Below are 288,358 nucleotides of genomic sequence, written 5' to 3' on the forward strand. Positions count from 1 at the left end.
GACATGATCTGCGCATGGAGGAAAAACGTTTTAGCCATTTATTTAGGAAAGGGATTTTTACAGTAAGAGTGATTAAGATGTGGAATGCATTGCCACAAGTAGCTATGGCAAATTCTATATCTGCATTTAACCACTTAAGGACCAGGGGATTTTCTTCTGATCGGTGCTGCGTGGACTCTCCAGCCCGCAGCACCGATCAGGAAATAGCCAGGGCGATCAGACTTCCCCCTTTTTTCCCCACTAGGGGGATGTCCTGATGGGGGGGGTCTGATCGCCGCCGGCTACCCGCACTTTCCGGGGGGGGGCACTTCAAAGCCCCCTTCCGGAGCGCTTTCCGCCCTCCCCGGCTTTCCCTCCCTCTCCCTTACCCTCTGAGCGGCGCAGGACGGATATCCGTCCTGCGCCTGATAGGATAGGCTTCTGCCTATCAGATGCCGACGATCCCCGGCCAATCAGAGGCAGGGGATCGCCGATCTACATCACGGGGCTGCTGCGCAGCAGCGCCGTGTGATGTAAACAGCTGGGATTTCTTCCCCACGTGTTTACATTTTGCCGGCGAGCCGCGATCGGCAGCTCTCCGGCTGTTCACGGAGACACCCTCCGTGAACTGGCATGGAAAGGTTTCCATGCTATACCACTAACGACCCGCCGACGCCTATGGGCGTTAGGCGGTCGTTAAGTGGTTAAAGGAGGCTTCGATGCTTTCCTTGCGATGAAAGACATCCATGGCTATAATTACTAGGTAATGCCCAGTGGTGTTGATCCAGAAATTTTATCTGATTGCCATCTGGAATTGGGAAGGAATTTTTTTCCCTTTTGGGGCTAATTAGACCATGCCTTGTAATGCTTCATACACACTTGAGATAAAAGTTTTTGGAAAATGCAAGATCACAGACCAATTTTACCCCCTTCCATGTAGTATGAGAGCCATACTCTACACAGTCTATTCTATGGAGCTGCACTCCCCATCAGATAAAATCTTTGCAAGATGCTGCACACACAGATGCTGTACAGACTCAAAAGATCATTATCTGCAAAAGATCTGTTCCTGCAAAAAATCCAGTCCTGCAAAATGCATTCATAGTCTATGAGATCTGCAGATCCTCATACACACCTGGTTTAACAGACTTCATCTGCATATCTGGCAATCATCTGCAGATCTTAAAATCCATCCTGGTGGATCTGATCTGCAGATGATTGTCTGTTCAACCAGGTGTGTATGAGGATCTGCAGATCTCATAGACTATGAATGCATTTTGCAGGAATGGCTCTTTTGCAGGAACAGATCTTTTGCAGATAACGATCTTTTGAATGTGTACGGGCATCTTTGTGTGCAGCATCTTGCAAAGATTGTATCTGATGGGGAGTGCAGCTCCATAGAATAGACTGTGTAGAGTATGGCTCTCATACTACATGGAAGGGGGTAAAATTGGTCTGTGATCTTGCATTTTCCAAAGACTTTTATCTCAAGTGTGTATGAAGCATAAAGCAGGCCATACACTGGCTCGATTCACGGCCGTTTCGACAGCAGATCCGATCCTGGGATCGGATCTGCTGCCAATCGCTTGCGCTAAACGCACCCGCCGATCCGATTTCCTCCCGAAATCGGATCGGTCCGTCGATCGCGCCGTGCGGGAAATTACCCTCGATCGCCCGGCGGTAGGAGCGCGTCGCTTGCGGCGTACGATTCGGGCCCGATCCGAGCATGTATACATTACCTGAAGCTGGCTCCGGGGTCCTCTTCTCCTCGCTGCACCGCATTTCCGCATGTCCCAGTGTACGCTTATACTTCCTGTGTCACTCCGGTGACCAGGAAGTTGAAATAGAGGGCGCTCTATTTGAACTTCCTGGTCACGGAGTAACACAGGAAGCGCCGGGATGGAGCAAGAACAGCGGTGCGGTGCAGTGCGGAGAAGACGCCCGGGAGCCAGCCTCAGGTAATGTATACGGGGGGGGGGGGGGGGGGGACAGGCGGCAGGAGCAGCTGAACAGATTGTGATCGGTTTCAGGCTGAAATCGATTCACAATCTGTTTGCAGTAAAGGCAGCCATACGATCCCTATCTGATCAGATTCGATCAGATAGGGATCTGTCAGCTGGTCGATCTAATGGCACATCGACCAGTGTATGGCCACCTTAAGGGTTTTTTGCCTTCCTCTGGATCAACAGGGATATGTGCGGGAGCAGGCTGGTGTTGGTGTTGTACTTGGTTTTCTGGTTGAACTCGATGGACGTATGTCTTTTTTCAACCCAAATAACTATGTACTTTTTCCAATGTCATAAAGATATATTTATATAACCTATATAACCCAGTAAACACTTTTTCTTCTAGTTACAATAACACAGCCCCTGGCTGGGCTCAGTGCAGATGAGTCACTCAGTAAATGTTACAAGATGTGGAGGAAGTGGAGAGGATCTGTGTTGCGGCTGGCAAATACTGTCAATATAACGTAGGTATCATCCTGCCTTCAATTTACATTTGCTCAGTACATCTTGCCAACCTGTCCCATCTTAATGAATGACAGCAACTAGATACTGACATGCAATAATAGCATATGAAGAGTATGACAATAATAAATACAATTTAATAGGTATTTACTTACTATTGCAGTGATAAGAATGTGTATGACAACATTGACAATACTATAGTGTTAACCAGTGTTCTCCCCAGAATTTTTTTTACCAGCTGGGTGGCATGGAATAGTAGCCAGGTCGGTAGCAACCAGGGGAATGCAGGGCCAGTGCAACTCTGCTTACAGCATAGGCCGATGGCAGCTAGGTGCTCCCCAAAACTAATGGACCACCTGGATAAAAAGGCCTGGGTAAAACACTACTCTTTAGCTTATTTTTTTTTAAAAAAGCTGTAAACTCTGATGCAAAGACTGATGTGCATTAACCACTTGAGGACCGTGGGCTTTACCCCCCTTAAGGACCAGGCACTTTTTTTCCATTCAGACCACTGCAGCTTTCACGGTCTATTGCTCGCTCATACAACCTACCACTTAAATAAATTTTGGCTCCTTTTCTTGTCACTAATAAACCTTTCTTTTGGTGCTATTTGATTGCTGCTGCGATTTTTACTTTTTATTATATTCATCAAAAAAGACATGAATTTTGGCAAAAAAATGATTTTTTTTAACTTCCTGTGCTGACATTTTTCAAATAAAGTAAAATTTCTGTATACATGCAGCGCAAAAAATGTGGACAAACATGTTTTTGATTAAAAAAAAACCCATTCAGTGTATATTTATTGGTTTGGGTAAAAGTTATAGCGTTTACAAACTATGGTGCAAAAAGTGAATTTTCCCATTTTCAAGCATCTATGACTTTTCTGACCCCCTGTCATGTTTCATGAGGGGCTAGAATTCCAGGATAGTATAAATACCCCCCAAATTACCCCATTTTGGAAAGAAGACATCCCAAAGTATTCACTGAGAGGCATAGTGAGTTCATAGAAGATATTATTTTTTGTCACAAGTAAGCGGAAAATGACACTTTGTGACAAAAAAAAAAAAAAGTTTCCATTTCTTCTAACTTGCGACAAAAATGACAATTTTTTTATTTTTTTTACACACAATTGTCCATTTACAGAGATCTTTCTCCCACTCAGCATGGGTATGTGTAAAAATACACCCCAAAACACATTATACTACTTCTCCGGAGTACAGCGATACCACATGTGTGGCACTTTTTTGCACCCTAACTGCGCTAAGGGGCCCAAAGTCCAATTAGGATTTCACAGGTCATTTTGAGAAATTTCGTTTCAAGACTACTCCTCACGGTTTAGGGCACCTAAAATGCCAGGACAGTATAGGAACCCCACAAATGACCCCATTTTAGAAAGAAGACACCCCAAAGTATTCCGTTAGTAGTACGGTGAGTTCATAGAAGATTTTATTTTTTGTCACAAGTTAGCGGAAAATGACACTTTGTGAAAAAAACCAATAAAAATCAATTTCCGCTAACTTGTGACAAAAAATAAATTCTTCTATGAACTCACCGTACTACTAACAGAATACCTTGGGGTGTCTTTTTTTCTAAAATGGGGTCACTTGTGGGGTTCCTATACCGCCCTGGCATTTTACGGGCCCAAAACCGTGAGTAGTCTGGAAACCAAATGTCTCAAAATGACTGTTCAGGGGTATAAGCATCTGCAAATTTTGATGACAGGTGGTGTATGAGGGGGTGAATTTTGTGGCAGGGTGGCCTTTTAGATGACAGGTTGTATTGGGCCTGATCTGATGGATAGGAGTGCTAGGGGGGTGACAGGAGGTGATTGATGGGTGTCTCAGTGGGTGGTAAGAGGGGAAAATAGATGCAATCAATGAACTGGGGAGGTGATCGGAAGGGGGTCTGAGGGGGATCTGAGGGTTTGGCCGAGTGATCAGGAGCCCACACGGGGCAAATTAGGGCCTGATTTGATGGGTAGGTGTGCTAGGGGGTGACATGAGGTGATTGATGGGTGTTTCAAGGTGTGATTAGATGGGGGAATAGATGCAAGCAATGCACTGGCGAGGTGATCAGGGCTGGGGTCTGAGGGTGTTCTGAGGGTGTGGGTGGGTGATTGAGTGCCCTAGGGGCAGATAGGGGTCTAATCTGATGGATAGCAGTGACAGGGGGTGATTGATGGGTAATAAGTGGGTGTTTGGAGGAGAGAACAGATGTAAACAATGCACTTGGGAGGTGATCTGACGTCGGATCTGCGGGCGATCTATTGGTGTGGGTGGGTGATCAGATTGCCCGCAAGGGGCAGGTTAGGGGCTGATTGATGGGTGGCAGTGCCACGGGGTGATTGATGGGTGGCAGTGACAGGGGGTGATTGACAGGTGATCAGTGGGTTATTACAGGGAAGAAAAGATGCGACTAATGCACTGGCGAATTGATAAGGGAGGGTCTGAGGGCAATCTGAGCGTGTAGGCGGGTGATTGGGTGCCCGCAAGGGGCAGATTAGGGTCTGATCTGATGGGTAACAGTGACAGGTGGTGATAGGAGGTGATTGATGGGTAATTAGTGGGTGTTTAGGGTAGAGAACAGATGTAAACACTGCACTTGCGAGGTGATCTGACGTCGGATCTGCGGGCGATCTATTGGTGTGGGTGGGTGATCAGATTGCCCGCAAGGGGCAGGTTAGGGGCTGATTGATGGGTGGCAGTGCCAGGGGGTGATTGATGGGTGGCAGTGACAGGGGGTGATTGATGGGTGATTGACAGGTGATCAGTGGGTTATTACAGGGAAGAACAGATGTAAATATTGCACTGGCGAATTGATAAGGGGGGGGTCTGAGGGCAATCTGAGCGTGTAGGCGGGTGATTGGGTGCCCGCAAGGGGCAGATTAGGGTCTGATCTGATGGGTAACAGTGACAGGTGGTGATAGGGGGTGATTGATGGGTAATTAGTGGGTGTTTAGGGTAGAGAACAGATGTAAACACTGCACTTGCGAGGTGATCTGACGTCGGATCTGCGGGCAATCTATTGGTGTGGGTGGGTGATCAGATTGCCCGCAAGGGGCAGGTTAGGGGCTGATTGATGGGTGGCAGTGACAGGGGGTGATTGATGGGTGATTGACAGGTGATCAGGGGGATAGAGGTATACAGTACACAGGGGGGGGGGGGTCTGGGGGAGAATTTGAGGGGTGGGGGGGTGATCAGGAGTCCCCAGGGGGCAGTTTAGGGTAAAAAAAAATAGCGTTGACAGATAGTGACAGGGAGTGATTGATGGGTGATTAGGGGGGTGATTGGGTGTAAACAGGGCTCTGGGGGGTGGGCAGGGGGGATCTGAGGGGTGCTGTGGGCGATCAGGGGGCAGGGGGGGGGGGAGATCAGTGTGCTTGGTTGCAGACTAGGGTGGCTGCAGCCTGCCCTGGTGGTCCCTCGGACACTGGGACCACCAGGGCAGGAGGCAGCCTGTATAATACACTTGGTAAACATTACAAAGTGTATTATACACTTTGTATGCAGCGATCGTCGGGTTAACATCCCGCCGGTGCTTCTGTATGGCCGGCGGGATGTTGCGGCAGGTGAACGGAGTCAGGCGCCGGCGGAGGATCGCGTCACGGATGACGCGATCGCTCCGCCCATGCCCTTACAAGGACCGCCGCCTCTGTGGGTGAGCTGGTCCTTGCGGGCTCCACTTCCCGGCCGCCCCTGTGCGTTAGGCGGTCGGGAAGTGGTTAACAAGTGCAGTGGTATATGTTAGAGCTATATGAATGTATAATAATAGTGTATAATTGTTGTGGGGACATTACAGTTTCAGTGCCTCTGGTGCAGTGACTAATGTGAATGGGTCAATGTTCTGTGCACAGTACTGCCAAATATGTCAGTTATATGAATGAATAATAGTAACAGTGAATGACGGTAGTAGGATATTAGAGTGTAAGCTCATCTAGAGACTGATATGACTGGATCAGTGAACTCTGTACAGCACTGTAGAATATATGTCAAAACTATATATATAAAATAGTGACAGTGTGTGAATGTGTTCAAGATATTAAGCGTAAGCTCCTCTGGTGCAAATACTGTGAATGGATCAGTGATTTTTGTGCAGTACTAACAAACATATGCATCCAGATTAGATGTTTGACTAAAGTTTCATTGGATTTGATACATGTTTATTTCAGATTCAGACATTACTGTTGCATTAACGTAAACCTGAGAGGGCAAGGTAGAAAAAAATATATACATATCTGGGGCTTTAGTCCAGCCCCCTCCAGGGTTATTGCTCCCTTGCTGTCCTTCTGCGCCACCTGGATCCTCCACAATTGGCCCCAGAAGGTCGTCCGGGGTGTACCGCAAGGGAGCTCGCTGAGCACATAGGGCTGGAGGAAGCCCCAGGTAAGTATAAATGCCGCTTATGCATTTCTCTCAAGTACACTTTAAAGGACACCTGAAGTGAGAGGGCTATGGAGGATGCCATATTTATTACCTTTTAAACAATACCAGATAAGCACAGGTAAGTATAAATGTTGCTTATCCATTCCTCTCAGTCAGGTATCCTTTGAGGACGTGTGTGAGAAACAGAGGAGAAAAGTATTGTGCATCTACTGGAATAAGATTTCTTGGAGAGTATAGTATGGTATGGTTGCTGCTGGGAAGTGGATATATCACTGTGGGTGCTGTTGTGGGAGGGGAGGTCCAGTGGATTGTGCTGGGGCAGGGAGGAAAAGGTTAATTATGTGGGTTAGGTAAAGAAAGTCTGTAGTGAGTGAACTAGGGGAGAGATCACTGTGGCTTAGGCTGCAGTGAGAGTGGGAGACAAGCAACCGTAGAGGATTCGAGGAGTAGCGACAGGCGTCCCAAAAGGACATGCCGCTCCACACTGACATATGTCCGCCTGCGGGACCACCTGTGCAGCATAGCAATGTGACAAAATAATACATTTATTATATATCAGGCACGTAACACTGGTTACCACAGCTGTCCATTCTTCTCTTCACCGCAGTCCTCCTCCTCAGCGGCCGTCAGAAGCTTATTACCACACACAGCAGCAGCCGCTGAGTCTAATAGCTGGCCGCTGATTGGCTGTACCGAATGTGGGCGGGAAGAGCTCGGTGACGAATGTGGGCGGAGCGATCTTCGAGCGGGAAGTGTGAGGCGAGAAGATGGCGGCGGCGAAACCGGGGACGGGGAGACAGGGCGAGGGAGTGGCCGCCATGCTGGAGGAGCTGGATGTGGACTCGCTGTTGCGAGAGATTGCACTGAGCCAGCAGAGGCTGGAGGAGAGGAGGAAGGCTTTCCAGGAGGGTAAATGCACTATGATAGCCGCATTTCCATGTACATTATTTATATTAGGTGAAAATTAGTGTGTATGGAGGAGGGGCACATTGAGGGGAGTTCATTGTACATATCTTTTGTACCTATATCTATATGTACCTCTTTTGGAGGGATAGTCCCTCTTTGGGAGCCCTGTCCCTCTTTCCTCCTCATTTGTCCCTCTTTCAGGACTGTGTCCCTTTTTCTATGTAAAGATATATATTTCTCTACTAAAAAATGTGTTTGATTGACTCTAAACTTTATTCCCATAATTTAAATTGATACATTACTACTTTTTAAAATGTTACTATAAAGGAAAATAAACCAGGATATAAAGGACCAGTGTAGTTTGAATTATAAAACAACATATTTTTCTTCTGAAATGTTTATGGTATGTGTGACTAGGAGTGTGATGGGGGCGTGATCAGGGGTGTGGCATGGGCTTGGCTTAAGTGTCCCTCTTTCTCATCTCAAAAAGTTAAGAGGTATGCATTGTATACTGTGATTGTGTCACAATATGGAAGGGATGAAATGACACAAGAACACTGGGGGCTCCTCAGTTGTATAATGTCATTGTTTGGTGATGTACCCCTAAGAGAAAGAGGAGGTGTTTCAGGGAGGGGCTGCTGAACACCTCAGGGGAGAGGAGTTTCATACTGGGTGCTGACTAGGGGCTTTTCAGATTATAATATACACAGTAGTGTTACATACCTCCCAACTTTTTGAGATGAGAAAGAGGGACACTTAAGCCTCGCCCCTGATCACACCCCTTGTCACTCATACCAAAAAGATTTCATAGGAAAAATATGTTGTTTTATAATTCAAACCACACTGGTCATTTCTGTCCTGGTTCATTTTCCTTCATATTAACATTTTAAAATTAGTAATATATCAGTTTAAAGGATGGGAATACAGTTTAGAGTTGATCAAACACATTTGTTTAGTAGAGAAATATATATATTTACATAGAAAGAGGGACAAAGTCCTGAAAGAGGGACCCATGAGGAGGACAGAGGGACAACGCTCCGAAAGAGGGACAGTTGGAAGCTATGGTGTTACCTTTTTATCACTTGTAAAGGAAAGAAGCAGTCTATGCACTCAGGTCAGATTCAAACCGCTGACATTGCCATCAACTTATGCTTAATCCCTATGCCTCCATGTCAGACAAGATCAAAAGCAATTAAAATACAAAGGAACACATGGGCACCAGTAAAATGCAGAGCCTTTGTGTTCATCACCAAATGTCAGCACATGGTACAGTGTAATTCTTCACCTTCTCCAGGGGCACAGAGATCATCTGGTCAACAATTGTTTCGCACTACATGTACATCCTCATGGACCGCTAATAGCACCGCAGCATGTAAAAGGCTCTGAGCTATCAGCCGTCCATGAGGATGAAGATGTAGTGCAAAACAATTGTCCACCAGATGATCTCTGCACAAATGCACGGTGTGCCTAGAGAGGGTGAAGTATTACACTGTACCGTGTGCTGAATATTGGCAATTAACACCACGGCTTTGCATTTTACTGGTGCCCAGGTGTTCTTTTGGATTTTAATTACTGTTACGTTTACAAGGCAGGGAGGTAGAGGGATTATTTATTTTGTGCTATAGTTTTATAATGTCCACCTTAAAGGAGACCTGAGATGGATTTAAAATAACTAGGGCTTCTTCTAGCCCTCTTCAGAACGCAATGTGTACGATCGCACGACATGTGCGCTGCTGATCCCATCCATGACAGTGATGGGATCAGCTCTGCGCTTGCGGGCAAAATGCAAGCAGCAGTAAGCAAGCGCTTCATATCGCATCTTAATGCTGCACAGCGCAGTAGATGTGAACGGTAGAAGGGCTGTCAATGCCCTTCTGCCATTCTTGCGTTTCAGCTCATTATACTCCCTTCCAAATGTGCACGGAAGCGCGTATGATGTGAACGAGGCCTGAGGGCTCATTGTTCTCTCGCCATCTTCCCACGTCGCCTGGATCCTCCGCTGGGCAGCCCAGCAGTGTCGGACTGGGAGCTGGAAAAGCTGAGGAAATCCACTTGATGGCCAAGCAGCACTAATCAGGTGTTGCTGCTCACAGTGACAGACAGGTTTCTACTGGGAGTGATAACACAGTTACTACTGCTTGGCCAGCAGGTGGATTTCCTCAGTTTTTCCACCTCCCAGTCCGACACTGGAGTCCAGTAATTTCACAAGTTGGGATGTACTGCGCATGCCTGCCTGCACTCGCACCATCAGGCGCAGAATAGCCTCAGGAGCGTGACGGGGGAGCGTGCATGGCCGGACTGCGCTAACTGGAACCAAATTGAGAAACTACCTGTGTCAGAATTCTAGCGGTTTATTTATGCAGGAAAAGCTGTCATATGTGTATGTTTTAAGTTTTAATGTTCTATGCAAAATTTCATTGTAAACTGTAAAGTTAGAGTACTTTTTTAAAATATTGCTCTGTGACATCTCAGCATATTCCAGGCAGTGAAACTCATAATTATATTATTTTACTTTAGAAGCAAAACATTCTTTGTTTGCTACAAGAATCTTTCAAATGTCAAGGTTAGACGGCGCATTATGTGCAGACAGAAAAGCAAGTTTAAAAGTCACATTACTGCTGCAGACATATATATATATATATATATATATATATATATATATATATATATATATATATATATATATACACATTTGTTCAGTTATTACACATAAATATTATTAATCTAATTAATCTAAATATTAATAATCAATACAGTCCTTATAAAGAAAGAAATAGTTATTGTTAAACCCCATAATTACAAATAATAGAATTTAATACTTAATAATTAATAATGCTTTGGGCCAGTGAAACATTTTCGTGGGATTGTTTTAGTTCTGGAGGATTGTTGATATGTTCTTGTTACAAGGCCGTCTCAGCTAGCTGAACACTCATAGCTGATAACATATGCTATGTTTTGGGAACAGGCCTCATAAAATATTAAACAAAAAGAAGGGGTTTTCCCAATTGGTTAAAATGGTGACATCTGGGGTTGAAAATATATTTATATCTTCTTAAGAAAGGCAAATATATAGAAAATGATTTTATATTATTACATTTGAATGTGCAATTATATCTTATATGGTTAATTGTTTTATGAAGAATTCTATAATAAACTTTGTATTTAAATGAGTATATTAGACGCCCTGTGTACTTCAATAGGCATTACATTACTATATCTGTAATTCACAGATTGTTTGGGTCAACATGCCCTATTTCTTGTTTGGGAAAGAACACACATTCCAAACTAACTAGCAGAAGGACACATTATCAGAAATGCGTCATAAATTATATTGTTTACTGTTTGGAAGTTCAATGTCTGGGACAAAAAAGTCAACCAGCAGACAAGATGGCTGGTGACGTCCATTTTTAATTAACTGCGTCAGAAATGACCTAATCAGAATTTATAAACAATAATATTATGATTTAGGTATTCAAAACATGATAAAGCATTGACACACAGAAGCTTTAGCCAATCAGAACCTGGGATTCAGGGAAATTCCAGATTAGGCAGCCATATTGCATCCAATCCCTATAAAAGTAGGAGCTGAAAGCTCACAATTTGCACTAGCCTTCCAATCTCCTGAGAAGACACACAAGGCAGAAGCTACCTTCCAACATGGGGTTCTAGATGCTGAAGAGATGACAGAGAAAGGGTAATATGCTTAATGTTCTGGTGATTTACTTTAATAATTTTTCAACATTAAAGCGGACCCAAACTAAACATTTTTTTTAATTAAAAATATTTAGTTGCACCACTCTGACACATACAAAGATAAATAAACACTCCTTCAAACCTATGATCATTTCAGTGCATGCTTTTCACCCTTCCCTTTTCATAGCTAGGGTTATACTGGGGGCAGCCATTAGCAATTCCTCCATTGCTGGACACCATCTACTCCACCAGTTTGCCGGAAAAATCCCGGCAATTTGAAAGGAAGGGAGGGGTTCCTCCAATACATGTAAAATATGTTATATTTGTCATCATGCAGCTGAAAAAAGGCTGCTATTTATTATTATAATTTACAAATAGATTTTATTTCTGAAATCTTGTATTTTTAATTTGGGTCCACTTTAAGTTAAGATGTTAGCAAGAGGTTTTTTTAGAAGCTATTTTTTAAGCCATTTCTTTAAGAAGATTACTACAAGTTTTACACAGCTACTAGATACACAGCTATTGATACAGATGAGACTACTTTTGATCTTATTCTACATAACACAACTTGTATATTCTTTTTTGAATGTGCTTAGAAGATTGATGATCGCTTGGCTATAAAGCCTTGATAAGATGGAATACTGTTAGAAGGAAACACTACTTGGAACTATTCATATTTTATATATATGCTGTATGATAAGCAAATACAATTTTTTATATAAAATCATATACTGAGTGCTCTGATTCATTTCAAGGTATACCGTCAATCTATAATTACTGTTATAGAGGGTTCAGACCCCGCTATGCCGGATTTATATGATAGCAACCCTTTAAAGGCTGGTCCTTTACTGAGTTAGCAATCATGAAAAAGGCAAGAACCGCTTAGATTTTTGACAATTGGCGCCCAATGTGGGGCGCCATCTGTCAAATATCTTATCGATATCTGCCTTAAATGATTACCAACTACTTAAAGGGCCAGCCCTAGAGTCGTCATAATCAATATTAGTCAGTAGTGGGTGCGTACCTCACTATAAACAGAATATTTATAGGTTAACAGGTTTATCTCTGGAAAAAATACGCAACACTCATCTGCTAAGTTTTATAAAATTACATTGCATAACTTTTAATTTTGATTATAGACGTAATGCCAAGTGTTGACTACTAACAAAACAAGCAAGATTCTATCATTCCCCTGCATCCGGGGGTGTCAGAAAATCTCATATTAATGCAGAGAAATAATCTCCATCTTGCTTTACACTGATTATATATGTTTTAAAATGTTTTGCAGATTATTTGAGTGAATTTCATGATTTTATGATTATAAGCAGAGTTTTTCTTTAATCAGTTAGATTGTTGGTTAGAGTAATCCTTAAAGTCATTTTCTTCAGTAAGCTGTTTGTTCCCTTTACAAGGTTATGTTTATATTAAGATAGCGCTGGAGAAATGTTTTGACTATATTCAGTTCTTGCTGCATTGCAATGTGCTTATGCAAGGCCAAACACACGCACAGTAGAAGCTAAGCCTGCTATGTGCTAATATATTAATCCTGTATAGAGATCATGTATAGTGATCATAGATTTATTAATTAATGAGTTGATCAATGATAGACTTATATAATAAGGTAAATAAGTTTGCTTTCTATATATTTTAGAATGTATTAAAGTAGATGGCTATTTGTTATGAATACCAAACCAAAACAATAAGCCATGTGATAAAGACAGTACAACCTGTGACCACAGGGGGTGTTCAGGAAATTCCCGTTAATTAATGATGTACCAAAGAACATGCCAAGTTCCTAGATTAAAAACATACGCATATATCTTGGCATCCATCAGATCCAGAAAGATATCATAAGGACAGCACCTGGGTCAAATGCTCAAATTAAAATGTTATTGTTTTCATTTTGATTAGAAAAGACGTAGATTGCTTGCGTTAATAAGCCAAGTAGTGTCATATATGTACGCACCTGCTCAGATAACCTGCTAGTTAAAAATGTCAGAATGTAAGTAAAGTAAGTTTGAGTTTTGAGCGTCAATGTAAAATCCCTTAACCGACGCCATCTTAAAAATGTTATAATAAAAAGCCCTGGCAGGTTGGTATATTTTATCATTGAGCCTGAAACTCTACTGAGAGCGACTGAGGCCTAGAGACCTACCTTCCACTGTGATTCTAGAACACAACAGAGGTAATATGCATTATTCTTGGTGAATTTATTGACAATAACTTATATAAACTTTAAAGGGACTCCGAGCTCTGAATACAAACGAAATTAGTACTCACCTGGGGCTTTCTGCAGCCCACAGTAGGTCGGGAGGTCCCACGGCGTCCATCTGGCTCTTCTCCCTGGGCCTTTCCAGAAATGGCTGCCCGGCGGCTCCCGGGCGACACTGAGCCCGAGTGTCAGGCTCCTCTTCTTAAGACGTCACGGTTGTCGTCACCACGCCGGACGCCTTGCGTCATCACGGCGGCCGCCGTAACAGTACTGCGCATGCATGGTTTAATCACGCATGCGCAGTACTGTCACGCCGGCCACCCACGGAGAAGAGCCAGACACCTGGAAAGATGTATATTCCTGTATATATGCTTTATCTATATTTTTTTATTTCAATATAATTTTATAAAACTTAACAGATGAGTGTTGCATATTTTTTCCAGAGGTAAACCTGTTACCCTATAAATATTCTGTTTATAGTGAGCTACGCACCCACTACTGACTAATATTAATTATGACGACCTTAAAGAGAGTCTGAAGCGAGAATAAATCTCGCTTCAGACCTCATAAATAGCAGGGGCACGTGTGCCCCTGCTAAAACGCCGCTATAGCGCGGCTTAACGGGGGTCCCTTCACCCCCAAATCCCCCTCGATACACCCGGGGAGCGCTTCCTGGTTGGGGCAGGGCTAACCGCCGCAGCCCTGCCCCACGCGCGTCTGTCAGCGCGTATCTCCGCCTCTCCCCCGCCCCTCTCAGTCTTCCTTCACTGAGAGGGGCGGGGGAGAGGCGGCGATGCGCCGCTGACAGACGCGACTGGAGGCAGGGCTGCAGCCGTTAGCCCTGCCTCCAGGAAGGGAAATTCTGCGACCTTTCTACGACACACTTTTGCGGGGGGTGGGTTGGGGGTGAAGGGACCCCCGTTTAGCCGCGGGATAGCGGCGTTTTAGCAGGGGCACACGTGCCCCTGCTATTTATGAGCTCTGAAGCGAGATTTATTCTCGCTTCAGAGTCTCTTTAAGGCTGGCACATTAAGTAGTTGGTAATCATTTAAGGCAGATATCGATAAGATACTTGACACCTCCCTGCCTAGTGGAGGATCCAGGCGGTGTGGGTAGATGGCAAAAGACCAGTCAGCCTGAAGAGGGCTGGAGGAAGCCCCAGGTATGTATACAACTTTTATTTTACTCAAGGTCCATCAACAGTACATGTTTAACAGAACACCAAAAACATTCACAGGTGAGGTAATTAGTGTCTGAGCAGAGCTGATTAACTACCTCTATGAATTTCCACAAAACATGCACTGTTGGTGGGCCTTGAGGAAAGGGCTGGGGAACACTGCTTTTAAGTACCCCTGAACCAAGAACCCCCAAAGAATAATAAAGCCCATGGTGGGCTAGAATACCTTTTCCTGAATGTCCAGATTCTGCTTGTTGTCCTTTTTTGTTGTCCTTGGGTGTTTCTCCCCCATTCCTCTTCATATTTGACTGGATCCTCCACTTGAATACTCAGGGCTCTTTCACACCAGAGCCCTTTTCGTGCGTTTCAACGCAAAGGCAGTTCTTTGCGTTAACCAAGGTAAAATGTAAGTCCATAGACTTTCATTTTACCTTTCACACCCGACGCTGCGTTTCAGTGCGTTGCGGTTAGACACACCTGGGAGCGTTTATCCGCCAGGAGCAGGCGTTTTCCGTTGGGTTCAATTATAGCTACTGCCACTGATTGCGTCGCACCGCAGATTTCCAACAACACGCCGCGGGCTATCAACGCATGCAGGAGAACGGCTCCTGCATGCGTTGTCTGGTGTGAAAGGAGCCTCAATCCAAGAAGTTCCTCCACGCAGCAGGTTGATATCTGTGTAGTCACAGTGAAAGCAAGCGCTTGTCCACATGTGCTCTCTTTCACTGTGCAGATGCAGTTTGAGACTTGCGCCTGGGCAGTTCAGAATTGCTGCGTCTCTTTGAGATAAATCCTGGAGGCTGTGGAGATAAGAGGGCCGGGGCACAGGTGAGATAATGAGCAGTTTTAGGAAACGCATGAAAATGTTGGCTGCCTTGACGCTTTGAAAAAGAAAACACAGAGCCAACAGGAGCCCAAATAGCACAATATGTTAAAAAAAGAAAAGGAAATAGTGTATAATAGCAGGGCTGTGGAGTCGGAGTCGTGGAGTCGGGCAATTTTGGGTGCCTGGAGTCGGAGTAGGGAAAAAATGCACCGACTCCGACTCCTAATGAATTTGTAACTGTAATTAAAATAGAAAATATGATAAAATGTTCTATTTCTCAGATAATAGTCATTAAAAATAATGTATTTATACAGTATATATATACAGTAATAGCTGTGCTTAGTCCACAAAAATGAAAAAAAAACCAATCAAAATTAGTTACTTGTGCTGCTTCAATAAAGCAGTCCCCGTATTTTTAAGGTCAGATATACATATCTGATTGTGACTGTATATATGATGTGTACACAGGAATCTCTTATATATACTAAATAACATCTATGCTGTAAGAATAAAGTCTGATGAGTAGCTGTGTCACTAATAGAGATGGTCAATGAGATGGAAATAATTCTGCACTGATGCTGATTTATGCAAATGTATGCACTCCCTTTGCTGATGAAATTAAATAATTTGATATGTTGTTAAAATTTGGTTTGGTGACTACAAATTAAAGGGTACCTGAGACGGATGAAAAGTAAAGTTTTATACATACCTGGGGCTTCCTCCAGCCCCCTTCAGGCTAATCAGTCCCTCGCTGTCCTCCACCACCCGGATCTTCTGCTATGAGTCCTGGTAATTCAGCCAGTCAGCGCTGTCCGGCCGCATGCCGCTCCCACAGCCAGGAACATTCTGCACCTGCGCAATAGTGCTGCACAGGTGTAGTATGCTCCTGGCGGCGGAGTGTGTGCATGCGCACTATGCCCGACTGGCTCAAGTACCTGGACTCATAGCAGAAGATCCAGGTGGAGGAGGAGGACAACGAGGGACTGATTTGTAATTTGTAGACTGATTCTGTCTCTTTGTAATATGCAAATTAGAGGAGTCGGAGTCGAGGAGCCGGAGTCGGTGGAATCCTAAACTGAGGAGTCGGAGTCGGTGGATTTTTGGACCGACTCTACAGCCCTGTATAATAGCAAGAGGTTACTCATAAAGGTGGCTTGCATTAGGGCAGCCAACCACTTGAAGCAGGTGGAGGTGTATAACCCGACTACACTCGGGGTGTCCAACCTGGACTGGATGCGGTCACTCTCTTGGTAAAAGGACAGTGGTCTTCACAATGGTGTATACCATATGAGGCCAGGTAAACTCCTCCAACCCAGATAGGGTGGAATGTGTGTAAGCACAAAGGGGTAAAGAGGCCCAGGGATTGATAAAATTAAGTTAAAGTAAACCTGAGACAAAAGGGGTAAAAAAGTTTAGACATTCCTGGGGCTTCCTCCAGCTCCCTTCACGCAGGTCACTCCCTCACCACTGTCTTCCACCTCCTGGATATCCCCGGTAGAAGCCCAGTTACTACCTGCAGGACCTAGATTTCAACCGACGCGGTCCATAAGCATTTAAAGAGGACCCGTAATGGCTCACAGCAGAACATAAAAAGTTATCCAGAATACCCTTTTTCTTCTTTAAACATTTTGTAAAATCTGCGTGCAGCATGCGTTCCCGGACCGCACAGGTCCGGAACGCATGCAGTGTGAACATCAGACAGTGCACTCTATGCACTGTCTGATGTCGTGCGTGTCGGCCTCCTGCACGCGTTTCCAAAACGCGGCTGGAAATGCGTGCAGTCTGAACGGGCCCTTAGGGTCCTTTTACACTTAATCAGTTGCTCTCTGTTTTAACTGAAAGAAAACTGATTTTCAAAGTAATGCCCATGTTTTCCTATGGCACTGTTCACACTTAACGCGTTTTAACTGAAATCTTCCCAATGCACTGCTATGGAAAAAAACACGTACCAACGCGCAGTAACGCATACTAACGCAAACTAACTCTTACCAACTGATTAAGTGTAAAAGGGGCCCAAGGGCTTGTTCACACTATGGGCTTTTGCGGATTTTTTTTAAGCGCTGGCGATTTTGAAAATCGTCCTAAAAGTGCTTGTGCAATGATTTCCTATGAGAATGTTCACATATGAGCTTTTCCATTGCGTGCCATTCTCAAAAGCGCTGCCTGTACTATTTTCAGAGCTCTTTGGCTCAATGGAAGGTATAGGGAAATCTCAATCGCTCATCAAAAGGGCTTAAAAAAGCGCTTGCACAAAGTCGCTCAACACACAGAAAATGCAGGGAATCGTTTGAAAAAATTGTGCACAAAAACGCTTAGCGCTTGCAATCGTGCTTGTGATTTATAATGTGGGCAAAGCCTTAGTGTCTGGGTTTCAATATTTCACCTGTAGCTTATGTACATTCTTCTGCTTGACCCAAATACTCAAAACTTTATTCTAGGGATAAAAAAATGTTTAGTTTTGGATAGCAGGGCTGTGGAGTCGGTACAAAATGGCTCAGACTCTGGCTCCTCGACTCCGACTCGTTAGTCTAATACTTACCAGGACTGTGAATTTTGTACAAAAAGTCATCCGACTCCCGACTCCGACTCCTCAGTTTATAAAATCTCTGACTCCGAGTACCCACAATTGCTTTGAATCCGACTCCTCAACTCCGACTCCACAGCCCTGTTGGATAGTGTGATCGTTTTAAATTTGAATTGCAGTCCTGTGTGCACCAGGGCTGTGGAGTCGGTACAAAAATACTCCGACTCTTCAGTTTATGAAACCTCCGACTCCAGGTACCCCAAATTACCTTGACTCTGACTCTTTAGTCTTAATTTTTACAAAAGGTATGGATTTGGTTCAAAAATCATCTGACTATGACTCCTCACTTTATTGAAACCACTGACTCCAGGTACCCAAAATTGCTCTGACTCCTCAACTCCGACTCCACAGCCCTGGTGTGCACACAGTAAGTAAGGATATTGTGCCAAGAATGAGAGACAGTGACAAAAAAAATATTTTTTTGTAGAGTGGGGAAGAGTTAATATACAGTTAGTTATTTCATTTCAGCAGGACTAGCAATCTATAGTATTTCAGATATGTTAAAGCTCATAGGGCTGGACAACGGTTGCCATCTTGGGGTAGCCAAAAAAGGGAGAAGGACTTCTAACAAAGAAGAGTATAATTCTCTTTTTTGCTCCATTAGGCTAATTTTCCTAAACATTAGACTTTCACAATTCAGCCCAATTCCCAATGTGTCAGTAGCCAAAAGTCGTCTGTTGCTATATTTGATTTAAGAAATGGGATAGCCAGCCTGATGTTGCTTTCTAATGTTATCTTGAGAGGTGAGGTATAGCAAACCTCTGATGAAGAATAAATTGCACATAGACACCATGCTTTGGTTTCTCCCAGAAAAATATGCTGTTCTTTTCTCTCTTCTCTCCTAGTAAACTTTATTTAAAGGGAAGGTTCAGGCAGTTTGAAAAAAAATAATAAAAATCCATATCCACTTACCTGGGGCTTCCTCCAGCCCGTGGCAGGCAGGAGGTGCCCTCGCCACCGCTCCAGAGGCTCCCGGTCGTCTCCGGTGGCCGGCCTGACCTGGCCAGGCCGGCTGCCAGGTCGGGCTCTTCTGCGCTCCAACGACAGGCTCTTCTGCGTCCCACGCGGGCGCGCTGACGTCATCGGACGTCCTCCAGGCTGTACTGCGCAGGCGCAGGATACAGTTAAACTCCTGTATAATTAATTCAAAAGGTTCCATCCTCACATCTAAAATACCTCACAGAATTACTTTACCTACAGAAATCAGCTGGTCTAATTTCTGTCAGAAAAAGTGGGCGTGGTTACTACTTGTTTGCCTTTGTGAATTGTGTAATTACCGGATGTAAGACCAGGTCCAAAAACAGGTCTAAAACATTACACCAAACCATCAGTAGACTAAAAACCATCTGTAGACTACTCTAAACTGCTTAGTGAATTGAGGCCATTGTCACATGACTCTAGATTAATGGATAAGCTGTATGAGGGCATATGACTCATCACATATCTGAACATGGTTAGTGGCCAGCTCCAAGTGGGACACAATAGTGGTACTGGTTGGGGGGAGGGGAGGGTTGTCTAGACAACTGGGAACGATTTAGTTGTGCTACAATAAGACACTCTTTGAAGAGCATTAAAAACTGTTGCAAAGTATGGGGATCACAGGAAAAATGAACCACAAATGAGAGCAATGGAACTTTTGCACACAAAATAAGTCCCATGTAGCACCTCCCACTTTTGGCTATGTCTGCTTTTCTAACCACCCAGTTTTAGCTTCACCCTACCTGGTTAAAATTTAATACTGAGGTTAACCTACCCAGGGGAAGTAAAAAATGATGCTCTCTCTGCAGTGGTCTGCGCACACAGTTCTACTTTGAATCGCAGGGTGTTTCCAAACTTTTTATAGGAAGTAGATATCAGTTTTTTTATCATCACTCTTCTTTATAGTTTTTTTTTTCTCACATCTCTGCATTATAGTTAATATTTGTCCTCTTTTTATTAACCACCTTGCAACCTCTGCCACGCTTATCTACGCCCCTTTAAAATTCACCTGAGTCACAGAGGCGTAGATAGACATCTCCTGTTTGTTTTCCTCCTGTGAGCGATCGCGTGCACGCGGATGCGCGGTCGCGTTCGGCACCCGCTGGTCAGCCAATCAAAGTGCCTACAAGTTTGAATAAGCACTGCCAAAGCCAATGGCAGTGCTCATTCATTCAGAATGTGTGTAAACATTGAATCAGTCACTATGCTGTTACAGTTACTGAGATCACTCGTGAGAGGATCTCAGATAACTAACACAGCATTAGTGAGTGATCAGCATCAGTGAGGTTTTTTTTTTAAAATAAATTATACCCCCATTAAGCCCATTAACCCTTGCCTCCCTGAAATGTTAAAATTGCTGTGGTTTTTAGGTGAAAAACCCTGTGGTAGAGAAGTGGTTAATGACATAGGTGACAGTGATGCTGCCAGGATTCTCTAATCCATGCCATAGATCCAGTGGATCTGTTGATGTTTGTGTGTTGTTTTTTTTTATTGAATTTCTAATGACTGTTTTGTTGTAGAATCCAGTTTAGTGGCTGTTCAGAGCAGATAGCCATGTTCCCTAAGTCAAGGGCATTGAACAATAGTTCATATAGAGTTCATATTGAGGCGGAAACAGGGTCAAAAGCTACACCAGAAGAAAGGCACACTGCAAGTACAAGAGCAGCTTCAAACTCACTCAAGACACTCACATAAGAAACAGTCAATGAAATGGCAGAAAGGCTGTTGTCTCCTCCATTGTCCAGTGTTGCCCTCCTTCCTGGTGCAGCTCATTCTTTCCTCATGACAGTTTATACAAGGCTTCTAGCTTTAAATCCTTGAAGGTCAACTTGCCACCCACATGTTCTTTCTGTGCGTCTGTCCATGGGATTGCTATTTCATTTATAAATACGGTAATATGCTCCTCTCATAGTATCATATTGGAAACATGCAGCTATAGAGCACACTCTTAAAGTGAACCGAGCACCATTTTTAGCACCCAGGGCATCTCAATGGCACATTAAAAATGCATGTCAACACCTAATATATGATTGTTTTATCAAACTGTTTGCGGGGGCTAGGAATAAGTGGGTCTGGTAGCACATTCCATATGTTATAGTTGTTGATACAAACACCTTGGTTAAATATCAAACCATTTTTTGTTCTATTTGCCATAAGAGATGGTTAATATATGAAGAAGAGAAACAGAAGGGATGCCCGCACGATGTCCTAAAATCAATATCCCACTTTACAAATATATTGACATCTACAATGGTTTCAAACACATTAATATGATTAATAGGTGCAAATGAGAGTCCCCTACCAAGGACACATTTTTCCATATCAGAAAGCACATGATGGTAGAGGTTCACCACACTGTGCACTTTGTTCCCCCCTAACCTAGGTCTATTGGCCCTATGCTTTATCCCCACCCGCCTGGTCTTCCTTCTCCTCCCCTCCTGCCTTTCTTGCGACCCTTCCTCTGTCTCCTGTAATATGTGGCTTGGTCCTGAACATTTTTTGAGGGATCAGAGATACAGGGCTGTGGAGTCGGTACAAAAATCTTCCGACTCCGACTCCTCTGTTTATGAAACCACAACTCCAACTCCGACTCCGGGTACCCAAAATGACTCCGACTCCTCGACTCCGCGTCCTTAGTCTAATACTTAACAGGGCTGTGGATTTTGTACAAAAATCATCCGACTCCCGACTCCGACTCCTCAGTTTATGAAACCACGACTCCAACTCCAACTTCGGGTGCCCAAAATTACTCCTACTCCTCGACTCCGACTCCAACTCCACAGCCCTGCAGAGATAGCCACGGCTTGTGTGAATTGATTGTGTACATCAGGGTCTACGGTATCGTAGAATTCCGAAACCTCCGGGGAGCTAAAGCTCACCCGTCTTCCCTGTTGTCTATGTGGTCTACGTAGAATGGGTCTTGGTGACTTGGGAGATCTTGCCAGTGACTTCCACTTTCCCTATTCGTACACTACCGTACGCCTAAGTCTTCCACATCCCTCAGATATTTTGTTCTTTTTGTTTCAGTTATAATGGATTCCAATTTGGCAATATTCTCATGCATTTTTTTATTTAAAGCATCATATTGGTCAAAACCTTCAAATTTAGAAATATTCGTTTTTATATCTGTGATTTTGAGCATAAGATCAATTAACTTTTCTTCCTCATAGGAAATAATAAGTCTCTTTAAAGCCAAGGAACAGTCCGTTAGAATTTCATTCCATTCCACTATAAATTGTTCAGAAAAGACTGTAGTAGGCACCTTTTTTATACGGAGGCCCCTTGGTATGATTTCCTCAGCAACATACTGTTTTAGCGTGGTTAGAGCACACCACACTTTTGTTTCTTTCTCTGTGAGAGATTCCAGTGTGAAAAGGAAGTTCTCTGACCTATTTCGGGCTCAACATCCCCAACATAAGGTTTCTTTGAAATGACTGCTGCAAATTTTATAGTACTTGGCTTTTCAGATTTTCTGTTAGTTTTTTTATTTTATTTATCAATGTTTTATTATGTATACATTACAGACTGTGGGTTATCGGATATCGTTCTTTATGTGTGCATATACCGATAAATGATAGTAAATTTTGATATTCGATATTTATCATAATGCAGTTGTAAATATCCCTTCCTGTCTGTGGGGTTAGGGGGAGTGTCTCTGGTTGAGGGGACCACCCCCTCCACAGGAGGAGGGTATATAAGGTAACCCTGTGTCATTTCACTTCAGCTATGATTAAGGACCAACTGGTTCGAAACATGTCAGCCGGAGATGTGTGAATATGTGTGAATAATTTTGGATACCTCCACAATAAAGGATCTTGATTTTAGGACATTGTGCGGGCATCCCTTCTGTTTCTGCATACAATTGGATTGGCTGTCCTGGTTCTGGCACTGTCCTGGGTTGATGCGAGCGGTCCTTTGGTGTCTCTCCTCATATGAAGAAGAGAGTTATATTTTTCCAATAACCCTCCAGGACAGGTGCTACATATGAGATTAGGGCCCGCCCCCAACAGGAAACACAAAGAACTAGCTCTCTATAAGTTCCACCTCTAATCTCTACCTGCCAGTTCTTTGTGTTTCCTGTTCCGGGGAACACCTAGCTCTCTTAGCTAGTTGTGGTCAGCAGCCAGGCAGTGCTGAGGCCATAAGAACTACTATAATGTAGCCCTGTCCTGATGGATATGGTGGCTACCTGGTATCCGGCGTCCGCTTTTGTGGAGGCTGAAGGCGGCTTTGGAGGCAGTCTTGGCGGAGGCTATCCGCGTGTCGGAAGGTGGCTAAACCTGGCGGAGGCGGAGAGGTAGCTGCTAGGTGGGAGTACGCTGAGCAGGGTGTCCGAGCGGAGCATGGGCAAGCCGGCTGTCAGCCATGTACTTCCGCCCTTACGGAAACGTCACGTCCGGTGACGTCATTTCCGCTTCCGGATCACGCGTCTGTCTAGAAGCCGCGGCGTCCATCCTCACACGCGGCTGATGTGTCGGAGGAGATGGACGCTAAACAGAAGACGGCAGATCAGGTAAGAGGCAGTGTCGGAGGACAGGTCGCCCGTCTGGTCTGCGAGGTCTGATGTTGCTATAGGCCGCAGTCTGGTCAATGGAGGTCTGCAGGGGGTACTTGTATTTGCCTATCTCTGTGGATCTTTTTTATAGCTTGAAAAGATATATATTGATCATGTGGGCGGCTGTTAAGGGTAAAGCAGTCTGGTTATATTACTCAGAGCACTCGGTTGTTTTTCTACTGATATAAGGATATGGTGAATATTACTATTTGGTCATTGTTACTTATATAGTATATGTGATGATTAATCTCATACTGAGGCAGAGCATGGCTTCATATGATTTGATATTATAGGCTGAACATAGATTGGCCTTCAGGATATATATGGTATTAACATTATATTATGGCATGATGTTAGAATAGCTGGTGATTTTACTGAAAAAGATGGTCTTAGGATAAAACATTGATTATGTTATTTGTATGTTTTCCTAGGATGCTATGGAGTCTGATAACTCTGATAGGCCCAGGAGTTGCATTCTATGTAACAAACCTTTGCAACAACACTGGCCAAAAGCATCATGTCAGAAATGTATATCTAGTATCATTAATGAGGATAATACAGCTTCATGTAAAGATTTTATGTTCACCATGCGGCAAGAGATGGTGGAGACCTTTAAGGCATTTAGAGAGAGTCTACCAACTACCTCAGCACAAGATCAACAATCAGTGCGTCCTGTTAAACCCAAGAAGGCTACGAGTAAATCTCCCAGGATAATTTATTCCTCAGAGGAAGAGCAGGATAGTCACCATGACACTGGTGAACCAGAATCTAAATCTTCTGAAGAATTGTCAGATTATGAAGATCCTGAGGATGCATTTAAGTCTTCTAGGTTTAAATTTGCTTCTGAAGAGACGGAGGAATTGTTGAAGGCAATTTACTCAACCCTTGATATACCCCAGAAAAAGATCTCTGAGAAATCCTTACATGATAAGTTGTATATGGGTATGGAGCCCTCTGAGCAACTTTGTTTCCCAGTCCACAATTCAATGAAAAATTTAATCACATTACAGTGGAAAGAACCCGATAAGAAATTGTTTATTTCAAAGGGATTCAAAAGGCGTTTTCCTTTCTCAGAAGAGGATGCTAAGTTATGGGAATCATGTCCCAAGCTGGATGCAGCTTTTAGTCAGGTTGAGAAGGATAATGAGTTAGCCTTTGAGGATTTGGGTCGATTAAAAGACCCAGGAGATAAGAGAATTGAATTCTCTCTAAAAAAGGCATGGTCAGCCTGTGCGACTAACTTTAAACCGGCTGCGGCGACAACTTGTGTGTCTCGCACCATGTCAGTATGGTTAGAGAGAATAAAGAAGTTGGTAGAGCAGGATGCCCCTAAAAAAGATATTTTAGAAGCAATTGAGGTTGTGGAAGGAGGCAATGACTATGTCATAGATGCAGCCTCAGAGTCTTTAAGGGTCACAGCTAAATCTACAGCATTAATAAACAATGCACGTCGGAATTTATGGTTAAAAACTTGGGAGGGTAGTCAAGCTTCCAAAGCTAGAGCCTGTAGTCTTCCCTTCCAGGGAAAGTTGTTGTTTGGCCCTCAACTCCAAGAAGTATTGGAGCGGACAGCCAGCAAGAAAACTACATTTCCTAAAAAGAGGAAGTTTGAGCCGAAAAAGAGACCGTTTTTTCGGAGGAATCAGACACAGGGCAGAGATCAACAGAGGCGTAAGCCTTGGATGGGTAATAAGGCGTTTACCAAGAAAAATCCGCTCTTTAGAGCAGCGGAAAATAAAGATAAGCCATGACGCCAACAAGGTGGGAGGAAGGTTAAAAGCATTCCTATTAGGTTGGAAAGAAATAACAAGAAACAAATTTATTCTAGATCTAGTAGAGAATGGATACAAGATTCAGTTTTCAAGTCCTCCTCCCAAACGATTTATTGTCACTCAGGCTCCAAAAATACCAGAGGAAAGGAGGGCCATGCGACAGATTGTGAAAGATATGCTTGCAAGAGATGTGGTTTGCACAGTGCCTTCCGATCAGGAGGGAGAAGGATTTTATTCCAGAGTGTTTCTGGTAAAAAAGCCCACGGGGCAGTATCGATTGATACTAAACCTCAAACCTTTGAATCCTTTCATAAGGTACGAGAGATTCCGAATGGAGACGGTTTTCACAATGCGAAACCTTCTATCCCCAAATTGTTTTATGATCAATATCGATCTAACAGATGCCTATTGGCATATCCCAATAAGAAAAGAGTCTCAAGTTTTCCTTCGGTTCAGTGTAAAGACAAGTGTAGGTCTGGAACATTTTCAATTTTGCTGTCTCCCATTCGGAATCTCGTCGGCACCCAGAATTTTTACAAAAGTCATGGCAGAGATTGTGGGAGCTCTACACCTGAAGGGAATTTTAATAATTCCTTATTTGGACGATTTGTTGGTGGTAGCCGACAGCATACAGAGTCTGGAGAACCACAAGGAGATGGTGATAGGACTATTGGAGCAAACCGGGTGGTTAGTGAATCATCAAAAGTCTTACCTAGTCCCAACACAAGAAATTCAGTTTTTGGGGTTCAGGATAGATTCCATTTCACAAAGATTGTATCTCCCTCAGGACAAGATAGTAAAACTTCAGAAAATGATACAGCAATGTCAGGAGGAAGTTATTACAACAGTAAGGCAGGTAATGAGACTGATCGGTTTTTTAACCTCCACAGCACCTTCAGTATATTGGGCACTGAAACATATAAGACCTCTTCAGCAATGGCTTCTACACAACTGGAAGGGAGCTCATACAGCTTTAGACCAAACTCTTTGCATACCAATAGAGGTAAAACAGACATTAGATTGGTGGATTCAGGAAAACAATCTTACACAAGGTCGACTGTGGAGGTGTCCAGTAACAAAGATCCTAACGACAGATGCCAGTCTCACAGGTTGGGGGGCCCACATAGAAGGCATCTGTTTACAGGGTACTTGGTCAAAGGAGGTAATGTCGCAATCATCAAATTTCCGAGAACTACTTGCAGTAAAGGAAGCTTTGATACAAACGACATACAGATTAAACGGCCACCATCTACAAGTCCGTTCGGACAACATTACAGTTGTAATGTACTTGAACAAACAAGGAGGAACGAGATCAGATCAGCTTCTAGGGCTGGTGCTGCAGATATTAGACTGGGCAGAGCAGAATCTTCAGTCAATCTCAGCAGTTCATCTCAAGGGGTCTCTAAATACTATGGCAGATCTATTAAGCAGAAAGAAGATGTCAAATTCAGAGCTAAGTCTAAATCCAAAAATATTCAGAGAATTGACACAGAGATGGGGACATCCCCAGATAGATCTGTTTGCCAATTGGGAAAACACGCACTGCACCCGGTTCTTCTCTCTAGACCCAAGAGGAGCTTTAGGAGTAGATGCATTGGCCCAGACATGGGACTTTCAGATCGCCTATGCATTTCCTCCAATCCCTCTATTGTCAATGGTATTGCAGAAACTAAGAACGACAGCAATGTATCTGATATTGATTGCGCCCAATTGGCCAAAACGACTCTGGTTCCCAATACTAAATTCAATGTTGGTGGACAGACCGATCCATTTGAGAGACAGACACAATGTACTAAGAAAAGAAGGCGAGTTGACTCAGATTCCCAATCTTCAGCTGACAGCGTGGTTTCTGAAGGGCAAATCCTAAGACAAAGAGGTTTATCTGACAGAGTGACAAAGACAATATTAAATAGTAGAAAGAAGGTTACAAGAGCTATTTACTTAAAATATTGGAAAACCTTTTGTAGCTGGAAAAAAGAGGTAGGTCTGAGATCAAATAGACTGGCGACAGTATTAGAATTCTTGCAAGATGGTATTGACAAGAAGCTGGCATTAAGTACATTAAAGGTGCAAGTTGCAGCCCTTTCAGTTTTTCTTAATAGGCGGTTAGCCTTAGAACCATTAGTTATTAGATTTATGAAATCAGTAGAACAATCCAGACCAGTAATAAAACGTTCATATCCTAGATGGGACTTAACCTTAGTGTTAAACACTCTAATGAGTGATGAGTTTGAACCGTTGAGCAGTATTTCATTACGATTGTTGACTATTAAGACAATTTTCCTCGTAGCTATGACCTCAGCAAGGAGGATAAGTGAACTGGAAGCCCTGAGTTCAGTCGAACCTTTTTGTATGGTTTTTCATGATAGAGTAGTCCTGAAGACGACAAGTGAATTCTTGCCAAAGGTAGCTACTATATCCAATAGGATGCAAGAGATTGTATTGCCATCCTTTTGCAAAAACGCCACTGATCCCAGAGAGATGAGATGGCATAACTTAGACGTCAGAAGATGTTTACTATATTACCTTGACAGAACTAAGGAATTCAGGAAATCTACAGCATTATTTATTAACTTTTCTGGAGCAACAAGAGGGAAAAGTATGTCCAAGGCATCGATAGCAAGATGGATCAAGATCTGCATTAATGAAGCATATAGACTTAAAGGTATACCATGTCCAAAGGATATAACAGCACATTCAGCTAGGTCAGTTGCAACTTCCTGGGCTTACAGAGCTGGAGCTACGGCAACCGACATCTGCAAGGCGGCAACCTGGAAGACGGTGAACACCTTCATCAGACACTACAGGTTGGATCTACTATCGGCGGAAGAACAGGCTTTTGGAAGGAAAGTTCTTCAAGCTGTGATCCCTCCCTAAGGTTAGTGTTGTTCATTGCATATCATCTCATATGTAGCACCTGTCCTGGAGGGTTATTGGAAAAAACCAAAATTAGCTTACCTGGTAATGCTGTTTTTAATAACCCTCCAGGACAGGTGACCCACCCTAAGACTTATACGTGCACGTAAATAACGGTATGTTGTAAACATGTGTTTATGTAAGTTGTAAGTATATATTTATGTAATATGTAAGGTATTCTATCGGAACAGTTAATTGAGACGTACTGGCAGGTAGCGATTAGAGGTGGAACTTATAGAGAGCTAGTTCTTTGTGTTTCCTGTTGGGGGCGGGCCCTAATCTCATATGTAGCACCTGTCCTGGAGGGTTATTAAAAACAGCATTACCAGGTAAGCTAATTTTGGTTTTCTATGTATTTGCACAAAGTGTCAGTTTATGTTATGAAAAGAAACGCATAGACAGTTATGATGTTTCCAGTTGATTTTATTGTGTTACTCTTTCAAGCAAGTTTGTCTATGTGTTTATTGGAAACAATTTATACATTGTCTGTATCTTTCTCTTTCGGGCAATAAAAGAGTTATAAAAAAAACACTTCTCATTAAAAAAAACAAAACACTTCCATTTTACTTTTTCTTTTTACATTTAAAGTTTAGCAGAGGTTTTATTAGCCTACTTCAGCCGGCCGGCCTGACCGACTGACCACAGAGGTTTCAGGCAGCTAAGGACTAATGTAATTGTTTTATTGCACACATCAGCAAGAAGTGAACAATACCTTTCATTAACAGAGGGGCGTGGGTAATTAGGACAACTGCTTCAAAGAGTTTATCCAGAGGGGAGGTGTGACGATAGCATCTGTGACTTCTGTAAATAAGGACAGGTAGAAGGGGAGGGGGAATATGGCAGCCCCTATAGCTAGAAACCAGGGGAAATTCTTGCGGGGGGGGGGGGGGTGCTTAGTCCCCTTTAAAGTGAACTAAGCAGCTCCTGTCTTCAAATAGCTGCAAGGGCTGCCATTGTTCAGAAGCTCAACCCCTGCTGTTTTACAACTAGCATTGTCCAGGCTAGGTGTTAAATTCTTCAACTGTAACTGATGTTTTCTGTTTGAAGTACAATGGGGGTTTGTTTGTGGTCAATTAAGTCTAATGAGGTGATTTCTTATCTGTGTTCCACAATCTCCTGCTCAGGGACCGCAAGTGGCTATTTTAACCCTTAGATGTAAAAAATGAGGTAAATTGAAAGTTTTTTTTTAATAATAAACCACATTTTTAGAAAGCATTTTTAATTTGCTATAGAGCTGCCCTGGGTGTTAAAAATGATGCTCGGTTCACTTTAAGACCTCTATGTTGTCATTCAGCATTTCAGTACTGTATTGGGCAACTTGCAGATCCAATAACTCTGTCTTTGGTGGTTTGCGGTTTCTGTAATGAAGATACATTATGTAATATATAGAGAATTCAAAGAAAGTAATTTTACTAAAGATCAGGTGCAACCCAGCCCCTCATCTTTTGGAATATTGTAGGAAGTCGTGTTCTGAACATTCACTGCTTCTTAACTGATCTATCAGAGCGAAACCATAGAAATCAGGCACAATTTTTCAAAAGGCCCCCAGTTGGCCACTGCAGGGAATGTATAGACATAAGATTGCTGCCTGGCATGGCCAAAATTGCATCTTCTAGAAACTACCCTTAAAGGGATACTGTAGGGGGGTCAGGGGAAAATGAGTTGAACTTACCCGGGGCTTCTAACGGTCCCCCGCAGACATCCTGTGTTGGCGCAGCCACTCACCGATGCTCCGGCCCGCCTCCGGTTCACTTCTGGAATTTCAGACTTTAAAGTCTGAAAACCACTGCGCCTGCGTTACCGTGTCCTCGATCTCGCTGATGTCATCAAGAGCGCACAGCGCAGGCCCAGTATGGTCTGTGTCTGCGCAGTACACTCCTGGTGACATCAGCGGGAGCGAAGACACGGGCGTGCAGGCGCAGTGGTTTTCAGACTTTAAAGTCAGAAATTCCAGAAGTGAACTGGAGGCGGGGCCGGAGCATCGGTGAGTGGCTGCGCCAACACAGGATGTCTGCGGGGGACCATTAGAAGCCCCGGGTAAGTTCAGCTCATTTTCCCCCGACCTCCCTACAGTATCCCTTTAAAGTCAGTATAATCTGCTTGTAGTTTTTATCAATCACTCTTATGAAAGGTTTTCATAAATTGCTGCAATGGTGGATGAAATCAGTGGAGGTGAGGCTTGCTTTGGGCCTTCTAGATATAGCAAGTTGACCACCATGGCAGTAAAAACCATCTGCCTTCTCGCAATGGTGATCAGCAGTACTAGTTTGAAGATACAGATTGCCCAGCAAGCTCAGGGTGAACCAGAAGTCCCTTTTTCCCTCTCAGATCTAATGTTGTTGTTTTTTCCACAGCACATCTGGAAGCCAGCCTTTACCACGAAAAGATTATTGACGTTACAGAGAAGATACAAGAGGCCAAATCTGTCCTAGAGGAAAAGGTCAGAGTTGGAGAGTTTATTCTATTAAAGTGCATTTATCAAAAATGTTACTGGATACTTTAAAAAAAGAATTTTTTTTTTGTGAATTGGACTTGAAAGCACAATGCTTAGAAAAAGTTGTCAGATCCTCTGCCAATGGGAATCTGTAAACTGACACTGCTGTGCAAGGGCTGGGTGCTCAGCACGCCCTCGGGTACTTTTTCTATATTCCAAATATATTATTGTGTGCTATGGAAGCCCCAGGATCTCAGGTTCACATTGAATGGAGACCCTGACCTCTGATCTGCTTCTCTGTGACATCCAAACAATCAGTTGAAGCTCTCCTGCAGGGGATAATAGAGCTTTTACTGAAGGGAGCCAGGGACAGATCTTCATGTCTGAGAATTCTAACCCTCTGTTTACTGTGGAGTTCCAAGGTGGCAAGAACAATTAACAAAACAAAGCCACCCACAATTACAGAATATTTATACTATCATGATATACTTACTTTTTTTCAGAGTCCCCTGACCCATAGTAATTGTACCAGGTGCCTGGGAGCAGTGGAATTGGTCAGAGCCAAACTGCAGGGATTCCCCAGCTACTTCTAGGCACAATCTATCACTGCGTACAGCGTGCCATTTACTCCAATATAGAGACCACACACAAGTAGGAGTTGTGTTTCTACTTAGAAGTTGAAGAAGACACCCATACTATGTTACTATTAAAGAGGCACCTTAACAACATGTTGTTTTCCAAGCTTGCAACTGCGCTCCTCTTCAAGCTTGAGTGGTACGAGCCATACACAGGCATCAAGAGGAGCCCAGTCGCAATGTGCAGGAGGGTCCAGTGCAGCGGGGGAGGTCCGAAGGACGTCATGAGAAGTCTCTGGAGGATCCAGAGGTGAGTTAGGTGAGTATTTTATATGTGACCTGAGTTTCACTTCAGGATATCTTTTAGGCCTCGTTCAGACTATACATGCTGGCGTGCGCATTTTGGCAGCACGTATGGTGTGCGACACACAAAAATGGTAGAAGGGCATAGACAGCCCTTCTAACGTTCCCGTCATATGCGCTGCACAGCAGTGGGATGCACTATCACACTGCTGCATGCATATTTCGGGAATCGCAAGGCACTGTAGTGAATGGAATCTGCAGCACATAGATGTCGTGCGATTGTACGTTGCATTCTGATTGCACAGCCGTCTGCACTAAATGATCTGAATGAGGCCTAAGGCCTGGTTTACACTTGCGTTATAGCGGCAAACGGATTAGTGAAAACGGATCTGATTACCGCTCGATCAGATCCATTTTTACTTTGTTTGCCTTCCGCTGCTTCCGTTCCATCTCCCCATAATTCCCCCCCCCCACCCCAATTGCCCATCAGCAAAGCTAATTTTGCTGGATAGAACGGTCCGTTTCTTTACTAGTGTGAAGAAACATTCAGTTTTCTCATTGCCCCCAATTCAGCACTTTAGCTTCCATTTCCGTTCTGCTGGGCTCAGCAGTCTGCAGCAGGAAACTTGCGGTCCGGTCAGCGGATTGTGTGGAACGGATCCGTTTGAATTGGACGGATGTGAACAGATTAATAGGTTAACTTTGGATCTATTTATATCAGATCCGGGAACAGACCATTTTAAGCTGTAAAATGAACCGGGCATCAGTCAAAGAATGAAAGTAAAATAAATGAAAGTAAAATAAATAATGACCTTTCTACTGAGAGGGACGGGTCTATAAGGCCACACTGCTGAAGGGAACTCCATCCCCATTTCGCTTTGAGAAAGCCCCGTGGGCGGGGTGAAACGCGTCAGCGGGCGGGGCCAGACTGACACATGTGAGCGCTCACAATCCCGGGACGCCGGGCCACGCCAAGAACCAACGCGAGGTTATGGGAAGCAGCCGGTGCAGAGAGATGCCGCGAGGTGATGCGCAATAACGTCGGGCATCCGCAACTCCAGGAGCCCTGAGCGAAGCTCCCTCGGAAGAGCGCATTACTGCGTGAAGGTTGTGAGTAACCTCATTTCAAACGAAGCGCCCATTTGCAGGGTGCGAAACAGCTGTCGACTTCTTTTCATGCTGACCCCTCTCTCTCCTGCTGCATTGTTGCTGTGGATGTACACATTTTAACTGGATACAAATAAAGGTTTTTTCTACTGGATGTGCCCAGCCGCTTGTATCTATACTAATACTGGCTTGGTGGAACTGTTTTGTTGGGCTTTGAGCACTCCGGAGTAACCCTCCATAGGGACCTTGTGCACCTCCTTCTTTTTTGCTACATTGGTGACCTCATTTCAAACATCACTGTTGAATGTGCAGCCCTGCGGGGCGGATGAAACATCTGACAAGTTGCCAGCCTGATGCATGTATAGGAAGTGCTGGGCATTGACGTCACATAGGACACTAACAAGGCGGTGTATATAGCAAGTGAGAGGGCTGTTGGCTATGACAACAGGAATTGGTTCTCCCAGAAGAATTGCCATAAGGGTCGTTTCTGTCCATAGATGAACTGTGATATAGAAGTCCATCAGCTAGCCGGCCGGCGGTCAGTCACAGTGCACTAAACAGATTGCATGCGGAGGCCTCTTGGTGTGCGCCGGTGGAGGGCCCACAGATGTCCAATAGTGATTGGGTAACCGATCAATTTGCATAGGCTGAGGCTGGGCGATTGAGACGGTATAAACCATCACAGGGGCAGTGGGAATTTATACATCAGCAGCTCTTGTGTCAGATCTTGTTTTTAGGATGTTTTAAATGTTTGTGTACCACTATTTCTGCAATGGATTTCGCAGGTCCATAATAAAGTTGATGTAAGCACATGAAGATTCCCTGGTTGTACATGTATTGATGTGATATTAGTCAGGTACCAGAGTATCTCCTCTTAAGAGTTGTGCTAATTATAAACATGTGGCTGCCAAAATGGTTATCGAGTGAGTAAATTACTTTTATGTTGCTGTGACTTACAGTTGAAGTTGGGGTAATATGCAGAACGCTCAACAATATCTCATATCTACTTTAAACTCAGTTTACATATATGCATGCAATCCCTAGAATGTCCTTATAGGCTGAATATATAAAAAACAATAAAAGCCAAAACAGATAAAATATAAAAGAACATAAAAAAAAGTCTCTGAAAAAAGTCCTTCAGACTTCTTGACACTATGTTCAATTTTTTTTAGATTACGCTCACCAGATAAAATGGCTGATCAAATGAAAATCAGCAGTAAACGCTTCTGGCCCAGCCAGGAGGTTCAGATTTCCACAAATATTCCAGGTTAATCACTCCCCACATGTAAAGGAAATGAAATGGCAATAGTGGGATACTGCTATAGCAGGGTATGATCACCAGCTTAAGTGCTCCCCGTTAACACAGCAAGCCTCTCACCAGATTGTCTTGTTAACCAGGGGCAGGTCTGGATTGTGGAGATCTGAACTTACTGGCTGGGCCAGAAGCGTTTTCTGCTGATTTTCATTTGATCAGCCATTTTATATGGTGAGCGTAATCCTAATACTATTAAGCTGGATGATGCCGGTGGAAAATTGAACATAGTGTCAAGAAGTCTGAAGGACTTTTTTCAGAGACTGTTTTTTATGTTCTTTTATACTTTATCTGTTTTGGCTTTTATTGTTTTTTATATATTGATCCTATGAGGACATTCTAGGGATTGCATGCATATATGTAAACTGAGTTTAAAGTAGATGTTGCATGTATATAAGCTGTCTGTTCCACCAGCTTGCAAACTAACAGGATGTAAACCTGACGAAGGCTGCAAGGCCGAAAGCTTGTTTATTCTTATTCATTTGTAGTTAGCCAATAAATGGTATCATCCTGATTTAAAACTTCTTGCTTTTACTGATGACTAACACGGTACAATACCCTACTGCTACTACTATGCTTGAAGATACCGCAATGTACCGCACTTTCCTGGAACTAAAGAAAGACCTGAAGAAACTTGCACAACTGGACAGCGACATCTTTTTCTTGACTACATGCAAAAGGAAAAACTTATACCTCAAGGACTAAGGATACAGAATGCCACCCTGCATACATACAATAGCAGGTTTGCAGAAGAAATCTGCAGGAGCTGTCTCTGAATGATGACCCCACTGGATATACATGGGATAAACTACAAACCTTCTATGGGAAACTACAGAGATACCTAATTAACAACAAAAAGAAAAAACTTCAGAGACTTAGAATTAAGAGTGGACGCCTGGATGCACAAGCAGCAGAAAAAGAGCAACCCACAGGTGTAATGAATCTTTCCTTTTATCGGGCTACTGAAGCTGAAATGTCAGTACTCTCCAAAGGCCTGTCATTCTGCCCTGCGAGACCCATAGACAGGATTGCACTCTGTGGAGATATGGAGGAATTTTTCAGAAAGCTGCGACTCAAGGAACACTACCATGATAAGGAAGCCTGTGATACAATGGATAATGGACCAAAAAGCACCAGATCTAAAAAGAAAAAAAAGAAAAAAAGATGGACCCCCAAAGAAGGAAAAAACCCGGCCCTGGATAAATACATCAACAAATTCAGACGCAGAATCTCTGACAGGATCCTGAGTAAAAGAAAGACACTGGCCCAGAACGTAACACCACAGGAGCAACAGGCCATCAGATCCCTTAAGGAGAATAAGGACATTATTATTAAACCAGCGGATAAAGGTGGTGCCATAGTCATAATGAACACCAGTGACTACATCCAGGAGGCACAAAGACAATTATCCAACACCGCTCACTATGCCAAATTACAGGGGGACCCCACAAAAGGCTACAGGATGGCACTTAATAGGATGGTTAACAGATTGCCTGCAAACATCAGACTACATGTAAGGACCCTTATCCCTGAAGAGCCTAGAACAGCCTGCTTTTACATGCTTTCCAAGATCCACAAAGAGGGAAACCCAGGCAGGCCCATAATCTCAGGGAGCGGAACTCTTACAGAGAACATCTCAGGGTGGCTGGAAAACATCTTGAAACCTCTTGTCTGTAAAAGACCCAGCTACTTACAGGATACCACCCACCTCCTGAACAAACTGACAGCCATCGGCCCAGTACCTGAGGGAACCATACTGGCCACGATGGACGTGGAGTCCCTGTACACGAACATTCCCCATGATGATGGTATTGCGGCCTGTCGTAAATATCTTCAGGGTCAGGGCATACCTTTAGAGCCTATTACTGGACTGATCAAATTCATTCTCACTCATAATTATTTCACTTTTGGACAGGACCTCTATTTACAGCAGATGGGCGTGGCAATGGGTTCGCGATTCGCTCCACAGTATGCAAATCTATTCATGGCCAAAATCGAAGAGGAATACCTCAATGCATGTGGCATAAAACCCTTGGCCTACTTCCGCTTCATTGATGATATTTTAATCATCTGGTCCGCAAGTGAGGATGATCTTCTCCAGTTCCACAGGAACTTCAATGCCTTCCATCCTACAATCAAATTGAAACTTACCTACTCTCACACAGAGATTAACTTTCTGGACACCACCATATACATCAGGGGTAACAACATACAAACCTCTGTGTATCGCAAACCTACAGACCGTCCCACATACTTAAGATATGACAGTTTTCATCCCAAGCACATTAAGAACTCTATAATTTACAGCCAAGCTATAAGGTACAACCGGATTTGTTCTGACAGGATGGACAGAGACAAGCACCTGGATCACCTTAAGAACACTTTCATTAAACAAGGTTACAGTCCTCCCATGGCTGAGGCCCAAATCAGGAAAGCCAGCAACATCCCCAGGACTGAACTCCTGAAATATAAGCAAAACCAGAAAGAGGAACGTGTCCCTTTGGTTGTCACCTACAACCCACACCTGGAAATCTTAAGGAGGATTGCTAAGGAACTTCATCCCATTTTACACAAGGATCACAGACTTAGAACGATATTCCCTAAACCTCCACTCTTGTCATATCGGCAACCACACAATCTAAAACAGATGATTGTCATGAGCTCTTTGAATAGGCCTCAACAAAACGGAACATCACCCTGCCGACAAAAAATATGTGGGACCTGCAGACACATTTACTCCACTGACAGGGTAACGATACCAGGTTCACAACAGGAGTACAGAGTACAAGGTAAATTTTCCTGTGGGTCCACCAATCTGGTATATCTGATCATGTGTGCTAAATGCCCCAATGTTATGTACGTGGGAGAAACTGGACAAACACTGCGCAAACGTATGAATGGACACAGGCACACTATTAATGATACCAAATCTTGACTCCCAGTTGCTACACACTTTCGGTCCAACGGACACAGCATGGATGATCTTCGTGTAACTGCCCTGAAGGGCGGCTTCAAAACGTCAAATGACCGATTAATAGCAGAAACAAAATGTATAAATTGGTTCAAAGCTGTGCAGAAGGGTTTGAATAAGGACAACAACTTTCTATATTGGTATGAGACTCTAGCTGAACTTGTGAACTAAGAATTTACGATACCTCTGGGTCAATACTAATACCAGGTCTGTGAGCAATGGAGTAAACAAGGATCCTTATCTTACCCCATTTAGATGGTCTGTTTGTATTAAGGCATCTTAATGACGTATTTATGCTTGAAAAAAATATCTGTTTTCCCTTTTGATGTTGCATGTATATAAGCTGTCTGTACCACCAGCTTGCAAACTAACAGGATGTAAACCTGACGAAGGCTGCAAGGCCGAAAGCTTGTTTATTCTTATTCATTTGTAGTTAGCCAATAAATGGTATCATCCTGATTTAAAACTTCTTGCTTTTAAAGTAGATATGAGATATTGTTTGTTGAGCGCTCTGCATATTACCCCAACTTCATTGCTTATTTAAAGTGATACACACACTTTGTGCAGGAGTGATCCAATAGAGTTTGAGAAAACCAAAGTGTAGTAAGGTGACTAGTAAATTGATATTAGAACGAGGAGCGCATTTGTGGGCAACCTTTCCATTTAAAATGTCACTTACAGTTGTTAGTGGAAATCTGATGGAATTAACATGTTTTGGATCACTCCATCACTTCATGGGGGATTTTTAGAATTTAATTTATTCTTTACAAAAGCACTCCTGGAAAGGATCTAAACAAAGACGCCAGCCAACTCCTCTACCTGTTTGCTCACCATTCTGGCAGTTGGACTGGGCAGCTGCTGTTCACTAAGTGCTTTTGAAAATAAAGAAAACCCTTAGAATCCCCATGAGGAGAAGGGCTAGTCCAAAACCTGTCAGATCTCTACTAACTACTGTAAGTGGCAGCAACATAGGAGAAAAGTAATTTACAGCTCATTTTACACTTTTCCCGATAGTGGTCATTTAAGTAATCTTTGCATTTTAGTCTTCAAAAGATCCATAAAGCTGATGGGTGACACAGCCACTTTATTTCTTTTGGACAGACTTAAGGTAGCCATACACTGGTCGATTTGCCATCAGATTCGACCAACAGATAGATCCCTCTCTGATCGAATCTGATCAGAGAGGGATCGTATGGATACCTTTACAGCAAACAGATTGTGAACCGATTTCAGCATGAAACCGTTCACAATCTGTGGTGGTGGTGGTGGTGCTGCCGCCGCTCCAGAACTACTGCGCCGTACAGCCTGGCGGACGTCCGATGACGTCAGCGCGCCGGCGTGGGACGCAGAAGTGCCAGGCCTTTGAGCGCAGAAGAGCCCGACCTGGCAGCCGGCCTGGCAAGGTCGGGTCGGCCACCGGAGACCACCGGGAGCCTGCGGAGCGGCGGCGAGGACACCTCCTGCCTGCCCTGGGCTGGAGGAAGCCCCAGGTAAGTGGATATTGATTTTTATTTTTTTACAGCCCTCCCTGAACCTTCCCTTTAAGTGTCTTCCTAGGTTTTAATATGTTGCGCCAACCTTATGGCAGTTTTTCAATGTATGGATAACCAATTAACAGGAAAATCCAGTTAAAGTACTTAGCAACCATAATACAAGAGACATTTCTTATTAAAAGCCATTACAGGCATATACCGTATATAATATCATTCGATTGCGTTAATCGTTTATAAGTGCTCTGGATTCCCTCAGCGAGAGTTTCATTCCCATTCCTCATTACTGGAAAAGCTTAGCTGCACTTCACAGCAGTATTATACCAATTTATTCACTTCATATATTTGCAGGTCGTTTTTTTGATAGAGAAAGAAATTCACAAGGATCTCCTCCTGAAACGTCAAGAGAGCTTCATGATCCAGAAGGACAAACTGCTAAAGGAAAGACGCGAGCTGCATTATAAGCAAGTAAGTTAAATAGTGAACCAGAGGTGAAAGTAAACTGATATGATAAGTAATTGTACGGTATTTATCCTTCTAATCCTAAAAATGACTTTTTAAAGAGAACCAGAGATGAATCACCCTCATGTATTTTACCATATATATCAATGGCAACATGACAGTAAACACCTACTCTGCACTTTGTTTCATTCTTCACTGCACAGCCTGCTTGTTAGCAGCTCTGATAAGAATCCCCGACTGAGCATTCAGTCTGGCTTTGCTCAGGAATCATTATAGCGGAGTCTGTCTTCTCTGATGTCTTTTCAAGACTGCCCCCGCCTGGCTCTGCTTTCCTGCTAGGAGGATACATAGCAAGAAATCAGAGCCACAAAGGGGCAGGCTTGGGCTTGAAAAGACATCACAGAAGACTGACTCAGCTATAATCATGCGGGGCAAAGCTAGACTGAATGCTCAGTTGGGGATTCTTATCAGGGCTGATAACAGGAAGAATGAGCAGTGAAGAATGAAACAAACAGCCGAGTAGGAGTTTACTGTCATGTTCCCATGTATATATATGGTAAAATACATGAGGGTGCTTCGTCTCTGGTTCTCTTTAATGCTAGGTACACATGATACAATTTTCTGTTAGCTTTACCTGCCAGATATATTTTTTCCAACATGTCCGATCGATTTTCTGTTTGATTTCCGTTCACGTCTATGGAAATCGATTGAAATTAAGATCGGACATGTTGGAAAAAAAAATCGATCTGGCAGGTAAATCTAACAGAATATTGTATGGTTTTATTTGATATTTAAACATTTACAAAGTAGATTGAATGTTTCTCAATGGCGTCCTTTTAAGCGTCCCAGAGTTAAAATACTTGAACTATTGACCTTTTCCTATGTCTCCATCTGCCCTCAGAAGTTGTATTCTGCCAGGAAAAATTATAACTGTAATTTGCTTATAGAAAACCTGTAACTAAAAAACGTTTCACCTGGGGGTACTCACCTTGGGATCGGGGAAGCTTCAGGGTTCCAATGAGGCTTCCCCCGTCCTCCTGTGTCCCATGGCGGTCTCGCTGTGCCCCTCCGAATAGCGGGATGTAAATATTTCCCTTTCCGGCTCCAGCGCAGGCGCAGTATTGGCTCTCCGCTCTGAGATAGGCGGAAATAGCTAATCGCTGTCGGTCCGATCTTCTGCGCAGGCGCAAGTCTCCTGCGCCTCCGTAGTAGAGCAGACCCGACAGAGATCGGCTATTTCTGCCCATCTCCGTGCTGAGAGCCACAACAGCGCCGCCGCTGGAGCCATGGAAGGTAAATATATCAGCGCTTGTCAGGGGAGGATTCCGGGACGCTTTGAGGGAGCCAGCGCTGGACTACCTGCAGCTATAGGGATGGGGAAGCCTCATTGGGACCCTGAAGGCCCGTTTACACTTAATCAGTTGGTGTGCGTTAGTGCGCGTTGGTACGCGTTTTTTCCATAGCAGTGCATTGTGAAAAAGATTTCAGTTAAAATGCGTTAAGTGTGGAAGGTGCCATAGAAAAACATAGGCATTACTTTGAAAATCCGTTTTCTTCCAGTTATAACTGAGAGCAACTGATTAAAGGGACTCCGAGCATTGCAGAAACTATGGAAAGATGCATATCATTTTAAAGCTCTCTTTCTCCTCTTTCCAATGATATATAAACCGCCGCACTACGCCTTTTAGTTCTCGCTATTTTCGCGATCAAAATTGCAGCAGCCGCGACTTTGATCGCGAAAATAGAAAAAACTAAAAGGCGTAGGGCGACGATTTAGGTGTCATCAGAAAGAGGAGAAAGAGAGCTTTAAAATGATATCCATCTTTCCATAGTTACATTGTATTACACAGGGCGACACTTTCCCCAGTGTCAGCAGCTCCATTCAGCAGAAAAAGTGGCCCTGTGTAATACAATGTAACTATGAAAAGATGGATATCATTTTAAAGCTCTCTTTCTCCTCTTTCTGGCGACACCTAAATCGTCGCCCTACGCCTTTTAGTTTTCTCTATTTTCGCGATCGAAGTCGCGGCCGCAGCAATTTCGATCGCGAAAATAGCGAAAACTCAAAGGCGTAGGGCGGCGATTTATATATCATCGGAAAGAGGAGAAAGAGAGCTTTAAAATGATATGCATCTTTCCATAGTTTCTGCACTGCTCGGAGTCCCTTTAAGTGTAAAAGGGCCCTTTGGCTTTCCCCTCCCGAGGTGAGTACCCCCCAGGGGTTTTTGTTTTCGTTACAGAGTCTCTTTAACAGTGAGGCTTACTAAATTCATGACAAGGTACTGACAAGACAGAAGTTGTCACTTGCATGCCTGAAAATTAACTCTTTCATGCAGCAAAATACAATGAGAAACTGCCTGGTTATTTATATGTTTGGCACTCTACATACACATGTTTATCTCATCATGTCACATGTCGCTTCAGGTACACTTTTTTTCCATGCACTACACATTTTTATAAAGCAGCATCACCTGCTATTTGCTGGCAATCACTGTACCCATCCATTGCATGAATATTAGCCGGTGGTAGCAGTTGTTAAAGAGGCACTGTAGTAACATATAAAAAAATGTAGTAAATTATCCAGGATACTCAATTGCATGTTAATTATCCTGGTTTCAGCATCAGAAACACTTCCTATATATACAGTATATATTACTGTATATTGGTATGTAGCTCTGCCCTTCCAGTGATGTCACAGCCAAGGCTTTTTAGCTGTGCAGAATACTCCTCCCAGAGCATTCTCGGAGGCCAGGAATTATTTAGGGCTCGTTTCCACTTGTGCGCAGCATGCGTCTTGCGAGACGCGATGCCGGCACAGCTGCTTGTGTCTCGCAGCTGAATCCCTCTAGCCGCGCTATGCACGGCTATGGGATTCGGACAGTGATGCGTGCAATTATGCTGCAGGGCCTCAGATTTTTACTCGGCCATGAATTTGGATGCCTTACATAGACTTCTATAGGCTGCTAAAATCCATCCGAATTCGCGGGGGAATCGGCCCGGAATCGCAGCAATGGAAGCTTAGCCTTATACAGGCTACTGAACCCAGCGTGAACAAGCATTCAGTAGAGACGCACCTGACAGCACTAAAGATGTCACCACCTGCAATAAATTTGAGAATGCAAATCAGGGTGAGTGCCTACATAATTTATCAAGTAACATTGTAAAAATATAAGCAATTGTATTCATTACATTATTTTCAGTACAGGTCCTCTTTAACTTCTTTCTGTGAACCGCCGGTAGTAAAATCTATGCCACACCTCTGGCTGTTTACAGGATACATGAGGGGACATGTGACATGATGAGATAGACATGTGTGTGTACAGTACTTAGCACAGAAATAATTATGCTGTGTTCCTTTTTTTTCTTTCTCTGCCTGAAAGAGTTAAACATCAGGTATGTAAGTGGCAGTTCCTGTCGGAGACTGGGTCAGACTACAGTGTGACCCTCACTGATAAATTACAACTATAAAACACTTTCCTAGCAGAAAATGGCTTCTGAGAGCATGAAAAAGAAAAAAGGTCAATATCATAGATTTTAGCTCCAGGAGGAGGAGGATAGATACAATTGTTTATTTCATTCATTTTCACCTTGGGTGTCCTTTAAGCCTGATGCGGTATACATTTTACTACACCAACTACGTCCCATGATCCTCAGCAGTTACAATCTTGCTTGATGTGTCAGGTTGCAGTTCCACTGGCCATGAGATGGCAATGAAAGGTGTGGAATCACTGAAACACTCCCATTGCCACAGGAAGTGCAGCCATATTTATTTTCAGCAACTTTTGCAGGAAATGAAAAAAGATAAACAGCAACAATACAACATTATACACATATTATGTACAGCATTTAGTTTTTTTAAATACAACTCTCAGTGGCCTGTTTGTAAAGAAGCAATCACATGGGGAAATCAGTAGTTACATAGTTCTCTGCTTTTTCTTGTAACATTCTCTGGATTCCACCAGTTAATCGCTAGAAGCCAATTTGCATGCAGATGTTTATTATACAACAGTTAGAATCTATCTGTACTACTGACTTCACCACTCTGAAATCAATAGAGTGGATTTACTAGGGTTGGGGTTAACATTTAAGTCTCCCCACTGAATTCTGCGATCACCCAGGCGAGGGTCGGCAACTACTCTTTCTGCAGTCCTCCTGGGTTCACTGAGGAAAGAACAGCACTGCTGGGGACTTCCTGTTACTGAAAACTGCGTCTGTCATTCTGCCTCTTTTTCATTAGGAAGCTGCTTTAATGCTTAGGAATGGCTTTCTACTTTGTACTTTGCTTTCCAACCCTTTGTCCGCTTGTCTCAGGGAGACGTCAGTGGTCCTGTCAGGTGGCTCATGCTGATGGGTGACACATGTAAACGCCAGCTCCAACACAAGGTCTGCCATTCAGAGCCGGGACAAGTTCCTCCTGCACCCAAGGCTGAGACTCCAAAGTGCGCCCCCCCCCCCACATCCATTCCACCCCAGCTGTCACACACTGATTGCTATTAGACAAAGATGCGCCCAGGGCCCCCAACACTGTAATCTCTGTTATCTGACTTGCAGTCACTGCCATGTATCCCCTTTTCTTATTGCTCTCTGCTTCAAACACAATAGTGGAATGATAGCTGAGTGAGTTGTGTGCCCCCTCCTACACTGCGCACCGAGGCTGGAGCCTCTCCTGCCTCTGCCTCGGCCCGGCCCTGCTGCCATTCACATGTTTCTATTCACCGGGTGCCCCACACCATTGTGGACAAGTGAACTTCAACTTGAGGTTATATTTTGTATGTGTCCTTTGGAAGGGAGAGAGAATAATGCCAATAAATGGAAAGCAGCTTTGCTTCCTCTGAGAGAATACATGAGTTTCAGAGCCAGATGTACTAAGGCTAAGATGCCCATACTTTTCCAGCTTGTGAGCTACTTCAAGAATTAAGCACTGAAAAGGATCTACCAGGTAAAGTCTACCTACAGAGTATTATTAAAGGGACCCTGAGCACTCATTAAAAATGAAATAGTGGGGGCATGCGCCGTGCAAAGGAAGATGACTGCTTAGGCTAAGAGCTCCGTGGCGTTGCCGCTCTACAAAGCCCTTGTTCCGCTTTATTACCGGCGCAACTGGATTGCAATTACCGGATCCTGGCTCGTGAAGCCCCGCAGGTCCCGTATGGGACTTTCCAAACGGCTGGCTGCCCCTGAAAGCCGCAACTTGGAGTCGTACTTCTTAAGGCCCTCAAAGCAAACTGCGCAACCTAAGATGGCATCTAAGGCCCAGAAGGGAGATACCACGCCGGACTACATAACGAAACAAGTCCTGGAAACTTGCCTTGCGGACTTCCAGGAAAAGATCTCCTCGACAGTGAAGGAAGCAGTGTCATCTGCACTAGCTGACCTCCGGTCCAAGATCACTACAGTAGCAGCCCGCACATCGAAGGTCGAGCAGGATGTAGAGGACCTCCAACAGCGCTGCTCCCATCATGAGGAGGAGAACGGTAAGCTAGCAGACACGTTAGCAGACATGCAGAGGACCCAAAAGGATCACGAAAACTGTGATCGCAGGTCAAACCTAAGATTTAGGGGGGTTCCTGATACGGTTAAACCTGGGGACATTAAGCACTATTTGACTGAACTCTGCAGTACTATTTGCCCGGACTTAGCTCAATCCATGTGGCGATTTAATTGCGGACATTTACTACTGGACATTGTGCCTCGTTTTCACTACTTTGAGGCAAAAGAGGCCATATCAATGGCAATAAGAAACCTGTCATCATACTCTTTCAAAGATCATGATATACAGATCTTCAGTGACATTCCTCCAATTACCCTGGCGAAACGTCGCAAGCTAAAACTGGTCACTGCTTTACTACGGGACAAAGGGATACAGTACCGTTGGGGATACCCATTCAAGCTAATTGCAGTCAAGGAAGGCACATATCACGCCATATCTAATCCAGATGACGCACCCGACCTCTTAAAAGGCCTTGGACTTAGCATGCCAAAGATATCAAAAACTGCTCCGCATAAACCAAAAGGAAATTTGTCTCTTGCTTCCGATAAAGCTTCTGGACACTCTTCCACCTGACCTATTGCAATAAATCTGAAATTCACTTTGATCCCAGTTACCCACTACCAGTATGGGACCTTTCTCCCTCATGATTAATGTTAAGGCCCCGCCACGGCTGGCTTGATGGGCCAGATTCTAACGTTGCCCTCATGCTGCCTCTCATGTGGCGCAAAGCAGGTCGCGTTCAAGCAGGGAGTGCTTGCACCCTTCAATATTATGGTTGTTAACATTGTAATATTTGCATTTTGCTTGTTATCATTCATGTTATTTTCCTTTCTAGGTTTTGGGGCAGATTGCAAATGTAATAGAACTTGCTTGATAGTTTGGGGGGGGGGGGGGGGTCTCCTACCCCCGGGGTATATGTTTCCCCTTTTCTTTCTTGATTTCTTTTCCTCTCTTCTTTACCGCTCTCCTTGTCAACCATGGGGCACTCCAAATATTTTATTTCTATGTATGCATTGACATTCCCTGGGATCCAGGCATTCTGAATTTAGCATTAGTACTTAAAACTTTTATGGTGAAATTTTTAACCCTAAACACCAAAGGTTTAAACTCGGTCCGCAAACGATACCTAGCTCTAAAAGATTTGGAAAGATCTAATGCAGATTTAGGCTACTTTCACACCAAGTTTTAGGGGACGTTAAGGTCGCATAACGTGCCCCTAACGCAACACGTGGTGGTGTTGAAGTTGGACGTCAGATTGAGCCGCGTTATGCGGCTCTCAAAGCAGCCGCTCCAGGATAGTGATAGGAAGTCCGGATCTTTTTAAGGATTTGATTCATTTGAATCGGATCATTGAAAAGATCCAGATCTTTGAACCAAATCATTTGAATCATTTTACTAGGGAAGCAGACTGGGTGAAATGACTAGCAGGAGAGGACTTTCCCTGCACTGTACATTCTGTATGTTCCTGTTTCTTCCAGACAGACATCTACTGTGAACCGAATCTTTCATTGTGATGATCCGGATGATTCGACTCACAAAAAAGATCCGGACAACACTACGATTTGTTCATGATCCGGACAACACTACGAGTCCCACCACGAGTCACCACAGTGCAGTGAATATTAATTAGCCATGTGGCTAGTCACTGAGCCTGTGCAAACAATCTAACGCAGCTCTATAGGGGTATAACGTACAGCATGCTGCACTTTCATTTAATGTGCAGCGTTATACCCTAGTGCAAAGTGTGCACTGTGAACAGCACATTGATTTTACAGTGCTGTGAGTTAGGCTGCGTTACTGGCTGCTGTAACGTGGGACTTTAACGTCCCACTGTGAAACCAGCCTTAGTGTTTTTGCAGGAAACCAGGTTTTCCTCTCAGAAGCCTGGCTACCTAAAAAGCAAAAAATATCCGATCTCCTACCTAACCAGTGCCAATGTTAAAAAAGCTGGTGTAGCTCTATTAATACACCATAAATGCCCTTTCATAGTATCTAAAGTGCACAGTGATCCCAGGGGACGTTACCTAATAGTACAGGGTTCTTTACATGGGGTACAACTCGTTCTGGCTTCTAACTATGCCCCCAATGATCATCAATTGCAATTTATAGAAAACATATTTCTGAAAATTGAGAAATTGGTGTGCCCCAATGTCATATTAGGTGGTGACTTTAATATAATAGCTTCACCTACAAGGGACAGGAAATCTGAAATTCAACCTGTATAATTTCCCTCTATCTGTAAGACCTCACGTCAATTCTGGTTATTGCTTATGCATTTTGGGTACTTGGATGCCTGGAGAGTTCTGCATGCTACAGATCTTGATTACACCTTTTTCTCTCACACGTCCTCTTCCTATTCTAGACTTTATTATTTTTTCATATCCCCATCCTTGCTCTCAGCCCTAAATGCATCTCCGATTGGCCCAATAACCTTTTCTGACCATGCCCCTGTGGAGTTGACCCTTAATTTGGCACACAACCCTCATTTGCCAATGTAGAGCCCGGAGGACGTCCGATGAGGTCAGCGCGCCGGCGTGGGACGCAGAAGTTCCGGGCCTTGGAGCGCAGAAGAGCCCGACCTGGCAGCCAGCCTGGCCAGGTCGGGTCGGCCACCGGAGACCACCGGGAGCCTGCGGAGCGGCGGCAAGGGCACCTCCTGCCTGCCACGGGCTGGAGGAAGCCCCAGGTAAGTGGAAATTGATTTTCATTTTTTACCCACCCTCCCTGAACCTTCCCTTAATAGAAAAAAAAAATGAAATAGTGACTTACCTGGAGCTTCCTCCAGCCCACCGTAGACCACAAGGTCCCCCGACGTACTCCTTGGTCCTCTCCCGGTCCCGACAGACGGCTTCATTATGGGACGACTTCTGCTTGGGGCTGCTTCCCGCTTCCTCAATTTGCGACATCACGCCTGCCAACTACGCGTCATAGAGAGTCCTGCGTATCCACGGTTCAATATTAGAGAGAATTAAATAATATAAATAAAAAATAATATATATAGATGAACTACTTTAGGACTGAGGTGATTGAAATCTACGCCGTTTTGGTGGTTACCTGGCTGGCAGGGCGTAGATTTCAATCACCGCCGCAGCGCGCATCCGCCGTTTTCGTGGCTCCCCACCGATCTCGCCGCTGAATCCCGACGTCTCTCGCCGCAGCTCACTTGCTCTGCCTGTCTCTATGACGGCAGAGTCCTGTGAGACGGTCAGGAGCCCATTTCATTGGCTCCTGGCCGTGTCTATCAATGTAAGCAACTCCCATTGGCTTACATTGATAGACACAGTCAGGAGGCAATGAAAGCGGCTCCTGACCGGCTCACATGACTCTGCCGTCATAGAGACGGCAGAGTGGATTTCCTGAGGATTCTGGCACTGTACCAGCGGTCTCTTGCCCCCTTAAGGACCAGAGACCGCTAGTACTTAAGTGGTTAAATAATAGTCTTCTACAATGATGGGCAAAACATCAGCACTGCATATTGCTCTACGCTCATCCAAGTCAAAGAGACCGTGTAGGATGCGCACATCACTTAGGCCGGTGGTGGTGGATTTACCCAGAGGTCCTTTACGATCTACCGGTAGATCAAGATCAACCTAATGGTGCTTATACACATTACAATAAAAATATTTGATTTTCCAGTTTATTTGACCAAAACAATCGAATTGAATGAAAGTTAAAAAAAAAAAAAAAAAATTTGATCAAGAAAAACATACAATTATCCCATTTTTTCTATACAAAATCCCGATTGGACATGTAGGATAAATCTTTATATTTGATCTAATACAGTCCTGGCCAAAAGTTTTGAGACTGTCAAAAATATTAGTTTTCACAAAGTTTGCTGCTAAACTAGATGTTTGTTTCAGTTGTTTATGTAATATACTGAAATATAATTAATTAATGTCAAAGGCTTTTATTGATAATTACATGGGATTTATGCAAAGAGTCCGTATTTGCAGTGTTGGCCCGACGTTGGCCTCGCCGACGTCGTGATGTCACAGGGAATCCCGATCCACCCCATAGCGCAGCCTGGCGGCAATTGGCCAGGCTGCGCAAGGGGTAAGCGGGGGGGGGCTGTATCACGGCGGGTAGCGGCGCGGCGGCGATTGCAACAAACACGCAGCTAGCAAAGTGCTAGCTGCGTGTTTGAAAAAAAAATTATGCAAATCGGCCCAGCAGGGCCTGAGGAATCCTCCGCGGCGGCTTACCCCGTGTCCAGCACGGGGTTACCGCTAAGGAGGTTAAGGACCGTTAGGCCGGGAAAAAGAAAAAAGTAATTTAGGCCCAAATAAAGTGTTCTTATTCTACTCGATGTAAACTCTGAGACTTCCCAAATAAGTTGAATATATGCTGTTCAGTAATTAGTTAGTACATTCAGTCTTTATTATACCGTTTACCAGTAATATTACCTCAATTATTATACTGCAGTCACATTTAGTTATCCACTTTACAACCACAGGTGCGAATATTTACGCTCCTTTTAACACCCTTTGCCCACCAGGAGCATAGATATACCCACCTCCCGCCGCTGTCTGCGCTTCCGCGCTCGTGCACGCCGCCGGCCGCTCGCCCAGAGATCAATGAATGGGAAAAAACGTTCCCGTTCGTTGATCTCAGCCCCCCAGCAATGAGAGAAGCAGCGCGATCATTGTGAAAAAAAAGTTTCCCAGCCTTGTTGAACTTCCTGTAAGCGTACTTCCTACGCTTACAGGACGCATTTACAATTACTGTGGCCATCTTGTGGCCAAATAGTAAAACTACATCCAAAACATTTTTCATATACAAATACATACTTTTACACTACAAATTAACTCATTACCTCCCACGCTCCAATTTATTTAATTTTTTTTGTAATAAAAAGAAAAAAAAATTACAATAAAAAAAAATATAAATAGTTACTTTAGGGACTGAACTCTTTAAATATTTTATATAATTATATAGAACACTCTCCGGCGCTGGAAATGGTTACTATTCTACAAGCTGCGTGTTGCGTGGAGGGATTCCCCAACCCTCAAAATGATACTAGAAGATTATATAAATCACTAACACGCGCTTAGTCAAATTTTAACACTTTATTTAAAATTAAATGTTATATCCTCAATCATTACCCACACACACTTGTATTCCACATCCACACTCTCGAGAGGCCTCTCCACTTACTACAACCTCCTAGTCTATCCTCCTTTATAAAATTAATTGGATATATATTCCCTAAAAAAGTAATTGATTGCGTAATGGATCTTCCGTTTTAATCCCTTTAAAATTGTGTCGCCACTTATTTGCAAAAATGGAGGGAAAGAAAAAAGCGTTACTCCACTCTTAATTTTGTAGAAAATAGTAAATGTCACTTTTTAAAAGCTGGCGATATGGTTAAAACTCACAATTTCCTTATTGACAAGTTCATCATTTCTTTAGAGCAAAAAATGGAGGGGGGCAAAAAGCATTGCTTCACTCTTAGTTTGCAAAAAATATATAATGTCACTTTTTAAAGCTGGCGTTGTAGTTACAAACTCACAGTTTCCTTTTTGGCAAGTGCATCACTTCTTTAGGGAGTCCCGTCCGTTATCTCCCCCGTGTGCAGTCAGCTTCTATGCCGCTCCGATCGTCCAGGGTTATCCCCTTCTGCCCGCCGCTTACCAGATAGACGTTATTGGACAGCCTGCGTCACTTCCACCTAGGTCACCGGAAGTCCGCTCGCTCCGTTCTTCCCGTCTTCTGTTTACTGGCTTATACTACTGTGGGTGACGTCACCTCTCTAAGCTGTTTGGTACTTTGCTGGCGGTTGCTGCGCGCTAGCAGTACACCATTCCCAATGCTTATGTAGATTTATATGGGCATTCAGTTAGCTTGAATAGACACCTCTACGCGTTTCAGCCGATTTAGCCGTCGGCCTTCTTCAGGAGGATTCAAGAGTAGAGAGCGATTAGATCCACCATATTTATAGCTAATTTAGCCACACACTTGATCCGCCCCCCCATTTCCAGGAAGTAATTTCAAACATCTAGTATCCAGCGCCATCTTCTTGTAGTCCATATTCCACAAAGTGACCACTTTCCATTTGCATATCTTTCCCTCATTCAATAATCTACAGTAAAACATATAATATTCCTTGCTGCCTATTGTTCCCCTCCTAATGTCATCACCATACCAGTTTGTTACAAAAAATATAATAAAAAATATAAAAGATAGTTAAAAAAATGCAAACAATTCCATTTCACTATTGAGACCATTAGGGATTAATGTCCCCAACTGATAGATCCATTTGGATTCATTTCTGGACATCTTCTGAATATAGTCCCCCCCTCTTTTCCCATGACTTATAACCTCCAATCCAAAGAATATAGTCCCCTTCAAACTCCCCCCATGCACTTCTTTATAATGTTTTGACAGTGGATGTGCGTCGCTTTTCTTTTCGATTTTATTAAAATGCTCTGCAATCCTACTATTTAGCATTCTTTTCGTCCTCCCAACATACAACTTCAAACAGGGGCATTGAATACAGTAAATTACCCCGCATGTAGTGCAGGTTATCTGATCTTTGATCCTGTATTTCACTGAATCCTGCCCCTCAATCTCTATTACTCTTCCTGGATTACTCGTTCTCCTGCAATTGATGCAGATGCCGCATCTCTGGAAACCTATCCTTCTCCCCCTCCCCCCGATCTCATCCCCATCTCCCTTATGTTCATTGGCTGCAGTAGCTATTGACAGCCCAATATTTGGAGCTCTCTTAAAAACAACTTTAGGGATTTCAGGTAACAGTTCCCCCAGGGTCTTGTCCTGTTTTAGTACATCCCAGTGTCTACTGACAATATTCTTTACACTTTTTGATTGTGCACTATATTGTAGTGTAAGACTGAAATCGTTTGTGTCCCAATCTTGTTTTGTAGTGGGCATCAGTAATTCGCCACGATCTCTCAGTCTTACCTTCTCTCTAGACTGCTCCACCTTCTCCAGTGGGTAGCCTTTCTCCAGAAGGCAGTTCCCCAGTCTATCCGCCTCCAGATCATAATCTTCTATATTGGAGCAGTTGCGGCGTAGCCTGGTGAACTGCCCCCTGGGAATTTCATTAAGCCATCTTGGTAGGTGGCAACTTGTATATAGTATATAGCTGTTCACATCCACAGCTTTTTGAAAAGTCCTTGTATTCAAGGATTCCATATCAATATATATCTCTAAATCCAAAAAATGTATCTTCTCTTTACTAATCTCTGTAGTGAATTTAATATTCCATTCATTATTATTAATCATTGCAATATATTTATCCAGCGAGTCTTGATCTCCCCGCCATATCATCAACACATCATCGATGAAACGGCGCCATAGGACCAGGTCCGCACCATACACCTCATTTCCATACACAAATCCCTCCTCCCAATGGGACATAAAGAGATTTGCATACGAAGGTGCGAACCTGGTCCCCATCGCCGTTCCACCGACCTGCAGGTACCAATTACCCTCATACTCAAAATAATTATGTTCAAGAATAAACTTAATAGAACTTAAAATAAACTTCCTTTGTGCATCAATCATTGTGTCATCTTGATCCAGATAGAATTTAACCGCTTCCAGTCCTTTTTGATGTTCAATAATAGTGTATAGAGATGACACGTCCAAAGTACATAGTGTCCATTCCTTCTCCCACCGCAGATCTCCCAAGGTATTCAACACTTCCTTTGTATCCTTAATATATGCTTTTGTGTCTTTTACATATTTTTGCAAAAATGTGTCGACATACCTGGAGAGATTGGCGGTTAGAGATCCCACCCCCGATACTATCGGTCTTCCCGGTGGGTCTGCCAGATCTTTATGAATCTTCGGCAGATGATAAAACAATGGCCTAATGGGATGTTTAACCATTAGAAAATCATATTCCTTCTGATTCAAAATTCCAGAGTCAAGTCCATCATCTAATAATGACTTCAACTGGTTAGCAAATTTTATCGTTGGGTCACAGCCCAAGACGTGATAAGTCTCTGGGTCTCCCAACAATCTCATTGCTTCCCTGCAATACACCTCTGTATCCTGTATAACAATTCCCCCTCCCTTATCTGCTGGTCTGATAATTATTTCTGGGTCTTTTCGTAATTCCTTCATTGCTTTCCTTTCTCCATTGGACAAATTATCATTCCCATACTTGTTCACCTTCATTTTCCTAATGTCTTTATCCACCAAATTTTCAAAAGCCACCATTGCATCACTGTATTCTGCTTGAGGAAAAAATGTGGAGGGGTTCTTTAAAGAACTATGTGTATACTTTGATCTCTCAATTTCCTTTTGGGTTGGGTTTTTTAGAAAATATTTCTTAAGACAGAGTTTCCTCATAAATTTTTTCACATTTATATATGATTCAAATTTATTCACTTTATTATTAGGGGCAAATTTCAATCCCTTCGCAAGGAGATTGAGTTCTCCCGTATTTAATTTTCGTTTACTGAGGTTAAATACCCCACTTTCATTCCTTGGGTTCTGTTCCTCTGTTATCTCTAACCTTACCTTTTTACACCTTTTCCTACCCCCCCTACACCCCCTTTTCCGTTTGTTGGCCTGGGAGTCCTTAAAAAATACTGACTTATTGAATTACGTGGTTCCTCCACTACAATGTTATTTCTACTTCTTCCCCTGCCAATGTTTCCATTTCTCACAGGGTTATATGGTGTTCTATTAAAATTGTGCATGGGTCCACTATTTCTTCTACTCCTATTTAATTCCTGTCCCTTCAAGAGCTGACCTCTTGGGGTTCTATTCCTATTGATAGGGGTGTCTCCATATATTTCTTTCCTCTCTGGACTTGATCTCAATGGTGTAAATCTATTAGATGTCGATATATTGAAGTGAGCAGGACTTCTATAGTTGGAACCTATTGTGCTATTCCTATTGGTTCCCCCACTGCTGTCCACTTTCTTTTTATTCCCTTTACTTATACTCTTGTTGGCCTTTTTTGCCATATTTGCCATATTTTTTCCCCTTGGGGGATGCTCAGAATTATGGGCATTTTCCTCATACTCACCCTCACTGGATATCTCCTCCTCACTTTCCTCACTATTCAACATAGACTCCTGTAGTGTTGAGCATCTCACCTGGTCCTCCTCCTCTATCGTATCCTCCCCTATTTCATCAATAGTCTCAAGTGTCCCCAACATAGTCCCCATCAATGTAGTCTCCTGAATATTGTCTTCTTCTATACTTTCTTCTACCATTACCCTTAATCCCTCTAATTCATTCATTGGGATTGAGTCCCTTGCAAATTTCTTTAGTTTCTTACTGACTATATCTTTTTCTAATAATTCTAATCTCTTTTTTATACTCACCTCCATACTCCTATATTCCTTCATTGATTTATGTGGATTCAGTATTTTTTGAAGTCCCCTGATCTCCTCCCCCAAGATGTTTGTTTGGGCTTTTCGTGCATCCATAACAAATTGTACCGTTTCCATGGAAAATACATGGAACATATATTCCCACTTGGCTAGAGTTTCCTCATCCGCCAAATCCTCAGACAATATCTTACTCACTACCAGACCCACCGGGGCTACTTCCCATTCCAAATATTTTTCAAGTGTTGCCACTTCCCAAATATTTTTTGTTTCTTTTGTCATCAATCTCTCCAAATTTTTTAATTGGTTAATTAAATCCCCATTGTTCCCTTCCCCAGCCACTTCTCTTTTAATTTTAAAGAAACTCCTGATTCTATCTTCCCTACAGTCTCTAAATTCCCACAAATCGCTTCCTGCCGCCATAGTGTATGGGGATTACCAAAAATTGTATATAATTATATAGAACACTCTCCGGCGCTGGAAATGGTTACTATTCTACAAGCTGCGTGTTGCGTGGAGGGATTCCCCAACCCTCAAAATGATACTAGAAGATTATATAAATCACTAACACGCGCTTAGTCAAAGTGCGGACCTGGTCCTATGGCGCCGTTTCATCGATGATGTGTTGATGATATGGCGGGGAGATCAAGACTCGCTGGATAAATATATTGCAATGATTAATAATAATGAATGGAATATTAAATTCACTACAGAGATTAGTAAAGAGAAGATACATTTTTTGGATTTAGAGATATATATTGATATGGAATCCTTGAATACAAGGACTTTTCAAAAAGCTGTGGATGTGAACAGCTATATACTATATACAAGTTGCCACCTACCAAGATGGCTTAATGAAATTCCCAGGGGGCAGTTCACCAGGCTACGCCGCAACTGCTCCAATATAGAAGATTATGATCTGGAGGCGGATAGACTGGGGAACTGCCTTCTGGAGAAAGGCTACCCACTGGAGAAGGTGGAGCAGTCTAGAGAGAAGGTAAGACTGAGAGATCGTGGCGAATTACTGATGCCCACTACAAAACAAGATTGGGACACAAACGATTTCAGTCTTACACTACAATATAGTGCACAATCAAAAAGTGTAAAGAATATTGTCAGTAGACACTGGGATGTACTAAAACAGGACAAGACCCTGGGGGAACTGTTACCTGAAATCCCTAAAGTTGTTTTTAAGAGAGCTCCAAATATTGGGCTGTCAATAGCTACTGCAGCCAATGAACATAAGGGAGATGGGGATGAGATCGGGGGGAGGGGGAGAAGGATAGGTTTCCAGAGATGCGGCATCTGCATCAATTGCAGGAGAACGAGTAATCCAGGAAGAGTAATAGAGATTGAGGGGCAGGATTCAGTGAAATACAGGATCAAATATCAGATAACCTGCACTACATGCGGGGTAATTTACTGTATTCAATGCCCCTGTTTGAAGTTGTATGTTGGGAGGACGAAAAGAATGCTAAATAGTAGGATTGCAGAGCATTTTAATAAAATCGAAAAGAAAAGCGACGCACATCCACTGTCAAAACATTATAAAGAAGTGCATGGGGGGAGTTTGAAGGGGACTATATTCTTTGGATTGGAGGTTATAAGTCATGGGAAAAGAGGGGGGGACTATATTCAGAAGATGTCCAGAAATGAATCCAAATGGATCTATCAGTTGGGGACATTAATCCCTAATGGTCTCAATAGTGAAATGGAATTGTTTGCATTTTTTTAACTATCTTTTATATTTTTTATTATATTTTTTGTAACAAACTGGTATGGTGATGACATTAGGAGGGGAACAATAGGCAGCAAGGAATATTATATGTTTTACTGTAGATTATTGAATGAGGGAAAGATATGCAAATGGAAAGTGGTCACTTTGTGGAATATGGACTACAAGAAGATGGCGCTGGATACTAGATGTTTGAAATTACTTCCTGGAAATGGGGGGGCGGATCAAGTGTGTGGCTAAATTAGCTATAAATATGGTGGATCTAATCGCTCTCTACTCTTGAATCCTCCTGAAGAAGGCCGACGGCTAAATCGGCTGAAACGCGTAGAGGTGTCTATTCAAGCTAACTGAATGCCCATATAAATCTACATAAGCATTGGGAATGGTGTACTGCTAGCGCGCAGCAACCGCCAGCAAAGTACCAAACAGCTTAGAGAGGTGACGTCACCCACAGTAGTATAAGCCAGTAAACAGAAGACGGGAAGAACGGAGCGAGCGGACTTCCGGTGACCTAGGTGGAAGTGACGCAGGCTGTCCAATAACGTCTATCTGGTAAGCGGCGGGCAGAAGGGGATAACCCTGGACGATCGGAGCGGCATAGAAGCTGACTGCACACGGGGGAGATAACGGACGGGACTCCCTAAAGAAGTGATGCACTTGCCAAAAAGGAAACTGTGAGTTTGTAACTACAACGCCAGCTTTAAAAAGTGACATTATATATTTTTTGCAAACTAAGAGTGAAGCAATGCTTTTTGCCCCCCTCCATTTTTTGCTCTAAAGAAATGATGAACTTGTCAATAAGGAAATTGTGAGTTTTAACCATATCGCCAGCTTTTAAAAAGTGACATTTACTATTTTCTACAAAATTAAGAGTGGAGTAACGCTTTTTTCTTTCCCTCCATTTTTGCAAATAAGTGGCGACACAATTTTAAAGGGATTAAAACGGAAGATCCATTACGCAATCAATTACTTTTTTAGGGAATATATATCCAATTAATTTTATAAAGGAGGATAGACTAGGAGGTTGTAGTAAGTGGAGAGGCCTCTCGAGAGTGTGGATGTGGAATACAAGTGTGTGTGGGTAATGATTGAGGATATAACATTTAATTTTAAATAAAGTGTTAAAATTTGACTAAGCGCGTGTTAGTGATTTATATAATCTTCTGGTATCATTTTGAGGGTTGGGGAATCCCTCCACGCAACACGCAGCTTGTAGAATAGTAACCATTTCCAGCGCCGGAGAGTGTTCTATATAATTATATACAATTTTTGGTAATCCCCATACACTATGGCGGCAGGAAGCGATTTGTGGGAATTTAGAGACTGTAGGGAAGATAGAATCAGGAGTTTCTTTAAAATTAAAAGAGAAGTGGCTGGGGAAGGGAACAATGGGGATTTAATTAACCAATTAAAAAAAAAAAAAAAAAAAAAAAATTTGGAGAGATTGATGACAAAAGAAACAAAAAATATTTGGGAAGTGGCAACACTTGAAAAATATTTGGAATGGGAAGTAGCCCCGGTGGGTCTGGTAGTGAGTAAGATATTGTCTGAGGATTTGGCGGATGAGGAAACTCTAGCCAAGTGGGAATATATGTTCCATGTATTTTCCATGGAAACGGTACAATTTGTTATGGATGCACGAAAAGCCCAAACAAACATCTTGGGGGAGGAGATCAGGGGACTTCAAAAAATACTGAATCCACATAAATCAATGAAGGAATATAGGAGTATGGAGGTGAGTATAAAAAAGAGATTAGAATTATTAGAAAAAGATATAGTCAGTAAGAAACTAAAGAAATTTGCAAGGGACTCAATCCCAATGAATGAATTAGAGGGATTAAGGGTAATGGTAGAAGAAAGTATAGAAGAAGACAATATTCAGGAGACTACATTGATGGGGACTATGTTGGGGACACTTGAGACTATTGATGAAATAGGGGAGGATACGATAGAGGAGGAGGACCAGGTGAGATGCTCAACACTACAGGAGTCTATGTTGAATAGTGAGGAAAGTGAGGAGGAGATATCCAGTGAGGGTGAGTATGAGAAAAATGCCCATAATTCTGAGCATCCCCCAAGGGGAAAAAATATGGCAAATATGGCAAAAAAGGCCAACAAGAGTATAAGTAAAGGGAATAAAAAGAAAGTGGACAGCAGTGGGGGAACCAATAGGAATAGCACAATAGGTTCCAACTATAGAAGTCCTGCTCACTTCAATATATCGACATCTAATAGATTTACACCATTGAGATCAAGTCCAGAGAGGAAAGAAATATATGGAGACACCCCTATCAATAGGAATAGAACCCCAAGAGGTCAGCTCTTGAAGGGACAGGAATTAAATAGGAGTAGAAGAAATAGTGGACCCATGCACAATTTTAATAGAACACCATATAACCCTGTGAGAAATGGAAACATTGGCAGGGGAAGAAGTAGAAATAACATTGTAGTGGAGGAACCACGTAATTCAATAAGTCAGTATTTTTTAAGGACTCCCAGGCCAACAAACGGAAAAGGGGGTGTAGGGGGGGTAGGAAAAGGTGTAAAAAGGTAAGGTTAGAGATAACAGAGGAACAGAACCCAAGGAATGAAAGTGGGGTATTTAACCTCAGTAAACGAAAATTAAATACGGGAGAACTCAATCTCCTTGCGAAGGGATTGAAATTTGCCCCTAATAATAAAGTGAATAAATTTGAATCATATATAAATGTGAAAAAATTTATGAGGAAACTCTGTCTTAAGAAATATTTTCTAAAAAACCCAACCCAAAAGGAAATTGAGAGATCAAAGTATACACATAGTTCTTTAAAGAACCCCTCCACATTTTTTCCTCAAGCAGAATACAGTGATGCAATGGTGGCTTTTGAAAATTTGGTGGATAAAGACATTAGGAAAATGAAGGTGAACAAGTATGGGAATGATAATTTGTCCAATGGAGAAAGGAAAGCAATGAAGGAATTACGAAAAGACCCAGAAATAATTATCAGACCAGCAGATAAGGGAGGGGGAATTGTTATACAGGATACAGAGGTGTATTGCAGGGAAGCAATGAGATTGTTGGGAGACCCAGAGACTTATCACGTCTTGGGCTGTGACCCAACGATAAAATTTGCTAACCAGTTGAAGTCATTATTAGATGATGGACTTGACTCTGGAATTTTGAATCAGAAGGAATATGATTTTCTAATGGTTAAACATCCCATTAGGCCATTGTTTTATCATCTGCCGAAGATTCATAAAGATCTGGCAGACCCACCGGGAAGACCGATAGTATCGGGGGTGGGATCTCTAACCGCCAATCTCTCCAGGTATGTCGACACATTTTTGCAAAAATATGTAAAAGACACAAAAGCATATATTAAGGATACAAAGGAAGTGTTGAATACCTTGGGAGATCTGCGGTGGGAGAAGGAATGGACAATATAGTGCACAATCAAAAAGTGTAAAGAATATTGTCAGTAGACACTGGGATGTACTAAAACAGGACAAGACCCTGGGGGAACTGTTACCTGAAATCCCTAAAGTTGTTTTTAAGAGAGCTCCAAATATTGGGCTGTCAATAGCTACTGCAGCCAATGAACATAAGGGAGATGGGGATGAGATCGGGGGGAGGGGGAGAAGGATAGGTTTCCAGAGATGCGGCATCTGCATCAATTGCAGGAGAACGAGTAATCCAGGAAGAGTAATAGAGATTGAGGGGCAGGATTCAGTGAAATACAGGATCAAAGATCAGATAACCTGCACTACATGCGGGGTAATTTACTGTATTCAATGCCCCTGTTTGAAGTTGTATGTTGGGAGGACGAAAAGAATGCTAAATAGTAGGATTGCAGAGCATTTTAATAAAATCGAAAAGAAAAGCGACGCACATCCACTGTCAAAACATTATAAAGAAGTGCATGGGGGGAGTTTGAAGGGGACTATATTCTTTGGATTGGAGGTTATAAGTCATGGGAAAAGAGGGGGGGACTATATTCAGAAGATGTCCAGAAATGAATCCAAATGGATCTATCAGTTGGGGACATTAATCCCTAATGGTCTCAATAGTGAAATGGAATTGTTTGCATTTTTTTAACTATCTTTTATATTTTTTATTATATTTTTTGTAACAAACTGGTATGGTGATGACATTAGGAGGGGAACAATAGGCAGCAAGGAATATTATATGTTTTACTGTAGATTATTGAATGAGGGAAAGATATGCAAATGGAAAGTGGTCACTTTGTGGAATATGGACTACAAGAAGATGGCGCTGGATACTAGATGTTTGAAATTACTTCCTGGAAATGGGGGGGCGGATCAAGTGTGTGGCTAAATTAGCTATAAATATGGTGGATCTAATCGCTCTCTACTCTTGAATCCTCCTGAAGAAGGCCGACGGCTAAATCGGCTGAAACGCGTAGAGGTGTCTATTCAAGCTAACTGAATGCCCATATAAATCTACATAAGCATTGGGAATGGTGTACTGCTAGCGCGCAGCAACCGCCAGCAAAGTACCAAACAGCTTAGAGAGGTGACGTCACCCACAGTAGTATAAGCCAGTAAACAGAAGACGGGAAGAACGGAGCGAGCGGACTTCCGGTGACCTAGGTGGAAGTGACGCAGGCTGTCCAATAACGTCTATCTGGTAAGCGGCGGGCAGAAGGGGATAACCCTGGACGATCGGAGCGGCATAGAAGCTGACTGCACACGGGGGAGATAACGGACGGGACTCCCTAAAGAAGTGATGCACTTGCCAAAAAGGAAACTGTGAGTTTGTAACTACAACGCCAGCTTTAAAAAGTGACATTATATATTTTTTGCAAACTAAGAGTGAAGCAATGCTTTTTGCCCCCCTCCATTTTTTGCTCTAAAGAAATGATGAACTTGTCAATAAGGAAATTGTGAGTTTTAACCATATCGCCAGCTTTTAAAAAGTGACATTTACTATTTTCTACAAAATTAAGAGTGGAGTAACGCTTTTTTCTTTCCCTCCATTTTTGCAAATAAGTGGCGACACAATTTTAAAGGGATTAAAACGGAAGATCCATTACGCAATCAATTACTTTTTTAGGGAATATATATCCAATTAATTTTATAAAGGAGGATAGACTAGGAGGTTGTAGTAAGTGGAGAGGCCTCTCGAGAGTGTGGATGTGGAATACAAGTGTGTGTGGGTAATGATTGAGGATATAACATTTAATTTTAAATAAAGTGTTAAAATTTGACTAAGCGCGTGTTAGTGATTTATATAATCTTTAAATATTTGTCAAGAGGGTACAACACTGTTATTTTATAAACTATGGGCTTGTAATTAGGGATGGACGCAAAACTGAAAATAATGCACCTTTATTTCCAAATAAAATATTGGCGGCAAACATTGTGATAGGGACATAATTTAAACGGTGTAATAACCGGGACAAATGGGCAAATACATTTCATGGATTTTAATTACAGTAGCATGCATTATTTAAAAACTATAATGGCCGAAAACAGGAAAAAATGTAGGGAAAAAATCATTATTTTTCAATTTTCCCATTAAAACACATTTAGAATAAAATAATTCTTGGCATAATGTCCCACCTAAAGAAAGCCTAATTGGTGGCGAAAAAACCAAGATATAGTTCATTTCATTGCGATAAGTAATAATAAAGTTTTATAGACGAATGAATGGAAGGAGCGCTGAAAGGTGAAAATTGCTCTGGTGCTCAAGGAGTAAAACCGCTCGGTGGTGAAGTGGTTAAATTACCTAGGCTGTATAGCATCTCTATCCAAATTATAGATGTCTTGTACACTGAGTGAGTTACTCAAGACCGGTTTATTGTAATGTAAACGTAGCTTGGCCTAGCAAAAAAGGAAAATCCTTCATTTCTTCAGTTGTCGTTGAGTACTCTGATAAATAGAGATGCATGTTAGCTTGCTATTTTAAAATTGTATGTTCTTATTATACTGTTATTATTATTATATGCATTTACTGTACAAATTCTTCGCTATTTCAATAAAAACTAAACGTTAAAAAAAAAGAAAGAAATTGAACTGTAAGGCTGGTTTCACAGTGGGACGTTACAGGCGCACGTTAGAGCAGCCTGTAACGCAGCCCACCGCACAGTAATGAAAAATCAATGGGGCTGTTCACAGTGCGGACGTTGCGTTACATTGTAACGCTGCGTCACAAGACAACGTACTGCATGCAGTACTTTGGACGCGGCTGAGCCGCGTTAGACTGCTTGCACATGCTCAGTAATGTTGGGGAGGAGCGGAGAGCGGCCAGGCACATGGCTAATTAATATGCACTGCACGTTATGACGTGCAGTGTTTACTTCCTGGAGCAGCCGCTCTGTGCGGCGATTGGCCGGCGGGACCACGTGATGCCGCATGCGCACAAGAGTGCGCATCACGGCATCACTGACGCCAGAGTGAGCTGCACAACGCGGCTCACTCTGACGTCCAGATCCAGCACCACCAGGCGTTGAGTTAGGGGGACGTTATGCGACCTTAACGCCCCCTCTAACGCAACGTCCTGGTGTGAAATTAGCCTAAGTTGATTGAATGGAGCAAGAAAACACTTTAGAATGTTTTCTCGAGGTTTGGGAAAACCAATAGAGGCATCTGCTGAATTGTAGATACAAAGCTGAAAATGTTTATTTTATTCCAGCAAGTCATGAAAAAAGAAATAGATGAAGAAGAGGAAAAGTTTATGAAAGAATTGCAGGATTTTAACACAAATTACAGTCTAACAAGTAACAGAGCTGAGCTTCTTCAGGAAAAAAGCAAAGCGGAGGGGCAGAGGCTGGATGTGGAAGTTGCCTTGCTGAAGAAAGGTATGCTGGATTGTTCATAACTGATCTCACCTTGGGTCTTAAAGAGAACCCGATGCGGGGTTCTTACAACGCAATCCCCATACAAAGGCTGGGTCTGCCTATAGAGCCCAGCCTCTGTTGCTATTTAGCTTCCTCCAAAGCCCCCCTGCGCGCTGTGAGACCCCATAAAACTTGCGGGCTATGTTTACCTCTCTAATGTCAGTCTCCGCTCTCCCCCGCCTCCGGCATCGCTCCGGTCCCTGCCCGTGTCCCTTCCCTCCAATCAGCGGGAAGGGACGTGGGCGGGGACTGGAGCGATTCAGGAGGCGGAGGAGAGCGGAGACTGACATTAGAGAGATAAACACAGCACACTGCGACACGCTGCGTGTCGACAGCGTGGCTGTGTTTTATGGGATCTCAGCGCGCAGGGGGCTCTGGAGGAAGCTAAATAGCAACAGAGGCTGGGCTCTATAGGCAGACCCAGCCTCTGTATGGGGATTGCGTTGTAAGAACCCCGCCTCGGGTTCTCTTTAACCACTTGAGGACCACAGTCTTTTCGCCCCTTAAAGAGAACCCGAGGTGGGAATTACTTTTACTATTGGGGCACAGAGGCTGGTTGTGCGCACTAAGACCAGCCTCTGTTGCCCCATCGTGTGTCTCCATGTCCCCCCTGCTCGCCGCTATACCCCCCGCATTGCTGGCGACACGCAGCGTGTCGCCAGCTCAATGTTTACCTTGCGCTGACAGTCAGCGCCGCTCCCCCGCCTCCTCCGCATCGGTGCCACCCGCCGCGTCACTTCCCTCCTATCAGCGGGAGGGAAGGGACACGGGCGGGTGCGCCGATGCGGAGGAGGCAGGGGAGCAGCCCTGACTGACAGCGCAAGGTAAACATTGAGCTGGCGACACGCTGCGTGTCGCCAGCAATGCGGGGGGTATAGCGGCGAGCAGGGGGGACATGGAGACACACGATGGGGCAACAGAGGCTGGTCTTAGTGCGCACAACCAGCCTCTGTGCCCCAATAGTAAAAGTAATTCCCACCTCGGGTTCTCTTTAAGGACCAGAGCCTTTTTTTTCTCCATTCAGACCACTGCAGCTTCCACGGTTTATTGCTCGGTCATACAACCTACCACCTAAATGAATTTTACCTCCTTTTCTTGTCACTAATACAGCTTTCTTTTGGTGCTATTTGATTGCTCCTGCGAGTTTTACTTTTTATTATATCCATCAAAAAAGACATGAATTTTGTAAAAAAAAAAGACTTTTTTAACTTTCTGTGCTGACATTTTTCAAATAAAGTAAAATTTCCTATACATTTGAGCGCGAAAGTTATTCTGCTACATGTCTTTGATAAACAAAAACCCATTCAGTGTATATTTATTGGATTGGGCAAAAGTTATAGCGTTTACAAACTATGGTGCCAAAAGTAAAATTTCCCATTTTGAAGCATCTCTGACTTTTCTGATCACCTGTCATGTTTCATGAGGTGCTAAAATTCCAGGATAGTATAAATACCCCCCAAATGACCCCATTTTGGAAATAAGACATCCCAAAGTATTCAGTGAGAGGCATGGTGAGTTCATAGAAGATTTTATTTTTTGTCACAAGTTAGCGGAAAATGACAATTTGTGCAAAAAAAAAAGTTTCCATTTCTTCTGACTTGCGACAAAAAAAAATGAAATCTGCCACGGACTCACTATGCTCCTCTCTGAATACCTTGAAGTGTCTACTTTCCAAAATGGGGTCATTTGTGGGGTGTGTTCACTATCCTGGCATTTTGGGGGGTGCCTAATTGTAAGCACCCCTGTAAAGCCTAAAGATGCTCATTGGACTTTGGGCCCCTTAGCGCAGTTAGGCTGCAAAAAAAGTGCCACACATGTGGTATTGCCGTACTCAGGAGAAGTAGTATAATGTGTTTTGGGGTGTATTTTTACACATACCCATGCTGGGTGGGAGAAATATCTCCGTAAATGACAATTTTTTGATTTTTTTTTTTACACACAATTGTCCATTTACAGAGATATTTCTCCCACTCAGCATGGGTATGTGTAAAAATACACCCCAAAACACATTATACTACTTCTCCTGAGTACGGCGATACCATGTGTGGCACTTTTTTGCACCCTAAGTGCGCTAAGGGGCCCAAAGTCCAATGAGTACCTTTAGGATTTCACAGGTCATTTTGCGACATTTGGTTTCAAGACTACTCCTCACGGTTTAGGGCCCCTAAAATGCCAGGGCAGTATAGGAACCCCACAAATGACCCCAGTTTAGAAAGAAGACACCCCAAGGTATTCCGTTAGGAGTATGGTGAGTTCATAGAAGATTTTTTTTGTCACAAGTTAGCGGAAATTGATTTTAATTGTTGTTTTTTTTCACAAAGTGTCATTTTCCGCTAACTTGTGACAAAAAATAAAATCTTCTATGAACTTACCATACTCCTAACGGAATACCTTTGGGTGTCTTCTTTCTAAAATGGGGTCATTTGTGGGGTTCCTATACTGCCCTGGCATTTTAGGGGCCCTAAACCGTGAGGAGTAGTCTTGAAACCAAATGTCGCAAAATGACCTGTGAAATCCTAAAGGTACTCATTGGACTTTGGGCCCCTTAGCGCACTTAGGGTGCAAAAAAGTGCCACACATGTGGTACCGCCGTACTCAGGAGAAGTAGTATAATGTGTTTTGTGGTGTATTTTTACACATACAGATGCTGGGTGGGAGAAATATCTCTGGCGATACCACATGTGTGACATTTTTTTGCAACCTAGGTGTGCTAAGGGGCCTAACGTCCTATTCACAGGTCATTTTGAGGCATTTGGATTCTAGACTACTCCTCACGGTTTAGGGCCCCTAAAATGCCAGGGCAGTATAGGAACCCCACAAGTGACCCCATTTTAGAAAGAAGACACCCCAAGGTATTCTGTTAGGTGTATGATGAGTTCATAGAAGATTTTTTTTGTCACAAGTTAGCGGAAAATGACACTTTGTGGAAAAAAAAACCAATACAAATCAATTTCCGCTAACTTGTGACAAAAAATAAAATCTTCTATGAACTCATCTTACACCTAACAGAATACCTTGGGGTGTCTTCTTTCTAAAATGGGGTCACTTGTGGGGTTCCTATACTGCCCTGGCATTTTAGGGGCCCTAAACCGTGAGGAGTAGTCTTGAACCCAAATGTCTCAAAATGACCTGTGAAATCCTAAAGGTACTCATTGGACTTTGGGCCCCTTAGCACAGTTAGGCTGCAAAAAAGTGTCACACATGTGGTATTGCCGTACTCAGGAGAAGTAGTAATGTGTTTTGTGGTTTATTTTTACATATAACCATGCTGGGTGGGAGAAATATCTCTGTAAATGACACATTTTTGATTTTTTTTTACACACAATTGTCCATTTACAGAGAGATTTCTCCCACCCAGCATGGGTATGTGTAAAAATACACCCCAAAGCACATTATACTACTTCTCCTGAGTACGGCGATACCACATGTGTGACACTTTTTTGCAGCCTAGGTGCGCTAAGGGGCCCAACGTCCTATTCACAGGTCATTTTGAGGCATTTGTTTTCTAGACTACTCCTCACGGTTTAGGGCCCCTAAAATGCCAGGGCAGTATAGGAACCCCACAAGTGACCTCATTTTAGAAAGAAGACACCCCAAGGTATTCCGTTAGGTGTATGGTGAGTTCATAGAAGATTTTATTTTTTGTCACAAGTTAGTGGAAAATGACACTTTGTGAAAAAAATAATAAAAATCAATTTCCGCTAACTTTTGAGAAAAAATAAAATCTTCTATGAACTCGTCATACACCTAACAGAATACCTTGGGGTGTCTTTTTTCTAAAATGGGGTCACTTTTGGGGTTCCTATACTGCCCTGGCATTTTACGGGCCCAAAACCGTGAGTAGTCTGGAAACCAAATTTCTCAAAATTGTGACTGTTCAGGAGTATAAGCATCTGCAAATTTTGATGACAGGTGGTCTATGAGGGGGCAAAGTTTGTGGAACAAGTCATAAGCAGAGTGGCCTCTTAGATGACAGGTTGTATTGGGCCTGATCTGATGGATAGGAGTGCTAGGGGGTGACAGGAGGTGATTGATGGGTGTCTCAGGGGGTGGTTAGAGGGGAAAATAGATGCAATCAATGCACTGGGGAGGTGATCGGAAGGGGGTCTGAGGGGGACATGAGGGTTTGGCCGAGTGATCAGGAGCCCACACGGGGCAAATTAGGGGCTGATCTGATGGGTAGGTGTGCTAGGGGGTGACAGAAGGTGATTGATGGGTGTCTCAAGGTGTGATTAGAGGAGAGAAATAGATGCAAGCAATGCACTGGCGAGGTGATGAGGGCTGGGGTCTGAGGGTGTTCTGAGGGTGTGGGCGGGTGATTGGGTGCCCTAGGGGCAGATAGGGGTCTAATCTGATGGGTATCAGTGACAGGGGCTGATTGATGGGTGATTGATGGGTGATCAGTGGGTGATTAGATGGCAGAACAGATGTAAACAATGCACTTTGGAGGTGATCTGAGGGTATTTCTGGGGCAATCTGATGGTGTGGGTGGGTGATCAGATTGCCCGCAAGGGGCAGGTTAGGGGCTGATTGATGGGTGGCAGTGACAGGGGGTGATTGATTGGTGATTGACAGGTGATCAGTGGGTTATTACAGGAAAGAACAGATGTAAATAATGCACTGGCGAATTGATAAGGGGGGCTCTGAGGGCAATCTGAGCGTGTGGGGCGGGTGATTGGGTGCCCGCAAGGGGCAGATTAGGGTCTAATCTGATGGGTAACAGTGACAGGTGGTGATAGGGGGTGATTGATGGGTAATTAGTAGGTGTTTAGAGGAGAGAACAGATGTAAACACTGCACTTGGGAGGTGATCTGATGTCGGATCTGCGGGCGATCTATTGGTGTGGGTGGGTGATCAGATTGCCCGCAAGGGGCAGGTTAGGGGCTGATTGATGGGTGGCAGTGACAGGGGGTGATTGATGGGTGGCAGTGACAGGGGGTGATTGATGGGTGATTGATGGGTGATTGACAGGTGATCAGTGGGTTATTACAGGGAAGAACAGATGTAAATAATGCACTGGCGAATTGATAAGGGGGGGTCTGAGGGCAATCTGAGCGTGTGGGGCGGGTGATTGGGTGCCCGCAAGGGGCAGATTAGGGTCTAATCTGATGGGTAACAGTGACAGGTGGTGATAGGGGGTGATTGATGGGTGATTAGTGGGTGTTTAGAGGAGAGAACAGATGTAAACACTGCACTTGGGAGGTGATCTGATGTCGGATCTGCGGGCGATCTATTGGTGTGGGTGGGTGATCAGATTGCCCGCAAGGGGCAGGTTAGGGGCTGATTGATGGGTGGCAGTGACAGGGGGTGCTTGATGGGTGATTGACAGGTGATTGACAGGTGATCAGTGGGTTATTACAGGGGGGATAGAGACATACAGTACACGGGGGGGGGGGGTCTGGGGAGAATCTGAGGGGTGGGGGGGTGATCAGGAGGGAGCAGGGGGCAGTTTAGGGTTAAAAAAAAATAGCGTTGACAGATAGTGACAGGGAGTGATTGATGGGTGATTAGGGGGGTGACTGAGTGTAAACAGTGGTCTGGGGGGTGGGCAGGGGGGGTCTGAGGGGTGCTGTGGGCGATCAGGGGCAGGGGGGGGGATCAGTGTTCTTGGGTGCGACATAGGGTGGCTGCAGCCTGCCCTGGTGGTCCCTCGGACACTGGGACCACCAGGGCAGGAGGCAGCCTGTATAATAGGCTTTGTATACTTTACAAAGCCTATTATACCTATTCTCAACGGCGATTTGGGTGGTAGTAACCCGCCGGCGCTTCCAAACGGCTGGCGAGTTACAGCGCGAGGGGGGGGGGGAATGACGCGATCGCCGCATAACCACGCCCGCCACCGCCGATATTGCGGTCGTTTGGGCCCAGCCCTTGCCGCCGCCCATCGGCTTAAGGCGGTCGGCAAGTGGTTAAGGTGCATACACACATCAGACTATAGTCTTTGGAAAATAAAAGATCACAGACCAATTTTACCACCCTTCATGTAGTATGAGAGCCATACTCTACACAGTCTATTCTATGGAGCTGAACTCCCCATCAGAAAAAAATCTTTGCAAGATGCTGCACACAAACATGCTGTACAGACACAAAAGATCAGTATCTGTAAAAGATCTGTTCCTGCCAAAGATCCGTTCCTGCAAATTGCATTCATAGTCTATGAGATCTGCAGATCCTCATACACACCTTGTTTAACAGACATTCATCTGCAGATCAGATCCACCAGGATGGATTTTCAGATCTGCAGATGATTGTCTGATCTGCAGATGAATGTCAGGTAAATAAGGTGTGTATGATGATCTGCAGATCTCATAGACTAGGAATGCAATTTGCAGGAACGGATCTTTGGCAGGAACAGATCTTTTGCAGATACTGATCTTTTGTTTCTGTACAGCATGTTTGTGTGCAGAATCTTGCAAAGATTTTTTCTGATGGGGAGTTCAGCTCCATAGAATAGACTGTGAAGGTATGGCTCTCATACTACATGAAGGGTGGTAAGATTGATCTGTGATCTTTCATTTTCCAAAGACTATAGTCTGATGTGTGTATGCACCTTTAACTTCTGAGACAGATCATTTTGGTGCAGAGGTGTGCTGATGATTTGGGTGCCACCATTGGTTGTAATGAGAATTACGGCTATAACGGCTGACTTATTTGGACACTAGTGATTTCTGGAGCTCAAAATAGAAAAAAAAAGCAAAAGCCAGTGCCTGAATTACGTGTTACTGCAGCCCTGGAGCTTGCCTGCAGTAGGGTGACCCTGCACCAAAATTTGTCAGCGCCTTTTATGAATGTTTGCCTTACCTTTTCCTAAGCTGTGTGAAGTAGAAAAATGATTCTGATTCTGATAGTATTAATCAAGTTTATTTCCCCAAGCATAACTGGGTCATGCCCGGAATTGGGTTGGGCACAGACAGAGAACTCAGCAGCAAAAAACAAAAACAAAACAACAATGAGAACAACCACAATGAGAAGGCAACAACAATTACACATCTAACATCTAACCATGACATCTGACTGCGACATTCTGACAACAACAACAGCAGCAACAACCAGTTACAGTACAGAAGCAATAGTACAGTGGTAGGTGTAGCTTAAGCAAGGGAGGCACTGATTTGGGGCAAAGGTGGCCAGAAAGCAAGACACAGCGGACACATATGGTCTGATTACCGGCCTGCGGGGGGGGGAGCCAGTGAATGGAATTCAAGAGTTTAACGGCAGCAGGGAAGAAGGAATTCATGTGCCTAGCTGTCTTGGAGGAAATGGACCGTAGCCTTCTGCCGGATGGGAGCACGTTAAAGTAGCAGTGGCCTGGGTGTGAGCGGTCATTTGCGATCCTTTGTGCTCTGGAACACAGTCTGGAGTTGTAGAGGAGGTCAAGTGAGGTGAGTGGTTTCCCAATGATTCTCTCCGCCGACCTGATGACCCTCTGAAGCTTGTATTTGTCTCTGTTTGAGGAACCAGCATAACACACCAGAATGGAGGTGCAGATGACGGATTCTATAGTGGCTGAGTAGAAGTTTGACATAAGCTCCTGTTCCATCCCGAACTTCCTCAGTTGACGAAGGAAGAAGAGTCTTTGTTGGGACTTCCTCTGTGTGGTGCTCGTGTGAGTCTTCCAGCCCAGGTCGCTGGAGATCTGAGTTCCCAGGAGGCGGACACTAGATACCTTTCCAACCTCCGTGCCGTCAATGAAGATTGGGGGTGGGGTGGGGGCCTGCTTCCTGAAGTCAATAACCATCTCAACGGTTTTAGTTGTGTTGAGGACCAGCTTGTTTTCCTTGCACCATCGGCAAATGCTGTCAACTTGTTGACGATAGTCATGCTCGTCATTTTTGGTCACAAGACCAATGATGGTGGTGTCGTCAGCGAATTTGACGACCTTGACTGAGTCTGCTGTGGATCTGCAGTTGTTGGTGTAGAGGGAAAACAGAATTGGGGACAGGACGCAGCCCTGTGGGGCACCTGTGTTGGTAGCCCTTGCTTGGGAGGAGATCTTGCCCAGCTTGAAGACTTGTGATCTGTTGGTCAAGAAGTCTGTGATCCAGTGGCGTAGGGTCGAGTGGACGTCAAGTGCCTTCAGGTTGTTCTGGATGATGCGAGTGCAGATTGTATTAAACGCTGAGCTGGAGTCGAGAAGGAGGATTCTGGAGTATGAGTCATGTTTATCCAGGTAATCACTGATGAGCTCTAGGCAGATGTTGATGGCATCGTCAGTGGACCTGTTTGCTCTGTACGCGAACTGGAACGGGTCTAGTCGAGGTAGCGTGGAGTTCTTGAATTCGGATAGGACTGCCTTTTCTAAGGTCTTCATGATGACCGTGGTGAGGGCCACAGGCCTGTAGTTATTTAGGTCGGATATGCCTTGCTTTTTGGGGACAGGGATGATCGTGGACCTCTTGAAGCATTTGGGGACTCTGCCCTCCTGTAGGGACTTGGCATAGATGGAGGAGAGGACAGGGGCTAACTGCTGCGAGCAAGATTTAAGGCATGCTGGTGTCACACCATCCGGGCCCGGGGCTTTTCTAGGGTTGAGTGAGGCCAGAAGATGCCTGACCTCGGCCTCGCTTGCCCTCGGCGGAGGTGGGCTCGCTCCTGTCTCAGCGTCTGCGGGGATGGCTGGGCGCAAGGTATTGGGGGCCCTGCTGTTCCTGGCTGGTTTTCAAACCTGCAGTAGAAGTCACTGAGCTCCTCGGCTAGCTTGATGCTGGGTGTAGCATGCTGGGGGGGGGGGGCTTGTAATTGGTGGCTGACTTGAGTCCCTTCCAAACAGCTCGTGGATCATTTGAGCTAAGATTGTGTCTAAGCTTCTCAGAGTATTCCTTCTTCGCTGCCTTGAGTTCCCTGTTAAGGTTGTTCCTCGCTGCTCTATACTCGTCCAGGTTGCCCGACTTGTGCGCTGTTTCTTTTCGTCTCCGCAGTTGCCGAAGTTTGTTGGAGAACCACGGTTTATTGTTCAGGTAGACCTTGAAAGTCTTGGTTGGAATGCAGGAGTCCTCACAGAATGCGATATATGAGGCGATGTTGTTGGCCCACTCATCTAGGTCTGGTGCTTCCAGAGCTCTCAAGTCGGTGCTGTCGAAGCAGGCCTGAAGTTGGAGCTTTGCCTCGCTTGACCACACTTTAGTTGACCTCAGAGCTGGTTTCGCTGTCTCCAGTTTTCATTTGTAGGTTGGGATCAGGTGGATGAGGCTGTAGTCCGAAGAGCCAAGTGCTGCGAGCGGGACTGCCTTGTATGCATTTTTCAGGACTGTGTAGTAGTGGTCCAGGGTGTTCAGATTCCTAGTAGGACAGTCCACATGCTGCTGATAGCGCGGTAGCTCTTGGCGGAGGTTGGCCTTGTTGAAATCCCCTATGACAATGAACAGCGCGTCTTTGAGTGATTCCTCCCACTGCATGATGGTATCGCTGAGGTCGCTCAGGGCTTGTTTGATGTCAGCGTCGGGTGGTATATATGCACCTTCTATGTGTACCATGTCAGACTGGTTTGTATTTTATGGACCACTTCATTTATATGTACTGTTATCAAAAATCGCTCCTAAACCCCTTTCCCCAAAGACATCCTTGACTTTGTGTTGCAGTCCCTGCATCCATTCACAGGCACCTGGGGACAAGTTATCATAAGATTCAGCACTTTTAGGCCTCTTTTCCACGAACTGTTGACAGGCAGTGAAATGCCTCTCAAACTCTCACAACTGCTCACTGCTGCCTGGTAACTGCTCACTGCAGCCTGGCAACTGCTCACTGCTGCCTGGCAACTGCTTGCTGAGCACACAGCTCAACAGTTCGTGGAAAAGAGTCTCCTTTCCACAAACTGTTGAGCTGTGTGGTCAGCAAGTATTTACCAGGCAGCAAAAACGGAAAAAGTTCCGCACAAAATCTTGTGTTCAATCGAGTCCCAACTTTATTGATACGGGTAAAAAGCCATACAGTCATGGAGCTGACATGTTTCGGACTCACAGGTCCTTAATCATAGCACAAGTTCATGTTAAAAAGACACAGTGAATATAAAGTCTAAAACCCACCCCTAACACAGGTGAATCCAATCACACTCTTTTGCTGGTTCACACTCAAGAGTGGCAGTAGGTGTGGCTAAAATGTAAGGAAGGAATCAATAATATTCCCCTTAATTAAAACCAAATTAACGCATATGAAAAGGATACAAACAACACTTGATACAGCAGTAGCAGAAATGAATTGATTAGAAAAGACACCGGTCGATCAAAACCTGAAAGCTAAACAAAAACAGAAAAAAGGAAGGGAATCCTGGATGTCACTTTGGCAGGAGATTTTGACCTCGGCACGGTGTCCTCTTCCACCTATCGCAAACCCTGTAGTGGTCATACTACACTTAGGGCCAATAGTTGTCATCCTCGCCATACTATCCGGGCAGTACCGGTTGGTGAATTCATTAGGGCATGTCGTAATTGCTCTAGCGAGGATGCTTTGCATAAGGAAATGGACACCGTTGAATGCCGATTGCTGGAACGTGGCTATCCTCATTGGATGGTTTCGAGGGGTAGGAGACTGGCATTTAAAGAGACACTAAAGAAAAAAAAATATATGATATAATGAATTGGTTGTGTACTATGAATAATTACTAGAAGATTAGCAGCAAAGAAAATATTCTCATATTTTTATTTTCAGGTATATAGTGTTTTTTCTTACATTACATCATTCTATAATATGTGCAGATTACACAACATTCAGCATTCAAAATGATTCTTTCAGAGCAGTCTGTGAACTAATGACCTCTCCTCTGGCAGAGCAAAAGAAAACACTTGAGATAATAAAAGTCAGAAGACAGCCCTCTCCATGCCTTTGAAAGTCGTACAGCTTAATGGCTTTTTTGCATAGAGATAACAACTGGAGTTTCTTAACTATTCCTGTACTGGAAACAACTAGACTCATGTATCTGATCTTAATGTTTTATTTCTAAAGGTGCGTACACACATGCGACTATAGTCGTTTGTAACGATCGTTCCCCGATCTTTACCAACGACGATCGTTACAAAAAACGAACCACCGACTATTAAGGCCAACGACGAACGAGCCAAATCGCTACAAAAGAAAGTTCTGTCTCGGCGGATTTTAACCAACGACGATCGTTTGCAAAAGTAGTACATCGTTGGAAACGGTCGTTCGTACTAGGCTTGACATGCGCATTTCACTATTTCTCAGTGAAACTTCTCATTTTTATGCGCAGGCGCAATAGTTGCTTTACGTGATGTAACGTTCGTTCTAACGATCCGATCGTTACACACCTTTTAAAACTATCTTTACTTAGGTCGTTCTTTCATCAATTAAAAGTTCGTTCGTCGTTCTCAACGAACGATCGTTGTCACATCTGTGTACGTAGCATTAGCTGTACTACACATACAAATCATAATATCATACATTTTTTTTCGCTTCAGTGTCTCTTTAACCACTTCAGGACCACAGTCTTTTCGCCCCTTAAGGACCAGAGCCTTTTTCTCCATTCAGACCACTGCAGCTTTCACGGTTTAATGCTCGGTCATACAACCTACCACCTAAATGAATTTTACCTCCTTTTCTTGTCACTAATACAGCTTTCTTTTGATGCTATTTGATTGCTCCTGCGAGTATTACTTTTTATTATATTCATCAAAAAAGACATGAATTTTGGCAAAAAAATGATTTTTTTTAACTTTCTGTGCTGACATTTTTCAAATAAAGTAAAATTTCTGTATACATGCAGCGCGAAAAATGTGGACAAACATGTTTTTGATAAAAAAAAACCCATTCAGTGTATATTTATTGGTTTGGGTAAAAGTTATAGCGTTTACAAACTATGGTGCCAAAAGTGAATTTTCCCATTTTCAAGCATCTCTGACTTTTCTGCGCACCTGTCAGGTTTCATGAGGGGCTAAAATTCCAGGATAGTACAAATACCCCCCAAATGACCCCATTTTGGAAAGAAGACATCCCAAAGTATTCAGTGAGAGGCATGGTGAGTTCATAGAAGATTTTATTTTTTGTCACAAGTTAGCGGAAAATGACACTTTCTGACAAAAAAAAGAAAAAAAAAAGTTTCCATTTCTTCTAACTTGCAACAAAAAAAAATGAAATCTGCCACGGACTCACTATGCTCCTCTCTGAATACCTTGAAGTGTCTACTTTCCAAAATGGGGTCATTTGTGGGGTGTGTTCACTGTCCTGGCATTTTGGGGGGTGCCTAATTGTAAGCACCCCTGTAAAGCCTAAAGATGCTCATTGGACTTTTGGCCCCTTAGCGCAGTTAGGCTGCAAAAAAGTGCCACACATGTGGTATTGCCGTACTCAGGAGAAGTAGTATAATGTGTTTTGGGGTGTATTTTTACACATACCCATGCTGGGTGGGAGGAATATCTCCATAAATGACAATTGTTTTATTTTTTTTACACACAATTGTCTATTTATAGAGATATTTCTGCCACTCCGCATGGGTATGTGGAAAAATACACCCCAAAACACATTATACTACTTCTCCTGAGTACGGCGATACCACATGTGTGGCACTTTTTTGCACCCTAACTGCGCTAAGGGGCCCAAAGTTCAATGAGTACCTTTAGGATTTCACAGGTCATTTTGAGAAATTTCGTTTCAAGACTACTCCTCGCGGTTTAGGGCCCCTAAAATGCCAGGACAGTATAGGAACCCCACAAATTACCCCATTTTAGAAAGAAGACACCCCAAGGTATTCCGTTAGGAGGATGGTGAGTTCATAGAAGATTTTTTTTTTTTGTCACAAGTTAGCGGAAATTGATTTTAATTGTTTTTTTCACAAAGTGTCATTTTCCGCTAACTTATGACAAAAAATAAAATCTTCTATGAACTCACCATACTCCTAACGGAATACCTTGGGGTGTCTTCTTTCTAAAATAGGGTCATTTGTGGGGTTCCTATACTGCCCTGGCATTTTAGGGGCCCTAAACCGGGAGGAGTAGTCTTGAAACCAAATGTCGCAAAATGACCTGTGAAATCCTAAAGGTACTCATTGGACTTTGGGCCTCTTAGCGCACTTAGGGTGCAAAAAAGTGCCACACATGTGGTACCGCCGTACTCAGGAGAAGTAGTATAATGTGTTTTGGGGTGTATTTTTACACATACCCATGCTGGGTGGGAGAAATATCTCTGTAAATGACAATTGTTTGATTTTTTTTTACACACAATTGTCCTTTTACAGAGAGATTTCTCCCACCCAGCATGGGTATGTGTAAAAATACACCACAAAACACAATATACTACTTCTTCTGAGTACGGCGATACCACATGTGTGACACTTTTTTGCAACCTAGGTGCGCTAAGGGGCCTAACGTCCTATTCACAGGTCATTTTGAGGCCTTTGGATTCTAGACTACTGCTCACGGTTTAGGGCCCCTTAAATGCCAGGGCAGTATAGGAACCCCACAAGTGACCCCATTTTAGAAAGAAGACACCCCAAGGTATTCTGTTAGGAGTATGGTGAGTTCATAGAAGATTTTTTTTTTGTCACAAGTTAGAGGAAAATGACACTTTGTGAAAAAAAAAAACAATACATATCAATTTCCGCTAACTTGTGACAAAAAATAAAATCTTCTATGAACTCATCATACACCTAACAGAATACCTTGGGGTGTCTTCTTTCTAAAATGGGGTCACTTGTGGGGTTCCTATACTGCCCTGGCATTTTACGGACCCAAAACTGTGAGTAGTCTGGAAACCAAATTTCTCAAAATGACTGATCAGGGGTATAAGCATCTGCAAATTTTGATGACAGGTGGTCTATGAGGGGGCAAATTTTGTGGAACCGGTCATAAGCAGGGTGGCCTCTTAGATGACAGGATGTTTTGGGCCTGATCTGATGGATAGGAGTGCTAGGGGGTGACAGGAGGTGATTGATGGGTGTCTCAGGGGGCGGTTAGAGGGGAAAATAGATGCAATCAATGCACTGGGGAGGTGATCGGAAGGGGGTCTGAGGGGGACCTGAGGGTTTGGCCGAGTGATCAGGAGCCCACACGGGGCAAATTAGGGCCTGATCTGATGGGTAGGTGTGCTAGGGGGTGACAGGAGGTGATTGATGGGTGTCTCAAGGTGTGATTAGAGGGGGGAAATAGATGCAAGCAATGCACTAGCGAGGTGATCAGGGCTGGGGTCTGAGGACGTTCTGAGGTGTGGGCGGGTGATTGGGTGCCCGCAAGGGGCAGATTAGGGTCTAATCTGATGGGTAACCGTGACAGGTGGTGATAGGGGGTGATTGATGGGTAATTAGTGGGTGTTTAGAGGAGAGAAGAGATGTAAACACTGCACTTGGGAGGTGATCTGATGTCGGATCTGCGGGCGATCTATTGGTGTGGGTGGGTGATCAGATTGCCCGCAAGGGGCAGGTTAGGGGCTGATTGATGGGTGGCAGTGACAGGGGGTGATTGATGGGTGGCAGTGACAGGGGGTGATTGATAGGTGATTGACAGGTGATCAGTGGGTTATTACAGGGAATAACAGATGTAAATATTGCACTGGCGAATTGATAAAGGGGGGTCTGAGGGCAATCTGAGAGTGTGGGCGGGTGATTGGGTGCCCGCAAGGGGTAGATTAGGGTCTAATCTGATGGGTAACAGTGACAGGTGGTGATAGGGGGTAATTGATAGGTGATTGATGGGTAATTAGTGGGTGTTTAGAGGAGAGAATAGATGTAAACAATGGATTTGGGAGGTGATCTGATGTCGGATCTGCGGGCGATCTATTGGTGTGGGTGGGTGATCAGATTGCCCGCAAGGGGCAGGTTAGGGGCTGATTGATGGGTGGCAGTGACAGGGGGTGATTGATGGGTGGCAGTGACAGGGGGTGATTGATAGGTGATTGACAGGAGATCAGTGGGTTATTACAGGGAATAACAGATGTAAATATTGCACTGGCGAATTGATAAAGGGGGGTCTGAGGGCAATCTGAGCGTGTGGGCGGGTGATTGGGTGCCCGCAAGGGGTAGATTAGGGTCTAATCTGATGGGTAACAGTGACAGGTGGTGATTGATAGGTGATTGATGGGTAATTAGTGGGTGTTTAGAGGAGAGAATAGATGTAAACAATGGATTTGGGAGGTGATCTGATGTCGGATCTGCGGGCGATCTATTGGTGTGGGTGGGTGATCAGATTGCCCGCAAGGGGCAGGTTAGGGGCTGATTGATGGGTGGCAGTGACAGGGGGTGATTGATGGGTGGCAGTGACAGGGGGTGATTGATAGGTGATTGACAGGTGATCAGTGGGTTATTACAGGGAATAACAGATGTAAATATTGCACTGGCGAATTGATAAAGGGGGGTCTGAGGGCAATCTGAGCGTGTGGGCGGGTGATTGGGTGCCCGCAAGGGGTAGATTAGGGTCTAATCTGATGGGTAACAGTGACAGGTGGTGATAGGGGGTGATTGATAGGTGATTGATGGGTAATTAGTGGGTGTTTAGAGGAGAGAATAGATGTAAACAATGGATTTGGGAGGTGATCTGATGTCGGATCTGCGGGCGATCTATTGGTGTGGGTGGGTGATCAGATTGCCCGCAAGGGGCAGGTTAGGGGCTGATTGATGGGTAGCAGAGACAGGGGGTGATTGACTGGTGATTGACGGGTGATTGACAGGTGATTGACAGGTGATCAGGGGGGATAGATGCATACAGTACACGGGGGGAGGGGTCTGGGGGGGGGGGTCTGGGGAGAATCTGAGGGGTGGGGGGGTGATCAGGAGGGGGCAGTGGGCAGGGAGGGGGATAAAAAAAAAATAGCGTTGACAGATAGTGACAGGGAGTAATTGATGGGTGATTAGGGGGGAGACTGGGTGCAAACAGTGGTCTGGGGGGTGGGCAGGGGGGGTCTGAGGGGTGCTGTGGGCGATCAGGGGGCAGGGGGGGGGGAAATCAGTGTGCTTGGGTGCAGACTAGGGTGGCTGCAGCCTGCCCTGGTGGTCCCTCGGACACTGGGACCACCAGGGCAGGAGGCAGCCAGTATAATAGGCTTTGTATACATTACAAAGCCTATTATACTATTTCCATGCGGCGATCCGGGTGCTAGTAACCCGCCGGCGCTTCCGAACGGCCGGCGGGTTACTACGAGCGGTGGGCGGAGCCAGTCCCCGGCGGCTGATCGCGTCACGAATGACGCGATCGCCGCATAGCCACCCACGCAGCCGCCCCCGCCGATGGGCGTATTGCGGTCGTTTGGGCCCGGACTTTGCCGCCGCCCATCGGCTGGGGGCGGTCCTCAAGTGGTTAATAAGGGTAGGGAGCAGCTCCTTGCTTCCTCCTCATCGTCCACCAAGAGTCACTTAGCCGATGGTACGGTTTTTGTGACAGCCTTTAGTTCTGAGTATAGCCAGGTTGTTTCCATTGTCAAAAACTCCCTGCCTATTCTATATGCGGACGATCAAATTCGACAGATGCTCAGTAGGGGCACTAAGTTTGTGAGTAAGCGTGCCCCTACTTTGGGTAATATTCTGTCTCCTAGTCTATTTACTTCTGCCTCTCACCGTCCGTGTTGGCTTAACACAGTAGGCTCATACAGATGTGGCATGACTACCTGCCAATACTGTGATGTTCACCATATTACTAAATCTATTGTTTCTTTTCATAATGATAAGAGCTTCTCTATGAGACAGTACATTAATTGTCACACCACAGATGTTGTGTATTTGGTATCCTGCACACTGTGTCATGTCCAATATGTGGGGTGTACCACCCATTATCTTAGGGAGCGCATCTCGGAACATTATAGAGGGTCAGGGTGGTTTACAACTAGTATTTCTAATGTGGCCCGTCACTTTAAACAGGTCCATGCGGCGGACATGTCCTCTTTTTCCTTCCAAGGGATCGAACGAATCCCGAGACCACTGAGAGGTGGCGATTGGAAGAAATTGTTACTTACCAGGGAAGCTTTTTGGATCTTCCAGTTAGGGACACACTCGCCGCATGGACTTAATACCAGATGGGATTTAAATTTCATCACTTGAATTCCCTTTCTTTTTTCTGTTTTTGTTTAGCTTTCAGGTTTTGATCGACCGGTGTCTTTTCTAATCAATTAATTTCTGCTATTGCTGTATCAAGTGTTGTTTGTATCTGTGATGATCCGCTTAGCTGGCTGCACAGGCAGACAGCTGTTTGTCCATTCCTCTAGTCTGTGGGCTGCAGGTCTCTGGAACAGAGACCTGTCTTTCCATTGCAAGTTTCTGGTCTGTTCTCTTGCTGGGGAATTTGCATACATTCGTTATGCAAATCCCCTACCTGCCTTCTTTGATGACTGGCACTATAAGAGCTTTATGTTTCCCAGAAGGCTTTGCTGGTCATTTCCTTTCCATGGTCTGTTCCTGATGGACACTGCTGGAGTGTCAGCCATTGCTATCTAGTATAGTTAATTCCTGGGGGTTGCTTTAGGCTCCCCTTCTAGCCCAGTCAGGTTGTATTATCTGTATTGCCTCTTCTGTCTTGTCTTGCCTGTTGCCATTGTCCTGTCCCAATGGTGGTCGACAGGAAATGGTTCTGATCTCTGTTCTTGGAGTATAGCTGGGTAGCGGTTGCTACCAGCTATCTCTTCTGTTCTGTCTTCTGGGATCGCGCTAGCCACTTTTCGCTAGCACTGGGGATCCTTCTGTTCTGTCTTCTGGGATCGCGCCAGCCACTTTTCGCTAGCACTGGGGATCCTTCTGTTCTGTCTTCTGGGATCGCGCTAACCACTTTTCGCTAGCGCTGGGGATCCTTCTGTTCTGCTACTCTGTACCTGGATCGCACTCGCTTCTCGCTAGTGCTGTGGATCCTATCTCTCGTTTGTCCCTGTTTTCGTGTGTCTGTCTTGTCCGCTACGCTTGCTGGAGGCTCGGTGAGGTAACCGTTAAGCAAGCGCTCGCGTCCTCTGTTTCATGTTTGTCTGTTAATGGTTAGTTAGGCGTGCTTGTCTCTGTTGTGCTTATCACGTGGAGATCGCGCATAACCGCGTGCACTGTTGCGAATGAGTGCGGTGTTCGCGGTTAGCTAGCGTTTGTTATTTTCCGTATCTCCTTATTGTATTATTTGCTGTGCCTTTGCTACCCTCGTATTCTATTCTGATCTGCCTTGTGTCGCGTCTGGCGATCGCACCTCTCGCGATCGCGTTCCTATTTCGTATCTGCTGTTGTGTGTGCGTGGTCGCTGGGTGGCGACTGGATTGGCGCACACACATACAACCTGTCCCTTTGCTCAATCTCATTCGCAATCGCCTTTCTTGCGATTGCGTTCTGCGCTTCGTACACTTCCTGTCTGGCACTTGTGGAGGTACAGAGGATTGGTTCCTCTGCACTCCCCAGCGCCATCTGCCGACAGGAATTTCCCTCTACAGGTGCGTAGCACCTTTTGCTGGGTGCCTGCAAATATACGCTTGTGGAGGATTTCCGCCGTGTCAGCGCACGCGTTGTGCGCTGATCACGGAGAAAGTTCCACAAGCGTTACAGTATCGTTTTCATATACGTTAATTTGGTTTTAATTAAGGGGAATATTATTGATTCCTTCCTTACATTTTAGCCACACCTACCACCACTCTTGAGTGTGAACCAGCAAAAGAGTGTGATTGGATTCACCTGTGTTAGGGGTGGGTTTTAGACTTTATATTCACTGTGTCTTTTTAACATGAACTTGTGCTATGATTAAGGGCCTGTGAGTCCGAAGCATGTCAGCTCCATGACTGTATGGTCATATATACAATAATTGTAATGCTTGAATTCCTACCTTATAGTAGTAAAACTCACTGGTAGGCAGTAATGGGTCATTTTCAAAAGTTATTAGGGCAATAATGAACGCGTTTCTTGGTTAACACCTCTTCCTCAGGTCAATAGATGTGCCCTTAAATACAAGTGGCGATAGTCAGGAAAATTCATAATGCTAAACACAAAACACTATAATCATAAAAACATAATAGCAAATAACATCATAAGATATACGTATATATGCTTAAATCCATACATATATATAATATATAGAGCCAAAAAAGGCTCTTAAAAGTAAAATTAAAATTGAACTAGGAAACTTGCAATTTAAGGAAAACCATTTCATCTAGAATATATACAAGACAACCACATAAAACATTTCATACACGTGCGCATAGGTAAACATCATTTCATATACATGTGTGCATAGAACAAATATCCGTTTCATATATGCATATATATATATATATATATATATATATACACATACACATATATAAACATACATATATACATACACACACACACAGGCAAACGAAGGGATAATTAAGTTTAAAATATATATAGAGAAAAACACGATTCATTAATCTTTGTTTAAAAAAGGGGGCGGTAGTGGGATGGTTCAATATAGAATATGGCCCTATATACATATGGGCCAATAAAGGCAAGGATGAACAAGAGGTATATCAGTCCCAGCCAAATATACCTATACTAAGACAACTGAAGCAGCGACAAGTTTAAGATATATATATATATACATATATATATATATATAAAATATATATATATATATATCTTAAACTTGTCGCTGCTTCAGTTGTCTTAGAAAAGGTATATTTGGCTGGGACTGATATACCTCTTGTTCATCCTTGACTTTATTGCCCCATATGTATATAGGGCCATATTCTATATTGAACCATCCCACTACCGCCCCCTTTTTTAAACAAAGATTTTATGAATCGTGTTTTTCTCTATATATATTTTAAACTTAATTATCCCTTCGTTTGCGTGTGTATGTATATGTATGTGTATGTATCTTTTAACCACCCTGGCGTTCTGATTAAATCGCCAGGGTGGCTGCGGGAGGGTTTTTTTTAAATAAAAAAAAAACTATTTCATGCAGCCAACTGAAAGTTGGCTGCATGAAAGCCCACTAGAGGGCGCTCCGGAGGCGATCTTCCGATCGCCTCCGGCGGCAAGGAATAACACGGAAGGCCGCAATGAGCGGCCCTCCGTGTTTCGCTTCCCTCGTCGCCATGGCGACGAGCGGAGTGACGTCATGGACGTCAGCCGACGTCCTGACGTCTGCCGCCTCCGATCCAGCCCTTAGCGCTGGCCGGAACTGTTTGTTCCGGCTACGCTGGGCTCGGGCGGCTGGGGGGACCCTCTTTCGCCGCTGCACGCGGCGGATCGCCGCGCTGCAGCGGCGATCAGGCAGCACACGCGGCTGGCAAAGTGCCGGCTGCGTGTGCTGCTTTTTATTTCATTGAAATCGGCCCAGCAGGGCCTGAGCGGCAGCCTCTGGCGGTGTTGGACGAGCTGAGCTCGTCCAGACCGCTCAGCAGGTTAAGAGCCTTTTTTGGCTCTATATATTATACTAGCCAACCCGCGTCGTAGCATACGCCGCATCTATCTCTAATAGAGTATGTGCCTCAACCTTGAAGCAAGAAGAAGTAGGCTTTCCATGAGAAAATGTATGCGTGCTCAAACACCAAGTTTAACCCTAGCAAGTCTGGCTTTGCAAATTCGGCCTAATTGGCTATTCATGAGGCAATGCTCATGCAAATATGCATTTGCTTTCGCATGCCAAACTATGCAGGGTCCAAAAACCAATACCGCGAAGCGATCGCCCTGCGGGTATTAGTTCATGCTACATTAGCACTATCCAGGAGCGCCACGGGGAGGATTCCGAATGCCCCCATACAACCGGGGGACTGAGGGGTCCCAGGCTCTCTTACTGCCTGGGAACCACAGCGGCACCCCGGAGGGGGAGGCTGGGTGGCGCAGCTGCACCCCCCCCCCCCCCAAGTGTGGTCAGCGCCGGGGAGAGCCATCCGCACCCACCTCCCAATATTAAAAACAGGCACTTACCTTAACGTCCATTGCGTTCTGCAACATGCACATTAACTTGGGGGCACCACATGAGAAAGGAGTGAAGCATGGGTCACCCCGAGCTTTAGAGCTCAGGGCTGGCTCACATACAACACTCCGGGGTGGGGGGAGGACAGGCGCAGACAACTCACTCCAGGGCTCACACCACCAGAGCAAGCCATCCACCACCTGCCTCCAAAGGATACAACTGCAAAAAATGCTTTCCATGAGAAAAATTTTGCGTGCTCAAACACCAAGTTTAACCCTAGCAAGTCTGGCTTTCCAAATCTGCCCTAATTGGCTATTCATGAGGCAATGCTCATGCAAATATGCATTTGCTTTCGCATGCCAAACTATGCAGGGTCAAAAAACCAATACTGCAAAGTGCTCTCTCGCTGCCTGGGAACCACAGCGGCACCCCGGAGTGGGAGGCTGGGTGGCGCAGCCGCCCCCCCCCCCCCCCAACTGTGGCCAGCGCTGGGGAGAGCCGTCCGCACCCACCTCCTAATATTAAAAACAGCCACTTACCTTAACGTCCATTGGGTTCTGCTACATGCGCATTAATTTTCTCATGGAAAGCATTTTGTGCAGTTTGTATCCTTTGGAGGCAGGTGGTGGATGGCTTGCTCCAGTGGTGTGAACCCTGGAGTGAGTGCGCCTGTCCTCCCACCACCCCCCCCCCTCTGGAGTGCTGTATGTGAGCCAGCCCTGAGCTCTAAAGCTCGGGGTGACCCATGCTTCTCTCCTTTCTCATGTGGTGCCCCCAAATTAATGCGCATGTAGCAGAACGCAATGGACGTTAAGGTAAGTGCCTGTTTTTAATATTGGGAGGTGGGTGCAGACGGCTCTCCCCGGCGCTGGCCACACTTGGGGGGGGGGGTCGTCCACGCCACCCAGCCTCCCCCTCCGGGGTGCCGCTGTGGTTTCCAGGCAGTGAGAGAGCCTGGGACCCTGCGGTCCCCCCAGTTGTATAAAAAGGGGCATTGGGAATCCTCCCCGTGGCGCTCCTGGAGGCCTGGAGCACACCAAAAACTGCTAGCCGTTCCGCAAAATGCTAGCAGATTTTGAAACGCTTTTTCTTATTTTTCTGTAGCATTTCACCTAGCATTTTGCGGTTTTGTAAAGCGTTTTTGGTGTAGTAGATTTCATATATTGTTACAGTAAAGCTGTTACTGAACAGCTTCTGTAACAAAAACGCCTGCAAAACCGCTCTGAACTGCCGTTTTTCAGAGCGGTTTGCGTTTTTCCTATACTTTACATTGGAGGCAGAAACGCCTCCGCAATCCAAAAAATGCCTCACCTCGGGAGTATGCGTTTCAGCAAAACGCCTCCCGCTCTGGTGTGCACCAGCCTATTGAAATACATTACCCAAGCGTATCCGCAGCCGCAAGTGGATCGCAAAACGCTGCCGAACCGCTCTGGTGTGCACTAAGCCGGATAGTGCTAATGTAGCAGGGTGACTGCTTTGTGGTATTGGTTTGTGCATGCATTTGCATGAGCATTGCCTCATGAATAGCCAATTAGGCCAGATTTGCAATGTCAGACTTGCTAGGGTAAGGCCTCTTTTCCATAGACTGTGAATAGGCAGTGAAATGGCTCTCAAACTCTCACAACTGCTCACTGCTGCCTGGTAACTGCTTGCTGCTGCCTGGTAACTGCTTGCTGCTGCCTGGTAACTGCTTGCTGCTGCCTGGTAACTGCTCACTGCTGCCTGGTAACTGCTCACTGCTGCCTGGTAACTGCTCACTGCTGCCTGGTAACTGCTCACTGCTGCCTGGTAACTGCTCGCTGCTGCCTGGTATCTGCTCGCTGCTGCCTGGTATCTGCTCGCTGCTGCCTGGTAACTGCTTGCTGCTGCCTGGTAACTGCTTGCTGCTGCCTGGTAACTGCTTGCTGCTGCCTGGTAACTGCTTGCTGCTGCCTGGTAACTGCTTGCTGCTGCCTGGTAACTGCTCACTGCTGCCTGATAACTGCTTGCTGCTGCCTGGTAACTGCTTGTTGCTGCCTGCTTGTTGCTGCCTGGTAACTGCTTGTTGCTGCCTGGTAACTGCTTGTTGCTGCCTGGTAACTGCTTGTTGCTGCCTGGTAACTGCTCACTGCTGCCTGGTAACTGCTCACTGCTGCCTGGTAACTGCTCGTTGCTGCCTGGTAACTGCTTGTTGCTGCCTGGTATCTGCTCACTGCTGCCTGGTAACTGCTTACTGCTGCCTGGTAACTGCTTGCTGCTGCCTGGTATCTGCTTGCTGCTGCCTGGTATCTGCTTGCTGCTGCCTGGTATCTGCTTGCTGCTGCCTGGTATCTGCTCGCTGCTGCCTGGTATCTGCTCGCTGCTGCCTGGTATCTGCTCACTGCTGCCTGGTATCTGCTCACTGCTGCCTGGTATCTGCTCACTGCTGCCTGGTATCTGCTCACTGCTGCCTGGTATCTGCTCACTGCTGCCTGGTATCTGCTCACTGCTGCCTGGTATCTGCTCACTGCTGCCTGGTATCTGCTCACTGCTGCCTGGTATCTGCTCACTGCTGCCTGGTATCTGCTCACTGCTGCCTGGTATCTGCTCACTGCTGCCTGGTATCTGCTCGCTGCTGCCTGGTATCTGCTTGTTGCTGCCTGGTATCTGCTCACTGCTGCCTGGTAACTGCTTGCTGAGCACACAGCTCAACAGTCCGTGGAAAAGAGGCCTTAAACTTGGTGTTTGAGCACGCATAAATTTTCTCATGCAAAGTACTTCTTCTTCTTGTTTGAAGGTTGAGGCACTTAGTCTATTATATATATATAAAAATATAATAATATATATAAGATATATGTATGGATTTAAGCATATATATGTATATCTTATGATGTTATTTGCTATTATGTTTTGGTACTTATCCGTTAGCCGGGCGCATTTGCATGAGCAATGTCTCGTGATTAGCCAATAGGCCAAATTTGCAAAGCCAGATTTGTCAGGTTCACTTGGTTGATGCACACATGTTCTTTCTCTGTTGTAATTAGAGTTGCTAACTAGCTGATAGCCGTCTGTCACCATAAAGGCATTTGTTCGTTTTTAGAGCAGGGGACTCAGTGAGGCAACTGAGCTCATCTTGATCAGTCCTGGTCAGATAGCCCCACTGAGCAGCTGCCGATTAGATGAATGGCTGAAAGCCTCAGACTGTATAACTGCTGAAAGCATAGAGCGATGCCTGTGTTTATAAAATAGCGCGTCTGTTAACTCACAGCAGTGGGAGGAGAAGGAGGAGGTAATCAGTGTATGACTGAAACACGGAAGAGTCCGTGTTAAGTGGTGGGCATGTGTAAACAGGAAGCAGCAGACTGCAGCAGTATGGACAGAAACAAGGAATTGTCCCTCACGTTACAGCTAGGTCTTATTTTCGGAGGATGTCTAATATTTCAAGCATGCTTGAAATATAAGACAGGTGTTATTATTGGAGGATGTCTTACTTTAGGGGAAAGACGGTAGCTGTTTGATGACCTCACATCCTAACCTTAAAGAGACACTGAAGCGAAAAAAAAAATATGATATAATGAATTGGTTGTGTACTATGAATAATTACTAGAAGATTAGCAGCAAAGAAAATATTCTCATACTTTTATTTTCAGGTATATAGTGTTTTTTCTAACATTACATCATTCTCTAATATGTGCAGATTACACAACACTCAGCATTCAAAATGAGTCTTTCAGAGCAGTCTGTGAAGTAATGACCTCTCCTCTAGCAGAGGAAAAGTAAACAGTTCACTTACAGTTGAGATAATAAAAGTCAGATAACATCCCTCTCCACGACTAACTTAGTCGGAGAGCTTAATGGCTTGTTTGCATAGAGATAACAACTGGAGTTTCTCAACTCTTCCTGTACTGGAAACAATTAGACTGATGTATCTGATCTTAATGTTTTATTTCTTAGCTGTACTACACATACAAATCATAATATCATAATTTTTTTTTCGCTTCAGTGTCTCTTTAAGTGCCTGCGTTGTCATCCCCTCATAGCCAAGGCCACATGGGCATTTAATAAGATAGACAACATAACTCGAATCGCATGTATACTGTTCCTTAACGGAAAACCGCACGCCAGATGACGGATGAGTAAACGAGCCCCCCTTGACTATGTGGCTACATAAATGACAACAGAGGCACGGGACTTTACCTACTCTTCCCTTAGTAGAAGATTCTTTAGGGGCATGGTGGTGAAACACTTTGTCACGTATTGTGGGGGCCTTTTTAAAAGACATCATAGGTGGATAGCAAAATTTGGGCACCCTGGGAAAAGCATTCTGTAATAAGTACCAATGTTTGCGAATAGCCCTGCCGGACCAGTTCACTACTCGTATTGTATGTGGATACCAACTTCACCTAATGATCTTAACTTAACTTAGAAACTACGTCCAGGAACCATCCCGATCGCGCGCCCGCGGTTCGTTAGCCCGGCAATCAGTGAATCGGGCTATGGTGCCCGATCACTCATTCCTCTCCCCCGCTGAAAAAGCGACAGCTTCTCTCGGAAGCTGCGCCTTTTCTGGCTGTTACCTCCCCATGCGTCGCTCTAAGCGTGTGTTACGCTTAGAGTGACGTCATGTAAACAAACTCATGGCCGCCAAAAAGTAATACTACAACTAAAAGTAAAAAAAAATGAAAATCAACACACATTTACATTATAAACCTATTGTTTACCTCCCACCCTCCCAAAACTACCCAAATAAAATGTTTAATATAAAAAAAACATTACAATAAAAAAAAGAAAAAACATGTAAATATTTACATAAGGGTCTAAACTTTTTAAATATCAATGTAAAGATGAAATATTTCTATATTTTTTTTATTTTAAACTTGTAAATAGTGATAGATGCAAAACGGAAAAAATGCACCTTTATTTCCAAATAAAATATTGTCGCCATACATTGTGATAGTGACATCATTTTAATGGTGTAATAACCCGGACATATGGGCAAATACAATACGTGAGTTTTAATTATGGAGGCACGTATTATTTTAAAACTATAATGGCTGAAAACTGAGAAATAATCAATTTTTTCCGTTTTTTGCTTATTCTTCCTGTTAAAATGCATTTACAGTAAAGTGGCTCTTAGCAAAATGTACCCCCCAAAGAAAGCCTAATTGGTGGCGGAAAAAAACAAGATATAGATCAGTTCATTGTGATAAGTAGTGATAAAGTTATAGGCTAATGAATGGGAGGTGAACATTTCTCAAGTGAAAACGACGGAACGCGAATGGGTTAAGTAACATTTTTTAAGTCAAAAACATGTGAAAACAAGTGACTAGAGGCTGTAGCAAACGGTCCACATATTGTGCAAGTGGCGCAAATACAGAACCCACGCCGGCCACAATGGGTCGCCCCGGTGGCCGGTGTGGGTTCTTGTGGATCTTAGGTAAGGTGTAAAAAGAGGGAGTTCTTGGGGACTCTTGCTGGAGGAATTTATAAAGAATGTCATCAATCACATTATCACTTTTTGCATTATCAAGAATTGCTTTAATATGGGTTTGGGCCTTCCTCAGAGGATCTCCCTCCACCTTAGCATACACATCGTGTTGAGCCAATTGTGATCATATTTCTTGCTCATAATAAGCAGTGTCCAACACAACAACTGCACCCCCCTTGTCCGCAGAGCGGATCATGATTTCAGTTCATTGACTAAAACGCGTTAAAGCTAAATGTTCCTCCCTGGTAAGATTGAAGTTTGACCTGAGTCCACTGGCTTGGGACTCAATTTTACTAATGTCCTCCTTGACTTTATCAATAAAAACGTCAATAACTGGATGACTAGGTGGCAAAAAATTACTCCTGTTCCTCAGACCTGTGCCCTTCAACGTGAGAGCACCTGTGTCCTCTGGTGCCGCATAGGGTGTCCCTGGGTTCATACTGAAAAAATGCTTAAGTCTAATATTATGGAAGAAACGAAAAAAGGTCTTGATCTAATGCAAAAAAGTCCGGTTTGTTTGTTGGACAAAATGAAAGGCCATAATTTAATACATGTTCTTCAGTCTCCGACACAGAAAAACTGGAAATATTGACAACTAGCGATAGGATTCCTGGGCTCCCCGTTGTCTCAGAGTCATTTGACCCTTGGTTATGGCTCCGCCTATACCTCCTGCCCCCTCTCCTCCTCCTCTGTTGTTCGGAGACGTATCCCGGGAGGATGGTACAAAATCACTGGAAGAGGAGTTCGGCTCAGATGTGGCCGGTCTAATGCTACATACACACTTGAGATAAAAGTCTTTGGAAAAGGCAAGATCACAGACCAATTTTACCCCATTCCATGTAGTATGAGAGCCATACTCTACACAGTCTATTCTATGGAGCAGCACTCCCCATCAGATAAAATCTTTGCAAGATGCTGCACACAAAGATGCCCGTACACATTCAAAAGATCATTATCTGCAAAAGATCTCTTCCTGCAAAAGATCCATTCCTGCAAAATGCATTCATAATCTATGATATCTGCAGATCCTCATACACACGTTGTTTAACAGACTTCATCTGCATATCTGGCAATAATCTGCAGATCTGAAAATCTATCCTGGTGGATATGATCTGCAGATGATTGTCTGTTAAACAAGGTGTGTATGATGATCTGCAGATATCATAGACTATGAATGCATTTTGCAGGAATAGATCTGTTGCAGGAAGAGATCTTTTGCAGATAATGATCTTTTGAATGTCTACAGCATCTTTGTGTGCAGCATCTTGCAAAGATTTTATCTGATGTGGAGTGCTGCTCCATAGAATAGACTGTGTAGAGCAGGGGTCTCAAACATAATTTACCTGGGGGCCGCAGGAGGCAAAGTCAGGATGAGGCTGGGCCGCATAAGGAATTTCACAATCTGCCCACCCCTCTCACTCTTCCTTCACAGAGAGTGGCGGGGAGAGGCGGCGATCCGTGCGGCGATTGACGTCAGGAGGGGCAGAGCTGAAGCTGAAAGCTCTGCCCCTTCCAGGAAATGCCGGCGGATTGCCCCCCGGGCGATTTGGGGGCTCTGCAGCCCTCGTTTAGTGGTGGGGATGCAGCGGATTACTTGGGAGCACTGTGGCGAACTATAAGGAAGCTTTTGCCGGTGAGGGCCACAAAGTATTGTATCGAGGGCCGCAAATGGCCCGCGGGCCGCGAGTTTGAGACCCCTGGTGTAGAGTATGGCTCTCATACTACATGGAATGGGGTAAAATTGGTCTGTGATCTTGCCTTTTCCAAAGACTTTTATCTCAAGTGTGTATGTAGCATATTACTGTATCTCTCTTCCTTGGGCGTACCGGCTTGGGGCCCTTCTTGCTTTTAGGCAGATTTGGAGATCTCTGACAATTGTATATGTATCCTGTGGCATAATCAGAGAGGTCACGATGGAATTTAGATCGTTTGATCTCTTCTCCGATCAGGTTTCCCATCAGGTCCGCTGTCATCTTGACACACTGTGATTGGCCAAGATTAATTTGAATCTATTGGGTGATTGCAGAGCTTGTTTGTATAAATTGACATGCTGCTGATGTTTTTATTATGGCTGAATGGCTTGAAAAAAGCTTCTCGACTCGAAACAGCGGGCTGTCGCCGCATTAGCCTTTTTTTGAATTCCTATTTTGACTACCATGTCATTTTAATGATGCTTCAATAAAGAGCTATATTTTATTTTTTGCAGTGACAGCCTTTTTGTGCTTTTGGATTGAAGAGGTCCTGTTGGTACTGGGATCTGAGGCTAAAAAATGCAAACCGCTGGTGTGCACCATCCCATTGAAATACATCAGCCAAGCGTTTTCACAGACGGATGCGCTTGGCGGATCGCTCCTAAAACCGCTCGGGGTGCACTGGGCCTGCAGAGGCGTAGCTAGGGTTTTCAGCGCCCGGGGACAAAGACTATTAATGCGCCCCCTAAGGTGAAGGGTCGTGACCAAATGTGGGCGTGGTTATGGGTGCTCCACATTTGGTCACGCCCCTTCAAATGTACATGGAGGTTAGCAGGCTCACGCTCACCCACCCTCCCTCAGTATGTACCTTCCAGCATGTTCCAAGACAAATTCAGCAATCATGAGCCCCCCCCCCCCATCAAGACAAATTCCGCAATCATGAGTAAACATGAGGCCCCCAACATGACCAACTCAGCAATCATGAGGCCCCCAACAAGACAAATTTAGCAATCCTGAGGCCCCCAACAAGACAAATTCAGCAATCATGAGGCCCCTAACAAGACAAATTCAGCGATCTTGAGGCCCCCAACAAATCATGAGGCCCCCAACAAGACAAATTCAGTAACCATGAGGCCCCCAACAAGACAAATTCAGCAGTCATGAGGCACATAAATAGACAGCATTTCACATAAATAGGCAGAATGCCCCCTTAATATGGTAGACACCTCTCACCTGGCAGCAGTTCCCCAAAATACACTCAATCTGACAGCAGTGCTTCCCCAAAAATAGGTAGCCCCAGGTCTATAGGTGTCCCCAGAATAGGTGGCCAGCAGTATAGATGTCCCCAGAACAGGTAGCCAGGGGTAGAGATGTCCACAGAACAGGTAGCCAGGGGTATATGTGCCCAGTATATGTAGGCAGGGGTATATGTGCCCAGAGTAGGTAGCCAGGGGTATATGTGCCCAGAGTAGGTAGCCAGGGGTATATATGCCCAGAGTAGGTAGCCAGGGGTATATGTGCCCAGAGTAGGTAGCCAGGGGTATATGTGCCCAGAGTAGGTAGCCAGGGGTATATGTGCCCAGAGTAGGTAGCCAGGGGTATATATGCCCAGAGTAGGTAGCCAGGGGTATATGTGCCCAGAGTAGGTAGCCAGGGGTATATGTGCCCAGAGTAGGTAGCCAGGGGTATATATGCCCAGAGTAGGTAGCCAGGGGTATATGTGCCCAGAGTAGGTAGCCAGGGGTATATGTGCCCAGAGTAGGTAGCCAGGGGTATATGTGCCCAGAGTAGGTAGCCAGGGGTATATGTGCCCAGAGTAGGTAGCCAGGGGTATATGTGCCCAGAGTAGGTAGCCAGGGGTATATATGCCCAGAGTAGGTAGCCAGGGGTATATGTGCCCAGAGTAGGTAGCCAGGGGTATATGTGCCCAGAGTCGGTAGCCAGGGGTATATGTGCCCAGAGTAGGTAGCCAGGGATATATGTCCAGTATATGTAGGCAGGGGTATATGTGCCCAGAGTAGGTAGCCAGGTCAGGTGTCCCCCTCCCCAGCAGGAGGGGAGCAGCGCAGAGAAGAGCTGCTCTCCCTTCCTCGCTGTCCCCTCCAATGTCCGGGTGGCTGGCAGCGGCGGGCGGAACTTACCTCCGTCTCGTCGCAGCGCCGGATGGATCTGCCACTACTCTGGTCTGGTCCAGACCAGAGCAGCGGCTGCGCACCCGAACTTCCGCCCGGCGCTGGAGCGAGACGGAGGTGAGTTCCGCCCGCCGCTACCAGCCAAGAGCCACCCGGACATTGGAGGGGACAGCGAGGGAGAGAGAGAGCACCTAAGGTGAGAGAAGGAGGGGGGATATGGCCCCCCTTCCCCACCGTCCGCACAGCTCTCCCTCTTCTCTGCGCTGCTCCCCTCACCCGCCCCCCCCCCCCCCAAAAAAAATAAATAAAAAAAAAACCCTGCAGCTCAGCCAGGCGGAGGGCGCCCTTGGGGACCAGGCGCCCCGGGGCACTTGTCCTACCCCGACCCCCCCTAGCTCCGCGCCTGTGGGCCTGAGCCACACACACAGCTTCCTGCCTGCCTGCTGCCCTGCTAGAAGGCTGGTAAGTGACATTTACCGAGCAGGGCTTAGTGAATTGAGGCATGTTTGTTCGGTAAATTACCGAACTTCTGCCTCATGGGGGAAAACTTTTGTGAATTTGGAAAAAAAAAAGTAAAATACCGCATGAGGTATTTTAAAATCCAAAATGCTTTCACCAAACTGCTTATTGTGAATAAAGCCCTATGTCATATGTGAACCCAGCCTTAGGCCTGGAACCCCCTACAAACTGCTATCGCTAATCGCAATTGCTAGCGTTTTGTTTGAGCGGTTTGTAAGCGATTTCATGAGCGTTTTTCGGGAGCGATTTTAAAAAGTGTCATTTGCCAGCGGTTGTGTAGCGATTTGCGTTTTTAATTCTGATTGGTCCTTTTAATGAATTTTTATTTTGTTACAGTGTGCAGTAATGTAAAAAAACGCTAGCAAATTCGCTCTGTGTAGGTTTTGACGAGCGATTATGCCAGCTTTTATATACTTTACATTGCAGAAACGCTAATCGTTAACGCTCAAAAATGCTGCATGTCCTGAGTTTTGCGATTTATTAATCGCAATCACTCCAGTGGAACTTGGCCCATCCATTAACATTAGCTGAGCGTTTAGGGAAATCTCTAGCGGTTTGAATTGCTCCATAAACGTTTAGAAAATCGCTCTAGTGGGTTCCAGCAACAAGGATCCAGTGTGTAACACATCCCACAAGCACACTGTCCGATGCAGCATGTGTTGTGGGCAGGGTTCCCAAGTCATGGGAGTAGCCGTGTGACTCAAGTCATGTGATCCAAACTGACAAAGTATGTTTAGACTGGAGTGGAAGTAGCTGATGCTAAGGAACATGGGCTGAGTGGTTTTATTCGCTATGGAGAGATGCTGCTTGACAGTACCCCCTCTCTATTGCATACAGGAGTCCTATCTGTTGAAGCTCTTAATTATATTATCATGTAATACTGTATTATTTGTTTTTCTATATATTTGTATTTTTCTGTGTTGCCCATTACTGATAATTGTTTGTGGGTTTGCTTTTTGGTGCTTGGCTCTTCTTGATTCAACAACAATATTGTTTGCTTTACTTTGTATTTGCAGGTGTGTGCGTGCGTGCGTGCGTGCGTGCGTACGTACGTACGTACTTAGCAGAAACACTAGGATTGTGGAAAATGCAGCATTTTTGCCTGCAATGGTAGTCAGTGGGCCACATCAAAAACGCATATAAAAACACGTATGTGTTTTCTAACGTGTTTTTAAAAATGCTGGTTTTGTTGCTTATTTTTCAAAAACGCACATAATGTATGGTAATGCGTTTTGTATGCATTTTTTCATGCGTTTTTATATGCATTTTAAAAAAAAAGTTTTCTGATGTATTTCCACTTCCTGTTGTCTTCCTAGTGATTTGAATAAAATGCAATAGAAAAATGCATGGAAAACGTATATTGCATTTTGTATATGCGAACTGCAAATACATTAAAACGCACGCAAAATGCAATAAAAATGCATATGTGGGAAAAACGCAAAAAAAAAACTAGTGTGCACCCAGCCTGGATGTTTCATTTCACCTGCAAAAATGATAACCTACTAGCATCCCCTGTATCCCTGCGTATGTGTAATATTTTTGCATCAGGTGATCCTACATTTAGGGCTGGAACCCACTACAAAACGCTATCGCTAATTGCAATCACTAGCGTTTCGTATGAGCGCTTAGTAATTGATTTCATGAGCGTTTTTGGTATCGATTTTAAAAAGTGTAAGGTTTTTGCTAGCGATTGTGTAGCAATTAGCGGTTTTAATTCTGATTGGTCCTTTCAATTTTTTTATTTTTTTACAGTGTGCAATAACTTCAAATTGCTAGCAAAATCGCTGTGTAGGTTTTGATGAGCGATTAGGCCAGCGTTTATATACTTTACATTGCAGAAACGCTAATGCTAAAAATGCTGCATGTCCTGCGTTTTGCGATTTGGTAATCGCAATCGCTACAGTGGAATTTGGCCCATACATTAACATTAGCTGAGCATTTAGGGAAATCGCTAGCGGTTTAAATCGTTCCCTGAACGCTCAGAAAATCGCTCTAGTGGATTCCAGACCTTATTTTGTTTTAAATATGGTCTGATGTGTCTTGATTTTTGCTATATGATCAATGCTGTTTTTCTTGTTTGATTATACTCTAAGGCCTTGGACCCACTAGCAGGGCTTTTCTGAGCGCTTATGATTTTAAAAGCTCTTGCTAATGTAATGCTATGTGTGTGACTTGATGGATGTGATTTTATAAAAATTCCCCATAGCATTGCATTAGCATGAGCTTTTTAAAATCACTTGCGGTTATAAAAGCACTGCTAGTAGGTTCCAGGCCTGAGGGCTGGAACCCACTAGAGCGATTTTTCTTTTTTCTTTTTTTTTTTTTCTTTTTTTGAGCATTTAGGGAGCGTGAGAAATCTCTAGCGATTTCCCTAAACGCTCTGCCAATGTAAATGGATGGTGCAAATCACAGAAGCGATTGCGATTAGCAATCGCAAAACGCAGGACATGCAGCATTTTGTTAGCGTTTGCGCTTCAATGTAAAGTATATAATCACTGACATAATCGCTCATCAAAACTTGCACGGAGCGATTTTGCTAGCGGTTTAAGTTAATGTACACTGGCCTCAATTCACGGAGCTTTATCAAACACTTTATCAAACGTTTGATAATTTTCCTCATGGGTAAAATCTAATTTTGAATTCACTAAGGTGTTATAGATTTATCGAATGTTTTATCGATGAAATGTTTAATAAATCTATAACTCCTTGGTGAATTCAAAATTAGATTTTACCCATGAGGAAAATTATCAAACGTTTATTAAAGTGTTTCATAAAGCTTAGTGAATTGAGGCCAATGTAGCAAAATTAAAAATGATTGAAAGGACCAATTAAAACGCTAATCACTAATCGCTACACAACCGCTGGCAAATTGATTACACTTTCTAAAATCGTTCCCTAAAACGCTTATGAAATCACTTACAAACTGCTCATACAAAACGCTAGCGATTGCGATTAGCGATAGCGTTTTGTAGTGGGTTCCAGGCCTAAGGCCCTGTTTACACTGGACTGATCCAAAAACTGATTCGTGTCAAAATTGATTCGTTAACCGGATCAGTTTTTACTGGGCATCAATTTTTGATCAGTCTATGTCCTCAATTATTATTATTATTAGGATGTTTGTCCCCTCTTAGCCTCTCAAATAAGAATGCATATTAATTACACACAAACACCACCCTCCAGCCTAATAATAATTGAAGACCTATTGGCCATTAGGGCCCTTTTCCACTAGCGACGTTTGTGATGCTGAATCGCAAAATCACAAACCGCTAGTGATTTTTTTTTTTTAATCACTACGGTTTGTACATTAACATGGGAATCGCGGTAGGCAATTTCCACTACCGCGATTCGTTTTTTTGCCAAACGCGATCGCGCCACGGAGCGATCTTTGCCGCGATTTTGCTATGCAGTACAGTGCATAGCAAAATCGTGATCGCAATTGCCGGAGGTTTCCTGCTTTTTGCGATTCAGCAATCGCTAGCGTTCAGCGTTAACGCTAGCGACTGCTAGTGGAAAAGGGCCCTTAAAGGTTGTTCAGACTTTTGGTCCCTCTTCATCCTCTATTGTCAAATCTTCATTGGCAGTACAGTCAGTACATTTATTAAAAAGTTGTTTTTTTATCTGATTTATTTCCCAAAACGAGCATAAATTGTGTTTGCTGATTCGAATCAGCATAGTGTTTATAGTTTTCCCTAAAGGCGTAAGCACACTCAGGTCTGGACCCCACTAGCAGTACGTTTCTACACCGTTTCTAAGCGCTTGTGATTTGAAAAGGTCTTGCTGATGTAATGCTATGGGTGTGATCCCACTTCAGTGATGTGATTTTATAAAAATCCCCCATAGCATTGCATTACCAAAATCTTTTTCAAATCACTAGCGCTTAGAAAAGGCTGCTAGTGGGTTTGAGCCCTGGGTCTGCTTTTCAGCAACACATCAGTGATATGGCCAGTGCACACCAAAAACCTCTAGCAGATCCGCAAAACGCCAGAGGTTTTTGAAGCAGAATTTTAGAGTGATTCTAGGCATGTTTAGAGAGATTTTCTAAACATGCCTAGCAGTTTTTTGGAGCGTTTTTGTGTAGCAGATGTAATAGATTGTTACAGTAAAGCTGTTACTGAATAGCTTCTGTAACAAAAACGCCTGGAAAACCGCTCTGATCTAGGGTTTTTCAGAGCAGTTTGAGCTTTTCCTATACTTTACATTGAGGCAGAATCTGCGAACTGCAAAAAGGCTGCAGGAGCCACGTTTGCGATTTGTGGAAAAAACGAACAGCTCTGGTGCGCACCAGCCCATTGAAATACATTACCCAAGTGGTTTTCAAACATGCTCACGAACCGCTCTAGTGTGCACCAGCCCTTACAGCTTGTGGCTGGATTTACACTGGTCAGTTGCAAAACATGCGTTATATGAGTGTGATCTTCAGTGAAGACTGGACATAGACTTTAACCTCCCTGGCGATATGATTCCTTCCTGATTTGGGGGTCTAAGAGCAGTACAATTTTTTTCATGTGCTTTTAGACCCTAAAAGCAAAGAATAAATCATACCACAAGAGAGCCTGGAGTAGCCCCTGCACTTACTCCCTGCGATCCAGTGCTGCAGTTCTTCCTCCAGGTGGTGTTTTAACCCTATAGTGCGATTGCGGGCTGTCATCATGACGACAGTCAGCGATCTCACCAGGGGGTGCAGAGTGGACAGGAAGAGGAATGGCTGACAGCATCTGGATCACCCGGGAGGTGAGTGAAATTGCCCGCTGTGCGCAGTGCTCTGCATGGACCTCCTGGCGGCTACCACGAGTGTAGCTCGAAGTTACCGCTTTGAGATGTGGTTTTCCACCCCGAGTATAGCGTGTGGTTAATGCTAAGGAGGTTAATACAAAGCCTGCATGCAGCGAGCTAGAATAACCCGATCAGTTAACAGTACAATGCAGTACTGTGAACAGCCCCATAGAATTGTATGGGCAGTGAGTTGACATGGAGAATTATTCTGCAACACACTTGAGCACTGTCAACTAGCCCTGGTACTCCTTGCTGCAAAATTGACAGAGATTTGTTAAGGTGGCCACTAACTGTCTAATTTCTAGTGAAAAATCGTTTGAGCGATCAGAAAATCTGATCGGATTGGTTGTAAATAATCTCCATTGGTGGAAACAATCGATTATGAATGAGTGAAAAAAAATGTCCGAATGAATTTTCGTTGAACCAAAATTTGGATTTTCTTATTGGTTGTGATAGATAGGAAGCAAAGATTGGTTCGTTGATGGTGTAGTGAACGGTGTATTACAATATTTCACTTCCGATCAGAATTTCTGATCGCTCAAACGATTTTTCGCTGGAAATTGGACCGTTAGTGGCCAGCTTTAGTGTGCTCATGCCCTAAGGAACTATGAATAGGTGGCCACACACAATACAATTTTTTATTTTGATTCAATCCAACCAATCTGATGAAATTTTCCAGTTGATAAAGGTAAATAGTTAGATTTAACACACACATGTGTTTGAGATTGCTGCAATTTCGGGGAAAAAAAGATTGTAAAAGTCGAAAAAGTCTCAATCAACTTTTGATCATTTCGCATTTTCATTTCCACTGTGACATTTTTCACCATTTTCTCATCTCTGTAAAGGCGCCCATTAACGGTGCATTTTTTTCACCAAATGCGATCTTTTGATACGATTTTTACCAGAATATTGTATACAAAATTTGCCATTTATGAAGTCCATCGATAAGGAACGATTATTTGGCTGATTGCTAAATAGGATGAAATCCTAAGATCCGAAAGTTGGATTTTATGATCGAATTTGAAGAAAGAATCGTTCAGTAAATGTGAACAAACAATAATTGCCTTCAGATTAGTTACGATTGCTCAAATTGCATCGACATATCGCATTTAGTGAAAAATTGTACCGTTAATGGGCACCTGAAATCTATTAATATCTCGTGCGGTCATGATTTGCTGTTTAGCATTACAATTACTACCGAACATCACATTGCTACTTACAACTGCATTTACTGCCCTTTATTGTGCTACAAACACTCAATAATTTGTTTATGAATTGCATAAATAAACCAAGTACAATACAGTTATTATGGCAGTCTTTTCATTATATACACACTTTAATATAATTCTATCCTTTTTGTTATTTATACAAACAACAAAGTTTGGTATGTACTGAATAGTTATATGGAAGTTATTCAGGTTAAATACAGTGTGGTTATCCATCACACACCATACAATTCTTGGTAAAGTTGGTCTGTATTTTCCAACATGTCCAATCTCAAAAAGTTGAGAAAAATGGGAAATTCGATTGGATTTCTTGATCAAAAAACAAAACCTTTCAATTTTTCAGTACAACTGATCATTTTAATCGAATTACGGTAAAATCGAACAGAATGATTGTAACGTGTGTCCACTGTTAGACACGCACACTCTCTTTATCACATTAGTTACCGAACAGAAGTTTGCTTTCTCAGGGCTGGTGCACACCGATCGGCTTTTTCAGCGTTTCTGCAGCCGCTTGCGGCTGCGGATATGCTTGGGTAATGTATTTCAATGGGCTGGTGCACACCAGAGCGGGAAGCGTTTTGCAGAAACGCATACTCCCGGGGTGAGGCATTTTTTGGATTGCGGATGCGTTTCTGCCTCAATGTTAAGTATAGGAAAAACGCAAACCGATCTGCAAAACGGCAGTTCAGAGCGGTTTTGCAGGCGTTTTTGTTACAGAAGCTGTTCAGAAACAGCTTTACTGTAACAATATATGAAATCTACTACACCAAAACCGCTACACAAAACCGCAAAATGCTAGCTGAAACGCTACACAAAAATAACAAAAAGCGTTTCAAAATCTGCTAGCATTTTGCGGATCTGCTAGCGGGTTTTGGTGTGCACCGGGCCTTAAAACAGAAAGTATTTGAGATTATTCAGGTTGGAGTGAGCGTATGAGGTGAGCACAATGCATCACTGCTGAATATGCATATTGTCCTTTTGTTGTCCCTGAAAGGTAAACACACCTCCAGAGCCGCTGGAATGCAATGATGTGTCAGCTTGTCAATATTACAGAGCCACAATAATCCAACAGCCTGTTTAAAGAGACTCAGAGATGAGTCATATTGCCGTTTTTTTTACTTTCCCGGGGCTTCCACCAGCCCCATAAGCGTGGATGTGTCCCTCACCGTCCTCCCGCAGTCCTCACGGAATCCTCTGTTCAGCCCCAGTCAACCTCCGGTATGTGGCTCAGTCTGACTGAGCATTGTCAGCAGGGGCCTTCTGAGCATGCGCAGAAGGCCCCCTGCTGACGTCACTGAGCCTACTGGAGAAGATTGCGGCTTAACAGAGGCACAGAGGAGGACGGTGAGGGACACATCCATGCTTATGGGGCTGGAGGAAGCTCCGGGTAAGTAAAATAAACGGCAATATGACTCATGTGAGTCTCTTTAAGGCCTCTTGCACTCTGACTGCGAATCCGTTTTTTTTTTTTAATTTTTTATACAATCCGATTTTTGATTCGGATTAAAAAAAACATAGCAGCATGCAGTACTTTTTGTAAGCCTCAGGCTGATTGGTCCTTATCAGTGTATGGCATGGATTAATGTGGCTCTATGGGGTAGGACTTGAAACACTGAGTGTGCGATTACTGGCTACTCTGTTATTAGCTGTCTATGCTCTTTGGTAATGACTAACCAGCAAGTTCATGGTGACCCAGAACTCAGTGGAGTGTGTAAGGGACTACAATGGTCCTAAAAGCCCCCTTACTAAGATGTTAAGAAAAACAAAAGTTTGCTTTCCTAAAACAGAAAGAATTTGCGATAATTCAGGTTGGAGTGAGCTTGAGATGTCTCCCAGAGCAACCCTGCTGAATATATGCAAATTAACCATTGTACCCTTAGAAGCTAAACACACCTCCAGAACCAAATTAATCCATGCCATGCACTGATGAGGATCAAACAATCCGAAACAGTCTGTATGCATGTTGGATTATTATGGCTCTGTACAAATTAACAACCTGACACATCATTGCATTCCAGCGGTTCTGGAGGTGTGTTTAGCTTCAAAGGCCACATACACACATCAGACCATAGTCTTTTGAAAATGAAAGATCACAGACCAATTTAACCCCCTTCCATGTAGTATGAGAGCCATACCTACACAGTCTATTCTATGGAGCTGAACTCCCCATCAGAAAAAAATCTTTGCAAGATGCTGCACACAAACATGTTGCACACACTCAAAAGATCTGTTCCTGCCAAAAATCCATTCCTGCAAATTGCAATGATAGTCTATGAGATCTGCAGATCATCATACACACTGGTAATAACAGGAGGAAAGTCCTTTAAAAATGTTAATTTAATCCAGGAATTTTAATACTGTAGTTTTACCGCCAATCGCCACAGACTACACAAAATCGATCAGAATGTCACCACCGCTAACTGTACCACGTGGTGCAGTACACAGCTATGCATCTATCAATCGCCTGCACTCCTGTTCAATCGATAAAACAGACATTTGCAATGCACTGGTTTTAAATTTTTTATTGTGGGTTTTTTTTTTTTTTTTCAATATATTTGTCAGATTGAATGTCTGACCCCATTAAAGTGAACCTCCAGACTAAAAATATACTCAGCAGCACTGAAAAGGCTTGGTGTTTCTTTAACAGTTTCACTGCATCAGAACTTTGTTTTTCTTACCGAAGAAATTTTTAGCTGCACAGAAGAAATCTGCCCAGGCATTTTTCCGCTGATGCTGTGCAAAGCATGGTGGGATTTTTTATGTTGTTGTTTTAGTTGCCTAGCGCGCAGCTGGGAGTGGTGGTCAGGACACAGGAGAGTTGGAAATGTCTCATGCTCCCTGTCACCTCCCTTTCAACCAAAAAGATGGCTGCCCCATGAAATCACAAACCTTTGCCTGTTCCTTTAACTACCTAAAGACCACCCCACGTCAATGGGCGTGGCCACGTCGGTAGCTCCAGGTCCTCCTATCGGCAATTGGCGTCAAGTCTTGGGGCTGGCTACTGCAGGAGATCGTGCGCAGGCTGTGATCAGACCCCACCAACAGAGAGCTCTGTTGGTGGGGAGAAAATGGGGGGGATCACTAGTGTGCTGTGTTGTGCGGCCCTGCAGCTTGGCCTTAAAGCTGCAGTGGCCAATTTAACAAAAAATAGCCTGGTCTTTAGGGGGGTTTAGTACTGGGGTCCTGAAGTGGTTAAAACAGGGTGGGTAAGAGATATTACCTATCTATTTTAATTAACATAACTGATGTAACTACAGTATGTTTCTTTAGGCTGAAGTTCCCCTTTAAAAATGCCACATGGTGTATATCTTTGGAGTAATGACCGCTACTTCAGGCACCTTTTACACTTGCAGGCTAAACCTGGGTTGCGTTACCCTATTTTGCCACAAGGGGCCGCAAAAGAAACAAAAGTCCATGAAAACTTTCACACTTACAGCTGTCCCTTGCCGTGTGTTGGAAGTGTCTAATCCGACGCTAGGGCAACAGCGCGTTACTGCAAGCACTTCGCTTACCGCACGGTGCTTGGGTAGTGGTAATTTATGGGTGACACGCATAGTGTAAACTACGGTGCGTCGCGGCATGCATGTGCGGACAGACGGGAATCCGTGATGTACTTCCTGCCCAGCAGAGAGTACATCACTAGGTGGGGGGAAGGGGGTGGCGCTATGCATATGACCCGCGCACTCTGCAGCAGGGTCATATGTTTGTCATTTTTTTGCGTTGTGGGATACAGCAGGTGCATCACTTCCCCAATGCAATGCTGAGAATAGATAGAAAAGTGGCCTTTAGGTTGAAATATCTGCACTTCAAAACATAGCCTGTTTGGTGACTGAAGGGTAAAAACACTGGAGTAAAAGTAACAGTTAATACACAAGAAATGTAAAGTTGCAGGATTGTGCGACTATAACAGTTTCTTCAGTGCTAAGCAAGCTGCTAGTCCCTGTGAGCTCACCTGTCATATCATCAAGCAAATGAATTGTAAACTCGAGTCGTCTATTACTGCTTATTATAACAGTATGGTACACAAAAGGCCTGATTTCCTGAGGCTTTCCTGAGCTGATCATTAGCGATCCTGACAATTTGGCCTGGATTTGTTAAAAATGATCTGCTAAAAGTAAACCCAAAGTTGAACAAGGCAAGTTCTAATAGCAATCAGGAAAATTAAATGAATATAAACCGTGTATAGAAGCAAAGTGGTGATCAGAATATCTGTTTCATGGACCAATTTGGATTTTAAAATTCTGTTTCTTATCGCATCCTGTCTTCACTTTAAAGAGACACTGAAGCGAAAAAAAAAATGATGATATTATGATTTGTATGTGTAGCACAGCTAAGAAATAAAACATTAAGATCAGATACATCAGTGTAATTGTTTCCAGTACAGGAAGAGTTGAGAAACTCCAGTTGTTATCTCTATGCAAACAAGCCATTAAGCTCTCCGACTAGTCGTGGAGAGGGCTGTTATCTGACTTTTATTATCTCAATTGTTCCTGGACTATTTACTTTTACTCTGATAGAGGAGAGGTCATTACTTCACAGACTGCTCTGAAAGACTCATTTTGAATGCTGAGTGTTGTGTAATCTGCACATATTATAGAATGATGCAATGTTAGAAAAAACACTATATACCTGAAAATAAAAGTATGAGAATATTTTCTTTGCTGCTAATCTTCTAGTAATTATTCATAGTACACAACCAATTCACTATATCATAAATATTTTTTTCGCTTCAGTGTCTCTTTAAATTACTGACTTGTGAGGAAAATGACTGAATTGTGATGTAAATGCCTCATTAATATTAATTCACAAAGAATAAAGCATGGGGTAAAACAAGTGAGATGTTCAGTATTTCTCTCCATTCTAGAGCTGTCGGTAAGATAAGAAACCGCCATCTGTAAGTTTATAGACGGGAGGAAACAGAGCCGAGAAAAAGGGAAAACTAAATAAAATATTCATGAAAATCAGAAATGTAATGCAACATATTTTCCTAATGTCATGTCTGTTTAGGGCAGTTTCTAGGCTAAATTGCTCCCAGGACAAGGGTGTAAAATTGTGCCCCCTCCCCCTGTGGACTCGCGAACCTTTACTCTTTAGGGTCACACAGCCACAGGTCACAAGTAGATCTGCCTACTTGCTAGTGACCATCCGCTCATCCAGGAAGAAGTAGGGACCAGGAAAACACACAGGCAAAGAGAGCCCGGAAAGCTGACTCCTCCGGACAGCCTGCAGTACCTCTACAGGACATCAGGTGTCATCACGCGGTGGTGACCTGATGATGACTTGATGTGTGATGCAGGCAGCCCAGGAGGAATCAAGGAAGGTGATTGCGCTGGTAATCTTCTTTCTGCTTCCATTTGGCTGCCGTGAGCGTCACCAGCTCCCTAGCGGTTATGTCCTTCTGCCTGCGCCCCCCTTCTTCTACTTGACGGACTGCGCCCAGGGCGGTCGCCCTGCCCAAGAAACGGCCCTGTATGTGTTTAACATAATTCCACAATATTGTTGTGTAGTACCGTATTTTTTGGACCATAGGATACTCCAGACTATAGGATGCTCCTTGGTTTAATGGGCAAAAACCAGAGGGAAAATATTTACCTGGTGCTTCCATGGTCCACGGGCATCTTGCTGCTGCTGCTTCTCTCGCTCATTCTGTATCCATAGTGCCGGTTGTATGTGTAATGGCACGGCCAGGAAGTGGTGGCTCTGAGGGGGAAGGAGTGAGCAAGAGAAACAACTGATCGCTGCGGGCTCCCACGATGAGGTGAGAGATCCACGCGGCTATCGTCAATTACATTTAGGCCCTGGTTCGTACTGCGAGAGCTAACTAATCTCCATTGATCTCCAGCTTGGAAGAAACTTGGCAAATCGGCTCAATGTTCTTACCTCTTCTTTCCTTAGAAATTGATACCCTAAAAGGTGAAAATTTCCATCTAAATGCTCTCCAGCAGCAGAAGATGAGAGCCCAGAGGGAGCTGGGGGGACTGCAGCAAACTCTGAGAGGTGACTTGTCATTGTGGGTCTGTTAAAAGGGAAGACAGCGACTTGATATGATCAGCAAATGACCCCACCATGTACGGTTCTTGTACCACAGATCTGGAAGAGGAGATCAGTGCTGCTGTTTCTACTACAAGGAGTCTACAGGAAGAGAAAGTCCTCATCAGCCAGAAGCCTCAGAACGATGCAGAATGCCTCAGGTGAGAGATTCCAGAACTCACTCTATGTGAAATTCAGTTACACCAGAAGTGGATCATGTGCAGCCACTAATCAGAATTCGGAGTTTACCAATTAGCAGGCAGGCGTGCAAGTTTACCAGCTGTTGGCTAATTATGAGTAGTCCCCGATTCTGATTAAGCTTTGCACAATTACATTTCCAGTCAACCTGAAAATTGTACGATTAACAAATTGTTTAGTCTTCACTAGTGATAATTAATACGTTGCTGCTTATTCGAACTGGGCCAATAATGAGCAGTATACTGCTGAGTCAGTGAGGTGCTAAGAATTTAGAGTTGATGCAAATGTATGCAGCTTGAATCTGGACCAGTGAGATCACAGCATCAGCATACATCCATAAAATTAGTTTAAAACTTTTGTATCAACTTTTTTTTCTTTCTTGCATCTCATTGACCATGCCTTCTGCTTAAGAACTTATCACAGATACCTGTTGATCATTTGCAGGCATCAGTACTTTTTTTTTTTTTCCTTCCTGATCCTGAGTTTTGAGTATTTTCTGAAAACTGAGGAAAGCACTGCGTTCCCTGGTCAGCAACTACATAATCCTCTCAGGGAGCACAGCAAGGGCGAACAGGGGCCCAGGATGGATAAAACTTAGTTAAAAGCACAATAAAATAAGAGGTGGCTCACCTCTCCAATGACAGCCTTGAGAGGCGTCCCTGGCCATCTGGCTTGTTTGAAGTGGCACTGTTACTGGCCTGAGGAAGTAGGCGAGACCCACGAAACGCATTGCCTGTGCAAATAAAAAGCGACATATTGCGCTATTGGACTCCTGTTGTCTCTGTGCTTTTTCCTAAGGTGATCCTTCACCTCTCCCCCCACTTGGCATCTTAGAAAGGTGCCTCTTGTAGGTTCGCCATCCCCAAACTTTGTACCCACCCACTCACACCACCCACACATTCTGACGTCACCATAACTAAAAACTACTTACTCCGCCCACAGACACTCCCACCTAAGCTCTGCCCTCATATAATTGCCTGATCAGTTTACATTGCAAACAGAAACAGCAACAACCGACTGGATTCAGACAAAGACAACAGTCATCACTCTACACACATGCTCACCTGCTACACCCATCCAGGGGCTTTGCTTGGTGCTGGAAAATCCTGTGTGCCAAGAAGGCAAGTATAATGGGACATAATCTTCCCTCAGCTCTCCAAACCTATTTAGGCAGAGTTCCTCCTGAACTCACTCTTACTATAGTTATACAGCATGCCACACAAATTCCCATTGCTGGTGCTGGACACCTTTAAATAACAGTGACAGGATACTCAACTGCAGCCTGGTTCCTTATGACAGTCTTAAAGGACAACTGTAGTGAGAGGATTATGGAGGCAGCCATATTTATTTCCTTTTAAGTGATGCCAGTTGCCTTGCAGCCCTGCTTGTCTATCTGGCTGCAGTAGTGTTTGAATCAGACCAGAGACAAGCATGCAGCTAATCTTGTCAGATCTGACAATGTCAGAAACACCTGATCGGCTGCATGCTTGTTCAGGGTCTATGGCTGAAAGTATTAGAGGCAGAGGATCAGCAGGGCTGCCAGCTAACTGGTATTGCTTATAAGGAAATATGGCAGCTTCCATATACCCCTCACTACAGTTGTCCTTTAGTAAGGCAGCAAGTAAATCTCCTGTGTGCCAGTTTTTGGGTCATGCTATAGCTAAGTCCTCGGTGATGCGTTGCAGCAAACAACAACAACAAACAATTATTTTTGCAAAGGGCTTTTCTCCCATAGGACTCAAATGGCGTAGGTATGAGTCAAATCATTACATAGTTGTGGGGTGGAATGTGCTGCAGAGGAAAATGCTATGCGTTCATAAATGCCAGTTTAGTGGGAGGAAGGGTATTAAGACATTTAGAAGTCTAGACAGGCTTCAAGAATTGTAGTAAACATGACCGTGAGACAGATGAAAATAAACAGCTGCAAAGTAAACTGTAGTAAAAAATTGAAGTCCGTCATATTCATGTTACTTAAAACAGCCAATTATGGTGCCAATATTCTTTGCGCTTGGTTTTCAAAACAAGTCCCTGTGTGTCAGGCTGTTATTGTAATATCAAAGGTTCATGTTTTTAGTCCTGGTCAATTCTCAAGAAATGTAAGACTTGTTTAGCCGTAATTTTTGCCCATTTTATAGTAGCTTTTAAAAAATGAAATCTATAATATACCCCTTCTGATCTTCCCCATGTGGGTACTTTTTATGCCTAGGCACAACAAAATAGGTCATATTTAGAGCTAAATATATGTTTGACGTGAAATATGCACTTTCTGAGTGCTGTGTTGATTAGGCAGAGAGCTATTGTAGGATACGTCTTTAATGTCAAGCCTTAAAAAGTGGTAGTGTTCTTATGACTAAGTGTGCTTCAGATAACATTAAATGAGGCTGTGATCAATAATGCAGTTTATTTCTACTACAAATTTTCCTTCTAGTCCAACATGCAATGTTACCTGCTACTACTAGTATACAGTGACAGTTTAACCCTGTAGAAGTAGCTTGAGCAGAGACCAAGACAGACTGTTACTTGCTTACTATTAGTATAAGCAAGGCCGGATGTATACTGCCCCTAGGCCAAGTATGTTGTGGCTCTCCTTCCATGTACAGCAGCCCCTCCCTTTCCATGTGCAGCCCCCTCTTCCATGTGTTACATCTATGTACTGCAGCTCCATTCTTTCATGTACATTTCCCTTGGGCATCACCTTCAGTTGCAGCCTTCTCTTTCTTTTTTTTCACTATTCAAAGCTTTATTGAGCAAGAAATTCAAAAAGTACAGGCATCTCAGTGTCAAAAAAGGCACATATACAGCTTCGTGAAAACATAGATAGGTTAATTGTGTCCTAGGCTGATAGACATTTTAAGCAAGGTTGAGGCTGACTATAAGGTAGCCTGGAGTCTCCATGCCCCATCAATAGGGTATCCAAACCAAGCTGAGTGGTGATGGGAAAGGGTAGACCCAGGAAGAAAGAGTAGAAGAGAAGAGAATATACGAGAGTTTAGAAGAGGTTGGTGCTTCTCAGCCAGATGCGGGTAGCATAACTTGGAGGGTGTGTAGGTGCTAAACCTACGAATGCGATGGGACTATGAGCCCACTCTCTGTTGAAAGTCGTCTGAGAGTTTGAAGTGGTGCCAGACTGCCCAAATGGTATTGAATTTTTCAAGTTTATCTGCAGCTGCTGACACCAGCCCCTCCATTTCTGCGATTGCATCCACCCTACGGACCCACTTAGTGGGAGACGGAGGGGTGGGAGATTTCCAATGGAATGGGATGAGTGCCCTTGCGGCGTTGATCAAATGAATTAGAAGGGATTTCTTATAGGCTCTGATGGAGGATTTGGTATCATGCAGCAGAAGACAAGCTGGGGTAAATGGGATTTTGTCGGTTGTGATGTGTTCCATTAAGGAGTGGATTGATTTCCAAAAATTGTGTATGACTGGGCATTCCCAAAAGATGTGAACAAGAGTCCCTCCAGAGGCTCCACATCTCCAGCACTGATCTGGGAGAGAGGGGAAAATTTTGTGTAAAACATGGGGCGTCTTATACCAACGTGTTATAATTTTATAGCCAAGTTCCTGGGTGTTAGAGTTTAGTGAGCCTTTATGGTTGAAGAGGATGATTTGTTGCCATCTATCATTGTCAAATTTTAGCTTCAGATCTCTTTCCCATTTGGTGTTTCCGTCCCAGTTTGCCCCGAGCAAGATTTGATATAAGGAGGACACCAGGTGTCTATGGGGGCCTTCGCTAACCACTACATTTTCAAATGGGGTGAGTGGTTTAGGCCAGACTTTCTTAATTTGACCACTATTGAGATAGTGGGAGATCTGAAGGTATTGCCACCAAGTCAGGGGGGAAAGGGTCTCTGGTGTTGAATTGAGATCAGTAAGTGTTTTGATTCTACCATTACTAATGAAATCTTTAACCCGAGGGGTTGGGGTGGTTAGAGAGGAAGGGGATCTCAAGAGCTGGAGAGAACTCAGGGTTGTATATCAGGGGGGTCAGTTTGCTTGGAAATGAGGTCAACCCAAATTTTAAAGAGTGTTTCCGTAAGCAGGTAATTGCTGCGTCAATTAATGGGTTGCCCAGAGTTCCTCTTGTATGTTTGCTAGGAGGCGCCCAGCCGAGGACTGGGGCCGGAATTGAAGTGAGATCTTGTTCATCTAGAACCCAGTGCTTGGTGTCCAGGTCGTTAGACCATTCCACCACTCTAGCTAGTTGTGATGCGATATGGTATTTAGTTAGGTCAGGGAGACCAAGGCCCCCGCATTCTTTGGGCATGGAGATCACCGCTCTTTTTAATCTGGGTGGTTTATTCCCCAAAATAAATTTGGTGATTTGAGATTGGAGAGAGCGCAGGTAGGATGGAGGAAGTGTAATAGGAAGACATTGGCTGACATAAAGGAACCGAGGAAGCAGGTTCATTTTGACAGATGAAATTCTCCCAAACCAAGAGAGACAGGGTTTTTTGGCCCAGCTGGTCAGATCATCAAAGCGAATTCTGCCCAAAGGTTCAAAGTTCAGGTGAAACAACTCAGACAGTTCACTGGGAATAATGATTCCCAAATATTTCAGGGATGACTTAGACCATTGGAATGGAAAGGACCGCTCACACTGGAGGACCACTTCTGGTGCCAGGGAGATGTTTAACGCCTGGGATTTGGAAAAATTGATCTTAAGATTAGAGAGTAGGCCGAATTCATGGAACCTCTTCATCAAGTTCGGCAGTGAGACTATGGGATCCTGCAAGAAGAACAAGAGGTCGTCGAGCAAATGCCGCAACTAGATATTCGTTTGTCACTATTCTAACACCCCTGACTGAGGGATCCGATCTTAGACAGTTGAGAAAGGGCTCTAGAGTTAGAATGTATATGAGTGCCGAAAGAGGGCAGCCTTGTCTAGTCCAATTTGATATTGCTAGTGGGGACGACAGTACCCCATTTGCTTTAACCCGAGCTGATGGGTTAGAATAGAGTAAACCGATCCAGTGGATCATAGGTTCACCAATGTTAAGGCATGACAGGGTGGCTCGGATGTAGTCCCAGGCCACCCTGTCAAAAGCCTTCTCTGCGTCTGTGGACAGGTCTTCAATCCCTTTTTTTTGGCTAGAGAGATTATGTCAATCGTACGAAAGACGTTGTCTTTGGCCTCCCTCCCAGGGATAAAGCCAGCCTGGTCACCCATTATTGTGTTAGGAACATAGGGTAGTAGCCGGTTAGCGATAATTTTAGCTAGGATTTTTGCGTCCAGGTTCAGCAGTGAGATAGGCCTATAGCTAGCACACTGTTGCGGGTCTTTCCCGTCCTTGGGGATCACAGTAATGTGGGCCTCAAGGAATTGGGGAGATGGGACAGTGGTTGAGTTGGTGGAGTTAAAGGCTGCTGTGAACCTGGGAGCAAGAATGTGGCGAAAGAGTTTATAATACTGGGAGGAAAGGCCATCTGGGCCCGGTGCTTTACCAGCTTTGAGTGTGGATGTAGCCATAAGGAATTCGTCCTCAGATATAGGTGCTGAGAGCATCTCCCTGTCATCAGTGGAGAGGTTAAGGGGGTGACAGAATTTGTTTAAAAAGGCATGCATCTTAGCGGACCTCTCCAGACCTCTGGGATCCGGTGACCCTACAGGGTACAGGTTGTATAACGTCTCATAGAACTGTCTGAATTGCTCCACAATACCCTCCGGTGAGTGGACCTTCCTCTGGGACTTGTCTGTAATAGAGGAGATGTTTGTTTTAAGGACCTGCTTCCTCAGGAACCTGGCTAGAATTCTTCCAGGTTTATTGCCAAACTCATAGGAAATGCGTTTACTCCAACAGATTTTTCTTTTTGCCTCAACTAAGAGGTATCTAGATAAGTATATTCTAGCTGTGGTCAGTTCCTCCATTCTATCTGCAGCTAGGGATTGTTTATGGAGTCTCTCAATCTCATTTACTTTAGCTGTCAAGCTAGCTATGGCCTCTTCTTTTTCTCTTTTGAGCAGGGCACCCAAGCGGATAAGCCTCCCCATGATCACCACCTTGTGTGCTTCCCAGATGGTGAGTTGCGAAGTGTCTGGAGTTTGGTTGATAGTAAAATAATCAGATAATGCAGCAGAGATCTTCTCTGCTCTAGTCTTATCAGCCAGCAGGTGTGGATTTAAACGCCAACACCAGGTTTTGGTCACTCGTTCCGGGAGTTTGAGGGTAACAGAAACTGGGGCGTGATCTGAAATGTTTTAACACCAATTGATGTTGATTGTATCAGGCTCAAGTCTCTTTGGGATACAAAGAGGTAATAGATGCATGAGTGTTTCTTATGAATTTGAGAAAAGAACGTAAAATCCTTTTCTCGTGGGTGGGTGACTCTCCATACATCGACTAAGGATAATTTTTGCAGCTGTATTTGGATAGCCTTCAGAGACCTATAAGATAGGATCGAGGTTCCGTTAGAGCAGTCTATGAGCGGTTCCAATGGGGCATTAAGATCACCTCCCAGAATCAGTATACCTTGCATAAAATTTAGCAGTTTTGATAAGGTGGTGATCAGGAAGGGAGCCTGCTTCACATTAGGGGAGTAAAGGTTAGCTAGTGTAATGATTCTGTTGTCAATTTTGCCTTTCACGAATAGAAACCTTCCCATTGGGTCCTGTTGGACTTCTAGTATGGTGAATGGAATGTTTTGGTTGACAAAAATAAAAACCCCATTCGTCTTAGTTGTATCCAAAGTGGCATGAAATGCATGTGGGAAGCGTTTGTCAAATCTGGTTGGGATATGACCCGAGCGTAGATGTGTCTCCTGTAGGAAGGCAAAATTTGCCTTCTCCCTTTTCAGGAAATCAAATATCATGGTCCTTTTTTTCAGGGGTGTTCATACCATTGACATTTAGTGACACCATTTTTCAGGTTAGAAAACCTGAGCTGGTGGCCTCCATATTTTTAACATGTGTGCCCATGTTCCTAAATATCAGTGCTGGCAGATGCAGGAGCCGTGGGGGTTTGGTTAAGGTGGGTAGGTCAGGAGGGCCCAATCTGTATAGCCACAAGCCTGCACCACCACTTCTCACAGGGAGTGAGATTTCTCTCAAATAGGTGATAGAGACAGACACCAAGGGGTAAGAGGAAAGTGTTGAAAGCAGAAAAAGGAAGAAAAAAGAAAAAAATAGAGTGAAGACAGAGACAGTAACCTATCTAATGTAAGAGCGCCAAGGACAGGCATCCCACGTGAGTACAGTGTGGGGTACTGCACTCACCCAATGTGTGGGTAACCTTCTCAGTGTGTCAGGTATACACACTGTTGCGGGTTGTGGAAAGATACCAAGGGTATAGGAGCTAATCTAATGGGTGTCTACACTGCATAATGCAGAAGGGATTACCTGAGTGGAGATCCTAACATTGAGTGAGCTATAACAGTATAACCTCAATTAACCTAGTGTAGGAGAACAAGCAGGGATAGAGGGGCCTCCCTCTCCCCCCCCTAGACCTGACCTAGAGTTATAGAAGAGAAGCTAACATACATTTAGGAGAGAACCAGCCTCCTAATAGCTAAGTTATATACAGATAAAGTGCAGCATGTATTGAATAGCATGGACTTAATTGGAGAACAAACTCTAGACAATGCAGTATAATAACCATCATCCCCCCCCCCCCCCCCTTCATTTTTGCCCCCACATCATTAGCCCCAAGACCCTTATACAAACATTTGGCAAAGTAACTGAGCGGAACAAAAACAGGTGAGAACATCATAACAAAACTGGGGTCTGCAGATGTTGTTATCTGATGTGTAAGGGGCCCAGAAATGTAGTACGTGAGGCCATCAAAAGCATTATAGCTAAGTCACGCTGGGAGTCCCACATCATAAAGGGGGTCTCGCCCGAAGAGGGGGTGCGTATACTAGGAATGGGGGGGGGGAGGGGAAGGGAGGGAGAAAACTTTTCCAGAGTACCTTATATCAGTCACCGTTGGAGACTTCGGAGGTGCGCGAGGAGATGGAGGGTCTCCTCTGCGACAGTCCGGATTCCAGAGGGGAGCGGGACTGACCAGCTAGTTGGGATGCCGGAGGTACGGAAACGAAATCTCCTGCAGACGCTAACTCGGGGATTGACATCTCACCGTCCCAGTTCGGGATAACCACCGATGACAGGCCCAATTCGGTGCAGAAATCAGACAGGCCGGCAGCTGATCTAAGTATCGCCATGCGATCGCCATGCATCACCGTTAGTGCAAATGGAAATCTCCAGCGGTAGGTATATCCTTTGTCACGCAGAAGTTAAAGTAGCGGTTTGAGGGCTCTTCTCTTGGCAAGAGTGATGGCTGAGAGATCTTGGTATAAAGCAATGAGGTGATCATTGAAGCGAATTTCCTCGTTATTTCTGGCGGCTTTCATGATATCCTCCTTTTGCTTAAATGATTCAAGGCAGCATATGATGTCCCTCGGCTTATCACTTTCTAGGCCCCGGGGTCTCAGCGCTCTGTGGGCCCTGACGAGTGGGATCTCAGAGTCAGCCGGGAGTTCCATGAGGTTTGCAAAGATCGATTGGAGGGCAGGCTCAATCTGCTCTGTGGAGACTGTTTCGGGAAGGCCTTTCACCCGAATGTTGCACCTCCTGCCTCGGTTGTCCAGGTCTTCTAGATGGCGAGAGTGAGCTGCAATTCTAGCGTTCTGCCCTACCGCCAGCCTGTGGAGCATGGTGATTTGCGACCCCTGGGCGGTGTCTGCGGCCTCTAGGGCCTGAAGCCTCACGCTGAAGGCAGCTACATCCTGACGTACCTCTGCTATTGCGGAGTAAAAGGTGGATTTGATGTCCGCTGCCATCGCTTGGAGGTCGTCTAAGGTAAGGGCCGCTTTCTTCTTATCCTTTTGCAGGTTAGAGCCTGTGTTTGGCGGTGACGCATTATTAGAATCTTTAACGGGCGCCATCTTAGTTTTAGATGGGTCCGTGTTAGCGCCGCGGTTTGAGCGGAATATCTCCGGGATAGTAGGTCCCGCTGAAGTTTGCGAGTGTGTTAGGTCTTCCTTTGAGGCAAGCTGTTTGCGGGTGCTCCTCATAGCTCGGGTAGTATCGGGTAAAAGCTGGAAATTAGATGCTTCATGCAGTGGTGACACGAGAGCTCAGAGTTAAGCGGCCATCTTGCTCGGGATCCAAGCCACGCCCCCTGCAGCCTTCTCTTTCATGTCCAGGTGCCCCCTTGGGCTGCAGCCACTCAAGGCCTGGGCCTTTGTGGCCTTTCTAGAAATATATCCCTGAGTATAAGCACAGTGTAAAGGTGGGTACACAGGCAATCATTGTTACCACATGCTATTGGAACCCATTAGCTAGGATGACCGTTCCGGTTCAATACAGCTGAGCAATGTATGTTGTTGCTTTAAGAGTAGGATGTGGGTGTGGTGCTATAGTGTGTGTGGTGTATGATGGAGTGGCTGTCTGTGGGCTGGGTGGGAGGGGGTAAGGTTACATAGTTATTTGGGTTGCAAAAAGACATATGTCCATTGAGGCTATCAATGTATACTGTTGGTGTGGAAGATAACAGCACATGATGCAGTGGTACGGAGCAGAGTAGGAGAAAAATAGGCTCGGCCGAGACAATCCACCAATCCAAATTTCCCGCTGACGCATCAAGGGGATGGAGGGGCATAGTATATACACTAGATTCTTGGCAACGACCACTTGTCTTGGGCTCAGAAAATTTTGCATGTGTACGAGGCTTAAAGCAGTAGGGACAGCCATGCTATCTAAGGAAAAGAAAACTCATATATACTGTAAGTAGAGAACTACTTGTTCTACTTACATAAAATCTGTATTGTACTGTCCACATTTTGATTTCAGTTCATTTTATTTAGTAAGTAAAGAGAATTATGTTTCTGGCATTTGCCATCTTGCTTCCCTCTGAAGCCAATACTGATGTAATTTCCTTCCTTACTTTTTTTCCTTTCTCCTAGAAACTGCACTTTCATAGCTAACTTGCTTTGTAAACACATGTGAGCACAGCACACTGAAGTGCCCTTAGCCAATCCGTGCAGGTCATGAATGTGGGAGGGTTGATGACAAGCTTCCTTCTCGTTGGCAATAGCAAAAAAATAGAGCCAAGTTGCCTGAGATGAGATTTGTTACAGCAGAAACATTTCTGAATAGATTGGAGTGCTTGCAATGCAGGGTCAGGTTGCAGGTTGCATATTAAACACGGAGCAGTGGGTAAATTGAATTTGATTTTGTGGCTATTAAATCTCTCTTTAAGTCTATTAACTAACCATTTCAGGTGCTTTTCCTTAATTAGAAGTGTGTTCTATAGAAGTCCTTATGGTTTTAGTATTTGACTATAGTTCCACTTTAACCACTTAAGGACCAGGGGATTTTCTTCTGATTGGTGCTGCGTGGACTCTCCAGCCCGCAGCACTGATCAGGAAATAGCCAGGGCGATCAGACTCCCCCCCCCCCTTTTTTCCCACTAGGGGGATGTCCTGCTGGGGGGGGGGGGGGGGTCTGATCGCCGCCGGCTTGCTGCGCTTTGCGGGGGACTCTTCATAGCCCCCCTCCGCAGCGTTTTCTGCGCTCCCTACCTCTTCCTCCGTGTATTGCGCAGGACGGATATCCGTCCAGCGCATTGTAGGATAGGCTTCAACCTATTATATGCTGGTCAGAGGCCAGGGATTGCCGATTTGCCTTACGACGCTGCTGCGCAGCAGCGCCGTATAATGTAAACAGCGGGGATTTCTTCCCTGTGTGTTTACATTACGTGTGCGAGCCGCGATCGGCGGCTCGCACACTGTTCATGGGGATACCCTCCGTGAACTGGCACGGAAATGCCGCTAGAACCCATGCTATACCACTAATGACCCGCCGACGCCTATCGGCGTTAGGCGGTCGTTAAGTGGTTAAGATGCTGTCTGTGACAGGATTCAACTCCATTCACTTAAAAGTTTATAGTTTTAGTTTGCAAAGAACGTAAATACTGAGTGTTGCTAAGCAGTTGTAATGTGTTGATGAAACCTAACAAAGTGATGCAGGATGTATGTTTGGAAGGAGTGATCCCCTGGGATGAGTGGAAAATAGTTTCTCTCGTTCTGGCCTAGCACTCCTATTTGACTTCCTTTTACCACAAAAGTGGTCTTTTTTTTTTTGTCTATTATACAGAGCAGCCTCCTTCCCACACATCAGGACGTATCACCTTGCAGTCTTTTTTGTTATTTTAACTTCCCCACCCGCCTTGAATCCAAATTTGTCATGGCAGAGAGACAGACATTTTATACCCTCTAATGGAGTGCTTCATAATTCAGAATAATTTCGTTTGGATTACTCTGGAGCTCGCCTAGTCCCAATGCCCCGTGCAGTCTTTTAGCGCATATCATTTTACCTAATATTCAATTTGTCACCAGATCCCGTTCCCTTGTGTCACCAGCTGGATTTCAGCTGCGAGCATTTCCAAGTCAATTCTCTGTCAGCTCATTATTATCTCGGCAAATCCTTCTCCTGAACTCGCTTGGTGACAAGTTTCATTTACTTTAAACCCCGAGAAATGAGTTTTACTTTTCTGTGTGTGTGAGCGGACGAGCCATTTTCCACTCCGCTCTATATTTAATTGTAATATTTACATTTTAATCAAAGTGACTCTATTTTAAAAGTGAACTCCTACACGCAGTTGACATTTGCTTAAATCATTTTGTCCTTCGTTGGAGACAGAATGGCTTGCGGCTGCAGGATAAAGGATTGTTTTAGCGAAGGTTAAGTCTCTTAGCCGCATACGAACGTGAGAGTCTTTGCCCAGGTGGCGCAGGAAGGTTTGGGGGCGAGAAGACTTATGGGGTCAGAATTTTTAATCAGGAATTTTGTTTATGACTCTAAAAATATAGAGAGACGTGGCTCAGAATGCTGATCGAGACGCAAAAGAGAACCGGTAACCATTTCAGAAGTCAAAGAGAATGAAATACAACTCGGTTCTTACAAATCTTATCAAGAAATAGGTCCACTAGACCTGAACCAGTGTTTTATATTAGCGATGGATTGCCTTAGGGCCACAGCTCATGCAGTTTTGAGAACTATTTGCCATTGAATTTTATGTTAAGTTTTGTAAGCAGGAAATATCAATCTTGTGAGCGGAATATTTCATGGTAAATGGGTTTCTATAATAACAGTTCTCTTGCCGGTTTTCCCCCAATACGGTATTAACCGTGTGTTGCGGAGTGCTCTGGGGTGTCCAAAGATTCTAAGAATTGGCTTTCGCCTTTCCTTTAACACTTTTTTTTAATCTTTATATTGATTTAACAATTTTAATTTGTATCCTAACCCCCAAGGGGCAGCAGTCCTCAAATAACTGAATAAAGAGTGCCCGGCTAGTAAGCAAATTGTTGTCCTAACCTAATAATTTTATGGGTCAGAATAACACGAGTAACAGAAGGTAATGGCTTTAATGGCTATCTGTTTTGGTAATCATAGAACACTTTCAAAGTACAAGCGGTAGTTCACCGGGCTTTCAAAGGGGCCGTGTGCCTAGAAAGCTTGCTGTGATTTCCACCACAGCCAGCCATTAAAAAAGCATTATAGACCAAAGTGCACAGCAATCCTGATGGCCAGAAACGCTCCTTTCAGTTTGTATGATTCTGTGCTTGATAGGCTTGGTCACTGTGTTATATTCAAAGGGTTTTGCAGGGGAACAAAAATACATCTTTCCTTAGTATTTTCTTCTAATTAGAATAAACCTGCCATTTTTATTTCATCATTATTATTATTCAGTATTTTTATAGCTCCAGCATCTTCCGCAGCGCTGTACAGAGTAATATTTTCTTGTCACGTAACTGTCCCTCAGAGGAGCTCACAATCGAATCCCTAGCATAGTCCTATGTTTATGTATGTATCGAGTAGTGTATATATCATCCGCTCCATCATCAGTCTCCCAGCGGCAATTGCCCATAGGAGACTGTTAGACGGCGAAACCGACGTCTATTTACATAGTACAGTGCTGTGATCTACGGCAGCGCTATACTTGGGACAGCCGTGTGACACGGCTATCCCCTTGGGAGGCTCAGAAGCGATCGGCTGCTGTGATTGGCTGGCGGGGGGGGGGGGAGGGGGTTATATAAATAAAAAAAATAACATTTTATTAAAAAGAAAAGATAAATAAATAAACAAAAAACAAACACCACAGCAGTGATCAGGGCCCACCAACAGAAAACTCTGATGGTGGGCAGAAAGTGGGGAGTCACTTGTGTGCTAAGTTGTACGGCTCTGCAGCGAGCCCTTAAAGCTGTGGTGGTCTAAATATTAAAAAATAGCCTGGTCACTAGGGAGGTGTAAGCCCAGGGTCCTCCAGAGTGTAAAGAGGCACTGCAGCGTCATATAGTAGAATGTAATACATTATTTAGGATGCCCAACTTAACATAAATTATCCTGGTTTCAGCTTCAGGAACACTTCCTATAGCTAAATCTGTCCAACTACCAAAACACTAAGCCGCACTAAGTCATTCCCTTCAACTTACTCTATGCCCACATGTGCCTTAGGTGCTCCTCCCCCACCCCCATGTCACATCTGTTCTCCTGTGCCTTCAGCGTCCCCTTATTTCCCCACACTGTGTCACCTCTGTCCCCCTGTACCCTCAGTGTACTGCAACAAAATGTAATTTTTGGCCAGATCATGTGCGTCCATTACCACCTCTCCTTGCTGCTCCTATGTGCTTTATTTTTTTACTTTTGTTTCTGAGCAGAGCACAGAGTGTTGTTTGGCATGGAAGGGGCGGTGAGGTTGGAGGTGGGGAACAGGCAGATCAGAGCCAGTGAGAAGGTGGGGAAGGGGCTGTACACAGGAGTTCCTCTCCTGCAAGGGACATCCCTTCACCATTAGTCTGCTGCGAAAAACTGCTTGCCACCAGATTCGGGGGGAGTCTAGCCCGGCAAAGGGGGAACTGAGAGCGGCGTGGATGGCACACAGAGGCATGTCCTTCAGATGGGAACATCCCTCTGTGTCCTGCTTTTTACATTAAAAACTGCCTCGGGTACACTTTAATATCCGACTACAGAGAATTGTTAAGTGCTAGTGAAGTAGTAGTCATGCGATAACTGCAGTCTGAAATGTTTGCAATAATTTCAGGCTGTGCTGGTTTTATTATAAGCAGATTTTACTTCAGGCATGTACATGCAGTTGCAGTAGCATAAACAATTATAGCCGCCAATTTAAAGCAAACCTGATGCAATGAAACTTATGATATTCTGAATTGTATGTGTAGTACAGCTAAGAAACAGAACATTAGTAGCAAAGAAAAGGGTCTCATATTGTTTTCCAGTACAGGAAGAATTAAAAAAAAACTTCAGTCCTGTTGTCTGAAGAACTTAAACAGCCAAGAAAAAGTGAGGGACACCTTGAGATAAGGTTTTACTGCAGAAAAGTTCAAAGGGTCATTAGCTCTGCTCTGTTTTATAGCTTAAAATACATTGTGGTTTGCAAACTGCAAATATGACCGAATGATACAATGTTATGGAGAAAAAAAGATATATAACTGAAAATAAAAATATAAGACTCTCTTTTTTGCTACTAATGTTCTATTCGTTATCCGCACGACACATACAATTCGTTATATCAAGTTTCATATTTTCTTGGTATTTAGTTCACTTAAAGAGAACCCAAGGTGGCATTTTCGGCGGCAGATTGTCGCTAGCCTGGCGGTATTTTGCTGGGGTGACAGCAGTGGGGGGGGGGGGGGGGAATGGGCTGGAGGCTGAGGGCACAGTGACACAGATGCATGTCATTGTACACAGGACATGCCTCTATGTCCTATTAAGATTTGAAAATGCCGCCTCGGGTTCTCTTTAAGCAGGGCGCAGACTTCCACTATTGCGGTGCGGAATCGCCTGGATTCCACCGCTGATGAAATCGCATGCGGATGCGATTCCCCATGCGTTTTTTGCCGCGAATTTGCATGCCAATTCGCATACATGAGGGTATATGCAATTTTAACCACGTCACTACTGCCTGTGTGAATTTACATTGGTACCTATGCGAATTCGCGGCAAAAAACGATTCGCATGCATTCCACTCGCAGGCGAATTCTGCAGCTCTTTTGTGCGTTTTTTCACCGCTGAAAAAACGCACCTCAACAACGCTACAGTGGAAACAGGCCCATCCACTTGCATTACATGTGCGAATCCGCATGCGTTGGACGCATGCGGATTCGCGATAGTGGAAACGAGCCCTTAAAATCATTTTGTCGCATAGCACATTACTTGCATACTTGCATTACGACACATATAATAAAAGTCAATGAGTTGCTTATGTTTCAGGATTTATTATTATTATTTTTTTTTGCATGTTCTGCTAAATACACAGTACAGCCGTACTAATTATTAGCAGAGAAATGGCACAAATAAAGAAATTAAAAATGTGGTAAAATAAATCGAAGCACTTGAAGCCTCTAAATTAATTGGCTGCTAAAGGGTTAAGTCATCCTTCACACCAGTACAGAAGCTGATGTTAAGTCAGGTTCGTGGCGGAGGCGTCTCTACAATCAATCCTCTTACACTTATACCAGGAATTAGAAGCAGCAGAATGTAGAGTGACCGCTTTCTATAGGCTGTATAGAATGCACAGTCATGTTTACAATCAATGGTACTCTTCCACGATAGCAAATAATAATGTTATGATCATTTATTCTGCTTCCACTTAGACTGAAGAAAGAGCTGGAGTTGTACAAAAATGATGATTTGAAGGATATGTATGAATCTCTTTGCACAGAGATAGACTTCCTGCAGCAGGTACGTCGCACTCCTATTGATCTGGGAAATGGAGACTGACTTTTGGGTACAGCATTTATCTTGCATTATACCACAGATTCCAGGCTTGTTGTTCTATAGGAAGCTAATTGTAGGTGTGTGGCCATCCGCCTTGTCTGATTGTATTCTCTCGCCGAAGCTGTTATTACCTGTATGCAACAGCACTCCAGCCTGTACGCCGCATGGAAAAGAGAATAAAGTGCCATCACTTGCTTTCCATATTAGCTCTCATCTGAAAAAGATTTGACCGGTTTCCTCTTTGTCTTCAGTTGGCATTAAAAAAAAAAGCCAGGGAGATTAGTAATATTTAAATCGCAAGGTAACACATTGTTGGTGGAAACTAGATCTAATATTTGAATGGTAGTTTTTGGACTAGCACTACTGTTAGTGCAGACTAAAGGGTGGCCAAACATTGTCAGATGGCCACAAGATTCAACCACCCCTGTACCCGTCTGCACCCCATGACCCCGCCGCACTGACATCACATACATGGGCGGGGTTCCCATGTTCAGGCGCTGCTGGCAAAGAAGAAGGACACGGGACACAGGAAGAGGTGCACCAGTAGGATAGGTGAGCCCACAACACTCGCCAAGGTCCGGCGGAGGGGGTTACACTGTTTACATGGGGGTGACTCTGGAGTCTGTCATGAAACAGTACGCCGCTTATCCGACAGAGCCCTTCCAAGCGAGATCCTTCCAGCACGCTGGAACGATTGTTTTAATGTAAGCCGGTAATCAAGGTGACAATTGGGCGGCCATGTAGCCAACCTCAATCTCTGCCAGATTTGATCGTTGTCATCGGATTGGCCAGAAATCAGTGCGGAAAATCGAGTGATGTATGGCAGTCTATTTAAAGTGAAAATCCGGTCTTGCTGAAAAATCGTTTTAGTTAAGCTGTGCATTGCTAGCATTACTTTGCTAACATTATTTCAGTTTGCTTACCTTGTTTTTTTAGCACAGAAAATGGTAATTCCTTGTGAATCAATTTCATTATATGTGCTGTTATCTGGTTATAGGTACTACACTGAGCAAATATTTTGATGGTGACATGAATGCTGAGTTTTTACATTTTTCTATGATCATGATCCATTCTTGCCTTGTTAGTGCTTGGAGATGATTGCAATTTGTTGGATTCTGTATGGCGTCCCACTTTTTGACATTAGACCACAGGTTCTCTATGGGATTGTGGTCTGGGAAAATTCCTGGCCATGAGTCCAAAATGTTGTGGTCATCTCTAAGTCAATTTGCCTTTTGCCTTGTGATATGGTTTTCCGTCATGCTGGATTGTTGGGTAAAGATGCTCTTGGAGGAATTCTGATACTGTTATTCGTGGCAGTGCTCCTGGATAGAAACCTGAGTGATCTAGAGTCCTCTAGATGAGAAGCAACCCCACACATAAATTCTCAGAATGCTTCACTGTTGGTTTGGCACTGGACTCATTGTGGCATTCTCATATTATAATTTTCTTCTATTGGCAATTGCTCTTCCAGATGCCTCAAACAGCTGGAAGGTAGATTCATAACTGAGAAACTAACTTTGCCCCAGTCTTCTGTTGTCCAACCCTTGTACTTCCTATTAAATTTAAGTTTGTTCTTATTTTTCTTGTAGGGAAGTACATTTGCTGCCTTGCTGAGTCAAAGCCACTGTCCAAAAGTCTTCCCCTCACTGTGTATGCAGGTGTGCTCACCCACTTGCAGCCAGTATTGAGCAAACTTTGCTTTATGGGCAACACGATTCTGTGGTGGACTTTTCAAGTGGAGATGGTCCTGGTGCTTGCAGGACATTTTTGTATGTTCTAAAGCTTCTTTAAAGTGTACCCAAGGTGATGTGACAAGATGAGATAAACATGTATGTACAGTGCAAAACATATTACTGTATATACTCGCATATAAGCCGACCCGCATAAAAGCCACTTTTCTTACAGAAACCAGGAAAACGTGATTGACTTGCATATAAGCCCCCCCCCCCCACCACCACCACCACCACTACCATCATCACCCCTCGATAGTATAAACAGCTAGGTGTGTCTTTAGTATGAAAAATCCCCCCTACTCAGTATAAATAGCCATATGTGACCCCTGTGTTAGGCATTCCCCATAGCCAGATGGTAGTCCCCACATAGCCAGATGTGCCCCCAGTATTAGGTAGGCCCCCCATAGTCAGATGAGCCCCCTGTATCAGGCAGCCGCCATAGCCAGATGTAATACCTGTTACTGTATTAGGCATCTCCCCCCACATGGGTAGCCAGCTGTTCCCCCTGCATTAGGAACCCCCCATAGCCAGATGAGCCCCTTATATTAGGAATGCCCCTCCTTGGGCAGCTCTGCCCCCTGTATAAGGCCGCAAGGTACAGTAGATACCCCCTCCACCAGGCGTGGACTGGCCCGGGGGGATGGGTGCCGTTTTTCCCCCCGGGCCGCCGCCTCATTAAACAATTAGGGCCGCCAGCTTAGTGCAGGAACGAAAATAGAATTTCAGCCCCGCCCCCAGCTCGCTCTTACCAGCCACAAATTGCAGGGCATTGGCTCAGCACTTTCTCCTCTTGGTGTGCTGCTTCTTCATTGGCTGCAGGCAGTGCCCTAGTAATGTACTCCACCCCCGGAAGTGAAGCTGAATCGTAGCAAACACACTGCAGACACATGTAGCAGCTAGATAGCGTGCAATGAGCCCGGCCAGCCCACTGTAAGTTGCTCTTTTTCTGTCAGTGAACGTGGGTCAGGACTCCCTCCCTGGATTACTAGCAATCTCATGCTTTTTTATTTGCAAAATAGCTAGGAATCATTCAAAAGTAAAAGTATTCCTTACAACCTTGGAAAAGATCCGACCTCCTATAGATGCAGGCTGGTACAGCTACTACTGGGTGCCTGGGCTGCTGCAGGAAGCTGGATGGCATAATACAATGTAATGTCAGGTTGCAGGGACACACAGACTGCTCAGCTGGCTTGCAGTCTGTCCTTGTCTCCACCTGAACTGCTGACCCTGTACTGTGCTTTTCACTTGTACTGGGCTCCCTCCCCCACAGATAAGGAACGGACAAACGGCCTGGCACTTGGCAAGGCTGCATGTCTGTGAGATGAGACTGAAGGTGATGTTATTGGGGACAGGCAAAAATGGCGCACAGCGCCAATAGTGTCAGAATGGCGCTGCACTTAAAACGATATTTATCGTTTTATGTTTTTTTTTTTTGCAGGGATCGGGCTGGAGGAGAGGCAGCGGGCTGGCAGCGGGGGTCGGGCTGGAGGAGAGGCAGCGGGGGTTGGGCTGGAGGAGAGGCAGCGGGCAGTAGGCTGGCAGCGGGGGTCGGGCTGGAGGAGAGGCAGCGGGGTGGAGGGAGTAGGATTAGGTAGCATGTGTATACATTACCTTGTCCCAGCCGGCGATCGCTCCTCACTTCACAGCTTGCACGAGTCCTGCATCCAGCCAATCACCATGCGGCTTCAGTTTCCGCATGGTGATTGGCTGGATGCAGGACTCGTGCAAGCTGTGAAGTAAGGAGCGATCGCCGGCCCAGACAATGTAATGTATACACATGCTACCTAATCCTACTCCCTCCACCCCGCTGCCTCTCCAGCCCGACCCCCGCTGCCAGCCTACTGCCCGCTGCCTCTCCTCCAGCCCAACCCCCGCTGCCAGCCCGCTGCCTCTCCTCCAGCCCGACCCCCGCTGCCAGCCGCTGCCTCTCCTCCAGCCCGACCTCCTCTGACTAGCTCCCTGAATTTTTCAATGGCGCACAGTTCTGTTTTATAAAACGCTATTTACCGGTTTAATGTATTTACATTAAAACGGTAAATAGCGTTTTATAATTGGCAGAACGGTGCGCCATTTTTTACTCTCCGCCATTTTTGACTGTATGCGATGTTTTTAGCAGAGGGGAACCGATCCCTCACCTCTCCATCTGATTCTTAGGACACTATCAACAGGAGCAGAAAAATGATAAGCAAGCCTGGAGCAATAGGTCCTAAGGTATGATGGAAACTATGGGGGAAAGGGGGGGGGGGGGGGTATAGTGAAGGGAGCTGCCAGAGCCAAGTTACCAACAGACAAGCAAATACTAAGGTGCCCATACAGATTCAACCAAGAGACAGATCTCTCTCTGATTAGAGAGATATGTTTGCTACCCATACACTATAGGCAGATTCCCAATCCTATTACAGCATTAAATCTTTCAAGAAATGGGTTCTAGACACCGACACTGGCTGCTGCCCCCCCTCCCTCCCCCCCCCAAAAGTTAAGGTGGCCACTAACGGTCCAATTTCTAGCGAAAAATCATTCAAGCGATCAGAAATTCTGATCGGATTAGTAGTAAATAATCTCCATTGGTGGACACAATCGATTATGAATGAGTGAAAAAAATGTTGCCCGAATGAATTTTCGTCAAACCAAAATTTTGATTTTCTTGTTGGTTGTGATAGATAGGAAGCAAAGATTGCTTCGTTGATGGTGTAGTGAACGATTTATTACAATATTTCACTTCCGATCAGAATTTCTGATCGCTCTGTTTTTTCGCTAGAAATTGGACCGTTAGTGGCCACCTTAGATTCCTCTTCCCCGTGCACGTAACTACGTTACCTGTCCGCTGCCCCAAATGTCCTTTACACTTCTGCATTGGCACCCCACATAGCTGCCGGCATTATAACGACATGGGGGGCGTGTGTGACATCTCACATGCGCCCCACGTACTATATGCTGGTTGTAACATGGGACGTGAATGCGTAAGTACAGCAGTCATTCGGCAGACACCTGGTGGCAGGGGATAGGTAAAGTATGTACATGCATAGGCACCAGACGGACATATAACATTTGGAAGGACAGCAGCCAGGGGGTCCATCGCAATCATTGGCAATTCTGTTACGGCCAAGCACCCAATTGTCCATGTTAGCCCGAGATTTCTAAGCATGTCCAATCAAAACATTAGACTCATTTCAGCATGCCATTGGTCGAATAGTCAATTGGGCACGGATCAGCTGATTTTGGCGTGGGCTCTGAGAGCCAAGCGCCGAAACTAGGCGCCCCATAGCAGCAATGCTATGCTGTGTGGGGTGCTTGGCAGTAATTCAGGGCTCTGGTGGCTGTCAGACCCCGAATTACATCTCCCTCCGAGTTGCGACAACTCGGAGGAGGAATAGTATTTACCCCCGCCAGAGAGTTTAGTGGCAGCGGTGAGAGCCGTCATTCAGCTCTCCCCGCACCGAACTGAGCGGCGCCAAATTAATATGCAACCAATTGGGCTTGCTTGTTCCAGCACCGATTTTCATCCATTTGATGATAATAATCGAATCGGACACAAAATCTACAGATGTATGGCTGAAGTACTGATGCACAATTCAGCGAGCATTCATTGATTGCAATTTAAAGCGTGAAGTGAACAAAATAAATAAAAAAAGTCAAATACCTATGGAGAGGGAAAGTTCTGCAATCAATACCTACCACACACAACATCAATTTTCAATACATTCCAGCAGGGAATCTATTAAAAACAGATAAACTGCAGCATTGTACTGTTCGATGTGGTGCAGCGCTTTTAGCCATAGATCTACCACGTCTTCTGGCCCACACCTAATTAACCTAGATTTTCTGTCCTGTCTGATGGACAATTTCAATCGTTTTTGTGTCATAATCAATCGAAATGTGATGGTTCAGACATTTTAAGGTGATTGATTCCTAAAAAAAATCTCTGTGTGTGCGGGCACCATGAAGCGCATCAGAACTTAAATGTATTACTGTTTTACGTTAATATGTGCATTTGGGCTGGGGCTGCCATGACAGGGCCTCTAGGCTGCATTTTCCCCCCAGGCCAAAAGGTCCCAGTCCTCCCCTGCCCTCCACCATGCTTGAGTGGAGCGTGCAGCAGTGGCTTACCTTTCAGCACCAGGGACCCTTCCTGTAGCTGTATGCTGCCTGTATGAAGTGTGCCAGCAGGTCCGTGCAGGAATGGCCCTGGCAATCTGTGCAGGATCGGGCTGGAAAGCACGTGGGTGGTCAGGGTGCATCAGGCATTGGATCGGATGACCGTAGAGGAGAGAGCGCAGGACGCGCGCTCTACCATTCCAATCAGCGTCCGCTCCTCCATTCGTCACTGCCATCAATGTCTGTTACTTTAGAAATGCCCCAGGCCACTTACAGAGGATATCATCTGTGACATCAGCACCGAGGTTTCCTCTTCATCCTGTGTATTCCAAGATGCCACTACAGGGCGCAGTAAAGATGATACAGCGTGAGCGTCACACAGAATGAACAGGAAACCCCGGCGCTGACGTCACCACTGCGATCCTGTACAAGCGACCGGTGGCATTCCTACAGGGACGGACATTGATGGCAGTGACACAGTGGAGCGGTGACAAGTGGAGGAGAGCACACTGATTTAAATGGTAGAGAGCTTGTCCTGCACTCTCTCCTCTACGCTCCTCCGTTCCGATGCCTGATGCACCCTGGCCACCCACGTGCTTTCCAGCCCGATCAACTACGGAGGAGTGCCATATCTGATCCTGCAGGCGCCGATCCTGGCTGGTGAAAAAAAAAAAAAACAGGTGAGCCTGGACACAAACTTTGGTGACTCGCAGAGAGGGGGACTTTTGAGCACATTTTTTGTGCTCAAAAATTCGGTTTATATGCGGTAATAACCAGGCTGTTTTACTTGCTTTATTTTTCTGCTTGAAAGAGTTAATTTCTAGGCATGGGAGTGACAGCTTATGTCTTTTCGGTACCTTGTCAGGAATATAGTAAACATCACTGATAAACAAAATACAGCCATAATAGTTTTCCTGGCAGAATACAACTTGTGAGAGCAGAGGAGAGACAGGACAAGGTCAATAGTTTATGTATTTTAACTCTGGGACTCTTAATAGGCTGCCACTGAGCAGAGACAATAAAACATTCACGGGCTAGCAAAAAAGGGCGCACAGGGATAGTGGACAAAAAGGGCGCCGCCATAGACTGCAATGCAAAATATCGGCTATTCGGCGCCCGACAGGAAAAAAGGGCGCCCGAGAAATAGCGTTTCAGGGATCGTGTTAACAAAAGGCTCCGTTTACAGGATAACGTTTATAACAAATATCGTTTACAAGTTCGTTTAGACTTTGTATTATACTTATTTTTTCGTTTGTAAATTTCGCTTATATGAGTTTTAACTAGTTTTTCGTTTTAAAATGACGCTTACAAACCTATTACAAGTAAAATTTCGTTTACACTTCTTTTTGCATTTAAAATTCGTTTTCATATGTATAATGCTTAAATAACGTTTCTCAACCTGATTGTATTACAAATACATCGCTTTTGGTATTAACTTTGTTTTTACATTTATAATTCGTTGATTATAGTTACTAAAATATCACTTTAAATATTACTGTTATTTTAAGATTTCTAATGCATAAGTGATTTTAAGGTTAGGTTTAGGCACCACCAGGGGGGTCTTAGGTTTAGGCACCACCAGGGGGGTCTTAGGTTTAGGCACCACCAGGGGGGTCTTAGGTTTAGGCACCACCAGGGGGGTCTTAGGTTTAGGCACCAACAGGGGGGTGTTAGGTTTAGGCACCACCAGGGAGGTCTTAGGTTTAGGCACCAACAGGGGGGTCTTAGGTTTAGGCACCAACAGGGGGGTCTTAGGTTTAGGCACCAGCAGGGGGGTCTTAGGTTTAGGCACCACCAGGGGGGTCTAGGGGTTAGGGATAGGTACAGGGAGGGTTAGGTATACTTATACACGTGTAAATAGCGGTTTTTTCTATAGACGCTATTTGACGTTTTATTTCAGAATTCGTTTACTGTTATAGACGGTATTTTGCCATTTCATTTCCGTTTATTTAACCTATTTAGCACTAAATTATCGTTTATAACATATTAAACGAAAATATGGTTTTGCATTCAAACGTACAATTTCGGCTACACCCCGCGCCCTTTTTTCCACACGCCCTTTTTTGATAGACGCAAACATTCAATCTACTTAGTAAATGTTTACATATAAAATAAAACCAGGGGATATCTTAAAGTCTTTAGGAGTAGAAGGATAAATACAATTGTTTCTCATAAGTTTATTTTCACCTTGGGTTCACTGTAAGTTCTTGATGATATGATAAGTGATTCCTGCATATGCAGTAATGTTGGCAGCAATTTCCTGGTATGTAAGGCCATTCTGATGCAAAACGATGATGGCTGCACATGTTTCTTTGGAGGTACCCATTGCTAAAAAAAAAAAAATATTTCAAGCACATCTTCCCCTTCTAATATGGTAATCAGTCCTCCCTTATTATTTAGTCAGAATGATAGTGATTTCAGCTGTACTCATACACGCTGTCACCTGTGCTTATAATACGACTATACTAAAATCAAGTTGGGTGATCCTTTTGCACCATTGCCAGAATACAGCGGAAATGGGTTTTTGTGATAAAGATACATTTTCATGCTAATAATGCTTGTTGCAATAGCTCACTATACAGGATCTTTTCATGAGCTCATGAAAACTCAAAATTCCTATCTCAAAAAATTAGCATATTTCATCCGACCAATAAAAGAAAAGTGTTTTTAAAACAAAAAAGTCAACCTTCAAATAATTATGTTCAGTTATGCACTCAATACTTCGGTCGGGAATCCTTTTGCAGAAATGACTGCTTCAATGCGGCGTGGCATGGAGGCAATCAGCCTGTGGCACTGCTCAGGTGTTATGGAGGCCCAGGATGCTTTGATAGCGGCCTTAAGCTCATCCAGAGTGTTGGGTCTTGCGTCTCTCAACTTTCTCTTCACAATATCCCACAGATTCTCTATGGGGTTCAGGTCAGGAGAGTTGGCAGGCCAATTGAGCACAGTAATACCATGGTCAGTAAACCATTTACCAGTGGTTTTGGCACTGTGAGCAGGTGCCAGGTCGTGCTGAAAAATGAAATCTTCATCTCCATAAAGCTTTTCAGCAGATGGAAGCATGAAGTGCTCCAAAATTTCCTGATAGCTAGCTGCATTGACCCTGCCCTTGATAAAACACAGTGGACCAACACCAGCAGCTGACATGGCACCCCAGACCATCACTGACTGTGGGTACATGACACTGGACTTCAGGCATTTTGGCATTTCCCTCTTCCCCAGTCTTCCTCCAGACTCTGGCACCTTGATTTCTGAATGATATGTAAAAGTTGCTTTCATCCGAAAAAAGTACTTTGGACCACCGAGCAACAGTCCAGTGCTGCTTCTCTGTAGCCCAGGTCAGGTGCCTCTGCCGCTGTTTCTGGTTCAAAAGTGGGTTCATGCTTCCATCTGCTGAAAAGCTTTATGGAGATGAAGATTTCATTTTTCAGCACGACCTGGCACCTGCTCGCCTGCGTTGCCGTGTCCTCGATCCCGCTGATGTCATCAAGAGCGCACAGCGCAGGCTCAGTATGGGTAGTATTACACTCCTGGTGACATCAGCGGGAGCAAGGACACGGGCGTGCAGGCGCAGTGGTTTTCTGACTTTAAAGTCAGAAATTCCAGAAGTGAACTGGAGGCGGGGCTGGAGCATCGGTGAGTGGCTGCGCTAACACAGGATGTCTGCGGGGGACCATTAGAAGCCCCGGGTAAGTTCAGCTCATTTTCCCCGACCCCCCCCCCCCCCTACAGTATCCCTTTAAGGCCGCTATCGAAGCATCCTGGGCCTCCATAACACCTGAGCAGTGCCACAGGCTGATTGCCTCCATGCCACGCCGTATTGAAGCAGTCATTTCTGCAAAAGGATTCCCGACCAAGTATTGAGTGCATAACTTGAAGGTTGACTTTTTTGTTTTTAAAACACTTTTCTTTTATTGGTCTGATGAAATATGCTAATTTTTTGAGATAGGAAATGTGAGTTATCATGAGCAGTATGCCAAAATCATCAATATTAAAACAATAAAAGGCTTGAACTACTTCAGTTGTAGTGTAATGAATCTAAAATATATGAAAGTCTAATGTTTATCGGTACATTACAGAAAATAATGAACTTTATCACAATATGCTAATTTTTTGAGAAGATCCTGTACATGTGATCACTTTACACAATAATTTAAAAACAATGAGAAAAAATCTAAAGCCGCAAATTTTGCAAAACACTTGTTTCACTGCAAAAACCGTTGGCTATGACTATACATTTGGCCATGTTCCACCAGGTTTGACACAGCTGGTGCGAGGTATCGTCTTATGCAATTCCATTAATAGGACAAGACGGTAGTCTATAGAGCGCTCTGCCAAGACCGATTAACATCTTTTCAGATGTTGATTGGGTTTGGCATTACTTCTGCAATGAAAAAGTAAATTGGCTACCAGAATTATATTGCATGTACTGTATGTGCAGGTGTCAGAATAAAATGCGTGATCAGACTGCTACGAGTTATTTAAAGTAAAACGGTGGCGTCTGAAAGCAGGAACACAAAGGTGCTTGAAATATATATTTTTTTATTGATATTGCTATTAGGGATGATTGTAATGTGATAGTACACGTAATTACAATTTCGATATTTAACTGATTTTGCACAATCCGTTCCTAAATTTTGCATGCAGTGCAGAATTACATATGCAGTGGTCGTAAACCATGTTTCACACAAATTGCGAAAAACCATTTGATCAAACCAGAATTAATGGGGGGAAATAGTGAGAACAAGTCAAACAATCTTTTTCAAAAAGACCTTGCAGTTTTTGTTAAAATCAATTTTAAAAAATCCAATTAAATTTTTTTTTCTAAACTTAGTAAAATGCCATTTTGCCGCGGTAAACCTTAATATACTGTATACCGAGTTCCAAGTTGTGTATACTTATTTTATACAGGGCACTAGAGGCGGGGAATAGCCCCTTGTCCAAGGTATGGACAAGGGCTTTGAGGTAGAGGGGGATATGTTGCCACCCCTTTCTTCCGGAGGCCCCCTGCATCGTGGATTATGCAGGCTAGGAGTGCGGAGCCCCACACAGTTAGGAATACGAATTCTAGCTATGCATGGCTGCATGTGTATATATTAATGCAGTGTTTTTCAAACCTGTCCTCATGACTCCCCAACAGTGCATGTTTTACAGGCAACCTCACCTATGCACAGGTAAGTGGATTCCCTGATAGCTGAGACACTAATTACCTGACCTGTGCATAGGTGAGATTGCCAGCAAAACATGCACCGTTGGGGAGTCACGAGGACAGGTTTGAGAAACACTGCATTAATATATGCCGCAACAAAATGTCATTTAAAGCGGACCCAAACCAAACATTTTTTTTTAATTCAAAATATTTAGTTGCACCACTCTGACACATTCAAAGATAAATAAACACACTTTCAAGTCTATGAGCATTTCAGTGCATGCTTTTCACCCTTCTCTTTTCATAACTAGGGTTATACAGGTGGCAGCCATTACTTCTGAGCTTAGTAGGAAGTTGTAGATCATGTGTGTGTGTCATCAGCTACCCTCCCTCACAGGGGCGTCCTCTATGTGAAATCTCACACAAGCTGAGATCACCTCCCCTGTGACATCATCAGTAGCAGCCTGTGTTTTGTTTTTTATCTCCTCCACCAGTCTGCCGGATTCTGTCCCAGCAATATGAAAGGAAGGGAGGGGTTCCTCCAATAAATGTAAAATTATTTTATATTTGTCATCATGCAGCTGAAAAAAGGCTGCTATATATGATTATAATTTAGAAAATAGATTTTATTAACTTGGGTCCACTTTATGCACTTCTGTGGTTTCCTACAGTATATCTACATCGGGTAGGATTTCAATTCCTGCCCAGCCACATACTGTACATAGCCGTCAATGGTGGCAGATGGGCACCGCTCACTCCTGCGCCAGGTGCTCGTCGCTGCACGGGTGCTCAAACGCGGTTCCCATTCATTATGTCCCCATGTCAATGATCGCTGGCATCAATGAAATGCCTGTGTCATTGTATCTTCGGGAGTAACACGCATTACTTCCTGTTTAGCATACTTACAGTACGCTATTAGGTAACAAGGCGTGAGGACATCTTGTGGCCAAATAGTAAAATTACACCAACATTATTATTATTATTATTTTTTTTTTTATAAAAAAGTCCCACCATTACATTTAAAATTAACCCCTTACTCTCCCATAGTTACCTAAATAAATGATATGCATATTTAAAAAAAGACAAAAGAAATACATAAATAGTTACCTTAGGGACTGAACTTACTTTTTTAATATGTATGTCAAAAGGGTATATTAATCTTATTTATTAAATCATGGGCTTGTAATTAGTGATGGATGCAAAATTGAACAAATGCACCTATATTTCCAAATAAAATATTGGCACCATACATTGTACTAGGGAAATATTTTTAAAGTTTTAATAAGCGGGGCGAGTTTTTTTTTTATGATAGCATGTATTATTTTAACAATATAGTTTTTTTCTTATTTTTCCCGTTAAAATGCATTTAGAATAAAATATCTCTTAGCAATATGTACCACCCAAAGAAAGCCTAATTGATGGCGAAAAAACAAGATATAGATCGTTTCATCGGGATAAGTAGTAATAAAGTTATAGACAAATGAATGGAAGGAGTGTTGAAAGGTGAAAATTGCTCTGGTACTGAAGGGGCCCCGACTCCAACTCGTAATGAATTTAAACTGTAATTAAAATACAAAATATGATAAAATGTTCTATTTCTCAGATAATAGTCATCATAAATAATTTATATATGCAGTAATAGCTGTGCTTAGTCCCCAAAAATGAAATAAACCAATCAAAAAATAGTTACTTGTGCTGCTTTAAAAAAGCAGTCCCCTTATTTTTAAAAGTCAGATATACATATCTGATTGTGATTGTATATATGATGCGTACACAGGAATCTTTAATACATAAACTAAATAACATCTATGCTGTAAGAATAAAGCCTGATGTGTAGCTGTGTCACTAAAGCGATGGTCAATGAGATGGAAATAATTCTGCGTTGATGCTGGTTTATGCAAATGTATGCACTCCGTTTACTCATGAAATCAAATAATTTGATATGTTGTTAAAATTTTGGTTTGGTGACTACGAATTAAAGGGTACCTGAGACGGATGAAAATAAGTTTTATACATACCTGGGGCTTCCTCCAGCCCCCTTCAGGCTAATCAGTCCCTCGCTATCCTCCTTCGCCACATGGATCTTCTGCTATGAGTCAGTAATACTTGCGCAGGTGCAAAATGCTCCCAGTGATGTTAAAGCAATGGGCATGTGGCCAGGCCGTGCCTGCCCAGAAGAGCCTGACTAACGTGACTAAAAGAAAATTACTGGAACCAATAGCTGGCGAATTGAGCCACCTGGGAGGATGGGAGGGAGGCAACGGTGATCAGGGGGCTGGAGGAAGCCCCAGGTAAGTATCAGTTCTTTTACATCCTTCGTTTCAGGTTATTTTTTACTCACTTCAACATCTAAAATATTTCTTTCTTCATTTTAGAAAATATTCCAGTCCTCTTCAGAAAAGAAACCTTTGACCTAAGAAGGCTGAGATCATTTTGTTAGAGTAACCTGTGTGGTATCATCACTGCAGCTACTCGGAGACCATCCAGGTGTTTATAATGCAGTGGCATGGAGTATCAGTGAGTGCCCATCACAGGATCCTAATTCTCTGTGCCTGACTGCGTTTCATCTCCTCTGCAGAACATAACCTTTTATTCCTTTTCTTACTTTAAGCCGTTCAATTAAATTGAATTATTCATAACTGTTGTTTCTGTACATTAAGAGTTATACGTGTCAGGGATCAGTTTTGGCGTTTATGCCCGTTTACTGGGAGCGCAAATGTTCACTTTGCACTAAATGGTTATTGCTGTACTTGCTGCACAACCGTATTAATAAATGCTCGATGGCTACGAGCTTCATCCGCAGTGCTGCACGTTATTGATGGCTTTCCTGCTAATGTGCCATAGAACAAATTTAAAGTAACTTATTGCACAGAAACTAATTATGAAAAAGAGGTTGTTGGCACCATTATGGGCTCAGGCCGCAGCTGCTAAGCAGTGCTCAGCTTGAATTCCGCCAGCTGGGTGATGGCGTTATTATACTCCATATAAAACGTAGAAAAAGGAAGCCATTACTGTAGAATAGGAAGCCATTTTGCTCAATCATCAAGTCAGTGTAGACCTCATTTTAAAGGAACCCTGTCAGGTGACAGAAGCTAACTACATCAAGACTTCCTAACACTGCAGGGTGGCCCTTTGAGCGCGCGCCCTTAGGGGCCTGCAGCTCTTGAGCTTTGAGTCCAACAGGAAAAAAATGCTATACAAATGTTAGGATATTACAGTTCTCCATTATTGTCCAAGTGCAGCACACTGATGCTCAGGGCCGGATTTACCATAAGGCACTGTAGGCACGTGCCTACAGGTTCCTTATGTAGGAGAGGCGGCTCCCCTCCCCAAGTGTCCCCTTACCCATTGGGAGGCTACTTAATCCTGAGGTGGGGGCACATCTAGCTCACTATACTTGGGGTGGGGGACACATCTACTGCTTAGATTAATGGGGTTACCAAATAGGGGAGGAGGGATGCCTACCTAACATGGGGGTGTGGCCTGAGGTTTAGGGCGCCAGAACACCTGTGCCTACAGGCTCCTGAGCTGTAAATCCGGCTCTGCTGATGCCTGCAAGTTCTGTATCATTACAGTATTGCTTCCATAAAGTTTTGTCTATAAATAAGCAGATCCTTCAGTTCAGCACTACACATTGTTATGATTAATGGTGGATATCGTTCCATGTTGGCTACTTTGTTTTGGCACTTAGGAACACAAACGGGTGCAACAAAAGCCTCCATGACCTCCGTGATCCCAGGGGTCGGTCCTGTACATAGTGTACAGCAGCAGTGGAGCATTATACATTAGTTGCATTTGTCGGTTTTCTTCCGTTTACAAGTGCCATGGGTCTTCCTTCCCAGTCACATGACATGGGACTGAAGCTGCATGGTGATTGACTGGCTGCATCGCACTCAATTGAAGAAAAAGTGAAGAGGGACCTGTATTGCCACCAGTAACAGGTAATGTATAACATCCTGCTGCCACTCTGCATTATGTACAGGACTGGGCCCCTCCAGCTCCGGACCCGTAACTTGGAATTTTTATTAGAGATTGTGTCAAACGAGAATAGAACACTACTGTATTGCATTAATCAGGGTAAAAGATTACAGACAAAGGCAATTTAACAAGTGATGGTCGTAAAAGAAACTTACCGTATTTTTCGGACTATAAGACGCACTTTTTCTCCCCCAAAATTGGGGGGGAAAAGTTGGTGCGTCTTATAGTCCGAATGTACGGACTAGAGTGCAGATAATGCAGCGGGAGCTTACCTATGCTGCCGAGTCCCTCATCTCCAGGCATGATAGTATATTGCATCAGAGCGCTATGTCCATCCCTCTCTCTATGTGACCTGGTGGCGGGGGTCACGCATAATGTGGCAGCGAGTAAGGCTGAAGCATGGCTGTGAGAGAGGTGTGCACAGCCATGTGGAAAACGCACATCACCTTGCCTGCAGGGCAGAGAGCTGGCAAGAGATTCCGCAAAAGAGTCAGCAGCAGAGGCGGAAAGAGGCCATGAGTACAGCGGACCCGTCCCGGACCAATCAACTGCCAGCGGCTCCAGCTCCTTCACTGCCGATCCGGACCGACGAGCTTCCTGTCACCCGGGGCAACCACGTGGACCAATCCTTCAGCGGCTCCAATTCGTTCACCGCCGAGACCCAGACCGGCTTCCTGTCACCCAGGGCAGCCGCATGAACCAATCCTTGGGCGGCTCCAGTTTGTTCACCGCCGAGACCCAGACCGGCAGACAGCTGAGCTTCCTGTCACCGCCGAGACCCAGACCGGCTTCATGTCACCCGGGACAGACGCATGGACCACTCCTTCGGCGGCGCCAGTTCGTTCTCTGATGAGACCCAGACCGGCAGACAGCCGAGCTCCCTGTCACCCGGGGCAACCACGTGGACCAATTGTTCAGCGGCTCCAGCACCTTCACCGCCGAGAACCGGAGCAACGCACTTCCTGCCCCCCACTTGCACACCACGTGGACCATCCTGCAGCGGTTCCAGCTCCTCCTCCATGACTGATGTGATGCACTGACTACCGTTTCCCCGCTGCTGCTGAGGCCAGTTCCCCTGCTGCTGCTGCCAGACCGATAAGCTGCCTCTCACCACGTGTGCAGCTTCTGCTGATTCCCTGTCCACTGCCGCTGATGAGTCCCACCACCGATGGGAGACCCAGACCGATCGCCCTGAGGGCAGCTTCCCTTCCTTCCAGGACCATTAGGCTACTGTCGGTAATTGCACTGTAATGTACTGTATGTTGGGACAGTGTAGCTTAGTGTAGTTTGTGTGGACAGTGTAGCTTAGTGTACTTTGTGTGGACAGTGTAGCTTAGTGTAGTTTGTGGGGACAGTGTAGGTTGAGGGGGGAGTGTAGCTTAGTATAAGTTGTAGGGTCAGTGTAGCTTTGTGTAGGTTGTGGGGGGAGTGTAGCTTAGTGTAGGTTGTGGGGGGAGTGTAGCTTAGTGTAGGTTGTGGGGGAGTGTAGCTTAGTGTAGGTTGTGGGGGGAGTGTAGCTTAGTGTAGGTTGTGGGGGAGTGTAGCTTAGTGTAGGTTGTGGGGGGAGTGTAGCTTAGTGTAGGTTGTGGGGGCAGCAGGAGTTAGTGTAGCTGGACAGTGTAGTTTAGTTGGACACAGCTTGGGGGGGAAAGGACATAAGACGCCCCTGAACTAAAGAAGCACCAAGTTTTGTATTTTTTTTTCCTGGTTTTTGTCCTCTGACACTAGGTGCGTCTTATAGTCCGGAGCGTCTTATAGTCCGAAAAATACGGTACATATATTTGGTGGATTGCAGCTAATAACAATATTACATAACGAAACCCGGAGACCACAAACTGTTATGTGAAGTATAGCAACAGGGGTGTAACTACAAATCATGGGGACGCCCAGCAAAACTTTGATGGGGCCCCTTAAAGGGCAACTGAGGCAAGAGGGATATGGAGGCTGCCATATTTATTTCCTTTTAAGCTAAACCAGTTGCCTGGCTATCCTGCTGATCCTCTGCCTCTAATACTTTCAGCCATAGACCCTGAACAAGCATGCAGCAGATCAGGTGTTTCTGACATTGTTGTCAGATCTGACACGATTAGCAGCATAGTTACATAGTTACTGATGCTTGTTTCTGATGTAATTCAGACACTACTTCAGCCAAATAGATCAGGACAGCCAGGCAACTGGTATTGTTTAATAGGGAAATAAATATGACAGCCTCCATATTTGTTTCATTTCTATTGTCCTCTAACCACCTTGGCGGTAATGACGAGCTCAGCTCGTCCATTACCGCTGTGCTGGATTGCTCTGGCCCCAGTGGGCCGATTTTCATAATTTGTTTTTAAAACAATTGGGGACAATCGGCGCCGATGCGCCGCTATCCGCTGCGTAACAGGCCAAACCTCCCCAACCCCATTCTGAACGGGATTTCCTGTTTGCTTTGATCGCCGGAGGCGATCGGAAGGGGCGGGGGGATGCCGCTGCTCAGCGGCTATCATGTAGCTAGAGCTAGGCTAGCTACATGATTTAAAAAAAAAAAATTAAAAATAGTGCTGCGCAGCCACCCTGGCACAATCAATAGAACGCCAGGGTGGTTAATGTGTACAACCCTTCCTTTGCCTCTTTTAGGGACCCTCACAGCCTAGTGGCCCATCTTACAAGGGTCATAAAACAAGTATGGCCATCAGGATCTGCACACCCATAACTAGTATAGCCACAAAAACACCTGATCTGGAGTATCATATAATGGAAAGGCTAGTAGTTGCAGTCCCTGACAGCTCTGGGCCCCTACTGTACTCGAAAGGGGCTGCACCCCTTAATTATGCCCCTGTATAGCAAGAAAGGCACCAAAAAAGGAAGCTGTGAAGATCAGGGTAGCTGGACTAAGGGGGACCTCATAATCCAGTGATCCCAAATCTGGGAAAATACATGAAGTCTGGATTCAATTGCCTTTTCAGGGTATTTGTCCCTTATCAGTGCAAGGTATACATCTGTATGTATTCAGGGGCTTAATTCACTAAAAAATTTTAATTTACGAAATTTGCATAGCGAGGCAAATTGCGTAATGCAATATATACATGCTCTGCTTACATTACCTAAATAACATTTAATAACACAAGTGAGGCATACTTATAGCAATTTGTGTGCTATCTTCACACGTTATGATTCACATTATTCAGTGACTCCAATGCTATATATGTAAGGCCGATGTGATCAGCATGACACCCAGGCAATAAACGTTGTTTAAAAATACATTTATTTTGTTTTATTGATTATCTTCAGCACAGCACCCATGTCCTGGTGCACAGAGGGCCTTAAAGAGGAACGCCAGTGAAAATTATGTTATAAAAAAAAGTGCTTCATTTTTACAGTAATTATGTATAGATGATTTAGTCAGGGTTTTCCCATTGTAAAATCTTTCTTCTCCCTGATTTACATTCTGACATTTACCACATGGTGACATTTTCATTGCTGGAAGATGAAGTCAGTGGAAGGAGATGCTGCTTGCTTTTTTAGCATTTGGACCAAGCTGTAAGCAGCTGTTATTTCCCACAATGCAATGAAGTTCACAGACAGGAAACTGTCAGGACCATGGTCCTGACATCACACTGTGGGAGGGGTTTCACCACAATATCAGCCATACAGAGCCCCCTGATGATCCGTTTGTGAAAAGGAATAGATTTCTCATGGGAAAGGGGGTATCAGCTACTGATTGGGATGAAGTTCAATTCTTGGTCGGTTTCTCTTTAAGCCCAGGGCCCACTAGCATCACGTTTGCTGATTTTAAAAATCACTTGGGATTTCTGAAATGGCTACCTCCCAAAATTTTAAATGCGATTCCTGGAGCGATCCCGTTTTGGCCCTGCATTCCTTATAGCGCTCCAGGATTGCCCCCAAAATGCTGCCTGCTGTGCAGCTGCTGTGGACCACCCCCATAAGTTTTCACCATTGCAGTGCTTTGCTCTTCACTGATGATGGGAAAGCACTGCAGCATATGCGTAGCCATAGGGGATACAGAGGTAGCGACCGTATCAGGGCCCCTGGATCAGAGGGGCCTTGGTACTAAGCTGGTAATGATCATCTTTATATGTGCATTGATTGGTTGTGACCATTAACCACTTTGTCCACTGCTACAGTATATCTACGTCATCTGTGGCACCCTCCAAGCATGACGTAGATATACTGAATACGTTTGCAGCCCTGCTGTGCACGATTGGGTGCAGTTCAGAGCGCACCCCCGGCACTTTCAGCTGCATTACTAATTGGTAAAAGGGAACATGTTCCCTTATAGCCAATTAGTCCACCCCCCTCCCATGAACGATCGCTGCAGTAGTCAACTGCAGCGATCCTTCATCTGTCCCCCTCCGTGCAGAAATCATAAAAAATACCTCCAGCAAGCAGCCTCACTCGCCTTACCTTGTTCCTGCGTCTATCCTGAAGCCCGAGCTTCCGTTCCCCGCTCTGCATTCAGCTGCGTATTGCCGACTACCCGGGTCCCGGCTTGATGATGTCATCAAGCCGGGATGCCGGTAACCAGCATTACGCGGCTGACTGCAGAGCGGGGATCGGAGGCTCGGACTTCAGGATAGACGCAGGAACAAGGTAAGGTGAGTGAGGCTGCTTGCTGGAGGATTTTTTTATGATTTCTGCACGGAGGGGGCTGCCTAATGGGGGGGGGGGGGACATCTGGCTATCAATAATGGGGGGCAGGGGGTAGGATATGTAAAAGGGGGGTACACATTTATTGGGGAGCATCTGATTAAGGGGAGGGGGGATTTAATAATTTGGCACATCTGGGCACCTGGGGGGGGGGGGCCATAATCAAATACTACGGGCACATTTGGCTATAATGGGGGGAGCAGAGCTAATCCTAGGGGTACATCTGGGTATAATGGGGTAATCCTGATCCCGGGGACACATCTGGCTATAAAGAGGGGCACTATTCCTGGGGGTGCATCTGTCAATCTATTCTGGGGGTGGCAAACACGGGACACATCTGGCTATGCTCGGGGAGGCGGATATTGGGGACACATCTGGCTATACTGGGAGGTGGGGTGATAGTGGGGACACATCTGGATATCTATACTGGGGTGACTTTAACTGATGGCACAGTTTTTATGTCAATAGCACTTTTTATTTTTAAACAGAAATTGGTCAAAATTGAGAAATAATGCATTTTTTCCCCTACTTTTTCCCATTAAAATGCATAGTGAGGAACGTTTTACTTGGTACCAAATACCCCTCAATGAAAGCTTAGTTTGTCTTGAAAAAAACGATATATAGATCATTTAAGTGGCACGAGTACTGATGAAGTTATTGCTGATTAAAAAGGGATACCACTAAAGCGTCAAAACTGCTCTGGTCCATTAGGGGAAAACAAGGTCTGGATGCGAAGTGGTTAATAGACTGTTCTTCTTCCCACCATACACCTCTCTGGCACTGCAGCTGTTCTTGGCAGGTTTTGGTGCTCCTTATCAATCATGTATAGAGCGCTTGAGGGGGCCCCATGCAAAACTCGCAACTGGGGCCCCGAGCTCGTAAGCTACACTACTACGCTGCAGGTAACACTCTAGTAGGTCCCTCAATGTTCTAGAAATTCTTTACTTGACTTCTCAGGATCTGGAATATATCTGTATGCAGTTTTAGTTTACAAATATAGTAAATCCTGACAAGGTCTTTCTAAACCAGCAAGGGAAAATTAAAAAGAAAATCAAAGCTTAACCCTCCTGGCGGTCTATTAAAAACCGCCAGGGGGCAGCATAGCAGTTTTAAAAAAAAAAAATGTAATTTTTTTTTTTTTAATCATGTAGCGAGCCCAGGGCTCGCTACATGATAGCCGCGGCATCCCCCCACCCTCTTCGATCGCCTCTGGCGATCTCCGATCAGGAAATCCCGTTCAAAGAACGGGATTTCCTGGAGGGCTTCCCCGTCAAAGTGCTAGCTGCGTGTTGCAAAAAAACAAATATGCAAATCGCCCCAGCAGGACCTGAGAAATCCTCCTGCGCGACTTACCGCCAGGGAGGTTAAAGCTCAGCTGCAGTTAGAAATGTCATCCTTTGCAGGCATTCAATGGCAAAGCTGGGTTATAGAAGCACCTTTAAAGGCCTGCTCAATATCAAGTAGTTACGGTATGTACCTGCACAGGAACCCCTATACTAGCAGTTACCTGTCCTGTCCAGTCCTCATCAATGAGACCGAAGTCTCCAGGGTCTCTAGTGTCAGGTTCCTTGGAACAACCATAACTAGCGATCTAAGGTGGGGACAGAACACCTCCAGTATCCAGAAGAAGGCTCAGCAGAGACTGTTTTTTTCTACGGCAATTAAAAAAATTGGGTATGCCAAAGGAGCTGCTGTCCAGCTTCCACACTGCCACCATTGAAGCCACCCTCTGCTCCGCCATAATCGTGTGGTTTGCAGGAGCAACTGCCAGGGATAAGTATAAGCTTCAAAAAGTTACCAGCTCAGCAGAAAGGATCATAGGCTCTACTCTGCCGTCTCTAGACCTCCTTTATACTGCTAGAATGAAGACAAGGGCTAACAGGATTTCCCAGGACCCTTCCCACCCAGGATGCCGCTTCTTCAAGCTCCTTCCATCGGGCTGACGCTACAGAACCATCCGCCCAAGGACTAACAGGCGTAGAGACACTTTTTTTCCACAAGCGGCCCTCCTGCTGAACTCTCCACTCAGCCCAGATATGCCCGGCTGACGCACACTCGAGCACGGGCCAGACAACAAACCCCTACGAATTACTACAATCAATCACTTCCTAGGGGCTGAGGGATGAGACATATTCTCTCTGCAGCACCAAACAACACATGGTGGAGCTCACGACCTGTGCGTGTTGCTTGCCTGTCTTGCTTTTATTTACTGCTTGTATTTACCGCATGTGGTAATAACAATGACTGTTTCACTGTGTGTCGCTTGCCTGTCTTGCTTGTATTTACTGTTAACATTTTGTCAATGTCTGTCTTACTCCATTGTCACTTCCATGTGAACCACAACCAATTCTGGGTTCGACTCCGGTCGCACTTGGCGAAATAAAGATTTTGATTCTGAAGTGCAGACAGCCAGACTTGCAGGCTGTGATAGCACTGACTGCACTCTGACCCCTTGCAGCACTAAACAGCTTGATTATCTCTAGCCTTGCAACAGCAGTCCCACCCACAGTGGCTTAAAGGATGCGTCCAAGGTAACTGAAAAACAAAAATCCACTTACCTGGGGCTTCCTCCAGCCCCTGGCAGCCGTCCTGTGCCCTCGCCGCACAGGACGGCTGCCAGGGGCGAGCTGCGGTGAGGGCACAGGGCGGCTGCCAGGGACTGGAGGAAACCCCAGGTAAGTGGATTTTTGTTTTTCAGTTACCTAGGACGTATCCTTTTAACTCCTCTGAGGAGCATTAGCTGAATGCTTCAGGTCACATGGCTAAATTATAAAAACAGTTTTTAGTAGCTGGAGTCTTGTTTGAAAGGTTACATTTGAGCACTTTCCTTAAAGAGAACCCGAGGTGGGATTTAATTATATTAGTGGGGCACAGAGGCTGGTTGTGCACACTATCACCAGCCTCTGTTGCCCTATGGTGTGCCCCCAGGACCCCCTGCGATCTGCTGTCCCCTCCGCCGTGCTAGCGTGTCGCCAGCACAATGTTTACCTATGCGTGTCTGTCAGCGCCGCTCCCCCGCCTCCTCTGTATCGGCGCTACCCGTCCGCGTCCCTTCCCTCCCGCCGATACAGAGGAGGCGGTGGAGCGGCTCTAACAGACACCGCATAGGTAAACATTGTGCTGGCGACACGCTTCGTGTCGCTAGCACGCTGCGTGTCCCCTAACAGCAGATCGCAGGGGGGTCCTGGGGGCACACCATAGGGCAACAGAGGCTGGTGATAGTGTGCACAACCAGCCTCTGTGCCCCACTAATATTATTAAATCCAACTTCGGGTTCTCTTTAATGTACTATATATTGTACATTTTGATCTTTGGACGGAGTCGGATTTTAAAAATTAAAAAGCAAAATTTCAGGGTTTTAAAAACAGATTTGTAGGTATTGGTTGCGCCCAGGATAATTTTGTACAGTCCCAGTTATCAGGGACTCAAATAACCAGCAGTCTCAACCAACCAGCACAGATCGCCAGCAGTACTCACATTGGTGGAGGCAAACTTCTTAGGCTGGTTGAGGGCTCTGCTGTGCTTAAAGAGAACCCGAGGTGGGTTTGTGAAATCATATTAGGACACACAGGCATGCTCTGTATACAATGACCATGGGTCCTTCCGTTGTGCGTCCAACCCCTCCTCACCCCCCCCCCCCCCCCCCCCGGTTTTGCCGTCCCCATTTAAAAAAAGCGCCAGGCTAGAGACACGCAGATTGTCGCTAGCCTGCTGTTTACCTCTGCTTGTCAGTCACCGCCACTCCCCGCCTCCTGTATAGCGCGGCTCCCCGCCTCTGTCGCCTGTGCCACAAACCCACCTCGGGTTCCCTTTAAACACTGGGTTCCATGGCTCTCCCAAGGTTAAGATACTTTCAATTACTGTATTTTAACATTTAATACAGAGTTCATGGTATGTATACACTATAGAGTGGGGTATAGTACTGTATTAGCTAGGCCTATTTTTATCATTGAGTCTCAAGCAACCAGAAAGCCCACTTATCTGGCATCAGCTGATGCCGCTAGTGCCGGATAACAAAGACTGTACTGTATTACCATTTGCTGCCAGCGTTTTATTATGCCCTCCACCCTTCTTCTGACTTCAGCGGCTACTTCTAGAGCAGCAGACACTTCTGCCAGATTATGTCTCCTGGAGGCAAAGAGCACCAGCTGGAAAGTGAACCTGGGAGAGGACACGAAGGGTTAAAAGCCAGGGTTAGATTGCAGAAACGCCGTATTTCATTTTTATGACAAACATTCAATCTGCAGTATTCCGCTATGAACATCTGCAATGTGCTTTCCACTGATACTCTCTGCTATAATGGCGCATACATCAGCGTACACTTTTATTGCTATACAACTACGCCTTCCCCATGATGTATAGGAAAATATAATTCTATCAGCACTGTCTCAGACACAAGGGAAAAAAATAAAGTTTATGCAGCTTAAAGAGAAACTCCGACCAAGAATTGAACTTTATCCCAATCAGTAGCTGATACCCACTTTTACATGAGAAAAATAATGATTTTCACAAACAGACCATCAGGGGGCGCTGTATGACTGATTTTGTGCTGAAACCCCTCCCACAAGAGGCTCTGGTACCTTGTACGGTACTCTGGGCAAACTGCCACAATGTAACAATGTTCAGACAGGAAATAGCTGCTTACAGCTGTCTGTTAAAGCCAGACCAGCTACATAATCTGCCCACAGTAACAATGTCACCATGTAAAACATGTCAGAATGTGAATCTGGGAGAGGAAAGATTTTACAATGGCCAAACACTGACTAAATCATGTATACATAATTATTGTAAAAATGAAGCACTTTTTTTATTACATTATTTTCACTGGAGTTCCTCTTTAAAGAGAAACACCAGCTTTGTGGAGGCAATTGTCATGGAAGGTCCTAGCACACTTTATATTGTGTGGTTGGTGCGGATCAGCCCCTCCCTTTCTGTAATGACATGCAGTTGTGGAAAGAAAAGGTAGTATGGCTTTATGTCTATTTTTTTCCTGGCTGTTTGATAGGCTGGAGGTTGTTTGTTGGGCATTTATTTTCAGTTACTAATTCTATACTAAGGTTAGGATTAAGGGGAACATGTTAAATTGGGAGCTATTGGATAATCGGTCACAATATAAATTGTTTGTTAAATGTATCAACACTCCAGTCTTCAACATTTGTTTTGGGGGCCGCGCAGGGTCCCCCTTTATCAAGGTGTGTGGTAACCACATGCCTTGTCAGCTTAACTTTTGTGGAAACATATGGCCCAATAGAGTGTGTTTGATTGAAGACTGGAGTGCTGATACATTTGACGATTGATTACGGTGGAGACATTGTTTATGCCTCAGCATCAAGCACCCAACTATAACTTGACGGAGTACCCATCCACAACCATGGTAAACAATATAAATTGTGGCTGTGGCGGCGCACACTGTGTAGTTTGGGTGCTGAACTTTGGCTATTATATAGCTTAATTCCGGCGGTGGGGACTGTGGCAGTGACTACAGCCAGAGTTGGGCTATTGTATAGCTGAACGACAGGTAACAGGTAGCGGCAGTGACTTTAGATACTGAATGGGGAGTTTGGCTACTGGGTACCTGGACTAATGGTAGGTACACACAATGCAATTTTCTGACATTTACTGTCTGATCGATTATTTCCAACTGGTCCGATCAATTTTCCATAGAAGTAAACGGAAAATCGATCGGAAATCAGATCAGACCTGTTGGAAATAATCGATCTGACAGTAAATCTGTCAGAAAATTGCATTAGGCATAGAGGGGAGAGGATTTGTTTTAGGAGGCAATAGTAGAATATTGCAAATGTTTCTGATATACTACTAACAGGTAGATTTTGCACCCATTTTAATATGTGGTTCTTTTAAATGTATGCTAATGAACCCTTTAAAACTTCAATAGTTATCTCGTTTGAGATAAGTGCGCGGCTTTTGACTTGAGTCAGCAGAAGGTGTTGTGCTGTAAATTCTTGTAATGCTTTGATCTCGGTCTACTAGCAGAAAATCATGAAACTGAATGCAGAAGTCCTCACACTGCCCCCATTGACAAGTGTCCATAAATACACATTACAGCAGTACTAATTAGTAGCAGGGAAATGTAAGAAATAAAAAAATACTAAAATAAATTGGCCTGGAGCACTTGCAAACCTCCAAATAAATTGGCTGCTAAAGGGCTAAGGTGCTGGCCTATACTGACACCTAAGTGATGCAAATGTTCTTATTCAGCCATTTGGTTGGAAGATATCAAATACATCTTATCCTAGCAAAGTTTGTTTCAGTGCTATACATTTTTATAACCATGGCTATAAGCAATAAACGTTACACAGCTATTTTAATTATCTCATTCTTTTGCAGAACATTTCTTTTTTTAATGTATTACTTCAGTATTCTGGTTAAGCCTGTGCTGCACATGCTGGACTTTCTAGGAGTTACCATATGGTCTCTCAAAAATGTGTAACGTATAAAATACAAAAAATTCATGCAAGAGATGTCTTCACAAAAGGATATCAAAATTTATTGAAAAAACATCATTGGTGACCACATACAAAAACCCCTATCCCCTCATAAAAACGATACACGGCCGTGCATTACACAAGTCAGCTGACCTCACATATATCTAAACACACTTGTACCCAAACACCACCTAAGATCTATCACGGATGATCGGGTGCCACCTCAACATCCCAGACCACCGTGGTTGTTAATGTGAGGTCCCAATTGCAACTAATTTAGGTGTATAAATTCCACTTCAGCCAGTTAAAGTGAACCCCTCCTGGCCGCAATAGCAGCATAGGGGGCGATATACAGGCTGGGAACGTGAAGAATCACTCGCGTTCCCAGCCTGTCGGCCGGTGACGGCCAAACCGGAAGTGTTCGCCGGCGGATCCTGCGAGGGCACCGTTCGGCTGCAGGGGGCTGAGGGAAGTCCCAGGTGAGTAAATCTCATTTTTTTTCCTTTGACTTTAGGTTCACTTTAAGCACCAGTCCTGCGGGATATAACTGTCCAATCACTTTAAGGTGAAAGCATCCTGGTATATAATGCAGTAAACCACACTATAGATCACAACAGCGGTGTTTTTCACATAGGCCCAATCACCAACTTAGTCAGTCACTTGTAGTACAGGACTGTAGTCACTTGTAGTACAGTGTAACTGACAGTTGTAACTGTTTGCCCAGTCGGGCTCTCACCACCGCTGGGCACCGGGGCTGTCCATGCACTGCTCTAAGAATATCCAGTTGCTAGTTTCCTCCCATGTGTATCTCCTATCTGACTGTGAGGGACACCCGCAGCGAGATCGTTAGCCTGGCAAGCATGTGGAACGCTACTTAGCATGGAGGTTACAGCCGCTTGTCACGTCCGTCTCACGTGACATGTTTCGCTTTTCTTGGCAAGCTTTTTGAAACGTAGGTCCCTATTGGGAACTCCCATTAATGACCACGGTGGTCTGGGATGTTGGCGTGGCACTAGATCTTAGGTGGTGTTTGGGTACAAGTGTGTTTGGATATGTGTGAGGTCAGCTGACTTGTGTAATACACGGCCTTGTATCGTTTTTATAGGGGGATAGGGGTTTTTGTATGTGGTCACCAATTATGTTTTTTCAATAAATTTTGATATCCTTTTGTGAAGACATCTCTTGCAAGTATTTTTTGTGGAATGATGAGCTGTCAGGAGATGGCTCCCCCATTTTTCTATTTTGGGGTTCAATGGAGTATACAATGCCATAGCGCATCCCAATAAACTTTTTTCTGTACCGTATAAAATACACAGGTATCAGTTGTACATTTGTCCTAGACTAAAATGCCATATAAATTACTTTTTTTCCTATGTTCCTTTCACTTACAGTAGCCAGTAGAAATGTGACAGATCTTGGAGTAATCCATCTCCTCACAGGGGATTCTCAGGAATTCCTTTATTTTTAAAACCATTCCCCAGATGACAGTGGAAGACTGGCTTTCCAGCATCATTAGTAGATGGGGTAATCCAAAATCAGATTTTTAGTCTCTACTGTAAGTGACAGCTACATAGGGAAAAAACAAACATAGTGTATTTTACTCTGTGGGAAAATGTACAGCTAATACACAAGTATTTTACATTTTAAAAAGGTTCTTGATAGTGGTCCTTTAATTTGTTGGGCTCTATATTGAATTAGACCTCTCATTAACTTTTTTCTTTTATAGATGACATTTCCAGAGTCTATTGAAACCCTTTAAAATAAGGTCCAAATGCTGTCTAGTTTGCAGTGTGAAAGTAATGCCACCTACTTGTACTGAACAGTTATGTCAGTCATGTTGTGGCTAAAAAATCCACATCCTCCTGTAGAGATTTCTTGGGGGCCATGAAGGAGGTAATGGCAGAACTGTAAAGCATTTAGTGTGTCTGACAGCTCCTTCACCCTCCATGTCAACTAAAGTGGTTAAAAGGACAGCTAATTCCATTCCTCAGGCAGCAGGTGATGATGATGAGGTTTCTTCCTGTGTCAGCTCCGCAGATAATACAGAGCAATCTGCTTGAATAGAGGACTAAACTTGAGTCCCCAGCTGATGACAGAGGAGCAGTTTACACTGTTAGAATTTCAACAGGGTTTTCTTTAAAAAAAAAACACTTACTTACCTGGGGCATCTTCCTGGCCACTCACCATCATCCTGCACTGCCCAGTTTCCCTTGTCATTCTCCGTACAGTGTATGTGTGGCCCCGTGCCTCCTCCAATGCTGATCTTGCACAGCAAGTAAAAATAGGTATTGCACATGCGTAGAACTGTCCTGGCCACAGGAGAGCAATCAAGGACTCACTGAGTCACCTGGTTTACGGAGGGAGACAGCGGAGGAACTTCCCAGCGTGGAATCACTGTGGTGCAGGATGACTTTAGGGGGTTAGAAGAAGCCCCAGGTAAGTAACTGAGCATATTTTTTTTTTTCAATTAAGTTTCCCTTTTAAGAAAACCTGTACTGAAAAAAGTTCCCCTGGGGGGTACTCACCTCAGGAGACATTTTTTTTTTCCGCCGCCGTGGGACCGAGGAGGACGGGGGAAGCCTCGATAGGATCTGGAGGCTTCCCTCACCCGAGGTGAGTACCCCACAGGGGAGTTTTTTTCATTACAGATTTTCGTTAAAGGACAACTGAAGCGAGAGGGATATGGAGGCTGCCATATTTATTTCCCTTTAAGCAATACCAGTTGCCTGGCTGTCCTGCTGATCCTCTGCCTCTAAGGACTCGTTTCCACTATAGCGAATCCGCATGCGGGCACTGCATGCGGATTTGCATACTCAATGTTAGTGGATGGGGCTGTTTCCACGTGTGCGGCGGCGGTGGTGTTTTCGGTGCGGGAAAAATCTGCACGACAGGGTCGTCAGATTTCGCGTGCGGCAGGAATGCGGGCGAATCGCCGCTAATGCATTCAATAGGGAAATCGCATGCGGCTTTGTCATGCGTATTTCCCCGCGATTTCGCATGCGATTTCGCATGAAAGGCAATTGAACTTTACACAGGCAGTGACATGGTTAAATTCGCCTGGCTCCTTGCCATGCGAAATCGCGAGTAAATCCGCATGGGGAAACGCAGCCGCATGCGATTTCTTCAGCGGTGGAATCCAGGCGATTCCGCACCGCTACAGTGGAAACGAGCCCTAATACTTTTAGCCAGAGACCCTGACCAGCATGCAGCAGATCAGGTGTTTCTGACATTGTCAGATCTGACAAGATTAGCTGCATGCTTGTTTCTGGTGTTATTCTGGACACTACTACAGCCAAATAGATCAGCAGCCTTTAAAGAGAGTCTGAAGCGAGAATAAAACTCGCTTTTCCCCTTCTATTCAGCAGGGGCATGTTTGCCCCTGCTAAAACTCCGTCATCCCACAGCAGAATGGGGGTCCTTAACCCCCCAAAATCCCCTCCATTCTGTGCGGAGAGCGCTTCCTGCTTGAGGCAGGGCTAACGGCCGCGTCTATCAGCGTCTATCAGCGCTGATCACCGCCTCTCCCCCGCCCCTCTCAGTCTTCCTTCACTAAGAGGGGCGGGGAGGAGGCGGAGATCTGCCGCTGATAGACGCGCATGGTGCAGAGCTACAGCTCATAGCTCTGCCTCCATGAGGAGCAAAATCTACGACCAAGTTGGTCGTGGATTTTGCAGGGGGGAATTTGGGGAGTAAAGGACCCCCGTTCTGTCGCGGGATAGCGGGGAAAAAGTGAGTTTTATTCTCGCTTCAGTCTCTTTAAGTGAGACATGCCTTCCTCCAATCCCAAACATCCCTGTATACTCAGGTCTGCAATACTCCTGACTTCCCAACTAATTTTGCCTGGGCAAGGGATAGTAAAGCTTCTCAATTGAGGCATTATCTTCGTAGATTTAGGCTCTTTACCACTCACAAAGTCATGTAGAAATTTGCCCTACCACTCTGTGCACACTTCCAGGTTATTCAGCTCTTGCACTATTGAAGAGCCTAATTCTGCCAAGATATGACCCCTCATCAACCTATTTTGAACAGTGGTGTATGGCCTACCCACTTGAAGGTGGGCTCATCTCCTAACTATATTTCACCTTTGCTGAGGGGGCTCCTCACAATAGCAGCATATCAGGATAGGTGGAACTCTAGTTGGGTATGAGTCAATGACAGAGGCGCTATTCGTGACCTTGAGACTATGCTGTGTACTCCTATCTGTTTATTGCCTGAGGAAGCAGGAACATACCCGTGAAATGCGTTGCACTGTTTGTTTTGGAGTATATTAATAAACCTGTTGTCATAAAACTGACGGTATCTTGTCTGCTTCGGGGAGGCGAGTCCACCACCACCTCCTGAGGGATTTTAAGCTTTTTAGAACCTTTTATTCTGCTGGCGCCTCTGTTCACTCTTACATTATCAATATCCACCCCTGGTGTAGGGGTGTTGCCCCTTATTTCCTTATCTACAGAGAGCGACTTTTAATCCTGAGTGAGGACAGGTCTAATCTCCTCACCTGCCTATACAGTGGTTACCTAGGAGGTAACCCACATTTGTGAGTGTATACATTATATACTTTTCATTTCCAACCCCTTGTTTTGCATACTACACTATATTGGGCTCTCTGTATTTCTTTTGTCTGTATGCTGGCAATTATTCATGACCGTATCCAGCATTTCCAAAAGATCTGCCACCCTTGGATCATCTTCTATGCCACTCTGCTCCCCCCATGGCCCAGGGGTGGGGGGCTATTTTGTCCTTTTAGTTATGGTTGACAGTTTCCATAATCGGCTGGAAATGTGTGGTAGTACTTCCCCTATTTTTCACTTTTAAGCATGTCTTACCTGGACTGTGTTTCTGAGACTATTGTCCATGACTGAAACGTTTTGCCTAAGAACAACTCATGCTTTATGTGATTATACACAATGTGAAATGCTTGTAACTTGTGCTGTAAGCACCTTTTCTACCTTTCTTAGAATAAAAACCTTTTAAAGCCATTAGTGTGACATGCCTTCAAGGTTGGATTCTTTGAACAACTTCTTGTCTTCTTTGTTCCAGTCAGAATTAGCAGCACTTGAACTCTTAGGCCTGGTTTCCACTTGTGCGGTTTCTGTCTGTTTTTTGTCAGAAAATTTGCATAGATTTTAGGCTGCTTGCACACTGCATGCGATTCCGATTTTTAATCGGTTTTAACATCCGATTCTGATTTTTAAACGTTACTGCATGCTGCGTTTTTTGATCCGTTTTTTTTCTGTTGATTGCATTCAGGAAAAATCGGAATCGAAAAACGGATTTGCAGTGTGCAGGGGCCTTAAAACTAATGTAAGAAGGCAGCCGTTTCCACTCCATGCGAATTTTCATACGCATGAAAAAATCTGAGGTCCTGCATCATATTTCTGGACATCGCGTACGATTCGCGTACAATGCTTTGTATAGGCAGTCATGACTAAGCTGTTACTAGGCAGATTATGTATATTTAACTAATACGAATTTTCGCATACGAAAATTCACATAAAAACGCATACATATTTACATGCAAATTTTCACCAAGCAGAAAAATCTTATATGATGTCTTATGTGATATGAAATGTCACGCGGCAGTGGAAACGTAGCCTTACATAGAAATGATCAGTAGAATGTTAATGTTTTTTCCAACATGCATTCAAATTTAAAGAGGAACCGTTGTAAAAATAACATCATGAATAAAATTGCAAATTTTTTTTCTTACAATATTAATTTATACATTTAGTCAGTGTTTGCTCATTGCAAAACCTTTCCTTGCCCTGACCGTTTTGACATCTTTATGCCTGATACACACAATGCAATTTCCCATAAGATTGATGGTCGAAACAATAATTTCCAACAGGTCCGATCTGATCACAAATCAGATCGGACCTGTTGGAAATGATTGATTTGACCGTCAATTTGATGATAAATCGCATCATGTGTACCAGGCATTAGTCCTGTCAGGTGACCTCTGCGGAATGTTGGTTTACTGAGACCTCTAAAGCCAGTACAAAATATACCTGGTCTATGCTTTGGGAGGAGTATTCCACATAACTTAACAGCCGTGTGACATTACTGGGAGGGCGGGGCTACATACCAATTTACAGCAATCTATAGATATATTAAGTGTTTCTAAAACCATTAAAATTACCATAAAAGTGAGTATCCTGTATACTTTACTGCTTTCTACTATACTTTACTGCAGTGACTCTTAAATGCAAGCTGCATGTAGCTTACAACTTGACCAATCAAAAGAAGCTGCAAGTAAATCTGATTTTGTTAGCTTATTTCCAAGCTGCATGCAATTTTCAATACATTTGCATACAAATTGTAAAAATGATCATTTAATTGATCATCTCTACTCTGAGGCCGGTTTCACACTATGAATCTGCGGTTGCGATTGCGATGCGGCCTGCCAAAAACAGCCTTTGGGGATTACCACGTTAGTACGCGGCAATCCCCGTCTGGTAACAGGTGAAGCAGGAAGTGTGGGCGAAACGACGACTTGCGCGGAAGTGTATTGCTAAAATACGCCTCTGCAAATGCGCGACGTGTAAAACTTGCAGCGGTCGATTTAAAACACGCGCGTCGCCTAAGACTTACATGACTTCCGCTCCGCCGCACGCCGTCGCAGGAGACACGCAGCAATGTAGGTATGCACTCGTGTTAGACTGCCCACTTCCGGCGCATCTCATGCTGTATTAAAGAACCCACCAGTGTGAAAGGCCCTCAAGCCTCATACACACGCTTGATTAAAGTCAGCAGGGGTGGCCGATAGCAACTGCCTCAGCCGATAATCAGGAATGTGTATGGCAACCACCTTTCCCCTAAGCAATCCTCCCAGCGGATCAACTCACCTGAGCGACAGCCGATTCTCCCCTGCCCGCTGCTTGTCATCACGCATGGGCCGCTCCCTCCTCCCCCCTGTGCAGCCAAGCCCAGCGATGTAGCCCAAGGGGATCAGACTGTAGACCTGCATCCCAGCTGTGTATGTGCCTTTTACATGTTGCAGTTGTTGTGTATTCTTTGGCCACTGTTGATCTGTGTAATGCTTATGTACACATCAGCCAGGTCGATTTCCAACATGTCCGATCTTAATTTTGATCGATTGTTTTTCCGATCGTCTTTTTCATTCACTTCTATGAAAATCGATCGGAAAAATGAAAATCGATTGAAATTCAGATTGGACATGTTGAAAATAATTGATCTGGCATTTAAATATGCCAGAAAATTGTATGGTGTGTACCTAGCATAAGAATGCATGATTTTTTTTCCCGTCTGCTTAGCAATCCTTGCTGCTGTTGTAATTCTTTTGTATTCCATTATTCTGTATAGCTTTTTTTTGTTTTGTTTTGTTTTTTGTTATAGGTTATAAAGATTTTAATTTATTTTAAAGAGCAACTTCAGCCTAAACAAACATACTGTCATTAAGTTGCATTAATTATGTTAATTAAAATAGATTGGTAATATAATATCTTACCCACCCTGTTTTAAAAGAACAGGCAAAGGTTTGTGATTTCATGGGGGCAGCCATCTTTTTGGTTGAAAGGAGGTGACAGGGAGCATGAGACAGAGTTCCAACTGTCCTGTGTCCTGATCACCTCTCCTAGTTGCTAGGCAATGAGAACATCATCATCAGAAATCCCATCATGCTTTGCACAGCATCAGGGGAAAAATGCCCAGGCAGTTTTCTTTGATGAGGCGGGGCTTAGCTTCTAAACAGCTAAAAATTAGGTTTGGATAAGAAAAACAAAGTTCTGATGCTGTGAACCTGTTAAAGAAACACCAAACCTTTTTAGTGCTGCTGAATACATTTTTAGTCTGGAGGTTCACTTTAATCTGACCTGTGAGATTTGCAAACAAAAAAGGGTTAGGCTCTGTTCCTACATGTTTTTTGCTGTTTCTCGGCTCATTGGGGACCCACAAAGCCTATGTGGGTAATGCGTCTGCCCCAGTGGCTACAGCCACTCCATTGGAACGGAAACTACACTGTCCTCTCCCTCTGATCCAGTGCAAGTGTGAACCGAGCCTTATTCACCTTGGGAGAGGGTTTTCTTTAATGCTAGGTACACACAATGGGATTTTCAGTCAGATTTACTGTCAGATCGATTATGTCCAACATGTCTGATCTGATTTCCGATTGATTTCCTGTAGAAGTGAATGGAAAATAGTCAGAAATCGATCGAACGTGTTGGAAATAATCGATCTGACAGTAAATCTGCCAGAAAATCTCATAGTGTGTACCTAGCATTAGATAAGGACAAAATGATCTGTCCTTCTCTTAAAGCCAACCTGTGAGGTTTGCAATGTGTGACTTTAGATACTTACTTCAGGAGGGGGAAGCCCTCCAGAGGCTGTACCCGCCTCCCTCCACCTCACGTTCCAGCATTGTGTCCACCTGAAGCTCGCCACATATAAATAGCATGGATCTGCTCAAGCTTCAGTGGAAAAAGCTGAGCCCAATCGGCATATCTCACAACTGTCCCTCTTTTGGAGGGACAGTCCCTCTTTGGGGCCCCTGTCCTTCTGCCCCTCTTTCTTTCCCATTTGTCTCTCTTTCAGGACTGATGTTCAGATATACCGTATATACTCGCATATAAGTCGACTACGAAAAAGTGATTGACTCGCATATAAGCCCCCTCCCCAGTAAAGCCACATCCACAGTAGCCAGATGTGCCCCAAATGGAAGTCAGCCTCTCTCCTCGTAGCCAGATGTGCCCCAAGGGTGATATAGCTGTGTCTTAAAACATCATAGATATGAGACACAGCGATTGCCACACAGGAAGAATTCCTCATCATTGCACCGCTGACATGTTGCTTGCTGGGGGTGTGATTGGGGCGTGGCTTAAGTGTCCCTCTTTCTTATCTCAAAAACTTGGGAGGTATGCATTCAGGACCATGTTACTGCACATGTGCGAGCCGTCCACAAGTGGTTGTCAGCAGCTTTTCAGAGGACACAACACTGGAATGGGCTGGGGAAGGAGGACAGGAGAAGCCTCTGGATTATTTAGAGGCTTCCCTCTTTTGAGGTGAGTACCTGTTTGAGCCACTTTTTTTCACCACAGGTACAACATTAGCCAAGCATTAGCCTCACTTTCAGCACTTCCTGTCACTTCTCAGAACTAACAGTGCTTATAATTACAGCTGTAAAAGAGGAACTCAAGTGAAAATAATGTAATAAACAGGCATGGGCTCAAATTCGGATTCGGGTGAGTCCGGATAGTGCTATCCGGATCTCACCCAGTAATGCGGGGGGGTCAAGCTTACCTGTGTGACGTCTTCTTCGTCTGTCCCTCGGCGCCTCCCACGATGCGTTCCACTCGGCGCTCACGTGACTACAAACAATTCCTCCCGGGTTGAAGGAGGAAGTGTTTGTAATCACGTGAGCGCCGAGTGGAACGCATCGTGGGAGGCGCCGAGGGATGGACGAAGAAGACGTCACACGGGTAAGCTTGACCCCCCCCCCCAGCATTACTGGGTAAGATCCGGATAGCACTATCCGGACTCACCCGAATCCGAATTTGAGCCCATGCCTGGTAATAAAGTGCTTAATTTTTACAATAATTACTGTGTGTATAAATGATTTAGTCAGTGTTTGCCCATTGTAAAATCTTTCCTCTCCCTGATGTACTGTACATTCTGACATTTATCACATGACATTTTTACTGCTGGCAGGTGATGTCAGTGGAAGGAGATGCTGATTGCTTTTTTTTCGCATTTGGAAACCGCTGTAAACAACAGTTTTTTCCCACAATGCAAGAAGGCTTCCACAGTGTGATGTCAGAACCATGGTCCTGACATCACACTGTGGGAGGGTTTTCACCACAATATCAGCCATACAGAGCCCCCCCTAATGATCCGTTTGAGAAAAGGAATAGATTTTTCATGGGAAAGGGGGTATTGGCTACTGATTGGGATGTAGTCCAATTCTTTGTTACGGTTTCTCTTTAAGTTAAAAAAAAAGTATAAAATGCATTATGTGTTTGTAACTATTTATCCTTTCTTTTTTTTTTTTTTTTTACTTTGCTCATCTGCAAACATGATATTGAAATTTTTTTTTCTTAAACTACTTTTTCTTTCTTTTTTTTTTTGTTGGGAATGCATTGATTGGCAATGATTATATGTAGGCAAATACTGCCATCTAGTGTTTAAACTGGTCTGCACAACATTATCTGTTAGTAGCCATGGTTTCTTTGTGAATAATTGAATTATTGGTGTTTATTTACTCAAAACATCTGTTTTTGTGAAGAGGTTAAATAAAGACACACTTCTCTGTGTTCTCACTAATTATCTTACATTATCACAGACACCATTGGCAATACCAGGATCCCTGAGTTGCCAGTGCACGGGGTGAGGACTGTAGCATTGCTGTTATAACAGCGCCAAGATTTGGCGCTGCACGGCATGGGCCAAAAGTCCTGTCTGGAACAAAACCCCTCATGGAGAAGGGCTTGCTCTTGCTGTGCATGCACAGTTTGCTACTTTCAATTGTAAACTGTGGGACCGTTAGTAATGTTCTCCTGAACCCAGGACAAAAAAAATTATAACTGGTGGGCTGAATGGCTTCTTCCTTAGTGTCCTGATGCTGCTGCTAGTTGTCATTGGATTCGGCCCCAATCCCCCATCTTTGTACTTTTTCCAGGAAGTCCCGCCCGCCCGAGCAGTGATGCACAATTCAGTACTGCGCAGGTGCATTATTGATTTTAATTTTATTTAAAAGGTTTTGTTTTAGCCGTTTCTTCTAGCATTGAGGGTAAAAACTGACTTCTGGACAGCATTGGGCTCAATTCTGGTAGTGTTTAGTAAATAATTACCTCATGGAATTGGGTTTACCTCATGAGGGAAATCAACTTTTGAATTCTGGTAGTTTAAGTAAAGTTTTACCTCATGTAATTTCATGAGGTTATTCATGCAGTAATTTTCTACTATAAATGTGTGGTATTTAGTAGTGAAATACCTCACACTTGAATTCTGAAGTAAAATAAGGTGCGTGTTTGCATGTCTTTTACCTCACATAATTAGACCTACCTCTACCACATGATAAATGCATTGCTGTGACAAAATTGTGATATCCGTCACATAACATGGAGCCTTTTCAGCTTGTTCTGTGTTCAGGGCCCCCATATTTTGCTGAAATAAGTAAAAGTGATCTGACCAACAATCCGCCCCAGCTTCCATTTTGTTTTAAAAAAGAAAAAGTGCTCCAAACCCTGTACAATCCTTCATCTGCCCCCCTGGTTGGAAAAAAAAAGCAAAAATGCTCCAACCCACAGCCTCTATTTTTTTAAAAAATTAAGTAAAACTGCGGCAAACACCGATTTCTCTCCACCCTCCTCCTCTGGTTAAAAGTGCTCCGAGCCCCCCCCCCCCCCCCCCCCCGCAGCCTCTAAAAGTAAAAATGCTGTAACCCCCCTTCAGACCCCCAGCCTCTAAAAGTAAAAGTACTCACACCCCCAGTGTCTAAAAGTGCTGACCCCTCCCCCAGCCTCTAAAAGTGCTCCTACCCCCCCCCCCCCCCCCCGCCTCTAAAGGTAAATTGTTTTTTTGTGTAATGGATGCCTATAAATTTACTTTTCATAGGTTGCTACATAATCAAATACACCTTCCCTCCTCAAAAAAAAAAAGAAAAAAAAAACATCTTTCAAAGACTATCCTAACTTATGGAAGGCAATTAGACTATTACTTATTTGCTGCAGGCTTACCACTGAAATACCTCATGTTTACCTCACTCTATGCATTTACCTCATGTTTTACCACATGTTCTAAAATGAAGAAAAATCTTTCAGAATTGATAAAAGAAGAGAAAAATACCTCATGAGGTATTTTACCTACCAAAAAATATTTACCTCACAGAGCTACCACAATTTAGCCCATTGTGTCTTATTTCTGTACTGTATTTACAGTGTGTGTATGGATATTCTGATAATATTCAGCAGAAGAAAGATAAAAAGCTTAGAGACATTTACAAGTGTGAAAGGCACAGTAACCAAGCAGATCTGGGTGACTCAAACTACTAGGAATGTATAGGGGGATAAAAGGGACCAAACAGCCCTCCTACTAAAAAAAAGCAAAGCTTGGTGTAATTTGCCTTCTTAAAACAGAAGGAAATCTGCAATAATTCAGCTATAAGTGAACATTTGTGGTTACCCACAATGCACTGTTACTGAATATGCAAATTATCCCTTTTCACCCTTGGTAAGCCAAGCAAGCATCCAGAACCGCTGGTGTATAGCAAGCCTGTAGCTTTAAATTTTACACAGCCACATCAAACCCACATGTAGACAGCCTGTTTCGGACTTTTGGTCCTCATCAGTACATGGCAGGGATTGATAAGGCTGTATGAGATAGGGCTTGGACCAGTACAACACAGTAACCAAGCAGCTCAGGGTGTGAAAGAGAAAGTGAAAGCAGAGTTTAATGCAACATGAGACTCTGCCGGGGCAGCCGATAACGGCCGCCTGTGCCGAGAATCCGGCATGTGTACAGCAACCCCTGACCCCTCTCAGCCAGGGATCTGCCTGGTGCATTGCTTCAGCTTAGTGATGCCCTATTGTTCTCCTCACTTACCCCGCCTGCTGTATGACATCACCCCCGCACTGCTCCGCCCCCCAAAAAGGATAATATAATGATGATGTAAGATGAAGCCAGTGAATGGTAATAGGTTTATTTTGTTGATTATGAGGGGTAACAGTGCTACGGAGGGATAATCCAGTGATGTTGTGGAGGAATGACTTTGTTATGGAAATGAGATAATGTGATGATGAGGAGGGTCATTACTGTATAATGCTGCTGAAGTGTAACCTGATTATGGTGATGAGGGGTACATGAGGATGATGTTGCTAAAAGGTAAGCATCATTATATTGCAGCTGCTGAGCATCATTATGTTATACTTCTGAAGCAGTTTAAACATCTCTTAAACGAAAGGCTCGCATTATGAACCAGTTCTAGTGGAGCCGTGTTAGCCTGCTTTTAACATGCGGTTTGTTTGCGTTTGTTTGCGTTTTTCCACATGCAGCTTATTCTATTCCGCTGTGTTTGGACTCCCTTCCTAATTTCGTTCTATTCAGTGGGTGGTTGGCTGGATGAGACTAAATGTGTTTTGAACATGTCCTGGATGCATAGTATTAGCAGTGCGTGTATTGCGCTCATTGTACAACTGACTGTATTTTTTACTGAAACAAATTACAGTCGAGTCTCAGTTATCCGGCACCGACGGGGATCACCTGATGCTGGATAAGTGTGCTTTCTGATTAGTTGAGGCTCAATGTTCAAAATAGGCCCAGCTGATACAGTGCTATACCCCACTCTATATACATACCATGCACTCTGTATTAAATGATAAAATACAGTAATTGAAAGTATATTAACCTTGGGGAACCCAGTCTGAGGCTGAGCCCATAGACCATCTGAGAAGTCGGCCTTCACCACTGTGAGTACTGCCAGCGATTAATGCTGGTTGGTTGAGACTTATGGTTAGTTTAATTATGGATAACTGGGACTCTACTGTATTTTGAAACAGAAAAACAAGTTTGTATGTTGGTAGATTTTTTTTTTGTTTTGTTTTGTTTTTTTACTGCTGCTGGCATAGTGGCAGTGGCTAATCAGTGGCTACTACTGCTACACTTGTGACTAATAACCTACAGGCGACGATACAAGGTGGACCCTGCATGTGGCACCACAGTTATGGCCTACAGGTCGCATGGAATTAACGGCTGTAGAGAGCTTTGGGGGCCACCAGAAAAAGGCTGAGAGCCGTATTTGGCTGGACTTTAGATGTGCCTGCTGTAGAGGAGTTCTCTGGAGTAAAAAAAAAACACAGACACTTACCTGGGGCTTCTTACGGCCCCCTGTAGCTGTCATGTCACGCGCCGTCCTCCAAACACTCGTTCCCCGCCGCCGGTCCCGGTCTAATCATCCCTTCAGTGAGACTGTGGCTGCGCGGCGCATGTGCTTGTGTCTCCAAGAGCTTTCTGCACAGGCGCAGTACGTGAAAACCTGAGGGAGCACGCACTATTTGTCTTGTCAGACAAATAATTGACCAGTGCCGGCGGCGGGGAACGAGTGATCGGAGGAGGACAGCGCGGTACATGACAGCTACAGGGGGCCGATAGAAGCAGGCAAGTGTCTGTTTGTGCTTTTTTAAAACTCCACAGGACCCCTTTAACCCGAGGTGGACAGATGGGACACAGAGGCATGTTTTCTGCCTCATAACATGCCTCTGTGTCCCCACACCGCCGCTCTCTGCCCCCCACTGCCGCGCTATAGCCCCCTGGGATTGTTGACATTATTTGTCACCATCTCAATAGGTAAACACTGAGAGGGATTCCCTGTTCAAAACGCCCCCCAGGGGCATTCCTATAGGGTTTCCAGAGCTGCCATTGGTCAGCTCTCTCTCCCTGGCAGCGCCCCCTGCCGCTCCTCCGCCTCTCTGCACGCTGGATGAGAGAATGAATCTCTTATCCCAGCGTCGTGACCTCTAGGTCACGAAAGTGAAAGTGGGCTGGTGCGGCGCACTGGAGCGGCGTTTTTTGCGGCTACCTGATCCGCTCAGCCCCGCGGATCAGGTAGCCTAATTTATTTTTTTTATTATTATTATTGTTTTTTTTTTTCTCCCAGCAACTGATTCAGGCTGTGTACTTTTTCACATGTGGCTTCCAAAATTTGGCTTTGCTTCTATTAAAGAAATGACACATGGGGCCCCTATACAATCCCATGGGGCAATAAAGTCGCTTGCATGCAAGCTTCTTTAATCTTCTACAGCTTAAAGAGATCTAAGCAGCTCCTATCTTCAAATAGCTGAATGGGCTTCCATATTTGAGATATTCACCCCCCTGCTACCTATTCACTTCCATTATCCAGGCTAGGTGTGAAATTCTTCAAGTGCGACTAATGTTTTCTGTTTGAAGTACAGTGGGGAAGACTCAGGGTTTGTTTGTGTTCAATTAAGTCTAATTAGATGATTTCTTATCTGCTTTCCATCATCTGTTGCTCCTCTGTCCACAAGTCCTTGCAGGTAGAAGATTTTAACCCTTAAATGTAAAAAGATGAGGCAAAATGAAAGCTTTTTTTAATAATAAACCACATTTTTAGAATGCATTTTTATTTTTCTATGGAGCTGCCCTAGGAGTTAAAAATGATGCTCGGTTCACTTTAAACTGGGCAATAGCTAAGTAAAATCGGTCCTTTGATTGAGAGTTGCTCTTAGCTGCTGGGCAATGTTGCAATGATGTTTTGTGCTGTGGAGCTGTCTTTCAGCACCACAGCCCTGTAATCTCGCTCCAGTGTTAAATCATTGTTCCTCTGCTTGCTTTTACAGTGCTGGTTACCCCTATACTCTCCTGATGCCTACTCCGCTACTACAGTGGGCATGCCGACACAATCTCAACATCTTCCATATCCTGCTGCTACCATGCTGGGCACTATGACACTCTCCTGTCCTTTGCTGCATCTATGCCAGGCTCCCCTGGCCCATTTGCTCCCTGCTACAGAAGCACAAATATGCCAGAATCAACCCTGCAACCTCCCCCCCTCATTCTTTACTGTGAAAGGGAGCTGCGGCAAAATCGATTCTTCAAACTACCCGCCAGGGCTTACAGTTGGCCCACTAAACTGGACAATGGGATTCCTTCTCAGGGAGAATTCTCATTGGTCCATTCAGTGAACTGTAGAAAGCGCCGGCAGGAAGTTTGAAGATGCTGTTTTGCCAGCGCTCCTATTTCATAGCGCAGATAATGGCAGCCGCGGCAGGGGTCCCAGCAGTTTGGCACTGAAGTAATAGGACCATGAGATCCATGCAGATGTGAGCTGGATGTCAGAAGAGTATCGGGGTGCCAGGCACCTTAGAGTGACAGGTCTGCTGGAGGTGCAGGGGTAGTAAGCAATATTACAGAAGAAGGAAGATAGAAATATACAAAAGGACAAATTATACAGGAGTAGATGGGCGGATCAGGTAGCCGCAATTCCCGCTGCTCCTGGGCCCTGCATCTCCTTGCTTTAATTTTCGTGACCTCTGGGGTCATGACACTGGAAGGAGAGCGAGCTGCTCTGTCAGCGTGCAGGGAGGGGGAGGAGCGGCAGGGGGCACGGACAGGGAGAGACAGCTGCCCACTGGCAGCTGGGGAAAGCCTGCAGGAACGCAACTAGTGGGCATTTTGAGCAGGGAATCCCTCTCCTCCTTTCCCCTTGAGATTAGCGACAGTCTGATCTCCCAGAATGCTCTGAGGGGAGGGGAGAATACCACATAGCTAATTAGCTTAGGCTAAACGTCACTGGAAGAGCAAGGCTACAATCAGTATACAACAATATATGTAGATATAGGAAACGTTTCTGAGGCTGGAACAAGGAAAATGACTCTAAAAATGAGTACCCTGAAAAATTTACTGCAAAAGCTTTTTAACCCCTTGTTCCCATGCAGGCTAGCATAGCCAGGATAGCTGAGCCAACCTGCATGGCATCTCCGGCCCTACCATGAAGCCATCTGATTTTTTTGATTTGTGCAGCAAAATCTAGAGCATTGTACTTGTGACATCTCAATATGATGTGCGGCGGCAGCAGAGCACAATTACCCCGTCCCTCTCTGGATTCTTTTCTCTGCACTGCAGCGTATGCCCGCGCGGCAGCATCTCTCTGCTCCCAAAGCATGTCATGTGACATTGGGAGCTTACGAAGAGGCGCTACTACAAGGCTAGAGTGCTAACCACACAGCCACCATGTTGCCTGAATCAAGGCAGTTTTTAAGCGTAGGCAAACCAGGCAGATAGCCTGGGACGATACCTGTTGGAGAGGGTATCACAGATGTATTCTTACAGCACTGTGCTATGTAAAATTCCTATATGCAATAGCTAGAAAGTGACGGATCATAATTAACTTATGGACACTGCTGATTAGCATAACAACGATATGACAGGTGACATTAATATGCTAATCAATAGGAAAAGTTTGTCAGGTGGTTTTGGTGAGTTTGGGCTCGTGACATGTATGTGCATAATCACAAGACGAGGGGGTGACAGAAGTTGCCTTGCCTGGGGCACTAAAATGGCAGTGACCTGGATATATATAAGCAGGGCTGCTCATCAGGATTCCGGATATCCGGGTAATCCGGATATCCAAACTTTTTAGGGCTCGTTTCCACTATTGCGTTGTGAAATCGATGCAGAAAAATTTGCATGCGGATGCATGCGAATTTTCATGCGAATTCGCATGGAAGACGATGTATGCGAATTTAACCATGGCAATGCCGGTGTGCTTTTTCCATTGATTTCATGCGAATTCGCATGAAAATTCGCATACCAAAACAGCATGCGGATTTCCTATTAAATACATTAGCGGCGATTCACATGCATTCCACTTGCAGGCGAATTTTGCGGCTTTTTTGCGCTTTTTCACCGCTGAAAAAAAGCACCTTAACGACGCTACAGTGGAAACAGGCCCATTCACTTGCATTACATGTGCGAATCCACATGCGTTGGACGCATGTGGATTAGCGATAGTGGAAACGAGCCCTTAAAGCTATCCAACTGGATTCGGATACCTGGGCCAAAATCCGGATAGATATCTGCGGATATTTGGCGGCATAACGTGGATATCCGTGGATATTGCGAGTATCCGGATCCAAAATACTGTAACTAAGGAGATGACGTCCTGGAGCCAATCAGAGGGCTCCCAGCAGAAGCCCTAGCAACCAATCACAGAGGGGAACCCTGGCCAGCCCCATCTGACCTCATTGAGCCAATCAGAGGCCCCCCCAGCCTAAGCCCTGGCACTCAATCACAGAAAGGAACACTGGCCAGCCCCTCTGTATAATAAGGAGGGATGCCATGATGAGACATATCGTCTTGCTGAATGCTCACTGAGAGACATGCTCCAGTGCTGATGGCCTAGCAAGGGGGCTGTACAGTTATAAACCTAAAGCTGTTGAGTGATTAGCCCCCTCACTACTATCAATACACTATTGTTAAATCATTAATTAGCTTGATTGATGGCATAGTGTGACAGTGTGTGCCCCAGTGCTGCTAGCCTAGTAAGGGCTGTACACAGTGATAAGCTGTTCAGTGATTAACCCCTACACTATTGTTAAAACGTTAATTAGCTTGATTGATGTCATAGTGTGACAGTTCGAGTGTGTGCTCCAGTGCTGCTAGCCTAGTAAGGGCTGTACACAGTGATAAAAAAGCTGCTATGTGTCTGTGTGTGTGCTGTGCACAGGCCAGCTGCTGCCTGCTGGCTAGCTATTAGCCTTAGGTATAGGTTAGGTTAGGGATTAGGGGATAGGATTACTGTGTTATTGTGTAGTTAGATCTGGAGTAGGATCCAGATAGTGAAAAGTGGTATCCGAGCAGCACTGTATATAAGCACACAAAATGCATTTTTGCACATTTTTATAGAAGTATTATGAAAATACTTAAAACCTGAATTTATGATCTCCAGAACATTACATAATATCTCTGTGTCGCAGTTTCACGTTGTGTTGCATCATTTCCATACATGAGGGTCTGAACACGTGTAGTAGCCGATAGGAGACTGGAGACACAACAAAATACACATTAAATAACTGCCTGACCTTCTGCAAACCAGCCACCAGAATCACCCTGACCTTCAATGCCCATTTTTAGCTGCTCCACTGGAGATGTACTTATCTCTACAAGACGCTAACTTATTATGTCCCCCATCTGTCGATCCTATGCTTTTTCACAGCTCATGTCCTCCATGCTTACTGCCATAACATAATCTCATTTTTACTGCTTATACAGCAATAATGGCTGCGGTTTTATTGGTGGAATGTTTGTGTCAGCAAATTATGTAGGTTACATTTCATGACCTACAGAAAAATCTCAAACAAAAGTGCAGATGAAAGGAGCCAAACCAGAAGAAGTTAAAGTTTTTTTTTTATAGGTTAAGTCCATCTAGAACAGACATTTTAATTTTTGGCACAAGCACCACACTGTTATTATTACCGGGGCAGCAGGCTCCGCAATCACTGGGGGCTCAAGGTAGTGGCTTCTTCCCTCTCTCCCTATCTGGCACTCCATGGTAACTTCCATCTGCCCCCCTTATTAAAAGGTAAGGTAAAAATAAACTGAGATAAACAATTGCATCTATCCTCCCACTCTCCCACTTTTTTTCCCCTCAGTTTTATTTTCTCTTTAAAGAGGAACTGTCGCGAAATTCTTAACATTTAAAATGCATACAAATAAGAAGTACATTTCTCCCAGAGTAAAATGAGCCATACATTACTTTTCTCCTATGTTGCTGTCACTTACGGTAGGTAGTAGAAATCTAACATTACCGACAGGTTTTGGGCTAGTCCATTTCTCCATGGGGGATTCTCGGCATAGCCTTTATTCTTTATAAAGATATTCCCTGAAAAAAAATTATATAATGATGCTGGCCAGCCTCCCTGCTTAACTTACACTTCTTTGGCAGTTGGACAGAGCAACTGCCATTCACTAAGTGCTTTTGAAAATAAAGAAAACCCTGAGAACGCATACATTTGAAATCGGCGCCGGTAGACTTGGGCGCAGGATACAGCCGGTATATGGCTGATCCTGCTTCTGCACAAATCCGGGCCGTATTAATTACTATTCCCCCTCCAGGCCGCAATGAATAGTGGGAAATCATATAACTCGGCTTCCAGCTATTGCTGGAGACCGATTTATTGTGTTTTAAAAGCAGCTTTAGCTCCGTCTTCTGACGGCTCCAACGTTACTCACTGAGCGCGCTATAGCTGTAATTCCTATATATTACATTTTAAGATTATTGCGACAGAGGTCCTTTAAAAGCTGAAAAGTAGCTTAATGTTGTATTTGTTGTATTAATGATACAGTCTTTCACTCAGTCTTTACAGTCTTTCGCACAGTCTGTGTTCCAGAGCTAAAAAGTATATATGTAACTATTAACTTTTTAACCTATTCTGTGCAATCAGAAGCTGTTTTCTGCCAGAGAAGAGTTTTATGGCTGTAATTCCTTATCAGTGAGTGTTACGCTATAGTCTGGACTGGAGAGAATCTGTCACTTGCATACCTGAGTGGTTAACTCTTTCAGGCAGAAAAAAGAAGAAAAGGAACACAGCCTAGTTATTTGTGTGCTTGGCACTGTACATACACATCTGTCTCATTATTATTATTATTATTATTATTTAGTATTTATATAGCGCCGACATATTACACAGCGCTGTACAGTGTGTATATATATATATATTACTTTGTCTTGTCACTAACTGTCCCTCAAAGGAGCTCACAATCTAATCCCTACCATTGCCATATGTCTATATTATGTAGTGTAAGTACTGTAGTCTAGGGCCAATTTTTAGGGGGAGCCAATTAACTTATCTGTATGTTTTTGGAATGTGGGAGGAAACCAGAGTGCCTGGAGGAAACCCACGCAGACACGGAGAGAACATACAAACTCTTTGCAGATAGTGCCCTGGCTGGGATTCGAACCAGGAACCCAGCGCTGCAAGGTGAGAGAGCTAACCACTACGCCACCGTGCTGCCCATATCATCTCGCCCGTCTCATGTTACATATCACCTGGGGTACACTTTTTATATGTAACAAAGAGATTTTGGTGTAATTCGCTCTGCCTCTGAAGCAGGGTCAGTGCTGGAGCCAAGTGACTCAATCCCACAGACAGTAGAGTCCTAGAAGATGGGTTCTGCTTAATGAAAGATATGAAATATAAGCCTTTATTGAGTCAGGTCAAAACCATGTTTCGGACAGACAATGTTCCTTAAAGGATCAATGTTGCAAAAATGTAAAATATATATACACACATACAAATAAAAAATGCATGTCTTCCAGAGTAAAATGAGCCATAAATTACTTTACTCCTATGTTGCTGTCACTTACAGTAAGTAATAGAAATCTGAAATTACCGACAGGTTTTGGGCTAGTCCATCTCTCCATATGGCATGCTCAGCATGGCCTTTATTCTTTATAAAGACCCTCCCTATAAAAAGATGTATACAAAGATGCTTGCCAGCGTCTGTGCTCACCATACACTTTTTTGGCAGTTGGACGGAGCAACTGCCATTCACTAAGAAATCCCTGAGAATCCCCCATGAGGAGTAGGGCTACTCAAAAACCGTTCGGTTCTGTCTGAATTCTGCTGCCTACTGTAAGTGACAAGCAAGCACCAGGACTATCTTCTAAAGGTGATTCAGCTTTGGGAATGGAGTTCCACCAGTGCAGAGCTTGCTCAGGAATGGCAGCAGTCTGGTGTGAGTGCATCTCCACGCTCAGTTGGGCAAAGAATTTTGGGGGACAGCCTGGTGTCAAGAAGAGCAGCAAAAAGCCACACCTCTCCAAGAAAAACGTAAAGGACAGGCTGATACTCTACAAAAAGTACAAGGACTGGACTGCTGAGGACTCTGTCAGATGCCTTAACCTCCCTGGCGGTAAGCCTGAGCTGAGGTCGGGCTATGCCGCCGGGAGGCACCGCTCAGGCCCCGCTGGGCCGATTTGCATAATTTTTTTTTTGTTACACGCAGCTAGCACTTGGCGACGGGGGAAGCCCTCCAAGAGATCCCGTTCTATGAACGGGATCTCTTGATCTCCGATCGCCGAAGGCGAATGGAGGGGCTGGGGGGATGCCGCCGAGCAGCGGCTATCATGTAGCGAGACGTTGTCTCGCTACATGAAAAAACAAAAAAAAAATTAAAAAACATATTTGCTGCCCCCTGGCGGATTTTAATAAACCGCCAGGGAGGTTAAGGGCTTCATCAAAGTGGTTGTCTGGCGAAGAAAAGGTGAGCACTACCATCAGTCCAGTCTATATGCCAACAGTGAAACATCCTTAGACCATTCATGTGTGGGGCTGCTTCTAATCCATGTGAGTTGGCTCACTCACAATTTTGCCTAAGAACACATCCATAAATAAAGCAACTTATTCCAACCATCGAAGGACAGTTGATTGTGTGCATGGAAATTGGCAACTTCTATCAGCGCCTTTTTTTTTTTTTAAATCCTTATTCCCTTATTTAAAGAAAAACTTCTCTGAATATAGTATAATCTTGTTATATTAAACTCCAAGGGACCAGAAAAAGTGGTTTATTATATCAGAAGTTTACTGTATCAGAAATTGACCTAGAAATGGCCCAGCATGCCCTGGTACATTCTCTGCTGCAAAAGGCCAACTCTGTCCTCCCATTAGAGGTACAGTACAAGCACTTGCACATTTGGTGGACTACAAGGTTAAGTATACCTTAGGGCTGCATAGCCAGGCTGGACAAATCGTTGGTAAAAATTGCAGTCGTCACTGAATAGAGGCAGCCACTCCTCTGATTGGCTCCATCACCTACGCGGGGAGGACTTGCAGCACGTGTCCTGCAAAACTTTGTGCTCACACTTGACCCAATCATTAAGCCTTTTCTTCAAAATGCAGCCAGTCATAATAAGCCACTCGCATCTGTAATGCAGGTGGCTCCAATACCTCCTTGGGCAGGACTTTGCTCTCCACTCTCCTTAGTTTTTCAGTGAGTAAGCCCACTCTGATCTGTACTGCAAGTGAAAGTAGCCTGTACTACACTCCAGACGCTACCAGGAGCAACATAACTAACAAAGGAAGAGATACCTGGGAGTGCGCACAATCCCGTGGGAGGATTGTGACAATAATTTTATCAGTGATTGCAAAGTGGAAGTGGTAACTTTCACATGATTCCCCATTTTCCCCAGACTGCTTATTTGTACAGTACTGTATATCCAGCGCCTGTGTCATTCTTCTTATCTTGCAAACGTTATCAGGCATAAACTTACTTGCAACCAGAGATGTCGCGAACGGTTCCCGAACCATTCGCTGGCGAACATCTCTGTATCACTTGGCCTTGCACTACTTCCGGGTCGCTATGACCTGGAGTAGTATGCCTGCGCTGCCCGGCGGAGCGCGTCCTAGATCGCGCTCCTGTTGCCGGGCACTTTCTGCGCATGTGCGTGACGTCATGAACGACGTCACGCTCATGCGCAGAGAGTGCCCGGCAACAGGAGCGCGATCTAGGACGCTCTCCGGCGGGCAGCGCAGGTGTACTACTCCGGGTCATATCGACCCGGAAGTAGTACAAGGCCCAGAGATGTTCGCCCAGCGAACGGTTCGGGCCATCTCTACTTGCAACCAGCCTCAGGAGGGCAGCCGACCATCAGTTTCACACTGACATTATAGTCAAATTCATGAAATTGTGCACAGATATGATCTGTGTGTCTTTTTCAGTGTCCTCTACATACAAACACACATGGAAATTTAAATACGCTTAAAAACACATATGTGGTGCACCATGAGACTTAAAAGGAACCCGAGGTGTGAGACCTGTGAAAGCTGCCATATGTATTTCCTTTTAAACAATACCAATTGCCTGGCAGTCCCGCTGATCTTTCTGGTCAGTAGTGTCTAAATCACACACCTGAAACAAGCATGCAGCTAATCTTTTCAGATTTTTCATAGACATCTGATCTGCATGCTTGTTCAGGGTTTATGGATAAAGTATTCGAGGTAGGTAATGTGTATTCTTTAAAAGGAAATAAACATGTCAGCCTTTATATCCCTCTCACCTCGGGCTTCCTTTAACTACTTTAGGACCGCCTCACGCCAATGGGCGTGACCACGGCGGCAGCCCCAGGACCGCCTAACGGCAATTGGCGTCAAGTCCTGGGGCTGCACTTTGCAGGAGATTGCGCGCAAGCTGCGCGCATCTCGGGAGACTGTTAGACGGCGTAATCGCCGTCTATTTACATGTACAGCGATGCGATCGGCAGCAGCGCTGTACTGGGGACAGCTGTGTGACACGGCTGTCCCCTCTTGAGGCTGGGGAGTGATCGGCTGTCATAGGCTGAAGCCTATGACAGCTGATCACCCTGATAGGCTGGCAGAGGAAGGGAGGGAGGGAGCAGGGTAAAATAAATACAAAAAAAGCTAAATTTATTGAAATATAAATAAAATAAATATTTATAAAAAAAAAAATAAACAACTGTGGAGCGATCAGACCCCACTAACAGAAAGCTCTGTTGGTGGGGGGAAAAGAGGAGGGAATCACTTGTGTGCTGTGTTGTGCGGCCCTGCAGCTTGGCCTTAAAGCTGCAGTGGCCAATTTAGCAATAATTAACCTGGTCTTTAGGGGGATTTAACACTGCAGTCCTCAAGTGGTTAAATATGCATACAAGGCCCTAACCTTTCCTTATCTATCCAAAACCAACATAAAATTGTTGGTCGGGATTGGACTTTAACCTGGATGTTGAGATTTATCCTGACGTGCTTTGCAAGAGAAAAAAAAGCTTCACATATATAATTTTCACCCAGGTGCTTTTTCTCATGTGTGTGCCTTACGTAAGTAATCGTAGGTCTTGGTCATGCCGCTTTTTTTGTAACATACTGACCTTGGGTCACTGACGTACACAAAGCAGTGTATGATGCTGAAATGGAAAATACAGTCCTGCTTCAAAGGACTCTGCGAGGCAGTGTGGGGTGTAGCTTAATGCAGCCAGGGCCGGTACTCTCATGAAGCAAGGTGAAACATTTGCATCAGGTGCAGAAATTACAGGGGCAGCATGTTTGTACTGTGTTTACACTAAGCATGCAGTCAGAGTAGGAGGAGAAGTGAGAGGAAAGTGAACGAGGTGAAGAGGCCATCATTGGGGAAAAGCAGCTTGTTGTCATGTGCAGGGATGGGCTTCTTCTGTGCATGGTCGGCTTCTTCTGCGCTCCACTGCTGACGTCATCTGCACTGCGCAGGCGCAGAACTACTGTGCCAGCGCAGTACAGTCCTGATGACGGAGCAGTGAAGTTGACCACTGTTTAATGTTTTATAGTGATGATCACCAGGATTGTGTGGTATGAGCAGTAGTGAATAATGCAAAACACCTGATGATCTCTTTGCATTGCATTCCGTCATCTATCCACATAGTGGGTTTAAAGGTTGATATGAATATGGTCCTATATTTCTGACTGATGTTATTGGAGGTTAAAAATAGTAAGAGCTCGATTTCAGCTTCAATTGGCTTAAGTCCACTAAATTTATTTTTTTTTCTTCGGGATAACTTCTATAAACTGATTTACTTTCTTATGGCTTATGTTTCGCCTGTTTGCAGGGCAGCCGCTGAGGCATCACAGGGGGAACAGGTGTAAGGGGCCCGAGATGAGGCTGGGGCCCAAACAAGTGCAGTTTGTGGTCTGCCACGGCTGGCGTGTGCACTCATGGGAAAGGGGAGCGGAAGGAGTGTGTGTAAGAGACAGCAGAACATCATTGTATTTATAATTCACCTGTTTCCGGCATGGGAGTCCTCTCTTCTCTGCTGTCTCCTGCAGCTCTGTTCCTTTAGCTCTGGCTCTGCCCCAATATTTCTGCATGAGACAGGTTTGATTAGTATGGGGCTCAGAAATTTAAGGTAGCAGCCCTGCCTGTTTGAATTGTTTGTTGCAATGTTAACTTGGCTGCTAGGCAGAATTCCGAACTGATATTTTCTTTACTGATCTCTAACCAGTTTGACCTTTGCTAATTTGCAGTGTATTAAAATCTGCATGGCTCATGCTCATCTTTAGGCCTCTTGCACACTGCAAGCGATTCAAATTCCGCTTTTTAATCAGTTTTTACATCCGATTCAGATTATGATTTGCAGTTTGCTCCCTGCACACTGCAAATCAGAATCTGAATTGGATGTAAAAACTGATTAAAAAGCGGAATCTGAATGGGAATCACTTGCAGTGTGCAATTATACTGTATAACTTCAAAGCTTATGCCGCCACCTGGTGGACACCATATGATTTAACATACTGTTCTACAGATAGTTCTGTTATCTAATTATACTCTTACCGCTCTCTTCTCTCCTCTCCTCTCTAACGCTGGAATTTGGACACTTATTACAATTTTCAGAATCAGAATTGTTTTTTATTTTGCCAAGCACAACTGTGTCGTGCCTGGAATTGGACTTGGCACACCATTTTGTGCCCTGAATTGGATTTGGCACACCATAGACAACCATTTAGTAGGTTCTGATACACGCTATTTAAAATTAGTATTTCTGGGAAGTTAGTGGCATAAGCGGATGCTTACCACTAGAGCTCTGTTTCTCCTGCTGGATATGATCAGCTGCGTAGTGGCTGGAGAGTGTAATGGTTAAAGTGACACTGAAGGGGAAAAAAACCTTATGATGAATTGTGTGTGTGTGTGTAGCACAGATAATTAATAGAAAATTAGTAGCAAAGAAAAGTCTCATTTTTATTGTTATATAGCTTTTTATAACATTGCATCATTCTCTAATATTTGCAGTTTAAAACAAATCACACTTCATTTTTTAAACTATAAAACAGAGCAGAGCTAATGACCGTTTGAACTTCCCTGCAGTAGAACCTTACCGCAAGCTGTCCCTCACGGTTTCTTTGAAGTACTGTATAAGTGCTTCAGAAAACAGGGCTGTCTTCGACCCAAGTTAGTCGAAGAGCTCACAGAAGCTCTTTTACATAGCTTACTGAGGTTTCTTAACTCTTCCTGTACTGGAAAACAATATGAGACTATTTTCTTTGCTACTAATGTTCTATTTCTTAGCTACATACAATTCATTATCTTGTAAGGTTATTTTCACTTCAGGTTTGCTTTAAGGGCTCTGCCTCTGACACAGGAGACCTGGGTTCTTTCTTTTCAGTAAGCCAGCACCTACTCAGTACGGAGTCTTTAGGCTAGACTCCCTAATACTGCTACTGCCTACTGAGCGCACCTAGTGACTCCTGTTTAAGTGCTCTGAGTCCGCCAAGAGAAAATCGCTTTTCTCCTGGCGCACTCAAAGCGCTTGAGCTGCAGACACTAGGTGCGCTCAGTAGGCAGTAGCAGTATCAGGGAGTCTAACCCATGATCTCCAATATAAATGTTATTTGTCTGCAGCTGAGCCATTTCTTCAGCTATACTGACCAGCTGGGTTAATTTGTGACAAGACCAGGTGCTCTTGGATGTGGTGAAAATCTGCTGCAACCATCTCTGCAAACAGACACTCATATTTTAGTCTAGTGCTAGACAAATCGCAAAAACCATGAGGAAGTACCAGCAAACCAGGGACCTTTACAAGCTGGCAGACCCTATCATTTTATTTTCATATCTATAATACCAATTTTTGGGAAGAGGCGCCCAGGATAATAAAATACATGGGCAGCATGGTGGCGTAGTGGTTAGTGCTCTCGCCTTGCAGCGCTGGGTCCCCGGTTCAAATCCCAGCCAGGTCAAAGTCTGCAAGGAGTTTGTATGTTCTCCCCCTGTCTGTTTGGGTTTCTTCCCACATTCCATACAGGTAAGTTAATTGGCTTCCCCCCTAAATTGGCCCTAGACTATGATACGTACACAGACATATGACTATTGAAGTGACTAGTTTGTAAGCCCCTCTGAGGCACAGTTAAGTGACAATATATACTCTGTACAGCGCTGCGGAAGATGTCAGCGCTATATAAATACTAAATAATAATATTATTAATACATTGAAAGGTTAATATAGAGAGTGATTGGTTGGCCTACCCCTATGGAACAGTAAAGAAAAGGCAGCGCTTCTTAGAACAAACTACATCCAAATGACTAATTGTATAGGCGTGTAGAGCCTACTTATAGACCACATGCACTCCCTGCTTTCAAACCAGATGCACCAAATTATCATTGGAGGATGTTAGCTTCCATGATAGTTTGCATGCAAATTACTTCGTACTGGACCATCCCACTACGATGAGGCCATCCCCCTTAGGAGGGATCCTAACCTCTAACTGAATTAACAAACCTGCATATACATAATCTGGGAGCGACTGGCCATAGAAAAGTTTAACAATACAAAAAGGGGCTGCTACTGATAAATAAATTTATTTCACAATGACTTTGCATTTCTCAGGTTGACCCTGCTTCCTCAGGTCAATAACAAGTTGTGCTGAGTGGCATGGAAGAGAGGCGCTCATTCCTGTCTTATCCTTTCCACTCAGCACAACCTCTTAGCAATGAGTGTTACTAACTGTAATACTTGATTGTAATGCGTGTTACCATTGCAACGGTCACACTATTCACGTGCAGCAATAAATGCTTACTGAACCTCCAGCAACATCTTCTCCCAGCCCTCTGTGTCAAGTCACGTGACACTCTGGGAGCCGTGCATGGACGTCGGAAAGCTGACGGGAGCTGCTGGAAAGTTAGAAAACGTGGCTGGCGGCTTGGTAAGTATTTTAACCATTTCTGGATCCTTGATATGTATATATAAGCCCCTGCTTACTTCACCTGTGAATTAGGGGCGTATATATATATACACACTGTTTACTTACCACCGACGCTCCCGATTGCCGCAATATTTCCATTCGTATTCGCCGCAAACCTGCCTTTCCGTGATCCTGATATGGAAACGGCTGTTTCCAAACCCAATCACAGTGTCTGTGATAAATGAGAGCTACATCAATGGGACGCAGCCTCTCATTCAGCAAAACCGAAAGTATGCTGTTGCCCACACTAGTTCCAGTCTACTGTTAACAGCAGATGGGAACTAAGTGTAGGGCCATCTAGTGGACAAAAAGTAAAATACACCATAATACACTTTTACACAGAAAACATTTTATATTATTATTTTTTTAAACCCTTCCACCCCTACCCCATAGTTAACAAAATAAAACACTTGTAATTTTTTTTTTTAAATAAATAATAAATAGTTACCTTACTTTAATATGTATGTCATGAGGGTATATTTCTGTTTCTTTTGTAAATAAAGGCTTGAAATTATTGTTATAATATAAAAAAAAAAAAACGAAACAGAAAAAAATACCCCTGCATTTCCAAATAATATATTATCGTCATACCTTGTACTGGGGACACAAAATAAACGTTGTAATAACTGGGACAAAATGGCAAATAAAATGTCTGTTTTATCTATGATAGCACCTTTTTATTTTTAAACTACAATGGCTAAAAGCTGAGAAATGATTAATTTTTGCAATTTTTTTTCTTCTTCCCTGTAAAATGTATATAAAATAAAATATAATGAAAAGTACTGCCCAAAGAAAGCCTAGTTTGTCCCAGAAAAAATAATATATAAATCATTTCAGTGTGATAAGTAGCAATAAAGTTATTGGCGAATGAATGGGAGGAACATGATGTGAAAATTGCTCTGGTTTTGAAGGGGGAAAAAAACTGTGGTAGGGTAGTGGTTAATCCTTGCAAAACCCCCTAAACAATACCCGTTATGTTAGCTGAGACCTCCTGTTGCCTGAGTTCCGGATAATAGGGACCTTGCTGTATATCTGTATTCTGCAAACCCTTTAGATTGTAAGCCTCTTGCAGGGTCCTCCATTCCCTAGTGTAATCTACAGGATTGTGTGCTCCTGTCCTATGGCAGCCTGTACTTACGTATTACTGGCCCTACCTAACCAGCCCAAATTGCATGATCATGTATTTTGTACAATTTGCATGTATAACTTTGTTCTATGTTGTATAACCTTGTTATGTCTGTCATGCTTTTATCATTGTATATATTTATTGTCCAGCGCTGCGTAATATGTTGGCGCTTTATAAATAAAATAAATAATAATAATAATGCAAAGCACCGCTATTGCCAGCTGATCTTGAGGCTAGATGCGCACATAGCAGAAACGCTAGCGTTGCATAAAATGCCCCGTTTTATGCAGCAATGTTAGGCTGCTTACACACAGGGACATTACAGGCGCACGTTAGTGCGCCTGTAACGCTCCCCCAACGCACAGCAATGTAACACAAGTGGGCTGTTCACACAGCCCACGTTGCGTTACATGTAACGCTGCACGTTCTCCCGAAAGTGCAGCATGCTACGGCGTTACAGCGACTATAGCCGCGTTAGACTGTTTGCACATGCTCAGTGGGGGGCAGAGAGGAGGCGGGGAGAGCCAGCTACAGTAGCCGCGCACATGGCTACTTAATATTCACTGCACTGGCGGCAGCTGATTGGCCGGTGGGACCACGTGATGCGGAGTGTCTCGCTCCGCATCACGTGGTCCCGCCGGCCAATCAGCGCCACTCTGGGAGACCTTATAGGGATAGAGCCGCCTAACGCGGCTCACTCTACCGTCCTATCTTGCAGCACCATACGTTGTGTTAGGTGCACGTTATGCGACCTTAACGTGGCACCTAACGCAACGTCTTGGTGTGCAAGTAGCCTTAGTCAGTGGGACGCAGAAAAAGATGCGGAGACCTGCGATTTACAGTATGCGTTTCACAAACGCTGGTTTTGTTGCATATTATGCAGGATTGGTGCCAAAACGCACATAATGAAAGTCAGTAGAAACGCAATGCATTGCGTTTGCATTTTTTGTGTGTTTTTATATGCGTTTTTTTAAAATAAAGTTTTAGGATGTATTTCCACTTCCTGTTCTCTTTCTATTAATTTGCATAAGACCCAATATGAAAACGCCCCCCCCCCCCAGAAACGTACAAAAAACACAAGGCACATGCCAGAAAAAGCAACCTTTCACGCAATGTCATATGTGAACCCAGCCTGAAAGTGATTTTTTTTTAATTTTTTTTATTTTCAACATTGTTTTAGAAGTTTCCGTTATGTAACAAAACATGTCACGTAACAAAACATTTGTATAAATAGCAAAAATAAATGTGCCTCAATGATTAATAATGTTGAGGGTCATTGTGCAGTAATCCCTCCCACCTGCGTGAGAGAGTGAGTGCGTAAAGCTATATATATATACAGTCCCATCCAGTCAGTGCGCAGCTGACACTAGCTCTGCAAGGACAAAGGTAGGTATAAACAGAGCACCGATTGAGTCCTGATCACTGGGAACCTCTTTTCAAATATATTCTTTTCTCCATAGATGTTGCTGACTTGGGTTTTTGCTGTGGCCTTCCTGGCGGTCGTACAAGGTAGGTAGGCTTCTGTTTTTTTTATCTTGAAGTTTTAGTTCTTTGCTAAATATTTGGCAGAAGAATATAGCTTGCTTGTTTCGTTGTGCAAAAGATCCAGAAAAAAAGTGTGTTTGGGTGAGTAAAATGACAAAAGCCTCTTTAGGTACCACATAAAATGAGCAGCTGTAAATTGTTTTCTTGCAAGCTTTTAACCACTTGACGACCAGGGGATTTCTGGTTGATCTGTGCTGCGTGGGCTCTCCAGCCCGCAGCACAGATCAGCCCAGGGCGATCAGACTTACCTCCTTTTTTCCCCACTAGGGGGATATCCTGCTGGGGGGTCTGATTGCCGCGCTTTGCGGGGGCTCTTCAAAGCCCCCCTCCGTAGCGTTTTCGGCGCTCCCTCCCTCTCCCTTTCCCTCTGAGCGGCGCAGGACGGATATCCGTCCTGCGCATTGTAGGATAGGCTTCAGCCTATCATATGTCGGCGATCCCCGGCCAATCAGAGGCCGGGGATCGCCGATCTGCCTTATGATGTAAACAGCGGGGATATCTTCCCCGTGTGTTTACATTTCGCCGGCGAGCCGCGATCAGCGGCTCTCCGGCTGTTCCTGGAGACGCCCTCCGTAAACTGACATGGAAAGGCGATTTGAACGAGTGGCCGTTTCCATGGAAACCATCAGACAACCAGTTTACGCCAATCGGCATTAGCTGGTCGTCAAGAGGTTAAAACCTTAGTTAATACTAATAATGTCAACATTTGTATAGTACTTTTCTCCTGTTGGACTCGAAGCACTCAAGAGCTTCAGCGATTAGGGGCGCACTCGGTAGGCTACCCTTTAGTGTTATAGAATCTTGCCCAAGGCCTCCTTGCTGAATTAGAAGAGCCTAGATTTGAACCCTAGTCTCCTATGTCAGAGGCGGAGCAGCACACAAGGGGCTTGATTCACAAAGCGGTGCTAACTGTTAGCACGCTTGTGAAAAGCCCCTTATCATGCCTAAAAATCCTTTGCGCGCGCTAATTGGCGCTCACGCGCAAAATACCACGCACAAAACTTTGTGCGCGGAAAGGTCGGTGTGTGCGAAACGTTGCGTCGGGTGCGACTAAAGCGGCGCACCCGACGCGCCTATAACAGCGCATTGGATGCGCCCTAAACGGCGCATGGGTGCCACGTTTAGGGTGCACCTAATGCGCCGTTATAAGCACATCGTGTGCACCGTTTTCTCGCGCACTGGCCTTTGCGCGCAATCTGAATCAGCTTGGTGCGTGCTAACTACTTAGCACCCTAGTTAGCATGCCCAAAGCCTTTAGGCGTGCTAACTAGGTTAGCACCGGTTAGTGAATCAGGCCCAAAATCTGAATCAGAATCATACAAACTGTACAGGTCTGATCCAGCTCTGTGTGGTGCCGTTAGGAGAAATTTGAGTTTCAAAAATTTGCAAGAAAACCATCTACAGTTTTACAATTGCAAATATATACATTATTTTTTTTCCTAAAGGAATGTAAATCCCAAATGAATGTATTATTACTAATGCTGCCAGGGTCCCCTATTTCCCTTACTTCCTGTCTCTGGAACCACCATGGTCTCTATGAGTTCAGTTCACTTTCAGTTTATGTTTAGTTTCCCACCTGTGAATAGGAAATCAGAACCTGAAGCTACGTTGGCATTGAAGCAGATTTGTGTACAGTACAATGTTCTGAACTGATCATCTAGCATCAAACTGCTAGTCAATTTTTTTTAACCACTTGAGGACCGTAGTGTTAAACCCCCTAAAGACCAGGCCATTTTTCTTTTAATTGGCCACTGCAGCTTGAAGGCCTCGCTGCAGGGCCGCACAACACAGCACACATGTGATTCCCTTCCCTCCTCCCTTTTCTCCCCACCAACAGAGCTTTTTGTTGGTGGGGTCTCATCGGTTCTTTTTTTTTTTTTCAAATATTTTTGTTATTTATTTGTAAATAAATGGAGTCTTTTTTTAATTATTATTTTATCTCTGTCCCTCCCCCCGTCAGCCTATCAGCACGATCGGCTGTGATAGGCTTCAGCCTTTTGTGCCTCTGGAGGGGACAGCTGAGTGACACGGCTGTCCCCTGTACAGTGCTGCCTTAGATAGCAGCACTGTACCTAGTTAATAGACGGCAGTTTCGCCACTGGGAGACTGAAGGCGGAGCGGAGCCATCCAAGCAGGGATGAGCGCACATCGACACGCGCAATCTCCTGCAAAATACACCCAAGGACCTTCTGCCAATCGGCATTAGGCGGTCCTGGGGCTGCCGCGTGCACGCCCATCGGCGTGACGCGTTCAGCAAGTGGTTAAAAAGAACGTTTAAAGTCCATGTGTACTAGCCTGCTATGGTATGGGCAGACTTGTGGCTGTGTTGCTTTTCTTCTTTCTCTGCCTGAATGAGTTAAACATTCAGGTATGCAAGTAACAATTTCTCTCCAGTTGCAACTGAAGTGAGAAGAATATGGAGACTGCCATAATTATTTCCTTTTCAACAATACCAGTTGCCTGGCAGTCCCGCTGATCTATTTGGTTGCAGAAGTGTCTGCATCACACCAGAAACAAGCATGCAGCTAATCTTTTCAGATTGACAATAATGTCAGAATCCCCTGATCTGCTGCATGCTTGTTCAGAGTCTAAGGCTAAAAGTATTAAAGGCAGAGGATCAGCAGGATAGCCAAGCAACTGGTATTGCTTAAAGAGAACCTGTATATAAAAAAAAGCCCCTCTGGGGGGTACTCATCTTGGGAGGGGGAAGCCTCAGGGTCCCAATGAGGCTTCCCCTCCCCTGTAGCTGCAGGCAGTCCAGCGCTGGCTCCCCCGAAGTGTCCCGGAATCCTCCCTCAACAAGGCTGACAAGAGCTGATCAGCGCTGATTGATTTACCTTTCCTGGCTCCAGTGGGGGCGCTGTTGTGGCTTTCCGCACGGAGATAGGCGAAAATAGCCGATCTCCGTCGGCTCCACTCTACTGCGCAGGCGCTGGAGACTTGCGCCTGCGCAGTAAAGCGGCCCGACAGCGATCGGCTATTTCCACCTATCTCCGAGACGGAGAGCTGATACTGCGCCTGCGCTGGAGCCGGCAATATTTACATCCCCGCTGTTCGGGGAGCTATATCTCCGCTGCCGTGGGACCGAGGAGGATGGGGGAAGCCTCAATAGGATCCGGAGGCTTCCCTCACTCGAGGTGAGTACCCCACAGGGGAGGTTTTTCTCAATACAGGTTTTCTTTAAAAGGAAATAAATAAGGCAGCCTCCTTTCACTTCAGTTGGGCTTGATTCACTATGCGGTGCTAACCTACTTAGTACGTCTAAAGTCTTTAGGCGCGCTAACCAGGGTGCTAAGTAGGTTAGCACCGGTTTTCTCAATCAGATCGCGCGCAAAGTCCTATGCACGCGCTAAGTCTCATAGGCTTTAATAGGCACTTCGCGCGGAGTGCCCTGCGCTCTGTGCAGTGCACGCGTAAAATTTTACGCGCATAAAGTTTTGCGCGCGAAAAGCTAGTTTAGACATGCTAAGGGGGTTTTCACAGGCGTGCTAACAGTTAGCACCGCTTTGTGAATCAAGCCCAGTTGTCTTTTAACCCTCACTGATAAGAAATGCTGAATCACAGCATAAAAACGTTTTCCTGGCAGAGAACAGCTGCTGAGTGCAGGGAATAGATCACAAAAGGTTAATAAGTCTTATATTTTAGCTCTGGGCCGTTCGAAAGACTGTGTCATTCAGCAGAGACCATAAAACATTAAATCTACTTTTTAAGTTTTTTTTTAACATAAAATAAAACTGTGGGATGTCAAAAAAAAAAAAATTAATTTAGGAGTAGATAATGGATCCAATTGTTTCTTACTGGTTCACTTTCACCCCGGGTTCACTTTAAGCCCTTAAAATAAAAATAATAATACGAGATTTAGTTCTATGTTACTCATTTTCTATTCACCATTAGTGAAATACATACAATTCATTTGTCTCATCAATGTATTTTCACTTTAAATTTGCTTTAAAATAATGACCTGATATCTGCACCGAAAACTACTGAACACCGAAATAATGGACTGCAAAATGGCTTTGTGATCTCAATGTGGCTGTGTTTGGCACACTGTCTAAATGACCCCTTTCATTATATACCCACTTCAGGTTTCCTTTAAATCTGCCAATTGGTGTCAAGTCTTGGGCAGTGTTGCCAACCTTTCACGTTATTTTTTACTGACAAATACTTAAAAATTTACTGCCAAATTTACTGCCAAAAGATTTTTTTTACTGACAAAATCCCCTGCGCCGCGCCGAAAAAATGGACGTGGTCATGCAGCAGAATGTGGGCGTGGTCATGGGTGGGGCCAAATAAACATGATTTTAGTATTGCTGTAAAAGTCTGCCAGGGAAGTTTGAGCTCTGCCATAGTGTTTTCCCCCCTTCCCCCAAAATACATGTAATCTTACAGCATTTCACCAAAAATCCACGTAATCTGGCAGAGGTTCTTCCAAAATACAGATAATATGGCAGTGGTTCCCAAAAAATAGATGTAATCTGGCAGCAGCGATTCCCCCAACATACACATAATCTGGCAACAGTCCCCCAAAATACATTTAATCTGACAGCAGTGGTTCCCCAAAAATAGGTAGCCCCAGGTCTATAGGTGTCCCCAGAATAGGTGGCCAGGGGTATAGATGTCCCCAGAACAGGTCGCTAGGGGGAGAGATGTCCCCAGAACAGGTAGCCAGGGGTATATGTGCCCAGTATATGTAGGCAGGGGTACAGGGCCGGTTCTAGACTGGCACATATGAGGGGGCAGTCAAATGGGTAGGGGGCAACATGTTCGAGGAAAGCGCGCCGCGGCGACGAAAGTGGGCATGGCAAGTAAATGCACATAATGAGAGACAGCGTTTCACCAGTAAATGCACATAATAAGAGACAGCTTTTCACCAGTAAATGCACATAAGAGACAGCTTTTTGTTATAAATCACCTTTTGCTCCAGCACCAGCAAACTCCTCAGCAAGAGTTGCAAACACGACTCATCACAGCAAGCAGGAGATAGACTTTCTTAGGCGTCTTCAAAGTTTGATGGCGTTTATTAAGTACACAGATATACAGATACTCATCTCTACATGTCGGTACATCTTAGCGAAACAATCATTCTTTAAGTCCATTTGCGTTACATGCTCTTGACTAACCTTCCTCCTGAATGTTAGGTTATCTTCTTTCTATACTCAGTTGCGTCTAAACTAAATATATACAGTATACAAGATAAACCAATGAGACATAAATAAATATATATAAGAAAAGGGTTCTAGCCAGTAGATAGAAAGCAAGAGTGCCCTCCGTTGGCAACTCATGACCTTTAATACTGACCAGGAAAGAGTTAACTGTGTCATCATCTGAACCCTCCCCCTAAACCTAGGATTGGTTCAGATCCCTTGTGATGTCATGATACACACCTACTTGATTAATATTCTATGAATCACTTGCCCTAGTTGCAAGGAATTTGATATTGATTAAACATGGCTGTGTTTACTGCTCTTGTGGTGTACATGTTGAGGTCAGTGAGACCTGTGGCCTTGTCCATAGAACAGCTTCTTGGTATGTCCTAATTCTGCTGACAGAACTGTAGATTTTCTCTCTAAGAGAAAATCCACTTAAAGGGCAAGTCTGCACCCCAAGCCTTTTTGACTAACTCAGTCCAAATAACGGAGGCCTACTTAAATTCTAACACTTTTCACCAGTAAATGCACATAATAAGAGACAGCTTTTCACCAGTAAATGCACATAAGGCAGCTTTTCACCAGTAAATACACATAAGATACAGCTTTTCACCAGTAAATGCACATAAGAGACAGCTTTTCACCAGTAAATGCACATAATAAGAGACAGCTTTTCACCAGTAAATGCACATAATGGCAAACAGCCAGCGTCCTCAGTATATGTAGCCAGGGATATATGTATCCAGTATATGTAGCCAGAGGTTTATGTCCCCAGTATATGTAGGCAGGGGTATATGTGCCCAGTATATGTAGCCAGAGGTTTATGTCCCCAGTATATGTAGGCAGGGGTATATGTGCCCAGTATATGTAGGCAGGGGTATATGTGCCCAGTATATGTAGTCGGGTATATGTCCCCAGTATATGTAGGCAGGGTATATGTGCCCAGTATATGTAGCCACAGGTATATGTCCCAGTATATGTAGTCAGGGTTATATGTGCCCAGTATATGTAGGCAGAGGTATATGTCCCCAGTATATGTAGGCAGGGTATATGTGCCCAGTATATGTAGGCAGGGTATATGTGCCCAGTATATGTAGCCACAGGTATATGTCCCAGTATATGTAGTCAGGGTTATATGTGCCCAGTATATGTAGCCACAGGTATATGTCCCAGTATATGTAGGCAGGGGTATATGTGCCCAGTATATGTAGCCAGAGGTATATGTCCCCAGTATATGTAGGCAGGGTATATGTTCCCAGTATATGTAGCCACAGGTATATATCCCAGTATATGTAGTCAGGGTTATATGTGCCCAGTATATGTAGCCACAGGTATATGTCCCAGTATATGTAGGCAGGGGTATATGTGCCCAGTATATGTAGCCAGAGGTATATGTAGGCAGGGTATATGTGCCCAGTATATGTAGCCACAGGTATATGTCCCAGTACATGTAGTCAGGGTTATATGTGCCCAGTATATGTAGCCAGAGGTATATGTGCCCAATATAGGTAGCCAGGTGACACCCCCCCCCCCCTCCCAGCAGGAGGGGAGCAGGCAGCGCAGTGGAGGGAGAGCTGTGGCATCAGCGGTGGAGAAGGGGGCAATCTCCCCCCCCTTCCCTCACCTTAGTGCTCTCACTCCCTCGCTCTCCCCTCCTGAAGTAGTGCTGACTGAGTGGCTGGCAGGCGGCAGCGAGCGGAACTTACCTGCTGCGTCTCGTCGCAGGCGCCGGATGATTTTCCGCCACTCTGGTCTGGTCCAGACCAGAGCAGCAGAACTTCCGGCGCTTGGAGCGAGACGGAAGGTAAGTCCCGCCCGCTGCCAGCCACTCAGTCAGCACTAGTTCAGGAGCGGTCAGCGAGGGAGGGAGAGCACTAAGATGAGGGAAGGGGGGGGGGAGATTGCCCTTACGGACGCTGCTGAATTCCTTACGGAATTCACGGGCAGCTTATTTTGTATCAAAATTTACGAGCTGCCCGTAAATTTACGGGCGGTTGGCAACACTGGTCTTGGGGCGGGGTTTTGCAGGAGATCGCACGCGCTAATGTGCGCATCTCTACATCAATGACTGAGCTCCGCTCCGTCATCAGTCTCCCAGCCGCTAGTAGACTGTTAGACAGCGAAAACGCTGTCTATTTACAGTGTACAGCGCTGCGTTCTACTGCAGCGCTGTACTGGTGACAGCCGTGTCACACGGCTTTCCCCCTGAGAGGCAGGAGAGCGATTGGCTCTCATAGGCTGATGTCTGAGAGCCAATCGCTAGGATTGGCCGGTGGGGGGAGGGCGGAGTTGAGAAAAAAACAAAATAAATAGTAAAATGTATTAACCACTTAAGCCTATGTTCGTCCAGATAGACTGTGCTGCTGCAGCTGAATGAGGCGCGCCTGCCGTTAGCCCCCGATCAATGAATGGGAATTTAGTTCCCATTCACCGATCTAAGTTCCCCAGAGAAAAAACGACAGCCTCTTATCAGAGGCTGCCGTCTTTCTGCTTAAATAAAAGTTCCCCATCCTCATACTAGTTCCTGGAAGCGTGATCGTTCGCTTCCTGGACCTTGGCCATTTTCTGGCTAAATAGTAAAACTACATCCACATAAATTTTTTAATAAATAAATACATTATATTCATGGGCGTCTGCAGAACATTTTTCAGGGGGGGGGGGGCAAAAATGGGGGTGTCGGTGTCAAAAATGGGTGTGGCCATGAAACACGATGTGGTTGTGGTCACAGGTGGAGCCAAATTTACATGAACTTAGCAATGGTGGGACATTAGACTAGGGCTATGGTAGGGATTAGATTGTGAGTGCCTCTGACACAGGTGCCCCCCAGTTTAAGTAGTGACAGGGAAACTTAAGCCATGCCCCCTGTGTGGCAATAAGCCACACCCCAGATTTTGCAGGAGGGTGCCAGTGGGTGGGAGAGGGTGACAATGGGCAGGAGGAGGGTGCCCGTGTGTGGTGGGGAGGGCAGTAGAAAGGCAGAGAGAGAGAGAGAGACTGCAGAGAGACACAGCTAAGATTGAGAGTGACAGCTGAGAGGCAGAGAGAGAGATGGCAAAGAGAGAGAGAGAGCAGGTAGGCAGAGAGGGACAGCAGGTAGGCAGAGAGCGCGAGCAAGAGAGAGAAAGAGACGGCAGAAAGACAGAGAGACACAGCAGAAAGGCAGAGAGAGAGAGTGCGAGCAGAAAGGCAGAGAGAGAGAGTGCGAGCAGAAAGGCAGAGAGAGAGAGAGAGCAAGCAGAAAGGCAGAGAGAGAGAGAGAGAGAGAGAGAAAAAGCAGAAAGGCAGAGAGAGAGAGAGCAAGCAGAAAGGCAGAGAGAGCAAGCAGAAAGGCAGAGAGAGAGAGAGCAAGCAGAAAGGCAGAGAGCAAGCAGAAAGGCAGAGAGAGAGAGTGCAAGCAGAAAGGCAGAGAGAGAGCAGAAAGGCAGAGAGAGACAGACAGCAGAAAGGCAGAGAGAGAGAGACGGCAGAGACAGAGAGAGAGCAGAAAGGCAGCTAGAGAGAGAGCAGAAAGGCAGAGAGAGAGAGAGTCAGCAGAAAGACAGAGAGATAGAGCAGAAAGGGAGAGAGAGAGAGACAGACAACAGAAAAGCAGAGAGAGAGAGAGACAGCATAGAAGCAGAGAGAGAGAGCACAGAAAGGGAGAGAGCGAGGCAGAGAGAGAGAGAGAGAGAGAGAGAGCGCAGAAAGAGATAGAGAGAGAGAGACAGCATAGATGCAGAGAGAGAGAGAGAGTCAGCAGAAAAGCAGAGAGAGTGCAGAAAGGCAGAAAGAGAGAGACCGCAGAGAGTTGAGAGGCAGAGAAAGAGAGACAGCAGAAAGGGACATCAGAAAGGCAGAGAGAGTATAGTTGCCCCCAGTATAGTTAGTATAGTCATCTCCAGTATAGCTAGTATAGTTGCCCCCAGTGTAGGTAGTATAGTCGCCCCCAGTATAGCTAGTATAGTCGCCCCCAGTATAGCATAGTTGCCCCCAGTATGGGGGAAGCTTGGAAGGAGGGACAGCAGCAGGGAGGGGGGCCAGACCCCCCCCCCCCCTCACGTGGATCCCCTCCTTCTGGGGCTTCCCTCCTCCAAATTAGCAGCGGCAAACAGAATCGAGCATCAGCGGGTGGAGAGGAACTGCCCACCTTCTTCCTGCATTCCAGGCTATGGCGCGCAGCGTCATCGTCACATGACACTAATCAGCAAGCACAGTGCGGTGGAGAAGGCGGTGACCAGTGTCGCGTGACGATGGCGCTGCGTACCATCACTTGGAACACAGGAAAAAGATGAGTAATTCCTCTCTGCCCGCTTCTGTTTGCAGCTACTAATTTGGAGGGGGGAAGCGCAAGAAGGAGGAGAGCCAGGTGAGGGAGGTGGGGGGTCTAGCCCCCCTCCCAGCCGCTGCCCCTCCTTTTGTGCTGCTTCCTCCTCCTGCAGGTTCGGGTGGCTAGGGGTGGGCAGCAGCTGGCCATGGGAGGGGGGGGGGGGGGGGGCGCATGTCTCATTTTGCCCATGATTATATTACATTTAAAATTAGCTGTTTCCCTCCCACACCAAAAATTACCCAAATAAAATTTTTAATAAAAAAAAATTGCAATAAAAAAAACCCCAACATAAAGTTACCTAAGGGTGCATATCAAGAGAGTATGTTAACCACTTCAGCCTACATTGTTGTTCACCTTATGCGTCCGAGACACTTTCACCTCCCATTCATTCGCCAATAACTGTATCACTAATTATCACAATTAATTGATCTATATCTTGTTTTTTCCACCACTAATTAGGTTTTCATTGGGTGGTACATTTTGCCAACAATTATTTTTTTTTAAATCCATTTTAACAGGAAGATTAAAAAAAAAATCTGTAATGAAAAAACTCCCCTCGGGTAAGGGGAGCCTCCGGATCCTATTGAGGCTTCCCCTGTCCTCCTCGGTCCCACGGCGACGGCGATAAATCCTTCCGGAGCGGCGGCGATTTAAATATTCGGGCTTCAGCGCCGGCGCAGTATCCGCTCTTCCCATGGAGATGGGCGAAAATAGCCGATCTCCATCGGGCCGCTCTACTGCGCAGTTCTGACGGAGAACAGCTATTTTTGCCTATCTCCGTTAGAAGAGCCGCAACAGCGCCCCCGCTGGAGCCCGAAAAGGTAAATATTGCACAGGCTGTCAGATTTGTCGCCTGTGCGCTCCAGGGGCTGCAGCAAGACCGCCGTGGGACACAGGAGGACGAGGGATGCCTCGATAGGGTCCAGAGGCTTCCCCCTACTGAGGTGAGTACCCCCCAGGGGAACTTTTTTCAATACAGGTTTTCTTTAACCTCCCTGGCGGTAAGCCCGAGCTAAGCTCGGGATATGCCGCGCAGGAGGATTTCTCAGGCCCTGCTGGGCCAATTTGCACACTTTTTTTTTGCAACATGCAGCTAGCACTTAGCTGCGTGTGCACTCTGATCGCCGCCGCGCCGATTAGCCGCCGCCGCTCGCCGCGCCGCCCCCCCCCCAGACCCCGTGCGCTGCCTGGCCAATCAGTGCCAGGCAGCGCTGAGGGGTAGATAGGGTCTCCCAATGACGTCGACGACGTCGATGATGTCATGCCGCCCGTCGACGGGGGAAGCCCTCCAGGAAATCCCGTTCTTTGAACGGGATTTCCTGATCGGAGATCGCTGTAGGCGATCGGAGTGGGCGGGGGAATGCCTCTGCACAGCGGCTATCATGTAGTCATGTCAGTATCATGATTTAAAAAAAAAAAAAAAAAACTACTCTGCTGCCCCCTGGCGGTTTTTAGTAGACCGCCAGGGAGGTTAAGAAAGAAATGGAAAAAATTCATTATTTCTCAGATTTTGGCCATTATAGTTTGAAATTAGTACATGCTACCGTAATTAACCTCTTGACGACCAGCTAACGCCGATTACCGTAAACTGGTTGTCTGAGGGTTTCCATGGCGGCCTTTCCATGTCCGTTCACGGAGGGTGTCTCCGTGAACAGCCGGAGAGCCGCCGATCGCGGCTCGCCGGCAAAATGTAAACAGGCGGGGAAGAAATCTCCGTTGTTTACATCATACAGCGCTGCTGCGCAGCAGCGCCGTAAGGCAGATCGGCAATCCCCGGCCTCTGATTGGCCAGGGATCGCCGGCATATGATAGGCTGAAGCCTATCCTTCGATGCGCAGGACGGAAATCCGTCCTGCGCAGCTCACAGGGGGAGGGAGAGGGATGGAGCGGGCGAGACGGCGAAGAACGATGCGGAGGGGGGCTTTGAAGAGCCCCCCCGCTAAGCAAATGCAGCCGGCGGTGATCAGACCCCCCCAGCAGAACATCCCCCTAGTGGGGAAAAAAGGGGGGTAGTCTGATCGCCCTGCTGCACTCCTGATCGGTGCTGCGGGCTGTAGAGCCCACGCAGCACCGATCATTGAAAAATTCCCTGGTCGGCAAGTGGTTAAAACCCATGTATTTCATTTGCCCATTGTCCCGGTTATTACACCGTTTAATTCATGTCCCTATCACAATTTATGGCGCTGATATTTTATTTAGAAATAAAGGTGTATTTTTTCAATTTGCGTCCATCACTATTTACAAGCTTATAATTTAAAAAATATAATAATATACTCTCTTGACATGCATATTTAAAAAGTTCAGACCCTTAGGTAAATATTTGTTGTTGTTTTTTTATTATTGTAATTTTTTTTTATTAAAAAAATGTATTTGGGTAATTTTTGGTGTGGGAGGTAAAGAGCTAATTTTAAATGTAATGTAATTATGTAATAAAAAATGTATATGGGTGCAGTTTACTATTTGGCCACAAGATGGCCACAGTCAAAGTCCTGGAAGCGTACGATCCCGCTTCCAGGAACTAGAAAGAGGACGGGGATTTTTTTTTTTTTTGCAGAAAGACAGCGATCATTGATAAGAGACCGTCGTTTTTTCTGTGGGCGACTTAGATCAGTGAATGGGAACTATATTCCCATTCACTGATCGGGGGCTAACGGCAGGCAGCGGGAGCACGCGAGAACGCCTCAGGCAGCGGGAGCTGCACAGTCTATCTGGATGGATATATCTGTCCAGATAGACTTAAGTGGTTAATATATTTTTTTTAAATTATAGGCTTGTAAATAGTGATGGACACAAATTGAAAAAATGCACCTTTATTAAAAAGGATTTAGAATAAAATAATTCTTAGCAAAATGTACCACCCAAAGAAAGCTTAAATGGTGGGGAAAAAAAACAAGATATAGATCATTTCAGTGTGATAAGTAGTGATAAAGTTATTGGCGAATGAATGGGAGGTGAAAGTTGCTCGGATGCATAAAGTGAACAACACTGTGTGCTGAAGTAGTTAATAAAATATACAATAAATATTTATTAAAAAAATAAAAACCCTGGAAGCAAGCATAGCCTACCAACAGAAAGCTCTGTTGGGGGGCAGAAAAGGGGGAGTAATCACTTGTGTGCTGAGTTGGAGGGCCCTGCAGCGAGGCCTTAAAGCTGCAGTGGCCTAAATAGCAAAATATAGCCTGGTCACTAGGGGGGTTGTAACCCTATGATCCTCAAGTGGTTAAATGTCACTTATGGGTAGAGTGTACCTTTTAATATGGTCTGTTTGCATTGTCTTTCCTAGGTGCTGAGGTTTGCTACGACAGAGTCGGATGCTTCTCTGATGTCAAACCCTGGGCAGGAACTATACAAAGACCCCTTGCAAAATTACCATGGTCTACTTCACAGATTAACACCCGATTCCTGCTGTACACCAGAAGCAACCTGAACAGCTACCAGGTAACCAGGAGTGATAATTCTGTGGCTAGCTATGGACACTGGGGCAGGTTTTTATGGCACCTCACAGGGCTGCAGTTTCAACACGTTTTTGTGCCATGTCTCAGTAATATTTTATTAGGCAGAGTTCTCAGTAGTTAGCTCAGTAGTCCCCCAGGCAGGAAAGGGGGGGGGGGCAGCGGGCAAAGAGCAGCAGAGAAGCCTCCCCCCCCCCCTCCCTCACCTAGGGCCCCTCCTTCCACACTCCCCCCTGTCCAAAATTGCAGCCAGAAGCGGCAGCAGCGAGCGCAGGAATCACTTACCATCCGAGAGAATCAGAGAGCTCTGCGTGCCACTGCTGGTCCGGTCTCCTGCACTGCAATGTCCAATCACACTCTCACAGGAAGTACTGCGAGAGCGTGATTGGATAGTCAGTGCAGAAGACCAGACCAGCGGCACGCAGAGCTATGGATCTCAGACGGTAAACTATTCCCCGCTGCTGCCGCTGGCTGGCTGACTGCAATTCTGGACGGGGGGGGGGGGGGAGCGCGGATAGGGGGGCCCCTACGTGAGGGGGGGGATGCTTCCCCCCCTCCCCGCTGCTCTGTGCCCACTTTCCCCCCTTCCTGCACTTAGCCTCCCTCTTTTTCAGCACTGGGGCCCCCAGGAGGCGGGGCGGCCAGGGCCCACCGATGGGACCATCGGCACTTCGGCGGCTCAGTACGGGCCTGAATAATAATACCTGTGCACAAAAGCAAAATATGATAATTGTATGGGTTATAAAAAGTAGGAAAACATATTTTTATTGAATATTTTGTCAGAGTTTAAAACCGCTTTAAACAATACCAATTGCTTGGCAGCCCTGCTGGTCTAGAAACACCTGATCTGCTGCATGCTTGTTCAGGGTCTATGCAAGCCCGGATTTATACTTTTTGCGCCCCTAGACCAAGTATGCTGTGGCTCTCCTTTCTTGTGCAGTAGCGACCCTCATTCCATGTGTAGCCCCCTCTTCCATGTGTATCATCCCTGTACTGCAGCTCCTCTCTTTCATTAACAGCTCCCTTGAGCATCAGTTTCTCTTTCTCATGTATTGCTTTTTTTCAACTTTCTCTTTCATATGTAGCAACCAGTCTTTCAAGTCCAAGTGCCCCCTTGGGCGGAAGCTGCCCAAGTCCCCTGCCTTTGAGGCCTTTCCAGGCATCCAGCCCTAGGTCTATGGCTAAACGTATAGCAAGGCAACTACTATTGCTTAAAAGGAAATAAAGATGGCGATCTTCATATCCACATCGCTTCAGTTGTCCTTTAACTACTGACTTTGTGTGATGTATACCAGGGCTTTTCAATCTTTTCACTAATTGTACCACTTTTATCACCTGAAACTTTGAAAGAACCACCCGTGGGCCTGCGCAGTAGAGCGGACCTGATCAGGCTCGGCTGTTTCCACCAGAATCCAAGTGGAGAACTGCAACTGCGTATGCGGATATGCGGACAAGGAGATCTTTGGGCATCCTATCGCTGGATCCCCTCTACTGTGGAGAAAGGGGGAAGCCTCTTTAGCCTCCAAGGTCCTCGCCGTGCTGCCCTTCAGAATAGTTCAGACCTCAGATCAGCAGTAACTCGACTGCCAATGTGCACCGTTCGCCTGGCTGTCTCTTCACCACTGATCTGAGGTCTGAAGTATGCTGCAGGGCAGGACAGTGAGGAACCAGCGAGGGAAGATGAACTTTGTGGAGGCAAGATGGGACCAAGACAAATAGCAGGCAAGCCTGGTGTGTACCACCTGGCCAACAGCAAAGTACCACTGGTGGTACGCGTACCACAGGTTGAAAAGCCCTGATGTATACTTCTAGTCATTTTCATTAGTTCTTGGACACTTGCAAATTAGTCCCATGAAGCTCATGTTTGCTTATATTGGAGAATAAGGTTGTAGTGTTTGGTATAGCAGTGTTTGCCTGTTAGTCCTTAGTGCACATAGGCTATCATTCATAAAAGTATGTTTGGTAAAAAAAATCTAGGCGGGAATATACTGCATTCGGTATTTTAGACTTCTGTGTGCTAATTGATAAACATGTTTACAGTTGCGATAGAAGTTCAGTGATTTCCCGAACTAGGCTGGCGGTAACATGAGAAGCTGCCTGAGTTGATACATTCTCTCCTCCAGAGACAGGGTTACAATAAAAGAGGCATCCCCAACTTCCCTTTAGATGTGCATTTTCTTTTTATACTGCCTCTGTTTGCGGTGAATCTGTCTATTAGTCTTTCTAAACAATCTATTTAATTGCCACAGCTTAGAAGAACTTCAAGAAATGTTATACATGCAGGCTTTCTGATGTAAAAAAAAACATATGAAAACAGGTACCCAAGAGGTTAAAAAACACAGCCTGGGGTATTCTGGAGAGCCTTGTTTGTTCTGCTCTCACCACTGCTGTCTGGGAATTGACATTTTGCTAAGTGGTCGGTAAAGTCAGCTGTTTTCAGCATTACCGCATGCGGGAATGCTTTATGAATAATAGCCATAGTCCTTGTTTGTTACAGTTGCTGGTTTCCAGTGTTTCTGGAAGGAGCACATGGCTTATCCTTTTACCTGTGTGACATATGAGGGCATGTTGGGGAGGAGCGGTCAGGCAACCATACATCGCCAAGGATCAGATAGACACCTGAGGAACGAGTGCTGCATAGACTTTCTTGTATATGTGTAAAACCCCATGCTTAGTTCACACAACTCTCCCTGAGATATTTATATCTTTATTGCTATACATATATCATTTATACCTCCAGACCATCACCGCTACCAACCCTTCCTCCATCTCCTCTTCCAATTTCCGCACCTCCAGGAAGACCCGCTTTATCATCCACGGCTTCACAGACAGTGGAACAGCCGCCTGGCTTTCTGATATCTGTAAGGTAAGCAGGTTTTTTTCTTACTGTAAATAAAATGTATGCTGAATTGTAGATATTTAGACTGTTCAAATGCACAGCACCATGAAGGACATTTTATTTATTGTCTACAGAAAACAAACTAGTCAGGATCTGCTTTCACATAAGTGTGATTATAACATAAACATACCTTCCAACATTTAAAGATGAGAAAGAGGGACACTTAAGCCACACCCCTACTTTTCCAAACTGCCAATGAGTGGGTGTGTTCATGACAGGTGTGGGCGGAGCCACTTATAAAATAATGGAACCACATTTTCTTCCCAAACATTATTAGGCAAAGTGACCCTCAAACACACATTACCTCCCTCTAGAACCACACTTAATATGGTAGTGTTACCTCCAAAACCACACCTGATATGGCAGCGTTACCTCCCAATCCAAATCTAATATGGCAGCTATACTTCCCAAACCATATCTAATTTGGCAGCATTAGCCCCACATTTAATATAGCAAGGTTGCCTATAAACCACACCTAAAGTAGCTTTCTCTCCATGTGTGGGAGAGCATGGCTGAGCATGAGGATGGAACGAAGTGTAATTGTGGATGTGGACAGGCGGGAATGTGGGTGTGCTGGTCAATTGAGAGTGGAGCTTAGACAGCACTACAAGCCTCTTTTTAATCCTTCCTGGGACATCAGGAGGATGCTTTTAAGCCAGGACTGGCGAAACTAACCAGTTGGGAGGCATGCATAAATATGCTAACTCAGCCCCTACCATACTCCTTTCTGTCACCACCAGTATGAGCATGGGAGGCTTATGGGGAAGTTTCTCACTTTTACCTAGCTAAGGTGAGAGGTACAATTTGATGCAGACCCTTCTGTAAGACTTCATAAAGATGTATTCCAAAGTACAGCAAACCTATTTAGAATGGATAGCACTTTTGCATTGCAATATAAGGCCACTATCTACATGGGATGTGTATGTTCTTCCTCTGTGTAGGTTTCCTCTGGGGACATTTGGTTTCTTCACATCTCCGATACATACTAGTAAATTGGTTGGTTCCTCACAAAATTGGTCTTAAGGCGAACCTGAAGTGTTTTGCGAATTAGTTTGATACTTAAGAAGAGGGAAGCCTCTGCTTCCTCCAGTGGCTTCTCATGTCCTCCTCTAGACCACCACCCCTACCCGGGGGCCTGGGTTCCTTCTGTCAGCTAGGGGCTGCACTCCTCTTCATGCATGGGTGTGTTGAAAAGACATAATAATAATGACTTTCTCTGTCGCAGAAACTGCTTGGCATTGAAGATGTGAACTGCATCTGTGTGGACTGGTCTGGAGGATCTCGCACTGGCTATACCCAGGCTTCCAACAATATCCGAGTGGTGGGCTCAGAAGTGGCCTACTTCCTTCAAGTTCTTTCGGTAACATGACTTTAAGCCTTGTAATACTGCTGATTAACTGTTTGATGTAAATATTGTTTGGTCTTTTTTATACACTGTGTACTCGGCTCTTTTTGCAGAATTACGTATTTAATTTTACAACATAACTGGACTGAAATAATAGTATAAAAACAGAAAAGAGTGTTTTTGTTCTCATCATAATTTGGGCCTGTTTGTAAAACCTGTGCTAACTAGCTAACTGTGATAAAATAGCAGAGAACAGGTGCACCATTTTCTAGGTTGCGTTTTACCTTTTTAACAGAACATTATTCAAAATATTTGGACTGTATTAATATTTCTTATCGTGCTTTGTGTGTGATATTAGAACAACTTTGGCTATTCCCCTGCCAATGTTCATCTGATTGGCCACAGTCTGGGTGCCCACACAGCTGGTGAAGCTGGCAAAAGATTCAGAGGTGTTGCTAGGATCACTGGTGAGTACTCAGAAAGCCATAACTTACAGAAACACAATTGGGAACCTAAATCAAAGCACAGCTCAGCTAAAGCAATGTAGTGAGGCAAGGAGTCAGAAAGCTGCATAACCTGCATGCAAGTAATGCCGTATTCACTTTCACAGCTATTCAGCCAGTGCGATGGATCACTTGTGATAATTATTGGAGACTTTCTGTTTCCTTGTAGACACAAACTGTCCTACTGCTACTAAACTTCTCTCACTCACCTCTGTGTGACCTCTCTCAGTGGTGCCCTACCTCCACCCACAAAAATGGCACACAAAGACCTCTACCCCCAAACATGGCCACACAAAGACCTCCACCCGCAAAGATGGCCACACAAAGACCTCCACCCATAAAGATGGCCACACAAAGACCTCCACCCACAAAGATGGCCACACATAGACCTCCACCCACAAAGATGGCCACACATAGACCTCCACCCACAAAGATGGCCAGTGGCCACACATAGACCTCCACCCACAAAGATGGCCACACATAGACCTCCACCCACAAAGATGGCCACACATAGACCTCCACCCACAAAGATGGCCACACATAGACCTCCACCCACAAAGATGGCCACACAAAGTCCTCCACCCACAAAGATGGCCACACAAAGTCCTCCACCCACAAAGATGACCACACAAAGACCTCCACCCACAAAGATGGCCGCACATAGACCTCCACCCACAAAGATGGCCGCACATAGACCTTCACCCACAAAGATGGCAGCGTACATGCAAAAAGGGCACTGCAGAAATTTCAGCACAAGAAATAGCCATTAGTAGATTATCTGTAAAATTACTGATATTGTACTATTAGAGGTTGAAATTCTAATGCTAAAATATCGGTAAACTGTAACGCTACTTTATTTAACGCAAAATCTAACCCTATTCTCACACAATTGCAACTATAATGGGAAGTTTGGGCACAGGGGTTGCATGCTGTACAAACTGTGGCTACAAACAGCAGGTGCCCACATTTCCCATTACCCTCTGGGCCTAGTCTTTACAAGACACTGCTCTTATTCAAACTTCAATAACATTGTCCCCCCCCCCCCTCAGATCACAATCTATTGCCTTCCTCTAATTGCCCCTCCCTGCTTCCCTCCATCTACCACTCCCTCCCCCCACCCACCATAATTACCACTGTATACCACTCACTTATGTAGGAATTATTGTGCCGCTAATCAGAGCCGGGACAAGGTCCTCCAGCATGCAAGTATGAGACACCAAAGTGCGCCCCTCCATCCCTCCCACCTCAGCCGCCACAAACTGATTGCTATTAGACTAAGAGGCCCCCTCGGGGCCCCCCCTAGCACCTTCATCTCCGGAGCGGAAGGGGCTGGAGGAAGCCCCAGGTATGTATAAAATCGTTTTAATTATACAGCTCTGGTACACTTTCAATATGTTTTTTACCCAAAAGGACACGGCATCTTAAGTAAAATGGTTGTGTAGGATGCAAATTGAACAGTGTTTGAGGTGTAGAATGTGAATGTTTTTGTATTCCCCATATATGCGGCATCAAAGAAGAAAACTGTTTATTAACTTGTGTTCCTTGATCCTCTATAATCAGGCTTGGACCCCGCTGAGCCATACTTCCAGGACACACCCACTGAAGTCAGGCTGGACCCTTCAGATGCTACTCTGGTTGATGTTATCCACACAGATACTGGACCTTTGGTTCCCAGCCTAGGTCAGTCTTTATATCAGGCTACAGAAGTATTCTGGGTTACAAGTGCGGATGGATACTAAAGCCAAAAACAGGTTGCAAATTTTGGCATGTGCCACATTTGTTCACACAAAAAGTGATTTTAGTGACAAGCCCACTTTAACGAAAAGCTCAGACGGCATCACAAAAAAAAAAATACAACAAAAAAACATACAACCTGCTCCACGCCACCTCCAGGATGCATCCTCGCCACTCTCTGTAAACAAATCCAAGATGGCCGCGTTCCAGAAGTACTTCCTTGGTCACGACTTAGCTGACGATTGGAGGAGGCGGGGAGTGAGGTGAGGAGGCAGGGGAGGCAAGGCGGGGGAAGTATTTTGATTGACGGCGGCAGGTAAATAGCAGGCTAGCGACAATCACTCATTTTAGGGGAGCACAGGAAAGCGAAGGGGGAGCTGACAGCCGCACAGAGGGGGCACAGAGGCATGTCACTGAGCAGAGAACATACCTCTGTGTCCTGTAATTTATTGTGTGATCCATCAAAGTGTACCAGAGCTGAGTTATTAGAAACGTTTTATACATACCTGGTCTTCCAAAACGATCCAGCACAGCTCTTTTACCAAAAGGTATACCTTACTGGATCTTACAAAACATACAAGTAAAAAGCTGTATAGTGGCTACGGTCCACCGTTTCGGACCACCATAGTCCTTGCTCACGCCACACAGCCAACTGTGCAAGTGCAAATTCACAGCTTATATAGTAACATTTAAAACATGGCAACCAATCAAGATTCACATGCATGTGAATGGGGAACTAGAGGTCAGTCCCTCTAGTTCCCCATCAGGTCCGGTCATTTGCATGTGAATCTTGATTGGTTGCCATGTTTTAAATGTTACTATATAAGCTGTGAATTTGCACTTGCACAGTTGGCTGTGTGGCGTGAGCAAGGACTATGGTGGTCCGAAACGGTGGACCGTAGCCACTATACAGCTTTTTACTTGTATGTTTTGTAAGCTCCAATAAAGTATACCTGTGCTGGATCGTTTTGGAAGACTTGGATTACTAACCCAGTTGGTAAACAGGTGGATCCGCTGCACGGCTGACCCCTGAACCATTTGAGTGCTGTCCCGCCAGCTTTTTCTGGAGATTATACATACCTGGGGCTTCCTCCAGCCCCATGCATGTATAAAACTTTTATAATAACTCCGCTCTGGTTTCCTTTAAGCTAATCTTGTTCATGCTAAAACGAATAAAGAATGTTAATAATGACATGCTTGATCCTTATTTAGGTTTTGGAATGAGTCAGGTTGTTGGCCATCTGGACTTCTTCCCCAATGGCGGTGTTCATATGCCTGGATGTCCTCAGAACATTGAAATTCCCAACGTCAACGTGGACGATATCTGGAATGGTGAGAATGATTTCTGATCTATCTATAACAGAACGTTTTGATGCAGTAAGGTAACATGGTATAGTAGATTACTACTTAGAGGACTTGTTATAGGTCAGACCTGAGTAACTTCTAACCCACCCTTAAAGTGGTCTGAAACTCCGACATAACATTCAATAAAAAATGTGTTTTCCTACTTTTTATTACTCATACAGTTATCATATTTGCTTTTGTGCACAAGTAATATTGTCTGTTTACAAATTACAAGTTTCCAAAGTGTAGTTTATCTTGCCCTGAAACCTGTCATTGCATTTTATTCAAACTGCTTTTTATTATATATTAACATCTTTTCATTATCTGTTCTGAGCGGTGTGTGTGCTTGAAGCACAGAGAGCTTCACGGAGAGCTCCTTTTTACTTGTTACACTGTGTTTACACACATGTATCAACATAGGAATGCAAAGATACTGTTATCTCCAGTTTGGATGCGGATTTCAAGCTGAATAGCCGGACAAAGTGCCTTGTTTAACCATTTCAGTGATTTTCTGCTAAAAAAATATTCTGGGATCGTACCTTTCAAGCAGTGAGGAATCTTTTCGAGCAAAGTAGAAATGCTGACTTTCAGACCACTTTTAAGCCTCATCTACACATGTAGATGAGGCGGCGATGTTCCTTATCAATCGAGCCGCTGATGCATTCAACACTAGTGATGTAACAATGTATGGATAAACATAGTAGATGAGTCCATATGGTGGGGTAGCACACTGGGTGGAGGGTCCTACCAAATAGACTTGCAGTCTAAGGGGGGTAGGGGAAAGGGGAGAGGAACAAATAAGAGGGGGTGGAGTGAATGTCCAAGGCAGGGGGTGGAGCTATGAAGATGCACATAAGAAATGGTGAACAGATGGGGTCTTTAAAGAGAACCAGAGACGAAGCACCCTCATGTATTTTACCATATATCAATGGGAACATGACAGTAAACACCTACTCTGCTCTTTGTTTGATTCTTTACTGCTCAGTCTGCCTGTTATCAGCTCTGATAAGAATCCCCGACTGAGCATTCAGTCTAGCTTTGCCCCAGAATGATTATAGCTGAGTCAGTCTTCTGTGATGTCTTTCAAGCCCAAGCTCGCCCCCTCCTGGCTCTGCTTTATTGCTATGTATCCTCGTAGCAGGAAAGCAGATTCTTATCAGAGTTGATAACAGGCGGATTTAGCAGAGAAGAATTAAACAAAGAGCAGAGTAGGTGTTTACGGTCATGTTCCCATTGATATATACAGGGGTTGGACAAAATAATGGAAACACCTTGAAAATCAACAAAATATATTTTAATATGGTGTAGGTCCACCTTTTGTGGCAGTTACAGCCTCAATTCTCCGAGGTATTGATTCATACAAATTGTGAATTGTTTCCAAAGAAATTTTAGCCTATTCTTCAGTTAAAACACCCTCCAGTTCTTCTAGGGACGATGGTGGTGGAAATAGACTTCTTACTTGAATCTCTAATAAAGACCATAAATGCTCAATAATGTTGAGGTCTGGGGATTGTGGTGGCCAGATGAGATACTCAACTTTATTAGAATGTTCCTGTGCCATGCTTTAACAATTCTAGCTGTATGGCTTGGGGCATTATCATCTTGAAAGATTGCATTCCCCTCCGGAAACCGTTCTTGAACCATAGGATGAACTTGGTCGCCCCAAAATTCCTAAATAGTCTCGACTGTCAATTCTTCCATGAAGGGAAATCATTGGCCCGGCGGATTTCCAAGAAATATTACCCCAGATCATCACAGAACCCCCGCCATGTTTTACGGTTGGGAGAAGGCAGTCTGGAGGAAATGCTTCTTTTGGCTGTCTTCAAATGTACACTCGGCCGGAAATAATGTAAACGATAATTCGTCTGAGAAAATCAAAATTTTCCACTGCTCGAGGGACCAATTCTGGTGGTTTCTATACCACTCTAAATGCTTTGAAACATTTGTCTTTGAGAGAAGAGGTTTTCTAATTGCAGTTCTTCCATGGAATCCAGATTTGTGCAGCTCCCGACGAACAATTTTGGTGCAGACTGGGTTCTGTAGGTGTTCATTCAGCTCTGCAGTGATTTTAGGAGCCGTGGTCTTGCGAGCTTTTCTAACAATTAGATTTAGAGTCCAACAGTCTCTCTCAGACAACTTCAACTTTTGGCCACAACTGTGCTTTGCTGAGGACATTTTTCCTTCTCTTTCAAAGGCAGTCAATACTTTTGAAACAGTACCTCTTGAAATGCCAAGCATTCCGGCAGTTTCTGGTACAGTAGCACCTGCCATACGAGCACCAACAATTTCGCCTCTTTGAAAGTCTGAGAGATCTGCCATTTTTATACATTATAACCCACTGGTTTAAATATCTGTAAAAAAAAAAAATTATTTTCATTAAACCTATCAAATAACAAAAATAATAAACAAAAAAAAAATTAACATATGTCAAGTTTTGATTGCTTAAAATATGTTTCCATTATTTTGTCCAACCCCTGTCTGGTAAAATACATGAGGGTGCTTCGTCTCTGGATCTCTATAAAGCCTGCTTGTAAGAGTTGAAGGTGAGGAATCAAACACAACTTAAAACTCACCTCTTCAGGGAAGCACATAATCTAACCTAGGCCATTAGTTACTGGCACATCGTCGTTTCTTCCTCTGTTATACAGTAAGGCACACAGTTTCATCTTATAAACCGCTTACCAACACCCCTTATCTGGTCTGTCCACCAATTATCCCCGGGCATTGTACACTAAATAGTTATTTGTATCATCTTATGCTTTAAAGACTAAAGAAAAAAGTGACTGCATTATGTTAGCTCTAATTCTAGCCACTTAACGACCAGCTAACGCCGATAGGCGGCGGCTGGTCGTTTGTGGTTTTACATGGAAACGGTCGCTTGTTCGAGCGGCCGTTCCGTGTCAGTTCACGGAGGGTGTCTCCGTGAATAGCCTGTGAGCCTCCGATCGCGGCTCACAGGCTAATTGTAAATACGCGGGGAAGAGATACAGCAGCACCGTAAAGGAGATCAGCGGTCCCCGGCCTCTGATTGGCCGGGGATTGCCGCCGTGTGATAGGCTGAAGCCTATCAGAGGCGGCACAGGATGCATCGCTGTCCTGTGCCGCCCATGGAGGGAGAGGTAGGGAGGGAAGGAGAGGGAGAGAGGAATCACGCTACGGAGGGGGGCTTTGAGGAGCCCCCCCTCGGCCACACGGAGTGGCGGGGATCAGACCCCCCCAGCAGGTCATCCCCCTAGTGGGGAAAAAAGGGGGGGAAGTCTGATCGCCCAGCCTCAAAGCTGATCTGTGCTGCGGGCTGGAGAGCCCACGCAGCACAGGTCAGCCAAACACAGCCCGGTCCTTAAAGGGATACTGTAGGGGGGTCAGGGGAAATTGAGTTGAACTTACCCGGGGCTTCTAATGGTCCCCCGCAGACATTCTGTGCCCGCGCAGCCACTCACCGATGCTCCAGCCCCGCCTCCGGTTCACTTCTGGAATTTCAGACTTTAAAGTCTGAAAACCACTGCGCCTGCGTTGCCGTGTCCTCGTTCCCGCTGATGTCACCAGAAGCATACTGCGCAGGCCCAGTATGGTCTGTGCCTGCACAGTACACTCCTGGTGACATCAGCGGGATCAAGGACACGGCAACGCAGGCGCAGTGGTTTTCAGACTTGGTCTGAAATTCCAGAAGTGAACCTGAGGCGGGGCTGGAGCATCGGTGAGTGGCTGCGTGGGCACAGGATGTCTGCGGGGGACCATTAGAAGCCCCGAGTAAGTTCAACTCATTTTCCCCCGGCCCCCCTACAGTATCCCTTTAAGTGGCTAGATATGTATCCTCAAAACTGGAAAGATTGCATCATTGGAATCTCTGTAATATAAGACACAAAATGCTGTAATGTACCACCCCATGTAGCCATCTCGTGTTCCCGGGAGCTTCTGAACTGACCACTAGCGTTCCAGGCTCACTGTCATGTGACCGCGGCGAGCCGGGAGCTCTAGCAGTTAGCTCAGAAGCTGCTGGGGGCACTAGAGGATGCAAGCCGAAGTGAGGACAGGTAGCTAATGCATACTGCCGCATGTTCTGCAGTGCACTCAGCAAACGGGGGGCCTCTGCACATGTCACCCGCGGTATATCACCTGCAGATCACAAAATTTGGTAAATAGAATTTAGAACTTTTGTTTATATGGCTCTTTGACTCGTGAATTTTTTATGGTTTATTTAGGAGTGATTAACTTTGTGACCTGTAATCACATGAGGGCCATCAAGTACTACACAGACAGCATTGGCAACACTGCTGCATTTGCCAGCTACCCTTGTGCCAATTGGAACACCTACCAGGCTGTAAGTACATCTGTCTCAGGATCTAGTTCCTTGCTTCTTTCTGATAGAGAAGCTGATGGTTACATCAGCAGCCACTTGTGCAATATAACATGACACTTATAAACTTGTTTTGTGCACGTTGTCTGTCACAATAATCTCCCTGGCAGCAGGGACAGCATCACCACATGCATAGCTCCCAACTGTCCCTCTTTCGGAGGGACAGTCCCCCTTTGGGAGCCCTGTCCCTCTTTCTTCATAATTTGTCCCCGTTTTAGGACTTTGTCCCTCTTTCTATATAAATATGGGTATTTCTCTACTGAAAAATGTGCTTGATTGACTCTAAACTGTATTTCCATCCTTTAAATTGATATATTACTAATTAGGTGTCCCTCTTTCTCATCTCAAAAAGTTGGGAGGTATGCCACATGGGTGTGCCGCCATCCAAAAATCCCTCCAGAGCCGGACTGAGACTTGGGAGGCCCCAGCCTCCGTTTGCTGTTCCTGCCCCTCATATGGCTGTATGCAGAGCAAAGAGGAGCGTGCTTGTAGCTGTGATTGTCAGCGCTGCCGGGATCCCTCTTCAGCCCTCTCTGTCGCAGAGTATCATGTCTATGACACTCTCTAGGGGTGTGTCTCATTGCGTGCACTGCTGGAGGGGTCATAGAGGTGAGCTGCTGCGACAGAAAGGGCTGAAGAGGGATCCCTGTGGCGCCAATAGGTGAGTCAGAGCTCCATGCATGCTGTGCTCTTCATATGGAGGGGAGGCTACCTAATACTGTGGGCACATCTGTCTATGCTGGGTTGGTGTGCTACCTAATACTGTTGCACATCTATCTGTGCTGGGTTGGAGTGCTACCTAATACTTGGGGACATCTGGCTATCTGTACTGGGCTGGTGGGGGGCAATAATACTGGGAGCATATCTGGCTATCTATACTGGGGAGGGAGCTACCTAATACTGGGAGCATATCTGGCTATCTATACTGGGGAGGGAGCTACCTAATACTGGGGGCATATATGGCTATCTATCCTGGGGAGGGAGCTACCTAATACTGTGAGCCTGTCTGGCTATCTATACTGGGGAGGGAGCTACCTAATACTGGGGGCATATATGGCTATCTATACTGGGGAGAGAGCTACCTAATACTGGGAGCATATCTGGCTATCTATACTAGGGAGGGAGATACCTAATACTGGGAGCATATCTGGCTATCTATACTGGGGAGGGAGCTACCTAATACTGGGAGCATATCTGGCTATCTATACTGGGGAGGGAACTACCTAATACTGGGAGCCTATCTGACTATCTATACTGGGGGAGGGAGCTACCTAATACTGGGAGCATATCTGGCTATCTATACTGGGGAGGGAGCTACCTAATACTGGAGGCATATCTGGCTATCTATACTGGGAAGGGAGCTACCATATATTAGGAGCATATCTGGCTATCTATACTGGGAAGGGAGCTACCTAATACTGGGGGCATATCTGGCTATCTATACTGGGTTGCAGGGCTATCTAATGCTAGGGACACAACTGGTTATTCAAATTGGACTATTCGGCTACCTACTACATTTCCAAACCTAGGCTTATACTCGAGTCAATAACTTTTTCCCCTGTATTTTTAGGTAAAACTAGTTACCTCTGCGTACATTTGGATTGGCTTATACTCTAGTATATGTGGGTAATCTGATCTACTCTTCAGAGCCTTGACTAATTTATGATTAATACATTTCCTGTTACACATGCCCGTGGGTGTCTTGTGATTTAATAGCTGCTTCACAAGGTCTACATTTTGCTTCTTTTGGATGAACACCTCTTGGTTATACAACGTTAGCTGAGCTATTCTTGTTGTTCTCTGCTAGATATATCTTGTGTTGCTATTTTTACAGGGCAGCTGTAAATCTTGCCCCAGCGCTGGTTGTCCAAAGATGGGCCATTATGCCGATACCTATCGTGGAGTAACCGGTTCCAGCCAGGTCTTTTACCTGACCACACCTTAAGGGTAAGTCAGAGAGTGTTGTGTGATCTTTTTTTGGTTTATTTATTTTTTTTTGTTTCAGCACAATTCTAAATAATGGTGTGATTATTATTTAATGTCTCTATATTTTTTTTCAGGAGAAAAAAAGCCGCCTTGCCGTATTGTGTGAAATTTCATTACCAATAAAATCTGACCTTAGTCAAAGTCACGGTGTCTGTGGGTTTTTGTTTGTTTGTTGTTTTTTTTTGGGGGGGGGGGGGGGGGGTTGTTTACTATTTCCTGCCTTCATTTACTTCTCCTTCCTCAAACTTGGCCATGTAACAGATTAATTATTAGACAAGAAAAATAACCTTTACATTGTGCTTTTCTTTTGGCGGACTCAAAGCACTTTAGCTGCAGCCACTAGGGCACGCTCTGTTGGCAGTAGCAGTGCTAGTGAGTCTTGCCCAAGGTCTTCTTACTGGCTTACTGAACAGGAAGAGCTGAGATTCATCAATTCATACTACAGTGGTGTTATACACCATAAGTATCACTCTACAGGCGTGTTCATGCCATGCACACTGCTGTGCGGTACAGTGCAGGAACATCAGATGCAGTGTTGAAAGCAATATTTAACATTCAAGCTAATGCAATGTGGTGCAATAACACACTACTGCATGCATTTCTGTGTGCTGCTCCAATCGTAAGCAGTAGTGTATTTGGCATATTTGAATTCAGAACGGATTTATTTCTTTTCAAAAGCACTTAGTGAATGGCAGTTGCTCTTTCCAACTGCCAAAAAACTATGTAGCGAGCAGGGAAGCTGGCCAGCATCATTGTTTAAATCCTTTTTAGGGAATCCTATACAATAAAATGCAAGTGTCCCTGCCTCATCAACTGAATGGTCGTGTGTCCCTGGATTTTTTGTACTGAGCATGTGTGCAGCCAGGGCAGTTAGGACACACGGCCGGATGACAGTTTGCTGTGTGTGGTTCACAGAGGTTCTCATTGCATTGTGGGAAATAACAGCTTTTTCCAACTGCCAAGCAAGCAGCTCCCTGTGTGCATATACTTCAGACAGTGGTGGGGAACGAGCAAGCAGGACGCGTATGTGTGCGCATTGCAGGGGTAGCGGCTGTGACCTAGCGCCCATTTTTTAACGGGCGGGCCTTTTTACTAGTATCTTTATAAAGAATGAAAGCCTTGCTGAGAATCTCATATGAAGAGATGGACTAGTCCAAAACCTGTCGCTTCTGTCAGATTTCTACTACCTACTGTAAGTGACAGCAACAAAGGAGAAAAGTAATTTATGGCTCTATCCTTAAAGGACCCTATCCTTAAATGACCACTATCGCAAAAATCGTAAAATTTGAAATACATGAAAACACATACAAATAAGTATGTTTCTTACAGAGTAAAATGAGCCATACATTACTTTATTCCTATGTTGCTGTCACTTACAGTAGGTAGTAGAAATCTGAAATTACCGACAGGTTTTGGACAAGCCCATCTCCTCATGGGAGGTTCATAGGGTTTTCTTTATTTTCAAAAGCACTTAGAAAATGTCAGTTGCTCTGTGCAACTGTCAAAGTGTGTAGTTAGCAGGGAGGCTGGCCTAAATAATTTTCAGGGAGTGTCTTTAACCACTTTACCTCCCTTGCTATGCTTATCTACTCCCCACAAAACTTTACTTGAAGCTCAGGGGAGTAGATAGGCGTACTTGTGGTAAACAGTGTGCTGTATGCCCAATAAGCTATCTGATTATGTATATAGGGTATCATTTTAACCGTGACAAGTGAGAGAATAGATTTTGTGTTGTTTGACAACTGAGGGCTAAGTCATGTGATTTTTTTTACCGGAAAACTGAATGAAAAGCAATAAAACTGTTATTTTCATGTACTCTATACCCCTAAATAAATACTTGTAAAAAACAAAACAAAAGTGACAGCATTGAAAAGAGAATACATAGTTACCCTAGGGACTTAGCTTTTAAAATATGTATGCCATGAGAGTGTATTACTGTTAATCATGAAGATAAGGGCTTTTAATTACTGATAGAGTACAATGAGAAAACAAAAAACACAAACCAGAAACTAATATATTATCGCCATACATTGTACTAGGAACATCATTTAAATGTTGAGATAACCAGGACAAATTAGCAAATACAATGTGTGGGTTTTACCTATGGTAACATTGTTTATTTGAAAACTATAGTGCATGGAAATGGAGAAATAGTGTATTTTTTCTTTTTTTTCCCTCATTTTTCCCTTTAAAATGCACAGATAATAGCATAATTACTAAAAGCAAATATCACCCTCACAAAGCATAATTTGTGGCAAAAAAAACAAGATATAGATCATTTACATCTGATGAGTAGCAATAAAGTTATTGGTGAATGAATGGGAGGAGCGCTGAAATGTGAAAATTGCTCTGGTTTTTAAGCAAAAAACCCTGTGGTGCTGAAGTGGTTAAAAAGAATAAAGGCCATGCTGTAAATCCCCCATGAAGAGATGGGCTAGTCGAAAACCTGTCGGTTCTGTCATATTTCTACTTCTTACTGTAATGAAAGCAGCATAGGAAAGAAGTAATTTATGGTTCATTTTACTTTGGAAGAAACATACTTCTTATTTGTATATCTCTACATTTGTTTTAAATTTTAAAAATTTTTGCGATAGTGGTCCTTTAAGGTGGCCACACACCATACAATTTTTAAAATACCTTTTCAATTTAAAGAGAGTCTGAAGCCATAATTAAAATGGCTTTTTTTCCTTATATCCCGCAGCTGAACGAGGGTCCTTTCCCCTCCAAATCCCCCCTGTGCTGCCCAGGGAGCGCTTCCGTGTGAGGCAGGGCTATGAGCTGCAGCCCTGCCTCACACGCGTCTATCAGCGGCGGATCTCCGCCTCTCCCCCGCCCCTCTGTCTGCCTTCGCTGAGAGGGGTGGGGGAGAGGCGGAGATCCGCCGCTGATAGACGCGTGTGAGGCAGGGCTGCAGCTCATAGCCCTGCCTCACGCGGAAGCACACAGGGGTAGCAAAATCTACGACCAACTTGGTTGTGGATTTTGCAGGGGGGATTTGGAGGGGAAAGAACCCTCGTTCAGCCGCGGGATAGCGGCATTTTAGCAGGGGCACACATGCCCCTGCTATATATAAGGAAAAAAGACATTTTTATTAAGGCTTCAGAGTCTCTTTAAGAATTGCAATCAATATTTCTGACTAATTGTAACATTTAAAAAATATGACCAATATACCACACACATATATGTTCAATTTTTCCCCAATGTTAAAAATGATTGGAAACGCTGAAAAAAAATTGCTAGGGTGTGTATATTATAATAATGAAGAAAAAGAAAGCGCATATAGCTAGCACCACTTAGTTGAGGTATAATATCATTTATTCAAAAATATGTTAATGGTTGTATATATAACATCTATGACATATTGAAGTATCAAAAACATACATAAAAACAATTAAAACCGACCATGTGGTCGCATATGGTAACAGCTGCAAACAATCATGTCCATATAAGTGATCAGAAAAAGGTATAATACCACTATATGAATCACAAGAAATAGCAATATATGCTCAAATAAACACCCCAGTGTGCATCAAATATAGAGCACACTCAAGGTTGAACCCAGGTTCAGTAAAGTGCAAGGCATATAGGTGGAAGCATATACATCAATTAAATATATATATATATAGAAAAACATACAAGTATCAAAAAATAGTGCAACAAAATATATACAAAGGACTGCTATATACACAATTACCTAGGAGCAGCCTATACCTGGAGTGCACAGTGAAAAAAGAGGTGCAAAAAATGAGGAGAATACTTAGCCCGGGAAGACCAGGGAGGCTAGGACAGTGCAGCTGAAGATGTAAGGAAGTCCCTTCAAGACAGTCCCGCAAGCTCCGCGGGCGTCACCCCGCTTTGGAAGGAGAGGAGAGGGATACTGTTTTTGATACTTCAATATGTCATAGATGTTATATATACAACCATTAACATATTTTTGAATAAATGATATTATACCTCAACTAAGTGGTGCTAGCTATATGGGCTTTCTTTTTCTTCATTATTATATCTTGCTTTTCTGAGCCCTAGCACACTTTTTTCAAGTGTTGCGGACAATATTTTGTCTTTCTGCTAGGGTGTGTCTATTAATAAATTGACAATCTAACACACACCATACAATCTTTAGAAAAATTGAAGAAACATTTCCAGCATTCTGGATTCATAAAAAAAAGGAAATCCGATTGGATGTTTCAGTTGAGTAAAAAAGAAGCTTTTGATTTTTTTTGGGGGGGATCCGATCATAATTATTGAATTGCCGTAAAATCAAATAATTTTATTGTACCGTGTGTGGCCACCTTTATGGGGTTTGGGAATAATGTAAAATTGCCAGAACTGCTGGCTCTTCAAAACCGGCAACCTAGATCATACAACCTATAAAACCATAATGGCAAGTAGGTTAAATAAACTGCTACCTTACATTATACATAAAGACCAATACATTTTATTCCAAAGCATCAAAGTCCCTGGCAATCTTTAGAATATACTGAATATAATTGACTCTAAGGGACAGTTAAAGAGGAACTCCAGCCTAAACAAACATACTGTCATTAAGTCACATTAGTTATGTTAATTAAAATAGATAGGTAATATAATCTCTTACCCACACTATTTTAAAAGAACAGGCAAATGTTTGATTTCATGATGGCAGCCATCTTTTTGGTTGAAAGGAGGTGACAGGGAGCATGAGACACAGTTGAGACACTGTCCTGTTTCCTGAGCACCTCTCCCAGTTGCTAGGCAACATGAATAACAACATAGGAAATCCCATCATGCTCTGCACAGCATCAGGGAAAAAAAGCCCGGGCTTTTTTTCTTTGATGGGTGGAGCTTAGTTAAAAATGCAGCTAAAAATAATGCTTTGGTAAGAAAAATAAAGTTCTGATACTGTGAAACTGTTAAAGAAACACCAAGCCTTTTCAGTTCTGCTGAGTAGATTTTTAGTCCGGAGGTTCACTTTAAGCACTATATATACATTTTAACATTCTGTGAAAGCTGTTAGATATTATCTTTACATATTTATATAGAACTATTATCACGGCCTGTGATCATGTACAGTAATTAAGCCTCCTTACTTAAATTAACCAACCATCATGCCTAATTTAATTCCATACATTATGAAATAATTTAGATCTGGTGTAAAGGTGCATACACCCGCACTACCGCTGGCAACGACGGGTCCGCCAGACGCTCCCGCTGGGCGGACATTCAGCCGACAGTAGCCTGTATGTACGCGCTGTTGGTAGACTGATAAGGCTGTTTCTGAACGATCCCCATGTTTTGAAAACCAAAGGTCTATCTAGACCCTTGGTTTTCAAAACATGGGGGGAGTGTAATCATAGGAGTACTTGGGATAGATTTAACTCTGCCTCAAACTCAGCCCTCACCAAACAAGCCTGGAGTTGTGCCAGGCAGACTATGCCCTAGTCTCTAATCTGCTGATAGCGGGTGAGTGATGCTGCGCCGCTGCAGCACATACCCGGGATCCTGGGGATCAGATGCTGTGGGCCAGCAGGGAGGAGATGCTGCCTTGGAGGAAGCAGAGGGAGGTAAGCGTAGTGCCTGCCGAAGTCCGCAATGTGCAGCTTGATGTGTCTCATCTCTTGTCCGGGGGGGGGGGGGGGGGGGGGCAGGCCCAGGCAATGTAAGAACTGGCCCTGAGCATTTGAGCTAGAATACAGAATAAAATATGTTTAAGCATAAAGTAGCAATGATGCTTCGAAGGTGGGAGGTTTCTATAAAATTGCAACAATAATAAAGGTATAAACGGACCCCCCATCCAAAATCTGTTAGGTGTGATTATTGATTGATCAATCCACCAATGAAATGGGTGTCCAAAAAGGCAGGGGGGGGGGGGAGTAAAGCTTGAAAGATTCAATATACAACATTTGCAGGTTGTCAGCTGAAACCAAGTTTAATTCTCAAACACCTCTGGCAAATGCAGTTTTGAATTAAGGGGCTAAAGCTGTATTTGGTACAGTTTCTGGAATTAGTTGATAAGTTGGTGAATAGGAGATAGTGGAAGTGCCCTCATAACATATAGTACTCAAGGTAATCTAACCATTTTTGTTAGCTGTAACCTTCCCTATCCAGGAAATTCTATAGTGAGACCATTCCTTGAGAGCCTTTGTGAGTATATCTAAGCCCAGCAGGACTTCATCTGAAGTCCCAGGGACATAGATATTCGTCTACTGCCATTGTGATGATTGCTCATGTGTGTGCGCACCTGCCCATGTTCTCCTTGCCGCCAGTTAGTGCACAGATCAGTGAATAGGAACGCAGTTCCCATTCACCGATCTAAGTCAATGAGACGTCGTGTTCATTGACAAAAGTGAAAGCAAGGCATACACGCGTTACTTCCTGTAACGCATGTATGCAGTAAAAGACACACACACCAGAATAGAGTGAAGAAACATCTAGAGGGCAAATAGTTAAACTACATTTACATACACATCTCATGAAATAAAAATACATAAAATACTACATTTATTAAACCCTTACCTCCCCTACGATAGTTACCAAAATAAAAAAAAAACTTTCCAAAAAAAACATGGCTTTTAGGGAAAAAAATACATAAATATTTACCTTAGAGACTTAACATTTTTTTATGTATGTCTTAAGGGTATATTACTGTTATTTTTGCAAAAAAAAAGTGCTTGCAATTAGTGACGGACACAACACGGAAAAAATACACATTTATTTCCAAGTAAAATATTGTTGCCATACATTGTGATAGGGACATCATTAACAGTGTAATAACCGGGACAAATGGGCAAATAAAATATGTGTGTTTCAATTACGGTAGCATGTATTATTTTAAAACTATAATGGCTGAAAACTGAGAAATAATGCATTTTTTCACTTTTTTTCATATTATGCCCATAAAAATAAGTTTAGAATAAAATAATTCTTAGCAAAATGTACCACCCAAAAAAATAGTCTAATTGGTAGTGAAAAAAAAAAACGAGATATAGATCATATTGTTGTGATAAGTAATGATTAGGATATTGATGAAGGAAAGGGGGAGCGCTGAAAGGTGAAAATTGCTCTGGTCCCTAAGGGGAAAAAACCCTTAGGGGTTAACTGGTTAAAAGGGGTAAGTTATTGGAGTTTGATTTTAACAAAGTAATCGGCTTCAGTATGGTTGTTCAAAAGTCGATTGAATAGTGGCCCACACACTACAGGCGATATCCTATGCGATTCACCTTCACTAATCAATGTTACCGATGTTGTGCCGATTCCTGGGCGATTGACCGATATCTTGCATCCTACTCGATCGGCTAAGCTGGTCGATTCGACAGATCAGCCACTTTTCATCAATTGGGCATTCTGGAACACACTCAATTCTCTCTCGATTCAATACAATGATTGCATCAAATGGCTTGGTGTTTCTTTAACAGTTTCACAGCATCAGAAGTTTGTTTTTCTTACCCAAGCCTCATTTTTAGCTGCACAGAAGATAAGCTCCTCCCCAATAAAGGAATCTGCCCGGGGATTTTCCCCTGACGCTGTGCAAAGCATGATGGGATTTCTGATGTTGTTCTCGTTGCCTAGCGCGCGCAGCTGGGAGGGGTGATCAGGACACAGGAGAGTTGGAACTGTGTCTCATGCTCCCTGTCAAAATATGGCTGCCCCCATAAAATTGCAAACATTTGCCTGTTCTTTTTAAACAGGGCAGGTAAAGGATTTATATTACTTATCTATCTTAGTTAACATAACAGTTTGTTTAGGCTGAAGTTCCTCGTTAACTTTGACCACAAGATAAGACACACAGTACTGCCCATAATTATTCATACCACTGGCAAATTTTGACTTAAAGGGAACCTAAACTGAGAAGGATATGGGTTTTTACTTTTAAATAATACCAGTTGCCTGACTCTCCTGCTGATCCTGTGCCTCTAATAAGTTTAGCCACAGCCCCTGAACAAGCATGCAGATCAGGTGCTCTGACTGAAGTCAGGCTGGATTTGCTGCATGCTTGTTCAGGGGCTGTGGCTAAAAGTATTAGAGACACAGAATCAGCAGGAGAGTCAGGCAACTGGTATTATTTAAAAGGAATATCCTCAGTTTAGGTTCCCTTTAAAGTTACATTTATGCAACCAGCAAGTAAATTTTTGATGGGAAATGACGTGTTTAGGTGTCTTTCAAAAGATAAGATGATGTACAAGAGGAATTATTGTGGGAAAAAAACATTTCTCAGCTTTAATTTACATTTGAGCAAAAATTGTTCAGTCCAAAATTATTCATACCCTTCACAAACTGTCACAGTCTGTGGGGAAATCCAAAGTTTTATACCATTCCATATAGTCCAAGCTTTTCTAAAGCATCCTAATTGCCCTGATTAATTGCGAACAGCTGTTTTAATTAATGCAACAGGTGGAAAACAACGGTTCTCTGCAGTTGGTTTGTGGACAGACATGGCTAAGACAAAGGAGCTCAGTGAGGACCTGCGGCTGTGCATTGTGGCTGCTCACAAGTCAGGAAAGGGCTACATGTTTTCTGGTTCCAGTGTCTACAGTGCAAGGTATTATTAAAAAATACAAGATATTCTGTACTGTGTAAAATCTCAGAGGACATGGTCGGAAGCCAAAAGTGACCCCCGTGCTGGCCAGGAGGATAGTGAGAGAGGTGATAAAGAATCCAAGGATCACCACCAAGGCCATCCTAGTGAATCTGGGCTCTGCTGGTGGCAATGTCTCAAGGCAGATAATCCAACGGACACTGCACACTGCTGGGCTCCACTGATGCAGAACAAGGACCACCACTTCTGCAGATAAGGCACACAAAAGCTTGCTTGGCTTTTGCAAATGCTCATCTGGACAAAGAAGATGACTTTTGCTCATCTGTGAAACAAAAATTGAATTGTTTGGTCACAATGATGTTTCCTTCATTAGGCGTAAAAACGGAGAAGCCTTCAACCCAAAGAACACCATCCCCACTGTCAAACATGGCATTAGGGACCTAATGCTTTGGGGTTCTTTTTTCAGCCAATGGACCAGGGAACTTAATCACAGTAAACGACACCATGAAAAAAGAGTAATACATGAGGATTTTCAACGACAACATCAGGTAGTCTGCAGATAAATTTGTCCTTGGCCACCATTGGACATTTCAGCATGACTATGACCCAAAACACACAGCAAAAGTGGTGAAGAAATGGTTAGCAGACAACAACATTAATGTTTTGGAGTGGCCCAGCCAGAGTCCTGACTTGAATCCAATTGAGAATCTGTGGAGGGAGCTAAAGATCAGCGTAATGGCAAGAAGACCCTCCAACCTGAAAGATTTGGAGCTCATTGCTAAAGATGAATGGGAAAATATACCTGTTTAGGCATGTAAAAAGCTGGTCTGCAATTATAGGACGTGTTTTATTGCTGTGATAGCTAATAAAAGCTTTTCTCTTGATTATTGAGAAGGTTATGAATAATTTTGGACTGGACACTTTTTCCTCAAATGTAAATAAAAGCTGAAAAATGTTTTTTCTTTCCCACTATAATGCCTGTTGTACATCATCTTACTATCTTTTGGGAGACACCTATGTCATTTCCCGTCAAAAAATTACTTGCTAGTTGAATAAAAGTAACTTTAAGTCAAAATTTTCCAGGTGTATGAATAATTATGGGCACACTGTATCAGCGTTTACTCACTTGAAATCAAAGTTTGCTTTATACAATTTTATCACATCAGTAGGAAGGTTTATGGGGAGTACCTGAGATTTAGCTACATTAACCTTTAATCCTCAGAGTTTACCAAAATGATTCAGTATAGTAATGGTAGGAGCACAGGCAGGGACGTTATGGGTTGGATAAGAAATAATAGGGTGTCATCTGCATAGAAACTGATTTTGAATACCTTGTCATTCTTGATATAATCCCTAATATTGAATCTGGACGATTCTCATTGGACCACTTGGTGGACGAATGGGGAGCCCCAGTAGGAGGATTTAAATTGGTTTAAACTGAAGATCAATGGGGAGCCCCAGCGGGGAGGCTCAAAGATGCTGTGGCAGGGCTCCGTGTACATTATAGCCAGAGATCGGTCATAAGAAGGAGCAGAGAAGAGGCGTGGGTTGGTGAAGCAGGTTGAACTGGCATTGGATTTTTCTTTTCTTTTTGCTATTGAATAGGTAAGAAGTCTGCATATGTGGCCTCCTTAGTAAAGGAGGCTCCCAGATGCCTAAAGCAACCTGCGGGACATAAATGCTATCATTTGAGCAGGTGAAAAGATTCCACCTATGTTTGACACTTCCGAGGATCGATAAATATACAGTGGAGGAAATAATTATTTGACCCCTCACTGATTTTGTAAGTTTGTCCAATGACAAAGAAATGAAAAGTCTCAGAACAGTTTCATTTCAATGGTAGGTTTATTTTAACAGTGGCAGATAGCACATCAAAGGGAAAATCGAAAAAATAACCTTAAATAAAAGATAGCAACTGATTTGCATTTCATTGAGTGAAATAAGTTTTTGAACCCCTACCAACCATTAAGAGTTCTGGCTCCCACAGAGTGGTTAGACACTTCTACTCAATTAGTCACCCTCATTAAGGACACCTGTCTTAACTATCCACCTGTATAAAAGACACCTGTCCACAGAATCAATCAATCAAGCAGACTCCAAACTCTCCAACATGGGAAAGACCAAAGAGCTGTCCAAGGATGTCAGAGACAAAATTGTAGACCTGCACAAGGCTGGAATGGGCTACAAAACCATTAGCAAGAAGCTGGGAGAGAAGGTGACAACTGTTGGTGCGATTGTTCGAAAATGGAAGGAGCACAAAATGACCATCAATCGACCTCGCTCTGGGGCTCCACGCAAGATCTCACCTCGTGGGGTTTCAATGGTTCTGAGAAAGGTGAAAAGGCATCCTAGAACTACATGAGAGGAGTTAGTGAATGACCTCAAATTAGCAGGGTCCAAAGTCACCAAGAAATCCATTGGAAACACATTACACCGCAATGGATTAAAATCCTGCAGGGCTCGCAAGGTCCCCCTGCTCAAGAAGGCACATGTGCAGGCCCGTCTGAAGTTTGCCAATGAACACCTGAATGATTCTGTGAGTGACTGGGAGAAGGTGCTGTGGTCTGATGAGACCAAATTAGAGCTCTTTGGCATTAACTCAACTCGCTGTGTTTGGAGGAAGAAAAATGCTGCCTATGACCCCCAAAACACCGTCCCCACCGTCAAGCATGGGGGTGGAAACATTTTGCTTTGGGGGTGTTTTTCTGCTAAGGGCACAGGACAACTTAATTGCATTAACGGGAAAATGGACGGAGCCATGTATCGTGAAATCCTGAACGACAACCTCCTTCCCTCTGCCAGGAAACTGAAAATGGGTCGTGGATGGTTGTTCCAGCACGACAATGACCCAAAACATACAGCAAAGGCAACAAAGGAGTGGCTCAAGAAGAAGCACATTAAGGTCATGGAGTGGCCTAGTCAGTCTCCGGACCTTAATCCAATAGAAAACCTATGGAGGGAGCTCAAGCTCAAAGTTGCACAGAGACAGCCTCGAAACCTTAGGGATTTAGAGATGATCTGCAAAGAGGAGTGGACCAACATTCCTCCTAAAATGTGTGCAAACTTGGTCATCAATTACAAGAACCGTTTGACCTCTGTGCTTGCAAACAAGGGTTTTTCCACTAAGTATTAAGTCTATTATTGTTAGAGGGTTCAAAAACTTATTTCACTCAATGAAATGCAAATCAGTTGCTATCTTTTATTTAAGGTTATTTTTTCGATTTTCCTTTTGATGTGCTATCTGCCACTGTTAAAATAAACCTACCATTGAAATTATACTGTTCTGAGACTTTTCATTTCTTTGTCATTGGACAAACTTACAAAATCAGTGAGGGGTCAAATAATTATTTCCTCCACTGTATAATTGTATAGACAGCAAAGAACTTGCTGGGCTCCCGTCGTCTAATGAAAAACTCGCCAGTGCTTATTGCTGGCAAGTTTGTGAATTGCATAGGGCCCTCGGTGTCCCTACTTCTTTCCTCTAAAGGATTGCTAACATAATCTAGATCCCCCGCTGGTATCGGGTGCACTGAGAGATAATTTTCCAAATAAGCACTTAAAGGAAAGTTTCAGGGCCCGTTTCCACTAGTGCGGTGCGAATCCCTGGGATTCCACCGCTGACAAAAACGCATGCGGATGCGATTCCGCGTGCGTTTTTTGCCGCGATTTCGCGTGCGAATTCGCATAGGCAGGGTCTATGCGAATTTAACCATGTCACTGCCTGGTCCAATTTGTATTACTTTGCGTGCGAATTCGCACGCGAAATCGCGGCAAAAAACGCACGCGCGGTTTCCCTATCAAATACATGGGCTGCGATTCGCCTGCATTCCTCACGCAGGCGAATTCTGCAGGCCCTACCGTGCAGAAAAATTCTGCACATAAAAACGTGCGTTTAAAAAGACAAGTGGAAACAGTCCCATCCACTTTCATTGACTATGCGAATTCGCATGCAGGCCACGCATGCGAATTCGCCCTAGTGGAAACGAGCCCTGATACATACCTGGGGCTTCCTCCAGCCCCCTCCGCACTGATCCCTCCCACGCCATCCTCCTCTACCTGTTCATTTGCCCATTAGAATCCCTGTTAGCTTGGCCAGTTGGGGGGGGGGGGGGGAATTCGCATGCCCGCCTCGCTCTGCTACTGCGCAGTACTACTACTCAAGTGCAGAACACAGCCGTGGGAGCGAGGCGATAGGCCAAGTTAACGGGGAATCTACCAGGCAAACGAAGGATGTGGAGGAGGATGGTGTGGGAGCGATCGGGGGGGGGGGGGGGGGGGTTCTGGAGGAAGCCCAAGGTATGTATGAGACTTTTATATCTTTACGTCTCAGGTACACTTTAAGCACCCACATTAAAGCTGGTATTCTAACTGCTTCCCATTTTAGTAGCTTCTCCATTGAAATATGAAAATAGCGTCACATTTCCAGAGTCATGCATGCTCTGCTGAATCATGAAATAAAGAGCACATTTTCAAAGCTATGCAGAACTGACAGACATTTTGAATGGGTTCACAAACATTTTGTTCAGTGTGGAGTCTGGATGCGGTGGCCAATTATTATTATTACTTATATAGCACCAACGTCTTCCGCAGCAATGTACAGTGTATGTTGTCTTGAAACAGAACCGTCCTAGAGAGAGGACCGTAGTCCTATATCTATGTATGTGTCGTGTAGCGTATGTATCGTAGTCTAGGGCCAATTTTAACTTACCTGTATGTTTTTGGAGTGTGGGAGGAAATCAGAGTGCCTGGAGGAAACCCACACGGGAAGAACATACAAACTCTGTGCAGATAGTGCTCTGGATGGGATATGAACCTCAGACACAGTGCTGTAAGGTGAGGGCGCAAACCACTACGCCATCGTGCTGGCCAATCCACTTTACTCTCACTAAACTACAGACAGGTCAGTATGATTATGTAGTGAGGTAAAACATGTATTGTCTATCTGCTGATGCCTATTTGTATACCTGTTGAAATTGAATTTTCCATTGAACCTTGAGAGTCCCAACTTATCTCCTCCACCAAGTATTTTTTATTTACGGTATGTTATTTTCCCATCTGTTCCTTCTTTACATGTTCACAGAACTGAATACCTTTTTCTGTACCATATTATTTTTCCATATATTGCTGCAGATTGGGCGAGCGTTGCCACAAATAACCAACACCAAGGCCTATTTATAAATATAAACAAAATGATTACTATTTTTCACTTCAATTTACATCAATAAAAAAGAGAAACTTGTGATATCAAAGGCAATTTTAAGGACCAGTTTAAAGAGAGTCTGAAGCCAGTAAAATGACCTCTTTTTATTTCCAAGTGTTCTTCAACATTAACATCAAAGATGATTCGCAGCATCCCCGCAGCAGAATGATGTATTAAACCCCCCGAAATCCCCGGGGCAAAATTATCTGTTACTTCCTGGAGGAGGCAGAGCTTTGCACTATAGCTCTGCCTCCAGTGCAGTCAATCTCCGCCTCTCCCCGACCCTCTCATTTTTCTTTCACTGAGAGGGGCGGGGAGAGGCGGAAATTGATTGGATTGGAGACAGAGCTACAGAGCTCTGCCTCCACCGGGCAACACAATCTACGACCTGGAAAGTCATCGAATTTTCCCCCGGGATTTTGGGGGGTTAAATACATCGTTCTGCCACGGGGATGCGGCAGAATCATCTTTGATGTTAATAGCAAAAACTAAGAGGATAGCGCTCACAGCATATAGTGTGTGTAAATGCACAACTTATCCAAAACTGCATACATAAATAAGCAGCAATTCACAACTCTATCAGAGTGCACCAATCAAGGAAGATTGCATTACATAGAAGCATAACATATAAATGGCAAAAAAACAGAACAATATAGTGAGTCCCAGCAGCTGAGTAAAAACAATGCCTATATAAAGTTCATATATATTCAACCACTATCCACTGCAGATTAGTGTAACATGCAATTCATTATCGTATAGACACTTTGAAGGCTAATCCCAGTTGTAATTCCTCTTAATACAAATTGTATTCCTCTTCATTACAAATGACAACCTCCACCACACCCCACATGAGTAAACTAACCGGGTTGGAAGACCCACTGGCGGGTCAGAAGCAGTGTTGGAATTGTTCCCAGGCCGTCCCTCACCCTCTGGCTGTTCTTGTTTATTGTATTAAGACACTGTTCTCTCAATTTCCAGATTCCATGAGTGTTATTATAGCATAGAGTTTTCCACAGGCTCCACCCCGTTCTGTTGGCCGGATGGCAGGCCGAACTACCTTTGCTATGGATGGCACCTAACCGCCACATGCTCGGTCAGTGTTCCGCTCCCAGCTCCGGGGGCTCGCCGCCTTCCCTCACTTGTGCGCTCTGGTCTCTTCTGTGTTAGGCTTCGGAGTCTAGAAGAGAAGAGATGGGCTAGTCCAAAACCTGTCAGTTCTGTCCGATTTCTACTACTCACTGTAAGTGACAGCAACAAAGGGAAAAGTAATTCATGGCTCATTTTACTCTGGAAGAAACCTACTTCTTAGTTGTGTATTTTCATGTATTTTAAATTATACCATTTTTCATGATAGTGGTCCTTTAATGAATGAGATAGGGAACGTACTGTAGGTTCATTCTTAACCTTCTCAAAGGGAACCCGAGGTGAGAGGGATATGAAAGCTGCCATATTTATTTCCTTTTACAAAACCAGCTGCCTGGCTGTCCTGCTTATCCTCTGCCTCTAATACTTTTAGCCATAGCCCCTGAACAAGCATGCAGCAGATCAGGTACTCTGACTCGGCTGACTCAGGTTTACTGGATTAATCATATGCTTGTTCCAGGGTTTTGACACTATTTATGCCAGAAGATCAACAGGGCTTCCAGGCAACTGCCATTGTTTTCAAGTAAATAATTATGACAGTCTCCATGTCGTTCTCACCTCGTGTATCATTTAATCTGTCTATAAGTGGAAACACTGTGCTACCTCAGTCCCCTGTACCTCCTCCAGTGTTCCCCTCTGTGTCACCTCTGTTCCCCTGTGCCTCTGTGTCACCTCTGTTCTCCTGTACCTCCTCCAGTGTACCCCTCTGTGTCACCTCTGTTCCCATGTGCCTCCAGTGTCCCCCTGTGTGTCACCTCTGTTACCCTGTGCCTCCAGTGTCCCCCTCTGTGTCACCTCTGTTCCCCTGTGCCTCCAGTGTCCTCCTCTGTGTCACCTCTGTTCTCCTGTACCTCCTCCAGTGTACCCCTCTGTGTCACCTCTGTTCCCCTGTGCCTCCAGTGTCCCCCTCTGTGTCACCTCTGTTCCCCTGTGCCTCCAGTGTCCCCCTCTGTGTTACCTCTGTTCCCCTGTGCCTCCAGTGTCCCCCTCTGTGTCACCTCTGTTCCCCTGTGCCTCCAGTGCCCCCCTCTGTGTCACCTCTGTTCCCCTGTGCCTCCAGTGTCCCCCTCTGTTTCACCTCTGTACCCCTCTGTGTCACCTCTGTTCCCCTGTTCCTCCAGTGTCCCCCTCTGTGTCACCTCTGTTCCCCTGTGCCTCCAGTGTCCCCCTCTGTGTCACCTCTGTACCTCCTCCAGTGTACCCCTCTGTGTCACCTCTGTTCCCCTGTGCCTCCAGTGTCACCTCTGTTCCCCTGTGCCTCCAGTGTCCCCCTCTGTGTCACCTCTGTTCCCCTGTGCCTCCAGTGTCCCCCTCTGTGTCACCTCTGTTCCCCTGTGCCTCCAGTGTCCCCCTCTGTCACCTCTGTTCCCCTGTACCTCCAGTGTCCCACTCTGTGTCACCTCTGTTCCCCTGTGCCTCCAGTGTCCCCCTCTGTGTCACTGCTGTTCCCCTGTGCCTCCAGTGTCCCCCTCTGTGTCACCTCTGTTCCCCTGTGCCTCCAGTGTCCCCCTCTGTGTCACCTCTGTTCCCCTGTGCCTCCAGTGTCCCCCTCTGTGTCATCGCTTTTCCCCTGTGCCTCCAGTGTCCCCCTCTGTGTCACCTCTGTTCCCCTGTGCCTCCAGTGTCCCCCTCTGTGTCATCGCTTTTCCCCTGTGCCTCCAGTGTCCCCCTTTTTGGAAAAAAAATATTAGTTGTTCCTGCAGAATCAGATTTGTCATTTCACGCCATTGGTATCAGCAGGTCGTTTGTAAGTTGGGTGTTTGTAGGTCTGGGATTACTTGTACACACAAAATGATTAGGGCTTTACCAACTCGGGATGCCACTTTAGCAGGAATAATGTACTACAAATCACAATGTTTTGGGCCTTGAAGCCCTTCCTTCCTCACTTGTCCTGCTAACTGAAGCATTAACATGCTCTTTACAACAAATGAGAGGTTCCCTAAGGGCTGAGCACGTAAGTATGTAATTTAAAGAGAACTCGAGGCGGTGTGGGGGGGGGGGGGGCAATTGGGACTCAGAGGCATGTTCTCTGCCTCTTGACATGCCTCTGTGTCCCCCCACTGCCTCTCTCTGCCCCCTTACCACCGCTGCGCTATAACCTCCCACCGACCATGCTATAGCACCCCTGAAATTAGCGACAATATTTGTTGATATCTCGGAGGGTATTTGGAGGAGAGGGATCCTCAGCTCAAACTCCCACTAGGGGCCTTCCTGCAGGCCATTGGGCAGCTCTCCCTGGCCGCGCCCCCTGCCGCTCTCCCGCCTTCCTGCGCGATGAGAAAGAGATCTCTCCTTCCATCGTCGTGAGCCAGAGGTTGTGAAAGTGAAAGTGGGCCGGAGCGGGGCAAAGAGCGCCATGGATGGCGGCTACCTGATCTGCCCAGTCCCCCGGATCAGGTAGCCTAGGGTTTTTTTTATAATAATATGAGCCGACCTCGGCCCCTTTAAGAAAATGAAATAAGGTGAACAGTTAAGTGCAGCGTTACTGTAAATAAAAGGTGAATGCAACAGAGTGCCTGAGGAAGGGCAACAAAGTGTTAAAGGTTGTGCCTCTCTGTTCACTTAGCTTTATTTTGTAATGTAGCAATAAATGGGATAATCCAGAACTGGTAGAGTCCTTGCCCCTTATTAAATTTAGTTTGTTCTCTGTTTTCTCCTGAAGTTTTCTCCTAAAGAACCTTTTAACACTCTGCAATTAAAAAGGAATGAAAAGTAGGTGAGTATTTTTTTGCTTGACTGGCTTAAAGCAGCAGAGACAGCCGTACTATCCCAGGGGAAAAACCCATAAATAAGTAGATACATAGTTGTTTTATTTACATAACATATGGAATGTACTGTGCACATTTTGATTCCAGTGAATTTTATATAGTACATAAAGAGAAAACCGTTCCAATCTTTTTCTATCTTTACTGCCTCTGACTGAAGCCAATACTGATCTAATTCCTTCCCTTTTTTTCTCCTCTTAGAAACTGCACTGTCATAATTTGCTTGCTTTGTAAACACGCGTATCTCAGCAGCTTCTGCAGAGGGATATTTCCCTTCTCAGCTTCATGCCACACTGAACTGCCCTCAGCCGATCAGTAAGGAGTGGGAATGTAGGAGGGAGATAACAAGTTTTCCTCTCCTCGGCAATGTACCAGAATAGAGTTAGACTGACTGAGATAATTCACTACAGCAGAAACATGTATGATTAGATTGGGATGCTTGCAATGCAGACTGCATGTAGACTACATAATAAAAGCACAGAGAAGTGGGAAAATAGAATTTAATTTTGTGGCTGGCAATCATGCTTTAAAAGGATTTTATTGATAATGTGTAAAAATATCATCTAGGAGAAAACCTAGAAGAAAAAGTGAATTAAATAAGTGCCCTGGTTGTTTTGTGTGTTTCCATTTCACATCAGAGGCTTGTGGCTCTTGGATAATTTCACTCTGCATAGTGGTCAATAGATATTATTGACCTACTAACCCATCCTAATGAAAAGCTGTTGGCAAATGCCATGAAAAGGAGAAAATATAAATACTTACACTACCTTCTAAAGGTTCAATGGAAGTGTCCTAAAAAATACAAAAATCTATAAGTAGAAAAATTGTTATAAAATAGTGGCTGGATAGAGTAATGGTTAAGGGCTCTGCCATTGACATGGGAGACCAGGGTTTGAATCCTGGCTGGGGTCAGTACCAATTCAGTAAGGAGTTCAAGGCAAGACTCCCTAACACTGCAGGGTGGCCTCTGTCTTGAGCGTGTCCCACCAGTGGCTGCAGCTCTTGAGCGCTTTGAGTCCAACAGGAGAAAAGCGCTATACAAATGTTTGGATTATTATTATTATAATTTGTGAATGTTTCATTTTTTTTTTTTGCAAGACACTGAAAATAAACATAACAAAAATTATATACATGTGGTATCTCAAACTCTCACAGTCAACATGCAGTACAAAATCCATGCTTAATGATTAATAATGCTGTGGGTCATTTTTGAGTAACTCCCTCCACCTATATATACGCACAGTGCAGACTGGAGACTGTGCAGCTGCTGTTGTATCTAAGAGGAAAGAGGTGAGTGTAGGATGAATGTTTGATCAGATGAAAAATTCAACAGTCCTTACATCAGTCTGATTTGTTTGTGTTGCAGATGTTGCTGACCTGGATTATCGGTATATTCCTCTTCAGTGCTGTAAAAGGTAGAATAATGTACTTGCTTTTCATATTAGATTTAGTATATCTGTGCTTTGTAGATACCAGTCATGGCCACGGCTAGGATTCCACAAGGTCCATGGCACCTACAGGCACCAACAAAGCTGGGAATTAGAAGGTTCACAATGGATGCTGCAGCAAAAAGTGACATGGTCTTGACAAATTGGGGGTGAGGTCAACTATTGTATGTGTGCCTAGCAGGGGCATAACTTGGAAAGGCACTGTAGTGACAGATAATCAAATTATGTAAATTATTCAGTATACCCACTTTTACGCCAATTATTCTGGTTTCAGCATCAGAAACACTTATTACATCCATATATTGTTTGATGTACATTGGTATGTAACACTTCCCCCCCCCCCCCCCCCCCAGTGATGCTTAGCCTAGGCTGCTTAGCTATGCGTAATTCTCCACCATGGGGGTTTACACTGTCTAATTACATTATTTGAGGGGATATGATGCTTAATTATGTTGTTGTTGGGGGCAGTGGCGGCTCCAGCTTCAGATTTGGGGGGGGGGCTCAAAGGGAGCACAAGGGCTGGCAGGTCGGGCTTGGGGGTTGGGCGTGGCCATGACGTCATGTGGGCGGGGCTAAATGTAATGTAGTTGTACCAGCTAGCGTAGTTACATAAAAAAATGAAGTAAACGCACATAATGACAGATAGCCTTTCACCAGTAAATGCACATAAGAGTCGGCTTTTCAGCAGTTAATGCACATAAGAGTATTCTTTTCACCAGTTAATGCACGTAATGACAGACTGCGTTTCTGCAGTAAATGCACATAAAGGGACAGCTTTTCACCAGTTCATGCATGTAATGACAGACAGCCTTTCCCTAGTAAATGCACATAAGAGACAACTTTTCACCAATAAATGCACATAATGATAGACAGCCAGTGTCCCCAGTATAGGTAGCCAGGTGTATAGATGTCCCCAGTATATGTAGCCAGGCGTATAGCTGTCCCCAGTATATGTAGTCAGGCTGGTGGTTGTGGACTGGGGGCCCCAGGGCAGCTCAGGCCCGGCCGGTGGTGGTGGGCTGGGGGCCCCAGGGCAGCTCAGGCCTGGCTGGTGGTGGTGGGCTGGGGGCCCCAGGGCAGCTCAGTCCTGGCTGGTGGGCTGGGGGCCCCAGGGCAGCTCAGGCCTGGCTGGTGGTGGTGGGCTGGGGGCCCCAGGGCAGCTCAGGCCTGGCTGGTGGGCTGGGGGCCCCAGGGCAACTCAGGCCTGGTTGGTGAGCTGGGGGCCCCAGGGCAGCTCATGCCTGGCTGGTGGTGGTGGGCTGGGGGCCCTAGGGCACCTCAGGCCTAGCTGGTGGTGGTGGGCTGGGTGGAAGGGCTCAGGCCTGGCTGGGGGGGGTAGGCTGGGTGCCCCTCAGGGCAGCTCAGGCCTGGCTGGTGGTGGTGGGCTGGGGGCCCTTAGGGCAGCTCAGGGCTGGCTGGTGGTGGTGGGCTGGGAGCCGCAGCACAGCTCAGGCCTGGCCAGTGGTGGGGAGGCCTCAGGGCTGGTGGTGGGTGAGAAGGCTGCACCCCTCCCTCTCAGAGTCAGGCCTAGTTGGTAGTGGCGCCGTGCTGGCCTGGTGCAGGGCTCAGCTCAGCTGCAAAAAAAAAAAAAAATTGGCCTGGCTGAAGTGACAGGGGGACGGACAGCCGGGACAGGACACCCACGACCACCCACCTTGAGCTGCCGTGCCGTCGGAGTTCCGAGTCCGGCTGTTGTGCGCTGCTGAGCTCTGGGGGTTGACTGGCTGGCTGACTCAGCTCCAGCCTTCAGTTCTGTGCGGTGTGCACTGTCCGGGTCACTCCTGCCGGCGGCAACTAGCTGTTGCGCAGGCGGGCTAGGAGACGTGACGCCAGACATTGTCACGTGTCGACACTTATGCGCGTCGCGGCCGCCAGTCGCTAGCACACAACGTAGTACCCTGGTGGGTGGTGACTGTCCAGTTAGCGCTAGCCCAAGCCCTCCTCCCACCCAGGCTCAGCTTCTTTTGTGCAGGTCGGATCGGAAGTTCTCCCAGCCGCGGCGGGGGGGGGCTTTAAGGGGGGCTAATAAGTTGCCAGCTGGGGCTGAAGCCTGGGTAAGCCCCAGCGTGGCGCCGCCACTGGTTGGGGGACACTTTGCCTAGTTATGTTTAATATGCTGCGTTATTATTTTGTTTGGGGAAGGTACCGGTACCCTGCATAAGAATGTTATTTAAGGTTACATGCACATGCTGCTTTTTTGGGTGGTGGTGTGTGTGTGGGGGGGGGGGGGAGGGGTCACTACATACACGTTATTGGGGTTATAGGCAGCCTAATTGTGTTATTTGGAGGAACACTGTACATAATTATGTTGCTTAATGTGACACTAATTATGTTATCTGAGGCAACATGCTGTTTATTATGCTATTCAGCATGACTCTTTGGCTGGGAACACACTTGTTTGAATCACGTGGGTTTTGCTGAAAAAGCGCACTACATCAAAATGAACGTCTATGGGGCGCACTGCAAATTGCGATGTGCAGTTTTAAAATTGCACAGCATGTTGCTTCTTCCCGCATACTGTATGCGAATCACTTGGAATTTGCATGCAATGCTTTCTAATGGAGCTGCAAAAAGCGCATGCATTTCACACGCGTTTTTTTAAACAAAATATGGTACTGTATTTGTTTTAATTGTTGATAAGGAAGATTCTTAAAAAAAAAAAAACACAAAATACAAACGCATGAAAAACACAAATGCTCAATGCAAATGCATAGAAAACGCAATTCCAAAAACGCAGAAACACGCACAGTTATTGGTGAAGGACAGAGGCACCGTGCAATGGTCACAATCACTTGAGACAGATTTGAAATCTAACACTTTTACAAAAAATCAGTAATTCATTTCCAGGGCACAGTTGATCAGAACCGATTTTGAAAGAAAACTCAATAAATTCCCATTGTTAATTTGTTTTTAAAGTGCAATTACATTTTTTTTAAATCAGAAAAAAGAAATTCCCCCATTTCTGCTGTATATGTTGCAAGGATAGATGGCAAACATTATTTGAACTTGCTCGCTTTTTTATCCCTAGGAAGCAGCCATTCCACAGTGTTCCCAGTATTGACGGCAGATATGTCAGAGATCATAGATTTCAGCCTTACAAAAAAGCGCAATCTGAATTTTCCGTCCATATGGAAATTCATGGCTGATTGCAAATTGAAATGGACAGAAAAAAAATGTTTACAGCACTTACATATGTTAACCACTTAGCAACTTCTGCCACCCTTTCTACGTCCCTGTTTATAAACACCTGTAAACACATGTAAACCCTTGGTTCTGTTTTCTATTTTTAGAAAATGAATTTAGTATAGCACTATCTTGTGGCCAAAAAGTAAAACTACTTCCAAATACACCATTATACACTTACCATAGAAAAATTAAATACATTTTCATTATTTCTTAACTCTTTCACCCATAACCCAAAATAAAATATTATCGCTATACATTGTACTAAGGACACAATTTAAACATTGTAATAACCGGGACAAATGGGCAAATAAAATGTGTCGGTTTTATCTACAATAGCACATTTTATTTTTAAACTACAATGGCTGAAAGCTGAGAAATTGTGATTTTTTTTTTTCATTTTCTTTCTTCTTCTTCCTCACTGTCAAATGCATATAAAATAATATAATTCTTAGCATAAAGTACTGGACAAAGAAAGCCTTGTTTGTCCTGCAAAAAAAAATATAGATAATTAGCGATAAAGTTATTACCGAATGAATGGGAAGAGCTTTTGAAGGGAAAAAAACCTGTGGTAGAGAAGCAATTAAGATATATTTTATAACTTTTTTTTTTTTTTAACAAAAGTGGAGTTCCACTTTAAATATGCAAATACTGAACTTAGGATTATGATCTGGGCTGTACTATCTAGTGAATCAAGAAGTATGCAGTTAAAGATCTGAACTCCTACCATACATATAGGACAGTAACTGAACCTTCCTGCCCCCAGGCCAAGTATGTTGTGGCTTCGCTTCCATGTGCAGCAGCGCGCCTCCCATTCCATGTGCAGCCCCCTCTTCCATGTGTATAATCCATGTACTGTAGCCCCTCCCTTTCATTAACAGCACCCTTGGGCATCAGTTTCTGTTTTTCATGTGGTGTTCCCAGTTTTCAGCCTCCTTTTTCATATGTAGCAACCCCTCTTTCATGTCCAGGTGCACCCTTGGGCTGCAGCCGCCCAGGGCCGTGGCCTTTTCAGAAATCCGTCCCTGTAAGTAATGTTGGCTGCCAAGTTCTGTCCTCACTGATCATGTGTTCCATGCTGTCTTCCAGGTGCTGAGGTGTGCTATGACAGGCTTGGTTGTTTTTCTGATGCGGAGCCCTTTGCGGGGACTACTGTGAGGCCCATTGCAAAGTTGCCCGCTTCCCCTGAGAAGATCAACACACGATTCTTCCTTTACACCAGAAGCAACCAGAATGTCTACCAGGTGAGAAGGTCCACTTGCTTCAGAAACTTGCATTTAGAGACCATAGTAAGAGATGGACCATAATAAGAGTTGCTGTTAGGTAGCATTTTGGACCATACCGTAGTATGAATTGCTGTTAGGATTATTAGAATTACTATTATTATAGTGAAAATTGCTATTGGGCAGCATATCATATCAGACCATAGCAAAAGTTGCTGCAAGGTGGCATTTTGGACTATAGTGAGAATAGCTGTTAGGCAGCATTTAACAACATAGTGAGCATTCATAGTGAGTTAAAGAGACACTGAAGCAAAAAAACAAAAAATTATGATATAATGATTTGTATGTATAGTACAGCTAAGAAGTAAAACATTAGGACCAGAGACATAAGGGTAATATTGTTTCCAGTACAGGAAGAGTTGTTATCTATGCAAAAGAGCCACTGAGCTCCACAATTTTCAGAGTCGCAGAGAGCTCTGTCTTCTGTCAGTCATTGTATTTTATTTTTCTTTACAGAGGACAGTCCAAAATTTCATTAGCCTGCTCTGTGAAATCGTTTAGAATGCTGAGTAGTGTGTAAACTGCAAATATTAGAGAATGATGCAATGTTATAAAAAACACTATATAGCTGAAAATAAAAAATATGAGACTATTTTCTTTGCTACTAATGTTCTAGAAATTAACCATACTACACAACCAATTAATTATATCAGAAGGTAGTTTTTTTTTTTTTTTTTTGCTTCAGTGTCACTTTAAGTGACGTATCAGATCATAGTGAGAGTTGCTACCAGGTGACATATTGGACCATAGTGAAAGTTTCTGCTAACTTATCGGACCATAGTGAGAATTGCTGTTAGGTGGCATATTAGACTATAGTGAGAAGTGACAAAAATTTATTGTGGCTGTACAGGGAAATTAAAAAAAAAATGTTTCAAAATTCTTGCTAAAGGGGTGGGTGGACATAACTGCACAACCAATAACTTGCCTTTCTGCAGCCCTCACTATGGCCTCAATTCACTAAGCAGTTTAGACTATTCTACAGATGGTTTTTAGTCTACTGATGGTTTGGGCAGTTGCATCAAAGGGGAATTCACTATTGCCAAATGTTTTAGACCTGTTATTAGACCTGGTCTAAATCATTTGGTAATTAGGTGCGTAAAGCAGGGGAAATGATCAAAAGATGCAATTCACAAACGAGTAGCTATGACTGACATCCTTCTCATTTGATGAGCTCTCCTCTGCATACAATTAAACTCCTGCATAATTATTTCAAAAGGTTCTATCCTTACATCTAAAATACCTCACAGAATTACATTACTGACAGAAATCAGCTGGTCTAATCTCTGTCAGAAAAAGTGGGCATGGTTATTCCTTGTTTGCCTTTGTGAATTGTGTAATTACTGAGTGTTAGACCAGGTAAAACATTACACCAAACCATCAGTAGACTAAAAACCATCTGTAGACTAGTCTAAACGGCTTAGTGAATTGAGGAATATGAGAAATCTAAAGGTGCCCATAAACTTACTTGATTTCCCACCTATAGACAGCAGAATTGATCACTGTGATCGAATCTGCTGTGAAATCGATGTGCAAACACTGACCTATCAACCGATTTCCATCTGAAATCGATCGATCCTGTTGATCTGTCCACGCGGAATTTTTCGCTCGGTCGCCGGCGGGTCTGGAGTGCGTCAATAGCGGCGTTCGAATGTCCGACGACGCTAGCGACAATACATTACCTGTTCCACCGGCACGTGTCCCCACTGTCCCTTCTCCGAGCTGGGCTCCGGCTGGCTTTAGAGAGAGTAGAGTGCCCGCTACTGTTTAAACTTCCCCCGACAGGAAGTAAAGTGAAGCTGGAGTCCAGAGCGGAGAAGAGACAGCGGAGACCGGGGGACTCGCGCCGACCGGATCAGGTAATGTATGCAGGGGGTGACGGCAGCGGCAGCTCCACAGATTGTGAATCAATTTCATAGTGAGATCGATTCAAAATCTGTTTGCAGTGTAGGCAGCCAATAGATCCCTCTTTGATCAGATTCGATCACAGAGGGATCTATCTGCTGGTCGATCCGGAGGCAATTGACCAGTGTATGGCTGCCTTAAGGGTGCGTACACGCATCCTATTTGGCCAATGATTGGCAAATGTTACCACTTTCATGTAGTCTGAGAGCTTACCTACACAATCTGCTCATAGTATTCAGAATCTGTTGCCCTCATACTACATGGAGGTGGTAAAATTAGCCAGTGAAAATTGGAAGCATGTAGGCACCTTAACAATCATAAGATTATTTCTATCCTTAGATGGTTTCCCATCACAGAGAAGCTTATTATTATAATCTCTGCTACACAACGTTTACCATCAGTCTCTCTATGGCCTCAATTCATAAAGCATTACCGGATGCGGGAATGCTGAAAATAGCAGACTTTCCCGAGCATATAGCAAAGTGTCAATTCATAAAGGCTGTTACCGCATGAAAAACTGAAATTACCGTCCAGGGAGATAAATTACCGACTTGGCTGTAGTTACCTCCAACACATGTCAGTAAATTGTCAGCAAATGTCAATTCATAAAGCCTTCAACAAGCGGTAAATCAGACAATAATTACCGACACCTCTGGTGAGATCTTAACAAGTTACCGTCACCTCTGGTGAGGTCTTAACAATGCAAAGTGCAGGGAGCCGAAAGTCTGAGCAGGGAGCCGAAGTCTGTGTGAGTCATCTGTGCAGAGAGCCGACTGTGGGAGTGATCTGTGCAGAGAGCCTTCTGTGTGAGTCATCTGCGCAGGGAGCCGTAATTACAGCTTGTAACAAAAGAGAGATATCGCCACACTTCTGCTGTACCGCTCAATGGGCTGCGGTAATTTACCGAACTTCAAAGGCAGCTGTGAAAATCTTTATGAATTAGCACACAAAGGTCTAAAATACCAAATGCGGTATTTCCCCGCCCAGATTTTTTTTATCGCACTGCTTTTAGGAATCAAGGCCTAAGTTTGCTCTTTTACCAGCTCAGAGCATTTCTGTCTGTTCACCTGTTGCAGATCTCCATAAGATTTTTACTAATTCTACGATGTATCATATGTTTTCATTCTGTCCCTCCAGGTGATCAGTGCCCTTAACCCTTCCAGCATCTCTAACTCCAATTTTGACACCTCCAGGAAAACACGCTTTGTCATCCATGGATTCCTCAGCGGTGGACAGTCTTCCTGGCTCTCCGAATCCTGCACAGTAAGTAGGCCTGTTGTCATAGCAACTGGAAGATCTCTTGATAGTTTAAGATTCACAGTGCGCAAGTTAAAATGTAAAGCTCTGCCAAACCCAAATGTAAAAAAACAGACAACAGGGCTAGCGCTGTCCAGTTCAGCACTGCTCTGCATTATACACCCCTCTCCGGCTGGTTTCCATAGGCAGTGGGGTGTGCAGCCAGGACGTAACTACAGGGGAGCAGCTTCTGCAATTGCAGAGGGGGCCCAGAGATGTGGGCAGTCCCAAATACTATCCTTTCCTCCCTGTGATACTCCAGGTCAGGTGTTTTTGTGGCTACACTTGTTATGGATGGGAAGATCGTGATAGCCACACTTGTTTTATGATGCTTGCAAGATGGGCCCCCAGGCTGTGAGGGTCATCAGGGTGAGGCAAGGTAGGGTTGTGAACATTGGGGGGGCCCCATGATTTGTAGAAGGCTCCCGCGGCTGCGCAGTAGTACTTCAGTTACCAATTAAGTCAGGGTTGCCCATTGCGTCAATCACGATCTACCAGTAGATTGCAAAGGGCTGGATAGAGTACTAGTTAAGGGCCCTGCCTCTGACACAGGAGACCGAGGTTCAAATCTCCTTACTAAATAGGCCAGTGCCTATTTAGTAAGGAGGCCTTGGGCAAAACTCCCTAACACTGCTACTGCCTATAGAGTGCTCCCTTGTGCTTTGAGTCCGCCAGGAAAAACGCGTGATCTAAATGTTCTGTGTCTTCACTGCTGGGTAAATTGTAGTCGGACGCTCAAAATAGAGAAGCTACAGACACTATCGCTGTGCTCTCACGCTGTGATTGGCTGGTGCTGCACTGTAAGTGTGCGGTGTCGGCCAGTCACAGCATGAAAGCACAGCGTCAGTCTCTGTGGCCTCTCCTGGCAATTCACAGGCAGCAAATGAGGGCTGTGATTGTGTCCTTGGCTCCTCCCCTCCAGCACTTCCTGCAGCCTTGTTGCAGCCATGCCAGCCAGAAGAAGCAACCATACACCCCCTCCTCTTTCGGCTGTCTTTACTCAGACGTAGTGATGAGCGTAATGACCAAATTACGATTAAGCGGAACTTCGCGTAATTCACAAAATTACAATTACGGCTGTAATTGGACATTCGTAATTTCATGAAATTACGTGATGGAAACAAATCGGAATTTTGTGTTAAATGCGGAAATTCGTCCGTTCTTGAAATTTTGTTCCAGTCGAGAGCCTCCTGATACATTTAAACATTTAAAGCGACAGCACGTGCAGGGACCTTTGCATTACCAGATATTGCAAGGCCCAAAATCAAGTGTCTCAGCATGACCGCTAAGTGCAGCTTGACGAAGAGCACCTGTCTTAGAAGTGGCTGCAGGTAGAGCCTCCTGATACATTTAAAGCGACAGCACGTGCAGGGGCCTTTACATTATCAGTAATTGCAATCAATGAGTGACTTTCCTGAGTTTAGTAATTACTTAAAGGGAACCAGAGACGAAGCACCCTTGTGTATTTTACCATGTATATCAGTAAGAACATTAGAGAAAACACTTACTATGCTGTCTGTTTCACCCTCACTGCTAAAAGTGTCTGTTAACAGCAGTCACAAGAATCCCAGACTGAGCAATTAAATCTGGCTTTGCTGGGAATGATTATTGCTGAGTCATTATAGCAAAGCCACAAGGGGGCAGGCTTGGGCTTGAAATAACACCACAGAAGACAGACTTAGCTATAATCTTTCTGTAGCAAAGCTAGACGGAGCAGCCTGACTGTTCAGTCGGGGATTCTTATCAGAGGTAATAACAGTCAGATTACACAGAGAACAATGAAACAAAGGGCAGATTAGGTGTTTACTGTCATGTTCCCACTGATTTATAAGGTAAAATACAAGAGGGTGCTTCATCTCTGGTTCTCTTTAAATTTGCATAATTTCTATTGGAAATTAAATAATGTACATTTTCGTAATTAAAATAACTTTGTATGGAATTACAAATACTATAAATTACGAAATTTTGCGTTAAACACAAATTTGCGGCAAAATCCAAAATTACGGGACAGAAATTATAATTATGGAATTCCGAATTACAGTTTGTATGGAAATTACGAACTCGCATTGTAGCTGCAAAATTTGCGTCAATAATTACGGATACGCGCAATTACGCAAATTTTGGTTCAACGCTATTCAGGTGTTTCTGAAGTAACTCGTGAGTCGGAAAACTGTGGGTCCCCCTGAATTAAGTTATACATTTTGAATGAATATGTGTCACTTTTAATAACGGTTGCTTCAGATATGTTTGTCGTTTTCCGTGTGGCATGTAATAAGCATCTGCTAAGTGAAGAGGGTATAACAGCTGCATTTAATGTCCACATTTCAGGCTTTCTTTCAAGTTGAAGACGTGAACTGCATTGCTGTGGACTGGGCAGGTGGATCTCGCACTGGTTATACCCAAGCAGCTAACAACATCCGTGTTGTAGGGGCAGAAATCGCCTATTTCGTGGACTATCTCTCGGTAACCTCATGAAAAACTATTGGGTTGCGGGATTGTGGTGTAGAAGTGTTGTTGGTTCCACCTGCTGGACATCTTTCCTTTTAGGCCTGCTGAAGGCAATGTATTCACCACCTGTCAGCTGCTCTCGGTCATCGGCCAGTGCTTGGGATAAGCGGTGGACAGCCGGCCCCCCATGAAGTTGCAGCTGAGCATGGCGGTTGTTGCGCTCAGATGTAACAGAGTTTTTTTGGATGCCGGGCAACGCTGCCGCATGTCAAACATGACACGAGTGGTGTTACCAAATGCTGCCATTCAGCTGCAAGTGATGGCAGCTGAATGGCGCTTGTGGCCTGGCAGCCGGGAGGCTGAACTGTCCAACAAGAGCGTAGTTCAATTTTCCATGGAGAAGAGGACTAGGGATTTATATGACAGATGGGCTAAAATACATTGTATGCTTTGTCCATTTTATGAGCAATTGAGTATTTTTTTTTACCATGCGGACTACACAGCAAAAATGTGTCTGTTTGTGAATATTGATTTTTTTTCAGTTTCAAAAGTTATTTGGTGAAGCCAGATAATCATACAGAACAATTACACCAAAGCATACTAAAGAGTATACAGTAGGACTTGATCCTATGCAGACAAGATAAAATATGTGGCTAATGCCTAGTACACACTATGCAATTTTTCGTCGGATTGATGGTTGACGATTATATTTGATAGGTCTGTTCTGATGTATGATAATTTTTTTATTGGGCTTAAACTGAACTTTTTTTTTTTTCTTTTTCTTTTACTGAACACCTTCTACCTAAATATGTTATGTATCACTTATATAATGGTTGTTATCAGAAAACCTATGGCTATTCTCCTTCCAACGTCCATCTGATTGGTCACAGCCTGGGTGCCCATGTAGCAGGAGAGGCTGGGAAGAGGATGAGTGGCATCAGCAGGATTACAGGTAAAACGTGTGAGGTCAACCCTTAGGAGAGGCAGTGTGGGGGAACACCTTTAAGCAGAACTTCACGCAGTGTTAATTCAAGCTTTTACACATTGATATTCCTCTGCAGCTCTTGTGAATTCTTTTACTTGCGATGGTCACATGTCACCAGTCCCAAGTGTGATAGTCTGCCATCTCATTCAGTCAGAGCAGGATCATACACCAGACAACCTAGGCAGGTGCCTGGGGCCCATAGTGTTAAGGGGCCCAACTGTGATCTTCTCTGACCTGTCTCCAACTCATCTTACTAAAATTACCATAAGGTGGTGCCAAAGCTACTGCCTTGCCTAGCCCCACTTCATCTTAATCCATCCCTGCATTCAAATACCTGAAGGACTTTGGGTACTGTAATGAAAATTATATTTTTGTAGTGCTGACATCTTCTACAGCACTTTACAGAGTACATTGTCATGTGACTGTTTCTCAGAACAGTTCACAATGGAATCTCTACCAAAGGCGTAACTAGACTTAATACGGCCCCCCTGCAGAAATGATAGCATGGGGCCCCCTTGGTCCCTGAACCCCATGAGGATCATGTGATCGGGAGTTGGCAAATGGCAGCAGGGAGTGTTCTGCTGTGAAGCAGCATCTGGAAGCAGGAAAAAATTAGACACGCTCCTTCTACTCGCTACTCTACATGGCGGGAGGAGGTGGTGGGGATTGTTTTTGTGAGCAAACAGGGAGGTTTTTTGTTAATTGGCCACATTTGTGGTTGGGGGGAGGGAGGAGGGGCCTCCAAAGCCACCAGGCCCCTCTGTGATGACAGAGGTTGCAGGGGTGATTGTTACATCCATGAGCTCTACCATAATCCTATATAATTAATGAATAGCACAAATATAGTCTAAGGTCAGTTTCTTTTTTTGGAAGTGAGGAAGCCCATTTCTTTATAAATAGGTTTTTGTGATGTGGGAGGAAACCCACGCTAATGTGAGGAGTTCATACAAACACCAAGTAGATAATGTCATGGCTCAGATTCTAATTTGAGATTCTAGCACATCAAGGCAAAAGTGCTAGCCACTATGTTGTCACCAGTGCTGCCCCATTTGAGTGCTGAGACATGATCTCTGACCCACTGGGTGCTTATAGATTAGTGGAGAGGGGACAATGAGTAAGGAGCTTGATGCTTATGCCTTTTGGATACCTTAATTGTCTGGTTTCTCTCCAAACAGGTCTGGATCCAGCTGAACCATACTTTCAATACACACCTTCAGAAGTCAGACTGGACTTAACAGATGCTGACCTAGTTGATGTGATCCACACAGATGGAGGACCTTTCCTTCCAAACTTGGGCAAGTGTTCCTGAATAATAGCACTGAGGATAAAAAAAGAGGTCCAAATTACCCCCTGCTATAAAGTAGTGAATCTAATATATACCATACTACACAGTGGGTTGGTCTGAGTGGGCTTCCTACAGGTAAAGAACATGGACTACCGTCCATTGTGGTTGATCCTGGGTCATCAGCCAGGCTGTAAGAGCACAGACTATGAGGAAGTCCTGTAAAGTCCATTATGCATTTTGGGGTGGTAAAGCATGAACACCTATTCCTTGGGTTCTGCTCTGGAAAGCAGTCCAACCCTTGTGAGTATACTTGAGGCCCATTTCATACAATACATACTATGTCATGTCACGGTACTCTCTCCCACTGCAGCTTGTTGTAGTAGCCATTAATATCTGAGGTATGTCACAGTATCCGTGGTGCAACGCGATGGAAGTAGTCTGGCAGGGGCAACAGGGCGTTGCTGCGTGGTGTGCGCAGTACAGGAAGCAATGGAAGTCAATGACAATGCGAACATTTTAAATTGTTGTTTGCAGTGACTGTGTAGTGGGCATGAACAGATGGGGATATTTGAGTTACATATTTTTTGTCTGGCAGTGTGTACATGACTGAAAGGTAAGACTCGTTGGGGGTGCCACCACTCCAGTTTCCTTGTCATTGTAGTCCGCTGCATGTTACCAAATGCATGTAATGGTGCAGTGTGATGCAACGGATGTAGTCCGGCCAAGACAGAGGCAACAGTGCATTGCTGCACATGGTGCGCAGTACAGGAAGCAATGGAAGTAAATGGCAATGCAAACATTTTAAATTGTTGTTCATGGTAACGGTGCACATGAGCAGATGGGGATACTCGGGTGATGTATTTTCTGTCCTGGTAGTGTGCACGTGACTGAAAGATAAGACTTGTTAGAGGCGCTGTCACTCCAGTTTCCTTGTCGGTGCAGTCTGTTGCATGCTACAAAATGCATGTAATAGTCCGGTTGATGTGATGTGGTAAGCTCTTATGCCGTGCACAATTCACATAACTGAATGTGTGAAAGGAGCCTCAATCCTCAGGGTAGTTCTCCTGAGCGAACCACCAGATGGGGAACTAGAATCCAATGGGCCTGCAATATCATGGTGGCCTGGTTGCCACTGCTGACAAAAGCAGTTGTGTCTGAACCTGGGGATCTACAACATAGAAAAACACTATTTTTATATTGTGTCCCTCTAATATAGTATGTGTTTATTGCAGCTTTTGGAATGAGTCAGCCAATTGGTCATCTAGATTTCTACCCCAATGGCGGAGTCCAAATGCCTGAGTGTCCACAAAGTCGGGAGAGCGCTGAGGTCAATGTTGAGGATTTCTGGAGAGGTGAGCGTTGTAGGTCCTGCTGAAAACTGTATGTGATGATTATTGTCCATATGGGTTACTCCATTCAGAACTGAGGTTTAATATGGGTGAGCATCCTTACCCTGATCATAAGTATTATGTTTCCTTTGTAAAAAAATTAAGCAAACCCACCACATCTATGTAACACGAAGGCCAATCTTAAAGCTTTAGGGCCCTCTCACACTGGTGCGGTGCACTGCGGCAAAATGCTGTACTGCAATTCCGCATACCACGAAACAGGAAGTGACTGCAAGCGCGCGTCTCTTTCTGTTTGGACGGATGCCAGACAGGGAAAACCATGTACTAACATTTGTGTTCCCTGAAGGCCTGTTTTTGGTGGTGCAGCGGTTGCGCCGCACCACAATGCTGATGCCAATTTGTAGTGTGAAACTAGCCTCTGTATAAGTACTCTCCAATGTGCATAACACATCTTAGCCTTAAAGGTCCACTGTTGTGTAAAATAGTAAAATTTAACTTGTATTTGTATGCGTATCTTTCAAATGTACATTTGTTTCAAACTAAAATGCACTACAAATAACTTTTTCCTTTATCACTGTCACTAACAGTTGGCTGTAGAAATCTGACAGGTTTTGGACTAGACCATTCCCACATGGGGGAGACTCAGGGTTTCCTTTATTTAAAAAAGTAGGTACTGAACGTCACTTATTCTGTCCAACTGTAAGTAGTGTGCAAGCCAGTAGAGAGGCCAGTCGGCATCCTTATATAGATCCTTTCCATAGTTACTTTTCTAAAGAATAAAGGGAATACTGTGAATCCCCTATTAGGAGATAGGCTAGTTCAAAACCTGTCAGATCTGTCAGATTAATACTGCCTATTGGGAGCAACAGCAAAATAGAACAAAAGTAATTTTTGGCGCATTTGAGTATGGGAGAAAAGTACTTCATGTAAATAAATAGTTTAAACCTTATAATTTCTCTTAATAGTGGTCCTTTGAATTGTAATTTGGTAAGAAAAATGATTTATTTTTTATTTTTTGGTTGTATTTATATTGAAATAACTGATGGAAAATACGATGTGGATAGAGTATACCGTATATACTCGCATACAAGTTGACCTCGTGTATAAGTCGACTCCAATATTCAACCCTCTTAAGCTGGAATTTTTAAATGACTCAGGTATAAGTCTACCCAGCAAAGTTAATGGCTACACTTGGGGCTCTGGAGGGGTTAAGGACTGCACAGAATACATTATTGCAGCTGTGCTCAATCACAAGAAAATGTATGCGTGCTCTACACCAAGCTTAACCCTTTCAAGTCTAGCTGTGCAAATCTGGCTAAAATGGCTTACCATGAGACATGCTCATGCAGAAATGCATCTGCTTTCGCATGCCAAACTTTGCAGGGTCAAAAACCAATACCGCGAAGCAGTTGCCCTGCGGGAATTAGTTCATGCTATACAGCACTATCCAGGAGCGCCTCGGGGAGGCTTCCCATTGCCCCCATACAACCGGGGGGGCTGCGGGGCCCCAGGCTCTCTCACTGCCTACAGTATTGCAGCCATTATCCCCTCCTGTCCCTTCAGTGCAGCCAATACCTCCTCCAGGCCCCCCAAGTGCTGCAATTATTCACTCCCTTTTATGCAGCCCAGTATTTCCCACCTGCCCCTTTCCTTGTTAATTGTTGTGGCCAGGACTTTCAGACCTGTGTTTTCTTGGCATTTCCTTTCCTCAAAGTATAACTTATCACTGGGTGAATTGCTGCAAGTGGGAATGTCACTATTAGTACACACATTACTCAGTGTGCTGAGTTTTGTCTGTGACTCGTGTATAAGTTGGCCCCTATCCTTTAATGAAGTGAATCAGACCTAAATCTCTAGACTTATACTCGAATATACAGGTAGTCCCCGGTTAACGAACAAGATAGGGGACTGTAGGTTCATGCTTAACCTGAATCTGTTCTTAAGTTGGAACACTGTACTACCTCTGTCCCCTGTACCTCCTCTGTGCCCCCCTGTGCCTCCAGTGTCCCCCTCTGTGTCACCTCTGCCCTCTGTACCTGCTTATACAAGTTTAAAAGGCATTTTTTCTTTGGATTTTTTAAATCGATTTTCTCAAAAACTACAAGTCCAATTTGGAAAAAGATTTTTTTTGACTTGTTCCCATGGAAACACAAAATTCATGGCGTTTGTATAGGCGGGTCGTTCGTAAGTCGGGGACTACCTGTATACAGTATTTTAGCTCTGTGTCAACCTGACCATCACTAACATTCTTTGTCCATCCCTTTATTTTACAGTCCCAAATCTCAGTGGACACTCGCTTTGAATGCATCGCCTATCCTCTATAATAAAACCTGTGTGTCTCTGCGTCCCATTGTCCGTGTCCCTGCGTTTGCACTACTGCGTATGTGCCGCAGGGACACCCTTTGGACAGGGAGCAGGACAGCCAGGGGGCGGGCGGGTGGACGTCCGTGCGCGGCGATCGGGCGCGCGTGTGGCGTGTACACACGCTGGCAGCAGTGACGGACCTAGCCCGTTTTTAAACAGGCTAAGGTCACTAGTAACTCATAAACACCCTGGATTACTAGGCAAAGACACATTTTTACAAATGATATGCTCGTAATTGTTATCTACTACCCATTTGAATTTATTTTGCAGGAACTTTACGATCCTTCACATGTAACCATGATGCTGCCAAACGATATTACTTGGCAAGTATCAACCAGCCCAGTGCTTTTTCCAGCTTCCCCTGCACCAGTTGGAACACCTTTGAGTCGGTAAGTTCCAATATGCTACATTTGCTGTCATGAAATTTAAAGTGGAATCGCAGTTAACTCTTATATGTACAGTAGTTTGCAAAAAAAAAAAACAAAAAAAACAGAATAGGTGAGAACTGACTTCCAAGCAGCACCTGCCTTATAATTTGCAGAAGCCGTCAATTACCAGCATAACGCAAACGCCCCTGGCAGTAGGACTTGTAAAATTGCCATGCGCTACTTGTGCACAGCAAAATTACCAGCCTTTTTGTGCATCAGGTCCCATTAGCTTTACTATATTTGGTAGTTGAAGCAGGAAACTAAATCATAGCTTCAGTTGAAATCTGAGGATCAACCAAGTAAGATTTCAGCTCACAGTCCTTGATTTTCTGTTTAGGTTATCCAGGGTGACTGTGTGTTCTTAATAGTATCTATAGAGTGTGAAAGCCTCTGATATAGGAGACCAAGGTTCAAATCTTGGCTCTTCCTATTCAGTAAGCCAGTACCTAATTAGTAAGGAATCCATGGACAAGACTCCCTAACACTGCAGGGCGGCCTGCTGAGCACACCCTTAGGCCTCGTTCACATCAGGGCCGTTTCTGTGCGCTTTCCACAGCGCACTGCCCTGTGCGATCAGCAAGGTATTCATTTTTCCATGTAACTAAATGTAGCTTGTTCACATCTATGCGCTGCGCTGAGCAGCGTTACAGAAACGTAGTGTTGCATGCATTTCTGTGCGCTGAGCTGTAAAGCGCACAGCAATGCAAGTGAATGGGTCCGCTTTTTTAGCGCATAGAAGCGCATGCGTTTTTTACCCCTAATTGGAGAAAAAAATACATTTACATACAAAAACAAAGTTTTATTGACAACTGCTGCTGCTACAATAAGCAAAACGTGCTTTAAAGAAGCGCAGCGCAACGCATAGAAACGCGGACTAAAGCGCACACAAGCGCATGCGTTTTTTACCATGCGCTTTAACACGTTTTTCAGCGCAGCAGATGTGAACGAGGCCTTAGTGACTGCAGCTCTCTAGCGTCCAGTTAAAAATGGCGCAGGGTGAAAATGGTGCACCGTTCTGCCGATAAATGTATCATAAAATGCTATTTACCATTTTAATGTTTATACATTAAAATGGTAAATAGCGTTTTATGATACATTTATCGGCGGAATAGTGCGCCATAAAAAAATGCAGGTGGTCTAGTGTTAGGCAGCGGCGTTGGGGGGGAGAGACAGTGAAACGCTGGTGTTAGGCAGCAGGGTGGAGGGAGTAGGATTAGGTGGAGGGAGGATGTGGGCATATGCATACATTACCTTGTCCTGGCCGGCGATCGCTCCTTCACTTCCTAGTTAGTTTGCAGGAGTCTGGCAGCCAGCCAATCACCATGCGGGGACTGACGCCACATGGTGATTGGCTGGATGCAGGACTACAGCAAACTGAAGAAGTGATCGCCAGCTGGGACAAGGAAATGTATGCATATGCACACATCCTCCCTCCACCTAATCCTACTCCCTCCACCCCGCTGCCTAACACCAGCGTCCCGCTGCCTCCCGACCCCAACAACGCTAAACTGCGTTTTACAATTTAACTTAATGCCCCTGAATAGCGGTTTACACCGAATGCGCCGTGCCATTTTTTAACATTTAAAACGAGCGTTTTACAATGTATCTTAATGTGGCGCCATTATTATAGCGGCTTTTATCTGGTCCAGCTCTCAAGCCCATTCCAAGTTAATTCACCACCACTAGAAAATTAAAGCTGAGGCACAAGAAGAGGTGAAAGAGGGATTTCAAGTGTTTTACCTAAGTAGACACAGCAGACCAGACAAACAAACAAAAAGAGTGCCATTTTTTTAGAAGCTGGCAGAGGCAGCAGCAAAAACATCAATTTAGGAAATTAGGGGAAAAGTGAAAGTTCTATTATTCTTTATTGCTGTCTATTCCCTTGATTTTCATCACTTTCTCACCAGATAACCTTCACGGGAAGTTAAAACTCTATTCCACAATAAAACTAAATTACAAGGTTTTGGCTTGAATTCTGCTTCTAACACTATTCTGTGGTTGTTGGAACATTTACAGGGCCTCTGTAGTTCCTGCTCCAGTGCTGAGTGTGCGAGGATGGGTCATTACGCCGATTCCTACACCAACATCACCGATTACAGCCAAGTGTTTTACCTGAGCACCGTATAATTCCACCCTGGTGAGTATTCCAAAGTGCTTCTGAAATGCATCAAAGACTAAATCTAAAAACTAATTTCTAGTGTGTACAGATTTTTGATTTCGGTTTAACACCCGTTCATTTCCTAGCTGTGCACACCGAGTTGAACTGCAGCTGGACTAAAGATAAAGCAATTAGCTGAGACTGAACTGAAATTAAACTGTAGGCAGAAGTCTGTGTACAGTAACTAGTTGATATGTTTATTACCTACATTAAATGATCTTTATTTGTGGGCTCTTCTCAGTGTAAGAATGCATGACATATGGTTGGAGCTGAATAGTGTCCTGTGCTTTAGCCGCAGCTCCCGGTCTCCTCCGCTGATCAAAGCTGACCTCGCCACGTTCGGCTTTGACCGCGGCGAGGGCACAGGACGGCTGCAAGGGGCTGGAGGAAGCCCCAGGTAAGTAAATCTTTTTTTTTTATTTGCTTGGATGTTTCCTTTAAGAATGTTTTTATGTTTCAACGATACTAGATTTTAACGCACACATGGGTCGTACAGCTTATGTTACGCATACACAATTGCTAGGCACAATAGGTAATTCCCATTGGAAAATTGACAAATATCAGTATGTTTATCTGACTAAATATAAATCAGAAAAACTTAGCATCAGCAGTATACTGTTCTAAGCCATACAAAGCTACCTCTACCTGGATTTCCACAAAACGTCCACTGTGGGTGGGCCTTGGGATCTGGGTTGGAAAACATCAATCTAACTGATACAGTTTTTGTGTATTTTTTATGTTTGCAAAAGCATAGATTTACTGTAATTTATGACAGATTGTATCAAGCATGTTTCTCATCAATCTTTTTTTCTTCAGATGCAAGCACTTGTGACCACAGATGGACAACCAGTAACAGCAAGGTGCCACCTCTTTGCATTTCCGAATGTATCCAACAAATAAACTTGTACGAGTCATTTTGGTTTTCAGTGTCTCATCATCCGCCTTCACCTTCATTTTGTACACAGCATAACATTTTCACTGAAATTGTTTATTAATGGTAGCAAATATAAATTAAGTCCTAAAGACCTCCAAAGAAAGGATAGAGGAACATTGAGAGTGGGGTAACCTAGTGTTGTATTTTTAGGTAAAGACTGGTTAATATACAGAGAAGACTGGGCAGTGGGCACTCAGAAAGAGGTCATTTTCCAACTAAATTTCGTTTTCATGTAATAAGAAAAACATCAGAAAGGAAACCTGATTTGAAAAAAAAGATGAGATAAATAATTATATATATCATCCAAAAAAGTGACCTTTTTTAGAAGACCCAGTTTTATTTTCTGTTTAAAGAGAACCCGAGGTGGGTTCTAAGAATCCTATTAGCACACAGAGGCTGGTCTGCATATAATGCCCAGCCACTGTTGCTATACTTTCTCCCCACAGTTTCCCCCTGCGCTTTGCTGTCTCCCATAAATCAAACGCCGTGCTAGCGACATCGCTAGCAGGCTGTTTACCTATGCACTGTCACTCTCGCCGCTCCCCCGCCTCCTCTGTCGCCGTTCCCCGCCTGCGTCCCTTCCCTCCCTGCTGATTGGAGGGATGGGACGCAGGCGGGGAGCGGAGATATAGAGGAGAGGCGGGGGAGCGGTGAGAGCGACAGTGCAGAGGTAAACAGCCTGCTATCGACACGCTACGTGTCGCTAGCATGGCGTTTGATTTATGGGGGACAACAGAGCGCGGGGGGGGGGGGGGGGGGTTGGCTGGGGACACACAGTATAGCAACAGAGGCTGGGTATTGTATGCAGACCCAGCCTCTGTGTGCTAATAGGATTCCTGGGTTCTCTTTAAAACCTGTAAAAGTAAGTTAAATGTTTTATTGCCTTAGGTATATGACACAGTCTTTCAGTGTCCCAGAGCTTGCAAAAGAGTTCAGCCCCCTTGAAGTTTTCCACATTTTGTCACATTACTGCCACAAACATGAATCAATTTTATTGGAATTCCACGTGAAAGACCAATACAAAGTGGTGTACATGTGAGAAGTGGAACAAAAATCATACATGATTCCAAACATTTTTTACAAATAAATAACTGCAAAGTGGGGTGTGCGTAATTATTCAGCCCCCTGAGTCAATACTTTGTAGAACTACCTTTTGCTGCAATTACAGCTGCCAGTGTTTTAGGGTATGTCTCTACCAGCTTTGCACATCTAGAGACTGAAATCCTTGCCCATTCTTCTTTGCAAAACAGCTCCAGCTCATTCAAATTAGATGGACAGCGTTTGGGAACAGCAGTTTTCAGATCTTACCACAGATTCTCGATTGGGTTTATATCTGGACTTTGACTGGGCCATTCTAACACATGGATATGTTTTGTTTTTAACCATTCCATTGTTGCCCTTGCTTTATGTTTATGGTCGTTGTCCTGCTGGAAGGTGAACCTCCGCCACAGACTCAAGTCTTTTGCAGTCTCCAAGAGGTTTCCTTCCAAGATTGCCCTGTAGTTGGCTCCATCCATCTTCCCATCAACTCTGACCAGCATCCCTGTCCCTGCTGAAGAAAAGCACCCCCAGAGCATGATGCTGCCACCACCATATTTGACAGTGGGGATGGTGTGTTCAGAGTGAAATGCAATGTTAGTTTTCCGCCACACATAGCGGTTTGCATTTTGGCCAAAAAGTTCTATTTTGGTCTCATCTGACCAGAGCACCTTCTTTCACATGTTTGCTGTGTCCCCCACATGGCTTGTGGCAAACTGCAAACGGTACTTCTTATGCTTTTCTGTTAACAATGGATTTCTTCTTCTTACTCTTCCATAAAGGCCAACTTTGTGCAGTGCATGACTAATAGTTGTCCTATGGACAGATTTCCCCACCTGAACTGTAGATATCTGCAGCTCGTCCAGAGTCACCATGGGCCTCTTGACTGCATTTCTGATCAGCGCTCTCCTTGTTTGGCCTGTGAGTTTAGGTGGCCGGCCTTGTCTTGGTAGGTTTACAGTTGTGCCATACTCCTTCCATTTCTGAATGATCGCTTGAACAGTGCTCCGTGGGATGTTCAAGGCTTTGGAAATCTTTTTGTAGCCTAAGCCTGCTTTAAATTTCTCAATAACTTTATCCCTGACCTGTCTGGTGTGTTCTTTGGACTTCATGGTATTGTTGCTCCCAATATTCTCTTAGTCAACCTCTGAGGCCATCACAGAGCAGCTGTATTTGTACTGACATTAGATTACACACAGGTGCACTCTATTTAGTCATTAGCACTCATCAGGCAATGTCTATAGGCAACTGAGTGCACTCAGATCAAAGGGGGCCGAATAATTATGTACATACCACTTTGCAGTTATTTATTTGTAAAAAATGTTTGGAATAATGTATGATTTTCGTTCCACTTCTCACATGTACACCACTTTATATTGGTCTTTCACGTGACATTCCAATAAAAGTAATTCATGTTTGTGACAGTAATGTGACAAAATGTGGAAAACTTCAAGGGGGCCGAATTCTTTTGCAAGCTACTGTACAGTATATGAACTATTGACTCTTTGTTTTGTTTATCTATTTCCTGCACTCAGAAGCTCTTTTCTGTAGGCAAGAGTTTTATGGCTGTAATTCCTGATCAGTGAGGGTTAAGGTCTGTACACACGCCGTACTAAAGGCAACGACGGGTCCGTCGTCCCCTCCCGCTGGGTCGGGCATTCCAGTGACAGCAGGAGGTGATGACGGACCCGTCGTTGCCTTTAGTACGGCGTGTGTACGGGCCTTTACTCTATAGTCCAACTGGGTCCCAACTGGTGAGAAACTGTAACTTGCATACCTGAATGTTTATCTCTGTGAGGCAGAAAAAGAAAATAAGGAGCACAGCCTAGTTATTTGTATGTTTGGGTCTGTACATGCATTTGTATCTCCTCGTGTGCACATATCACTTTTGGTAAACTTTAAAGGGACCCTGAACAGAACGAAAAAAATGCCAAACTGAACTTCCTACAGCCTCCCGTAGTTCGTAAGGTCCCTCTGCATCCTCTGGGCTCCCTCTGTTCTCCCACTGGTGGCTCCGATATATGTGTATGTGTGTGTATGTATTTTGTGGTAGTTGTGGATGAGGCTCTTTATCATCTCAGGCGGTAAAACTGCCCATTCTTACTGGCAAAAAAAGCCTCCAGTTACTGTAAATTTTTAGGGTGCCTTGATGAACTGCACATTTGAGGTCTCCCAAGAGTGGCTCAATAATATTAAGGTCAGGAGACTGAGATTGCCACTCCACAACCTTTACTTTATATTGCTATAGCCAATGACAGGTTGACTTGGCCTTGTATTTTGGATCATTGTCGTGTTGGAATGTCCAAGTACGCCCCATGCTCAGCTTCCTGGCTGATTAGTGAAAATTTACCTCCAGAATTTTTTGAAAACTTACTAAATTCATACTGTCATCAATTCTGACCAAATTTACTGTGACTTAGTAGCTCACATATCACCAAAACATCAGCTATCCACAACCATGTAGGAATGGTTTACCTTTCATCATAGGCCCTATTGACTCCTCTTCAAAGGTAGCATTTATGGTTGGGGGCAGAAAGTTCAATTTGAGTCTCCTCACTCCAAATGACCTTGTCCCGGAAGGTTTGAGGCTTATCTCTGTGCTGTTTGGCATATTGTATGCAGGATACTTTGTGATATTTGCGTAGTAATGGCTTTCTTCTGGCAACTCGACGATGCAGTCCATCTTTCTTTAAGCACCTCCTTATTGTGCATCTTGAAAGTACGTCACCACATTTTTTCAGAGAGTTCTGTATTTTACCTGAAGTTATTTGTGAGTTTTTACTTTCATCCCAAACAACTTTTCTGGCAGTTGTGGCTGAAATCTGTTGGTCTACCTAACCGTAGTTTGGTTTCAACAGAACCCATCATTTCCACTTTCTAATTAGAGTTTGAAAAGTGCTGATTGACATGCTCAATTCTTTGCATATTTTCTTATATCCCTTTCCTGTTATATAGAGTTCAACTACCTTTTTCCATGGATCCTTTGATATTTCTTTTGCTTTTCCCATGACTTAGAATCCAATAACCATTAGTGCAGGACTGGATGAAAGATGGAAGTGTCTGTCAGGAGTCCAAAAACTCATTGACTTTTTATATACACCCACTAATTGCAAGCAAACAAACCACAAGTGAAGCTAATTACCGTTAATAGCCACTAAAACTCGTTTTCATCAAGTTGTGTGCATCTTATCAGGCCTAATCACCAGGGTATGTAAACTTTTGATCAGGTACATTTGTGTAGTTTGTGTAGTGAATATGACTTAAAAAGAGTAACCACTGTTATTTGACAATAAATGGCTCCAGCCATCCACTAACCATGAGTGAAAGAAACGTTTTTGTGTTACCATTCATATTCTGTAAAGATTGGTTAAAGTGTAACTGTTGGGCATAAAATCAAAAATCAATTCTTTATTTTTATCAGGTAAACAAGTAATAAGGATGCTAACCAGGCAATCCAAAGGTTAAAATCACTATTACTTTTCTTGTTGATAAATGATCATTCCCCAGTTTACCTGACTCTTATTTGGTACACACAAAGGAAGTTGCAGGGCATGCTGGGGTTTCCTTTTTTGCTTCTCTACTTTCCCCTCAGACTTTACTAATACAGCCTGATTGGCTGAAGCCTCTTTCCCTCCTGTTTTCCCCTCCCACATATCTGTTCCTCTCTGACTGGCCAATATTTCTCCTGCTGAGACAATGCACTTTCTATAGTGGAGGGCAGGCAATGCATACACAATCAGGCAGAGGAGAGTAAGGGAGGACATGACATCAGGATTGGCTTCAAAATAGCCACAGTTAATATGGGAAATGCTAACAAGGATTTTCTCTTTTTTTACCTGTAGAAAAATCACTAAAATCAAAACATGGACAGTGCAATACATATGTTATGTAAGTAGAGCAAGTATATATCTACTTATATATGTGTTTTTTTTCTGCGATAGTATGGCTGACAGCTCCTTTTTAAGAACTCATAAATTCTGCCAGGGAATGTAAACTAATGAGCACAGCTGTGTGTATATATATGGTTTCATTTTAGAGTTTAGGGCATCTCCTACTTTGCAGTTGTTATATACTTGGAAATCTCTACTGTTGGTGAAAAAAAGGACAGTTTATACAGTGCAGACATTAGAGATGTTATTGTAAATTATCTAGGCCTTTGCTGAGTAGAAGTGTGCTTTGCTAGGCATGAGGGTCCTGCTGGGATTGGAGGCCTTACATAGGTGACAGGTCCACAGCTTCACCATCTCCTGTCCATCGACATCTGCTCCACTCATATAAAGTGTTGTTGCCCCACTCATACTGGGAGATGTAGAGCTTCCCCTTACTTTCCGTAAATGCAGAGTATTGTAGTGATAAGGAAGCAAAGTATAGCTACCTGCTCAGGTTGATGGTCCATAGCAATGCTCACATTCAGTTGTGCATTGCTTAGGGCACCAAAACAGATTAGTTAGCGTTAGGTATTAGGTGGGGGGTTAGTGCTAAGCACTAGAAGGGAAGGCTTCATGTGAGAATGGGAGCCAGGTTAGTCTCTAGTAAAATATCAGTAATGTAAATTTACAATATTGTTACTAGTGGTACCATCTAGCACCCAACTCAAACAGAGGTGGTGCTACTTGTACTATGTCCATTGATGTCAGTGTTAACCTATGTTGAACTGCATTGTTTGATTTCAGGCTAAAGTAACATTTCCAACAAAGTTTTGCTATTAATTCCAGAGGAGTTTAAAGCAAACGATGCTGATGTTTGCAGGAAAATTCAGTGCGCTATCCAGTAATGCTCTAGACTTCTGTAGCAGCCAATTCCTGAGTAGTCCTACTGCTTTGCTGCATGCTATAGCCATAAACTACATTTTCCATTCATCATGATCACCACTGCTTTATCTGCTTTATCTTTTAGAGCTTAACGTACTATATTTGCAAATGCAGCATGTGAGACCAGTCTAGGAGCAGCTCTGCAGCTTGTCTGCATAGTATAGCTATTTATAATCATCGACACAGCTTATTTACCCTTTCGGCCTCACTCTACTACATTTGCAAAACCTTTTGTATAAAAAAAATAAAATACCACAGAACGTAACTTGAGTGTTTACATTTGTAGTCATACGCGTTCCATCCAAATGATCCAGCAGGACTCAACTAAATCCAACCCCTCCACTCCATTTAAAGGGACCTTAGCAACTCCTAGTTTCAAATAGCTGAAAGGGTGTGCGCACCCCCCCCCCCCCTTCCCACGGTCTTTTTTCACTGCCATTATCCAGGGTTGGCATGAAGTTCATGATGTGTCACTTATCTGTTTAAAGCACAGTCTTCCAAAATATGAGGAATATGGGGGATTAGGAGTCCGAACACCCTTTAGTGGCCAAAAGGTCCACGTTATTGTCCACCTAGCCCAACATGTTTCTCCCCCATAAACTCTGGGGTCTTCATCAGGGGACAAATACAAGGTACACTATTGCATAAAGTTCATAAAAACATCAATTACAACACATTCATATTATTTCACTGATATAGTTTAGCCTCACAGCTGGCTTGTACTTATAGCCATGAGGCTATGCTATATCATTGAAATAATATGCATGTATTTGAATTGATGCTTCGTCCCCTGACAAAGCCCCCAGAGTTTATGGGGGTGAAACATGTTGGGCTAGGTGGAGGGTGGTCTTGTGTTTAGTAAATATGCATTCTGATTAAAGAGGTTTAAACCGGGAAAACATCCTGACAATACTGTGGACCTATTGGCCACTAAAGGCCTAGTCCCTCAGCTTCTTCGTATGTCAATAATCTTGGCAGCACAGGCAGCACCTGTTTTTAGAAATGTTTTAAAAGTTTTATAGATTTATCTCCTACAACAAGCATAAATTGTGTTTCGTTTTTATACCTCGGCATAGTCATTTTATAGCTTGGACAGCAGCAAATGTAACACAACACATTAACAACCTGGGCAGCGTAAATAAGAGTAAATATGCAAAAATACACCACCCAGCTGAGCTCCCATGCCACAGAAGTAGTCTCTACTGCCTTTACTTACAAGAAAACAACTTTGGCTAAGGGGTTTTGCTGGACCTTTCTCTACCTCCAGCAATGGACGAGAGGCAGAGTGGCAGAGCCTGGAGTGAGGAGAGGCAAGTAATTTGAGCCATCAGTCATCACCAACTTCTACACCAAGGTTTACTGCATTCCTTTTCACCAGTCATGCTTGGAGCAAAAGAAGAAATTTCCTCCAGCCAACCCAATAGCCAGTGCCTCGATGCACAGCTTTACTATCACTACAACTACTGCGCTTCATATTGGTGGACACTACTATGTTCCATTAATTATTGGCCTCTGCTGTCCCTCAATACAACATGACCAGCTGCCACGATGTTTCACAAATGGGTAACCCTGCCCTGCAGAAACATGTTACCAAAAACAAGTCCCTGGCACTGTAGTATGCTGTCAGTGGTATGGTTCACTTGACAATAACTACATAGTCCATTTAGCATGGGCCAAGAGTAGTACTTAGTGCCACATGCTGACAATGGAACAGGTGTCAACCTTTACACTGCCTTTACCTCTCTCCATCCATAGTGGTACTGGTGCCTATATCTGTTTGGAATGAAGTTCATTTTATGTTGGATGTGTGCTTATGCTTTGCCTACTGAATTGGTTATCTTATATTGGACTTTGGGTAGCCAGGTGTGCTCCCATAATTAGCAGCCCCCTCTTCAGTATACATAGCCAGGCAATCCCCCTGTATTAAGCAGCCCTATCCCCAGTATAGGTAGCCAGGTATTCCTCAGTATTAGAAGTCCCCTCCCCAGGTTTGGTAGCCAGGTGTGCCCCACAGTATTAGGCAGCCTCCTTCCCAGTTTAGGTAGCTAGTTGTGCCCTAATATTACAACACTTGATCCATAAAGACAGAAACACTGATGTACAAATGTGGTACTTACAAACCATTAATGGATAAAATAAACTTTATTATTTGAATACTATTGAAATTGTATCTATACTGATGCTTACAAAATCCTGAACACACCTATCTTATAAAAATGATGGGAATGTATCTCACTGGGAGGATGTGTAGACTGGAAAGGAATCTTTGCTGATCCCCCCACTTAAGAGTGGGTTGTAGCTATCCTGACTTCTACACACAGTAGTAGCCTCCACTGAGATTGAAACCTAGTCCGGGAACAAGCTGTTGGCTTACGAGACACAATTCAATGATGTGGGTTCTATGTGCCCAATCCTCAAGGTGCAAATAGATAACAGGGAGTCCCGTAACAGGGACACAGATGACGTTTATATATACACGTTAAGAAACATCTGGCGTGTTATATCCGTCAAACAACGTACGTGTCCTGCTGGCCAACAACTGTATCAATAGAGTTCTGTTGCGGGAACTAATATAAAGGGTGCTCAATAATATACATTGCTGTGTGAATGCAACATGTTTCACCCTTAAACGGGCTTCGTCAGGAGTATTTACAGTGCAGCAACATAATATACAATATATACAGCACCCCACCATATCCAACAAAAATTCCCCATGCAGAAGTACAAGCCCAAGTCAAAGCTGAAGTTTGAGGCTCCAATGCTTGTTTAAATATGAGAGCGAATTCAGGAGATCCCACCCCTCTAGATGTGTCTGCACTCATAAAAAAAAATATTCCTGGCGGACTGAAAGCGCCAGATCTGCAGCCACTAGGACACGATCTATAGGCAATAGCAGTGTTAGGGATTCTTGCCCAAAGTCTCCTCCTGAATAGGTGTTGGATTACTGAACAGGAAGAGCCGAGATTCAAACCCAGGTCTTATGTGTCTGAGGCAGAGCCCTTAACCAGTACACTATCCAGCCACCCTTAAACAGCACACTATCCAGCCACCCTTAACCAGCACACTATCCAGCCACCCTTAACCAGTACACTATCCAGCCACTCTTAACCAGCACACTATCCAGCCACCCTTAACCAGTACACTATCCAGCCACCCTTAACCAGTACACTATCCAGCCACCCTTAACCAGCACACTATCCAGCCACCCTTGACCAGTACACTATTCAGCCACCCTTAACCAGTACACTATCCAGCCACCCTTAACCAGCACACTATCCAGCCACTCTTAACCAGCACACTATCCAGCCACCCTTAACCAATACACTATCCAGCCACTCTTAACCAGCACACTTTCCAGCCACCCTTAGCCAGTACACTATCCAGCCACCCTTGACCAGTACACTATCCAGCCACTCACCCCTCCTTAGTATGTATGCCAGTTGCGCCCTGCTCACCCTCGTGGACCAAGTGTTGTAGTTCATTTTATCTGTACAGCTTTTGGCTTGTTTACATTGTGCCCCAGTATTAGGCAGCCTCCTCCCCAGTTTTGGCAGCCAGGTGTGCCCCAGTATTACCAGCCCCTCCTACGATGCAGGACCGGATTTGGTGCCCCCCATGGAGATCAGCGCTGGAAGCTGCAACCAAGTGAATGGCCTTTCATTTATGCTCCGCTTGCAACTCTGCATAGGGTGAGAGGGAGGAGAGGGGCGACACTGAACTGAATCTGGCCCTGCAATGGCGGGCCCTGGTTTGTCCATGACTGCCCTAGCCCATCAATTTGTGAAAGAGATCACACTGTCTGACAATGGTGCCCTACCACCAGCACCTGTCTGGATCTAGCTGCACTTCTATTCCCATTCTTATTTCAGAGGTCATTCCCTGCCACCTCTCCCCTTTCATAGTCTTAGCGCAGGGGTGTCAAACTTAATCATGGAAGGGGCCAAAATCTAAAACATAGTCGTGGGTCAGATTGTTTAAGATTTAACAGTTATTGAACCGTCTCAAACTAAGTGGCAGAACAAAAAAGGTGGAGGGGTTTGTCTCTTTGTTAAGAATTCTTTTACAGCTGTCCTCAACGATGAGATGGAGGAAGATTGCGAAGATGTGGAGTCCGTTTGGGTAAATATTCATGGTGGAAATAAAAGTTGCCAATTGCTTATTGGGGTATGCTACAGACCACCTCTTATTAATGAAGCTGCAGAACTGCGATTACTACAGCAGATTGAAAAAGCTGCAAGTAAAAACGAGGTCATAATTATGGGCGACTTCAACTTTCCAGACATTGACTGGGGTATTGAGGCTACCCATTCTGGTAAAAGCAGCAGATTTCTGGCAGCACTACAGGACAATTACTTGACTCAAATGGTAACGGAACCAACTAGGGGGAATGCGTTACTGGATCTGATCATTTCTAATAGACCAGATAATGTATCAAATGTGCAGGTTCAAGAACATTTGGGAAATAGTGATCACAACATGATAACGTTTGATCTGGTGACTGATAGGCCACGGGGCAGCGGGACCACTAAAACTATGAATTTTACAAAAGCAAAGTTCAATCAAATTAGGCAGGCACTAAGTTTGGTGAACTGGGATAATGTACTACAAGGGGACGACACTGAAGGGAAATGGCAAGCTTTTAAACGTATTCTCAATCAATATTGTAGTATGTATATCCCATATGGAAACAAAATGTCTAGGAATAAAAAAAGGCCTCTATGGATGAATAGAAAGGTTAGGGATAAAATGAAGAGGAAAAAGAATGCCTATAAGGTCCTAAAACAGGAGGGGACTGAGGCTGCACTAAGCAATTATAAGGAGTGCAATAAAAATTGTAAAAAAGAAATTAGGCTGGCAAAGATCGAAGCTGAAAATCAAATCGCTAGGGATATCAAATCTAACCCAAAAAAGTTTTACAAGTACATCAACTCTAAAAAAAGAAAGGTTGACTGTATAGGAATCCTAAAGGATGAGGGTGGGAACTCAATGGTGGACGACCAAGGTAAGGCAGAGTTATTAAATGCTCTCTTTGCTTCTGTCTTCACAAAGGAAACAGCACTGTTGCAAATTACAGAGGCAGAAGAGTCTCAATCTTCAAACTGTAATATTAAATACTTAACGCAGGAAGAACTAAAGGCAAGACTAAATAAATTAAAAATAGACAAGGCACCTGGCCCGGATGGCATGCATCCTCGGGTCCTAAGAGAATTAAGTTCAGTTATAGCTAAGCCCCTTTATCTTATCTTTTGTGACTCTCTTGCAACTAGCAGAGTCCCAGTGGATTGGCGTACAGCCCACGTTTTCCCATTATTTAAGAAGGGCAAAAAATCTGATCCAGGAAATTATAGACCTGTAAGCTTAACATCAGTTGTATGCAAACTATTTGAGGGGTTACTAAGAGATACTATACATGACTTCATAGTAGAAAATAATCTTATTTCTCAGCATCAACATGGGTTTACTAAAGACAGGTCCTGTTTGACTAACATGCTCAGCTTTTATGAGGTAGTGAATGCTAATATGGATATTGGGAATGCTGTAGATGTGATATACTTGGACTTTGCAAAGGCCTTCGACACTGTTCCCCACAGAAGTCTGGTGCAAAAGTTGAGGATGCAAGGACTGGGGAAGAGTTTGTGTGCATGGATAGGGAACTGGCTAATGGACAGAAAACAAAGAGTTGTGGTCAATGGATCGTACTCAAAATGGGAGACTGTTAGCAGTGGGGTCCCACAGGGGTCTGTACTGGGTCCAGTGCTCTTCAATGTATTTATTAATGACCTAGTAGATGCAGTAGTGAGCAATGTTGCTATTTTTGCAGATGATACAAAATTGTGCAGAATCATCAACTCTCAGGAAGATAGTGTCATATTGCAACAGGATCTGGATAGGATGGCTATATGGGCACATACATGGCAGATAAAATTCAATGTTGACAAATGTAAAGTCATGCATTTTGGTCGTACCAATGGTCTAGCACCATACAAAATAAATGGGATACAGTTGGGAACATCAAACTTGGAGAAGGACTTAGGAGTACTCATCGACAACAAGTTAAATAATCGTACTCAATGCCAAGCCGCTGCAGCTAAAGCGAACAAAATTTTGGGATGCATTAAAAGGGAAATAAAAACTCGAGATGCTAGCATAATATTGCCCCTGTTTAACTCTCTAGTAAGGCCACATCTGGAATATGGAATTCAGTTCTGGGCACCACATTACAAAAAAGATATTGCAGTTTTAGAGCAGGTGCAGAGACGAGCTACAAAATTGATACGTGGGATGGAAGGTCTCGCTTACCAAGAAAGGTTAGATAAACTGGGTTTATTTAGTCTAGAGAAAAGACGCCTTAGAGGAGATCTAATTAACATGTATAAATACATTAGAGGGCAATATAATAGCTTGGCGGATGAGCTTTTTGTCCCTAGGCCTTCTCAAAGGACTAGAGGACATGAGCTGCGCATGGAGGAAAAACGTTTTAGCCATTTATTTAGGAAAGGGTTCTTTACAGTAAGAGTGGTTAAGATGTGGAATGCATTGCCACAGGAAGTCGTTATGGCAAACTCTATACCTGCATTTAAAGGGGGCTTAGATGCTTTCCTTGCGTTGAAAGACATCCATGGCTACAATTACTAGGTTATGCCTAATGATGTTGATCCAGGGATTTTATCTGATTGCCATCTGGAGTCAGGAAGGAATTTTTCCCATTTGGGGCTAATTGGACCATGCCTGGTGGGTTTTTTTTCGCCTTCCTCTGGATCAACAGGGGTATGTGGGGGACGGGCTGGAGTTGTACTTTGTACTGGTTGAACTCGATGGACGTATGTCTTTTTTCAGCCAAAATAACTATGTAACTATGTAACATGGGGGACCCACTCCGCATGCTTCTGCAGGGTAGCGTAGTGGAGCAATTTAATATTTACCTCACCCCCATTGCTGCTTCGGCAGAAAAGGATCAAGGTGAAACGTGGCTCAATGCGAAATGCTAGCCTTCACTTCTCCCATAGTCTTTTTGGTAAGCTGAGGTGGTGGGGAAGGTGTGTGTGTATGGGAGGGGGGGGGAGGGGGTCAGTGTTCTACCAGGCACACAAGGGGGCCCCATGGTTATTGTGCTGTGGCGGGCACTCATGAGTTGTTGCTGCACCCCATGTCAAACAATGTTTTAACCAGAAATACTGTCACCGGTGTACTCTGGTTGGGTAGACTATGTGCTGTCTTTCTTTTACTGCTTATAATGATGCGCATTGAAAGCTCTCGAGGGCCACATAAAATGGCAAGGAGGGCCACATTTGGCCAGGGGGCCTTGTGTTTGACACCTGTGTCTTAGCGGAAGATGAAAAGCAGAATTGGCCAATAAGCAGCCAGTCTCCTGCCAGTCCATGAACAGTGAGCTGGGTGCAGATAGCTGTGATATATTAGTGATTAACCTATTGGGGATCGGCTGCCTAACCCCCCTTAAGGACCAGGCAAATGTGCGGGGGGGGGGGGGGGCTTGGGGGGTCAGGAAGCCGAATCCCCAGTGTGGCATGCTGGGCCAGATGTCCCCCCTTTCGCCAGAGGCCTTTACTCACCTCTCAGGCTTCAGCGAGGAGCCGCAGTACTCCGCTCTCGCCAGCATCCCTGCTAGTACTGCCGCTCAGTTCCGGGTCGCGGCTTGATGACGTCATCAAGTCGACCTGGCACTGACGTCAGAGTGAGCGGAGATGCTGGCCAGAGCGGAGGGGGGTGCCGATCGTCGTGGGAATGGCAGGAAGGTGAGTGGATCCTCTTCTCCCCCCCCCCACCACTGCAGCTGTTGCAGTGGTCACTACAATCCGCTGGTGATTGCAGTGATCACGTGATCAGAAGCCATACGCGATGGCTTCTGATCACAGAGAGGGAGATGTCAGCTGTCATATGACAGCTTATTCTCCCCTTTCGGGTGCGCACGATCGCGTCGGGAGCGGAAACGGCGGGTGGAACAGCCACAAGTGCTGCGTAGGATCTAATAGAGGCGGTCCCCGAAAGGTTAAGCAAACCTGTTGTGTATGTACCTGGTATAGGCCGACCTTTCCAGAGAGCCTTGACGAGGTCAGTTTTATCTGCTGGATAATTTCTGTTTCAAAGAACTCACATGAATATTTCTCCCATCTGTTAAGTGTTTACATTGTATTGCGTTTGCTATGCACTCTATGATAACAATTATCCATATTTTGGTCCTGATAACAGAAAGCATTGCTGCTAAAAATAAATAAATAAAAACTGTTTGACAGCTGGTCTGTCTGCTTCTCCTGCCTGGCATTAATGTCTTCAAAATAATAACTTATAATTTTTTTGCCAGTAGACCCCAGTGTCAAGAGGTGGCTCCCCCAGTTGGGGTTACAGTTATTTATATGCCCTAGCGCTTCCCAAGAATTTTTTCTTGCATTAATGTCACTCACTCTTCTGCTCCAAAACATTCTGGTAGACCAGCTGTTAGTTCTGCCCACTATGGAACACACAAGAACAAAAAACACTCCTCAGTGATGCACCTTACCAGCACTAAACTGTGGTATTTCCAGTGGTGCCCATCACAAGCTCGTGATCACGAGTAACTCATGAATGTTCGAATGCACTCGTGATTGCACTTGTTACCCGACCCATGATCACGAGTTACTCGGGATCAAAGACCGGCATTCCTGATTAAAAACCCGCCGACTTTAGCGGTTAATAGCAAAGTCTCCTTACATGCTAGAAACACCAAATTGGCAGGCTATCTTAAAAAGAACAGTGGGAACAAGAGGAAAAAAGGATTTTCAAAAAGACCTCGTAATTTTTGAGAAAATCGATTTTAAAGTTTCAAAGGAAAAAAATATACATTTAAATGCGGTAAATGACAGTTAATGTAGCAAATCTAACGGCAGTGTAAATTTACATGTATCAAGAGAAAGAGCAATGAATTTCATTACGGGGTTTCGAAGGGGTCCGTAAGCAGTGTGTACGGACCCCCTGGAAACCCCTCTGGAGCCGCAACACTTTGGCGAGGGATCGCTATACAGCCGCAATATGGCTATATAAAGATGGTATAGCTCAGGGTGCGAAGCCCCAGGGTGCAAAGCCCCGCTCGGCTAGGGCTCCGCATTCTGGCTATCCCAGCCTGCATGGGAGACAAGGGGTTAAAGATGCTCGGGAGGGGGGGGGGGGGCACATCATTTTTTTTAATTTCCCACCCTCTGAACATTAAAAAAAAGTTTTAAAATATATGAAAATATGCCAGGGATCTTTATACAGCCATATTGTGGCTGTATAGCGATCCCTGGCCAAAGCGCAATGCTCCGGAGGGGTTTCTAGGGGGTCCGTACGCAGTGTGTCAAACCCCGTCATGAAATTCATTGCTCTTTCTCTTGATAAATGTAAATTTACACTACCGTTAGGTTTGCTACATTAACTGTCATTTACCGCATTTAAATGTATACTTTTTTCCTTTGAAACTTTAAAATCAATTTTCTCAAAAACTGTAAGGTCTTTTTGAAATTTTCCCCATCTTCCCACTGTTCTTCTTAAAACAACCTGCAAATGTGGTGTTGCTAGCATGTAAGGGAGGTTTGCTATCAACCGCTAAAGTCGGCGGGTTTTTAATCAGGAATACCAACTTGTGATTACATGCGGTTATTCGACTCAAAACTGCACTCAAGTCGGGTATCCCTTTCTACTCGTGATCACAAGTGGGCGGTGTCTAGAGATGTCCCGAACGGTTCCAGGCGAACTTCGGGTGGTTCGCGTTCGCCTGCGAAGGCAAACTTTCCCGGAAGTTCGGTTCGCCCCATAATGCTCTATGAGGGTCAACTTTGACCCTCTACATCACAGTCAGCAGGCACATTGTAGCCAATCTGGCTACACTCAGCCCTGGAGCCCCACCCCCCTTATATAAGGCAGGCTCCTGCGGCCATTACACTCACTCGTGTGCCTGCTGCTAGTCAGAATAGGGCGAGCTGCTGCAGACTTGTTATATGAGGGATTTGTTGGGTAAAAACAAAGTCTTTTGGAGACCAGAATAAATCATTTAAAAAGACTTTACTGATTTCCATTATATTCGAAAATTCAATAAGGTACAATTCTTAGTTACATCAAAAACATAAAAACAAAATAATTAAATTGCTGAGTAATCTGTAGGTATATTAAGGAAAGGCCTATTGTTCTGGCTTGTGTGGTTGCATGTGTGTGTGAAAGGCTGAAGGAAGAATCCAAGAATGACACTTTCCCGCCTAAGTACCCTGTATAACTAAAATGGGATGGTCCCACAGTGTATCCCAATGCTATCTGTGATTGGTCTAATTAAATAATGCTATAATTTCTATTGGTCGACTACTGAATCTAGCTGTTTCAGTTAACTCCTCATTTATCCCAAAGAGAGCACATATGTTCCATTCTGGCTGAAACCAGACTTGGCAGTCCTTTGGTATGCATTGACCAGAGATAATGAGAAACATCTGTTTGACCATAGCTTCTTATTCCACTATGGGGGGGGGGGGGGGTGGCTAACATATACATTCCAAACTTTTTACCACTCAACCACTGTTCTCCTGCCCTAGACACTTAACAAAACATTTTGTTGAAATATAGCAATGACAAAACCCTCACCAAAAACCTTTCAATCCAAACATTTTCAAATGAGAGAATATATTTCAACCAGTTTTAACAATACGACATATAGATTAATTGATTGGATCCATAATCAATTAAACCTCATCAAAATTTATATTTCACTTGTTCTCCTAGGGACAGATTAGTCAGGCTCTTGGCTTGTTAACTTGCTCCTGGCTGAATCGTATTGCTTAAATAGCACCCCTCATTCAACAGCTTTTTTCAGAGCTAATCCTGTTGTTGTGATTTTTTTTTTGTGTGTTAAACTGACACTTGTGTTGTTTCATAGACAGCATTGCTAATTAATACAGTGTGTGCCACTGCCAGCAGCTCAGCAGCACATTCAGTGACTACCTGTGTGTGTGACAGGGAGCTGCACATTGTACTACACAGTACTGCATATACCTACTAGTACCTGTTGTGTTTAGTTAACCCGCCTCATTACTGCATATACCTACCTTTGTGTTGAGTGAACTCACCTCACTGCATATAACTACCTTTGTGTTGAGTGAACTCACCTCACTGCATATAACTACCTTTGTGTTGAGTGAACTCACCTCAGTGCATATAACTACCTTTTGTGTTCATTGAACTCACCTCAGTGCATATAACTACCTTTGTGTTGAGTGAACTCACCTCAGTGCATATAACTACCTTTTGTGTTCAGTGAACCCACCTCACTGCATATAACTACCTTTTGTGTTCATTGAACTCACCTCACTGCATATAACTACCTTTGTGTTGAGTGAACTCACCTCAGTGCATATAACTACCTTTTGTGTTCAGTGAACCCATATAACTACCTTTGTTTTGAGTGAACTCACCTCACTGCATATACAGTGGCTTGCAAAAAGTATTCGGCCCCCTTGAAGTTTTCCACATTTTGTCACATTACTGCCACAAACATGAATCAATTTTATTGGAATTCCACGTGACAGACCAATTCAAAGTGGTGTACACGTGAGAAGTGGAACAAAAATCACACATGATTCCAAACATTTTTTTTTACAAATAAATAACTGCAAAGTGGGGTGTGCATAATTATTCAGCCCCCTGAGTCAATACTTTGTAGAACCACCTTTTGCTGCAGTTACAGCTGCCAGTCTTTTAGGGTATGTCTCTACCAGCTTTGCACATCTAGAGAATGAAATCCTTGCCAATTCTTCTTTGCAAAACAGCTCCAGCTCAGTCAGATTAGATGGACAGCGTTTGTGAACAGCAGTTTTCAGATCTTGCCACATATTCTCAATTGGATTTAGATCTGGACTTTGACTGGGCCATTCTAACACATGGATATGTTTTGTTTTAAACCATTCCTTAGTTGCCCTGGCTTTATGTTTAGGGTCGTTGGCCTGCAGGAAGGTGAACCTCCAACCCAGTCTCAAGTCTTTTGCAGACTCCAAGAGGTTTTCTTCCAAGATTGCCCTGTATTTGGCTCCATCCATCTTCCTATCCACTTTGACCAGCTTCCCTGTCCCTGCTGAAGAGAAGCAACCCCAGAGCATGATGCTGCCACCACCATATTTGACAGTCGGGGTGGTGTGTTCTGAGTGATGTGCAGTGTTAGTTTTCCGCCACACATAGAGTTTTGCATTTTGGCCAAAAAGTTCCATTTTGGTCTCATCCGACCAGAGCACCTTTTTTCCACATGTTTGCTGTGTCCCCCACATGGCTTGTGGCAAACTGCAAACTGCAAACGGGACTTCTTATGCTTTTCTGTTAACAATGGCTTTCTTCTTGTCACTCTTCCATAAGAGCCAACTTTGTGCAGTGCACGACTAATAGTTGTCCTATGGACAGATTCCCCCACCTGAGCTGTAGATCTCTGCAGCTCGTCCAGAGTCACTGTGAGCCTCTTGACTGCATTTCTGATCATCGCTCTCCTTGTTCGGCCTGTGAGTTTAGGTGGACGGTCTTGTCTTGGTAGGTTTACACTTGTGCTATACTCCTTCCATTTCTGAATGATCACTTGAACAGTGCTCCGTGGGATGTTCAAGGCTTTGGAAATACTTTTGTAGCCTAAGCCTGCTTTAAATTTCTCAATAACTTTATCCCTCACCTGTCTGGTGTGTTCTTTGGACTTCACGGTGTTGTTGCTCCCAATATTCTCTTAGACAACCTCTGAGGCCGTCACAGAGCAGCTGTTTTTGTACTGACATTAGATTACACACAGGTGCACTCTATTTGTCATTTGCACCCATCAGGCAATGTCTATGGGCAACTGACTGCACTCAGACCAAAGGGGCTGATTAATTACGCACACCCCACTTTGCAGTTATTGAACTGTAAAAAATGTTTGGAATCGTATGATTTTTGTTCCACGTCTCATGTGTACACTACTTTGTATTGGTCTTTCACGTGGAATTCCAATAAAATTGATTCATGTTTGTGGCAGTAATGGGACAAAGTGTGGAAAACTTCAAGGGGGCCGAATACTTTTGCAAGCCACTGTAACTACCTTTGGGTTAAGTGAACCCATCTCACTGCATATACCTAGCATCACCCCGAGATGGACAAAATGGACAAACCAGGTAGAGGAAGAGGTAGAGGCAGACCCAGAGGAAGGCCACCGGCAGGTCTGTGCGAGGTGGTGTTGCTGTGATTTTGTGCGGACCTGGCCCAAAGTACAGTGCTCAGAAGAAGGCACGTGCCATCACTTCCCAAAATTGTGAGGACGTGGTTGAGTATTTAACACAGAACACCTCATCTCCCGCAGCCACCAGCGCTACAACAAGCACCACATCCACTGAATTTGACACTTTGCAGGAGTTATTTGTTGTGGAAATCACTGATTCACAGCCAATACTGCTACAACAAGATGAAGGCGCTAAGCAAGTTACCCCACCTCATATGTCTGAGTTAGCTGGCGATAGTATAGACGTAACGTGTGAGGAGGGGAATGATGAAGCACCTGATGTTGGTGCAGTTGTGGAGGTGTCTGAGGAAAGCGAAGCTGGGCAGGAGGATTATGATGACAATTATACGGATGCCACGTTATGTTCCCAATAGAGGAGATGACCAGGGGGACAGTTCAGAGGGGGAGCCAGAGAGGAGTAGGAGGAGAAGAGTCCATGAAAGAAGCAGAGGGAGCTCGTCCTCAGAAACAGCTGGGGGCAGTGTCCGGCGCCATGTATCGCCAGCTATGGACAGGCAGCCAACATGCCCTTCAAGGTCAGCTGCTGATGCCACCGTAATGCCATCACCCCAGGGGGGCTCAGCGGTTTTGAATTTTTTTAACGTGTGTACCTCAGATCGGAGCAAAGCCATCTGTTCACTCTGCCTCCAAAAATTGAGCCGTGGAAAGGCCAACACTCACGTAGGAACAAGTGCCATACGAAGGCACCTGGAGAAAAGTCACACACAGCTATGGGAAGAACACCTGAGGAAAAGCAGGACCCAAAAGACAAGCCACCCTCCTTCTCCTCTTCCTCCTTCAGGTTCAGCATCTTTCAGCCGCTTTCTCCCTTGCACCTTCACAGCCACCCTCCTCCACACCGCCTCTGCCCTTGAGCGGTTCCTGCTCCTCTGGCCACAGCAGTAGCCAGGTGTCCGTGAAGGAAGTCTTTGAACGGAAGAAGCCCATTTCTGCCAGTCACCCTCTTGCCCGGCGTCTGACAGCTGGCATGGCGGAACTATTAGCTCGCCAGCTATGACCATACAAGCTGGTGGAGTCAGAGGCTGTCCGTAAATTTGTGGCCATTGGAACACCGCAGTGGAAGATACCAGGCCGCAATTTTTTTTCACAAAAGGCCATACCCAAACTGTACCGTGCAGTTGAGAGGCAAGTGGTGTCATCTCTTGCGAAGAGCATTGGGTCAAGGGTCCACCTGACCACGGATGCCTGGTCTGCCAAGCACGGGCAGGGCCGCTACATTACGTTCACAGCCCATTGGGTCAACCTGGTGACCAATGGCAAGCAGGGAGTACGTGGCTGCGCAGCGGACCAACTTGTGACACCTACACGGCTTGCAGGTAGGCCTCCTGCCACCTCCTCTCCTTCTCCTCCTGCTACGTTCTCTTCGCTGTCATCCTCCTCCTCCTCCTTGGCTGAGTGGCGGTTCAACTCTAGCGGTGCTGCCATCTCCTCCTCTCCAGCTACACAGCCCCATTTCCCCAGAGCCTACGCTGCATGCGCGGTACGACGGTGTCACGCCATTTTAGACATGTCTTGCCTCAAAGCGGAGAGTCACACTGGACCAGCTCTCCTGGCTGCTCTTAACAAAGAGGTGGAGCAATGGCTGACCCTGCACCAGCTGGAGATCAGCAACGTGGTGTGTGACAACAGCAGAAATCTCCTTTCCGCATTGAATTTGGGAAAGCTGACCAATGTACCCTGCATGGCACATGTGCTGAACCTGGTTGTGCAAAGATTTGTCTCAAAGTATCCAGGCTTAGAGGACGTCCTGAAGCAGGCCAGGAAGTTGGGCATTTCAGGTGGTCTTACACGGCCACGGCACGCTTTGCGGACATTCAGCGGAGAAACAACTTGCCGGTGAGATGCCTCATTTGCGATAGCCCGACTCGCTGGAATTCCACCCTGCTCATGTTCTCTCGCCTGCTAGACCAGGAGAAAGCCGCCACCCAGTACCTGTATAATTACAGTAGAAGGACACAATCTGGGAAGATGGGGATGCTGTGGCCCAACAACTGGACACTGATGCGAAATGCATGCAGGACCATGGAGCTGTTTGAGGAGGTGACCAACCTGGTGAGTCGCGCTGAAGGCACCATCAGCGACTTGATCCCCTACGCTTACTTCCTGGAGCGTGCCGTGCGTTGAGTGGTAGATGAAGCTGTGGAGGAGTGTGAACAGGAACAGTTACGGCAGGAGAAGTCGTGGGAGCGATTTTCATCCGAACCAGATGTTCCTCGACACCTGCGGCAGCACAGAGGGGGGAGGAGGAGGAGTCGTGTGGGGAAGGAGAGGAGTCAGACTCGGATGAGGAAGGTGTTTCTGTGGAGGAGGAGGAAGAGGCGGCGGCAGAAGAACAACCGCAGCAGCCACCACAGGGGGCTTCTGCTGCTCCACGTTTCCGTGGTATTGTTCGTGGCTAGGGGGAGGGAGAGGACTTGCGTGACGTCACTGAGGAGGAGCAAGAGGAGATGGAGAGTACGTCTGGATCCAACTTTTTGCAGATGGCCTCTTTCATGTTTACCAAACACACAAAGGGAAATACTCACTTCCCAAACAGTTCTCTGCTGCTTATATAAAGCCTGCAGGCTGCTTATAAGCCAATAAGAAGTGCACACACGTTACACCTAGACTGCAGTAATCAATCAAGCAGAGGCTGAGCAAATTCAGCCAGTCGTTGGAGAGGGTTTCAGTTGCATATAGACAATGGCTATATGGCCAGCAGGGGGCACCCGCGTGGAGGATAATCCCTCTCATCTGCCCCCCTCCTAACTAAACTGCATGGGAATCTACAATAAAATTAAAAACAAAAGGTCTCTTTCATGTTTTCCAGCCTGTTGAGGGACCCCCGTATCAAAAAACTCAAGGGGAATGACCTGTACCGGGTGGCCACGCTGCTAGACCCTCGGTACAGGCACAAAGTGGCGTGCCTGTTACCAACTCAACACAAGGCGGAAAGGATGCAGCACTTGCATAACAAGCTGGCAATGATGCTGTACAATGCTTTTAAGGGTGATGTGACAGTACAACGCAATAAAGGTACCACTGGCAGTAATCCTCCTCCTCCTCCCAAGTCCACGCAGGCAAGGACAGGACGCTCCAGCGATCTCAGGGTGATGTCGGACATGCGGGCATTCTTTAGTCCAACGCCTCGCCGTAGCCCTTCCGGATCCACCCTCCACCAACGCCTGGACCGGCAGGTAGCCGACTACCTGGCCTTAACTGTGGATGTAGACACTGCGAGCAGCGATGATGAACCCTTGGTCTACTGGGTGCGCAGGCTTGACCTGTGGCCAGAGCTGTCCCAATTTTCCATCCAAATTCACTCTTGCCCTGCCGCAAGTGTCCTGTCAGAAAGTACCTTCAGTGCAGCTGGAGGCATTGTCACTTAGAAGAGAAGTCGCTTAAGTCACAACAGTGTTCAGTACCTCACCTTTATCAAAATGAATGAGGCATGGATCCCGGAGGACTACTGCCCGACCGAAGACTAAGTCAATCCCCACACATAGCATCTCTGCCTGCAGACCGCTTGACTGCCTTCTCCGCCACCACCAACAGGGTCCAGGACTCTAGGCGGATTCCTGAATTTTTAAGGCCGCTGCTAGCAACGGCCGCTATACTAATTTTTCTGCTGCGTGTACATGCCTGCCTAATTTTTCTGGCTGCACTGCGGGCGGCTGCAACAAAAAAAAAAGGCATGTACATGTGCCCATCCCACTTCATGATCATTACCTTGCCGCTGTGAAGGGGCTTGCGTATCACAATGAAGCAATGACCGCCGGCTATATGAGTGTCTCGGGTGGGGGTGGCACACCAAAGATAATAATGTCGTTGTTTCATTGTGGTCAGACCAAATTTGATCAGCTGGACAGTCACTGTTCTGTCATTCAGCTACATCAGCCGGGCGACCATATGGGCTGAAAAGCCACCATCACCTGCACTCTCGTCATGGTGCGCACCAGTCCAGCACGGCCGTCACTACACACACGGCTGTTTGCAGTCACTGCATACCTTTCACTGCATCTGTGACTGCACATTGTATTATACCTGGCAGTCAGTGCATACCTTGCACTTGAATGGATGGCAGACTTGTCCTCCATAACTGATTCCTGTGAAAGGCAAGTGGTTTCATCTTTGTCTGCCATAACAGATTCTCGTTAAAGGATTTAAAGTGAATTCATTTCAAAAACAGCAGGTCCCATATTGTTATTTTTGGTCACTACCTCGGGCGGGCATGCCATGCCTGCTGCCTTCCTTGCCTGGATGTGTGGTGGTAGCCATTTCTTAGGCTCCAACTTCGGAACGGAATAGAAACCGGATTCCCCGGCCATTACCCGTGGTCAGTCACCATGGTACTGAGAAAATGGTACCATCTACAGTTTCACACAATTGAAAAAATTGCAGACTTGCCCTCCATAAAATAATTCTTGGCAAATGCTTTCGACTTGGTTTGTCTTCCGCTGGGTCAAGGGTCCATCTGACCACAGATGCCTGGTCTGCAAAGCACGGTCAGGGCAGGTACAGCATGGGTCTCAGCAGGCTCCCACTTCGGACCGGAATCGAACCTTTATTCCCCGGCCATTACCCGTGATGACAATAGCAGACATGCCCTCCATAACTGATTCTCGTTAAAGGATTTAAAGTCAATTCATTTCAAAAACAGCAGGGCCTCCCGAGTCCCGTATTGTTATTTTTGGTCACTACCTCGGGGCGAGCGTGCCTGCTGTCCTCCTTGCCTGGATGTGTGCTGGTAGCCGACCGTTTGTTAGGCTACAACTCCAGACCGGAATCACACCAGGAAGGGTTCCCCCGCCATTTCCCTTGGTCACAATGCCAGACTTGCCCTCGATAATAGATTCTCGTTGCAGGTACTGAACAGCAAGTAGAAAATGTAATGTCAAAAAAAATGGATGTAAGCTTTAACAATGGTAGAGAAAGAACCATCAAAAGTTGATAAGGCAGACAGACATTACCTAACCAGACATCACTGAGTGAGGAAGAGCAATCTCGCCATGGTGCGCACTGTGCACTGTGCAGTAGTCCACCACGGCCGTCACAACACAGACAGCTGTTTGCAGTGCATTACACAGTGAGTTTGGTGTGTCAGTGTGAAGCAGTACACTAATTACACTCCCTGATTGATGTATATGTTACGGCCAGAACCCGAAGTCTGGCCACTTCGGGTTCTGGCCGGTCAGAATGCGAAGTGGCCGGCTCATGCGGCCAAAGTAAGAAATGTGTGTGATTATCGGACTTTGGCCGGCCAGAACGCGTTGTGATTTCACCCGGCCGGCCAAGTCCCGAAGTCCCCCTTACTGCCGGCCAGCTGCTCTCCTCTCCCCACCGCCAGAAATCTCAGCTCCCCTCTCCTCCCCCGCTACTCAGACCTCCGATCAGGGCGACCGCACCAGCGAGGCAGAGAAAGGCAGAGCAGCTGCCAGCTCACGCGAGACCCGCAGGACCCGAACACTTCAATGCAGAAGTGTCATTGAACACTTCCGCATATGAAGTGTATGGGTCCGGGCGGGTAGCGAGTGCGCTGCGCTGCTCTGCCTTTCTCCACCTCTCTGGTCGCCCTGATTGGAGGTCTGCAGCAAAGCTCCCCCAGCCCAGCAAATCACCCCCAGCTATGCAAGGCACCCAGCAAAGCCCATAGCCCCCCCCCCCCCCCCGACCATGCATTTCCAGCCATCAAATACACCCCAGCCATGCATAGCCCCCCAGCAAAGCACCCACAGCCATGCATAGCCCCCCAGCAAAGCACCCACAGCCATGCATAGCCCCCCAGCAAAGCACCCACAGCCATGCACAGCCCCCCAGCAAAGCACCCCTAGCCACGCACAGCCCCCCAGAAAAGCACCCACAGCCATGCACAGCCCCCCAGAAAAGCACCCACAGCCACGCACAGCCCCCCAGAAAAGCACCCACAGCCACCCACAGCCCCCCAGAAAAGCACCTGCATTTATGCATAGCCCCCCAGCAAAGACACCTCCCCGAAGCCATGCACAGCCCCCCAGCAAAGCACCCCCAGCCATGCATAGCCCCCCAGCAAAGCACCCACAGCCACGCACAGCCCCCCAGAAAAGCACCTGCATTTATGCAAAGCACCCAGCAAAGACACCTCCCTGAAGCCATGCACAGCCCCCCAGCAAAGCACCCCCAGCCATGCACAGCCCCCGAGCAAAGCACCCCCAGCCATGCACAGCCCCCCAGCAAAGCACCCACAGCCATGCAAAGTGCCCAGCAAAGCACCCAGAAAAGCCCCCTTCATCTATGACTAATCACCACTGTAATTTGATCTCTCCCCTGTGTCACCTGACTGCCACAGCAGAGCAGCTAATTTAAAAGCACAGGATGTTATCAATATGTCTGCTCCCAAGAAAGCAGGATGTAGACACACTGCCGATTTATTGCAGGATTTGTATCAGCTGTAACTAAGAAATGCTTTTCTTTAAAAAGATTATTATGCTGCATCTTTCAGAGCAGAGAGGAAGTTCCGAGTGCCATTCACGGTGCTGGACAGGACCCAGGATGTTCTGGGATTTGTGCGTTTTGGACTTTGGCCGACTGACTTTGGCCGTTTCTAGAACTGGCCGGCCAATGTCAGAAATTCCCAGCATTTTGGACTTTGGCCGACGTCAAATCGGCCAGTTCTAGAAACGGCCGGCCAATTCTAGAATTGGCCGATTTCTGGTTTTGGCCATAACATATACACATGCAAGATGTTTGAAAGCAATTTAGGCCTGCAATTTAGCATTCAATGTGATTTCTGCCCTTAAAACGCTGCTTTGCGTCAAATCCAGATTTTCCCCCAGGACTTTTGGCATGTATACCACTCCGCCACTTGGGGGTCCAGGTGTTAGACCCCTTGAAACAAGTGTTTCTAGTTTTCCAAGTTCACCTCCCCATTGAAGTCTATTGCGGTTCGCGAACTTTTTCGCGAACTGAACCTTCAGCGGAGGTTCCGAACCGAAAATCGGAGGTTCGTGACATCTCTAGCGGTGTCATGCTTGTGCTCACTCGTATTCGTGATCAGGGGTATCCGAACAACCCTGGGTATTACCAGCTGTGATAAATTTAAGAATGTAAATCAGGTTGAGGAAAGCTTTTACAATATACGGACAATGATAGATAATATCCCCTGCACTCAGACGATGTTCTCTGCCAGGAAAGAGCTTTATTGCAGTCATTTCTTATCAGTGAGGATTACGCTATAATACCGTAAGTCCTGACTAGAGAGAATCTGTCATTTACATACCTTAATGTTTAACTCTTAGGAAGAAAAAGAAAAAAACAGAACACTGCACATACACATCTCATCATGTCACATGTCTGCTTGGGTACACTTTAACTAGCACTTTAAGCTAAAATTCCAACCAATGCTTTGCCATGCATCCGAATTTGACATAGAAATCCCATGAAATGCACGTAATAACATAAAACATACAAACGAATTTGTAAATATCTCCCTGTCGACTTGCGATAAATCTCTCTTACTATTTCAGTAGCAACAGAACATTTAGTGTACAGTTCCACTTTAATATGTGAATAAACCTTCTCAACCATTATATCTTACTAGTCCAATAGGCGCGTTTCAAAAAAGGGTGCTAGAATGACCGATACTACGGTAGCGTAGTGGTTAGCACTCTCACCTTGCAGCGCTGGGTCCCTGGTTCAAAATCCAGGCAGGTCACTATTTGTATGGAGTTTGTATGTTCTCCCTGTGTCTGTGTGGGTTTCCTCTGGGCACTACGATTTCCTCTCACATCCCAAAAACCTGCAGATAAGTTAATTTGCTTCCCCCTAAATTGTCCATAGACTACAATACATACACTACATGATACATACATAGACTATGGTAATGATTAGATTGTGAGCTCCTCTAAGGGACAGTTAAGTGACAAGACCTTATACTCTGTAGAACGATGTGTAATGTGTTGGCGCTATATAAATACTAAATAATAATTATCCAGAGGCTTCTATTGAGGAAATATACATTTGGGGCACTTTTTTTCCACTACCGGTACACTTTAAATGACCACTTTCATGAAAAAAGTAAAATTTAAAATAGATGTAAACACAATCAAATAAGTGCACCTCTTCCAGAGTAAAATGAGCCATAAATTACTTTTCTCCTATGTTGCTGTCACTTCTAGTAGGTAGAAGAAATCTGACAGAACTGACAGGTTTTGGAGTAGCCTACCTTCTCATAGGGTTCTTAGGGTTTTCTTTATTTTCAAAAGCACTTAGTGAATGGCAGTTGCTCCGTCCAACTGTCAAAAAAGTGTGCAGCAAGCAGCGAGTCTGGCCAGCATCTTTGTATAAATCCTTTTCAGGGAGTGTCTTTATAAACAATAAAGGCCATGCTGAGAATCCCCCATGAAGAGATGGAGTAGCCCAAAACCTGTTGGTTCTGTCAGATTTCTACTACCTACTGAGGGCCCGTTTCCACTATCGCGAATCCGCATGCGTTGCCCGCATGCGGATTCGCACAGTCAGTACAAGTGGATGGGACTGTTTCCACTTGTGCGTTTCCCCGCACGTTTTTCTGTGCAGAAAAAATCTGCAGGGTAGGGCCCTCAGAATTCGCCTGCGTGTGGAATGCAGGCGAATCGCACGCAATGTATTTAATAGGGAAATCGCATGCGTTTTCCCCATGCGTTTTTTGCCGCGATTTCGCATAGGTATTAATGTTAATTTACACAGGCAGTGACATGGTTAAATTCGCATACAGCCTTACCTATGCGAAATCGCGGCAAAAAACGCATGCGGAATCGCACCCGCATGCGATTTGCCTGCGGTGATTCGCTGGCGATTCCGCAACGCTATAGTGGAAACGGGCCCTAAAAGTGACAGCAACATAGGAGAAAGGTAACTTGTGGCTCATTTTACTCTGGAAGAAATGTACTTCTAATTTGTATGTGATTTTTGCGAGAGTGGTCCTTTAAGAACAGTCAGCATATTTCAAATAATATAACAAATGGAGATTTTTATTTTGTTATTGTAGTTTGTTATCTGTTCTTTTTCTATATCAGATCAAAAATTATCTCTTCTATCTTCTGTATCTGATCCTGGCATTGTAACAAACTCATATTTGCAGTAACAGTTGATGCTTTTTAATGATTTATAAGAGAATCATTCTGTGTTGCCTCCGCCCTCCTAAGAGAGGGTGTCCATATATACATTGGGAAGTCTGGCAGCTGTCTGCAGCTCAGCAGAGGTGAAGGTAAGTCTAGAGCACTTCAGATGTGACCCTGCAGAGACAAAAATGCAGCAATAGGACAGCGATCGGTAAAGCTAGCAAAGTCAGACTTCTAGGCTTAAATCCCCAATTCCATGATGATTGTACACTAAATGTAACAAAGCCAGAACAATACAAAAGTTTAGAAGTGGCACTGGCCACCAAGATAGGTGAATTCAGATGTGATTATTGTGATGTGTTGAACTTGGTGCATCTAATGCTGGGAACACACTGAGACATTTAGATGGCTCGATAGATAATTTCCGACATGTTCGATGCCCGAACGTTTCTGCGCTCGATTCAGCATGGAGGACAATGGGAAAAGATAAGAAAAACAAGCGGAAGACAAGAGAATCGCCTGCAGATTCGAGCACGGAAAATGATCGGGCGCGGAATCGAGCGGCAAAATCGAGCCTTGTATGCCTAGCATACAAGGCAAAGGGATAGTATCTTTCTTTCTGTCTTTCTTAGTGATGAGCCAAAATTCAGCTTTTTCATAATTACCCATCGCAATTATGACACAAAATTGTAATTGTAAAATTGTAGTTGTCCTATGTTTTCTATTTATATATTTGCCTCTATCTATCTATCTATCTATCTATCTATCTATCTATCTATCTATCTATCTATCTATCTAATCTGTCTTAGTGATGAGCCAAAATGTAGCTTTTTCATAATTACCCATTGCAATTAGCAATAATAACCCGAAATTTTGATTTGTACGTTTCTGAAAAGTTGTAATTCATTTAGGCGTAATTTGTAATGTCTCATCATAATTTAAACCGTAATTTTGTGTTCAGTTTTGTGTTACTCATAACCATGTAGCTAGCGCTAGGCTAGCTACATGGTTTAAAAAAAAAATCCAAAAATACTGCTGCGCCGCCACCCTGGCGATCTTAATAGAACGCCAGGGTGGTTAAGTCTAATTACACATTTTCAGAACTATTCTAGGGGCAGGGAGTTTTTTTTTTTATCTTCTTAATTTAGAAGATTGAAAACAATTAGGAGTCAAATTAGGAGGAGAAATCAGGTTACTATATAGTGCTGACACCTTCTGCAGTGCTTTACAGGGTTTATCGAACAATTCATGTCATTAACTGTCCCTCAGAAAAGTCACTATTTAAAGGAACACTATCGATTCACATATTTTTTTCAATTGAGATAGGAATTGTTTGGGAAGTGCTGCTAAGTACTGGTGTATACATTTCACTGCTTATCTGTTTGTTTACTGTTATCTAATTCCTTTCCCATATTTCTGATGGTAGTCTTCTGAAATTCTGAGGGCAGACTAAGCCATGAGGGGAGGGGGGAAATTCTCTCACAGTGTATCTGTTAACTCTGTGTGTGCAGAGAGCTCAGTCAGAGACAGGCAGAGCTTTCTCTCACAGAGAGCAGAGGAAATGTATGTTATGTGCAACATAAACATTTGTAATACTGTAGTGGGTGAAACCTGATACCTGTTTTCAAATAATCTGCTTCAGTATTACACTGTTCTTAGCATGTCAGACTGCAGAGCTTCATACCTCTGCAAATGAGACATTCCAAACGTAGCTAAAATCTACACACAATGAATTAAAGCTTTTGCCTCTGATATTTAACACGATATGTAGAAAAATGTTTACTCAGCTACTTAGACATTATTTGTACCTTCTCATTTTAGAACACTTGGGCATTGATAGTATATCGACTGCATCCTAGAGCCACTACTTTTTTTGCTGAGAGGCCAATAAACTCAACATATTTATGTTTTTGAGATGTGGGAGGGAATCGGAGCATCCATAGGAAACCCACGGAAACAGAGCAGATTTATAGACTCCTTGCAGATACACTGTAATGTTCTCCATCAGATTACTTATTACATTTAAATTAAATTATTATTCATGATTACATTTAAATGTATATTCAAAGCAGAGAATGTTTTTTATAAACACTTCAAATCTTATTATTTGTCTTGTTCTTGAGGAGTTACATTCTGATTCTTAACTTCTTTTTCTCCCGTTGAGTGCCTTCATATTGCCTTGCAATCTATTTAGAGAGTCTATAAGTTAAAGGACACCTGAAGTGAGAGGTATATGGAGGCTGCCATATTTATTTAGTTTTAAGCAATACTAGTTACCTGGCAGCCCTGCTAATCTATTTGGATGCAGTATTGTCTGAATCAAACACCTGAAACAAGCATGCAGCCAATCTTGTCAGATTTGACAATAATGTCAGAAACGCCTAATCTTCTGCATGCTTGTTAAGGCTACAGTATATGGCTAAAACAATTAGTGGCAGATGATCAGCAAGATAGCCAGGCAACATGTATTGCTTAAAAGGAAATAAATATAGCAGTCTCCATATCCCTATCACTTCAGTTGTCCTTTAAGTTGCCTTTATAACCAGCGTCCTGTAAAATATTGAAAACCTGAGAAAAATACACCAACAATTCACGCCTTTTGTAAATGGGCCTTTTAATCTGTACAGTATTCTTGTTCTTACAGATGTGGCTGTCCTGGATAATCGGTGTCGTGTTCCTGGGTGCTGTTAAAGGTAGACAACAATATGCTAACATTTGTAAAGCACTTTGCTTTTGTAGGATTCAAAGCACAGCCATGATCTACTACCCCTTCTATGTTGTAGTCAGTTTAGGGAGGAAGTCATTGAACCTACCAGTGTGTATGTTTTTGGGATGTGGGCGGAAACCACAGTACAAGGGAAAGATCAAACATGTTTTTCTCTCTTCTGCATTCCCTACTGTAAATTGTAGTCATTAGGGCTAATTCACACTGTTAGAGCTTTTTAAGTGCTAATGATTTGACAAGATCTTTCTAATGCAATGCTATGGGGCATTTTTAGAAAATCACAACGCGCTTAGAAAAGCTCTTGTAGTGTGAACTAGCCAGGTGTTGTAATTGGCAAATTTTATGGACAGATGCTGTAAACTGAATGGAATGCATTTTTGCAGATATTACGGATTTGAAACTCTGTGTATGCATAATTATGCAAAGGGTTAATGGCGTGTGCTGTTTGCAGTTTGGTCACACCCCTAGCACATTTCCCCAGTTTAGATATCATTAATGGTAGGGCATGAGTCTCTGTGTTTTGTTACTATATGTTGTGTAAACCCTGAGGGCAGGTATAATCTCTGCTAGCCCTGTTAAGACTACTGGCACATTGGTAAGCCTTTTTATTATTTATTAGGGACGGTCGGAAATGCCCATTTCCCATTCCGCGGAAATTCCAAATTTCACCCATGCCAATTTCCGTTTTTCCGTTTTCGGTTTTTCCAATTTTCAAGGAAAAGATTGTCATTTTTTTTTCATCAGATAATGCAAAAAATGTACAAAAAAAACAAAAAACTGGAAATCGAAAAAAAAAAAATTGGAAAAAATGGAACATCAGTCTTATGATTGCTATATATACTTGCATATAAGCCTAATTTTTCAGCATAAAAAAATGTGCTGAAAAGTTGCCCCCTCGGCGTATATATGCAAGTCAGTGGAGCAAAACAGATGGTGGAGCAGGTTTTGTTAATGACAGAGGAGCGTAAGGATTGTGCGCTAGTGATCCTGCTCTTGCCAGCTGCCTCCCTGCTGTGTCCATGCCCACCATCCCCGCAACATGGTGTACAGAGTGCGCTGTTCAAGAATACCTGTGTCCCCCGGCATGTGGAGCGGAGTGTACAAGCAACATGTCAACGTGCTATGATCAGGGATTCTTCCTTTATGACAATCGCTGTGTCTCATATCTATACCACCATCTAGTGGCTTCTTGAGACAAACCTGTATGATCCTGGGGCACATCTAGCTATGGGGAAGGGGGCTGACTTGTACTGGGGGAACAACTGTCTACTGGGGAGTGGACTTATACGTGAGTCAATCACTTTTTCCTGGTTTTTGAGGGAAAAGTGGTTACCTTGGCTTATACATTTTTTGCAGAAAAATACAGCATTCTACCTCTGTCTTTAAATGGAATGCAATTTACCTGCTGTTATGCAGTGAATCTGTAGGTACAGTATGTATGAGTGTGAGAAGGGTACATAATTACTGATGTTTGTTGTATGCCCAATGCCTTATTAGCTTTTTCACCAATTTTAAATTAATTTAATGCCTGTGCGTGGGTGTATGTGTGTGTGCTGGTGGGGTGGAGAGAATTGGGTTGGGTTTAGTGATAGGGGACTGGTAACTACAGCTAAAGCCTTGTACACATGCCTGACTTAAAGTGGATCCGAGATAAACTTTTACTCATTGCATAATTGTGTTCCTTTCATATCGTTTATAGGGCATTCCTCAAGCCAAATACTTTTTTTGTTTTGTTTTAATACTCTAATTCCCTATAAACTAAACAAGCCTCGCCCACAGCTCCTTTTGTGTCTTGGCACTGTAGCAAGGGCTTATGGGAGCTTAGTCTGGGCAGGAGGAGGAGGAGGTTACTAGCCATTGATTTCAGAGGCAGAGTGGAGGAGGGAGGAGAAGAGAGGACTGAATTTACACACAGGCAAGCTGATAGCATCTCCAGCCCTCAGCCTGTGACAATGTGACAAACAGAACATGACTGCCCTCATTGTATCACAGGAATAAATAGTCATATTCTGTTGAAGCAGTTTGCAGCTAGATATGCTGTGTAAACTCTAAACTATCTAAACTTTAGATAAGATATATAGACAAGTTACTTGTTATAGTTAGTTTTTCCTCTCGGATCTGCTTTAAGTTGGCTGAGGGGACTGATGTTGACCACCCCAGCTGACAGTCAGGCGTGTGTACTGCCCCCGACGCCCAACCCGAGAGCGATCTGCTAGATAGATCTACTCAACCCCAGGAACTATCCCATTGTTCACGCCGCTACCCCGTTCACCGTGTGACATCACACATGCGCCGCTTGTCATCCCCGCCCTCCCACATAGCAACATAGCGCATCATCAGTTACACAGTTAACGCGTGTGTGCAGCAGGGCTCAGTGATGTCGCCCAAGGGGATCATGTGTTTCTCCCCACAGGGAGACAAAGGTCAATGTGTATGAGTTTTAAGAGAAACCTGCACTATTGTTGTGTTCTATTTGGCTTGGGTGGTGGGCTACCAAAACATCTGGCAGAGGACCCCTATGCAGTAGCAATAGGGGGTTAAGTGGTAGCGACCGCATCAGGGCTCATGGGCCAGAGAGGCCCTGTAGGGCCCTTCCTCAACTGCAGTATTAGCTCTTTATTGGTCCTGTGCTTGTAATAATCACTTCTATACATGCTTTGAATATTAATAATTATTAACAAACTGTCCCCCATCCCCTTCTTGCACCTCTGAGTGACACTGTGGTTGTCTTTGGCAGGTTTTGGTGCGCTATATCAATTTCTATGTATAGAGTGCTTGTGGGACCCCTATGTAAAACTTGCACTGGGGCCCATAGCTCCTTAGCTACGCCACTGCCCCTATGCTTTTTTTCCCCATCATTTGAAAACAATAGGATCAGAGAACTACATTAAATAGCATGTGGTGTTGAGTGTTATTACACTGTTATCTGTTCCTCCATTGTCGTCTGGTACTTCAATTACCACCTGTATGCCGATGACACCCAGATATACCTCCACACCCCAGATCTCTCCTCCTCTACCATGGACAAAGTCTCCGCCTGCCTCACATCCATTTCCTCCTGGATGGGCGCCAGGTTCCTGAAGCTTAATCTGGACAAGACTTAGCTTCTGATACTCCCACCCCGCACAGCTGCACCCCTCCCAGATCTACACATCACTATCGAAAATAGTACCATCCGCCCTACCTCCCAAGCCCGCTGTCTAGGCGTTACTCTAGACTCTGAACTTTCCTTTACACCCTACATACAAAGTTTTGCCCGATCCTGCAACTTCCACCTCCGCAAGATTTCCAAGATTCGCTCCTTCCTGTCCCCTGACACCACTAAACTCCTCATCCACGCCCTTGTCATCTCCTGCCTATACTACTGCAATTCTCTTTTGTCTGGCCTCCCCTCTAACCGTACTGCCCCACTTCAATCGGTAATGAATGCAGCAGCCGGACTAATACATTCTTCTCATCGCAGTGCGTCTACAACTCCGATTCTGTAAAGCCCTACACTGGCTCCCCATCAGCTTTAGGATCAATTTCAAAATCCTGTGCTTGGCCTACAAATCAGTGCACAAGACCTGTCCGACTTACATCTCTGATCTGGTCCACAGGCACATACCAGCCCGCCCCCTCCGATCCTCCAATGACCTGCACTTAGTTGCACCACGCATATCTCAGTCCCATGCACGATTGCAAGACTTCACTAGGGCTGCCCCCACTCTCTGGAACTCGCTCCCACCAGCCATCAGACTCGCCCCCACCTTTAATACCTTCAAACAAGCTCTCATGACTCACCTTTTCATGCTCGCATACCCCACTACACCAGCACCATAACACATTCTGTTAGACACCCTCTCAACAGATGCACCTTTTGTCTCCACCCCCACCCTTTAGATTGTAAGCCTCTGGCAGGGCCCTCCTCCCTAATGTATCCAGCTTGATTATGCAGTCTGTCAATCACCCCTCTTGTGGACTAGAACAGTCTCTATTTTGACCTATGACACTACTGTTATCAAATCATTTGCATGATCTTGTTTTGTTGTGAGTTTTCTGTATGTCCTACCTTGTATGTTACCCATTTATCTATTGTGCAGCGCTGCGTAATATGCTGGCGCTTTATAAATACAATAAATAATAATAATTACATTGGCTTTGACATGAGATAAATCTCTCATTAGCAATAATGAATGATACATCCAATGAGTTGTGCTGTCCTGTAGCAATATCTTCCTAAAACCTTACTGAATAATATTGAGCCAATGCCATGTAACCTCTAAGGTGACTCCAGAAAACCTTTAAAGCGGACCTGAACTCAAAATGTCCTCTCTGCTCTAAAAGATGCGCAACAGCATATTAAGCTTTAAAGAGAAATACTTTCTTTGTTACAGCTGATACAATTCCTAAAATAAATCTGCACTGTTTCCACTTTCTGATTCATAGAAGCACACATTTTTAACATCCTGAGCTTTCAAATGAGCTTATCTACCATGGCAGTCAGGTAACAAAGGGGAGAAATTAAATTACAATTTGTGATTAGACACAAATTAGGGGGAATTAGACAGGCTAAGCTCTCTAAATACATACAGGGTGCAATTCTCTGTTGTCCTTCTGTCCTGTACAAGAGTTCAGGCCCACTTTAATTCTCTTGTATGGTTGTGGTTGAACTAACCCATTAATATATACTCTGTAAACTTGCAGGCGCTGAGGTGTGCTATGACAGACTTGGTTGTTTTTCTGATGCCAAGCCCTATTCAGGCACTACCGAAAGACCACTTGCAAAGTTACCCTGGACCCCAGAAAAGATCAACACTCGATTCTTTCTCTACACCAGAAGCAACCAGAATAGCTACCAGGTGAGAAACCTTCAACTGCCTGTTGGAGGTTCAAAAGTACAACTTTATAAACTTTGTGGTGGCCATTCTATAATTCTCCCACTGTGGTTATTTAACTCTCTGAGAAGTAGTACAGTCCTCCAATACAGAAAGAACTGTGATACTGAGGGCCATATACACAGCTGATAAGTCTTAATGAAAATCAGTATTTTTAGGTTCAACATATTTGTGAAAGCTTCCAAAAAGTCAAATAAATCAATTTTTTTTTATGAATTACTGCCATTTCTTAAATACTTTTTCTCCTGAGTTTTCTCATATGAGATAATTTTACATCTTGTATTTAAAATAACTTTTCAGCATTTTATAATTGAAAATTATCAAAAAGTACTTGAAAAACTACTATTAAAAGTGAGTATTTTTTTGCTTGCTGGGGATTTAAAGCGGGATTGTCACCATGAAATCAAATTTCAACAGCAACTGGTCTGAGTGTATTAAGTGATACAGATGCTAATCCTGCATTCAAAACTTTCAAAACTTTTTCTGCTGTTATGATTTGGAGTTATACTTATCACATGGCCCTTTAGTAGTCAGTGCCAAACAGTTGCATGCTTGGGGTTCTTTTAATCTATAATATATTCCTCCTCTTCCATTTATTTCCCTGCCTAGCTGCTTATCTGAAACATGATCCCCTGCTAACTTGTGTTTACAAGCAAGGCTGAGGTGACTCAGCAATTGGAGGAGAAAATAAAACTAGAGGGCAGAAATGACATCAGGATTTAGCCTAAACTGTGGGCAAAAGACTTGGTTCCCACTAGGAACAGAATTCTCTTCATTTACAATATAACAGAGTTCCCCAACTCTGTCCTCAAGGCCCAACAACAGTGCATGTTTTGTGGAGGTACACAGAGGTAGGTAATCAGCTCTGCTAATACACTAATTACCCCACCTGTGCATGTTTGTGGTTTCCTGCAAAGCATGTACTGTTGGTGGGTCTTGAGGACAGGGTTGGGGAACTCTGCATAACATTCACTGAAATCGAAACGTGGACAGTACAATACATGTAGTATGTAAGTAGATCAAGTATTTATCTACTTATATATGTGTTTTTTTCCCTGGCATAGTATGGCTGATCCTACTGCTTTAAAATGCATTTTACTTACCAGTTGCTAAAATATCACCTGGGAGAAATCTCAAGTGAAAAAAAAGAATTGCATATGGGTCAAGGTGCAAAAATATAACCTAGGAGAAAACTTAAGAGAAAAAGAAAATTGGATCAGGCACTATCTGCCCCTTGAGATAACATGTCAAACCATTGAATACATCCACTGTTACCTCTTAACATTAGTGGATTTGTGCTGCACATTTTTTTTTTGCCTTCATGGGAACTGTTGCCTTGTGGGTGTTATCAACAATAAACACAGCACAAAGAGTTTCAGTATTTTTTAGTCTACTGTGAATGGTCAGTGCAGCCTGTCATGTGAAATAGTAAACAAATCACCTATACATGACTTTCATTACTACTTTGCTAAAGGAAGACATCAGTCCACTCTGAAGGGATATAGTGTAAACCGTTGTTTAAAATCTAAATAAGCTAGATAATCATTTATGCACAGGATAATCATTTATGCACATGACTAATATTGATGTGGACATCTGTGTATGCAGTATGTGGTTTTATTTTAAACTTTAGAAAATAAATTGTGGAGCAAAGTACATCCTAAGATTACTACATGGCAGTCGCCAGGCCGAGGCGAGAGGCTCCAGCCTCAGGGCACAGTGTAGGAGGGGGGCGCACAACTCACTCAGCTATCATCCCCCTATTGTGTTTGAAGCAGAGAGAAATAACAAAAGGGGATACATGGCAGTGACTGCAAGCCAGATAACGAAAGATGAAGGTGTTGGGTAATCAGTGTGTGACAGCTGAGGCGTGAGGGATGGAGGGGTGCACTTTGGTGTCTCAGCCTTGGTTGCTGGAGGACCTTGTCCTGGCTCTGGCAGTCGCAGATTGATAGGTTTACAGGGTTGGGGGAGTTGATATCATAGCAACTAATGTGTCTGTTCATATAGCCAATGTAATTGACTTGTAACCTTTTCTTTTAGTTGATCAGTGGCACTAACCCTTCCACCATCTCATCCTCCAACTTCCGCACCTCCAGGAAGACCCGCTTTATCTCCCATGGCTTCACCAGCAGTGGAACAGCCGCCTGGCTGTCTGAAATGTGCAGGGTAAGCAGAGCTAAATTATAGAGCGTAAAATCTGTACTAATAATTTACAAACAAGTCTTTGAGATAGAGGCAGCTGAGATGTACAGACTTAGAAGCCCAATGTCACACTAATATTCATCTAGTCGCCCAACCTAACCTCCATTCCCGTCCATTAGGTGTTATGTCTATGTTCTAGATGATGAGACCATCTTTTTTTTAATTTTTATTTTTTTATATGAAACAATTTCTGCGACCAGGGCTGGATTTTTGCAAAGGCGACAAAGGCCCAGGCTTTGGGCTGCTGAAGCCCAGGGGACACCTGGTCATGAAAAAGGTTTATACATATAAAAGAAAGGGAGCAAGAAAAAAGAAAGCCAATGTCTAAAGGAGCAGTTAATGAAAGAGAGGGGCTGCAGACCATGGATTTAACACATGGAAGAGGAGGCTGCACATGGAATGGAAGGGGCGCTGCTGCACAAGGAAGGGTTAGCCACAACACACTTGGCCTATGGGAGGATAAAGTATACAGTAAATCTGGCCTTGTCTAAGGCATGAATCTAGATTTTTTTGTAATAAATAAAAATAACGGGTGCCGGGCCTGTCCAACTGACATTTTTCGTTTTGAGAATTATAATTTTGTAAATTAAAATTCTGAAATTTGTTTTGGAAATGTATTGTTTTTTGTATTTATGTTATTTGCGGTAAAGGAGGGGCGTTTTACGGTTAGGCACCAGAAAAGGGGGTTTTAGGGTTAGGCATCAGGAAGGAGGGTCTCAGGGTTAGGCGTCAGGAAGGGGGAGATTTAAGATTAGGCATCAGGAGGGGGGAGGGGGGGTGTCTTAGGGTTAAGCATCAAGAAGATGGGTTTTAGTGGGTTTTAGGGTTAGGCGTCAGGAAGAGAGATTTCAGGGTTAGGTGTCAGAGGTGGTTCTGTGTGAGAGTAGGGTTAGGTTTAGCCACTTTATCCACCACTACAGTATATCTACGTCCTCTGTGACTTCATCTAAGCCACGAGTCAGAAGATATACGTCTTGTAGCAGAAGCAGTGCTGTGCAGGATTGGGCTTGCTCCTGTGCACATTTCTGGCACTATCTGATGCAGCACTAATTGGTGAACGGTCGGGAATATGTTTCCTGAGCTAATGAGATTGATTTTTACCATTAAAAATACTTTTATTTTCTCAGTTCATAGTGCAAAAATACACTCTGCAGCATTATATCAGAATCAAATATCTTCACCATAAATTGTGACAGGAACATAATCTAAGTTTTGTGATCAGCGGTAAGAATAGCCAAACAATATTTTGTGTTGTTTATCGACAGCAGCACTTTTTATTTTTAAACTGGAATTGGTAAAACTGAGAAATTTGTTTTTTCTATTTTTTTTTCTTGTTTTCCCATTAAAATTAATACAAAACAAAATAGTTTGAGAGAAAAAATGGCATATAAAGAAAGCCTAGTTTGTCTTGAAAAAAACAATATATATATGTCATTTCTGTGTCATAAGTAGGGATAAAGTTATTTCTGATTAAGTAAGGAAATAGCTAAACTGTCAAAACTGCTCTGGTCAATAAGTGGGAAACAAGGTCTGCATGCAAAGTGGTTAAGTGTAGTAAAATATCGGTAATATTTACCAGTATTTTACTATCGTCATTACTTCTGTAAATATTTTTCCATTTTACTTGCTATAGATGATATTTTGCAATTTTGGCTTCACCAATTTTGGCCCTTTTTGATACTGTTATTTTAACATATCTATTATTCCATCATAGATAAAGATGTAGAAACAATAAAAAAAACATTGTTATAATCGATATTTCGAAATATCGGCTTCACCCCTTGCCCTTTTAATATTGTTATTTTAATATATTTATTATTCTTATAGACCATATTTTGGCTGTAACCCGTTCCCTTTTTTTGATGTGCCCGTATTTAATGTATGCCCCATTGAGGTACATGAACCACATTTTGAGAAGATATAGAGGACACTACCTGTCACTCCAGATCTTCTTTTTTCACCTGAGTGGGCAGATGGGCTTAGTAAAAATTCAGTAACATTGTGTTCTTTCTGCTTCTCAGGCCCTGCTCCAGGTGGAAGATGTGAACTGCATTGTTGTAGACTGGGGTGGTGGCTCTGGTCCTGATTATACCCAGGCTGCTAACAATATTCGTGTTGTGGGGGCAGAAATCGCCTACTTCGCTGGCATTCTCTCGGTAATAATAAAAAACCCATTAAAGTATTTGGTGTCTTGTCAGATATGAGTAGGCAAATTAAAACACGTTTCACTGGGGAGTCTGCAAAAAGTATCAGTGGGCTATTATTTATTTATTTATAAATCACTATCTTCTGTCGGGCTGTACAAATGATGTATGTATGGTTGTGCATTGAACAATGCACATATTTTATCTTTTCTTCAAAGGTTGATACATTTAAAGTAAACCCGACATGAGTGATATAAAGGCTGCCATATTTGTTTCCTTTTAAACAATACCAGTTGCCTAGCTGGCTGCCCTGCTGTTCTTTCTGGCTGCAGTGGTGTCTAAGAAACACTAGAAATAAGCATGCAGCTAATCGTGTCAGATCTGAGAATAATGTCAGAAACACCTGATCTGCTGCATGCTTGTTCAGGGTCTATGGCTGAAAGTATTAGAGGCAGAGGATCAGCAGGATAACCAGGCAACTCTTGGTCTAATAGCAATCCGTGTGTGACGGCTGAGGTGGGACGGATGGAGGGGCGCACTTTGGTGTCTCAGCCTTGGTTGCTGGAGGACCTTGTCCCGGCTCTGGCAGTCGCAGATTGATAGGTTTAGGGGGGGTGGAAGCGCCCTGCAGCGCCTCTCAGTCTAATAGTAGTCAGTGTGTGACGGCTGGAGTGGGTGGGATGGAGGGGCGCACTTTGGTGTCTCAGCCTTGGGTGCTGGAGGACCTTGTCCTGGCTCTGGGGCTCGATGGAAAATATCAGTCGATCATAGAGTATATGTTTACTGTTCACATAGTTTTGATTGACCCAGACACATAGATTTTTGATTTCAGAGCATGGAGGTACATCATCGTTCAGATCGTTTAGTGAAGGAGAATCGCATAGGATCTCGCTTGTAGTGTGTGGGCCACTAGTGCACTTTCAATCAACCGCACTGTAGTTGACTGCCAAATAAAGTTGATTGCTTTATTGCTCGGGGGAAATTCGAGTAATTGTGTTTCATCAGTTCTGTACAGAAGCTCCTGTTTATTAAAAGGCAGGAGGCAGTGCTGGATTTACCATAAGGCACTGTAGGCACATGCCTACAGGCGCCTAATGATGGAAAGGCAGCTCACTCCCCTCCCCAAGTGCCTCCCTCCTGCCTTACCTATGCAGAGTCCTGAGCAGAGTGTAAATAAGAGGTTACTCACCTGGGTCTTGGCATTCCACCGACCAGTTCTCCCTTCAGTCGGGAGCACCTCTAGCTACCTAATACCTGGGGGCACCCCTAGCTATTTAATACTGAGGATAGCTCTGGCTAGCTAATACTAAGTAGCACCTATAGTTACCTATGACGGGCAAGGGAGCTAATGGTAGTTACCTGTTCAGGTAGATTTGAGACTACTTTGTACACTAGGCCTACTGACTGTAACTCTTTGCCCCGTTTTCAAAGTTTTCATCCACCTTCAGACAACCCTAATGGTCAAGTGACCAGAGCTCGTAGGATAGTATCTGACCCAGATGCTTTATTAGAGCAACAGGAGACATTAAAGCAGACATTTTGAGCTAAGTGATATCCGGAGGATGCTCTTAAAGGGAAGGTTCAAGCAAAAAAAAAAAAATGAGATTCACTTACCTGGGGCTTCTACCAGCCCCATGTAGCCATCCTGTGCCCTTGTAGTCACTCACTGCTGCTCCAGTCCCCCGCTGGCAGCTTTTTGACCTCGGAGGTCAGGGCCACATTGCATACATTTTTACGCATTCCAGCTAGTGCAGGAACAAAAATTTACGCGTTTCACCACTAACGCGTAAAAATGTATGTGTTAATGTTCCTGCACTAGCGGGAATGTTTAAAAATGTATGCAATTTGGCCCTGACCTCCGAGGTCAGAAAGCTGCCAGCGTGGGACTGGAGCAGCAGTGAGTGACTACGAGGGCACAGGATGGCTGCATGGGGCTGGTAGAAGCCCCAGGTAAGTGAATCTCATTTTTTTTTTTTTGCTTGGACCTTCCCTTTAAGACGAGGACACATAGAGTTAGGGATTCCCATTTTTCCTTACGTTTGCCATTTGTTTCCACCTACTCCACTTGTAGTCATCAGATTGGGAGTCATCTCCCACTTCTCCTTTCGGATGTGACTGGCAGCGGGTGGGCGGGCGGGCAGATGGAGCTCATAGACTCACCAGCATTCCGGTGAGCAGCTGCAGGCTGACAGCGCTGTGGGGGTGATCGGGGCAGGCAGCACAGAGAGAACAATGCCAGGAAACCCGGCAAAACCTGCAGCTCAGCACCACAGCCCACTCCAGTCCTTCCACAGCCGGGCCTCCAGGTACTGTGGGTAAGCACTCGCTTTCCTGCTCCCACTTCTGTGCCCATCTTCTCTCTCACTTCCAAGCAGCGTGGGGTTGGCAGGACCTACTACAAAAATAGCCATGGTTTGGAGGCTGCAGCTGAAGCTCACAGCCTCACTCTGCATTACTCAGGCTCCTCCTTTTGCTTTAAAGTTACCACAGAGATTAGTGGGGGGTACAGGAAAGACAGTTGCGCTGTTCTGAAAATGCAGCATTCGGACCATAAGACACACTGACATTCCCCCCCACTTTTGGGGAAGAAAATGTGCGTCTTATGATCCGAAAAATACGGCGTATATTAGGACAAGAGCATTTATTTTATTTTTTTTTAAAACAAATCAAGAAAATGTTTTCAAATTAGGCCATTTACAGAGACAAAAATGGCATCTGCTGTAAATATTTCCTTAGTTATCACACACCTGTAGAAATTATTAGTGCTCAAAAAAAGTATTGAAAGCTTTGAGTTATTTTGGAAAATATAAAGTTATAAGCCACTGAATGTAAATACTGGACAAATACATAATATGTTCATTACCAAGGTAAAAAAAGGGGAAGGATTAAATATAAATACATTTTTCAGCTATACTTCTAGTACTAGAAGGACTGGTTCATTGCACAGATTGTTTATGGTGAATGTTTTATTCAGCTCCTCCCCACTCAGAACTACCTGACTGATGTAGCCTTTGTAGCGCACATTTTTCTGAAGTTTCGATTAGTAAGTAGATAGATTCTTATCTCCGGAAACTGTTGTGGATATACTGACCTATAACCTTTCTCTGTTATTAGAGCAATTTTGGCTATTCTCCTTCCAACGTTCACCTGATTGGCCACAGCCTGGGGGCCCATGTTTCTGGAGAGGCTGGCAGAAGGCTGAAAGGCATCAAGAGGATTACAGGTGATCTGTCAGAGCTAATAATAAACTGGGAGTGAGGCCATTAAAGTGCAAGCAGTGACAGGTGACTCAAAGGGAATCTGAAGTGAGAAATTCTCTTCAGGTTACATACAGACCTACTGTTTGTAGAGGGAAGGCTCAGGAATCAATAGAGCCTTCCTGGTCCTGGTACATCACCGTCTCCAGTTAAAAGTATTCAACCCATACCTCCCAACTTTTTGATATAAGAAAGAGGGACACTTAAAGGACACCCAGGGTGAAAATAAACTAATGAAATAAACAATTGTATCTATTGACTATTAAAGAACGACAGTTGGGAGCTATGAGAGAGCAGAGTAAGGCCCGGTTCACATTAGCGGTCGCCGTCCGGAATCGCTGTGCCGGAGCCGGACCGCTTGCAGAACGGACGGAACGGATGCACGGCATAGCAATGAAAGCCTATGCGTCCGTTCACATGCGTCCGTTTCGTCCGGACCGGATCCGGACCGGATCCGGACTCCGGCATAAGACCCAACATGCGCTATTATTTGGTCCGGCTCCTCCGGCAGCCGTATCCGGAGCGGAGACGGACTGCACCATCCGGCCAATACAAACCAATGAGAACCGGAGAGCGCACAACACACTGGCTAAAAATCCGGATGTTCTACCCCACTTCCTATGCGTATTGAAGCGGCGATTTTGGATGGGGACACATGGGCAAGCATTTTGGAGTGGAGCAGCAGTGATTTTAAACGTGCTGGAGATGTTGGCAGTATGTCGGAGGTGGAGGTGAGTGCTAAACAGCGGAGGGCCTGATTCCACAGGTCCACCTTCTGCTGACCTCCCAGACCCCAACATTTTTATTCCTTTTCTACTATCTTTTGCCAAACGGATCCGGATCGCATCCTGATGAACACCTGATGCAAACTGACCGGATCCGGATCAGAACCGTACGGTTCCGATCCGGATCCGGTCCGGATCCGGTCAGGTCATCCGGTCCGTTTGGCAGAGAACCGCAAGTGTGAACGGGGCCTAAGAGGCTTTCTGCACCTGCTGGTATAAATATCCTGCAGGGAAGGTACCGTAAGCTGCAGCCATTGAATCTTACTGTATGGTTACACTGCCAGATAATAAAGTAATGGGCCAAGACACTTTATTAGAGTGGTAGGGGAGGAATGTGAAGCAGAAGACTAAATCTTTGGTTTCACATGCACACTTCTTATTTCAGCCCCCCCCCCCCCCAGTATCTAGCCAAGAGTGCATCTAACCAATAGTAGATCAAATGCCTTTCATCCAGTATTTCTCCAGCTACCTATCTTTACAACTTAATCCCGTTCAGGAGAGTAACACCAAAGCCAGTCCTTTAGGGTGGTCCATCACTCCT

At 44.4% G+C, this 288,358-nt stretch overlaps 3 protein-coding genes across 6 annotated transcripts in view; all 3 read left to right on the forward strand.

The window, feature by feature from the left end:
- The first annotated feature begins 7,544 nt into the window (after positions 1-7,544).
- Positions 7,545-205,116, forward strand: LOC137536002 (pancreatic triacylglycerol lipase-like). Of its 3 annotated transcripts, none has more exons than XM_068257928.1 (17): positions 7,545-7,738; positions 30,803-30,888; positions 38,992-39,108; positions 62,274-62,439; positions 104,932-105,033; positions 105,125-105,227; positions 120,876-120,963; positions 177,818-177,866; positions 190,639-190,793; positions 193,548-193,673; positions 194,932-195,066; positions 195,410-195,518; positions 197,115-197,234; positions 198,501-198,620; positions 202,835-202,953; positions 204,824-204,936; positions 205,050-205,116. In XM_068257928.1, exons 1-16 carry the CDS (start codon positions 7,597-7,599, stop codon positions 204,932-204,934), a joined length of 1,848 nt encoding a protein of 615 aa, XP_068114029.1. In that variant the 5' UTR covers positions 7,545-7,596; the 3' UTR covers positions 204,935-204,936; positions 205,050-205,116. The 3 variants fall into 3 exon arrangements, with proteins under 3 accessions (XP_068114029.1, XP_068114030.1, XP_068114031.1); XM_068257930.1 differs by lacking the exon at positions 7,545-7,738 and adding an exon at positions 27,693-28,410; XM_068257929.1 differs by lacking the exon at positions 104,932-105,033.
- A 17,408-nt stretch (positions 205,117-222,524) lies between these two features.
- LOC137535980 (pancreatic triacylglycerol lipase-like) lies at positions 222,525-243,592 on the forward strand. Its single transcript, XM_068257885.1, has 11 exons — positions 222,525-222,549; positions 223,965-224,013; positions 228,319-228,473; positions 231,552-231,677; positions 234,039-234,173; positions 235,002-235,110; positions 236,319-236,438; positions 237,661-237,780; positions 240,412-240,530; positions 242,586-242,706; positions 243,544-243,592. The coding sequence occupies exons 2-10, from the start codon at positions 223,965-223,967 to the stop codon at positions 242,694-242,696; spliced, it is 1,044 nt and encodes a 347-aa protein (XP_068113986.1). The 5' UTR covers positions 222,525-222,549; the 3' UTR covers positions 242,697-242,706; positions 243,544-243,592.
- LOC137535979 (pancreatic triacylglycerol lipase-like) overlaps positions 243,565-288,358 on the forward strand; it is a 54,285-nt gene continuing 9,491 nt past the window's right edge. The window contains exons 1-6 of one of the 2 annotated variants that reach the window (XM_068257883.1): positions 243,565-243,587; positions 274,469-274,517; positions 279,236-279,390; positions 281,470-281,595; positions 283,653-283,787; positions 286,890-286,998. In XM_068257883.1, the coding sequence (XP_068113984.1) occupies positions 274,469-274,517; positions 279,236-279,390; positions 281,470-281,595; positions 283,653-283,787; positions 286,890-286,998 (574 nt within the window). In that variant the 5' untranslated portion in view covers positions 243,565-243,587. Of the gene's footprint in view, positions 243,588-247,672; positions 247,907-274,468; positions 274,518-279,235; positions 279,391-281,469; positions 281,596-283,652; positions 283,788-286,889; positions 286,999-288,358 lie in introns of those variants that run through there. The other variant, XM_068257884.1, reaches the window with a different exon arrangement.

The sequence above is a fragment of the Hyperolius riggenbachi genome, chromosome 10 (genome assembly GCF_040937935.1).
Source record: "Hyperolius riggenbachi isolate aHypRig1 chromosome 10, aHypRig1.pri, whole genome shotgun sequence".
In the NCBI taxonomy this organism is placed as follows: Eukaryota; Metazoa; Chordata; class Amphibia; order Anura; family Hyperoliidae; genus Hyperolius; species Hyperolius riggenbachi.

Bases quoted from the DNA above. Each gene is read 5' to 3' on its own strand.
- LOC137535980 (XM_068257885.1), top strand. From the start codon at position 223,965: ATGTTGCTGACCTGGATTATCGGTATATTCCTCTTCAGTGCTGTAAAA. The intron at 228,474-231,551 runs GTGAGAAGGTCC...CTGTCCCTCCAG, and splicing joins GCAACCAGAATGTCTACCAG to GTGATCAGTGCCCTTAACCC. The intron at 234,174-235,001 runs GTAACCTCATGA...GGTTGTTATCAG, and splicing joins ATTTCGTGGACTATCTCTCG to AAAACCTATGGCTATTCTCC.
- LOC137536002 (XM_068257928.1), top strand. From the start codon at position 7,597: ATGGCGGCGGCGAAACCGGGGACGGGGAGACAGGGCGAGGGAGTGGCC. The intron at 197,235-198,500 runs GTCAGTCTTTAT...ATCCTTATTTAG, and splicing joins ACCTTTGGTTCCCAGCCTAG to GTTTTGGAATGAGTCAGGTT. The intron at 198,621-202,834 runs GTGAGAATGATT...TGGTTTATTTAG, and splicing joins CGTGGACGATATCTGGAATG to GAGTGATTAACTTTGTGACC.